The following is a 286,446-nucleotide window of genomic DNA, read 5'->3' as shown; positions in this document are numbered from 1 at the left end:
TAACAATAATACTGTAAATAATAACAATAATAACAGTGATAATAATAATAATAATAATAATAATAATAATAATAATAATAATAATGTGGAAGGCTCTTAAATGAGCACATTGCAGCTTTAAAGCCAAAAGCTTGAACATTAGATGACTATGATCATTAATGAGCTGGACACTTAAGCAGCTAAATATAAATCTATGTATCTGGCTTTTACTATTTTCTTTTGTCCTAGCCCACTGATCATTTCTCTCCATAAATTACTTAATAACAAAAACTTTCCAACCTCTACCTGCCACAAAATTAGTCTTATATTTAGCATTGACACATCAGTATTACAATTTTTCTGAATTACTAAAACACTAATTTCTGTTGTGTGAATCAATTGCTCAGTTGTCTAAACTCATTCGCTGAATTGAGCATCATTTTGACAAAACCATAAACTATCTTCACCTAGTAAAATACTATTTGAAGATCTCAGTCCTTCCTTTTGCAAAACTCTAAACACATTTTCATGCAATAAAACACAGCTGTCACTGTGATGCACTTGTGATGCATAACGGTAACAAGTGGCAAAATATGAACACAAATAAAACACGTGTCATTCATTGAACACAATTCAAAATTGATCACACTTATTTCTCATCATGTCATGACAACATGACAACCAATATAGGCCAGTTCAGAGTGCAAGCAGGTTGGTCCTGCAAGCTCATGACAGCAATGGATCAGAGACACAGAGGACAGGTGCGTGTAAGACATGGTAGAGGCAGAGGACAAGAAGGACGCAGAGGAAGAGGAACAGGAACAGGAGGGAGAGGAAGAGGAGGAGGTAGAGGAAGAGTGCCAATTTCTGATGAAATTCGGTCATAGACCATGTACTGGTGCATGGCATGACCACGAGGGAGGCAGGCCAAAGAGTCCAGCCAAACATCAGCCGATTCTCTGTGTCCACCATAATCCGCAGATTCAGACATGAGAACAGGTACAGTCTACTTTACTGTACTGTTTTATCATTGAAAGTTTAAAGTACTACTGTATACTGTATATGTATTTCAGAACATTACATTACATATATTTTTGCACGACGAATTGCAAGACTGCCATACGAGGGTGGGAGGACACTCATGTTCACACCTCAGCAGGAGGCCATTATAGCTGACATTGTCCGTCAAAACAATGCCATTACACTACAGGAAATACAGCAACAAATTACTGAGAACCATACAGACTTCGAGGGAATCACTAGTTTGGGCCTTTCCACTACTGACCATATCCTCCATCGCAACAGGATACGAATGAAACAAGTTTACAGAGTGCCCTTTGAACGTAGGCTGGACACTTTCATTTGTATTTGTCAATTTCAGCATAATTTTTTCCCCCCACAGTACCTATTATACTATAGTTAATGTTTGAAAGCAGAGTAATGCTAAATCCACTGAGTTGTGAAATCTTTTTTGTCTTTACTTTTGGAGATACAAAATGCATGTGCTATACTTTATTGTGAGCAATAAACATTTCTCCATAAGCAACATGCCTTGACCACTGTGTTTTCATTTTTTTGGTGTAGTGTTTAATGACTGCTCAGTAGTTTTTCTATTTTGCCTGATTTGTGCAAGATCTATTGAGATCTATTGAGCTATTCCAGGCTCTCCTAAGTGTCCAGCTTGCCGAAAGGGAGCAACAGTCAAACGTTTGATTATTATCATCACTTTAAATCCTGGGTCACAGTCTTCAAACAGACTGCTGTATTTTTTTTATAACTTTTCCCTTTTAAAATTAGCTGATCGCACTTTAACGAGCCGTGCGCCGACTTTGTTTAAGGACAAAACAAAGTTAGTTTTTGTTCACAGATGATTTTCCCCGCTGCCGCCGAGGAACACACAGTGATACGCCGCATCGCCAAAGGAGCGAAACAACAGACCGCCAGCATCCCGCTGAGGACAACGCGGTGAACGTTTAAGTGGACTATTAATTTTCCAACCCCGAAGGACCAGAGCAACTCACAGTAAGAGGCTTATGTCTGGGCGAAGACATTATTAAGGCAGACACATTATTAAGGCAGAGATAGTGTAAAGTAGGGTTATTTACACATGATTTTCTTTAACATGTAAGTGCTGCAATCATTTAATTTTTGTGACCGGCATTATTAAGAGTTGCTAATATGTGGCTTTCGCTTGTAAGTGCTACACCCATTTAATTTTTGTGGCTGATCGTCCAAGCTCCTCAGTTGAATGAGCTCGCGCATCACCGTTTAAAAGACCAACATCTGAGCAGATAAACTTCAGTTTACTGACTCTGCTATTGTGTGGTAATAGTGTGAGACTCAAAAGGACTGAAGTGGTGATCTTTACTGGGTTTCTAATTCTTTAAGTTCCTCTTCTATCCTTATCTCTCTCACACATTTTTACATGGGCATGAGAGGTCCGAGCATGCGATCACGAATCTCCACACGAGACATGTGAAGCTCGAGGATCTTTGCCTTTGTAGTCTTTGTTTGCCACGTTAGCCACATTACGTGGGCAATCGCCATCTTGGCTCTGAGCTGCACGTTCTGCGTGCCACTCTGCTGCCATCTTGATCTTGCTGACGTCACTCACGCGAAGACCCGCCATCTTGGCTTTGAGGGACACGCCCCCCCGCGTCATCCGTCTGCCATCTTGGTCTCCATCGCCATCTCTCTCTCTCTCTCTCTCTCTCTCTCACTTACACACACACACTCCTGTATATATGCACACCCATGTATAGATATACCCTTGCTGCTGTACCTGTGTTATCTTTAGCTAATAGTTAATGTGTATAGATAAAACTTTTATTAAAACTTTTAGATTATAATAGTGTTTATTATAAAGTGATACTTATCTCTGGATGGTTGTTGCTGGTTAATAAATCCTGTTATAGTTTAACCTGTCATCTGTGGTTATTGTGAATGTACTTGTAATAACAGTGGATTCATGACAGTCAGTGCTCGGATTCATCCTTCGTAATTTTAAGAGACTGTTATTTCCTATTTATTAATTTGGCTATTGGTTCCTGGTGACAGGGTGGTGCCCCGATTTTTACGTGTATAAAGCATACACTGATTTTTACTTTAATGATTATCCCCCATAATCATTGACTCTTTTGCCAATAACCAAATTGCTCCTACTAGTGCACAACACAGGTGTGCAGATGTTTAGCAGATTTAGCTTCTTGCTTCAGAAAAGCAAACTGTTCTCTCCGTCTCTTCTCTCCATAGTCAAGTGCTAGACTTGACTATGGAGTATCTCTCCACATGAATGCATTGTCACAGCTGCGGATTGTTTCAGGGTGGACATAAATAAACAAGTAAATTGTGGGATACACGCACTGCTCACAGGAAACATCCATCACCAGGGATACTGATAAGCGCCTTGCTCCTGTTCCTGCCAACGCCTGAGCCCAGCTGTTGTGTAATATATTATATTTTTTAGATTTTTATATAGTTTCTCTTCAAATTAACATTTAAAACATTAAAAGTGTGTTCTACATTTTTAAGATGTGTCCTTGCAAAATAACTTTGACCACTGGTATAAAACTACCACAAACAACTGGTTGAAAAACATCTATCTATCTATCCCAAATGTGCTATAACTAGACACTGTGACTTTTGACACTGTGAAAGGGCAGTTCTGCTTATGCTACAGAAGAAAAAAATATTTTTTTAAACTGAAGTGGATGGATGACTTAAGGATTCTCACATTCAGAAGTCACTTGCACTTAAAATAACTCATACACACACACATACACACAGCCTGACAGAATGGATATATATACACACATATATATATATATATATATATATAAGGACAGAGAACACTGATGTACCTGGAATCTGCTGGATCCACTCATCTCACTGTCAGCATGGGGATCACAGCAAATGTTTATATTGCTGTTACTTGGGAACTCTGTTTTGCGAAACGTTAAGCTAGCGAAGCCAGTGACCGTAGTCTGCATTCCTGGGGCTGGAGCGGGCAACACTGAATCAAATTTGAAACTGCTGGCTAAAGTTAAATGTAAATACAGTAAGATTGTTATTCATGTCGGCAGTAATGACATCCGTCCACGCCAATCAGAGGTCACTAAAGTTAGTGTTGAGTCAGTGTTTAATGAAAAAACTGTAACCATTATAGATAACATTCAAGACCTCCTAGTATCACCTACCACAAATTTGTCTGTCAATGCAGCCGAATTAGAAATAACCACTAAGTCAGATACATACCTGGACTCATTTCTTCCTATCAACCATCAACAATTGGCTTCTATCGTTTCCTCCCCTAAATCCACAACCTGTCTCTTAGATCCTATTCCTACTGGGCTACTTAAGGAAGTGTTCCCTTTACTTGGTACCTCCTTACTAGACATTATTAATTTGACCCTGACATCAGGCAAGTTTTAAAGTTGCTGCAATCAAACCTCTGCTAAAAAAGCACACTCTTGATTCAGGAGTTTTAGCAAACTATAGGCCTATCTCCAACCTGGTCAAAAAATTTTGGAGAAAGTTGTCACCAGTCAGCTGTGCAAGTATCTCCATAATAACAGCCAATTTGAAGTCTTTTAGTCAGGTTTTAGAGAACATCACAACACAGAGACCGCACTAGTAATAGTCACCAACAACTTGTTAATGGCCTCTGACCAGGGCTGTGTTTCAGTACTTGTCCTTCTGGACCTTAGTGCTGCATTTGATACCACCAGATTCTTTTACAGACTAGAAAATCAAATTGGTATAAATGTATAAACTGCTTTAAGCTGGTTCAAGTCCTATCTATCAGACGGACATCACTTTGTACATGTAAATCATAATTCGTCCATGCACACTAAGGTTAGCCATGGTGTTCCACAAGGTTCTGTGCTTGGCCCAATCCTATTCACAATATGCTCACACTAGGCAATGTGATCAGAAAGCACTCTTTAAATTTTCACTGTTATGCTGACGACACCCAACTGAATTTATCAATGAAACCAGATGAAAGCAATCAGCTAACACAACTGCAATCCTGTGTTGCAGATATTAAGTCCTGGATGACCCACAACTTTCTTCTATTGAACTCAGACAAAACTGAGGTTCTACTAGTTGGTCCAAAACACCTAAGACAATCTTTAGCTAATGCCATAGCCTTTCATAACGGAGTAGTTCCTGCCTTTAGCACCATTGTAAAGAACCTGGGTGTTAGCTTTGATCAGGACTTGTCTTTCAACACTCACAAAAAAGCAAATCTCAAGGACTGCATACTTCCACCTTCACCTTCCACCCTAACATTGCAAAAATCAGGCATGTCCTTTCCTTAGATGCTGCTGAGAAGCTCATTCATGCTTTTGTTACCTCTAGGCTGGATTACTGTAACTCTCTTTTGACAGGATGCCCTAAAAAGTCCCTCAGGACTCTGCAGCTTATTCAGAACTCTGCAGCTCGTGTCCTGACTAAAACTAAGTGGCGTGACCACATTTCACCTGTGCTGGCCTCTCTACATTGGCTTCCAGTAAAATTTAGAGTAATTCAATTCAATTCAATTCAGTTTATTTATATAGCGCCAATTCACAACAAAAGTTATCTCATGACACTTTCCAATTAGAGCAGGTCTAGACCAAACTCTTTAATTAAATTGTAAAATAGAGAGAGCCCAACATTCCCCCTTGAGCAAGCACTTGGCGACAGTGGCGAGGAAAAATTGCCTTTAGAAGGCAGAAACCTCGGAGCAGACCCCGGCTCAAGATGGGCGGCCATCTGCCTTGACCGGTTGGGTTGAGAGAGAGAGAGAGAGAGAGAGAGCAGGAGAGCGACAGAGAGAGCAAGGGAGAGAGGCAGACGGGGTGGGGTGTGAGAGAAGGAGCACACAAGCAGAGATGCATAGCAGCAGTAATAATACCAGAAGTATCGAAATGTAGATAATGATAATGACAATGAAGTATACAGAAGGTATTATGGTGATTTTGATAACAATGGTAGTAACAATAATGGTAGTAGCTGTGCTGAGTCTTAACAGATTTAAATCAGATTATGACTAAACACTAGTAATTGCAGTAGGTTTTGAGCAAGACGACAGCAGGAGGTCATGATCGCTAGGAATCTGCAAGACAAGAAAGCACAGGAACTCCAGGGAAGAAGTTGAGTTAGTAATATGCATTAATGGGACATGAATGTGTGCAGAAGGAGAGGGAGAGGAAGAAAGAGCTCAGTGCGTCATGGGAGGGCCCCCGGCAGTCTAAGCCTATAGCAGCATAACTAGGGGCCGGCCTAGGCCAGCCCTAACTATAAGCTTTATCAAAGAGGAAAGTTTTTAGTCTACTCTTAAATATAGAGAGGGTGTCCGCCTCCCGGACCGAAACCGGAAGATGGTTCCATAGTAGAGGAGCTTGATAACTAAAGGCTCTGGTTCCCAATCTACTTTTGAGGATTCTAGGAACCACAAGTAGCCCTGCATTTTGGGAACGCAAAGTTCTGGTGGGATAATAGGGTACTATTAACTCTTTAAGATAGGATGGTGCCTGACCGTTCAGGGCTTTATAAGTAAGGAGGAGAATTTTAAAATCTATCCTGAATTTTACAGGTAGCCAATGTAGAGAAGCCAGAACAGGAGAAATATGGTCTCTCATGCTGGTTCTTGTCAGTAGTCGTGCTGCAGCGTTCTGGATTAGCTGGAGAGTCTTTATGGATTTACTGGGGCAGCCTGATAGAAGGGAGTTACAGTAATCCAGTCTAGATGTAATGAATGCATGGACTAATTTTTCTGCATCTTTCTGACTCAGGATGTGCCTAATCTTTGCGATATTTCGGAGGTGAAAGAATGCAGTCTTTGAAATATTTGCTATGTGCGAGTTAAAGGACATGTCCTGGTCAAAGATAACTTCTAAATTTCTTACAGTGGAGCTTGAGGCCACGGCTAAGCCATCTGGCAATGCAATATCACTGCATAATTTGTTTCTAAGTTCGGGGCCCAGAACAATAACTTCGGTTTTGTCTGAATTTAGAAGTAGGAAGTTGCTGGTCATCCAGGTTTTTATGTCTTTAAGACATGCCTGAAGCTTGACTAGCTGATTTCTTTCATCTGGTTTCATTGATAAGTACAATTGTGTGTCATCCGCATAACAATGAAAATGTATGGAGTGTTTCCTAATAATATCACCAATGGGGAGCATATACAGGCTGAATAATATTGGCCCAAGGACAGAACCTTGGGGAACTCCATGACTAACTTTTGAGAGTGTGGACGATGTATCATTAACATGAACAAATTGAAATCGCTCTGATAAATAAGACTGAAACCAGCTTAATGCAGTTCCTTTGATGCCAATTAGGTGTTCCAATCTGTGCAGTAATATAGAGTGGTCAATGGTGTCAAATGCAGCACTAAGGTCTAACAGAATAGTCTAGAATTTGGTCTGGCAACATCATACATCACTGATCTCACTGAACCATATCAGCCCTCTGGGGTGCTGCGTTCCTTAGATTCAGACTTACTGGTAATACCACAAATCTCCAAATGTAAATATGGAGCCAGGGCCTTCAGTTATCAAGCTCCTCTTCTGTGGAACCAATTACCAGCCTTGGTTCGAACAGCAGACACCCTCTCTATGTTTAAGAGTAGACTTAAAACCCTCCTTTTTGGCAAAGCCTATAGTTAGACCAACCCCTAGTTATGCTGCTATAGGTTTAGATTGCTGGGGGAGATCCTTAGCAGGGGGACTCACTCATCATGTCCCATCACCGGTACAGTACTAACTCGCCCTCTCCCCCGGAGCTCTTGTGCTCCCTCTTTCCTTAGCACTTCCGTAGCATGTTGCTGGATCCAGAATCTCCTACCCCACCCTCCTGAGACCTGGTACCGCTGCTGGATCCTGAGCCCTCTATGGCCCTGTCTACTGCAGTGATAGTGCTGCTGGATCCAGAACCCTCTCCATGGCCCTGCCCGGATCCTGCTGCTCCTGCTCTGCACTGTTCTCTCTATCCTCCCTGTCTCTCCTCTCTCCCTCTTCTCTCTATCTCCCCCTCCCCTGTCTCTCTCCTGTCTTTCCTGCCTTTCTTCTTCTCCTGATCCCGCGTTGGGTAACGTATTGCGTATTACGTCACTTCCTGTTTCTGCTCTACTCATTCACATGCTAGCGTTTGGTGCTTGGTGGTATTGGTGTACTTCAATCGTTGTTATCTATCAGGGTCAGGGAGGTTGGGTGGCCATTCGAAAGAAGCGTAGTCCAAAACAAAGGCCCGTGGTTCACCACCAACCGCTTCATGTGTCTAACCGCTTTTCCCCACTCAGTGACACACCTGATGAGAAACCGACCCTGGTTATTGGCGATTCTGTTTTGCAATACGTGAAGCCGACACCAGTGACCATAGTCAAATGCATGGGGGCCAGAGCAGGCAACATAGAGGGCAATTAAAAGCTGCTAGCGAGAGATAAGAGTAAATATAGTAACATTATAATTCATGTTGGCGCTAATGACACCCGGCTACGCCAGTCTGAGGTCATCAAAGTTAACATGGAGTCGGTGTGTAATTTGGAAAAAGCTATGTTGGACTCTGTTGCGTTCTCTGGTCTCCTCCCGAATCTGACCAGTGATGACATGTCATCGCTCCGTCGCTGGGTGTCATGGTGGTGTCCAGAAACAACGTGGCCTTTATAGATAACTGGGAGACTTTCTCTAGAAAACCTGGCCGTATTAGCAGAGACGGCATTCATCCCACCTGGGATGGTGCAGCTTTTACTTCTACCAATATAGCCAAGTTTATTAGACAACCAACACCCTGACAACCCAGGGTCGAGGCCAGGAAGCAGAGTCGCTGTCTTACACACCTCTCTGCTGCTTCTGTAGGACTGCCGCCCTCCGTTAAAAGTAGAATAAATAAAAATATAAATGCACACAGTAATACTAAGTTTAACAATCCCATAGAAATAGTGTCAGTGCCTCATCCTACCATAGTCCAACTAGCACAAAATTGTTAGTCACAAAAGTGTTAATCATAATAACCTCTTAAAAATACAAACTAGCAAATATTTAGAGCCATAAAATAGGACAATCAGATGTGGATTATTAAATATACGATCCCTCCACTCTAAATCCCTCCTAGTCAGTGATCTAATTATTGATCATCGTCTGATATATTCTGTCCCACTGAGACTTGGTTACGGGATGAAGAATATGTTAGTTTAAATGAATCAACTCCGTCTGGTTACATTAACTATCATGTTCCTCGAGGCACAGGCCGAGGAGGCGGAGTGGCAGCAATCTACCACTCCAGTCTTCACATTAACCCCAAACCTAAATCTATCTATAGTTCATTTGAGAGCCTCACTCTCAGCCTGTCTCACCAAAACTGGAAGTCAGAAAAGTCAGTTTTATTAGTTGTTGTGTATTGCCCACCTGCTGCTGCTTACTCAGAGTTTCTGTCTGAGTTTTCGGACTTCTTAACTAGTTTAGTGCTCAGTACAGATAAAGTCATTATAGTGGGTGACTTTAACATTCATATGGATGTTGACTCTGACAGTCTTAAGACAGCCTTTAATTCACTCTTAGATTAAATAGGTTTCCTTCAGATAGTAAACGAACCAACACACTGCCATAATCACACCCTCGATCTGGTTCTCACCTATGGCCTAGAAACTAAGAACCTGTTAGTTGTCCCTCAAAACCCTCTCCTTTCAGATCACTCACTTGTACTTTTTGAACTAACTCTAACAGACTTTACAGCACACAACAAAAAGGTCTACTATACCAGATGCCTCTCTGAAAATACTGTAGACAGATTTAGGGATGCAGTCCCATCACAGCTCTCTTCAGCACCATGTACCAGTACAACGGAGAGTACTGATTTAAATGTTACTCCTGGAGAAATTGATACTTTTGTCAACAACACTGCAGCCACGTTGCACACAGTTTTAGATATGGTTGCTCCACTGAAAAAGAAGGTTACAAATCATAGGAGGCTAGCTCCTTGGTATAATTCAAATATACGAACACTGAAGCAAACATCAAGACGGATGCAGAGGAAGTGGTACTCCTCCAAATCAATTGAATCCCAGAGGGACCGGAAAGATAGTCTATTGGCATACAAAAAGGCTCTTCGTGAAGCCAGAACTGCTTAGTAGTCAACATTAATAGAGAAAAACAAGAACAACACACGTTTTCTCTTTAACACTGCAGCCAGGTTGACTAAGAGTCACAGTTCTGTTGAGCCTTGTATTCCTGCAGCTGTTAGTAGTGAAGACTTCATGAGTTTCTTCACCAATAAAACCCTTAACATTAGAGAAAAAATCATTAAAGATCTCCCCAGAATAGCTGATATAGTGCCATCTCCAGAAACCTCTTTTAACCCTACTCCATCTCTGGACAGCTTCCTGCCCATAGACCTCCCCGAGCTGACCTCAAATCTAACCCAACTACATGTCTCTTAGACCCCATCCCAACTAAGCCCCTCAAGGAAGTTTTTCCCTTGATTGGCGTTTCCTTCTTAGATCAGATCAACTTGTCTTTAACAACAGGTTATGTACCACAGGCATTTAAAGCCACTGTTATCAGACCTTTGCTTAAAAAACCTTCACTTGACCCAAACATCTTAGCAAACTATAGGCCGATATTCAATCTCCCATTTTTATCTAAAATACTTGAAAGAGTGGTTGCAAATCAGTATTGATCATCTACACGGGAACAGTCTGTTTGAAATGTTTCAGTCTGGTTTCAGAGCCCACCACAGCACAGAAACAGCACTGGTTAAAGTTTCAAATGACCTCCTCATGGCATCAGACCGCGGGCTTGTCTCCATACTCATTCTACTGGATGTCAGTGCTGCTTTCGACACTGTAGATCACAACATTTTATTACACAGATTAGAACATGACACTAGGATCACAGGGAGTGCGCTACGCTGGTTCAAATCATATTTAACAGATAGATTTCACTTTGTTCACGTTAATGATGTTTCCTCTTCACATATAAGGGTTAGCCTCGGTTCCACAGGCTTCAGTGCTTGGGCCGATCCTGTTCGCCTTATACATGCTCCCTCTAGGAAATATTATTCAGAAACATGGCATAAACTTTCATTTTTATGCTGATGACACTCAGCTGTACTTATCCTTAAAGCCTGAAGAAACAGAGCCGTTAGCCAGACTCCAGGCATGTCTTAAGGATAAGGACTGGATGACCTCCAATTTTTTATTATTAAACTCAGACAAAACTGAGATCATTGTTCTAGGCCCCAAACATCTTAGAACTTGAATAGCTGATAATATTCTTTCTCTGGGCGGCATTACTTTGGCCCCCAGTACGACTGCGAGGAACCTTGGCGTCATCTTCGATCAGGACGTGTCATTTATCCATTGCATTAAACAGATCTCTAAGACCGCCTTCTTTCACCTCTGTAATATTGCTAAAATTAGGAGCGTCCTCTCTCAGAGTGATGCTGAAAAACTTGTTCATGCTTTCGTTACTTCTAGGCTGGACTACTGCAAGTCATTATTGTCAGGATGTCCAAATTACTCTATTAATAGCCTGCAACTGATCCAGAATGCAACAGCTAGAGTTTTAACATGAATCAGTAAAAGGGATCATATCTCCCCCACCTTAGCTTCTCTTCACTGGCTTCCTGTAAAATTCAGAATGGACTTTAAAATTCTCCTACTTACGTATAAGGCCCTACATGGACTAGCCCCATCATACCTGCAGGATCTAACAGTCCCATATATTCCCACTAGAAAACTCAGATCACAGAGTGCAGGTTTACTTGCAGTTCCCAGAATTCATAAAAGTAGAATGGGAGGGCGAGCCTTTAGCTATCAGGCACCCTTACTGTGGAACCAGTTGCCAATCTGGGTTTGACAGGCAGACACCACCTCCACTTTTAAGACCAGACTTAAAACCTTTCTGTTTAGTAAAGCATATAGTTAGCCTCAAACAAAGTATGTAGGGCTGGTAGGCATAGTTACAGTCACTTTCGTGACATACAGCCACAGGTAGAATAGGTCTGACTAACTGTTAATCTTTAATCTCTATCATAGCTATGCTGCTATAGGCCTATGCTGCCGGGGGACACAAACATGATCCACTAAGCAGTTCCCCCTCCTCCTTTTCCTCTTCTTCCTCTTCCATCCTCTCCCCTCTTCAGATTAACATACAGTTCATTATTTTATGTCACTAACTGTGTGTCCAGCTCTCCTCGTAGTTTTGTGTCTCTCCCTCCCTTTCTCTCTCTCTCTGTATCTTTCTGCAGGTATCTCTCCATCCAGAGCTTCATGTTGAACTGCATCGACCAACCCAATGTCTACTGTTGACATCTGCCTGTCATTCTTCTGTGCACCGACTATCGGCGGGGTGGTTCTCCCTTGCGGGCTGGGTCCTGCTCGGGGTTTCCTCAGCATTTCACCATACAGCATTTCATTATAATTTCATTATTCTAATTTCAGTCTTGTGAAATGTTAAAATCATATTGAGGTGGTATGGAAAGTGAAACTGAACGGATGAATCACATGAAAGATGAGAAGATGAGATTTTGTTTTATTTGTCTTTTTAGTAATGTTGTTCTCATGTTGTTAACTGCTTTCCTGCCTGTACAACATCCATTGCACGTCTGCCCGTTCTGGGTGAGGGATCCCTCCTCTGTTGCTCACCCTGTTTCTACCATTTTTTCCTGTTAAAGGTTTTTCTGGGAGTTTTTCCTTAGTTGATGTGAGGGACGAAGGGCAGAGGATGTTGCTATGATTTTATGTAAAGCCCTTTGAGACAGACTGCTTGTAAAAATGGACTATACAAATAAAGTTGTCTTGTCTTGTCTCTCCATCTCTCTGTCTCTCCTCTCCCCGCTCTCCCTCCCAGGCGGTCACAGCAGAAGGCCGTCTACACTGAGTCTGGTTCTGCTCGAGGCTTCTGCCTGTTAAAAGAAAGTTTTTCCTCGCCACTGTCACCATATGCTTACTCAGTGTGGGGTTTTGCCCATGAAAGCAGCAACAGCATACATGGAGTGTCATAAGCAAGTGGCTAGCACAGTATACATATCTGCACTGAGACTGGGCCGGACGTCCGAAGGTCAGAATGGAAGGTACCTCCTAAGGTGGTTTAGAATGATTCCATGGGACTTACAAATCTACCATGAGACTGATGCATTAGCAGAGACACTGCAACTACTACCTCATATACCACTGTGACAAGTGCTGCACTTCCTCTCTCTTTGTTCCTAAATCAGGATGGGAATCGCATAGGAAATGGTGCCACCAGCTGCTGCCTTTGAAACACACAGGAGCAGTGGGCTGCCACTGTCAGGCATCCTGGGAGCAAACTGGGGCTTAAGTACCGTGCTCATGGGCACCTCAGATGGCTAATGTGAACAAATCAATTAAATGCCAGCTTTGCGTCAATTTGAACCATGTCAGGTACATTTATTTATTATACTGTAGACTGATACAATATAAACAACACAAGTAAGAGGTAAAAGTATTCTGGATATAAAGATATTTACACCACAGTCAAAGTGATGTTATCCAATTCTTCTCAACTCAGTATCAAAGTGCCATGTAGCTTTCTCTGCTAAGTTTTATTCCACATATTTGTACTTCAAAACTCTCTCTTTTAATATGAAATCAAATCTCTGTCTGATTGTCATGCTGCTCAAGCTTGCATCATTACTTCAAATGTGGTTACTGCCATCTGTCATTACTACAAATAACATTTGAATACAAGGATATAAGGAATTTTTATTGTCATTACAACCATGTATGCATAGATCAATGAAACAACATTCCACCAGGATGCTACATGGTGCTACATAAAGGAGTGCACATTCTGAGATAGATTTTAAAATTCTTCTCCTCACATATAAAGCCCTGAACGGCCGAGCACCATCATACCTTCAAGAGTTGATAATACCCTATTATCCCACCAGAGCTTTACGTTCCCTAGATGCAGGGTTAATTGTGGTTCCTGGAGTCTTCAAAAGTAGATTGGGAATCAGAGCCTTTAGTTATCAAGCTCCTCTACTGTGGAACCATCTTCCGGTTTCGGTCCAGGAGGCGGACACCCTCTCTATGTAGTAAACTTAAAACTTTCCTTTTTGATAAAGCTTATAGTAAGGGCTGGCCTAGACTGGCCCCTAGTTATGCTGCTATAGGCTTAGACTGTCGGGGGATCTCCCATGAAGCACTGAGCTCTCTCTTCCTCCCTCTCCTTCTGCACACATTTATGTCCCATTAATGCATGTTACTAATTCAGCTTCTTCCCTGGAGCCCTTGTTCTTTCTTGTCTCGCAGGTTCCCGTCATTCCCATCATTCCCGTCATTCATCATCATTGGAACTCCTGGTGTGTTGGGTTCTGCTTGAAACTTACTGTGATTACTACTGTTTAGTCATAATCTATTATAATTCTATTCTACTTTCCTACTCTTTACAGCTACTACCATTATTATTACTGCCATTGTTATCATAATCAGCATGATTATGTATACTTCATCATTATCTTTAGCTACAGTTCCAATACATCTGGTTCAATACCATAGTCCCCTCCAGGATGCTCAGTAAGCTGTGTGATCTTGGACTGAACTCCTCCTTGTGCAGGTGGATCCACAGTTTCCTTACCGGCAGACAACAGGTGGTACACGTGGGCACCCATAGCTCATCCCCCCTCATCCTCAACACTGGATCCCCCCAAGGATGTCCCCTGCTGTACTCCCTGTACATACATTACTGTGTGTCCACATCAGACAGCAAAATCATTATAAAGTTTTCTGACGACACAGCCGTAGTGGGGTTAATCTCCCACAACAAGCAGGAGGCCTACAGGAAGGAGGTCACCCACCTGGAGAGCTGGTGCCAGGAGAATAATCTCCTGCTGAACGTCAGCAAAACTAAGGAGCTGATTGTGGACTGCAGGAAGAAGCAGCAGAAGGACATCCGTCCGCTCTGCATCGGCGGGTCTGAGGTGGAGAGGGTGGACAGTTTTAAATACCTCAGTGTGACCATCACACGGGACCTGTCCTGGTCACTGCACATTAACAGGACTGTTAAGAAGGCCAGGCAGCGTCTGTTACACCTCAGACGCCTCAGAGACTTCAGGTTCCCCCTCAAGGTACTCAGGAACTTTTACACCTGCACCACTGAGAGCATTTTGAGTGGGAGCATCGCCACAGGGGTGCACAAAGCAGGACCTCTCGGCCCTTAGGAGGGTAGTTCGCTCAGCTGAGCGGACAATCAGAACAACTTTACCCAAACTGCAGGACATTTACATCAAACGATGCAGGTTGAGAGCTGAGAAGACCCTCAGGCAGCCCCATCACCCCGGACACTCACTCCTCTCCCTGTTGCCATCAGGCCGTCGGTTCCGCTGCCTGAGAACCAACATGGAGATGATGAGGAAAAGTTTCTTCCCCCAGGCCATCCGTCTGCTCAACAGTAAGCATTAATCTGGACAATCCTACTCCCAAATGCACTAGAAGTAAATACTGTACATGTAAATACTGCACATTTTCATATTTCTAATTTTATTATTTTTAAAAGCTTTCTATTTTACAATATTTCATTTTTACTTACCAACTTTTACTTTTTGGTAGCAGGGACATAAAGAATTTCACTGCACATTGTACTGTGTATGACTGTGTGTGTGAGAAACCTATCTTGTATCTTGTATCTTGCTGTTACTCATCTCTGTTTGTGTGCTCCTTCTGTCATGCCCCAACCTCCTCTCCTGCTCTCTCTCTTTGTCTGTCTCTCTCTCTCTCTCTCTCTCTAAAGGCAGATGACTGCCCATCTAGAGCCGGGGTCTGCTCCGAGTTTTTCATCGTCACTGTTGCTAAGTGCCTGCTCAATGAGGGATGTTGTGTTCTCTGTATTAAAAAAATTAATTGAAGAGTTTGGTCCCTGCTCTAACTGTAAAGTGTCATGAGATAACTTTTGTTATGAATTGGTGCTATATAAATAAACTGAATTGAAATTGAAATTGAGTGTAAAAAATAAAAACTGTACTAACTAATAAAAACTGAAAAACAAAAAATAAGACATAAAAAAAAAGATACACCCCTTAACATGGGAGATACGGAATGCAACAGTGCAACCACAGTATTGTCTGCTCATTTGAGGTTCATTCTAGCAAATCGTAACACACGATCCCCTTCCCCTTAGCGAGCTTGATGTATGACTGGTTTTGGGCTTCCTGTGATTTCAAAATTTTTGTTTGTAAGCTTCAGGAACTAACTCATAGACACACAGAATAACGGCTTTAACTGATTCATATTTTAGACTATCTTCTAATGAAAGTGCCACCACTGCTTCCTGTGCTTTGCTGAGTAATTTTACAGGCAAATGCAGGCAGAAAGCTGGCGTGTGATTAGTATCCCTACACCTGCCCTCTGCCTCTCACCCCAAGCAACTCCAGAAAAGAGCCCAACCTCTCTCAGGGAGGTTAGTTCAAAAGGCCAGGCATAGAGGTGAGCCTGACTATATATAGCCAGTATCTCTTGGGCTGGGCCCAATCAGGCCCCATGGGCAAAGGCCTGTCCACCAGGCACTTGCCAACAGAATTTCAAAATTTCAGCATTAATTGAATATAATAAGAACAATGACAGGTGTCTGTCATGCCTGGTGTTTTTTGTTATGCTTTGTCTTTTGATTTCAGTCCATGTGCCATGTTTCATGTTTGTCTCTCATGTGTTTTCATGTTTTATGTTCAAGGTTTCTGTCATGTCTTGGTTATCTGTCTTTTGGTTTTTGAGTCCTTGTCATGTTCCATGTGTGTCTTGTGTTTCCATGTATTATTTTCAAGGTTTTTATCATGTCCTGTTTTATTTTGAAAAGCGTCACTTCCCCTGTGTGTCCTGTTTTCATGTAGCTTTGCTTTTGGTTTTCTTGATTGCTTTCTCCCTCCTGATGTGTATCACCTGTCACATCTATTTAGGCCTTGTCTTCCCAGCCACCTTTGTCAGAGCGTTAACATTACTATTACTTTGTCTTCCATGTCTTGCCAGGATACCTTTGCCTTGCCTTGTCTTGCCATGCCATGTTTTCGGAGTTTTTTGCTATAGTTTCTCGTTAGATCCCATGCCACAGTAAGTGTGCTTTTTTGATTTTTTGCTTTGCTAAATAAAGACTTATTGTTTTTGGACCTCTACCTCTCCCTGCCTTTTTGACTCTGCATCGGGGTTCAGCCTTTTTTCTGCGTCAGTCAGCCACAACGCTCCGATTGTAACAGTGTCTTTTCAACACTGTAGCTAGGCTGACATACCATGAATCAGCCTCTGCCTTTTTGTCCTTTTTATATTTTAATCAAAAAATTCAATTTTACTCTTGCCCTCAAATGGTATGATTATTTTAAAACACAGAAACCTGAGACACATTTGTAGGACCATATATTTACACTACCAGTCAAAAGTTTGAACACACCTTCTCATTTAATGGTTCTTCTTTATTTTCATGACTATTTACATTGCAGATTCTCACTGAATCTATGAATGGACACATATGGAATTATGTAATAAACAAAAAAGTGTGAAATTACTCAAAGCATGTTTTATATTTTAGATTCTTCAAAATAGCCACCCTTTGCTTTGATTACTACTTTGCACACTCTTGGTATTCTCGCGATGAGCTTCATGAGATAGTCACCTGAAATGGTTTTCCAACAGTCTTGAAGTATACTGGACTGCTACGACAAACTAATTTTCCCTCGGGGATGAATAAAGTCATCTATCTATCTCTCTATTATTGAAAGAGTTCTCAGAGATGCTGAGCACTTCTTGGCCCTTTTGCCTTCACTCTGCGGTCCATCTCATCCCAAATCATCTGCCAGTTTCGTCATAGCGCTTGATGGTTTTTGCGAATGCACTTGGGGACACATTCAAAGTTTTTGCAATTTTGCCGACTGACTGGCCTTCAGTTCTTAAAATAATGATGGGTTGTTGTTTTTCTTTACTTAGCCGACTGGTTCTTGCCATACTATGATTTTTAACAGTTGTCAAATAGAGCTGTCAGCTGTGTACCAACCTGACTTCTGCACAACACAACTGATGGTTCCAACCCCACCTCTACTGCATGACTTTTTAATTTTTGGGAAAAAAAATATTTCACCCTATTTTGTGGGAGCCATGGGGTCCCTAATAATATATCAATCATAAAATTTGACCCCCAACCCCCCCTCAAAGAGATATAGGTTTGTTGCTTCAAGGCAACATTGTGCAACGAGGGTAGTCAAACACGCAGTTAGTCACAGTTAGTCTATGATAAGTTTTATCAATACATCAAGCATGAACAAATAAACAAACAACAAACCACAAACAAACAATGTAAACATTTCATAGAACAATAAAACACCAAAATACATCCAAAATTTGATCAGGGATCCGTCTTGTTCATTCAGTGTGGAACCTCAGGAAGCAGTTGAGGTCGGGGGTGAAGCAGAGGTGCACATTGCATTTGCGGCACATTGCTTTTGGTGTACCATTGCACCCTGGCACCCTGCATCAACAGAGTTGCTGTAAGGCCAAAGAGGGACATGTAGACCACAGTACCGAGGAACTGCTCTAACCCGTTGGTGGTAAGGTTTAGGGTCACACTGAAATGCGTATAAATTGGATTCCTGTACTATAACTTCAAGAATGTCTTCAGAGAAGAACTTTCTGAAGTATTGGAAGGGGGACAGGATGTCATCAGCTTTTGTCAGCTGGCCATGCCAGTCTGGGTAGGCATCGATAGAGTTGTGTACTTTTCTCCATCTTGGGAGGTGACACACTTCACCCTCCTCTTCATCTGAATCTCCACCTTCCTTAGGGTCACTATCTTGTGGCTGGTGTTCTTCTGAAAAGAAGAAAAAGGAAAAAAATATTTAAAAGAAATAAATGCAACAGGAAGAATTGCATGCATGCATGCACGCACACACACACGCACAGACACACACACACACACACACACACACAATAACTGTCCCTAACTGCACATTCCCTTGGTTTCCTTCTATAAAATGTTTTTACGTCCCTTTCCTGTAATTATCAGTAGATTGTAAAGTAAAAAACATTGACTATGATCATATAAATGCACACAAACTCATGTCTACACACACGTGTTAATGCATTATATTGCATGAAAAAAATTAGGCTAACTGCACAGTGTTGCCTTGAGGCAACGAATGAAAATTAACAGTTTTACTGTATAAATAAATTTTAAAAAGTAGAACAAATGATCAAATATACTTCTTTACATATTCATGCACATGCAAGTATTTTTTATATACATTTATTTCAATATAGACATGCATAATAGTGATCTTTATCTTACCTTCTAATGGAGATGTCTCTCCTGTAGTGCTGCTTGGAGAAAGGGGTCCCCACCCTCCCAAATGAAAGTCACACGACCTTCAACTCATCATTTTATTGGACAGAGATGTGTCTGGTAGCATTATTTGAAAGAAAAGTTTTGTTTTTTTTTAAAAGGGCCAGTGTGAGGCATGAAAATGTGGTTTGTTGCCTCAGAGCAACGCTATGCAGTAGAGGGTTGGCAAGATATTCCACAAATTAACCCTGACAACACACCTGTGAAGTGAAAACCATTTCAGGTGACTACATCATGTCAACAAAGCAAATGGTGGCTACTTTGAGTAATCTAAAATGTAAAACCTATTTAGAGTTATTTAACATTTTTTTCTTTACATAATATATCCTGCATCATACAATGTAGAAAAACACTGAATGAGAAGGTGTTTCCAAACTTTTGACTGGTAGTGTATCTGGACTACTTTGCTCCCATTGACTTCACCAGCTAACTTCATTATTTTTTTCTAAATTAGAATTTTATTATTTATAAATTTTTGTTTTCTAAATTATTGCAATCTAAACTAACAACATAACTCTTAGACCTCATCCCAACTAAACTGCTTAAAGAAGTTTTACTCTTGGTTAGCACTTATTCATTGGAGATGATCAATCTGTCTCTATTAATACACTATGTGCCACAGTGATGATCCAGAGAATTTAGTCATATAGTCTATATCTGTCCTTCTTTTTCGCTCCGAGATCCTTGAGAAAGCAGTTGCCAATTGGCTTTCTATTTCCATTGGCCTTCACATCTTATTACAGAGACTGCACCACTGAGTTGGCGTTAAAGGAACTGCATTTAACTGGTTTCAGTCATGTTTATCAGACTGATCAGTTTTTACATGTTAACAATGGATCCTTCAAAAAGGCCAAAGTTGGTCAAGTAGTTCCAGCAGTTTCTGTTAACAGTTTACTGTAGGCAATATCATTGGGAAACACTCATTAAACTGTCATGCAGATTTATTATATTTATTTATTATACATATTAATGATGGAATTTTTGTATGCTTTGTAGTAATAATGAGATAATGTTATGCTTTTACTTTATACTTGATATAATTAGTCTGTAGTCTTAGTTGTGTGTTATAGAGACCAAACAATGACCTGGTGAACCTACTGTTATAGCCCCATTATAAATAACTTCCTGGGTATAAAGCAGGCAGGATGAGATCTTGATCCCACAGGAGATAACACCCAGTCCTAAATTCCTGAAATGGGTCACTGCCTTTTATTGTACCCTGACTGTTTTTCTTCAATCTGCAGAGGAATGTTTGTGAAGCTCCAAACAAAGAACCAGAGACATATCAGAGAGCATAAAAATGGGATGAAGTCTTCAGTCAGTGGGGCACACCTCTGAACTGCTCACTGCCGTGTGGTTCTGTGTGTTGCCTCCTCTCTATATAGAGATAAAACATTTTGATGCATGCTACCCTTCCAGTCTTGTTTTTTTTTTTTAACTCCCTGTTGTCAAGCTGCCCCAGTAAGTCTCTAAAGACTCCCCAGCTAATCCAGAATACTGCTGCACTTGTACTTACAAAAATGAGCATAAGACATCGTATTTCTTCAATACTGACTTCTATACAGTGGCTTCTTGTAAAATCCAGAATAGATTTTAAAATATGTCTTATTGCATACAAAGCCCTTAATTGTTAGTTGCCCTCATATTTTAAATATCTCATACCCTGTACCCTAGGAAGAACTTGACCCAAAGCTGTATTTGTGATGTTGTTGCCTTTTGGAGAATTTTTCAGGCAAATGCTGCACAAATAATATGACATGCTGTGTGATTAATTGCACCAACTGACCTGAGCAGAAGGATGGATGCTCGTAATAACCCTAAATGCTCAGGTCCCAAAGAATCAAACATTACAGCACAAGGGTGACCTACAAAATATCAAGCAGATGCGTTTGTTTTAATGTCTTGAGTTGAAACTGTACTTTCAATTTAGTTATTGGTCCCTGGTAACAAAGCGTTTTATGACTGCCCCTACCTGTACACAACACTGTGAAAGTATGTCTGAGTTAAGTGTTTATTTTTACCATCAACAGACTCGGATTACTACTATAAATGAAAGGACAGAAGAATGAAACATATTTACCTTTTGCTTGTTCCAGTCTCATTCAAGGTGCAATGTCATTCCCATTTTGAGGAGTTGTTGCAGGAATACAACAGAGAGTGTAGCTTAGGGTTATTAAAATGATGTTTACTGACACTGGATGAGGCCATTTCATTTGATCTTCCTTGCTAACTGAAATACACTATAGACAAAAGTATTGCCATTGCATTCTAAATACATAGATTTTTTTGCCAATTCATGCAATAGAGCATTTGTGGGGTCAGGCACTGATATTGGACAGAAAGGCCTGGTTAGCAATCTCACTTCCAGTTCATCTCAAAAGTGTTCCATGGGGTTGAGGTCAGGGATCTGCCAGTCAAGTTCTTCTACGCCAAACTCATCCAATCATGTCTTTATGTACCCTGTTTTGTGCATTAGAGCATAGTCATGGTGGAATAGAAATGGGCCCTCCTCAAACTGTTGCCACAAAGTTGGAATTGTCCAACATGCATTGTCCAAATTGTCATGGTATGCTGAAGCATTCAAGTTTCCCTTCACTGGAAGAAAGGGGCCTAGCCCCACCCTGAAAAAAACCCATACAGATACTTCATATACAAGTGTGGGTTTGTGTTTGGGTGTCTACAACAATTAGTAACAGTCTTCACACTAATGTCATAAATGACATCATACAAGGAATGTCCCAAGTAATTGTTGGGTATAGGAGACATGTGGGTGTAATTTAAGATATGATGAAGAAATGACAATATGAAGAAACCAAATATGATGCTGAATAAAATCAGTATAAATTTGATATAGGGTGAAAAATATTTTAAAATGTTGATGTTTAAATAATAATAAGAAGAATATTTATAAGAATATTTTCATAACACACAAACTGAAGGAAGGTACTTTACTAAGCTCACTGTCTTTATTTTGTTTTAATAAAAATCTTTTTTTTAAATTATACATGAATAATGCAGCTATAAAGACAAAGAGTTAACTAAAAGGTCACTAATGTGGAGTGAAATACTTATACTTTTTTCATGCAGTCATAGCTGTTTATTGAAAGCATCGCTACACAGAAATGTTTTACCTACCATAAATATACAATATAACAATTATTATAATATAACAATTATTTGTGATTTCACCTGCTAAATACGAATACTAATTTGGCATACTATATTCTAATAGTTGGTACTTACTGGCACTTATGTCTTTTGTATATTGATCAATGTGCCAGTAATAACCATTACTAAAAACAACTTGTGTCTTGTGTTCCTCCTCCTCCTTCAGGAACTTCCTTTATGTGTTAGCAACAAAAAAAGTAATAAAGGAAAAAGGTTTGTAATTGTCATTTGTTTTACTTTTACAATTACTTTTGTATCTCTGGTCATTGCTTTGATAAGTTATGATTACACTGGGTGAGTACAGTGTAGAAAGAAAAAGAAAGTTGTTTTGTTTAAAAACAAACAAACACCCCTGCCCAAACAAAACAAAACACAAGGGGTTATGGGCCTCTCTCTATGTCCTATCTGCTTATAATTCAATTCAATTTTATTTCATAGCTTGTGTTGAGTTCTGCTGTCTTTGCAGGAAATGGAGGTGGGCGGGTGAGTAGCAGAGTATAGACACTTGGACTTATCAGAAGAACTGGCACACCTGGGCCCTCTGCACCAGGGTTTCCTTCCTCCTCCAAGAAACATCTTCTTGACTTTGATTGTCATTTGGTTTCTGTTGCTGAACCATACAACATTGCATCCACACATTTTCCATATATGCATTGACTTACACTGCTGATTGTACTGACTACACGTTACTATTAATTTAAGCCCCTTTGTAGGTTCATTTCTGTTTATTCAAAACAATAAACTATTTAACTGGTTTTGTTGTATGCATCTCCCATTTGTTGTGTCATGGCTGTGCAGCCCAGTTTGTGACACAGGACAGGCACTTAGAAAATTAGAATTATTGCAACCTGGGTTTTATTTAATAGTAATAAGAGTAATAGTCAGTAATAATGATCTGAGTTTTTCTTTAACTCACTGAGAGGTGAGTTAATCCATAACACAAATTAACCTAAAACCCAACTAAAAACAATTTTGTTTTTACTTATTACTGATCTATAAAGCATTAGTAATTCATGTATTAAGTAGCAATGCATTAAGTATTAATGTATTATTGGAAAGTAGTACCACATTTTCTCAAGCTAATAGTGATTGAATTTATGAAACAGACTCATTTAAAAAATACTGTAAATGAAGCAATCTGAAGGCATCAAAGATAATGTACATTCAAATGTGTGACCCAGTGTTTCTCATTTTAGGAGCAATGTGCTCAGTTAGTAATGAGTAGGAGACTGAAAACAACATACATAGCTTACTATCAGTAGCTTATAGCCTATAGTTATAGATCTAGCCCAAATCCCTTTCAGTCAGATCTCTGCTTATATAATTTCTTCAAGGTTTCACTCTGGTTTTATTGTTTACCAATCCATAAACATGAGGGCTCTATTTGTCTACCGTAAAAGCAAAAATTTACCTCAGCCACCAACGTAGTGTTAGATAGTTCACCTGCCCTGAATCATTCACAGTTATGGTAACCATCATCTAAATATTAAAAAAAGAAACAAATTCTTTTAAAACCCTTGGAGAATATTATGGTCAAATCTTCTTATACACAATTATAATTAAATACCTTTATAGGAAAGAAAATCCAAGTAAGTGGTGATTTGTGATTCTTACAATTGTCCTGAGTAACAATACTTCTTAACATTAAGGATACAAACATAAAATGTCTAATTTTTAACAGCATGGCTTCGCTGACAACTGTTTCAATGTCTTTGGTCACATTCAGATGTTAGATTCTCTGAGAGGGACTGCCACTCCTGCCGATCATGCTGCTGAGAGGTTCGATCTGATGGAGTCCTCTCGTAATTGTCGGTGTTTCCCAGTGTCACACTCTCCACTATGCATGCGACGCTCAATGGTAATCCTGTAGTTTTTTCTGCAGAGCAGTGAACCACATTAAAAGTAAAGTGTTTCACAATCACTCCATATAGTCATCATAAAATCATACTCGCCAAGATCACTGTCACGTTTCAAAAAAAATGTCCTACACAACACACAATTATATAGCTTATTTATTGCATTTGGACACTTAATTACTTTTCAATTCGAAGTTAGAGATTTAGATGATATGAGCAACTGAAGCTGTGTAATTGATGTGGTGGACTGCAGTGTCACTACATCCCCATTTCTAAGCTATAAGGTTCATCTTAACAGGTGATTATATCCAACAAAATGATGAACTCTTAAAAAAAACTAAAATGGCAAGTCACATTATTCAAGTCATCTATTTCTTTTAGTCATAAATAATTTCAAAGTAATTTTTAGATGCCAATGTATGATTTAGGGGAGCAAGAGTGTCTGCGCCTTTGAGAGTCAACAGTTGGACATGTTTGACTGACAGCTGAGACAGCCAACAGTACTAGACAATGTGTACTTGAATGTGACAATGTCTGTGTACATGAAAAGATAAACATAAACTATTGTTACCTGAAAAAGTAGAATGTCATAAGCATTGCAGCTCCCAGAACAGCCCCCACTATGACTCCAGTCAAAGCTGATACTCCTAGTCCACCTGGTTGGAAGAGTAGTTATTGTTTAACACATGAGGTCCATCATACATATATAATGCAGATAAGCAAGTCAAATTTCACAGGTTTCAGAGAGTAGTGGTGTTCATTTACATGATTTGTCCGATATCTCTGCATGTGGTTTATGTTTTCCTCTCAGAGTGAAATGGTCTGTGTTGAAGGAAGGCAGCAGCTGAAAAGTTCCATTTACACCAAAGTAGTTGGCCACCACCTGTAAGTTAGTACACCATATTATTACCCATTTCCATGAACACATTAACTATCGTCTCCCTGTTGTGGGATGTTAGCATGTTGGAGATAGCCCATCATAATGATGGAACTTTCCTCTTACCTCATATGTTCCTGCCTCCACATTGGTCATGGCCATCAGAGAGAAATCTCCAATTCTATCACCATTGATATCCATAGATACCTCGCCAGCAATTCCTGTACACCATCATGGAAACAATGAAAACATAATTTAGGGGTCACTTTTTGTGCAACTGATGGTAAACTCTGATGCTCTTCAACCAAAAGATATGTTTAAATCAGAATAAATAACACCTTAATAAAACAGGAGCATCTGTAGTACATTTATTTATTAACATCAGTAATTCTTGCAGCACCAGATACTGTACACTGTATAAAAATTTCTCTTTTAGAACGACTGCTCTGTCAGATCCGTCTGTTAAACTACTTAAGTTTGTGGACGACACAACAGTAGTTGGCCTCATTAGGGACGGTGATGAGGCTGCCTACAGACATGAAGTCGACCAGCTGGTCCTCCAGTGTGGTCTGAACAACCTGGAGCTAAACCCGCTCAAGACTGTGGAGATGACAGTGGGCTTTAGAAAGAACCCACCCACCTTACCCCCCTCACCATTCTCAACAGCACAGTATCTACTGTGGACTCCTTTAAGTTCCTGGAAACCACAATCGCCCGGAATCTCAGGTGGAAGTTCCACATAGACCTCATCAGGAAAAAAGCCCAGCAGAGGTTGTACTTTCTGTGACAGCTGAAGAAGTTCAACCTGCTTCAGGAGCTGCTGACCATCTTTTACACCTCCATCGTCCAGTCTGTTCTCTGCACTTCGATCACTGTCTGGTTTGGATCGGCCACCAAACAGGACAGGAACAGACTGCAATGGATAATCAGGTCTGCAGGAAAAATCATCGGGGCCGACCTGCCCTCCATTCAAAACTTATACCAGTCCAGGGTCAAAAAACGGGTAGGAAGCATCACTACAGACCCTTCACACCCTGCACACAAACTGTTTGATCTGCTTCCCTCTGGTACAGAGCTCTGTATGCCAAGACTACCAGACACAAAAACAGTTTCTTCCCCCAGGCTGTCTCCCTGATCTCCCTGTAATCCACCTGCCATTGCATGAACCATTGCACTGTTTGCACTACATGTACATATATTTATATCTTGTTTTTTTCTTTTTGTAAATACTTTATTTTTATTTGTCTGTGGAGATTCTCAGTCATCCAAATCATATTCACTCAAAGAGTTAAAGCAAGGCGTCTGGACATTTATAAATCAGTTCTGTATAAAGTTCTGTATATCAGTGGATTTACTTTATTTTTATTATTATTTTTTATTATTATTATTTTCTGTTTTTTATTTTTTGTATTTTGTATGGTGCACAGGAGAGAGAAAAATCCAGAGTCAAATTCCTTGTATGGTCACACGTACTTGGTAAATAAAGCTGATTCGGATTCTGATTCTGATTCTGATGCTTCTCAGCAGTAGGCCCTTGAAGGCTTGTACAGGTAGGGGATAAAATGAATGCAGTAAAATAAAAGCAATCAGACCAATCCACACACACTCAGTCCTGTGACTGTAACCATATGTGTACCTACTAAATACTGACATAAAGAGAGTGAATTAATTATTTTACATTAAATGTTTTAAGTAAGTGATTAGACAAGCCCAATTTTACGAGCAGTTTGTCTCAAAGGACTTTACATAACATCATAGCAACATCCTCTGCCCTTAGACCCTTACATCGACAAAGGAAAAACTCCCAGAAAAAAACCTTTAACAGTGAAAAAAATGAGAAAAACCTCAGGGTGAGCAACAGAGGAGGGGATTGGTTGGTTAACATGGACACAAATAATAAAAAATATTCAAATATTCAGCCAACATTTTTGTTGTCTAGACTAAGAGCTACCAGGTAGAGGCTTGGAAGGGGGAAAAAATAAACGTCGCTACTTGCTGCAGTTTCACATGTATACTTTGCTAGCTGTCTGATAAAACTACAGATAGACATAAAGCAAAAAAATAAAGATTTATTGCCCAAAAATGTTTATACATACAAGAAATTTCATTGTGGTTGTTTCATTGCTCTCAGTGTTACAGAGTTCCAAGAACAACTTTCAGAAAGAGAGATAGAAATAAGCAATGACAACAAATCTAAACAAGACATGTAAAACTTAAGATTTTACTATTATGTACATGCATGTAGGTTAACATCCATATATCAATAGATACAGCAAAAGGTTGGGCACCCCTTAGGAAAATCATTGCATCAGTTTGTTACTTGCTGAGCTTTTGAAGCAGCAACTTCATTTTAACATATGTTATACCTTATGGAAACAGAAACATTTCAGTAGTGAAATAACAACAGAAACATTTTTATGTGCATTTAAACAAAAATAGGCATGTGCATAAATTTGGGCACCGCAAAGAAATAATGCCATTAATATTTAGTAGAGCCAACTTTTGCTGCAATAACAGCCTGTAGACGCCTCCTATAGCCACAGACAAGTCCCTGAAGTCTGGCAGGTGGTATTTTGGCCCATTCCTCCATACAAAACACCTCCAGTTCAGTCAGGTTTCTTGACTTCCGTGCGTAGACAGCCTGCTTCAAATCAATCCATACATTTTGAATGATGTTAATCTAGGAACTGAGATGGCCACTCCAGAACATTGTACTTGTGTTTCTGCATGAATTCCTTGGTGCCTAGGATCACTGTCCTGCTGAAAAATCCAGCCCCGGCATAGCTTCAACTTTGAGACTGACTCTTGAACATTCTTGTCAAGAAGCTGCTGATACTGAGAGGAATTCATGTGGGGTTCCAGTACCTGTGCCAGCCACACAGCCCCATAACATGACGGACCCTCCAACAAATTTCACGGTAGGCAATAAGTTCTTCTCATAGAATTCAGTGTGTTTTTTTTTGCCATGCCTCCTCTGGTTGTGACCAAATAACTGTATCTTAGTCTCATCTGACCACAGCATTTTTTTCCAAAATGAGTTGTCCAGTTGTGCGTTTGCATACCTCATGTGACTCCTCTTGTGATGAACACTCAGGAAAGGCTTTTTGCGCATCACCCTTCCAATGAGGTTTTCCTTGTGCAAAGTATGTTGGATTGTGGAACAATGAACAACTACATCATCAGCAGCCAGATGTTCTTGTAGTTCTGTGGAGGTGGTCTGTGGCTTGTGTGTGACCATTCTAACTATCCTTCGCCTGTGCCTTTCTTGTATTTGTTTCGGCCTTCCACATCTTTCCTTCACAGTGATTGTTCCTGTGACCTTCCATTTCTGTACTACATTTTTGACAGAGGACATAGACAGTCAAAACCTTCCAGATAATTTCTTGTACTCTTCTCCTAATTCATAGTAATGAATTATCTTAGTTTTTTGGTCAGTGGAGAGTTGTTTAGAGGCCCCCATGTTTTCACTCTCTAAGAAAGAACTTAAGACAAGCACAGCCAGCAGTTACCTAAGTTAAATAGCCTTTTTCATGATTGATTCCACCTGTCTTTGTAATTGAAGATCTAACGAGCTAATCAAAGCAGTTTTGTGCTGCTACCTGTCATCTATAAATCAGGCCCTGAAATGAATGTGATTAAAAGAGTGCCCAAACTTTTGCACATTACATTTTTTACATTTTATTGTATTATAATAAAACTATGTAATGTTACTCTAAGAATGTCAGTCTGGAAAACACTCATTCAGAATCAGAATCAGAATTCCTTTTATCCCTGAAGGGAAATTCTTATATCCTTGAAGGGAAATTCTTAAATGTGTACAACACAAAATTTGTTGCTGGATCTTCTTTTATAAAGGTAGAGAAAATTATCATAAAATCTCAGAGTGGTGCCCAAATGTTTCCATACCACTGTATGCTATTTGTCAAGCAATCATTGTTGATAAATTCTGCGCAGGCTGGGATTATCTCATTATCTCTTACTGGCTGCATCCAAAACTGCTCCCATATCCACTTATACACTATTTCATTTCCAGTAAACAATTTTGAAATTTCAAACATTTCTGGATCACCATCCTATACACCATCACCATATAGTGTACAATGACTTGTGTTTTCTTGGTTTCTGTTGTTATTGCTGTATTTCTATGGCACCCACTTGTCAAACCGATGAATGTTTCTTTATTTCCTAGTGTTTTGGTTTGTAGCAGTTTTTTCTTATAAATGATAATGATATGTCTATATTTTTTTCCCCAAAGGGATGAAGATTTATTCTTCATTTTGATTTTATATTGTCTATTGGCATATTTGCTTACCGTATGTCACCATATGTTAAGGTCTTTTATTTAGGTTTAACTTTATGTTTAATACTTGTAAACTGTTGGCACACCTGGTATCTGCACCTCAACCTACTTCTGACTATTTTTTTTTTTAAATTTAAGTTACTTTATTAATCCCAAGCTGGGAAATTATTTCTCTGCATTTAACCCATCACTGACTGAAATCAAGCACCCGGGGAGCATATATTGGAGGTTAAGTGCCAGCCGGCTAATGGGGGGTGGGGACATTATCACTCCACCACCACACTCAAATTTTTCCTGCCCGTACGGTGGGGAAAACGAACCAGCGACCCTCCGATCACAAGCCGCTTCTCCAACCCCTAGGCCACGGCTGCCCCCAAATGATCTTGTCGGAAGTGGGATTCGAACCCACGCCTCCAGGGGAGACTGAACGCAGCGCCTTAGACCGCTCGGCCATCCTGACTCTAAATTTGATTTTATTTGAGATTATGGTTTTAAAGGAACATAGAAAGCTTAAAACAGAAAACATGCAAATGTGTTTTTCAGAGTAACTCTACTCATAAGCTTTGCAATGCAGGATATGTGAAATAACTGTTTATATTTTATGTTATATTTTTCATTTACCACACCATACTAGGAACATTGTTTGATGATGCTGTGTTTTACCTTCAAAGGTTCTGTTCCACATCTGTGAGGTGATCTCTGTTCCATTCTTCTTACTGTATCCATTCTTCATAGCTTCATGTAAGGCCATGGCGTAAAGCAACATGGCATCGTGGAATCCCTCAACAAATATGTTGACCTGAAATGGAACATATGGTCATAAAGAGTAAGTGACAGGCAGATTGTTTTGTTGGTATTTTCACATTGAAATTGGTATTTTACATTGTTGTTGTTCTGGAACCTAAATGGTATCGCTTTTTCATTTTGCTACTCTCATACACTATATAAGATAAGATAAGATAAGATTAACTTTAATGATTCCACAGCAGCGAAATTCACTTGTCATGGCAGCTCAAAAGAACAGAAAAGAGTGCAAAAAGTGTGCAAAACAGTTTAAAAAAAATATAAAGAGTTAATAAACTAATAGTTTTCAGGTAACAACTGTAGTTGCTGTTGTTGTTATTATAATATTTTTTAAAGGTCTTAAAGTCTGTTGCCCTCCAGCTATCTAACCGTTGCTCTCTTGCTCACTAAAAAACTGTGTTAAGATGCACTTTATTGATGCCACAGTGGGGAAATTCACTTGTCGTGGCAGCTCACAAGAACAGAGTGCAAAAAGCATAAAGTGTGCAAAAACAGTTACAAAAAATATAAAGATAATAAATTAACAATTTACAAGTGAATACAGTACAATACACAGCTATATACAAGTCCCCATAAGGGAGGAAAAGAGGACTAGACTGTTGAGTTGTATAGTCTAACAGCAGTGGGAATGAAGAACCTGCGGTAGTGCTCCTTCCTGCACTGAGGGTGTAGCAGTCTGCCGCTGAAGGAGCTGCTCAGAGCCTCTACTGTCTAATGCAGAGGGTGAGAAGTGTTGTCCATGATGGATGTCTGCTTGGCTAACATGCTCCTCTCACCCACCTCCTCCACAGAGTCCAGTGGGCAGCCCAGGACAGAGCTGGCCCTCCTGACCAGATTATTCAGTCTCTTCCTGTCCCGGTCCATGCTGCCCATTCCCCAACAGACCGCATAGTGCATAGTGAATAGCAGAGGCTACCACAGAGTTGTGTGCAGGCCCCCTGTCCACAGCAGGGGGTCTGCACACCCCAGTCTCCTCAGAAGGTGGAGGCGACTTTGGCCCTTCTCGTACAGGGCATTGGTGCGTTGGGATCTCTAGCCATGTGTTCAGGAGGACAACAGAGACTTACATGTCCCTCCAAAAGCCTGAACCAAAGTGACTGACCCATGATTTACACCAACATGTAAATCTGAATTTGAACGCAGACCCGACATGGACATTGGCTGTGGTCAAGCCATCTCCGTAGGTGAAGACAAGACAAGACAAGACAAGACAAGACAAGACAAGTTTATTTGTATAGCCCATTTTTACAAGCAGTTTGTCTCAAAGGGCTTTACATAACATCATAGCAACATCCTCTGCCCTTCGACCCTCACATCGACTAAGGAAAAACTCCCAGAAAAACCTTTAACAGGAAAAAATGGGAGAAACCTCAGGGTGAGCAACAGAGGAGGGATCCCTCACCCAGGATGAGCAGATGTGCAATGGATGTTGTACAGGCAGGAAAGCAGTTAACAACATGAGAACAATATTATTAAAAAGACAAATAAAACAAAATCTCAACTCATAAAAATTTTACATTTTTCACGTCATTCATCCGTTCAGTTTCACTTTCCATACCACCTCAATATGATTTTAACATTTCACAAGACTGAAATTAGAATAATGAAATTATAATGAAATGCTGTATGGTGAAATGCTGAGGAAACCCCGAGCAGGACCCAGCCCACAAGGGAGAACCACCCCGTCGATAGTCGGTGCACAGAAGAATGACAGACAGATGTCAACAGTAGACATTGGGTTGGTCATAGGGCCGGATGCAGTTCAACATGAAGATCTGGATGGAGAGATACCTGCAGAAAGATACAGAGAGAGAGAGAGAGAGAGAAAGGGAGGGAGAGACACAAAACTACGAGGAGAACTGGACACACAGTTAGTGACATAAAATAATGAATTTTATGTTAATCTGACAAGGGGAGAGGATGGGAGAGGAAGAAGAGGAAAATGAGGAGGGGTAACTGCTCAGTGGATCATGTTTGTGTCCCCCGGCAGCATAGGCCTATAGCAGCACAGCTATGATAGAGATTAAAGATTAACAGTTAATAGGACCTATTCTACCTGTGGCTGTATGTCACGAAGTGACTGTAACTATGCCTACCAGCCCTACACACATTGTTTGAGGCCAACTATATGCTTTACTAAACAGAAAGGTTTTAAGTCTGGTCTTAAAAGTGGAGGTGGTGTCTTCCTGTCGAACCCAGATTGGCAACTGGTTCCACAGTAAGGGTGCCTGATAGCTGAAGGCTCGTCCTCCCATTCTACTTTTATAAATTCTGGGAACAGCAAGTAAACCTGCACTCTGCGATCTGAGTTTTCTAGTGGGAATATATGGGACTATTAGATCCTGCAGGTATGATGGGGCTAGTCCATTTAGGGCCTTATATGTAAGTAGGAGAATTTTAAAGTCTATTCTGAATTTTACAGGAAGCCAGTGAAGAGAAGCTAAGATGGGGGAGATATGATCCCTTTTACTGATTCCTGTTAAAACTCTAGCTGCTGCATTCTGGATCAGCTGCAGGCTATTAATAGAGTAATTTGGACAGTTTTTCAGCATCACTCTGAGAGAGAACGCTCCTCATCTTAGCAATATTACAGAGGTGAAAGAAGGCGGTCTTAGAGATCTGTTTAATGCAATGGATAAATGACACGTCCTGACTGAAGATAACGCCAAGGTTCCTCGCAGTCGTACTGGAGGCCAAAGTAATGCCGTCCAGAGGGAGAGTATTCAGTATATAGAAGAAGAATATTCAGCTATTCAAGTTCTAAGATGTTTGGGGCCTAGAACAATGATCTCAGTTTTGTCTGAGTTTAATAATAAAAAATTGGAGGTCATCCAGTCCTTATCCTTAAGACATGCCTGGAGTCTGGCTAACAGCTCTGTTTCTTCAGGCTTTAAGGATAAGTACAGCTGAGTGTCATCAGCATATGAATGAAAGTTTATGCCATGTTTCTGAATAATATTTCCTAGAGGGAGCATATATAAGGTGAACAGGATCGGCCCAAGCCAATTATCAGTTATCTCATGACACTTTCCAATTAGAGCAGGTCTAGACCAAACTCTAATTAAATCGTAATATAGAGAACCAAACATTCCCCCTTGAGCAAGCACTTGGCGACAGTGGCGAGGAAAAACTGCCTTTTAGAAAGCAGAAACCTCAGAGCAGACCCCAGCTCAAGATGGGCGACCATCTGCCTTGACCGGTTGGGTTGAGAGAGAGAGAGAGAGAGAGAGAGAGAAAGAGAGAGATACACAGACAAAAAGAGAGAGGGAGAGTGGGAGTGGAGCGTGAGAGAAGGAGCACACAAGCAGAGATGCATAGCAGCAGTAACAATACCAGAAGAATTGGAACTGTAGATAATGATAATGACAATGAAGTATACAGAAGGTACTATGGTGATTATGACAGCAATATTAGTAACAATAATAATGGCAGCTGCAGCAGAGTAGTAATAGAATTAAAATAGATTATGACTGAACAGTAGTAATTGCAGTATGTTTCAAGCAGGACAGAAGCAGGAGGTTCAACCACGATCCATGGTAACCTGCAAGACGAGAAAGCACAAGGACTCCAGGGAAGAAGTTGAGTTAGTAATATGCATTAATGGGACATAAATGTGTGCAGAAGGAGAGGGAGAGGAAAAAAGAGCTCAGTGCGCCATGGAAGGTCCCGCGGCAGTCTAAGCCTATGACATCAAGCATCAGACCGCATCGCCAGAAGAGCGAAGTAATGGAGCACATCCTGCCAAGGACCATGCTGAGACGTTCAAAATTGATTATTTCTTTTCTGAACTCTGGAGGAGCAACACAAAGTAAAACACTTATGTCTGGGCAGAGGCATTGTTAGAATAGAGTCATTGATATATGACTTTTAACTTGTAAGCGTCACGCCCTGGGTGTCACACCGCGGTGAGGTCTTGTCCTGGGTTTATGTCTCGTCACTTCCTGTTTTATTTTGAAAAGTAACTCTCCTTTCGTTTCATGTCACTTGCCCTTCCTCATGTCTCCAGTCTGATTGTCTTCCCAACCACCTGATTGTTTCCACCTGGTCCCCATCATCCTCATGTGTTTAAGTAGTCTGCGTTTCCCTTGTCTTGTGCCAGTGTGTTTCCTTCTTCATGTTCGCACCAGCTCTCGTCCATGCTACAGCCTTTGTATGTGTATGTACCTCGTGTCTCGTTCTTTTCTAGCCTCTGAAACAGAGTGAATTTTTGTTGTAAATCTCGTAGTTCAGGTTTAGCCAAGGAGTATTGTTAGTTTATGTTCTTAGGATTTTTCCTCCTCTATTGGAGTGATTTTCAGTTTTATTTCTGTTTGTTTTCTCAGATAGATTTCCTCAATTAAGAGTGATTTTTAGTTCATAGTAATTTATCTCTATATAGTTATCTTCTGCTTAGTAAGTGAGTAAGTAAGTAAGTGTGTGCTTTATGTGAGTTTTGCTTTATTTAATAAAGACTATTATTCGGACCTCCGCCTTGCCTGCCTGCCCATTTTTCACTCTGCATCGGGGTTCAGCTTCTTCTGCGTCAGCCACGACGGCGCTTTGTGACAGTAAGCACCTTATTTGATTACAGATCGTCCACCGCTATCATTCCAGTGAGCCCACATATCACCAGTTAAAGGCCCAATACCTGACCAGATAAACTTCGGTTTACTGATTCTGCTATTGTGTGGTGATAGTGTGGGACTCAAAACTGAGGTGGTGATCTTTACTGGGCTCTTTGTACTTCTTCTGTCTATCTCTTTCCCTTCACATTTTTACACCGAGCATTGAAGCCGCCACATACCCATATGTATGCACATATATATATTAGGGCTGGGACTTCGTTAACGTGTTAATGCATTAGGGCTGGGCAAGTCAATGCGATAATTAATTAATGCAGACAATTATTTTCTTACACTTTTGACTTCACCTACAACACTGGCAGAAGTTCTCAGATGACTGAGCCATTGTTGGCTGTGTGTCTGAGAGGAATGAGACGGAGTATAGGTCAGTCATTGTGGACTTTGTGGACCGGTGTGAACGCAACCATCTGTGCTTAAACATCAGTAAAACGAAGGAGATGGTGACTGACTTCAAGAGAAGGACATTACCACTTACACCGGTGAACATCCAGGGCTCTGACAATGAGATGGTGGACAGTTTTAAGTATCTGGGTATCTACCTCAACCATAAACTGGACTGGTCACATAACACTGATGGCCTATACAAGAAGGGCCAAAGTCGCCTCCACCTTCTGAGGCGACTAAGGTCCTTTGGAGTGCGCAGGCCCCTCCTAAGAACTTTTTGTGACTCTGTGGTAGCCTCTGCTATTCACTACACTGTGGTCTGTTGGGGACCAGACAGCATGAACCAGGACAGAAAGAGACTGAACAAGCTGGTTAGGAGGGCCAGCTCTGTCCTGGGCTGCCCACTGGACTCTGTGGAGGAGGTGGGTGAGAGGAGGATGTTAGCCAAGCAGACATCCATCATGGACAACACTTCTCACCCTCTGCATTAGACAGTAGAGGCTCTGAGCAGCTCCTTCAGCGGCAGACTGCTACACCCTCAGTGCAGGAAGGAGCGCTACTGCAGGTCCTTCATTCCCACTGCTGTTAGACTATACAACTCAACAGTCTAGTCCTCTTTTCCTCCTTTATGAGGACTTGTATATAGCTGTGTATTGTACTGTATTCACTTGTAAATTGTTAATTTATTATCTTTATATTTTTTGTAACTGTTTTTGTACACTTTATGCTTTTTGCACTCTTTTTCTGTTCTTGTGAGCTGCCACGACAAGTGAATTTCCCCACTGTGGGATCAATAAAGTTCATCTTAATGCAGTTTTTTAGTGAGCAAGAGAGCAATGGTTAGATAGCTAGTGAACAACGGACTTTAAGAAAAATTATTACAATAACAACAACTGCACGACAAAATAATTGTCAGTGTTCTCGCGTTAGTCATTTCCCACGTATTAATTTGGCTATTGGTCCCTGGCGTTCACCGGTGTATGTGGTAGTGTCCTTCTCTGGAAATCAATCACCATCTCCTTCGTTTTACTGGTGTTTAAGCACAGGTAGTTGTGCTCACACAAGTCCACAAAGTCCACAATGACTGACCTGTATTCTGTTTCATTCCCCTCTGACACACGACCAACAATGGCTGAAACATCAGACAACTTCTGGAGGTGACATCTGTTGGTGTTGTAGGTGAAGTCTGAAGTGTAAAGGGTGAAGAGGAAAGGTGAGAGCACTGTTCCCTGGGGGCCCCCCATGTTGCAGACCACCACCTCAGATACACAGTTACGCAGTCTCACATACTGTGGCCTGTTGGTGAGGTAGTCAATGATCCAAGCAGCCAAATGCCCATCCTCTCCTGCTCTCTCCAGCTTCCCTCTCAGCAGCACTGGTTGAATTACACTCTCCAGGTGAGTCTGCGCCGAGTGCAGCAGGTATATGACAGCGTCATCCACCCTGGCCTGTGGGCAACTGTGTGTGCATGTCCATTGCTGTGCTCACTACAGAGCGAAGCCGGCTGAGCCTCTCCATGGTCTTCATCAGGTGGGAGGTCAAGGCGACAGACTTGTAGTGGTTTGACTCCTTGGGATGTGCAGTCTTGCAAACTGGAACCACACAGGAGGTCACAGGACAGGGACCCTCTCCAGACCAAGATTCAGGTTGAAGATGTACATGACCACCTCACAGAGCTGGTCAGCACAGTCCCTAAGTAGTAGTAGTCTATAATGCAGTCGGTCAGGGTATTGTTGTCATCACCATGAGAGCTGTAAAGTGTCTACCAGTCTGTAGTTTGTCAGTCAGTAGCCTCATCAGTCCACACTTTCACAGACTTCTTCTGTTCAGACTCTCATCTCACCCTGGGTGTGTATTCAGGAAGCAGATGAACGAGACAGTGATCAGGATGTGGGGGGCAGAAGTACATGCATCCTTGACACTAACATACAAAAGGTCCAGCGTCTTGCTGTCCCTGGTGTAGCATCTTACATACTATGTGAATGTGGGGAGGGTGGAAGATATAGACGCTTGATTGAAGTCTTCACTTACAAGTAGGAGGGACTGTGGGTGCTGTGTCTGCATCCTGGTAACTACACTGTGGAGTAACTCTCAGGTGGCTGCTATGTCAGCCAAGGGAGGGATGTACACAATAACACAATAACATGCAAAAACTTCCTTGGGATGTAATAAGGCCAAATGCCAACAGCAAGTAACTCAATGTCTTTAGACAAAAAGCATACAGACACACCTCTTTATGGGGCTGTTTCTCAGGGGTTGGGCAAAGCCCATTAGCCCCTAAGGGAAATCTTAATGCCTCATCATACTTTGTAGCAACAGTTTGGGGGAAGCCCTTTTCTATTCCAGTAACAGCGAGAGTACATGGGTATTCCCACACGGAAAGGAAATATATGAACATATATCCAAATATATATGTTGCATGTATAGGAAATATATGTGTCATTTATGACCTATATATATCCACAAAAATGCCACAGTCAGGTGCATATATGTCATACATAATGCCTTATATATAGCTCATATATGACTGACTTTTTGCATATATGCCATACATAATGCCTATATCTCAATTTATTTGCAAATGATGTAATGTGCATATATGTTCAAACAAAATGTATTTATGATTGTACTTATTTTAATTCAATGCAGACTGAGGTTTGCAGAAGAAAATTCAATGCACAAGACAATGGCTTTTGATTGTTTTATGACATGCAGCAATTTTTAAAGTGGCCTCACACTCCATAATCCATAATGTGGCGACGGGAGAACTACCGACTCATAAAGCCAAACTGAGAGACCCGGCTTACAACATTATATGGCTCAAAAGTGTGACGTAGCGGAGTGGGAAAACCGCAGTGCATTGTGGGTTTTACAGGCAACTGAAAAGTGTGTTTAAGCCAGCCGCATGAGTGACGCTGTTCTTGTGTTCTGTTTTGTTTAAACAAGTTAAAACATGGTGCAAACGTGCTGTGTCATTAACTGCCACAATCATTCACATGATCGCTTTCGTAAAAAAAATTATGGGATAAGATTTTTCTCATTTACAATGTGGAAGCCAAGAACCTCGACTGATACTGGTATCTCCATGCAACTGGCCCGTGTTTACATTCAGAAAAGTTTGTCCTCTGTTTTGCTGGAATTTTGCTACATCACGGCCTAATAAAATGTGTTCATTACAGTAAGTGAACTTTAAAATATTTTATGCAACCTAAGATCATAATGTTGTCATATATTCCAACCAGTGTATGATAAAGAACATTTTAAAAAATATCACCGTATGGTTGACTAAACAGAAGTATGTTGTTCAGTAAGGACGTTCATTCTAGACCTTGAAAACACTATGCATAACATAACAGATTTAAAGGTATTTTATCATTACAATTACTACATTTTTGGAGCTTTCAACTACATCTCATATCTGTCTCAGGAAGCGGAATAAAATTAAATAATCAAACAACCTAATGTCTGTGTCTTCTTCAGTCCCCTGAAAATGTAAACTTAGTCTTACAGCATATTAGACTGGATGGATAGATGTATATGTTGCAACAGCAGATATATATCCACATATGCACACATTTATTTACATATATGGATATATATGTACATATAAATGAAAAACATATATGTGGGGAGCCAATTGCGAATATGTGCACATATTTTGGAAAATATATGTGGCATACATGATGACAGATTTTGCAGTTTTGACCTTAGGATTTGGGTTAGTATTAAGTTTGTAAATACAGAGGGTGTTGGGGCCCTCCAATCCATTATAGTTTTCAAGGAGTCATAAACTCATAAAATCAATTGTATAGATTTTGAATATTTCTTCTGAACTTGCTTCCTGATAGGAGTTGGATGAGCCATGAACTGGACAAAACTTTATGCCAACATTGTTGCTGAGGACAAGAAGTACCTAGACAAAAATGCTCAGTGCCAAATGTCTTTCTTGAGGAATTGGTCAAGAGTTGTCTGTTCCAGTCTGTGATGTACTGTGGTACCAAGCTGAGAGCAGCCCACACCAATAGATGGGGAAGTCATAGAAGAGGGAGCTGTTCAAGCCACGGAGCATCATGGAACACCTCCTACTCTAATCATGCATTTTTTGCACAACCTTCAGCAACAGATAGACCATCAAGCTGTTCCTCTGAACACAATACAGGATCTTGCCACCCTGTGACAAATAGTCTTACAGAGTCATTGGCATGGAATTTATACACTGACAAGAGATTATTACTAGAATGGATGGTGACTTTCTGATTGGTTGTTGGTGGCTACCTGGATGGGCTGATATGCTGCAATTAGTGTATTACCTCACTTCAGGTTGTTGTATGTTTGTTACTGGTATGTTAATTTGCTGCTCTACTTCAACATTGTTCACTTTGTTTTATTCCCCACTTTAGTGATTAATCACTTGCTATATTTTTGAACACACATTCAGTTCAGTGTTAGTTTTACTAACACCAGGCAGGCTGAGTGACTGTATGAAGCAAACATAGTCCTAAGAGTAAGCCAACAATTCATCCTCAGTCTGTTCACATTTCAAACAGCGACAGGGGTGGTAAGATCCCAACTTTGATTATTGAAAGCTTTATTTTGAGAAATGTGAAGTTAGCGGCACCAGCAATCATAGGCAAATGCATTCTGGGGGCCTGGCTAAAGATAAAGGTAAACAATGTGACATTTTCAATACACATTGGCGGTAATCAGCTACACCAGTTGGAGGTCACCAAAATTAATGTTGGCAGCGCAAGTTTCAAAGACAATGCAAGACTCTGTAGTTTTCTCTGGGCCCCTGACAAATCTAATCAATAAATACTTGTTTGTTGTGAGGTGGTGGTGGCTAATGTTGTGGCTAGATAACTGGCTGACTTTCTGGAGACCAAGAGGTAATATTGCAGACCTACTTGCATCTCTGCCCTTCCATTAAAGCAGTTACCCACCCAAAATCCTACTGAAACTGTGTCTGCCTCCTATCCACCTAAAATAATTTAAAAAATGCAAAAAGAAGATGATTTTTACAGAAAAAAAACTACAAAAAAAAAAAAAGTTAAAAAAATGGAGAATTGCTTTAGATTTAGATTTAAAACATTAAATCACTGTCATCCAAGCTGTATTGGTACATGATTTAATATAAGATTATTATATTGGTTTATTTTGTCTTACCAAAACCTGCTTCTGTCAAGAGGAATGTTAGCCTAAATGAGTCCACCCCCTCGTTATATCAATACTCACACTTCTCAAGACCTGACTACGCAATGTCAGAGCAGCCTATTACTCAGCATTAATCAAGGAAAACAACGACAACCACAGGTTTGTTTTTTCACAAAGACCTCAATAAAAGGTAAAATCATGGACAAGTGTATTTTGCCCAGAGGGTTAACCAGTCCAGGGGAAGAGGCCCGTCGGAGAGCGCCTGATGGCTGGGCCTTCACCCATGGGGCCCAGACCGAAGCAAGGATATGGATGTGTCATCCAGTGGGTCCATCACCCGCAGGAGGAGGGGTCCGGTGGAGTGTGGATCAGATGGCAGACAAAGTCGGAGACCTTCACAGTCTGATGGTCGATTGGTGAAGCTAGCTTTTGGGACATGGAATGTCACCTCACTGCTGGGGAAAAAACTTGAGCTTGTGCAAGAGGTTGAGCGATAGGGAGTCATATTAGCAGATCTGTGGCCATATGTTCTGACACTTGGGTGAAGAGAGGCGCAGAGCTGTCAACTGATAACTAGCTCGTGGTGAGTTGGATCAGGTGGCGAGGGAGGAAGCCAGATAGACCTGGCAGACCAAAACGAACAGTGAGGGTTTGCTGGGAACATCTGGCTAAGGACCTGCTCAAAATGGCCTTCAACTCCCACCTAAGGCAGAGCTTCAATTGCATCCCGGCGGTGGTGGGGGATGTGGAGTCAGAGTGGCTGAGTTTGGTGAGACCACGGAGAAAGACTTTTGATTGGCCTCGAATAAATTCTGGCTAACCGTCCGGCGACTCAAAAAGGGGAAGTGGCACTTTGTTCAAACTGTTCCACTGGGAATGGAGAGCTGCTGACCTCAACTGAGGATATACAGTCATGGAAAAAATTATTAGACCACTCTTATTTTCTTCAGTTTCTTGTTCATATTAATGCCTGGTACCACTAAAGGTACATTACCTGAAGAATACAATGAACACGACAAAAAATGCAGCTGACTCCAGAATACTTTGTCTCTTTGACATGCTTAAACTTAATTGTATTCCCAGGGTATATAAGAGGCCATTTCATCTCATATGCAGCACTGCACATGCAAAGGCCTAGAGTGGTTTTCTGCTTACATTCAAGCCATAGCACAACTCAGAACTTGTCAGCTCTCACATAATACCTAAAACAAAAGAATTATGTGAAGCCACAAAGGCAGCCATCTTGGTAGTGTTGGAAATTGGCATGAGTGAGAGACGGGTAGCCAAAAAAACTGAAGATCTCCAAGACAGTCATTTATTACACCAAGAAAAAGCAAGCCGGACATGGTACTACCAAATTGCCAGCTGGTCAAGGCAGGAAACATCCTTCTACTCCATGAGAGGACCGTGTACTCATCCATTCCTGTATTAAGAATTGTTGTCAGACCTCCAGGGACCTTAAAAATGAGTGGGCACTGTTGAGAAATGTGACTTGCTCAGCAAGGACAGTTTGACCGACTCCTCGAAGCTGGTCTGAAGTCATGCATGGCATGAAAGAAGCCCTTTATCAACTAAAGGCAGTTACTCTTTGCTAGGGATCACAAGAATTGTGAGGCTGTTGATGATTGGGCTAAGGGCTTTTGAGTTGATGCCCATTCCAGCCAACTTACTGGTTTGGAGGAAGCCTGGAGAAGCATACAAACCAGACTGTCTTGCCCCTACAGTAAAACATGGGGGTGGATCGGTTATGATCTGGGGTTGTTTCAGTGTGGGTGGAACAGGACAAATGCAATTGTGTGAAGGGCGAATGAACCAGGTCACGTACAGGGCTACTCTTCAAAACACTTCCATCAGCTGATAAACTCAACAAGACAATGCCACTTGCCACACGGCAAGGTCAGTTAAAGCCTGGATGGAGAACCAGAACAATCGAACCATGCTTTGGCCTGCTCAATTACCAGATCTAAATCCAGTTGAAAACCCGTGAAACATCATCAAACCCAAAATGGAGAACCAAAAGCCCAAGAACAAAGAACAAAGAAATTTGTTTGAATTTTTGGAACAGGAATGGGCTGCTGTGACAGCAGAACACTGTCAGAAGCTGGTGGAGAGCATGCCAAGATGCATGGCTGCAGTCATCAAGAACAATGGTTATGCAATCAAGTACTAACTCTTGTGTGTATCATGTGAGTACCAGACAGAAAAAACACCATGGAGACCAGTACGGAGAGAGACCCTACTTCCCGCGAGAACTGAGGTGGAAGAGACGGGGGAGCCGTGCGACCTGTCCTCCCGTCGGTCATCATGGGGAATGTAAGATCTCTCGCCAACAAGACGGACGAGCTCACTGCACTAACCTGGCATGAGAGGGACTTCTGGGAGGCTAGCGTGATGCTGTTCACAGAGTCATGGCTAACGATGATAATTCCAGACGCAGTCGCTGAGTTGGACAGCTTCCAACTTATACGGGCAGACAGGACAAAGGAGAGCAGTTAGAGGAAAGGAGGAGGGCTGGCGGTGGTGAACAAAAGATGGTGTAACCCAGGGCACATCACTGTTAAGGAACAACTTTGCAGCAACGACAGATTACCCCCGACATCAAGGCTCTCCTGAAGGAGAAGAAGAGAGCCTTCGTGTCAGGGAATAAAGAGGAGTTGAAATCTGTGCAGTGCCAGCTGAGGAGGAGGATCAGAGAGGGGAAAATGTGCTACAGGAAGAAGATGGAGGACCAGCTGCAGAAAGAGAACATCAGCAGAGTCTGGCAGCACCTGAAGACCATCTCAGGCTACAAAGAACCCAAGACTCAGACTGAGGGGGACCAGGCATGGGCAAATGAGCTGAACCTGCACCTACCCCTGCTCAATCCCTGATGCAGCCCCACACTTCTCCTGTCATGAGCTGCTCCCTCTCCATGCCCCCTCCCACAACATTCAGCCCTAAGCCTCTTCACACCCCATATGCAGACATGGACTCGACCTTTTCAGTTCCCAGCACCCACCTCTCTGCTCAAGTCTGTCTGTCACAGCGATGCAACTGAGGAATCAGCTGAGGAAGCTGAAGGCAAGGAAGGCAGCAGGTCCAGATGGCATCAGTCCCAGGCTCTTGAGTTGCTGTGCTGACCAGCTGTGTGAAATCTTCCCACCTTAAGGAGCTCAACAACTACAGGCCGGTGGCACTGACGTCTCACCTTATCTTATCTTATCTTATCTTATTCTTCAACTGCTTGGAAAAATGTTGAGAGAAAAGCAGCCCATTCTGACCAGTGGGAGGTCTGGGAATAATAATAATAATAATGATAATAATAATAATAACAGTTGCTAAACTGTACGGTAACTTATGACATGCATGAGACAAAGAGGCAGACAGACCACTTCTAAATATATACAAATACTACCTGACTCATCACTGCGTGCAAATTCATCATCAGTATTATTTAGTAAAGATGACGTGTTCAAGTCTGAGAAAGAAATTGTGAGTGAGATAGACATACTTACACTTCCGCAGTCTTTGCAGTCATGAAACCCAGCTTTTTTGATGGACTTTTTCATTTCCATGGAGAAGTTTTCAAACTCAGGCTTGACAGTCCTGAGCAGCGTCACAGTGTTGAGAGAAGCGTAGGCTTGCCTTGCATCATTGTCATATTTATCTCCTCTCTTCCATGAGCCATTGCCTAGAATTTAATTTGACAGAAACATTTTTCCAAACATTGTTGTTAAACATTATTGTTTGATTAATATCAGCTTAAGAAATGTTAATGCCTACAGCTAAACTGTAAACTGAAACATCCATCCATTCAGAATCAGAATCAGAATCAGAATCAGCTTTATTTGCCAAGTATGTGTGACCATACAAGGAATTTGACTCCGGATTTTTCTCTGTCCTGTGCACCATACAAATACAAAATAGCAATAATAATAATAAAAATGAAGAAAATGAAGAATAAAGTATTTACAAGAAAGGAAAATATATATATATATTTATATATATATATATATATATTTATATATATATATATATATTTATATATATATACATGTAGTGCAAACAGTCGAATGATGTAGTGCAAACAGTGTGATGGTTCACACAATGGCAGGTGGTTTACGGGGAGATCAGGGAGACAGCCTGGGGGAAGAAACTGTTTTTGTGTCTGGTAGTCTTGGCATACAGAGCTCTGTAACGCCTACCAGAGGGAAGCAGATCAAACAGTTTGTGTGCAGGGTGTGAGGGGTCTGCAGTGATGCTTCCTGCCCGTTTTTTGACCCTGGACTGGTATAAGTCCTGGATGGAGGGCAGGTCAGCCCCGATGATTTTTTCTGCAGACCTGATTATCCGTTGCAGTCTGTTTCTGTCCTGTTTGGTGTCCAAACCAGACATGGTTTGATGGAAGTGCAGAGAACAGACTGGACGATGGAGGTGTAAAAGATGGTCAGCAGCTCCTGAGGCAGGTTGAACTTCTTCAGCAGTCGCAGAAAATACAACCTCTGCTGGGCCTTTTTCCTGATGAGGTCTACGTGGGACTTCCACTTGAGATCCCGGGCGATTGTGGTTCCCAGGAACTTAAAGGAGTCCACAGTAGATACTGTGCTGAGAATGGTAAGGGGAGGTGGGTGGGTTCTTCCTAAAGTCCACCGTCATCTCCACAGTCTTGAGTGGGTTAAGCTCCAGGTTGTTCCGACCACACCAGAGGACCAGCTGGTCTACTTCACGTCTGTAGGCAGCCTCATCACCGTCCCTAATGAAGCCAACTACTGTTGTGTCGTCCGCAAACTTAAGTAGTTTAACGGACGGGTCCCCTGAGGAGCAGTGGTTTGTGTATAAGGAGAAGAGCAATGGGGAAAGAACACACCCCTGGGGGGCGCCGGTACTGATGGTTCTGGTGCTGGAGGTGATGCTCCCCAGCCTCACCTGCTGCCTCAGTGAGGAAGTTGTAAATCCACTGAGAGGTGGAGGTCGGCACTGTGAGCTGTGAGAGCTTCTGGCGGAGGATTTCTGGGATGATGGTGTTGAGAGAGCTGAAGTCCACAAACAGGATCCTGGCATATGTCCCTGGGGTGTCAAGGTGATGGAGGATGAAGTGCAGTCCCATGTTGACTGCGTCATCCACCGACCGGTTTGCCCAGTAGGCAAACTGCAGGGGGTCAAGCCGGGGGCCTGTGATGAACTTCAGGTGGTTCAGCACCAGCCTCTCAAAGGATTTCATGACCACAGACGTCAGGGCGACGGGTCTGTAGTCATTCAACCCCGTGATGGTGGGTTTTTTGGGGACTGGGATGATGGTGGAACGTTTGAAGCAGGAGGGTACTTCACACAGCTCCAGAGATCTGTTGAAGATCTGGGTGAAGATGGGTGCCAGCTGGTCAGCGCAGATTCTCAGGCAGGAGGGGGACACTCCATCAGGTCCTGGAGCCTTCCTGGTCTTCTGCCTCTGGAAGAGCCGATGCACCTCCTCCACATTGACCTTCAGTGCTGGTAGGAGGTCTGAGTTGAGGGGGGAGGGGGAGGTGTCAGGTATGGCACAGAGGTTGAGTGTTGTGGATGGGGTGGGAGAAGGGTGTGAAAAACGGCAGTAGAAGCTGTTCAGCTCCTCTGCCAGTACCTTGTTACCCACAGGGTGGGGGGATGGGCTCCTGTAGTTGGTGATGTCTCTCAGGCCCTTCCACACTGAAGTAGGGTCGTTGGCTGAAAACTTGTTTTTCAGCTTCTCAGAGCAGCACCTCTTTGCAGCTCTGATCTCCCTCGTCAGTGTGTTCCTGGCCTGTTTGTACAGGGCCCTGTCCCCACTTCTGTGGGCCTCCTCTTTAGCCTGGCACAGCTTCCTGAGTTTATTGGTGAACCATGGTTTATTGTTGTTGTATGTGTAGAAGGTTTTGGTCTGCACACGAGTCCTCACAAAAACTGATGTAGGATGTCACAGTGTCAGTCAGTTCATCCAGGTCTGTGGCAGCAGCCTCGAAGACACTCCAGTTAGTGCAGTCAAAGCAGGCCTGTAACTCCAGCTTTGACTCAGCTGCCCATCTCTTAATTGTCCTCACCACAGGCTTTGCTGATTTTAACTTCTGCCTGTAGGTTGGGATGAGATCGACCATGCAGTGGTCAGAGAGACCCAAGGCAGCACGGGAAACAGAGCGATAGGAGTTCTTTAAAACAGTATAACAGTGGTCCAGCGTATTAGCATCCCTGACACTTTATCTGTTATCTGTATTTTGGGAGTTCTTGGCTGAGGTTTGCTCTGTTAAAATCTCCAAGAATGATGAGCAGGGAGTCTGGATGTTTTGCCTCCATGTCTGATACCTGGTCAGCTAGGTGTTGTAACGCCTCCGTTACACAGGCCTGAGGTGGAATGTAAACATTGACCAGGATGAACGAGGAGAACTCCCACGGTGAATAAAATGGTTTACAGTTTATGAATAACGACTCAAGATGAGGACTGCATGATTTGCTTAACACTGTGACATCTTTACACCAACCTTCGTTGACAAAAAAGCACGTTCCACCTCCCCTCTTCTTTCCAGAGAGCTCCGAGTTGCGGTCCGCATGGAAGAGCCGGAAGCCGGGCAGCTGGAGAGAAGCGTCCGGGATGTGTTTGCTGAGCCAGGTTTCAGTGAAACACAGAGCGGCGGAGTTCCAAAAGTCGGAGTTTTTGGAGATTAGAAGCAGCAGTTCGTCCATTTTGTTTGCCAGGGAGCGAACATTTGCCAGGTGAATAGACAGGAGCGCCGTGCGCACCCCCGCTGCCTCAGCCTAACGAGCGCTCCTGCACGCTTCCCCCGACGGCGTCTCCATCTTCGCGTAATTCCACAGAGAGCCGCTGCGCCTCTGACCAAAAACCCCGGAAAACTTCCAGAATTGTGGAAAAGTGGTGGAAAATTGGGTAGAGATGTATCTCTTATGCTCAAGAGTTCTTCTCTGGTGTATTGAAATGAGAAGACTACTGGAAAACTAACAAAAAGTACAAAAAATATCGTCCACAGGGTGGAGAGAAACTCCGAGGCGACATCATTGTGTTTTTCCACAACGTAGGGTTACACTTAGTGTCGCGGGGGGGAAGCACATCCCAGCTTTATTCCAGCTACTATTGGCAAGAAGGGCTTAGACCGGGATTCGACCCTGGAACCCTCCTGCTGCGCAGTGACAGTGCAAACCACTGCACCACTGTACTGCCCTGTAAACTAAACCAGTCTACCATAAGGCATGACTCCTGAATTACCTAGTGAGCTACAGTGTCATCCTTACAAAGGCCTTTAAGACAAATTTTAGAAAAAAGTCATAAATCCCTCCATCCACTCATTTTCTTCCACTTTATCCGGGGCCGAGTCGCGGGGGCAACAGCTTGAGCAACGATGCATAGACTTCCCTCTCCCTGGACACTTCCACCAGCTGTTCTGGGTGGACCCCAAGGACCCCCAGACGAGTGACATAGTCCTTCCAGCGTGTCCTGGGTCTTCCTCTGGGATTCCTCTCAGTGGGATATGCCCGAAACACCTCCCTAGGGAGGCGTCTAAGAGGCATCCAAAACAGATGCCCGAGCCACCTCAACTGAGCTCTTCCCGGGTGACAGAGCTCCTCACCCTATCTCTGAGGGAACACTCCGCCACCCTGCGGAGGAAGCTCATTTTGTCCGCTTGTATCTGAGATCTCGTTCTTTCGGTCATGACCCAAAGCTCATGACCATCGGTGAGGGTAGGAACATAGATTGACTGGTGAATCGAGATCCTCGCCTTTTGGCTCAGCTCCTTCTTCACCACGAGGGACCAATACATTGACCACATTACTGCTCTCGCTGCACTGATCCGTCTGTTAATCTCACGCTCCCATCTTCCCTAACTCGTGAACCAGACCCCAAGATTCTTGAACTCCTCCACTTGAGGCAGGAGCTCTCCTCCAACAGACCACCTTTTTACAGTTGAGAACCATAGCCTTGGATTTGGAGGTGCTGATTCTCATCCCAGCCGCTTGACACTCGGCTGTAAACCCCCCCAGTGCACACTGAAGGTCCCGGCGGGAAGAAGCCAACAGAACAACACCGTCCATCCTGTGCATGAAGATTAGGAACTGGACCGGTGACAAAGGGTAACCCTGCCGGAGGCCAACATGCAGCGGGAACAGGTCTGACTTACTGCCGGCGATGCGAACCAGACTCCTGCTCCGGGAGTACAGAGATCGCATAGCCCTCAGCAAAGACCCTCGAACCCCATACTCCTGGAGTACCTCCCACAGAATTGGGGAGGTGCTCCGTGAGCGCATTGTTCCTCCTGAATCGGCCCAGCTCATCTCTCCAGTAACCTGGAATAGACTTTCCCAGGAAAGTTGAGGAGTGTGATCCTTCTATAGTTGGAACACACCCTCCAGTCCCCCTTCTTAAAAAGAGGGACCACGACCCCGGTCTGCCAGTCCAGGGGCACTGTCCCCGACCACCATGTGATATTGCAAAGGCGTGTCAACCAAGACAGCCCCACAACATCCAGAGACTTAAGGTACCCAGGATGGATCTCATCCACCTGCGTTGCTCTGCCACTGAGGAGCTTCCCAACTACCTTAGTGACTTCAGCTTGGGTGATGAATGGATCAGCCTCTGGTTGCCCAGCCTCTGCATCTATGACGGAAGGCGCGAAAGTATTCTTTCCACAGGCTGACAATGTCCCCAGTCGACGTCATACTTGTCGGCTGCCTCTGGAGTCCCACAAGCCAACCAGGCTCAACTGGACTCCTTCTTGATAGCATCCCTTATTTCCAGTATCCACCACCGGATCCGGGGGTTGCCGCTGCGACAGGTACCAGAGACCTTACGAACACAGCACCGAACAGCAGCTTCCACAATGGAGGTCGAGAACATGCTCCACTTGGACTCGATGTCCACAAACTTCCTCAGGATCTGGTCAAAGGGGTGTCCCTAGCCTAGGGTGTCCTGGTATCACGTGCACTTATCACGTGGACACCCTTATGCATGAACATGGTGTTCGTTATGGACAAACCATGACTAGCACAGAGGTTCAACAACAAAACACCGGGTTCTTGGGTTCAGATCGGGGAGGCTGTTGCTCCTCCATCTGTCACTGTCGTAGCCCACGTGGACACTGAAGCCCCCCAGTAGAACTATGGAGTCCCCAGTTGGAGCATCTTCCAGCACCCCTACCCGGAATTCTTGGAGTCCCTAGGAAAGGTGCTCCAACACCTCTCCCAGGAACTCCATGAAAGCCGGGTACTCTGCAGTGCTGTTCAGCCCATAGCCCGAGACAGCAGTGAGAGACCTATCCTCGACCTGAAGGAACAGGGAACGGACCCTCTCATTCACTGGGGAGAACTCCAACACATGGCGACTGAGAATTCCAGAATAGAAGAGAGTCCAGCCTCTCTCAAGGAGTTGGGTCCCAGAGCCCAGGCTGTGCGTGGAAGTGAGCCCACCTATCTCTAACGCTCAATTTCCCGCACTAGTTCAGGCTCCAGTGAGGTGACATTCCATGTTCCCATAGCCACAGTTTTGTCCAGGGTTTGCTGATAGCCAAAACACATAGCACTGGCCCCTTCGGAACCCTCCTGCAGGTGGTGAGCGTACACGACGGTGGGCCCACGTCGCCTATTTGGCCTGTGCCCGGCCGGGTTCCATGGGCAGAGACCCGGCCACCAGGCCTGCGAGCCCCAACCCCAGGCCAAAAGTCATAAAGTCATAAATAAAACATCAAAACAGACAACAAGAAATTCCACTAAAGCGGGAGCAGATAAGGTAACCCTGTAGAGGCAATCCAGCAAGACAATAACCGAACCATTTCTTGTGCTACACACTGAGTAGTCTACAAGTTGCTGCCATCAGGGAAAATTTAGAATGCCACATAAAAAACTGCTTTATTCCTAAGCTAGAGAATATTATAGATCAACTGTAAAGTCTAAAATCTTTACATCTGATGAAGTAACAATAAGTGTAATTTCATAGTAGTAGCTAATGTACATTTATTTGCTATGTCAAAGGTTGCCCTACATTCGCTGCAATCCAACATTATAAGATGCTGGATAGATGTGCTGGCAAGTAAATAAGTCTATGCACCAATACCATACTACGTAATTTATTTCTTTGCAACAAGATCCTCCTGCTCTCCAGCAGAGTTCTGCTAATAAGCCCTTGTGCAAGTCCTAGTTGAGCTGCTCAGACTGTGGCTGTACTGGGCAGCAAGTGTGAATGGGTAATTGTGAACATGATCAGGGCGTTCCTGAAAGAGAAAGTGTCACTCTCATTGAAACTGACCTGAATAAATAAATGAAAAAAAAGTATACTTTTTTGTTGTAAAAAACACATCGGCAAAAGTAATATGACATTAGCTTTACCATAGGAAGAGGAATTGAAGAGGTCAACATTAAAGAATATATAATTCCCGTTGGTCAGCTGTTTTCTGTGTGCAGCCAGCATAATTTCTCGAATTTTGTCCGCTCCCATGCACATGATCACAACTGCGGAAAAATGACAGAGACAAATGCAGAGTCAGCATTTTGTGTGAATATCATAGAACACAAATAAAACATTATTAATTGGAGTATTCATCAGTTCATTACATAACATGAAGGAAAGTTAGTCCACTTTTGAAAGAAAAAACCCTTCAAATAGATATTAGATAATAATCATAGGACAGAAACAAAATGCAAGCCTTTACTTTCTGAAAATTCATGAAGAACAAACATACTGATTAAATACTAGTCAGTGGGATTGAAATGAAAATTTAAAATTTTTATGAGTTGAAATTTTGTTTTACTTGTCTTTTTAGTAATGTTGTTCTCATGTTGTTAACTGCTTTCCTGCCTGTACAACATCCATTGCCCGTACTGGGTGAGGGATCCGTCCTCCATCTACTTACAGTAAAAAGGTTGACCTGCGTTGGGTAACGTATTGCGTATTACGTCACTTCCTGTTCTTGCACTACTCATTCACTTGTTAGCGTTTGGTGTTCGGTGGCATCGGTGTACTTCAATCGACATATTTTGTGTTAGCTTTTACTGTGGTTGGTTCTCTACACAAGCACTTTAGGAAATGTTTATTAGGTAAAGTTTATTAACTGCACAATCATCTAGATTCTTTCCTTTCCCGATCCCCGTTCTGTCTGTCGTTCAGCTCAGCTTAGCTTAGTGCTAACATGGCTTCTTCCACTCACTTTCCCTCTGCCTCTCCCTCTCCCGTCTTCTATAAGGTGTGTGAAATGTTTAGCTATTCCTCTGCCTCCTTTAGTGAGAGTGAGATGTGTAGAAAGTGTAGCTTATTCATAGCCTTGGAGGCGAGGCTAACTGAGTTAGAGGCCCGGCTTCGTACTGTAGATCATAGTCCATTAGTCCCGACAGCTAGCAAGCAGCAGTTAGCCTGTGCGGACCGGCCTACTTTAGCTACTTTAGCTGATGTCAGCCGCCCCCCGGCAGCCCCGAACAGCTGGGAAGTCAGGGAGGTTGGGTGGCGGCTCGAAAGAAGCGTAGTCCAAAACAAAGGCCCATGGTTCACCACCAACCGCTTTATGTGTCTAACCGCTTTTCCCCACTCAGTGACACACCCGCTGAGAAACCAACCCTGGTTATTGGCGATTCTGTTTTGCGATATGTGAAGCCAACACCAGCGACCATAGTCAAATGCATCCCGGGGGCCAGAGCGGGCGACATAGAGGGCAATTTAAAGCTGCTGGCGAGAGATAAGAGTAAATATGGTAAGATTATAATTCACGTCGGCGCTAACGACACTCGACTATGCCAGTCGGAGGTCACCAAAGTTAATATTGAGTCGGTGTGTAACTTGGCAAAAACCATGTCAGACTCCGAAGTGTTCTCTGGTCCCCTCCTGAATCTGACCAGTGATGACATGTTTAGCCGCATGTCATCGCTCCATCGCTGGCTGTCACGGTGGTGTCCAGAAAACAATGTGGACTTTATAGATAACTGGGAGACTTTCTGGGGAAAACCTGGCCTTATTAGCAGAGACGGCATTCATCCCACCTGGGGTGATGCGGCTCTTATTTCTACCAATATGGCCAAGTTTATTAGACAACCAACCCCCTGACAACCCAGGGTCGAGGCCAGGAAGCAGAGTCGCTGTCTTACACACCTCTTTGCTGCTTCTGTAGGACTGCCGCCCTCCGTTAAAAACAGAATAAATAAAAATATAAATGCACACAGTAATACTAAGTTTAACAATCCCATAGAAATAGTGTCAGTGCCTCGTCCTCCCATAGTCCAACGAGCACAAAATTTATGAAGTGTTCATCATAATAACCTCTTAAAAACAGAAACTAGCAAATATTTAGAGCCAAAAAATAGGACAATCGGATGTGGATTATTAAATATACGATCCCTCCACTCTAAATCCCTCCTAGTCAGTGATCTAATTATTGATCATCAGCCCGATATATTCTGCCTCACTGAGACTTGGTTACGGGATGAAGAATATGTTAGTTTAAATGAATCAACTCCATCTGGTTATATTAACTATCATGTTCCTCGAGGCACAGGCCGAGGAGGAGGAGTGGCAGCAATCTACCACTCCAGTCTTCACATCACATCTTCCTAAATCTATCTATAGCTCATTTGAGAGTCTCACTCTCAGTCTGTCTCACCAAAACTGGAAGTCAGAAAAGCCAGTTTTATTAGTTGTTGTGTATTGCCCACCTACTGCTGCTTACTCAGAGTTCCTGTCTGAGTTTTCTGACTTCTTATCTAGTTTAGTGCTCAGTACAGATAAAGTCATTATAGTAGGTGACTTTAACATTCATATGGATGTTGACTCTGACAGTCTTAAGACAGCCTTTAGTTAGTGAATGAACCAACACACTGCCACAATCACACACTCAATCTAGTTCTCACCTACGGCCTAGAAACTAAGAGCCTGTTAGTTGTCCCTCAAAACCCTCTCCTTTCAGACCATTCACTTGTAATTTAAACTATCTCTAACAGACTTTACAGCACACAACAAAAAGGTCTACTATACCAGATGCCTCTCTGAAGATAGTGTAGACAGATTTAGGGATGCAATCCCATCACAGCTCCCCTCAGCACCATGTACCAGTACAACAGAGTGTACTGATTTAAACGTTACTCCTGCAGAAATTGATTCTTTTGTTAATAACACTGCAACACTCCACGTGGCACACAGTTTTAGATATGGTTGCTCCACTGAAAAAAAAGGTTGCAAATCATAGGAGGCTAGCTCCTTGGTATAATTCAAATATACGAACACTGAAACAAAGACGGATGGAGAGGAAGTGGTACTCCTCCAAATCAGCTGAATCCCAGAGGGCCTGGAAAGACAGTCTATTGGCATGCAAAAAGGCCCTTCGTGAAGCCAGAACTGCCTATTATTCAACATTAATAGAGCAAAACAAGAACAACCCACGTTTTCTCTTTAACACTGTAGCCAGGCTGACAAAGAGTCACAGCTCTGTTGAGCCTTGTATTCCTGTAGCTCTTAGTAGTGAAGACTTCATGAGTTTCTTCACCAATAAAATCAATAACATTAGAGAAAAAATCAATAAAGATCTCCCCAGAATAGCCGATATAGTGCCATCTCTAGAAATCTCTTTTAATCCTACTCCTGCTCATAGACCTCCCCGAGCTGACCTCCAGCATTAACAAATCTAACCCAACTACATGTCTCTTAGACCTCATCCCAACTAAGCTCCTCAAGGACGTCTTTCCCTTGATTGGCATTTCTTTCTTAGATCAGATCAACTTATCTTTAACAACAGGTTATGTACCACAGGCGTTTAAAGCTGCTGTTATTAGACCTTTACTTAAAAAACCTTCACTTGAACCAGACATCTTAGCAAACTATAGGCCGATATCCAACCTCCCGCTTTTATCTAAAATACTTGAAAGAGTGGTTGCAAATCAGTTAATTGATCACCTACACAGGAACAGTCTCTTTGAAATGTTTCAGTGTGGTTTCAGAGCCCATCACAGCACAGAAACAGCACTGGTTAAAGTCACAAATGACCTCCTCATGGCATCGGACCACGGGCTTGTCTCCATACTCGTTTTACTGGATGTCAGTGCTGCTTTCGACAAAGTAGATCACACATTTTATTACACAGATTAGAACATGAGACTAGGATCACAGGGACTGCGCTACGCTGGTTCAAATCATATTTAACAGATAGATTTCACTTTGTTCACGTTAATGATGTTTCCTCTTCATATATAAGGGTTAGCCTCGGTTCCACAGGCTTCAGTGCTTGGGCCGATCCTGTTCACCTTATACATGCTCCCTCTAGGAAGTATTATTCAGAAACATGGCATAAACTTTCATTGTTATGCTGATGACACTCAGCTGTACTTATCCTTAAAGCCTGAAGAAACAGAGCCATTAGCCAGACTCCAGGCATGTCTTAAGGACATAAAGGACTGGATGACCTCCAATTTTTTATTATTAAACTCAAACAAAACTGAGATCATTGTTCTAGGCCCCAAACATGTTAGAACTAGAATAGCTGATAATATTGTCTCTCTGGACGGCATTACTTTGGCCCCCAGTACGACTGCGAGGAACCTCGGCGTCATCTTCGATCAGGATGTGTCATTTATCCATCACATTAAACAGACCTCTAAGACCACCTTCTTTCACCTCCGTAATATTGCTAAGATTAGGAGCGTCCTCTCTCAGAGTGATGCTGAAAAACTTGTCCATGCTTTCGTTACTTCTAGGCTGGACTACTGCAACTCACTATTGTCAGGATGTCCAAATTACTCTATTAATAGCCTGCAGCTGATCCAGAATGCAGCAGCTAGAGTTTTAACAGGAATCAGTAAAAGGGATCATATCTCCCCCATCTTAGCTTCTCTTCACTGGCTTCCGGTAAAATTCAGAACAGACTTTAAAATTCTCCTACTTACATATAAGGCCCTAAATGGACTAGCCCCATCATACCTGCAGGATCTAATAGTCCCATATATTCCCAATAGAACACTCAGATCACAGGGTGCAGGTTTACTTACAGTTCCCAGAATTCATAAAAGTAGAACGGGAGGGCGAGCCTTTAGCTATCAGGCACCCCTGCTGTGGAACCAGTTGCCAATCTGGGTTCGACAGGCAGTCGCCACCTCCACTTTTAAGACCAGACTTAAAACCTTTCTGTTCAGTAAAGCATATAGGTAGCCCCAAATAAAGTGTGTAGGGCTGGTAGGCATTGTTACACTCACCTCATGATATATAACCACAGGTAGAATAGGTCTGACTAACTATTAATCTTTAAATCTCTATCATAGCTATGCTGCTATAGGCCTATGCTGCCGGGGGACACAAACATGATCCACCAAGCAGTTTCCCCTCCTCCTTTTTTTCTTCTATCCTCTCCCCTCGTCAGATTAACATACAATTCATTATTTTATGTCACTAACTGTGTGTCCAGTTCTCCTCGTAGTCTTGTGTCTCTCCTTCCCTTTCTCTCTCTATATATATATCTTTCTGCAGGTATCTCTCCATCCAGATCTTCATGTTGAACTGTAGCCGGCTCTATGACCAACCCAATGTCTACTGTTGACATCTGCCTGCCATTCTTCTGTGCACCGACTATCGGCGGGGTGGTTCTCCCTTGCGGGCCGAAATTGAACTGAATAGAATTGATAGTGATTTTCAACAGCACATAAAAAAATACATGAATGATACAGCAGTTCATTATAATTTCATTATTCTAATTTCAGTCTTGTGAAATGTTAAAATCATATTGAGGTGGTATCAAAAGCGAAACTAAACAGTTGAGATTTAGTTTTACTTGTATTTCTAGTAATGTCACTCTCATGCTGTTAATTGCTTTCCTGCCTGTACAACATCCATTGCACGTCTGCCCGTCCTGGGTGAGGGATCTCTCCTCTGTTGCTCACCCTGAGGTTTCTCCCATTTTTTCCTGTTAAAGGTTTTTCTGGGAGTTTTTCCTTAGTCGATGTGAGGGTCAAAGGGCAGAGGATGTTGCTGATGTTATGTAAAGCCCTTTGAGAGAAACTGCTTGCAAAAATGGGCTGTACAAATAAAGTCTAAAGTTGTCTTATCCGTCAGGGTTGGGGAGGGGGCTGGAGCCTATCCCAGCTGACTACGGGCGAGAGGCGGGGTACACCCTGGACTGGTCGCCAGTCAATCGCAGGGCCGACACACAAGGACAGACAACCACTCACGCACACGGCAATGTAGAGTAGCCAATTAACCTAACGTGCATGTTTTTGGTATTGTGGGAGAAAGCCGGAGTACCCGGAGAAAACCCACGCAGACACAGGGAGAACATGCAAACTCCACACAGAAGGGCCCAGACCGGGATTCGAAGCTGGAACCCTTTTGCTATGAGGCGACAATGCTAACCACTGCACCACCGTGCCGCCCACACTGCATTACAAGATACAGCATTTATGTGGACAATGTTTCAGCCAGTTCTGTAACCAGCAATAAGCTCTGGGTCACCAGGGTGTTCTGAGTCACAGAAAAGTGACCCGCAGTGTAGTCACAGAGGAATAAGGTGAACAGGAGAAGCTTCAATAAATCAATTTACCACGGGAAGGGACAAAAACAAAGGGCAGCTGGGAGTCCAAGACAAACAAAGAATATCCAAAAAACCCAAGGAATATAGCAAACTCAATGAACACAGGGAAACATTGATACACAGAATGTAGGGGACACATGAAACATAGGATGCAGAGAACATAAAAAAGACAGCAAAATGGAATGAAGGGAACACAGTTACACAGAACACAGACAGCACTGGAAACACAGAGAAACAGAAAACTCAGGGCAGAGAAACACAGAACAACAACGAACAGAAGAGAAAGGGAATGCAGAGTAACAAAGAACAACACCGAACACAGGGACGTGAAAGAAACTCAAACATACAGCAAATACAGGGACCAAAGGAAACACAGAGAAAGTCAAAACACAAAGAAGTACGCTCACACAAAGAACCCAGTGTTAGGAGGAAACACAGGAACCCCAGCTGATGCAGGGACTCCAGGAAACACAGAGCTCATGCAGGAAATATAGACGAATTGACAACATACACAAGGAGAGCACAGATATATATACAGTGGTATGAAAAAGTTTGGGCACCCCTGATCATTTTCAGGATTTTCCTTTATAAATCATTGGTTGTTCGGATCAGCAATTTCAGTTAAATATATCATATAGCAGACAAACACAGTGAGATTTCAGAAGTGAAATGAAGTTTATAGGATTAACAGAAAGTGTGCAATAATTACTTAAACAACATTAGGCAGGTGCATAAATTTGGGCACCACAACAGAAAAATGACATCAATATTTTGTAGATCCTCCTTTTGCAGAAATAACAGCCTCTAAACGCTTCCTATAGCTTCCAATGAGGGTCTGGAGTCTGGTTGAAGGTATTTTTGACCATTCTTCTTTACAAAAAATCTCCAGTTCAGTCAGGTTTGATGGTTTCCGAGCATGGACAGCCTGCTTTAAATCACACCACAGATTTTCAATAATGTTCAGGTCTGGGGACTGAGATGGCCATTCCAGAACGTTGTAGTTGTTCCTCTGCATGAATGCCTTTGTAGAGTTTGAGCAGTGTTTGGGGTCGTTGTCTTGTTGAAGTATCCAGCCCTGGCGCAACTTCAACTTTGTCACTGATTCTTGAACATTGTTGGCAAGAATCTGCTGATACTGACTGGAATCCATGCGACCTTCAACTTTTACAAGATTGCCAGTACCTGTACTGGCCACACAGCCCCACAGCATGATGGAACCACCACCAAATTTTACTGTGGGTAGCAAGTGTTTGTCTTGGAATGCTGTGTTCTTCTTCCGCCATGCATACCGCCCCTTGTTATGTCCAAATAACTCAATTTCACATTCATCAGTCCACAGCACCTTATTCCAAAAGGAAGCTGGCTTGTCCAAATGTGCTTTAGCATACCTCAAGCGACTCTGTTGGTGGCATGTGCGTAGAAAAGGCATCTCCTTGTGCAAATTGCGCTGAATAGTTGAACGATGCACAGTGACACCATCTGCAGCAAGATCATGTTGTAGGTCTTTGGAGCTGGTCTGTGGGTTGAGTTTGACCGTTCTCACCATTCCTCGCCTCTGCTTATCAGAGATTTTTCTTGGCCTGCCACTCCGGGCCTTAACTAGGACTGTGCCTGTGGTCTTCCATTTCCTCACTATGTTCCTCACAGTGGAAACTGACAGCTTAAATCTCTGAGCCAGCTTTTTGTATCCTTCCCCTAAACCATGATGTTGGACAATCTTTGTTTTCAGGTCATTTGAGAGTTGTTTTGAGGCTCCCATGTTGCCACTCCTCAGAGAAGATGCAAAAGGGAGAACAACTTGCTACTGGCCACCTGAAATACCCTTTCTCATGATCGGATTCACCTGTGTATGTAGGTCAAGGGTCAATGAGCTTACCAAACAAACTTTGTGTTCCAATAATTAGTGCTAAAGGTACTCAAATCAATAAAACAACAAGGGTGCCCAAATTTATGCACCTGCCTAATGTTGTTTAAGTAATTGTTGCACACTTTCTGTTAATCCTATAAACTTCATTTCACTTCTGAAATATCACTGTGTTTGTCTGCTATATGATATATTTAACTGAAATTGCTGATCCGAACAACCAATGATTTATAAAGGAAAATCCTGAAAATGATCAGGGGTGCCCAAACTTTTTCATACCACTGTATATATGGTAAACGGGGACAATCAAAAAAATAGGGAAAATAGACAGGAAATGAAACTTAAATAGGACAGAAGGGGAGAAAACTACAAAATAAAACACGAAACTAACTAAACAGACCCTCCGTCCCTCAAGATGGCGCCGAGGATGGACGCCCTGGTGTTTTGGTGCCCTCTGTTTTGTCTGTTTTTGTGTAAATATTGTTTGTCCGCATGCTCTTACACCAGAGAAGAGCTCATGAACATTAGATATTCCACACCCGTTGACTTATCTCCAGTTTTTTTGGCATCTGCTGCGGATTTACTCCACAATTTAGTCAAAAAAGTGAGGCGCCTCTGCAGAGGAAAGCGAGTGGGTGCACTCGTGCCCCTCTGCGCACACACACACCGTTACTTGGGATCTTTCTCTCTAACGCACGCTCACTCTGCAACAAAATGGATGAGCTGACACAGCTGATGAGAAATAACAGGGACTTTTCCTCATCTTGTGTTTTGTGCTTCACGGAGACGTGGCTTTGTGAACAGATACCGGACTGCGCGCTGCAGCTGGAGGGATTCCAACTTCTCCGAGCGGATTGTGACAAGGAACTTTCCGGCAAAACTAAAGGTGGAGGTGTCTGTTTTTACATCAACAGCGACTGGTGTACCAATGTGACTGTGATCTCCCAGCACTGTTCTCCTGCTCTGGAGTACTTATTCATACACTGTAAGCCTTTTTACTCTCTGCGTGAGTTTGCTTCATTCATTCTGGCCGCTGTTTACATCCCGCCGAGTGCGGACGTGTACGAGGCTCAGCGCGTACTCGCGGATCAGGTACTGTGTGTGGAGCAAACATATCCAGACTCCTTAGTTATTGTCCTTGACGACTTTAATAAAGGAAATCTGAGCAATGGACACACTGGATCACTGTTACACCACAATAAGCGGAGCATATCGTGCAGTGCCCCGCGCCGCTCTTGGTCTATCTGACCCTGTCATGGTCCACCTGATTCCCACATACAGACAGAGGCTGAAGCTCGCCAAACCTGTGGTGAGAACATCTAAAAGGTGGACCAGCCAGGCTGTGGAAGAGCTTCGTTTCTGTTTGGATTCAACGGACTGGGGCGTGTTTAGGGCTGCTGCGGATAGTCTTGATGAGTATACAGATACTGTAACCTCATATATCCAGTACTGTGAAGACAGTATTGTGCCAACACAATAAGTTATAACAATGACAAACACTGGTTCACAGCTAAACTCAGACAGCTGAGGCTAGAGAAGGAGTCTGTTTCAGTGGGGATAGAGACAGCTACAAAGAGGCCAAGTACAGGTTTAGCAAGGAGGTGAGAAGTGCTAAATCACTGTACTCAGTACTCACTGAGAAACTTCAACAGCAATTCTCAACCAGTGACTCAGCCTCTGTGTGGAAAGGGCTTAGGCAAATCACCAACTACAAGCCCAAAGCCCCCCACTCTACTCACGACCTGCGACTAGCCAACAGTCTGAATGAGTTCTACTGCCGCTTTGATGAACTATCTACCGGCCCTGACACCCCCATTCACCCCATCAACACGGCCATTCACACCCCCCACACCCCTGAAGTCATTCCACCAGTATCCACCTCGGACCCCTTCTCCTCCACCACAGCCCTCTTAATCCAAGAGGAGGATGTTAACAAGCTGTTCAGGAAACTGAACCCTCACAAGGCTCCTGGACCAGACGGCGTGTCCGCCTCCACCATGAGACACTGTGCGGACGAGCTGACTCCAGTGTTCACAGACATTTTCAACACCTCTCTGGAGTCATGCCATGTGCCAGTCTGCTTCAAAGCCTCCATCATAGTTCCAGTCCCCAAGAAGCAGAGGATCACTGGACTTAATGATTGCAGACCTGTGGCACTGACATATGTAGTCATGAAGTCATTTGAGTGCCTGGTTCTGTCCCGCCTTAAGTCCATCACAACCCCCTCTCCGGGACCCCCTGCAGTTTGCCTACAGAGCCAACAGGTCTGTAGACGATGCAGTCAACTTGACTCTACACTTCATCCTGCAGCATCTGGACTCCCCAGGAACCTACGTTAGGATCTTGTTTGTGGACTTCAGCTCTGCCTTCAATACGATCCACCCAGCTCTCCTCCAGGACAAGCTGTCCCTGCTGAACGTGCCTGATCCCATCTGCCAGTGGATCACTGACTTCCTGACAGACAGGAAACAGCATGTGAGGCTGGGGAAGAATGTCTCGGACACCCGCACCATCAGCACCGGTACCCCCCAAGGCTGTGTACTTTCCCCTCTGCTCTTCTCCCTCTACACCAACTGCTGCACCTCCAGCCACCAGTCCGTCAAGCTGATTAAGTTTACAGACGACACCACCCTCACCCGTCTCATCTCGGACGGGGATGAGTCTGCCTACAGGAGGGAGGTGGACCATCTGGTGTCCCTGTGCAGCAGCAACAACCTGGAGTTGAACGCCCAGAAGACAGCGGAGATGATCATTGACTTTCGGAAAGGGCCAGCTCCATCGCTCCCCCTCAGCCTGACAGACACCCCCATCTCCATGGTGGACTCCTTCCGCTTCCTGGGTACCACCATCACCCGGGACCTCAAGTGGGAGCTGACCATCAGCTCCCTCATCAAAAGGGCCCAGCAGAGGATGTTCTTCCTGCGGCAGCTGAGGAAACTCAACGTGCCAGTCAAGATGATGGTTCAGTTCTACACGGCCATCATTGAGTCCATCCTCACCTCCTCCATCACCGTGTGGTACGCTGGGGCCACCGCAAGGGACAAGCACAGACTACAACGAGCTGTGCACTCCCCTGAGAGAGTGATCGGCTGCAGCCTTCCATCTCTCAGAGACCTGTACATCTCCAGGACTCTGAGGCGTGCAGGTCGGATCTCAGCTGACCCTTCTCACCCTGGAGACAGACTCTTTGAAAAACTCCCTTCAGGCAGGAGGTTACGGTCCATTCGGACCAAAACCTCACGCCACAAGAACAGCTTCTTCCCCTCTGCTGTTGGACTGTTGAACACCAACTGACTAACATGCACTTTAGTTACTTCAGTACAGGCATCATGTCATTATCCACCTGCTGTTCATTCTACCTCACCTACTTGCACTATACTTCCACCCTGCACTACCTCACTTTTGGACTACCTCTAGAACCATATTTATTTGACTTATTTTATTTTGTTTTACCTTATTCTATTTTATTTTATTTTATTCTATTATTATATGTTACTCGTTACGTTCTATGTAGCAGAACGCAGCAGAACAATACCACAGAAATATGGACATACAAGAGGAGCATCGGTGACTGTGATCCACCAAACTTTGTGACCTGGACATCAACACTTCCACTCCAGTTTGTTAAGTTATACATCAACATTTTTGTCATCTTGAACATGTGTACATGTGTACCCCAGGGCTATGTGCTTAGTACACTTTTGTACTTCCTCTTGACCTGTGACTGCCTGTACATGGTTGTCATGGTGGTTGGTCTCATCAGCAACATCAAGAGTTGACCTGCAAGGAGGAGGTTCAACAACAACTTGGCCATCAACATAAGTATCATCAAGGAGGTCATTGCGGACGTCAGGAAGACCAAAGGGTGTCCACATTACTGTAGATCTATCCTGAACTCTCAGCATTTCGGGTCTGGTTAACAAGGCACATCAGGATTTCTTCTTTTTGATGAGACTGAATAAAGTCCATTTGTCAGATAGGATTCTGATGACCTGATCTGATAAGCATCCTCAAAACTTGTGTTCCCCCTCCTTCTTTTCCCCCCTCCTCCTTTTCCTCTTCTATCCTCTCCCCTTGTCAGATTAACATACAACTCATTATTTTATGAGATCAGTTCTCCTCGTAGTTTTGTGTCTCTCCCTCCCTTTCTCTCTCTCTCTCTATATATATCTTTCTGCAGGTATCTCTCCATCCAGATCTTCAAGTTGAACTGTAGCCGGCTCTATGACCAACCCAATGTCTACTGTTGACATCTGCCTGTCATTCTTCTGTGCACCAACTATCGGCGGGGTGGTTCTCCCTGCGGGCCGACATTGAACTGATAGGATAGTGATTTTCAACAGCACATAAAAAATACATGAATGTTACAGCAGTTCATTATAATTTCATTATTCTAATTTCAGTCTTGTGAAATGTTAAAATCATATTGAGGTGGTATCAAAAGCGAAACTAAACAGTTGAGATTTAGTTTTACTTGTCTTTCTAGTAATGTCACTCTCATGCTGTTAACTGCTTTCCTGCCTGTACAACATCCATTGCACGTCTGCCCGTCCTGGGTGAGGGATCCCTCCTCTGCTGCTCACCCTGAGGTTTCTTCCATTTTTTTCCTGTTAAAGGTTTTTCTGGGAGTTTTTCCTTAGTCGATGTGAGGGTCAGAGGGCAGAAGATGTTGCTGATGTTATGTTAAGCCCTTTGAGACAAACTGCTTGTAAAAATGGGCTATACAAATAAAGTTGACTTGACTTGACTTGACTTGACTTGTATCACACTACCATATGACAACTGCTCTGTCTTCGGTCAAGGGTCTTCCAGCAGGACAATGACCCAAAGCATACTTCAAAAAGCATCCAGAAATGGCTTAAGACAAAGCCCTGGAGAGTTCTGAAGTGGCCAACAATGAGTCCGGATATAAATCCCATAGAATACCCATGGAGAGATCTCAAAACAGCAGCTGGGAGAAAGCACCCTTCAAATCTGAGACCTGGAGCAGTTGGCAAAAGAAGAGTGATCTAAAATTCCAGTAGAGAGGTGTAAGAAACTCACTGATGATTACAGGAAGTGATTGATTTAAGTTATTTTTTCCAAAGGGTGTGCTACCAAATATTAAGTTGAGGGTGCCAACAATTTGGTCCAGTCCATTTTTGGAGTTCTGCGTAGAATGATATCAGATTTGGCTTTTTTCCTATGCTTTTTGTGTTGTTCCAATGCAGACAAAAGAAATAAACATGTGAATACAAAAGCTTTTGTAATTTCAACAATTTTTCTCAACAATTATCTGACAGAAGTGCAAGGGTGCCACTATTTCTGGCCATGACTGTAACTCTACTCCATTGTTCTGAACTGGAATCTGTACCACACACTGTTCATCATGCACCTTCAATTATTATACATTCTGCTTTGTACCAGACTTTTTACTTTTCAATCTTTGTGTACTGTGCTTTTATTAGTATTTATTGCATGCCTTTTTATCTTAAGTCTGTGGATACTGCTAGGAGTTATGAATTTCCCTTGGCGATGAATAAAGTATCTATCTATCTATGTCACATTCATGGATTTTGCAGACAAGAATACTGAAATGTGTAAATGAGGCACAAAAAGTTATAGCACTTAGAGCATCCATAGTTAGAATTCTCCCTTTATGTGCTTCCAGGTCTGAGGGAGAGCAGTTTATTGATACACTGCCAGCTGTGTTATAAGTGATGGTAATCTACTACTGCAGCTATTCTCATTTGGAGATCTATTTGTTTTAAACTAAGTATTTAATCAGTAATACAGTGAGTAAAGTCAAAAAATATCAAATGAAAAAAAATCTTTCATTGGGTTGATACAGGCTTCTCGTTTGGTGTCCCAGTGTGTAAAAATAAATAAACCAACAAACAAGAAGCTACACAAACAAGGGTTGCGACTGAAAACAGAGTAACCCCAGCATCCCTCTTAATAAGGATGATTCAGAGTCTTGCTGGAACATTCCTCACAGCTCTGTCACTTAAGCACACCTCCTGAAATATCCCTTGAGTCAGTGGGACAAACTTCACTTCAGTCCTGCCAGCACTACAGCACCCTTTAATTACACCGGGCTCTACACACACTACTGGCCCTGTGTGTGCTCGGCAAGCCATTCCATGGGCCAGCACTTGCAGCCAGCAATATTTCAAAACTTCTGGATTTCCCTTTTTGCTAGGCCAACGATGGTAGTTAAACATCAACTCGGGAATGAGGCTGCACATGGTACAGTTACTGAGTACCCACAGTGTATTTCAAGTGTCCTGTGTTAGCTGTAAAGATGTAAAGTTACAGCATTTACAAACAGGGGACTGTTGTGCAAATTATAAAGGTGTCACTCCCAAAACAAGGATTTATGTTGTTTCCCAGAGTTCAATAGGATAAAGAAAATATGAGTTCTAGTTAAGCTGATTGGTGATTTGTATGTCTGTTGTTATTATCAGTATTGTCTCTTACATATTGCTGTCTGCCCTATTATACTGGGCCTTCGGGCATTTGTGGTTGTATAGTAAAATTGAGCCACAATTATGCAGGAGTCCAAGGGGAGTTCTCTCTAAACACAAAGATTTCATACAGACTCGGGATGGGAGTGCGTGAACCAGGAGAATTAGCATCAGAAATGGACCGGTCACAGTAGAGGTATTTTATTTTCCCTCCTAAGTGGTTGTTACTTGTTGCAACTTTTACTGTACCGAAACAAAAGATACCATACCTGTATTAACCTCCTCTAAAATTACAATTGATCATCAATGTTGTGGAGAGATGTTTTTCGTGCATCTGGAAGGCCTCTGGACCAGAAGGCATCTCAGGGCATTTATTGAAATCTTGCAGCAAAGAAAGGGCAGAAGTCTGGTCCTCCATGTCCCAGAAGTTCCTAGATACACACTCAGTTCCCTCTATCTGTATTGTTCTTGTCCCCAAAAAAGGCAGCTATAAGGAGAATAATGACTACTGTGCAGTTGCTTTTACCTCAGTAGTAATGAGGAGCTTTGAGGAAATTATAATTAAAATGGAGATCAGCTTTTTCCTAGATCCATTTCAGTTTGCACACAGAAGTAACAGAAGCACAGAAGACACCGTAAGAACAACAGGCACTTAGAGGATCCTAGCTCGAATGCACACTTTTTATTTGTAGATTTTAGTTCAGCTTTTTAAATAAAAATTATATGCCACTCCCTGTTATCAGGTTGCGCCAATAAGTCCCTAAAGACTCTTCAGCTAATCCAGAATGCTGCTGCACGTGTACTGACAAAAACTCATATTATACATCAGATTTCTCCTGTATCGGCTCCTCTACATTCTCTGCCTGTAAAATTCAGAAGAGAGTTTAAAATTCTCCCCCTTACATACAAAGCCCTTAATGGTCAGGCATCATCTTATCTAAAAGAGCTCATAGTACCTTATTATCCAAGTAGAACTCCTGGGATACACCAAGCTCCTTTCCTATGGAGTCATCTTCTGGTTTCATTCTGAGAAAGTTAAAACTTTCCTTTTTGATAAAACTTGTAGTGAAGGCTGGCCTAGGCTGGCCCTTAGTTATGCTGCTATAGACTGAGACCATAGGGGGATCTCCCATGACACACTATTATTATTATAATTATTTCTACTATCATTATTACTATTTTTTTTTTTTTTTACCAATCCAATACTCTGTTACTCTCTCTCTCTCTCTCTCTCTCACACACACAACCCAACTGATCAGGGCAGATGGCCACCCACCTAGAGCCGAGGTCTGTTATTGAAGTTTTTCTTGCCATTGTCCAAAAGGGTTTTATTGGGTCTCTCTGTTCGACAAATTAAATCAAAGAGTTTGGTCTAGACCTACTGTAATTGGAAAGTGTCATGAGACAACTTTTATTGTGATTTGGTACTATTTAAATAAATTGAATTGAACTGAATTGAATCGGGAGGATAAATTATTAAATTAATTAATTATTATTAAATGGTATCATTGGTATCATTCATTTTTTACTGATCCTAGATAGCAGGTTAGTGTTAATGGAATCTATTCAAGTCTAGAACTTTGAGCACGGAAGCCCACCCCAAACCTATGTTAGTTCATTACTTCTGTTCTGTTCGTTTTATATACTGATGAGTGCACAAGTTTCTATCCAAAAAATAATCATTAAATTCTCAGAGTACACTGCAATTTCAGCTCTTTTGAAAAAGAAGTGCAAGCCAACTGGCTACTCTAGAGATTGAAAGGTTTGTGAACTAGTGGAAATCCACTTTGTTTTGAACGTCAATGAGAGGAGATGGTGTTTGACCCTAGGGGAGTTGGTGACCACAGGCCTGTTTTATCCACAACCAAACCATTGCACAGGTTATTTACTTTAATGACAATTCAAATGACATGTAACACACACATACACAGTCTCTGTTGCAGGCTACAACAACGGTTGCATATTTAAGACTTGTCATCTGAGAGTTCATGATGTTGATCAAAAATTTATTATAGTTTCTTATCGGGAGCTTAATTGGTACAGCTTGGATCTCTGTGCAGTTAAAAATCAAACTGCTCCGAATGATCCAAACTGCTTGGAAAATTATCGGTACTAAGGAACAAACATATCTGCAGACTATGTTGTCTGTCTATATAGACTACTATGAACAGGTTACTCTAGACAAATCAGTAAGACTGTCAGTGATCCATTTCATGATCTGTATTCAGAGCATGAGCTGCCTCCCTTGGGCAGGAGGCCTCGAGTTGTGCACTGCAAATATAACAGATTTAAAAATCAATTCATCCCTCCGTCTGTAAAGCTTTTAAACAGAGACAGATAAGCCAGAACATGCACTGAATGAGGATGTCTCTATTCACTTCTGCACTGATATTTTTTGAGCATTTTTTTTAGCATTTGTTGTTGTTATTATTTACAATACAGTGCATTTACAATTCTGTTACCACATTCTATTCCATAAGTGGAGAAATACTAAGCTTAGTTCATCTTCAGTGAGCAAGACATGCCACGTCTAGAGAGGATAATTCCAGAGGTGCTTGAGCTTGAAATCATGAACAAAACTTCTGTAGACATCAATACAAGTAATATAATGATTCTCTGAAAATGGTTATATATATATTTTTATATATATATATTTTATATTGGTTATATATATTTTTTATGGCAACCAACATGCATCTTGACACTGTTTGTACACGGTTACTCGCTCTGCCGGAAGCGGGAGACAAGAGGTCTGCACCACAGGTTTAAACACTTAGTAATGATGCACATTTTAAAAGAACAGCCAAGTTAAGGTTCCCTTAATTTAGTTTTTAATATTTTGTTGCATCAGTAAAAGAAACCACAGTCATTACTATAAAAATTCAGTGAGGTTTAGTTTCCCCACAAACAGAAATAATGTCACCATTTACATTACTGTCCACAAAAAGTGCATTTTTCAATAACAAATAATTTTTCCTGTCCCACCATTGTGCCATTAAACTGAAACTGATGATGATTTTCTATGACATCACACTGTTCATTTCAGCCAAAGGTCTACATGTAATACAATTATAATTGCACAGCCTTAGGCACTGCCTTTGTCAGATCTGCTGGACAGAATCTCATGATATACCAAAAGTCATCTTTGGTTTTCACAAACACAAGCACACAAAAAACAAAGGATAAACAAAGATGAAGTAACTCAGTTAGAACAGAAAAAAAAGTTTTGCAGGTCCAGAAACACAAGTGGGAAGAAGATCAGACAGCTTGTAAACTGACCAACAGCTTATCACAAATATCTATTTGTGATAAGCTATTATTATTATCTATTTGGTGTACAAACTGCACAAAAGTTAACAGCCACTGCTCTGAGGTGATAGCGTATATGACTGTGAAATGCTGGCCACACTATCTGCCTCGGGAGTTTACAGTGGTGTTTGTTATGGCTGTTTACAACGCACCGGGTGCTAATGCTAATGAAGCGCTTCGGGAGCTACACAATAACATCAGCTCGCTTCAGAACAAGCACCCGGAGGCTTTCTACGTGGTTGCGGGAGACTTCAACCACGTAAACCTGACAGACACTCTGCCTAAGTTTTACCAACATGTCACCATACCAACACCGGGAAATAACACGCTGGGCCTTGTTTACACAAACAAACGAGACGCATGCAGAGCTGTCCCCCACCCCCACCTTGGCTTCTCCGACCACATCTCCATCATGCTGGTTCCAGCCTACCGTCCGCTGCTCAGATGCCACACGCCAACACAGAGGACCATCACCGTGTGGCCCAGCGATGCAGTCCCTGCACTACAGGACTGTTTCCAGCACACAGACTGGCAGGTCTTCAGGGAAGCAGCTGTCCGTGAGGGAGAGGTGGACCTGGAGGACTACACATCTGCGGTCCTCAGTTACATCTACAAGTGTGCAGAGGATGTTACCAGTACCAGGACAGTAACCACCTACGCAAACCAGAAACCCTGGCTGAACGCGGAGGTCCGGTCTCTGCTGAAAGCCAGGGATGCTGCGTTTAGGTCAGGTGACAGAATGGCACTCACGGCGGCAAGAAGAGAGCTGACGGCAGGAGTGAAGAGGGCCAAGACCGCATACGCCCAGAGGATCCAGGGACACTTTGCATCCAACGATCCACGGAGCATGTGGAGGGGTATTAAGTGCATCACAGACTATAACACCAAGGATGCACAATGCCCCAGGGACGCCTCTCTGACTGAAGCTCTCAACAACTTCTTCGCCCGCTTTGAGGACCCAGACACCCCCCTCAGCACCAGACTCACCCCTCCACCTGGTGAAGAGCCCCTACGTGTGACCTCAGCAGAAGTGAGGAGGACCCTCCAGAGGATAAACAAAGCTACAGGTCCCGATAATATCCCGGTGCTGTGCACATCAGCTCACAGAGGTACTGACGGACATCTTCAACACCTCTCTCCAACAGGCGACAGTCCCCACCTGTCTGAAGACCGCCACAATCATCCCCATTCCCAAGACCTCCACAATGACAAGCCTGAATGACTATCACCCAGTAGCGCTCACCCCAATAGTCATGAAGTGCTTTGAGAGACTGGTCATGGCCCGCATCTAAGACTGCATCGATGTCACTGTGGACCCACACCAATATGCATACAGAAAGAACCGATCCACACAGCTCTCACCCACCTAGAGAATAAAGACTCCTATGTCCGCCTTCTCTTCGTGGATTTTACATCTGCCTTTAACACAATCATTCCACAGACACTGATCCACAAGCTCAGTGCTCTCGGGTTCTGGACTTCCTGACGGACAGGCCGCAAACAGTGAAGATCCATGATATCTCCTCCTCCCCCATCACCCTCAGCACCGGCTCTCCCCAGGGCTGTGTGCTGAGCCCCCTTCTGTTCACGCTGCTAACACACGACTGCTCAGCGCAACATCCGAGCTGCCTCATCGTGAAGTTTGCGGATGATACAGCTGTGGTTGGACGCATCGCCAGCAGCGACGAGTCCGACTACAGGCAGGAGGTGGAACGCCTGGAGGGTTGGTGCAGAGAGAACAACCTCTGCATCAACGTGAAAAAGACCAAGGAGATGATCGTGGACTTCAGAAGGGGAAGACATCTCCCCCTTCCTCCCCTGTACATCGGAGGGACAGCGTTGGAAGTGGTCTCCAGCTTCAGGTACCTGGGCGTCCACATAATGGACGACCTCACCTGGAGCAACAACACTTCCTCCTCTACTTCCTCAGGAGGCTGAGGCGTGCCGGACTGGGGAGCTCAGTCCTGACATCCTTTTACAGATGTGTGGTGGAGAGCGTCCTGTGCTCCTGCATCACTGTGTGGCACGGCAGCTGCTCTGCAGCAGAGAAAACGGCTCTGCAGAGGGTGGTGAAAGCTGCACAGAAGATTGTGGGACACAGCCTATCCATCACCACAGATATTTACACCTCCAGGTGCAGGAAAAGGGCCTCCTGCATCATGATGGACCCCACCCACCCCTCACACAAACTGTTTGCCCCTCTCCCCTCAGGCAGGAGGCTGCGGAGCATCAGGAGCAGGACCACCAGACTCAGGAACAGCTTCTTCCCAGAAGCTGTGAGACTGTTGAACTCTGGAGGTCCTCTGTAGCCCCTGCTGCCAACCTCATACCTCACACCCCACACACACACACACACACACACACACCCCTCCCGACAACCACCCATGGAACATTGCACAATGCAGCCATTTGCACAGAACTCTCGAACTACTCATCTCATTGCACTACTGTCATTTGCACTACTCTGTCAGTCATTTGCACTACTTTATTCTGATGTTTATATCTTTTATTCTGATTGCTTTTTTTATATTTATATAGCGTTATTTATATTTATTTTGTTCGGTAATTGGGCTTATAATGGGACTGGGGAAACTAATTTCGTTCCACCTCATGTTTCTACATGTGTGAAATGACAATAAAGCTCCTTGAATCCTTGAATCCTGTATTTGAAGGTCAAACTAAAAGTGAGCACATAATACATGTTGGTTATGTGACAAGTACAGTAGCTCAGTGTTGAACTGGGAAGTGGGTCTGTAAGCTGTAATAGTTTTACTATTTGCCTTACTGGCTCAAATTGAAAAAAGAATATTTCATATTCACTGTACAGAGGAGTAATAAACTGATATAGTAGTGATTAGTGATTATGTTCTGATGGCTGGTTCTGCTGCAATTAAAAATAAATAAATAAATAATAGATAGATAGCACTTATAGCTCAGTGGCTAGTGGATCTAAGAGCAAACCCTACCAATCTCCTAGAACAAGACCTAGTAACCAACCAAAAAAAAGTGTCAGGTATAAAGAGTCCACTGGCTAAACAAGCTAACTGCATTCCATGAGCACAAACGAAACAAATAATGATGGATGGGACTCAGCAAGAGTAACTCAAAAACTAATTGAAGACCTATTGATCAGTGCCATGCAATACTTGAATGCCTGGAAATGTAGCGAATCAACAGGATACTAAGTGCCTTCATAAAGAACTCGATGAAGCTAGAGGTCAACTGTGGTGCACGTTGACCCCGTTGTTGCTCTGGATAGACTTGAATCCTCTTAGGAAGATCGTCACAAAGAGCGATTATGGATACCAGTTCCAAAGTGGAGCAACCATCAGCCAGATCCAAACAACAATGGTAACAAATAGAGGTGATGATTCAATTCAATTCAATTCAGTGTATTTATATAACGCCAATTCACAACAAAAGTCATTCCATGACACTTTCCAATTAGAGCAGGTCTAGACCAAACTCTTTAATTAAAATTAATGATCATACAGGAGGGGGTTGAACTACCAGAAGGCAACACAACAGATATTCAGGACAGTTAGAAATACCTTAGGATTCCACAGGCAAATGAAAACCATGAGGAGGCTGCAAGGAAGTCAGCTGCAGTCAAATATCTACACAGAGTGAGGCAGGTCCAGAGAAATCAGCTGAATGGGAAGAACAAGGTCTGGGTCATCACACACATGTGCCCTGTCAGTCATCAGATACCCAGCTGGCATAATAAATTGGCCAAAAGAGGAGATAGAGACCATTGATAGGGTTTCACCTCAAGTCCAGCACCCTGAGAACGTACACCCAGAGGAACAAGGGAGTCTGAGGACTAGTGAATGTGAGAACCACTGACCAGGATGAAACAACAAAGATTCAAGAATACATCAGGAAGATGGCTCCCAGAGATGAATTGTTAAGTGAATACCTCAGGCAGCAGAAACCTGGCAATGATGAGGATGAAGAGGACAAACCATCATGGAGGGACAAGCCCTGACAGACAGAAGAAGTGGGTGATATCAAGAAATCCTAGAAATGGCTGGAAAAGAATGGATTTAAGGCAGCACAAGAATAGGTACTCAGTACAAGATCAATAGAGGCTGGGGTCTACCACACTAGACAGGACCCCAGGTGCAGCCTGTGCAAAGATGCCCTTAAGAAAATCAGCACATAACAGTAGGATGCAGACAGGAACAGCATAAATGTTGATGGCAAACCAGCTGGACATTGTGGTGGTTGACAAAGCTGTGATAGATGTACCAATCCCAAATGACAACAACATCAAGAAGAAGGAACATAAGAAGCTAAAAAAATACCAAGGACTGAAAGTAGAGTTAGAAAAGATGAGCCCGGTAAAAGCAACAGTGGTGCCAGTGGTAATCGGGAAACTGGAAGAGTGGCTCCACCAGATTCCAATTACACCATCAAAGGCCTAAGTCCAGAAGAGCGCAGTCCTAGGAACAGCTAAGATCTTTGGCCCCCCTGCCTCTGTAACTACTCTATTCAGCAGGGAATCCCCAATAATTGTTGCCAAGTTTCTCATCAATGCATGTGAGGTTGGATGTCACTTTGCCCTGTTTCTGACAAAAATGCTCTTCCTGTGTAATACCATGCCGTTTTGGACTAGCATGAAGCTCAGAAAGGAGTGCAACATTTTAAGTTGACTGTGACTTTAAGGGAAATTTGCATAGTATGTGTCCACACTTTGTTATAAGTCAGAATTATTTTTGGTAATCTAAGATTTATTGTAGCTGGGCACTCCACAGTACCCCTTTAAACAGGCTCAATGAAAACAAAACATTACCAAGTTTTACAAGTACAGGGTTCATTGCAGGCCTATTACATAGTATACATTTTTCAATTTTCTACTCACTGAATATATTGCAAAACGAGGCTTTGGATACTGCGATCATTTGCATTAACGTCATATCAATATGACAGGATCTTTAACTACTAAAATAAGGAGACTGAATGAGCTGCGAATGAACAGTAGAAATAGTGTTGCTCTCTGTGAACACCAATTCAATTCAATTCAATTCAATTCAATTTATTTATATAGCGCCAATTCACAACAAAAGTTATCTCATGACACTTTCCAATTTGAGCAGGTCTAGACCAAACTCTTTAATTAAATTGTAAATAGAGAGAGCCCAACATTCCTCCTTGAGCAAGCACTTGGCAACAGTGGCAAGGAAAAACTGCCTTTTAGAAGGCAGAAACCTCGGAGCAGACCCCGGCTCAAGATGGGTGGCCATCTGCCTTGACCGGTTGGGTTGAAAGAGAGAGAGAGAGAGAGAGAGAGAGCAGGGGAGCAAGAGAGAGAGAGAGAGCGCAAGGGAGAGAGGCAGAGGGGGTGGGATGTGAGAGAAGGAGCACACAAGCAGAGATGCATAGCAGCAGTAATAATACCAGAAGTATCGGAAATGTAGTTAATGATAATGACTATGAAGTATACAGAAGGTATTATGGTGATTTTGATAACAATAGTAGTAACAATAATGGTAGTAGCTGTACTGAGTCGTAACAGATTTAAATCAGATTATGACTAAACAGTAGTAATTGCAGTTGGTTTTGAGCAGGACGACAACAGGACCGCAGCAGGAGGTCCAGTCATGATCGATAGGAATCTGCGGGACAAGAAAGCACAAGGACTCCAGGGAAGAAGTTGAGTTAGCATATAGCCTATAGCAGCATAACTAGGGGCCGGCCTAGGCCAGTCCTAACTATAAGCTTTATCAAAGAGGAAAGTTTTTAGTCTACTCTTAAATATAGAGAGGGTGAAGAGCGAAGCCACTCATTGCATTCACTGGGAATGTGTAAAAAGCCATTGTACATTAGGAGACAAAAAAAGAATGAGGCACCAGAGTCCATCTATTAACAGGACTAGGTACGTCATGGTTTGCAGTTTATGTTTGTTTCCTGTTTTATTTTGTAGTCTCCCCTTGTGTATGGTTTAGCTTTTCAATTCCTGTCCTTGTCTGTTTTCCCTCCGTTTTTGATGGTTGCCCTGCCTTAATTATGTTCACCTGTGTCTAGTTATCCCCGTCTTTATATACCTGTGTGTCCTTGTATACCCGTGTGTCCTTGTGTGTTTTGTCAGTTCGTTTGTGCTTTTAAGCTCCACTCCAGTTTCTCTGTGTAACATTGCCTCCCATGATTCCTGTGTTCTGCGTATTTTCCCTTTTGAATTATTTCTTTGTTTATACAATTCTACCTGGACTCCCAGCTGCCTTTAGTTTGTTTTTGTTCTTTCGAGTTTGTTTATTCATCGTTTTACGTTTCTTTTTATTTAATCTTCAAACTCGTGTAAGTTTCTGCATTTTGGGGTCCACCTTTTGTGATACCTTAACAATATGAACTGCCCAGACCATGGATTCTGCAGACACAGGTCTAGAAACTTCTCAGATACATCAGTTGGTCATTAATCGGACCATTTTATTAGCTCAGCATGACCAAAAGTCAACAGAAAATCGCTTCCCAGATCTGAGACCTGTTTGAGAAACTCCACACTCTCAATGTGTGCACTTGTGAAGTGCCGTTTCCAACTTCCTTCACAATTGGATCAGTTCCATCTTCAGAGTGGGCTAGTCTCCAGCCTGTGTGATTCCCACCTGCTTTAAAAAGTCTGTTGTAGTCCCTGTCCCAAAGCCCAGCAACCTCAATGACTATCGCCCCATTGCCCTCACATCTGTGGTGATGAAATGTTTTGAGAAGCTGGTCAAAACATTCATCACCTCCTCTCTGCCCCCCACCCTGGATCCCCTTCAGTTTGCATACTGCCCAGACAGATTCACCGACGACGCCATAACCTTCCTGCTGCACAAGACACTTTCCCACGTAGACATTAGGATGGGGAACTATGTGAGAGTGCTGTTTGTGGACTACAGCTCAGCATTCAATACCATAGTCCCCTCCAGGCTGGTAACTAAGCTGTGTGATCTTGGACTGAACTGCCTGTGCAGGTGGATCCACAGCTTCCTTACTGGCAGACAACAGGTGGTACGCGTGGGCACCCATAGCTCATCCCCCCTCACCCTCAACACTGGATTCCCCCCAAGGCTGCGTGCTGAGTCCCCTGCTGTACTCCCTGTACACACATGACTGTGTGTCCACATCAGACAGCAACATCATTGTAAAGTTTTCTGACGACACAGTCGTAGTGGGGTTAATCTCCCACAACAAGGAGGAGGCCTACAGGAAGGAGGTCACCCATCTAGAGAGCTGGTGCCGGGAGAATAACCTCCTGCTGAACGTCAGAAAAACTAAGGAGCTGATTGTGGACTACAGGAGGAAACAGCAGAAGGACATCCATCCACTCTGCATCGGCGGGTCTGAGGTGGAGAGGGTGGACAGTTTTAAATACCTTGGTGTGACCATCACACGCTCAGCTGAGCGGACAATCGGAACAACTCTACCTACATCAAACGATGCAGGTCGAGAGCTGAGAAGATCTTCAGGCAGCCCCATCACCCTGGACACTCACTCCTCTCCCTGCAGCCATCAAGCCGTCGGTTCTGTCGCCTGAGTACCAACACTGAGAGGATGAAGAAAAGCTTCCTCCCCCAGGCCATCCATCTGCTCAACAGTGAGCATTAATCTGGACAATCCTACCCCCACCTGCGCTAGATGTAAATACTGTACATGTAAATACTGCACATTTTTAATTTTATTATTTTTTACAAGGTTTCTATTTTCTAATATTTCATTTTACTCATTCTATTTTACTTACCTATTTTTTGGTAGCAGGGACAAAAAGAATTTCACTGCACATTGCATTGTGTATGATTGTGTGTGACACTTTTGAAGAGGTACAAACACTACACACTCTTTCTGATATACTTTGTTTTACCAGGTGTAAGGTTGGACATCCTGACTTGGCCAGCCGTTTTGCATGACAGATATTACAATGATATTACAAAGTGTAGCCACACTCACATTGTGACAAAGTTGGTCTCTCTTTCTGTAAGTTATTCCCCCACCCAAATGTGCTCTCAGGTCCTAAAATTTGGATTAATTTAACGTAAATTGATACTCAGTACAAAAATAAAGGTGCTACAGTTAGGCTAATATATATGGCCCTAATGCAACTGTTCAAGCACCGCATCAAGTACAAATTGGTAGGTCTTGAAAACAGATAAGTCTGTGTTATATATATCAACTATAAGAACACCCATGTCCAAAATATTATAGGAGAGAGTGTGGTGAAATAGACTTAACCAACTTTAAGTGAAGTGAAATGGAATCTTAGTCAGCAAATTGCTTTGTTAAGGTGGTGTTTCATTCCAAAATGTTGTTGTGTTTCAACTGTGTTTCATAAAAATCAAACACCATGTGGAACATGTTTAAATGGGACAACAGTACAAAGTTGGGATGACAGACTATGCCAATCAATAATATATCATCATCTCTGCATGTCCACATTGGCAAGATGATCAAACAACTTGCCGCCGAAAAAACTGCTGTTGCTTATCTGAAAGCCTGGAAGGAAATGATCGTTCCTTTATACACAAAATACAGCACTAGAGATTGTATCAGAACTGGGGGCCTAATGCTTAAATACAGACACAAATAAATAAACAAACAAACAAAAATAGTTAAAACCGGGATATCTCGTCAACAAAAATCAGTCACAATGATATGAAGAAGGAGTTGAACGGGTTTAGAGAAGAAATCAACCGGAAACTCCAGGAGGCCACAGGGGAGCTACAGGCCACTATAGCAAGAGTGGGGGAGGCCGAACAGCTTATATCTGACATTGAAGAATGGGACACTGCAGCGAAGGAGGCTCTCACCCAGGCGCTAGAGAATCAAGAGGCTTTGCAGGCTAAGCTAACTGAGCTAGAAGCACGTTCAGGCCAGAACAATCTTCGTATATTCGGAGTCCCGGAGGATTCTGAGGGGTCCAATCTATTGGTGTCTGTAATGAACTTAATAAAATCAGAAGTTGGCCTGCCGGCAGAGGACATGGACTTCAGAATACAGCACTGCCACCGGGCACTTGCCCCAAAGTCTTCCCAGGACGCATCACCTGGATCACTGATGATCACTGGTGATTTGCTTCCTCGAGTTCAGAATGAAAGAACAGGTATTGCACACTGCTTGGAGAAAAAAAGATGTTCGCTACAAGGAGGAAAGGATTTATTTTGATCAAGATTACCCTCCCGAGATTCTGAAGAAAAGAAAGGCATATGTGGGAGAGAGCTCAAGGAATCTGCTTCCAAACGCCACATCCAGCTAAGCTGAAGAAGGAAAAGAAGGAAAAGATAAAATGGAATGCAGTTCCTATAGACCAATATTAGTCCTGAATGTAGACTATAAATTGTTTGCTTCAATCTTATCTAAGAGACTAGAATCCATTGTCCCAGAGCTGGTAGATTTAGATCAAATGTATTAAATAGACAGACACAGGATAATTTAAGGAGAATACTACAAGTGATGAGTCATATCACATCAGAAAACATCAGTGCACTGTTGGTCAGCCTAGATGCTGAAAAGGCATTTGACTCAGTGGGTTGGGTACAGGGTACTTGCTAGATTTGGCTTCAAAGAAGGTTTTATTAAATGTATTAGAGCCTTATATTTTTCTCCAACAGCCAGGATCAGGGTCAATGGACAAAAACTATCAAAACTATCAAAACTTTGGCTCAGGCAATTAGAGAGGACTCTGAGATAAATTGGATTAGAAGAAGGGAAGAACATAAGACTTGTATGTTCGCAGATGATGTTCTGCTTTTTATAACAAGTCCAGACTCAAGCATCCCTAAATTGATGTCTCTGCTAAAAAAATATAATAATAATTCATATTCTGGATATAAGCTAAACATTCAAAAAACTCAAACTCTCACATTTAATTATACTCCTCACCCAGATACAAAAGGAAAGTATAATTTTAAATGGGATTCACCCAAAATGAAATATTTAGGAATAAACCTTATTAAAGATACGTCAAAGCTTTTTGAAAATAAGTACGGTCCCATTAATATGAAGATCAAAGGACGGTTCCTCCTCCCACTACACATGAGCAATAGAATAGAAATAATTAAAATAAATGTGTTGCCATGGCTTCTTTATCTTTTCCAATCTTTGCCTCTAGAGGTACCCCAAAAACAATTTGATGAGTGGAATGCCTGGATCTCAAGGTTCATTTGGAACAGTAGAAGACCTAGTGTATAGTTCAGGACACTGAACTGCTTTACCACGCTTACAGGATTATTATTATGCACAATTGAAACTCATAGTGTACTGGTGTGTTCCAAACTATGAATCTGAATGTAAATGTTTGGAAACTACACAGACAAAAAGAAAGAAAGGTCAAGCTGCAAATAGAGAGGCAGGCAGGTCTTGAACTAGGTAGCATATGATCCAGAATTTGAACCTGCTAGATTGCACAGGGGTTTTAAACAGTGGGCCAGGAGAGGTATCACATCTTTTTGTCTCCTCACCTCAAATAGAAAATTTCTGAGTTATGAGATACATACTGCAACTGGAAAAGCAGGACTTCCATAGATACCTTCAAGCCAGAGACTACTATAACAAAAAATTACAAGTCAAAGAGAAGAAGAAATGCAATTTGATTTCTATATTTCAGGACGCATACCAGAAAAAAGACAATAAAAAAAGGTTTCAAGGACGATATATATCTAAAAATCATTCTAAGATATCCATCAAACAAAAATGGGAGAGGGAGTCAGAAACACAAATATCAAAAGAGACCTGGATGGAAATATGTGAGATACAAGCGACTGCAAACTCAAGATCGTTGAGAGAGTTCGGCTAGGAGAATGTAGTGAGACTCCTAAAATAACAGCACTGCAAACAGGCATACAGAACAGAGGCTTCTGTTGGAGACAGTGTGGAACCCCTATGGCTAACCACTTTCATGGTTTTTGGGGCTGTCCAAAAATCCAGCCATTCTGGAGAGAGGTGGCTACCGAGATAAATAAAATAATAGGTGTAGATTTAGATTTCTCTTTCATTACTTTATATCTCGGTAAAATACCAGAAAGAGTCCTACAGAAGGATAAATACTTATTGAAGATACCTTGGCAAGTAGTAGGAAAGCTATAACTAGGAATTGGTTGCAACTAGATCCTCCAACATTGGTCCAGTGGCACAGGAACATCCAAGGAATTTAGTGTATGGAGAAACTTACGTTTCTTTTAAGATTTCAGCTGGAGAAATGTACTAAGCGCTGGGAAAAGTGGATTGTGTATGCACCGTGAAAGGCGTGACATTGTACCATGATGTAGGCATGTGTATAAGAATACTTTGACCTTAATTGTAACACTTGTGATGATCCCATGTTATTTGTTCATGTAAATCAATCAATCAATAAAAAAAGTTAAATAAATAAATAAACATGACATGTCTAGCAGTGGAAATACAAATTATATGGACACAGACAATTATTAATGTGTGTGACAAAATTGAAGTATTGAATCTTAGTAAAATGAATACTTTCATTGTTACGCTGATGATACCCAGCTGTACTTATCAATAAAACCTGAAGAAACAGAGCCATGAGTCAGACGTCAGGCATGTCTTAAGGACATAAAGGACTGGATAACCTCCATTTTTTTACTATCAAACTCAGACAAAACTGAGGTAATTGTTCTAGGCCCCAACCATCTCAGAACTAGAATAGCTGATAATATTCTCTCTGGATGGCATTACTTTGGTCTCCAGTACGACTGTGATGAACCTCTGCGTTATCTTTGATCAAGACATTTTCATTTATCCATCATATCAAACAGATCTCAAAGGCCTTCTTTCACCTCCGTAATATTGCTAAGATTAAGAGCATCCTCTCTCAGAGTGGTGCTGAAAAACTTGTCCATGCTTATGTTACTTCTAGGCTAGACTACTGCAACTCATTATTATCAGGATGTCCAAATTACTCCATTAATAGCTTGCAGCTGATCCAGAATGCAACAGCTAGAGTTTTGACAGGACTCAGCACAAGGGATCATATCTCCCCCTTCTTAGCTTCTCTTCTCGGGCTTCTGATAAATTTTAGAATAAACTATAAAATTCTCCTGCCTACATAAAAGGCCCTAAATGGACTAGCCCCACTACACCTGCAGGATCTAATAGTCCTATATATTCCCAACAGAACACTTAGATCACTCTTGAGTGTTCAGGCTGTAAGGATCTGAAGACTGTGGGACACAACCTATCCACCACCATGGACAATTACACCTCCAGATGCAGGAAAAGGGCCTCCTGCATCATGAAGGACTCCACCCACTCCTCACACAACAGACTGAGGAACAGCTTCTTCCCAAAAGCTGTGAAACTGCTGAACTCTGGAGGACCTCTGTAGCCCCTGCTGCTACCCCAACCTCACTGCAGTCATTCAAGTTTATAAAAAATGTCCTATAAATAGTTGTCTTGTGCTTTTGATCCAAAATATCTGAAGCTGAATTCTCAGGTTGTTCTGTAAAAACTTTTCTGATAAATAATAAATATGTCAACTTCTCCCATATGAATTTCAGATTTAAATTAACAACTTCTGGTCAGTTATAAACTCTGTGTAGGTGCACAACTAAAACTGTGTGTATGTCCAAAGACAGAAATATGCATGTCCGCACGTTTGCCTGTGAAAGACACACAACATCCCGAAGGATCCATCCCACCCTGCCCATTACCTGCTGTGTTGCCCTCCAAAAAATGCTCCATCAACGGTCCATCAAATCATGCACCACAAAATTTATGAAAAGTTCTTATCCTATAACCATAACCGTACTAGACTCTAAACTGAAAGTACACCCCATTAATGTGCAATAATTTATGATTATGAGAATAATATCTATGAGCTTTATTTATTAATTATGGATAATATGAACTTTAATCTCACTTTTAACGGTATATGTTGACAGTGAGTGTATGGTGAAATGCTGTTATGTGTTTTGATGTGTAGAATTAGAAAAGTCTGAGCGAATGAAATGAGAGCATTTATCTATTTATAGCATTCTTATAGTCTTTTAGAGCATTTTTTTCGAGTATTTTATATATTGAAGCCAGTTCTTGAGTGCACCTGAAATTCATTGTATGGTTTGTACAATGACAATAACAAATCTTAACTACTCTATCGGTTCTCAGTAATTATTGATATAGATTAAAATTACACATTTTATTGTGATACATTTTGGCAATCATTTTTACTAAACATCAAAAAGATCTCAATGACTGATCTAAGGAGTTCAAATTTAAAAGACTTTACAAAGTTCAGGATCAAATAAAAAGATCATTGACACTGGAATAAGACAAACTCAAGCAAATTAAGAAATTTTTATGTTCCACATAAAAACTAAACAATGTTTCACACTTTGATAAATATACTTCAGTGCAATATATAAAATATGATCAAAGCAATAAATCAAACAAATAAGAGCCATAATAAATAAGCTAAGGCTGTGAGGCTAAAAAAGAATTATTAATATGAATAAAGTGCTGATAAAAACAGTTCTATGTTCACATATTTTGATTTAGTCAGTGAAGCGACTTGTCAGCATACATCCATATAGCCTTCTTGCCTAGCTTATGCCTCTTTTTAGGTTGTTCCCTGCCATGTTGTATGCTACAGCATCATGAAACCTCAGCAAGAAGCAAACCTATCTAAAACTGCTGACTAAGGATAAGCGTAAATACAGTAAAATAGTAATACATGTCAGCGGTAATGACACCCGACTGCGCCAGTCGGAGGTCACTAAAATTAATGTTGAATCAGTTTGTACATTCGCAAAAACTATGTCGAACTCCGTAGTTTTCTCTGGACCCCTACCCAATCTGACCAGTGATGACATGTATAGTCGCATGTCATCATTCAATCGCTGGCTGTCGAGGTGGTGTCCAGCAAACAATGTGGGCTTTGTAGATAATTGGCAGACCTTTTGGGAAGACCTGGTCTCATTAGGAGAGACGGCATTCATCCCACTTTGGATGGAGCAGCTCTCATATCTAGAAATCTGACTGAGTTTCTTATTAAACCAAAACCCTGACAACCCAGAGTTGAGACCAGGAGGCAGTCCTACATGCCTCTCTGCCCACCCACCCAATATCCCATAGAGACTGTGTCTGTCCCCCGACCACTTAAATTAATTGAACCACATTCAAAAAGAGGAGTTATACATAAAAATCTAATAAAGATCAACACCAACACTTCCACAGGTACAACAAATAGGAGAATTAAATGTGGACTGTTAAATATTAGATCTCTCTCATCTAAAGCTGTACTAGTGAATGAATTAATATCGGACAATAATATAGATTTATTTTGTTTAGCTGAAACCTGGCTTCAGCCAGAAGAATATGTCAGCTTAAATGAATCCACTCCCCAAAGTCATATTAACACTCACATTCCTCAAGACACCGGCCGAGGAGGTGGAGTTGCCGCCATTTTTGACCCAAACCTATCATTTAGTCCAAAGCCCAAAGTCAACTACCATTCATTCGAAAGCCTTATTCTTAGTCTCTCACACCCTACCAGGAAAACAATACAACCAGTTTTTATTGTTGTAGTGTACTGCGCCCCTGGCCCATACTCTGAATTTTAACTGGAATTTCCAGAGTTCCTATCGAGTCTTGTCCTTAAAACTAATAAAGTTATTGTTATGGGTAATTTCAACATCCACGTGGATGATAGTAATGATAGCCTTCACGCAGCATTTATCTCTCTCTTAGATTCAATTGGTTTCTGTCAGTGTGTACATCAGAATCAGAATCAGAATCGGCCCCGATGATTTTTTCTGCAGACCTGATTATCCGTTGCAGTCCGTTTCTGTCCTGTTTGGTGTCCAAACCAGACATGGTTTGATGGAAGTGCAGAGAACAGACTGGACGATGGAGGTGTAAAAGATGTACACTGGTACTGATGGTTCTGGTGCTGGAGGTGATGCTCCCCAGCCTCACCTGCTGCCTCAGTGAGGAAGTTGTAAATCCACTGAGAGGTGGAGGTCAGCACTGTGAGCTGTGAGAGCTTCTGGCGGAGGATTTCTGGGATGATGGTGTTGAGAGAGCTGAAGTCCACAAACAGTATCCTGGCATATGTCCCTGGGGTGTCAAGGTGATGGAGGATGAAGTGCAGTCCCATGTTGACTGCGTCATCCACCGACCGGTTTGCCCGGTAGGCAAACTGCAGGGGGTCAAGCCGGGGGCCTGTGATGAACTTCAGGTGGTTCAGCACCAGCCTCTCAAAGGATTTCATGACCACAGACGTCAGGGCGACGGGTCTGTAGTCATTCAACCCCGTGATGGTGGGTTTTTTGGGGACTGGGATGATGGTGGAACGTTTGAAGCTCCAGAGATCTGTTGAAGATCTGGGTGAAGATGGGTGCCAGCTGGTCAGCACAGATTCTCAGGCAGGAGGGGGACACTCCATCAGGTCCTGGAGCCTTCCTGGTCTTCTGCCTCTGGAAGAGCCGATGCACCTCCTCCACATTGACCTTCAGTGCTGGTAGGAGGTCTGAGTTGAGGGGGGAGGGGGAGGTGTCAGGTATGGCACAGAGGTTGAGTGTTGTGGATGGGGTGGGAGAAGGGTGTGAAAAACGGCAGTAGAAGCTGTTCAGCTCCTCTGCCAGTACCTTGTTACCCACAGGGTGGGGGGATGGGCTCCTGTAGTTTGTGATGTCTCTCAGGCCCTTCCACACTGAAGTAGGGTCGTTGGCTGAAAACTTGTTTTTCAGCTTCTCAGAGCAGCACCTCTTTGCAGCTCTGATCTCCCTCGTCAGTGTGTTCCTGGCCTGTTTGTACAGGGCCCTGTCCCCACTTCTGTGGGTCTCCTCTTTAGACTTAAACCCACTCATTGCTTCAATCACACTCTTGACCTTGTTCTGACATATGGCATTGATGTAGAACATTTAATAGTCTTTGAACAAAATCCTCTTCTGTATGACCATTGTTTAATAACCTTTGAGTTTATACTATTTGACTTCATACCACCAAGAAAAAACTCCTACACTAGATACCTGTCTGATAGTGCTGTGGCTAAATTTAAAAAAACAGTTCTATTGTCATTAACTTCAGTATCATGTCCCCATACTAGTGAACAATACAATAATCCCTCTCAAATTGACCATTTCGTGGACAGTGCTGCAAGCTTATTTAGGACAACTTTAGACTCTGTTGCTGGTATAATACAGAGGTTCGCAAATTAAAGCAAAATGTGCAAAAACTTGAAAGGAAATGGGGTTCCTCCAAACTTACTGAATCTCGCTCAATCTGGCAAGACAGTCTTAGATTATATAGGAAGGCCCTACGGACTGCCAGAGCAGCCTATTACTCGAAATTAATTGAGGATGACAAGCATAATCTCAGGTTTCTCTTCAGAACTGTAGCCAGGCTGACAGAGACCCATAGTGCTATCGAGCCTTGTATCCGTGTGACCCTTAGCAGCAATGACTTTATGACCCTTTTTTAATGTCAAGATTTCAAACATTAGAGACAAAATTCAGCACCTACTGACCTCAGCTGGTACTGATCTAACATCAAACACTAGTGTCTTAGAACCAACAGTAGAAACTGATAATCATCTTGACTGCTTTTCACCTATTGATCCCCATCAGCTATATTCACTCGCATATTCATCCAAGCCAACAACATGCCTCTTAGACCCATCCCTATTAACCTACTCAAAGAACCTTTACCCTTACTTAGCACCTGTCTATTAGAGATGATCAATCTGTCCCTGATAACAGGCTATGTACCCCAGTCCTTTAAAGTAGCTGTAGTCAAACCTCTCCTTAAAAAACACACACTTGACCCAGAGGTTTTAAGCAACTACAGACCAATATCTAACCTTCCATTTCTTTCCAAGATCCTTGAAAGAACAGTCGCCAATCAGTTATGTGATTTTCTTCAAAATAATAAATAATTTTAAAAATTTCATTCTGGCTTTAGAGCTCATCATAGCACAGAAACAGCATTGGTCAAAGTCACAAATGACTTCCTCCTGGCATCAGACAAGGGATTTATCTCTGTCCTTGTACTGTTAGACCTTAGTGCTGCATTTGACACCACTGACCACTCTATCTTACTGCACAGATTGTATCAGCTAATTGGCATCAAAGGAACTGCATTAAGCTGGTTTCAGTCTTATTTATGAGATCGATTTCAATTTGTTCATGTTAATGATACATCGTCCACACTCACAAAAGTTAGTCATGGAGTTCCCCAAGGTTCTGTCCTTGGGCCAATATTATTCAGCCTGTAAAAGCTCCCCATTGGTGATATTATTAGGAAACACTCCATACATTTTCATTGTTATGCGGATGACACACAATTGTACTTATCAATAAAACCAGATGAAACAAATCAGCTAGTCAAGCTTCAGGCATGTCTTAAAGACATAAAAACGTGGATGACCTGCAATTTCCTACTTTTAAATTCAGACAAAATTGAAGTTATTGTTGGCCCCGAACACCTTAGAAACAAATTATGCAGTGATATTGCAATGCCAGATGGCTTAGCCGTGGCCTCAAGCTCCACTGTAAGGAATTTAGGAGTTATCTTCGATCAGGACATGTCTTTTAACTCACACATAGTGAATATTTCAAAGACTGCATTCTTTCACCTCCGCAATATCGCAAAGATTAGGCACATCCTGAGTCAGAAAGATGCTGAAAAATTAGTCCATGCATTCATTACCGCTAGACTGGGTTATTGTAACTCCCTTTTATCAGGCTGCCCCAATAAATCTATAAAGACTCTCCAGCTAATCCAGAACGCTGCAGCACAACTACTGACAAGAACCAGCATGAGAGATCATATTTCTCCTGTACTGGCTTCTCTAGATTCAAGATTCAAGATTCAAGGGTCTTTATTGTCATTATGCAAGCATAATGAAATTTTGTGCAAATTCTCGGCTTAAAAGTACACTTATAAATAGTCAGCAGAAAATTACAATTGCACACTTAAGAAAAAAAAATATATATAAAAATACAAAATACAAAACACAAAATACAAAATGAGGTAGATAAAATTAAAGTGCACTTAGTGCCAGTCTATGGTATGCTGTGTGTGTGTATGCAGATAGACGGGGGAGGGTGTATGTGTGTCCTGTAGGCGGGTGGGATGTGAGTGAGTCACTGTAGATGGGTTATTGCTTTAACAGCTCTGGGGAAGAAGCTGTCCCTGAGTCTGTTGGTTCTGGTTTTAATGTTCCTGTACCGCTTTCCTGATGGAAGCGGTACAAACAGTTCAATGCTTTCGATTGTGGCTCTGTAAAAGTTCACAAGCAGCTGAGTAGACAGTCCAGTCCGTTTCAACTTCCTGAGAAAGAAGAGCTGTTGTTGGGCCTTTTTCACCAGGTGTGAGGTGTTCACTGACCAGGAGAGGTCAGAGGAAATGTGGATGCCCAGGAACTTAATGCTGTCCACCTGCTCAACCACCTCCCCAAGTATACAGACAGGAGCGTGATTGGTCTTCCTGGGCCTCCTGTAGTCCACTATGACCTCCTTGGTCTTGCTGATGTTCAGGATGAAAGTTGTTCCTGGAACACCACTGTGTCAAGTTCTGGACCTCATCTCTGTAGTGGGTCTCATCATTGTTAGATATGAGACCCACCACAGTGGTGTTGTCCGCAAACTTAACGACCATATTTGTGGGGTGGATAGCAGAGCAGTCGTGTGTGTAGAGTGTGAATAAGGCAGGGCTGAGTACACAACCTTGCGGCGTGCCAGTGTTGAGGATCAGTGGGGCAGATGTAGACTCCCCTATCCTCACCACCTGGGGCCTGTTGGTGAGGAAGTCCCTGATCCACGAGCAGAGTGAGTCTGACAAACCCAGGTTGTGGAGCTTCAGGGCCAGCATATCCGGGGGGACGGTGTTGAAAGCCGAGCTGAAGTCCACAAATAGCATCCTAACATAGGTGTTAGGATGCTGCAGGTGAGTCAAGTGCATTGGCTACCTGTAAAATTCAGGATAGATTTTAAAATTCTCCTCCTCACATATTAAGCCCTGAACGGTCAGGCACCATCATATCTTATGGAATTAATAGTACCCTATCCCACCAGAGCTTTGCGTTCCCAAAATGCAGGGCTACTTGTGGTTCCTAGAGTCCTCAAAAGTAGATTGGGAACCAGAGCCTTTAGTTCTCAAGCTCCTCTACGATGAAACCATCTTCCGGTTTCGGTCCGGGAGGCGGACACCCTCTCTATATTTAAGAGTAGACTAAAAACTTTCCTGTTTGTTAAAGCTTATAGTTAGGGCTGGCCTAGCCTGGCCCCTAGATATGCTGCTATAGGCTTAGACTACCGGGGGCCCTCCGATGACACACTGAGCTCTTTCTTTCTCTCCCTCTCCTTCTGCACACATCTATGTCCCATTAATGCATATCACTAACTCAACTTCTTCCCTGGAGTCCTTGTGCTTTTTTGTCCTGCAGATTCCTATCGATCGTGGTTGGACCTCCTGCTGCGGTCCTGCTGTCGTCCTGCTCGAAACCTACTGCAATTAGTCATAATCTGATTTAAATCTGTTACGACTCAGTGCAGCTACTACCATTATTATTGTTACTACTATTGTTATGAAAATCACCATAATACATTCTCTATACTTCATTGTCATTATCATTATCTACATTTCCGATACTTCTGGTATTATTACTGCTGCTATGCCTCTCTGCTTGTGTGCTCCTTCTCTCACATCCCACCCCCCCTCTCTCTCTCTCCCTCTCTCTCAATCCAACCGGTCAAGGCAGATGGCCGCCCAGGGGCAGTCGTGGATCAGCGGTTAGGGTGTCGGACCAGTAACCGGTGGATCGCTGGTTCGATTCCCCGTCCCGGTGTCCATGGCTGAGGTACCCTTGAGCAAGGTACCTAACCCCCACTGCTCCCCGGGCGCTGCACGCGGTCGCCCACTGCCCCGGGTTTGCTGTGTGTGTGTGCACGTCACTTGGGTGGGTTAAATGCAGAGAACAAATTTCGTTGGAGTGAGTTCCCTCCAATGACAAAATATGTCACTTTAATCTTTAATCTTTAATCTTTAATCTTGAGCCAGGGTCTGCTCCAAGGTTTCTGCCTTCTAAAAGGCAGTTTTTTCTCGCCACTGTCGCCAAGTGCTTGCTCAAGGCGAATGTTGGGCTCTCTGTATTACAGTTTACTTAAAGAGTTTGGTCTAGACCTGCTCTAATTGAAAAGTGTCATGAGATAACTTTTGTTGTGAATTGGCGCTATATAAATAAACTGAAAACTAAATAAACTGATAAAAATAAACTGATAAATTGAACCTTCGCAGTCAGCCAGGGCTTGTTGGTGGGATGTTTTTTTAACAGTCACATTATAAATGCATTTGTTTATAAATCTTAGCACATCCTCTGTATACTCCTGTAGGTCTAAACAGTCCGCAGACATGACTGACACTCCATTGTGTGCATTCAAAACATCCCTGTAGGGATGGAACAGCTAGTGACTCTTCAAGATAGTCAAGTGGTCAGAACTGCCTATGTGAGATAATAGGGGTGCAGTGTATGCACGCTTTATATTTGTATAAATATGATCCAGTGTATTGTTCCGTCAGTTTTATGTTCCATTGATTATGAAAACAAGACAATGGAGGTAAATCCATCATTGTAATATCATGTGTCATTTTGTGTTGAGTTAGAAATCCAGCAACTTTTCCTTTGCAGTGGTACACTTTCACCCCTCCCTAAAAGACCAAACTCTTAGCCAGGCTGAGGCATGTCTCGTTCAACTTGAGCCAAGATGACGGAAAGAGAGCCTTTGGCCAACATCCATCCATCCATCCATCCATTTTCTATACCGCTTATCCGTCAGGGTCGCGGGGGAGTTGGAGCCTATCCCAGCTCACTACGGGCGAGAGGCAGGGTACACCCTGGACTGGTCGCCAGTCAATCCCAGGGCCAACACACAAAGACAAACAACCACACACTCTCACACTCACACCTAGGGGCAATGTAGAGTACCCAATTAACCTAATGTGCATGTTTTTGGGATTGTGGGAGGAAGCCGGAGCACCCGGAGAAAACCCACGCAGGCAATGGTTTCATGTAGTTCCTGTAGCGCTTCATTAGCACCTGGTGGGATGCAAACAACGGTGACGAACACTGCAGTAAACTTCCAAGGCAGATAGTGCGGTCGACATTTCACTGTCATAAGTTCTATCGCCTCAGGGCAGTAGCCTTTTACCAGTCCACAGTTTGTACACCAACCTTCATTCACATACACACAGAGTCCTCCTCCTCATGTCTTCCTCAACCGGGGGTTGTGGTCTGCCCAGAAAAGCTGCAGGTCATCGATCTGGAGGGCTGCGTCCGGCATGTTTTAGTTTAGTCAGGTATCCGTGAGGCAAAGGACAGCACAGTTCCCCATCTCTGTGGAAACACTCCGCCTCAGACTTAACAGGTCCGCTTTGTTGTCCAGGGAGCAGACGTTGGCCAGAAAGAGAGTTGGAATTGGTGGCCTGCTAGCCTTCAGCTGGGCAAGCGCGCCCGCCCACTTTCCTCTCTTTTGTCTCCGGACACATCGTTTCCTCTTGCCTGCCGCTACCCGTACTCTGCTGCACCACTTGGTTGTCCTCAGAAGCCCCTGTCTTCCAAGTGTGGATATCAGCTTCAGTGAGATCGTAATAACCGAACTATCTCTGATGAACAAAAGTTCGGTTAGGCTGTACTTCACACACGGATTTTGCACAAAACTAGTGCTAAAAATGGCCTCTAAATTGTTGAAAAAACAACACCTTAGTCCCAGGAGCTCGAGAAGCTGCTGCTCTACTGTGCGCCGCCATCTTGCATTCAATTAACCTAATGTGCATGCTTTTGGGATTGTGGGAGGAAGCCGGAGTACCTGGAGAAAACCCACGACAGTGACAGTGCCAACCACTGCACCGCCGTGCCGCCCAGGGGGATGTGTACCAAAATCAATCAGGTTCCAGGGCTTAAATATTAAAAATCTTTGCATTGATAAGATAAAAAATAGAAAATAAAGTATTTACAAGAAGAAAAAAACAAGATATAAATATATGTACATGTAGTGCAAACAGTGCAATGGTTCATGCAATGGCAGGTGGATTACAGGGAGATCAAGGAGACAGCCTGGGGGAAGAAACTGTTTTTGTGTCTGGTAGTCTTGGCATACAGCGCTCTGTAACGCCTACCAGAGGTAAGAAGATCAAACAGTTTGTGTGCAGGGTGTGAGGAGTCTGCAGTGATGCTTCCTGCCAGTTTTTTGACCCCGGACTGGTATAAGTCCTGAATGGAGGGCAGGTCGGCCCCGATGATTTTTCCTGCAGACCTGATTATCCGTTGCAGTCTGTTCCTGTCCTGTTTGGTGGCCGATCCAAACCAGACAGTGATCGAAGTGCAGAGAACAGACTGGACGGTAGAGGTGTAAAAGATGGTCAGCAGTTCCTGAGGCAGGTAGAACTTCTTCAACTGTCACAGAAAGTACAACATCTGCTGGGCCTTTTCCCTGATGAGGTCTATGTGGGATTTCCACTTGAGATTCCGGGTGATTGTGGTTTCCAGGAACTTAAAGGAGTTCACAGTAGACACCGTGCTGTTGAGAATGGTGAGAGGGGGTAAGGTGAGTGGGTTCTTTCTAAAGTCCACTGTCATTTCCACAGTCTTGAGCGGGTTTAGCTCCAGGTTGTTCAGACCACACCAGAGGACTTGCTGGTCAACTTCACGTCTGTAGGCAGCATCACCGTCCCTAATGAGGCCAACTACTGTTGTATCGTCTGCAATCTTAAGTAGTTTAACGGACTAGAGTAGAGTGTAGAGGGAGAAGAGAAGTGGGAAAAGAACACACTCCTGGGGGGCACCGGTATGATAGACCTGGTGCTGGAGGTGATGCTCCCCAGCCTCACCTGCTGCCTCCTGTCAGTGATGAAGTTGTAGATCCACTGAGAGGTGGAGGCCGGCACTGTGAGAGCTGCTGGTGGAGGATTTCTGGAATGATGGTGTTGAACGCAGAGCTGAAGTCCACGGGATACTGGCGTACATCCCTGGGGTGTCAAGGTGATGGAGGATGAAGTGCAGTCCCATGTTGACTGCGTCATCCATTGAGCGGTTTACCCGGTAGGCAAACTGCAGAGGGTCAAGCAGGGGGCCTGTGATGAACTTCAGGTGGTTCAGCACCAGCCTCTCAAAGGATTTCAGGGACGTCAGGGTGACGGGTCTGTAGTCATTCAACCCTGTGATGGTGGTTTTTTTGGGAACCGGGATGATGGTGGAACGCTTGAAGCAGGAGGGTACTTCACACAGCTCCAGAGATCTGTTGAAGATCTGGGTGAAGATGGGCGCCACCTGGTCAGCGCAGATTCTCAGGCAGGAGGGGGACACTCCACCATGGTTTATTGTTGTTGTATGTGCAGAAGGTTTTGGTCTGCACACACGAGTCCTCACAAAAAAAAGCTCTGTTACAATCCCCAAGAATGATGAGCAGAGAGTCTGGATGTTTTGCCTCCATGCCTGATACCTGGTCAGCTAGGTGTTGTAACTAGGTGTTGTAACGCCTCCGTTACACAGGCCTGAGGTGGAATGTAAACACTGACCAGGATGAGGAGAGGAGAGGAGAAAGGAGAACTCCCGCGGTGAATAAAACGGTTTACAGTTTATGAACAGAAACTCAAGGTGACGACTGCATGATTTCCTTAACACTGTGACATCTTTACACCAACCTTTGTTGACAAAAAAGCACATTCCACCTCCCCTCGTCTTTCCAGAGAGCTCCATGATGCGGTCCACTCGGAAAAGCCAGAAGCTCGGCAGCGGGAGAGAAGAAGAAGAAGAAGAAGAAGAAGAAGAATCAACTTTATTGGCAGTATATATATTTTTACATACACACACTGAATTCGTCTTCTGCATTTGACCCATCCTTAGTTGAACACACACATGCAACACCCGGCAAATTACATGCAGTGAAACACACACAGGAGCAGTGGGCAGCATCAGGCGCCCGGGGAGCATATTGGGGGGTTAAGTGCCTTGCTCAAGGGCACATCAGCCGGCTAATAGAGGGGGGGAGTATTTTTCGCATTAATCACTCCACCACACCCAAATTTTTCCTGCCCGTCCAGTGGGGGAATCGAACCGGTGACCCTCCGATCACAAGCCGCTTCTCCAACCTCTAGGCCACGGCTGCCCCCAGGCGTCCAGGATGTGTCCGCTGAGCCAGGTACAGTGCAACACAGGGTGGCGGGGTTTCGAAAGTCAGAGCTTTTGGAGATTAGAAGCAACAGTTCGTCCATTTTGTTTGCCAGGGAGCGAGCATTTGCCAGATGAATAGACGGTAGCGCCGTGCGTAATCCCCGCTGCCTCAGCCTGACGAGCGATCCTGCGCGCTTGCCCCGATGGCTCCGTCTCCACGTAATTCCATAGAAAGCCGCTGCACCTCTGACCAAAAACCCCAGAAAACTTCCAGAATTGTGGAAAAGTGGTTGATAATTGGGTAGCGATGTTTCTCTTACGCTTAAGAGTTCTTCTCTAGTGTATCGGTATGAGAAAACTACCGTTTCATTTTATGTGGTTCGCCAGTCTTAACAGTACAACCTGGCTAGTTATGGACCCAGCAGAGACTGTTCATTTACTTGATTACCATTCTCTTAACCATCCAAATGACTCAAGCAGTGAGTCAGTGGTCACAATTTTTCAGTCTGTCCATGAGGAGAACCCTGTTTTGGCAACAAGGTAAATGGTAAATCTTGCCAAAAGACTATAAAGCGAGGGACAACATCCTCAGTTCTCCGTGGTAGGCATCCAGTTTCCTGAGTTTCAGCCTCAGTTTCCCAGTTACTAGTCCAGACCTTGACCTGCTAGCAATCAGTATGCTAGCAACCGGTTTGTTGCTTCACAGCCAGCTTCCCAGCCATCTATCCTACTAACCACAGGTGTGCTAACTAAAGGTCTGCTGCTACATCTTCTCTCACACCCAAGCCTCAGCACACACCACAGTTCCCTCCTCCTCTGCCTGCTAACCAACAGCAATCCAGTCCCTGTACTGGCTAGCCATTGGCCTACTAGTCTTTTGCCAAATCCAGCTCCTGAGTAGTGCCCTCAGAGCCTCTTCTGTCCAGCAACACAAAGAGGTTGTCTTCTGCTCCTATCTCCCAGTTGGCTGTCTGGCCAACCTCTGCACTTGGTCATCATTTGGTGGCCAAGCCTGCTTCTCAGTCGGAGGTCGAGCCAACTTCTTCTGCAAGCCGGTCCCCAAGTTGCAACAGTCACCTGCTTCAGGGCAGCGGTGGCAGCAGCAACAGTCACTGGTTGATCTGGCTTCCTTGCTAGAAGCTGTGTCATCTGTCTCCAGTCCTGTCCTGCCCTGTCATCTGGCTACTGCTCTGCCCCCAGGCCCTTCACCTACAGTTCCCAGCCCGCCTCCTGCTCTCTTCCAGTTCTTTTTGTTCTGTAATTGAATTCTCTTTTATTTCACCAACTCTGTTTCTCAGTGGCCCTGCGATTGACTGGCGACCAGTCCAGGGTGTACCCCGCCTCTCGCCCGTAGTCAGCTGGGATAGGCTCCAGCTCCCCCGCGACCCTGACGGATAAGCGGTATAGAAAATGGATGGATGGATGTTTCTCAGTATAACACATTTTCCCAATTCAGAAGCCTCTGTCCAGAGTGCAAATGGTAAGATTGAATTTATGACCTCAACAATTTAAAGATTTTTTAACCTTTTTGTTAAAGTTACAGCTACAATGAACCAACTCCTCCGTCTACTTCCGCTGGTGGAAACAAAAGACAAGCCCAAATCCTTTCATAATGTAGGCTAAAGTTAAATTATACACAGCATATGTGGAAAAAATGATGTTAATTCTGCTCTTAATTTGTAACAGATTAAGAGCAGTTTTGATTTTTCTCTCACCTTAAAAAATGTCAAATGAAATGATAAGGCTAGTGTTGATTCTACAATACACACTGTACAGAGTTTTGGGTTTGCTTCAATTTTAAACTTATATCTTATATTTTGGACCCTTTCTGTCATTTTCCCTGGTATTTCAGTTTTTCTCCCCTTTTCTCCATTTCACACAATCACTTTTTTATAATCAAATATCATCCATGTGAAACACAACGTGCTATCTATGGTATGAAGGATTAAGCAGAGCTTTGCAAATTTTTAGTAATCGAGTTGCTCAAGGAATCATTTCAAGCACTGAATTGCTCCCTAAACAGTGGAAGCGAGTTGCTGTTGCAAGCGAAGTATCTCAAGCTCTTATACAGTGCTGGTAAAATGGAAAGCCACATAGACAGGCAGAGTGGTGCAATGTCAGCAACAGTATGTGCATTGTAACAGAACATTGTAGTGAAGAGGAAGTTCAGCTGCAATGCAAAGCTTTCAATTCACAAGTTGATCTATATTTCATCTTCAACCTGGCCATGGATTCTACATAGTAACTGAAAAAAGAACTTTGGTGAGGAGCTCAGACAATCAGAGGGACCTTGGAGTAGAACTTTTGCTCCCTCACGATGAGCCAGCTGAGGTTTTTGGCATCTGATTATAGCCTAATGAATCCTGAGTGTTGGCTCTCCTGTCATGTCTAACTAAGAGGTAGGTTATTATTTTTGTTTTTATAGTAGTTAATTAGTAGTAGTAGTAGTTTTGATCATTTCCTATAGTTGTGACTAATAGATTCCTGAGATGTACCTTATTTTACAAAGGTGCTATTGAAGTGTTTTGAAATGTCACTCTGAACAGTCCAAGTTACCATTTCTGGGACGAAATTCACAATCTTGCAGAGACCAGATAAAAGGTTTAAGATTTTTAGAATTAACATCACATAGAACATGCCATGACCATCACACATGTCAAAAAAAGAAAAAGCTCAGAAACATATTACAGAGAAGCAATAAACAGCATCCTGAATGGAAACATCACAAACTGGAACGATTTGTGCATGACCCAGGATTGGAAGGCTGTGCAGCAGGTAATTAAATCTGGCCAGAACACCACTGCTACTCATCTACAGAGCATCAGTTATATCAGTGAGATGAGTTCCCTGTTTAGAGCCCAAAGGATACTAAAAGACAACACCCAACCCAGTCACAGCCTGCTGCTGTCTGACATAAGATACAGAAGTATCTGGTGCCATCCTACAAGCAGCCTTTTCTCTCAGGCTGTGAGACTCCTGAATTCATCCTCGACACTCCACCATGAAAAATATTTTTTATTTTTTCATCATTTACAACTAGTATTCTATTGTAAGACTCTGTAAATGATAAATAAATATTCGAATTTTAATCTTTGGTTTAAAGAATGCCACATATTTCAGCCTGGTGAGCCAACTCTGTGGAGGGACTGTGCCAGCAATATAATCTTTGCTGAAACCTCTCAAACCTCCATGTCAGGAATGATAATGTCTTCCCATCAGGTGCATAGCATTTAGCATGTACAATATATGCTAATTTATACAACAGCCGCTACTGTCATATGAGGTGATGTAATCAGGAACTGATTCCTGAACTGACATGGCCAGAGGATTGTAACCAACAATCTGCTTATCAGTGCTGAGGAGCCAATCTAGACACTGCTTTGGCATACCTTTATGCTCATTTTGTTTCACTTTAAAAGAGGAGAAAAGTGTTACAAATCAACAAGACTAATGTAGCATTAATTCCGCTTTAACACAGGAAGTATATGCACATTTATGTGGGACTGGTAGCCAGATTTTATACTATGCAGCTCGTAAGGAAAAGAAAATCTTTTTATTGCTTATAATTAAAGTTGAATGTGTAAAAAGTGAAATATTCAAAATTAGTTGTTTTGGGCAAAAGCAATGTTGTTAAGCCTGGGTCTCGCTTATTTCTCAAAAAGACGATATTTGTCCTGTATGTCATCTGGATACATCATACTTTTTCTAAGTCAGGGATTCTCGTGGAAAAGCTCATGGAACAATTTAAAATCTTATTTTCTACCCAAGAAAAATTGATTGGAAAAATAATTTAGAGGGCATCCCATTTCACTCACTTGCTCTTTGTTGCCCAATTCCAAAATTCTCTAAACAATTATAAGCACTGTGGCTCAGAATGGAGAACGTTATGTAAGTCTCTCTGAGTGATGAAGGGCAAGGGTGGAGTAAGTACAAACAAAAACACAGATGCCAATTATCAGTTTTTTCCTCAGTGTCAGCTCCTACTACATGAGCGATTTGACTATATTTAACTATTAACTCAGCCTAAAGCTATGACAAATGTCCAATTACTATCATTGCCCAAAGTTCTTTACATTGCTTATTTTGACTGTGCAATAAAACATTTAGTTGATTAATCAAACTTTCAGCTGAAAGAAAATTAATCACCAACTAATCTGGCAGCCTATTAATTCTTTTATGTCCTTTTCAAGCAAAAATTATATAAATTTCCGAGTTCCAGGTTTAGAGATAGATTCATATTTCTATGGACCTATGTAATCATTCCTCTCCACTAGGTCTGCATACATCCCCTTTTATAACAATTTCTACATAAGACAGTCTAGAATACACAGACCGTGTTATGGAGAACAATGCATTCTGAAGTTAAGCTGTAGCTAAACTAGGAGGCTTTAACAATCTGATTTACTGAAATCATACAATTATGTTCCAGATTTGGTCTGTTCAATGCAATAGGATTTTCCTTGTGTTCAGTCTGCTGAATGCTAATCAGTGTATTATTAGTTTGCTAAATTTTAGGGCAAAAACTACCATGAAGGGTATTATGATAAGACAAAGACTGTTTGATGGTAAACCTATTCCCTTACCGTGAGTCTCTCTCTCTCTAATAATAATATATAATAGTAATAATAATAATAATAATAAGACATGTTCGTTAACGGCAATAACTGAAGGTAAACCTAAAGCCTGTCAGAGCAAGGAGATCTTTACGTTTGAGAGAGCCTACATAGACTTTCTGGTTGCAAGTTGATGATCAAACCTGTAGCCTAACTGATTACTTTCGTTTACTGTGGAATAATCACACAATGTAAATTAAGTGGGTAAATCATTTGACGAGTGAAATCAGTGCATATAATGCTGTAATATCTGAATGCCCTTTGAAAAAATCCACATTTTCACATTCAATAATTCAGTTCTTTTAAATGTGAAAGGTGACAGAATCTGACCTATGATGCCACATATCAAACGCGAACCCAAAATCAATTCAGACAATTACTTATTTGCGTAATTTGTGACGCATCTAATTAATTCAAGTTAGAGAGGTGGTTTTGGAAACTGTATTACCTTCAGTATCATGGATGTTTTGGAGGAGATCGTCACTGTCCAAACGGTCCCCTTGGGAAAACGCATATGTTTTAATGTCAAAATCAGCCATTACATGATAGACTCCCTCCAAAGTGAAGTAACAGTTCCGCTCCTCCTTGTCGTCTTCATAGACCAGTAGTGCGGTCTTCCAGCTGAAGTGCTCAAACATAGCGGTGAAGGTCTCTGCCATTTTACCGAAGGACGGAGCGATGCGGGTCAGATGGGAGAATTCGGTCTTCTTGTTGCTGAACCCGGCAGCAAGGGCACCTGCTGAGATCACCGGGATGTTCCAGTGGGATGCCAGTCTTACCACCGCCGCCGCCTCGTATTCGCACACTGGACCTAAAATTAGATCCGGCTTTCGCCCACACGACCTGTCCACTAACACAAACATAGCATCATTGACACAGTCAGAGTTTTCAAAGTGGATGTTGAAGTGGAACCCGGAGTACTGTCCCCCTTCTGTCTTCAGCCTCTGTTGTGCGTAAAGGATTGCCGGTGCGACTCTTGTAAATGAAAAAAGGTAGGAGTTATTCTGTGGCAAAAATACCAAAACCTCTATGTCCTCGGTGAAGGTGTATGTCATAACTGGGTTTAGGACCATCAGAAAGTATACACGCAGTGTGCTGAAATGTAGCATGATGCGTCTTTCCAAACCAAAGTTCCGACAAATAAAACAAAGATGTTCTTCAAATGTTTCTTTCCCCAAATTGGCTCCACTTGGCAGTGTACATATAGCTGCAAACAGAAAGATCTCCGCTGAAAGTAAATGACTTAATGGGTAATGATTGAATTTGTCTTTGAAAGAAGCAAATTTGCCAAACTATGAGTGTTTTATTCTGCATTGAGAGTTTCTTCGAAGGCTCCTGAACCTGCTCAAAATATTCTCTCAAGAGCTGATCCTGCCAAGCACGGCGATTCTTCCAGCTCAGCTAGCAGCCACCACACACACTGGCTCCGGCCTGAAGTTTTGAAGCATCTTTTCACGACTATTCCTGCGTCATCGGAGCGCTGCCCACCTCCTTCTTAAAGCTACACTGCTGCCGAGATCACAGTGAGCCACTTCAACACAACATCATAGTATTAATTATGATTCTGTAAGCCTAAAACATCTACCAAATACAGAACCTTCCTGTGTGTTTTTTAAAGATTCATTTATTCAGTAGCCAGGCTATGGGAATGGCGTTGCTGCTGAGCCGCTATAACAACGACTATAAGATAACTACCAAATGTCTACATTTGGTAGAGTATTTTTAATTGATGTGTAATGCAGAAAAAAGGCACACAAATGAAAAAAGTCAAAAATTATAAATTGAAAAAATCTTAAGGAATATAACGTTACTCGTTATATTTATGATTAGGTTTTATTTAAAAATATGAAAGTAAAGCAATATTTCAGATCAGATTCAAAGTTGAGTTAAGATCGCATGTGGATAGCTTATATTCTACTGTTTTTTTTAACTTTGTGAAGACCTATGTAGGGACAGTGGAGACAGACTTCCCTTTTTGTACTACTGTATGTTAACAAATGGTCAGACTGTACAAACTCATAGGCAGTGTCATTTCAGGACCTCAACAAAATGCACACACTGCAGACATTATTTTTAGAGAAGTCCAATTCCGTTTTTTTAAAGATTTGAACAGTTACAAAGTTTCTTATAAAATCACTTTCTTTGGTGGAAACAGTTGCATATGGTCTATTTACTATAACCTCTATTAAATTATTATATACACAAAAAAACTATATTGGTGAGGCATACTTTTTGTGACATAAAATAACATCCAGTCAAGACATGCTGTCTGCTGTCTACCTGCATACTGTGTTTCGAATAAACAGCTTCCACACATGTTATGATGATCCTAATATTACAAAATTGTATTTCTGGCTCATTTCTGCTGTTTTGAGACCCAACAGTTCACCTTTAAATTTTAGTATGAAATGCTATATATAAACAACTCATTTCAGTATCTGTAATACACTATATAGACAAAAGGATCCAGACAGTCATCTGAATGGGGCTGTTTCTCAGGGGTTGGGCTAGGCCCCTTACTTCCAGTAAAGGGAAATCTTTATGGTTCAGCATACCGAGACATTTTGGACAATGCAATGCAGAACAAGAACCGGACCAGAACTAAAATCTAATATCATTCAAGGGAACTTGGTCAAGACCAGATAAGCTGAAAACACCCTGACAATCATCACTTGAATGATAATGTTGGCCATCAACTGGGGGATGTGTAGTGGTCACCCATTTGCTTATACGTTAGACATAACAGCATCTTGTTGTCAAGAAGTAACTATATGAACAAAAAAAAATTGGGACACCAGACCATAACATTATTGGGGACTTTAATGACATTGCATTCAAAATACATAAACAGCTTTGCAGTTATGACAGCTTTCAGTCTTTTGGGAACTGTTACAGTTCATCCCAAAGGTGTTCAGTGGGGTTGAGGTCAGGACTCTGTGTGGGGCAGTCAAGTTTTTACACACCAAACTCAACCAAGCTCAATTAACACAGCTGCTGAGAACTTATTCTAGCTCATTAACATGTGTCATTAGTAGCTCACCTACCAAGTCTCTCAGAAGACACATTTTGTTTGGAAAGTGGAGTGGAATTTGCTGATGTACATCCCAATGTTTTCAACAGCTTTCATCACACTTAAAATTATTTTATCATTATATGAAAAGGTTAAGTATTATCCTGGATGTGAAGCACAATACCCATGCTGTATGAATCACGTATTCATCACATATTACTGGAATATCCACATTCTTTTAGCTATGCAAAGTGGAGCTTTTCTTTTATATTATGCCTTAAATTCAGTGGTGGGCCGTGCATTTGGTACCTGGGCCTTCAGTGGGGACATACCTGACTTAGTCCACCTCTTGATACAACCACTATCACATCGTAATTATAAAAAAAACATCAATACTATCCAAAATGCAATATGACAAGGCGTGGCATTAGAGAGGAATTCTGCATGTTGAGGATAATTACCATTATTAATACAACGAAAAAACACAGATAAGACAACTCCAAACGTCTACACTACAACCGCAACTGTGCCATGTATGTGATCTGGAGCAGTTCAGAATGTGCTAGTTACACTTGGTTGTGACTTTTGCTCTGACCGACCAATCAGAGGATGGGAGAATGCTGATGCTTCACAGGGCCAGCTAGACTGACATGGCAACACATAAAGGGTGAAATCTGATTGGACAAAAATTGAACATCCACATACTGGAAGCGGTGCAGCTGAGAGAAATGCTACGAAATGAAGAGAATAAACTGTTGGGAATAAATTAATGCAATTTCATGGAACAAATACTAGAATTTAGGTTGTAAATGTAGGTCAGTGTTTCTGATAGTGTTTAGACCAGCAGAGAAGGCCTTACTGGCACTGACAGCCCGCCACTGCTTAAATTCATTACCCTCTTCTTCTTCTTCTTCTTCTTCTTCTAACTACATTAATTTTGATAATTGATTTGTTTTTGGGTCATTAGTCAAATAAAAAAATTGTAATATTTGCAGGTTAGAACCTGTAAAATATAAAATTTTGCTTCTTTTTCCATTGCTTCTCATTGTTAGCTGAACACCCTCAGCAGTTACAACTGTCAGTCATATAATTATGAAAAATCACTGCAGCACAGATAACTTCATTTGACTTTGAAAAAAAAAGCAGTTAGGAAGTGATTAAATTCCACACAGAAGCATGCAATTAGGTGACGTTTCTGAAAAGTTCTTCATTTAAATGGTTCCTTCTGTACCATGCATTGTGACATTGCTAATCCCATTCTGGTTGGGGACTCTGCCCCTGCATCCTGGAAGGGTTGGGTAATAGAGTACTATGAGTTCTTTAAGACAACGTGGTGCCTGACCATTGGCGGCTTTGTATGTTAGGAGAAAAATTTTAAATTCTATTCTGAATTTTAGCCAGTGAAGAGAAGCCAGTACAGGAGAAATATGATCCCTAACATGGGTTTTGCCAGAATGCAGCCGCATTCTGGATTAGCTGCAGAGCCTTTAGAGACTTTTTGGGGCAGCCTGATAATAGGTAGTTGCAATAGTCCAGCCTGGAATGTCCAGACAGAATATGCCTAATTTTTGTAATGTTGCAAAGGTGAAAGAAGGCAGTCCTTGAAATTTATGCTATGTGTGAGTTATGTGTGAGGACTTATCCTTTTGCACAGAACATGATACCATGGATTAATACATAATGAGTGGGTTTATCTGCTGATAAGTCAAAAAATATATGTCTATACGCAAGTTTTTCTTTGAAATGTACTCAATCTTATGAAGGCACACAGGTTTATTAGCCACTTTAACAGTAAAATATTCATTGAATAAGAACTGGAGCTTACTGTCAGAGCAGGCTTACATGTACTATACACACTCACAGCACTGTGGTTCAAATTTATATAGCTATGTTGTTCATACTATTCACAATGTGTAGTAGTCAGTGTGGATCTTTAAACTGGAACTGTGATATTTGCATCATTAAAACACATTTACAGTTAGTGAATTTAAACGTTTAAGGACTAAGGTTTGATCAACTTTCTCTTTTTTTCCACTGTTACAAATTATACACATTATTATATTATTTGTCATCAGTGTGGTTATAGGACAAGGAATGACCTTTCTGAATAAATTATATTGAAAGATAACTTCAGTTTAATAACTTTGTGTAAATTTATTTCATGTAGAGAACAACTGAAAAGTTAAAGTAAAGATGCAATTGAAAGGGAAACCATTTGCAGACAGATAAATAATCCTCTCTCACTTTCAACTGTGCCTGCACCTCAGAATAATGGTTTCTGACCTGCCTGTGTGCTTATACTGACATCTACTGGTCATTTCTTACTTGCCCACTGCCTTTGTATCTATGTTTAAGGTGTTGGACTTGGACTTCATTGGCAATATATGTAATGTATTTAAGTGTGTGTAATTAAGGGGCAACTTTTTCAATTATTAAATTATTACAATTATATAATTAGAATTATATACTAATTATTATAATTAGTAATTATTATAAAATGTTAAAGGAACTCAAAAAAACTCCAGCAGATGAAGGTGTCAGATGAGCTTGAACAGTGAGGGGCTGCAGGTGCTCTTTCATTTACAGATCTTCATCTTTTTTCTTTCTTTTCTTTCTTTTTATTTATTCAGTTTTGTGGGTTAAAATGCTCTCATGTTAGTTCACTGAATCTTTTTATATCAAGGGATTTCAAAGATAAAAATGATGTTAATGCTGTTGACTATGTCTCTCAATAGTAGAGACTGATAGTGTGAACAGCTTTAAGTAGGTGCTCCTCAGCCAGTGGAGTCTGTTGACGATGACATCTTGAATCTCTGTATCCCTTGAGTTATATACCCAGTGCAATATCTTGCATAGATGGTATTTACCCAGGCAAATTGCTAGACACATAATATTATGGTTAAAGAATAAGTTCACATTGTCTAGTGTCTATATGTTTACTGAAGGAATTATTGGTTATGTAATTCCTCCCATTCACATTGGCTGTGAAGAGATCCCTCCATAAAACAATTTCAGTGTAAATGATGGTGAATTAAATCCACATTCCATCTATGTGTGGAAACATCTTGCCTAAGCTAGTATCAGTTCAGACTTCAAATGCCTGAGTTAGTCGAATTAAGATTTAGGATTTTCTAGGAAGTCTAGGATTTTTTTTCTGGAGTGTCATTGCTTAGGATGGCACCTGTCCTACAGCAGTGAATGTTGTGAATTGTTTCTTTACAAGCAATGAAAAATGAAGTTTGTTGTAAGAGAAATGTTAAGGGCACTATTTACGTAGGTTACGTAGTAAATATGTGTTTGGAATGTGTCAACAGTGATTATAATAGGAAGTGGTTTTATTTTGAAGAACACAAGTCGGCCTGTTCTACCTTCTGGTTGCTAACTTGAGTGCAACGTTATGGATCAGAAGTCTGGTGAGTCATTTACTTCATGTTCTTGCTGTTCAACTGCAATGCAGTGATAGTAAAATGTTCATTTTAAAAGACGACCACCTCCATCATTATTTAAATATTCCACTGTGTGAGAGTGAACAAAAGATTCAAATACTGATTTCGTGAAGTGAGAGAACATGTTAACACCCACCAATACTGTACGAAACTATTGTTTTTGTTTGTTGTCTTCGATGTGTAATTAATACTTCACATGAACATATATGGCTGTGTCAGTGTTCGTCTATATCCTTCCCCTCCTCCTTGTGTTGTGGTTTGCCTTTTTCCTCTGTTTCTATATGTTTTTAGTGTGTTTAGAGCTAGACACCATGACATAGTTTCTTTTTCCGTCAGCTCACCTGCACAGCTGGTGTTCAGTCTCCTCATCAACTCCACTGCCTGCCTGCAGTATAAGAACATCAGCTTATTCACTCAATCTCCACCACATCACAAGACTGTGGCAGTGATGGGAGGAGACCAACAAGTGGCCAACGAGTTAAACCTGTTCTTCAACAGGTTTGATGTTGTGGATACTTCCCACCCCTCACCCACACCATCAATGCCTCTCCGGGGGTCATCACACCTCCTTAACTACTCCCTCACCCCTCCTCACCAACGTGGACCTCAGCCTCACTCCCTCCTTCTTAACACCCCTCCCCCTCCAATGTCTTTGTCTTTCCCCAACAGGTCAGAGCCTCCAATCACCATCAGCTGTGAGGAGGAAGCTTAGCCGCCTACGTCCAAGCAAGTCTGCAAGCCCAGATGGCTTGAGCCCCAAACTCCTGAAAGGATGTGCAGCCCAGCTGTGTGATGTTTTTCAGCACATTTTCCAGCTGAGCCTGAGCATGATGGTTGTTCCTGCTCTGTGGAAAACAACATGCCTGGTTCCGGTGCCGAAGAACAACCACCCAAATTCACACAGTGACTATAGACCCGTGGCCTTGACATCACACGCCATGAAGTCAGTGGAGAGGCTGGTCCTAAAGCACGTCCGATCAGTGGTGGAACCATACCTGGATCCCCTACAGTTTGCATACCAGTCACGTATTGGAGCTGATGACGCCATCATCTACCTGCTGCACAGAGCTTACACGCACCTGGACAGGGCAGGCAGCACTGTGAGAGTCATGTTCTTCGACTTTTCCAGTGCTTTTAACACCATAAGACCTGCTCTACTTTGCAGTAAGTTCCTGGACATGCAGGTAAATGACTCCCTGGTCATCTGGATTGGGAACTACCTCACTGGCCGGCCACAGTACGTGAGGCTGCAGAATACCACCTCGGACACCATACTGAGCAGCACAGGGGCACCACAGGGGATGGTCCTCTCACCCTATCTGTTCACACTATATACCTCTGATTTCAGGTACAGCTCACAATCCTGCCATCTGCAGACGTTTTCGGACAACTCTGCCATTGTGGGCTGCATCACTGGTGACCAGGAAGCTGAATACCAAGGTGTGGTGGACAGCTTCGTGGAGTGGTGTGAACAGAACCACCTGCAGCTCAACACAGGGAAAACTAAAGAGCTGAGCGTGGACTTCAGGAAGACGAGTACCCCCCATAACCCTATCAACATCAGGGGTACTGAGGACTGTGGACATTGTGGACTGCTACAAGTATCTAGGGGTCCACATAGACAAAAAACTGGACTGAACAATCAACACCAATGCCCTCTACAAGAAAGGGCAGAATCGCCTTTTCCTCCTGAGGAAACTCAGATCTTTTAAAGTCTGCAGGACAATGCTGCAGATGTTTTACCATTCAGTGGTCTCCAGTGTCATCTTCTATGCTGTGGTGTGCTGGGGCAGCAGGGTGAAGGCAGCTGATGCCAACAGGCTCAATAAGCTGATCAGGAGAGCTGGCTCTGTCCTGGGAGGTGGAACTGCAGTCTCTGGCAGAGGTGTCTGAGCAGAGGATGCTGAGGAAACTCGATAAAAGCTTGATGAACTCAGGACCAGAATGAAGTTCCAGAGGGATATACGTGACTGTAATGTCATCTGCTTCACTGAGACATGGCTGACCCCCCTGACGGACCACGCTGTTCAACCAGCGGAGTTCTTCTCAGTTCACCACAAGGACAGGACGGGCGAGTCTGGTAAATCAAGGGGAGGTGGTGTGTGTCTGATGGTGAACAACAACTGGTGTGACAACAGGAACGTTGTGTCTCTCAAACACTCATGTTCCCCTGAACAGGAGTTCCTAACCATCCAGTGTCGTCCTTTCTACCTGCCCCACGAGTTTACTTCAGTCATCATCAGCGCTGTTTACATCCCACCTGAGAAACACGGACACTGCTCTCACCGAGCTACATGAGACTATATCCACGTATCAAGCTAACCAGCCTGATGCAGCCCTCATCGTGGGTGGGGACTTTAACCGTGCTAACCTGAGGAAGGTGATACCGGAGTTTAAACAACGCATCGACTGCCCCACCAGAGGAGAGCGGACTCTGGACCACTGTTACTCTCCTTTCAAGGATGGTTACAAGGCCAAGTCTCTGCCTCCGTTTGGCCTTTTGGACCACAGTGCAGTCCTTCTCATGCAGAAATATAAACATCGGCTGAAGCAGGAATCTCCTGCAGTCAGAGAAGTAACACGGTGGACTGACCAATCAGAGGCCGCTCTGCGGGGCGCACTGGATTCAGCGGACTGGGACGTGTTTCGGTGCAGCTCGGGCGGTGACATCAACGAGTTCACGGAAGCGGTTGTGGGATTTATCGGGAAAATGGTGGAAGACATAACACCAACAGCCACCATCAGAACATTTCCCAACCAGAAGCCGTGGGTGGACAAAACTGTCCGCGATGCGCTGAGGGCCCGCACCACTGCCTACAACTCGAGACTCGCCACCGGTGACACGACGCTGTACAGGGCAGCCACCTACGCTGACAGTGAAGGAGGCTAAACGGATTGAGACTGGAGCTACAGATGGAGGGGAGCAACTCCAGGGCGCTGTGGCAGGGACTATGCACCATCACAAAGCTACACATCCACCCGCGATGAGAGGGTGATGGCTGATGAGCTCAACAACTTCTTTGCACGCTTCGAGTCGGACAGCAGGCAAGAAGCTGTGCTCACAGCCGGTGAAGAGGTAACGCTCACTGTGACAGAGCTGGAGGTGAGGAGGATGTTTAGGAAGTGTAAACACCAGGAAAGCAGCAGGGCCTGACGACATTAGCGGTCGAGTCCTCAAAGCCTGCGCAGAACAGCTCGCACCCGTGTTTACAACGATATTCAACCTCTCCCTCTCACAGTGTGTGATTCCCAGCTGCTTTAAGAAGTCTGTTGTAGTCCCCGTCCCAAAGACAGCCCAGCCCAGTAATCCCAATGACTATCGCCCCATAGCCCTCACATCTGTGGTGATGAAATGTTTTGAGAAGCTGGTCAAAACATTCATCACCTCCTCTCTGCCCCCCACCCTGGATCCCCTTCAGTTTGCATACCGCCCAGACAGATCCACAGACGACGCCATAACCTTCCTGCTGCACAAGACACTTTCCCACATAGACACTAGGATGGGGAACTATGTGAGAGTGCTGTTTGTGGACTACAGCTCAGCATTCAAGATACAAGATACAAGATACAAGATAGGTTTATTTGTCACATACACAATCATACACGGTACAATGTGCAGTGAAATTCTTTGTGTCCCTGCTACCAATAAATAGGTAAATAAAAAATTTTAATTTAAAGAAAAACAATAAAATTAAAATTAAATTTAAAAAAAAGTGAAAATGTGCATTATTTACATGAGTGGTATTTACATCTAGTGCATGTAGTGCAGGTGGGAGTGAGATTGTCCAGATTAACGCTCACTGTTGAGCAGACGGATGGCCTGGGGGAAGAAGCTTTTCCTCATCCTCTCAGTGTTGGTTCTCAGGCAGCGGAACCGACGGCCTGATGGCAACAGGGAGAAGAGTGAGTGTCCGGGGTGATGGGGCTGCCTGAGGATCTTCTCGGCTCTCGACCTGCATCGTTTGGTGTAAATGTCCTGCAGGTCGGGTAAGGTTGTTCTGATTGTCCGCTCAGCTGAGCGGACTACCCTCCTAAGGACCGAGAGGTCCTGCTTTGTGCAGCTGCCCATCCATGTGGTGATGCTCCCACTCAAGATGCTCTCAGTGGTGCAGGTTCCTGCAAGTTCCTGAGCACCTTGAGGGGGAGCCTGAAGTCTCTGAGGCGTCTGAGGTGGAAGAGACGCTGCCTGGCCTTCTTAACAGTCCTGTGAATGTGCAGTGACCAGGACAGGTCCCGTGTGATAGTCACATCGAGGTATTTAAAACTGTCCACCCTCTCCACCTCAGACCCGCCGATGCAGAGCGGACGGATGTCCTTCTGCTGCTTCTTCCTGTAGTCCACAATCAGCTCCTTAGTTTTGCTGACGTTCAGCAGGAGGTTATTCTCCTGGCACCAGCTCTCCAGGTGGGTGACCTCCTTCCTGTAGGCCTCCTCCTTGTTGTGGGAGATTAACCCCACGATGGCTTTGTCGTCAGCAAACTTTATGATGGTGTTACTGTCTGATGTGGACACACAGTCATGTGTATACAGGGAGTACAGCAGGGGACTCAGCACGCAGCCTTGGGGAGATCCAGTGTTGAGGGTGAGAGGGGATGAGATATGGGGGCCCATGCGTACCACCTGTTGTCTGACAGTAAGGAAGCTGTGGATCCACCTGCACAGGGAGGAGTTCAGTCCAAGATCACACAGCTTGGTTACCAGTCTGGAGGGGACTATGGTATTGAATGCTGAACTGTAGTCCACAAACAGCACTCTCACATAGTTCCCCATCCTAGTGTCTACGTGGGAAAGTGTCTTGTGCAGCAGGAAGGTTATGGCGTCGTCTGTGGATCTGTCTGGGCGGTATGCAAACTGTAGGGGGTCCAGGGTGGGGGGCAGAGAGGAGGTGATGAATGTTTTGACCAGCTTCTCAAAACATTTCATCACCACAGATGTGAGGGCTATGGGGCGATAGTCATTGGGATTACTGGGCTGGGCTGTCTTTGGGACGGGGACTACAACAGACTTCTTAAAGCAGCTGGGAATCACACACTGTGAGAGGGAGAGGTTGAATATCGTTGTAAACACGGGTGCGAGCTGTTCTGCGCAGGCTTTGAGGACTCGACCGCTAATGTCGTCAGGCCCTGCTGCTTTCCTGGTGTTTACACTTTTAAACATCCTTCTCACCTCCAGCTCCGTCACAGTGAGCGTCACCTCTTCACCGGCTGGGAGCGCAGCTTCTTGCCTGCTGTCCGACTCGAAGTGAGCAAAGAAGTTGTTGAGCTCATCAGCCAGAGAAGCGTCGACTCTCATCTCGGGTGGATGTGTAGCTTTGTAGTCCGTGATGGTGCGTAGTCCCTGCCACAGCGCCCTGGAGTTGCTCCCCTCCATCTGCAGCTCCAGTCTTGCGGCGTTTAGCCCCCTTCACCGTCCTACGGACAGCGTAGGTGGCTGCCCTGTACAGCGTCATGTCTCCGGTGGCGAGTCCTGAGTTCTAGGCGGCGGTGCGGGTCCTCAGCGCGTCGCGGACAGTTTTGTCCACCCACGGCTTCTGGTTGGGAAATGTTCTGGTGGTGGCTGTTGGTGTTACGTCTTCCACCATTTTCCCGATAAATCCCACAACCGCTTCCGTGAACTCCTTGAGGTCACCGTCCGAGCTGCACCGAAACATATCCCAGTCCGCTGAATCCAGTGCGCCCCGCAGAGCGGCCTCTGATTGGTCAGTCCACCGTGTTACTTCTCTGATTGTAAGGTGGGATGTAAACAGCGCTGATGATGACCGAAGTAAACTCGCGGGGCAGGTAGAAAGGACAGCACTGGATGGTCAGGAGCTCCAGGTCAGGGGAACATGAGTGTCTGAGAGACACAACATTCCTGTTGTCACACCAGTTGTTGTTCACCATCAGACACACAACACCTCCCTTTGATTTACCGGACTCGCCCGTCCTGTCCTTGCGGTGAACTGAGAAGAACTCCGCTGGTTGAACGGCGTGGTCCGGAGTCAGGGGGGTCAGCCATGTCTCAGTGAGGCAGATGACGTTAAAGTCCCGTATATCCCTCTGGAACTTTATTCTGGTCCTGAGTTCATCGAGCTTGTTTTCCAGTGACTGGACATTGGCGAGCAGGATGCTGGGCAGAGGTGAATGGTGTGCTCTGCGTCTCAGTCTGTTCCTAACGCCGGCTCGTTTCCCTCGGGGCCTTCTCCGTGACCTGCGGCCTGAGCGTCCATTGTTGTTGTTGTTGTTGTTGTATCCTGCCCGTAGGATGTCGACGGGCCAGGTCGGGTCCGGGATTAAGTTGATAGGAGCACAGTTTGAGTACTGTGCTCCAAGGTTGATTACTGTCTGTCATATGTGTTACGACCTACAACAGGATGGCTTAACAAGTTGAAAATTACGCTAAAAACGACTATATACAAACAAATTTCGGGAGCAGGTACGACAGCGGCCGACCTCACCAGCGCCATCTTTAATCTTCAATACCATAGTCCCCTCCAGGCTGGTAATTAAGCTGTGTGATCTTGGACATTCATCCACTCTGCATCGGCGGGTCTGAGGTGGAGAGGGTGGACAGTTTTAAATATCTCGGTGTGACCATCACACGAGACCTGTCCTGGTCACTGCACATTAACAGGACTGTGACGAAGGCCAGGCAGCGTCTGTTACACCTCAGACGCCTCAGAGACTTCAGGCTCCCCCTCAAGGTGCTCAGGAACTTTTACACCTGCACCACTGAGAGCATCTTGAGTGGAAGCATCACCACATGGATGGGCAGCTGCACAAAGCAGGACCTCTCGGCCCTTAGGAGGGTAGTCCGCTCAGCTGAGCGGACAATCAGAAAGACTTTACCCGACCTGCAGGACATTTACATCAAATGATGCAGGTCGAGAGCCGAGAAGATCCTCAGGCAGCCCTATCACCCCGGACACTCACTCTTCTCCCTGTTCCCTTCAGGCCGTCGGTTCTGCTGCCTGAGCACCAACACTGAGAGGATGAGGAAAAGCTTCTTCCCCCAGGCCATCCGTCTGCTCAACAGTGAGCAATCTGGACAATCCTACTCCCACCTGCACTACATGCACTAGATGTAAATACTATTCATGTAAATACTGCACATTTTCACTTTTTTTAATTTTATTATTTTTTTAATAAGCGTTCTTTATTTACAATATTTAAATTTTTTTACTTACCTATTGGAGCTTGGTCCGCATTGCCGCCAGTAAGTCAGACCTGTTCCCAGTGCATGTTGGCCTCCGGCAGGGCTGCCCTTTGTCACCGGTCCTGTTCATTATTTTTATGGACAGGATTTCTAGGCGCAGCCAGGGGCCGGAGGGTGTCTGGTTTGGGAACCACAGTATTTCATCTCTGCTTTTTGCGGATGATGTTGTCCTGTTGGCTTCTTCAGGCCAGGACCTTCAGCGTGCGCTGGGGAGGTTCGCAGCCGAGTGCGAAGCAGCTGGGATGAGAATCAGCACCTCTAAATCCGAGGCCATGGTTCTCAACCGGAAAAAGGTGGCCTGTTCCCTTCAGGTTGGAGGAGAGTTCCTGCCTCAAGTGGAGGAGTTTAAGTATCTCGGGGTCTTGTTCACGAGATTGACAGGCGGATTGGTGCAGCGACAGCAGTAATGCGGTCGTTGTACCGGCCCGTTGTGGTGAAGAGAGAGCTGAGCCGCAAGGTGAAGCTCTCAATTTACCAGTCAATCTACGTTCCTACCGTCACCTATGGCCATGAACTTAGGGTCATGACCGAAAGAACGAGATCTTGGATAAAAGCGGCTGAAATGAGCTTTCTTCGCAGGGTGGCCGGACGCTCCCTTAGGGATAGGGTGAGGAGCTCTGTCACCCAGGAGGAGCTCGGAGTAGAGCCGCTGCTCCTCCACATTGAAAGGAACCAGTTGAGGTGGCTCGGGCATTTGTTCCGAATGCCCCCTGGATACCTTCCTGGGGAGGTGTTCCGGGCATGCCCCACCGGGAGGAGGCCCTGAGGAAGACCCAGGACAAGCTGGAGGGACTATGTCACTCAGCTGGCCTGGGAACGCCTTGGGGTCCACCTGGAAGAGCTGGAGGAAGTGTCTGGGGAGAGGGAAGTGTGGGTATCCCTGCTCAAGCTGCTGCCCCCGCGACCCGGTCCCGGATAAAGCGGAAGAAGATGGATGGATACTTACCTATTGGTAGCAGGGACATAAAGAATTTCACTGCACATTGTACCGTGTATGATTGTGTGTGTGACAAATAAACCTATCTTGTATCTTGTATCTGCACCTTATCCGCCGTTATCTATGTCATGTATATACTTTTTTTCGTTTGTTTTTATAGTACTTGGTTATTTTTATATTGCTCTGTTATTTTATATTTTGTGTGATTACTTGACACTTTCATTTGCCTGTTTGTACTGCAACCCTGGCACAACAATTTCCTGGTTCTTATCTTATCTTATCTTATCTTATCTTATCTTATCATCAGTCACAAACAGTGTTATTATGCTTCAGGCCAGTATTATTTGGTTGATTTTGCAATGTACAATTTTCTGTGATGTTGGGTAACCCCTGCCTCTTTGTGCTCCAAGTTGATTCCAGCTCTCATTTGCATGCGAAGTTCAACTCTGCACTTCTCCTCAATCTCCTGTTTCAATCATGTGTCCTTGGGTCTTCTGCTCACCTGGTGGACTCCTCTGCCACCCGATGCCAGCTCACTTCAGACTTAGATAACTTCAATTTTCATGGATTCTCTGAAAAGACTGTTACTCATCTAAGACTCACAATTCTTTTGTGGAATAAAGATTTTAACTTCTTTTATCCACTTCTGAGTGTGTTATACATCCTTACACTGTTCTGTCCATTTCACACAATGCCAGTAGGTGACTTTTGCATTTGGTGTAATTTCAGACTTCAGGTACAACTCAGAGTCATGCCACATGTCACTTTGCAACCTAGTGCATCTGCAGCTGAACACCTCCAAGACCAAAGAGATGGTAGTGGATTTCTGAAGGCCAAGGCTACACCTGGATGCAAGCTACACAGAGGGTGTTGCTGCAGAGGTTGTTAGGAAATCCTAATACCTGGGGCTGCTGCTGCTGGCTGTTAGACTGGACTGGTCTGAGAACACTGATTCCCTCTACAGAAAGGGGCAGGGCAGGCCCTACTTCCTGAGGGGGCTGAGGTCCTTTAAAATCTGCCAGAAACTCCTGCAGACCAGTCCATCATCACCAGCATGCTCTTCTTTGCTGTGGTGTGCTGGGGAGGTGGCACCAAGAAGAGGGACTTCACGCAGTTGGACAAGCTGTTGAGGAAAGCTGGCTCTGTGGTACTGAGGGGACCTCAGCCCCCTCAGTTGGACTTCCCCACGGCTACTGGCTATATTACCCCACATTCAATTCAATTCAATTCAGTTTATTTATATAGCGCCAATTCACAACAAAAGTTATCTCATGACACTTTTCAATTTGAGCAGGTTTAGACCAAACTCTTTAATTAAATTGTAATCTATCTATCTATCATGTGAAAACATTTGCAGTGATGCAAAAAGAATCATGGACTCCAATTTCATGATAACCAGTTTTAATACAGTGACCAAAAAAAGGGATTAAAATGGTATGCTCATCTCTATGTTATTAAGGCTGAAAATCACAAAACACACATACTGTATAATAATTACTGTAACAACATCCAAAGGATATGCTATAAATAAAAACAAAGAAAAACAAAATAAAATACAAGTAAGTTTAGCTATCTTAAATAGTAGTCATTAACTATTTTCTATATCTGTCTGTCCATAAATAAAAAACTAAACCTTTCCAATATTTAGGTGTTCCTCGTCATTAAACCAAATAATGTTCAGTTCCCTTAAATATTTCAAGAAAAGACACAAAAAATTCCATTCACTTTCAGTTTTACCATTTTTCTTTCTTAATTCAACTTCAGTACATTATTACAGAATTGTTGACCAGAATTCACAAACTTTGTGATCTCTTTTTGTAAGTGAAAAAAAATACATTTTCATGTGAGTAAATATGTTTTCTATCACTAAGCCATCTATTCAAATTAATGAAATACAATTATGCTGTGTCGGGCAAAAATCAGTTTTACTTCTACCCTACTTATTTAAGATCTAATTTGGTAAGAATGTTGAATTGTTTGCAGGATAGTTAGATAACAAAAGATATGTGGATAATTAAATCAGCTTTTCCACATTTGTAGTCAACTGTTGTTAGCTCACAAGTTAATACAAACACTATAATTATGACCAACCACAGAACTTTTTACATACTGTTTAAATTTTATTTAAAAGGAACACCCACTTTGTTTTCTTTTGTGTTTCAAAGTAAATCTATTATAAACAAACTTCATTTCTCATCTGAGAGAAATCATTCAGCATTGTACATCAGAATAGTCAGTGATCTATCCTTTCTGACATACTGATAAGTACAAACATATGTATGAAGACAAAACATAAAATCTCAGATGAAGTCTTTCTGAAAATTTGTGAAAAGTGTGAAAATGGGGCAGCTGTGGCCTACAGGTTGGAGAAGCGGCTTGTGATCGGAAGGTCGCTGGTTCCATTCCCCCACTGGACGGGCAGGAAAAATTTGAGTGTGGTGGAGTGATAATTCCCCAAACCACCCCCCCCCCCCAAATTAGACAGCTGATGTACCCTTGACCCCCAATATATGCTCCCCGGGCGCTTGATGCAGCCCACTGCTCCTGTGTGTTTCATTGCATGTTGCATGTGTGTGTGTTTCAATCAGTGATGGGTTAAATGCAGAGAAGTAATTTCCCAGCTTGGGATTGATAAAGTAACTTAAATTGAAATGCTTGTGCTTATTTCTACTGCTTCTCCATTCCCTGTTTATCACACTGGCCCTTTTCAGAAAGTTTTTCTTTCCTTGTTCATCACAATCAGGTATTGAGCTTGCGAATGAGGAGGTGGTTGGGCCCGTGGTTTGTGGATTTAATGATTTTCCAGACATCATGGTATATGAGGCCCTCCAGAGAACAGCCATTGATAGACAGGATCTCATCGCCAACTTCAATAAGGCTGGACAATTCTGCAGCACCTCCTGCTGTAAAGAAGTACAGAAATTCAGCCGTACTTAAAAATACACTTCCTGATTTTCTTTTCCCAAAAATTCTTATCAGCTTGAATTCAGTTTAATTCAATTCAGTTTATTTATAAAGTGCCAATTTACAACAAAAGTTATCTCATGACACTTCCCAATTAGAGCAAGTCTAGACCATACTCTTTAATTAAATTTTGTAATACAGAGAATACAGAGCCAATATTTCCCCATGAGCAAGCACTGTGCTTGCTATTGATAATTGTAATAATAAACCACACAGTGTTTGGACTGGAGGGTGAACTATAGAAGACTGCAAGCATGAAAGTATGTTCAGATGAAACATGGAAAAAAATTGGTTGTAGCAGGATATCCATTTATAAAAATCTTGTTTTTAATAATGTTCCCTGAAGCAATGTAGCTGTACTCATTAAGACAGCAAAAAAAATCAAAGAATCTTCATTCAAAGAAAAAATAAGGCCACCAGAAAATACTGACATGACAATATAAAATTGGACTATTCTTGTTGTTGTAAGTTGCAATTTGCCTTTTTTAATTGGAGAGCCTGTCCTGAGGGAATGGTTCAGGGTAGAGGCCAGAGGGGTGACAGAGGAGAAAGAAGAGAGCAAAATAATGTGAAAATTTTGGGCCGCAACGGACAGTGAGGGATAACCTTCATCCTTGCAATATTTTTTGTTCAGTTTGTATCTGAGTCTGATGTTCACATAAGTGAACTCAGGGCATAGGTGTTAACACAAGTAGAGGGCTGCAGCAGAACTAGAGGGCTAGTCTTAACCACATAGTCGAAAGAGTAATGCTGCTGGGAAAAGTGGAGGAAAGTTAGGTCAAATACACAGCTGTTACAGTGAAGCAGTTGTTGATAATGAAATTCTTAGATTCTGACAACAAACAATGGGAAAGGCAGGTCAATGAATACACACAAAGGAAGGGCTAATGAGACATGGTGAAAACAATAGACAGGCAACGAAAGTAAATACACCAACAACGAACACAAATAGGAAATGAAGGAATCCGGAAAAATAAAACAGGAAATCAAACAGTGAGAGAGCTGACAGGAACTCGGCTGGTAGATTGTTCCAAACATCTTGGAGAGTTAATTAACTAAACACTAAACACCCAACTAAACATGGGATGAACTGGAAGATTGGAACTGGAGATTGTGAGGCATTTTCCTCCAACAAGTCAATGTCAATGTATTGAGAATGCTTGTCATTAAAAGTCCCTGTTAGAGTAATGATCGGGTGTTCCAATGCTTTTGTCCCTATAGTGGAATAAATAGTGGCGGTATGGTGGTGCAGTGGCTAGTTGTTGTTGGTTGTAACACTAATGACAGTAACATTATTTGTACAACTTGGCTAAATTACTTGATATTGCTGATAGTTGCTGTCTGCTACCATTTAACCTGCTGTCTGTTCACTTCCTCACCCAATACCCAAATCATGTTCACTCCCAAAGAAAAAACACAAAAATAATCAGCTTCAGTGATATTTTTCAGTCAAATGACAGCATTAATGCCATGCCTCCATACACAATGCTAGTCCAAGACAGGTCAGGCAGTGGCAGGAAAGAAATAAGCATGTAATCAAAATCCAACTACAACAGGTCCACTTATCCGTCAGGGTCGCGGGGGAGCTGGAGCCTATCCCAGCTGACTACGAGCGAGAGGCGGGGTACACCCTGGACTGGTCGCCAGTCAATCACAGGGCCAACACACAAAGACAGACAACCACACATTCTCACACTCACACCTAGGGGCAATTTAGAGTAGCTAATTAACCTAATGTGCATGTTTTTGGTATTGTGGGAGGAAGCCAGAGTACCTGGAGAAAACCCAAACTCCACATAGAAGGGCCCAGACCGGGATTCGAACCTGAAACCCTCTTGCTATGAGGCGACAGTGCTAACCACCGCACCACCGTGCTGCCCAGTTTTTATTCTTCAGTCTGCCACAACTTAACATTTTTAAAATAACTACTATGCAAAAATAGCAAAAACTTATGTTGTAATTAAAAACATCATTCACATTACTGTATGTTCTTCTTGTTGGTCCTGTATTTATATGTAAGGGCAGGTCAACACACTTCAGTGTAGATAAATAGTTGGCTCCATTTGAATCTACATGTTTATTCAGTTTGTGTTTTTCAAGAATTTAAGAGCACAATGTAACATGTTGTCTCAGCTACTTCAGTTATAAAAAGTTGATCCAACAATACAAGATGTATCAATTCAACATCAATCAAGTTTTCGTTTTTACAGTATAACAGGTATGTCGTGGGTGAACACTAGAGATGTACATTAATGATTCCTGTCAGGCTGTCTCCCTGATCTCCCCGTAATCCACCTGCCATTGTATGAACCATCACACTGTTTGCACTACATGTATATATATGTTTATCTCGTTTTTTTTCTTCTTGTACATACTTTATTCTTCATTTTTTATTACTATTATTTGTTATTTTGTATTTTGTATGGTGCACAGGAGAGAGAAAAATTCCGGAGTCAAATTCCTTGTATGGTCACACGTACTTGGCAAATAAAGCTGATTCTGATTCTGATGTGTGCCACCTCCCTCCACAACAGAGATTCAACAGCAGACCAGGGCCATAACATGTGGATAAGAGTTTCTGCTTCTTCACATCTGTGCCAGGAACCTCTGGTAAGTTGAACTTAAATTACATCTGAGCTCAGTGCATGGGAACAAGAAGAGTGCCAAGCCACTATTATTACATGTGTTTGCAGATTAAGGATATGGCAGATTTACATGTCTACACAGATGAACTTGGCATTATAAATTGGCCATGTACTGGCAACAATTGGACAATAGAATACTTAACATGATACAGGGATTACAATACAATTGTACTGAGATATATTGCCTTTTTAAAACCCACTTTGAGAAAATCTGTATAAAGACCTGGTTAGCACTGTTGCCTCATAGCAAGAGGGTTCCAGGTTCGAGTCTCGGTCTGGACCCTTCTGTGTGGAGTTTGCACGTTCTCCCTGTGCCTGCGTGGGTTTTCCCCAGGATACACACAATACCAAAAACATGGACGTTAGGCTAACTGGCTACTCTACATTGCCCCTAGGTGTGAGTGTGTGGTTGTCTGTCTTTGTGCGTCGACCCTGCGATTGGCTGGCGACCAGTCCAGGGTGTATCCTGCCTCTCGTCCGTAGTTAGCTGGGATAGGCTCCACCTCTCCGCGACTCTGACGGATAAGCGGTATAGAAAATGACTGAATGAATGAATGTATAAAGACCAGAGCACCGTGTGCATAGAATCTGAATAAAAAGATATACTTTTTACGCGATCAGAACAGTATGGTCTGCATTTGTATTCCTCACAGTCCTTGTAACATTCAACATCATAGCACTACGTTTTGTGAAATATGAGCAAAGGAACTGCCTGTATCAGGAAAACAGATAAATAAATAAACAAAGTCCGGAAGTTGCAGCAGGCTGCCTTGTACAGGCGGGGGAAGGCCACAGCGGGGATGGGGGCATTGACATAGCCAGAAATTTGTAATTATGCAGGCCTTTATGAAATAGTACAGTACAGTCCGGTTTTCGTCTGTTTCTCAGCTCAGCGTTCAGCTAGTCACGTGACATTTCTGTACACAATATCGCCATAAATAAATATAAATATTTTTATATATAATGTACTATATATTTTCAATATGTCAGGTTATATTTGCATGATGATATGATATGCACCTTGTTATTATAACAGAATTAACAAAATGAACAAGATCCCAGAAGTCCACACCACACGGAGATCCCCACCCAAGGATGAAATCCTAGGGGAAACACTGGACTACCACAAATTCAAGTGTATTAATATTTTGCTTCATTATGTACTTTCTGCGGTATGTATATAAAAAAGTTTGAAGATCGGTTTGACAATGAGAGACCTGTCTCCTTGGTTTGAGGATTTTGCCCAATCCAGACGTAAGTCCAGACCAGCAGAGGATTTGTGAAGCTCCACAGTTAAAGCACCATCTGCAGTCACATCAACAATTGCGAAATTTTCATCACACAGTATTACAGGGAAGAAGAAGTTGTTACTGCTTATTATTGGAGCTAAGCTATCTTGGTGCCAGCTGATGGCAGCTAACAATACAACGGCAATTACGATTTATACTGGACTGTCTATTTACACCTGGCATCTGAAACAATGAAATAATCCGCTATTGGACTGCCAGGACAAGTAGATCAGATGATTTCTTTATGAAAACTATATTAAAGGAGTGTTAATGTGAAGATTAATGAAATTGTCAACAATGTCACAGATGTAAACCTTACCAGCTACAGCTTCCTGTAAAAACCTGTTCCTATCGGTCTTCGACTGTATAGCCAAGTCATGTCTGTCATGTCTGATAGTCACTTCACTGTTCATGTCTCTCCAAATGACCACCAAGGCTTGACTGGACACCCTGGCTTGATGAAGACAGGACACAGCCTCCCCATGGGTTTTATCCTCCAGACTTGTGCCATTTATGGATAAAATGCTGTCACCTCTCTGGATTGTACCTTCGAGGCTAGCTGCACTTTTGGTGAAGACCCGATGAACCTGAAGACAAAAGTACATGTTACACTATTACCACCCACTTCCCAAATATATTAAAAAATGGTCAGCTTTGTCCCCAGCTTTGTACATTCTTTTTAAACTTGAACATTTATATATCACTCATTCAACATTCATATTTCAGTATAAATCTATTTTTCATCAAGCAGGTACCTTCCTATAGCATTATACCATCAACCCCAGTTTAAACATGCTTTGTGGTCAAGAAATACTATAAGGATCACTTATATTTATTTGAAGATAAATGCAGACTGCTTTTACCCCATTGATAGTTATTTCTTATGTCCCTTAATTCATCTATTGGCTGTGAAGTATTTTCTTAAATTTCTCGACTTGAATTATGGCATTATTTTTTCTATATTTTGACATAAGACATACTGTACATCAACAGAGACAATTACATGAACTTATGGCAGCGGACTTCCGGCGACATGCTGTGAGGATGCCAAAAAACACCAACCACACCGCACCTTCAAACAATTAAGTTCAAAAATTGAATTTCATATCTCCCCTATTTCAGTTCTTAGTGATGAATTAATATCACCTGTCAAACTCATGCCGGATAAACTCTGTAGTGCAGCAATGGATCCTGAAGCACTTGGAAAAATTATTAGAGACATTGTGCGGGAGGAAATCTCGATGGCATTTGAGACTAAACTGAAGCTGATGCAGGAGGATCTAAGTAAGTTAAATCTCTCATTAACAGTATGCAAATCTAAAGTGGAAGTTTTGGAAACTGTTGCAAATACAATGGAAGAACACATGCAAGCTCTGGAGAAGAACTACAAAGCTCTGTATGGAGAGAACGAAGGAACAAACACAAGCACACGAAAATTACAGCAGGAAGTTTAATCTCTGAATTATTGACTTGCAGCAGGGGATAGAGGCAGGTACCTCTACTACCTTTGTCACTAAACTTGTGTATGAATTGTTCGGGGAAAAGAAACTGGGCCCGCAACCACTTGTGAGCATAGTGCACTGTACCGGACCAGCTGCTCAAAACAGGAGCCACTGTATGATCACCCGGCTACACAGCTTTGAAGTGAGACGTACTATCCAACGTCTGGTCGGAGCGATGGGAAGTAAACTAAATTACAGAGGACAAAGAATTTATATCTACCCTGATACCCTTGGGGAGTCACTTAAAGAAGCGGCAGGAACTTTTTTTTTTTTTCTCCCATTCTCCTTTTAAAGTGTGTTACACCTCCGCATAGATGAGGCAGAGTAAGAAGAATCAGTTTAATAGGGCAATATATTTTCTTTATGTTACAATTTTATCTTTGATGGTTGAAGGGGTCGGGGTGGGGGGTGGTACAGGATCCTCTCAGAATCGTTTGGTATTACTGTGCTGGTATAAAATCAGGGTTTACCATAATATCCTTGTAATTCAGTCTCCTTTTATATATTGCTTTCCCCTGAATGTTTTGATTTTGAAAACCACATGGGTAGTTTGAATATTTTTGTTGCAACTTAAAGGGCCTTAATTGCACTAATAAAAGAGTAGCCTTCTTGGATTTATTAGCAAGAAACAACATTGATTTAGCTATGCTACAGGAGACACATTTGCAAAGAAATGATGTTAACAGATTGGAAAATCACATCTACAAAGTATGTGCTTTTTCTTCTGATTTAAATACAACAAAAGGGGTCATAATATTAATGCATTAAGCATTATGAATTAACATCATTGGCAAAGGAGGTGATGAAGATGGCAGAGTTCCATTCCTTAAGTGTACATATAATGAAAAGAAAGTGGCATTTATTAACATATATGTGCCTAACTCATATGACAATGTTTTTTTTTACGCAGTTGAATGGTATATTGGCTGAACTTTCTGACTTTGAATTGGTAATTGGTTCTGATATGAATACCATATTGGATCAAAGATTGGATAAATCCAGTAAATCTCATTCTAATGTACAAACAACTAAAGCATTACAGCATTCACTTTCTGATTTTAATCTTATCAATGTCTGGCGGCTACATCATCCCACAGCTAAGGAATATACCTTTTTTCAAATAGACATAAAACTTTTACCAGGATAGACTATATTTTTATGTCTTGTTGCTTTATATCTTTGGTTCAAAATATAGAAATAAAACATATGACCTTAACAGATCACCATGCATATCTATGTCATTTGATGATCTCTAATCTGCCCAAAAAATCCACTAGGTGGCGATTCAATTTAACTTTATTGCGAAATCAAGATTTTTGTGAACAATTTGAACAGGAACTTGCAGAATTTTTAGACATTAATCGTCACTCGGTAGATGATGTTAGATATCTTTGGGACTCAGTAAAAGGCTTCATAAGGAGTTATGTGATTTCATATTCTTCTAGACTCAATAAAATGCAGCTTCAAAGAATTGGTATATTAGAAACCTCAATCTCTGAATTCTGAAATCACAACAAATACAAAACTCTGAACAAACAGCAAAAGTCTTAACCAAAGCAAAAGTAGAACTTAACCTATCACTAACTCAGAGAGCTGAGGTCGTTATACAAAAAAAATAGAATCAATCACTTCTTTCATGGTAATCGTCACAGTCGGCTCTTAGCTAATAAATTAAAAACAAATGATCAATGAATGATGATGATCAGTTTATGAATATGCCAATCACTGCATCACAAACTGTGGCTATGATAACTGACCCTGATTTGATTAATCGAAGATTCTCTAACTTTTATAAAGAACTGTATACTGCAGATAACATTTCATTAGCATCAGAGAAGCATAACTTTCTTCAGAATTTAAAGTTCATCATTATCAGAAGAAGCTACCTATATTTCTGTCTGGTAGAATCTCAATAATTAAAATGAATGTGCTTCCTAGAATTAATTTTTGTAGCTACATGATACCTCTGGCACCCCCTCCAAGATACTGGGATAAAATACATAGCATTATCACAAGGTTCTTATGGAGAGGCAGACGACCGAAAATAAAGTTAGCCAAAGAAAGAAGGAACTAGGTGGTTTATCGGTCCCTTATTTTAAACTTTACTTCCACGCTCTTACTATTCATCCTTTGTCAAACTGGTTTACTGAAAAATCCTCACCTCCATGGCTTAACATAGAGAAGAATCTGGTTGAACCTGTTTCTATAAATGATTTTTTGTTTACAGGTCTTTCTGTCCATAAATGTAAATTGCAGTATGGTTCAATAATAGCCAGTGAACTTCAAAATTTCAGGAAAACAGAAAGAATATATAATTGGACATCTAAATGGCATGCCAGTACTCCATTATTCTACAACAGCTTTCTTAAGTCAGGTGGAGAGCATTTCATTTCACCTCAATGGTATAAATCAGGAATCCACTGTTTAGAAGATATCATGAATGATGATGGGTTAAGAAGTTTTCAGGATTTGAGTGAAACATATAAACTGTCATCAAACTTTTTCTTTTTATATCTACAATTACTTTCTGCCTTAAAGGCAGCAAGTATATTCATTGACAGAAAACCTAATACTCACCCAATAATGGATCTATTTATGAAAATATCGGGGCTAACTAAAGGACATGCAATATGATCGACGTTTGTGATAACAAACGTGTGGAATAAGGACTGCTCTGAATCACCTATCAATTGGCCTAGAGTTTGGAGGAAAGTTGGTCATTCCTCACAGAATCTAAATATTAAATTAACCAATCTCAATTTCTTATATCGTACCTATTTAACACTAAAGCGGTGCTTTATGATTAAGTTGTCTCCTTCTCCAAATTGTAATTTATGTGACTTGAATCAGATAGGGACTTTCTTGCATATCATGTGAGAGTGTCCATCAGCTTATAATTTCTGGCAACAAATAGCAAAACATCTCTCTGATGCACTCGGCTTAGACATCCACCTCTCTCCAAAATTTTAACCATATGCAATGGTTGCTGTGGTTATCTTCATGTACAGTGGCTAAAAAGATGCTGTGGGTTAGGTGTCAATCACCGCATTCACTTTGTATTTATCAATGGGTTTACTCCTTAATAGAGATGCTAGTTTAGGAGATATCTGTTGCCACTATGAACGGAGCAGGCCAGCGTGTGCTTAAAGCTAGGAAGGAGGCACTTGATGTAGCTTGATCTATGATTTAACTCCATCCCAGCTGACTACGGCGAGAGGCGGGATTCACCCTGGACTGGTCGCCAGTCAATCGCAGGGCCAACACACAAAGAAAGACAACCACACACTCTCACACTCACACCTAGGGGCAATTTAGAGTAGCCAATAAACCTAATGTGCATGTTTTTGGTATTGTGGGAGGAAGCCGGAGTACCCGGAGAAAACCCACGCAGGCACAGGGAGAACATGCAAACTCCACATAGAAGGGCCCAGACCGGGATTCGAACCTGGAACCCTCTTGCTATGAGGCTAACCACTGCACCGTTGTGCCGCCCATGATTTAACTCATTATTAATATCTGGTATTTTTATGTATTTATCTGAAATATCCAGCACTTTGTAAGTTTTGGAGAAAGATCTGTGGGATAGGGTTGGTTAGGGTCAAAGGGTTATAAAATAGGCAGGTGCTTTGTGTTATTTTTCTTCTATTTTTCATTGTTTTAATTGACTCTGCCACAGCAGTGACATACTTATGTATGTGTATGCGTGTGTACATGTGTTTATATGTATATTTGTTGTTATTTGTTTATTTTTTGTTCTCTTTGTGATTTATTTCCTGATTAATGTATTTGCATATAAAGTATATGTGTGTATGTTTATGTCTTGCCTGCAGTGACAGACATATGTAGATTTACAATTGCTTTCCAATTAAAAAAAATAAATAAAAAAACTGAGACAATTACAGACATCAATAAATAGATTCAGAGTTAACAGTTAGAAGTTGTCTAGCGAGGTGATCCTCTGTAATTCATTCCATTTATAAGATAAGATGCAAGGTAGTGGAAGGCAGTCATTATCCAACAGGTATTTAGAGTGAAACAGTCCTGAGATCCAGTCTGATGAGCAATTTGACAAGAGAGGTGATATACTGATACAGCTTTTACATAAATAATAATGATAATATGTAGAGGACCAGCTGACCTTTTCATATAGTACATGATGAGTGATGAGTGTTGTTATTTATCTCCTGTAATAAAACTCAAAGCCCAGTGATACTGTGAACTGCTTTGCTAGTTGTTTTAAGGTAGCGCAAGCAGCATGAGAAGAAGATCAGTCTGCTTTGATTATTGGATTGACATTTTTTCTTTTTTTGCCTCATTTGAATGACCCTCCTGTCTCTTCATTCTTCTCCTTATACCTGTGCATTATGCCCTCTGCCTGGGCAAAAAAATGCGATGTAGAACAGCAAACTGCTTGTTCGTTGCTTGTAGTAGTGGTGGTGTTGCCATGAAGCAGGGGTGGGAGGTCTAAGTACCATGTACTGATGCTGTGAATCTTGGGGATCAACAAAAACCCTCTTTGTAATGTAAGTAAGTGGCCATGGCCTGTATAATTTAAACTCATGATAGTATTAATACAGTTATTTTACAACATGTAAGGCCAAAATGCACAGACATTTAACAAATGAAATTTAACATATGACACATATATAAGTTAACATCCTTATTTAAAATCGATTTTTTTTCCAGAATCTAAACAGGTTTTTGTGCCAAAATGTAACTATAATGTGACTATTTCCTAACATTATTAACAGTCCAGAAGAGCCATAATATATGACATATTTGTCTAATCAGTTATTTCATAAACATCATTTCTAACTTGACAGCAGAACCCTGCATGTGAAAATGTAAAAGTTGGGAATGAGACTGTGTTGAACAGTCAGTTTCTCATTCTCTACATACTGAACTTACAGTTATTTTCTTCTGCTCAAGGTCAACTCCTCCAGCAATACTAAAACCAAGTCCTGAGCCTTCTTCTTTAGCCAGGACAACAAGGTGTGTATTCCTGCTAACCTGCAGAGAGTCACTGTTAAAAATTCATACAGAAAGTAGGACGAAGTCTATGCAATATGTTCGATATTCAGTTACATGGAGCAGCATGATGTTACCTCTGTGAGGGTCTTGGCCTCCTGAAGCAGGGCTAACACGTATGATTTAACAGTCAGTGATGGCAGCAGTGTTTGCAGTTTGCACGGACTGATAGGACATATAGCCAGGTCCTTTAAACTGTAGACAAATTGAACACATTTACTTTTCATTTACATGAAAAAATGGTGTAAAATGTTCTAGACCTGCTCTAATTGGAAAGTGCCATAAGATAACTTTTGTTGTGAATTGGCACTGTATACTGTACACTGAATTGAACTGCACTGAAATGTGCTCATATCTACCATGCATACATGCATGAATGCATGAATGCTTGGGCTATAATCACTTAGAGTAGTGAGTCACTCTGACATAGAAGTCTGTCAGACTAGAAGTATAGTCAATTTATTTACCATTTACTGTGCCCATTATTATTATTACCTATAGTTCAAGTACATTGTTATCAATGCTGCCATTACACATCTCTATCTTTATGCCCACCCCCTTACTGCTTCTAATATAAAATGTGCAGGTTTGAACTGAACTCCTCACCTGATAGACCAACCAGGCTGGTGACCATGACTCTCTGGGGTTCCTGAAGGAGACTCTTCAGTGGATCCATGGCTGCCTTGACTCACTCTGTTCACATCAACTTTTGTCAGAGTAGCAGAAGGTGGAAAGCTCTTAGTGATTGTGGCTTTCTTAAGTATAGTGGGATCGATGCAAGACTCAGTTTTATCTGGTGTTGCATCATGTCCTCTAGTAAAGTCCTTTGAGCATTGTTTTTCTAATTCAGGCAGGCTGAGAGCCCTCAGGTGTCGCAATTTGTTGTGGGGAAGTTTGCTGTGTTTTCCCCATAGCACCTGAGAAATCTGTGGTGTAATCCCATCAGGGGAATTCTGAACATCAGCTTCAGGATTGTCCTCAGTCAGAAAAGCTGTGTTGTGGCTTGAATGTGAAAGCTCAAGGTGCATCATTGCAATATTAGAGAGAGATTTACTAGGAAGTGAGCATGATGTAGTAGGGATTAGATTCCCCACATAAGAACTGAATCTCTTTTGCTGTGCCTGGCAGTCGGCAGAATTAACCAAGCCCATATAACCAACAATCCTTTTGTTAAGTGGGATTCTGTATGCCAATGCACAGGACTGAATCTCTCTGTTTTTAGCCATGGGCTTGTCAAAGTTAGCCAGATTTTCAAATGACTTTATCTTATGCTGAACAGAGAAATGATTGCAGTCTGCAGACAAGGGACTGTATGTGGAAAAGCTTTGCCTTTCCATTGTCTTTATGTACAGTCTGGATGCGCTGGACTTAAGGGTCCTACTTGTATTGACAGCATTGGGTTTGAAATCGTTACTTGCAGTTGAATGAGTTTCTTTAGTAGAACACAGTGAACTAAATACTGGGTTACTGACTGTACCATTTGATTTTTGGATTTTTCCCATTGATTTAGCTGTTAATAAGAGGGTGTTCTTCTCCTGGGCCAGTTGTGCAGTTCGTAATGTGTTACCTGAAAACCCATGGACAAATGTATATTGTTCACTTACTCTGGGGGAGGCAAGATGTCTGTTTTTATTATGCTGGTTATTGGCCTTTGAAAAGACTGATATGGTTATCATCGGTGGTAAATTTGTCACCTGGTTCAGAGAAACACTTGAAGAAACTGCACTTTCACTGTGAGCAAGTGTTTGGAGAGCCTTCTCTTGTGGTTTGTTCTTAGTCTTAATTCTCAGGCATTTCAGATTGGGAACGCAAGTGTTTGGTCTACTTTGAGTTTCAACCTGAAGTTTAAAATTATCCCTCCACACAAGACAATTTGATTTATCAGGGAGATTTTCCTCAGAGATCTTCTTAAGCAATAAGCTAGCATGGGGATTTAAATGAGTTCTGCACCTCAAGACTTTTTCCTTTTTTATAATTGACACTGACACTCCTGTATCAGATCTGCCAACGCTCGAACCTGAGGTTTTTGATTCCACTGACTGAGAATAAGATGTTTGCGTATTCAAATGCTTCAACAAATCTGTGGTCAACAAGGTATCTGCATGCAGATTTGCAGTGACACTGTGAGTATCTTGTGGGTAGGGGCTGATGTAAATGCAAGCCCCTCTGTGACTGGATGTGACACATGCTTTAAATTTGTCACAGGTATCAGTGGCACTAAGAAGTTGGCACTTTGTAGAAGACACAGGTGTTCTACAGTATGATGACTGCGATGGTTTTTCGCAGAAGAAGACCTCTAATAACTGAGAAAGCTGCGAGCACTGGGTAGTTGAGTTTTCTTTCTTTGTCAGTGACACATCAGAGAAGACCTGATCAAAGGTCTGATCCAGGTTTGTATTTTGACTACTGGCATAATGAAAATGTGAAGATCCATTTGGTGACTGGCTTAAATGAGAGTGTCCACCAGTATCAGGTCTTTGGGAATCACAGGAACAAAACTCAACTTCCTCCTCATCTGAGGAGGGCTCATGAAGACTGCCACTGCTAACCATCCTTTTGACGATTACACTGCTGTCAGCGGTGTAGTCACTACCATCATGTAAGGGGTACATACATTTTGAACCAGCATCAGTGCTTTCCAGATCCGATCCATTGAAAAGAACAGAGCTCTTCTCCTTTAAATGGTTTACATGTGTTGTATTCACAGGAAGGATGACACCTTGTTCGTTTCCTAATCGATCTACAGCTGGGACCAGAAATGAAAAGGAAACAGATTAATCACGACTGAATGAGAGAAACAGACAAGCATTGAGTTCTACATTGAACAATTCCTTCACTGCTAAAAATATACTACACCCAGCAATACTTTTAGCATTTGGAATCCCCAAATATCACAGTTCTTTAGTATATTAGAATTAATAATTTGTGGCTCACCACCAGGTGCAATCCAAAATTAAAATTTAGCCACAAGTGGCATTAATCAAAGCAGGCTGTGGGACATCTCAGCTGACAACAGGCAAGAGATGGGGTACACACAAAGACAGAGAATCACACATGCTCACATATTCACATCTAGAGGAATGTAGAGTAGCCAGTTTACCTAATGTGCATATTTTTGGGACTGTGGGGGAAAGGGAGAAGTACCCAGATAAAGCTACCACAGGCACAAGGAGAACATGCACCGGAGAACACTAAAGTAAGCAAGCTAGTGTCATAGGTCCGCAGTGTGTAGTTTGTGATACTAAAAAGAGGCGTACTAGCATTTGAAGGGATAGATGATATTTGCATGTTAGTTTACACAGTATGCTGCAGTTAAGCAGCTAATTAGCTATGTAGCCTGCAAACTGACATTAACAATGAACTCTTCCCCAGCGGATGTCTGCTCAACAAGCAGTTGCAAGGTGCAGAGATGAACTAGATACGAACCTCAGACCTCAGCAGAAAAACTGTTCTTCTTGCATTTCTGTAGTAGACAGCTGTCTGGCTGTGCTTGTAACGCTGCTGACCCATTCTGGCCAATAGTTTTTAGCTAAATAAATAATATATAAATAAAAGTAAATGGTGCTAAATCAAAAAACTCCACCAACCTACCAAGTGTCTGAAATTGCTACCTCACATTCTAAATACTATAAACACAGAAGTGAAATGAAGTCACTGTAATAAATCCACATTATCTGCTCAAACCATCCCGGTTTACAAGGTCTGCAAAGTGGCGACTCTGATGGTTGACTGTAATTATCTGACAAAGAGTTCAAAGGCAAGGAGCTAAATCAAATTAAGTTACCTATTTTCCTTGATCCGCTACGACCCCACAATCACAATACTAGCTGAGAGAAAAGCCAGCAAGGATGTAGGCCTCCTGTTAGTCAACCTGGCTATTCCACAATGCTACTTTCTGTGTTTAACTTCTCTGTGACTGCTATTTTCTGTGTTTACTTTCTATGTGACTCAAAGACTAGTGTAGTGATTCTTACAAAAATGAATGAGGTTTTTGTAGTTTCCCCCATGTATGCATTATTTTGTGTGAAAACAGAGGTGTTGGCCCAAAGTCTGTGGGTTGCGCTGCATGACAAACCTGAATAAACCAAATCCACCCTCCCATCTGAAGATGGGAGGCCCCACCCTGAATTCACAGGACCCAAAGGATCCAACATTCTGTTGCCGATGACCACAAAAGATCAGATGGGGCCTTCAACCTGGAGGGTTGGACATAACCAAGTGAGTAGTGTGTGTCCAGCCCTCCAGGTGGGTGGGTGGTGTGTGTTTTATGTGGGTGGGTAGTGTCGAAGAAAGTCCACATGATTACCAGAACCCAAGGTTTCCCTGCAGAACATTGCATTGTAAAGATATGTTAATTTTATTCACTTCACTTGTCAGTGGTTTTAATGTTATGGTTGATCAGTGTAAGTTCATAAAGAATAAAGTTACACTATATCGACAAAATTATTGGGATGGGGCTGCTCTGACTGGGCACTGGGCGTCTGGCGTCACTTGTGGTAACATATTGCATCACTTCCTGTTTCTGTTCTATCCTGCTCGCTCACCTGGTGTTTGGTGTTGCAGATTTACTCTAATCCACATACCTTGTTGTATCTTTTACTGTGGTTGGTTTTAACAAAGAAGTACACAAGTATTTTAGTAAAAGTTTATTAAATGCATCATCCTCTGGGTTCTGTCCTTTGCCGATCTCCGTTCTGTCTCTGTCATTCAGGTCAGCTTAGCTTAGTGCTAGCATGGTTTCTCCCACTAGCTCTCCCTCTGCCTATCCCTCTCCTGTCTTCTGAAAGGTGTGTGAAATGTTTAGTTACTCCTCTGCTTGAAATTCCATTTGGATCAATAAAGCATCTACAGTATCTATCTATCTATCTATCTATCTATCTATCTATCTATCTATCTATCTATCTATCTATCTATCTATCTATCTATCTCTCTCTTTCTCTCTCTCTCTCTCTCTCTCCAGTGTTGGGCAAGCTACTTGGAGTGAGTACTTGGAGCTAAGTGAAGTGAGTTAAGCTACCAGTTACTCAGCAGTATTTGAAGCTTCACTACACTAAAGCTACGACCTTCACAAATGTTGCAAGCTAAGTTACACAAACACAGCAAAAGTAGTTTGCGACATTCAAAACTACTCTTAATTAAACCAATTTTAATCAACACAAAGATACATATAGGTCTAACCAGACCCATGCCAAGCGATTTCTATTGTGATAACATATCATTTGAATTGAGACAATTGAAAGACTGAATTTTATGTCTTTATTAGGATCACCCCTAAAAAAGGGAACATATCCTAGATAGTGAAACAATGCTTGGAATTGGCTATTAATTTAGACCATATACATATATAACAACAACTATAAATACAACTCCAGAGGTCAAGCTATCCAGCATGTAAAAAGAAAAATGAAGTGCACAGTAAAATAAATCGGATGCCAGAAGACCAAAACACTGCCAGAATATTGAAAACCTGGTTTACAAATCAACCAGTTACTTTATAACAACTTACTATATAACAAAATATAGCGTGTTTAACAATAGACTTCAATTAAAATAAAATGACAATATGAAATATTGCTAACAAATTAACCAGCTACTGAGCCAAACAGTAAAGCAAGTGTGTGTGTGTGTGTGTGTGTGTGTGTGTGTGTGTGTCTTGTGGAAGGGAGGGTGTGCATGTGTGTAAATGAGGTAGTTTCAGTTCGTTCCGTTATTGTTCCTTATCTTATCTAAGATGTACCGTTTCATCTGTCTCATCTCATCGGCATGCTCTTCTGTTTCTGTGGTTGTTCGGTCGTCATTCATGCTCCTTGAGGCACAGGCCCGAGGAGGAAGAGTGGCAGCAATCTACCACTCCAGTCTTCAGATTAATCCTCAACCTAAATCTATCCATAGTTTATTTTAGAATATCACTCACTGTGTATCGACCACCTGCTGGTGCTTACCCCGAGTTCCTGTCTGAGTTTTCAGATTTCAGATCTAGTTTAGTGCTCAGTACAGATACAGTCATTATAGTGGGTGACTTTAACATTCACATGGACGTCTCGGAAGTCTATGGACGACTCTGACAGTCTTAAGGCAGCCTATAATTCACTCTTAGATTCAACAGGTTTCTTTCAGATAGTAAATGAAGTAACTCACTGTCATAATCACACCCTCGATCTGGTTCTCACCTATGGCCTAGAAACTGAGAACCTGGTAGGTGCCCCTCAGAAACTCTCTCTTTTCAGACCACTCACTTATAACTTTTCAACTAACTCTAACAGACCTAACAGCACACAACAGAAAGGTTTACTATACCAGATGCCTCCGAGAATACTGTAGACAGATTTAGGGATGCAATCCCATCACAGCTCCCTTCAGCACCATGTACCAGTACAACAAAGCGCACTGATTTAAATATTACTCCTGCAGAAATTGACTGCTGGTTTTAGACATGGCTGGCCCACTGAAAAAGAAGGTTACAAATCATAGGAGGCTAGCTCCGTCGTATAATTCAAATATCCAAACACTGAAGCTCAAATCATATTTAACAGATAGATTTCACTTTGCTCAAGTTAATAATGCTTCCTCTTCATATATAAGGGTTAGCCTCGGTGTTCCACAAGGTTCAGTGCTTGGGCCGATCCTGTTCACCTTATACATGCTCCCTTATACATTTATTGACGCTTTGTAAAGCCAGAACAGCTTATTCTTCATTAACAGAGCAAAACAAGAACCCACATTTTCTCTTTAACACTGTAGCCAGGCTGAAAAAGAGTCATAGCTCTGTTGAACCTTGTATTCCTGTAGCTCCAAGTGCGCATGTGTTGATACATGTGCAGCCTGTTACAGACAGTTAAAGAATTTTCCCTCTGGGATAAATAAAGGAATTCTGATTCTGATTAGTAGTGAAGAGTTTCTTCACCAATAACATCACTAACATTAGAGAAAAAAATCAATCAAGATCTCTCCACGATAGCCAATATACTACCATCTTTAGAAACCTCTTTTAATCCTAATCCACCTGTGGACAGCTTCCTGCCCCTAGACTTCCCTGCACTAACCTCCAGTATTAATAAATCTAACCCAACTACATGTCTCTTTGACCCCATCCCTAGTAACCTCCTCAAGGATGTCTTTCCTCTGATTGGTGCTTCGTTATTAGATCAGATCAACTTGTCTTTAACAGCAGGTTATGTACCACAGGTGTTTAAAACTGCTGTTATCAGACCTTTACTTAAAAAGCCTTCACTTGATCCAGACATCTTAGCAAACTATAGAGCGATATCCAACCTCCCATTTATTTCTAAGATACTTGAAAAGGTGGTTGCAAGTCAGCTAACTGATCACCTACACAGGAACAGTCTGTTTGAAGTGTTTCAGTCTGGTTTCAGAGCCCATCACAGCACAGAAACAGCACTGGTTAAAGTTACTAATGACCTCCTCATGGCATCACACCGTGGACTCTCTATACTTGTTCTACTGGATCTGAGTGCTGCCTTTGACACTGTAGATCACAGCATTTTATTACACAGATCAGAACACGAGACTAGGATCACAGGAACAGCACTAGGCTGGTTTAAATCATATTTATCAGATAGATTTCACTTTGGTTACGTTAATGATGTTTCCTCTTTACGTACCAGGGATAATCACGGTGTTCCACAGGGTTCAGTGCTTGGCCCAATCCTGTTCACCTTATACATGCACCCTCTAGGAAATATTATTCAGAGACATAGCATAAACTTTGATTGTTATGCTGATGATACCCAGCTGTACCTATCCATAAAATCTGAAGAAACAAAGCTGTGAGTCAGACTTCAGGTATGTCTTAAGGACATAAAGGATTGGATGACCTCCAATTTTTTATTATTAAACTCAGACAAAACTGAGGTCATTATTTTTGGCCCCAAACATCTCAGAACTAGAATAGCTGATAATATTCTCTCTCTGGGTGGCATTACTTTGGCCTCCAGTATGACTGAGGAACCACAGTCAGTGTTATCTTTGATCAGGACATGTCATTTATCCATCATATTAAACAGATCTCTAAGACCGCCTTTTTTCAAGATTAGGAGCATCCTCTCTCAGAGTGATGCTGAAAAACTTGTCCATGCTTTTGTTACTTTTAGGCTGGACTACTGCAACTCATTATCAGGATGTTCAAATTACTCAATTAATAGACAGCAGCTGATCCAGAATGCAGCAGCTAGAGTTTTGACAGGAATTAGCAAAATGGGTCATATCTCCCATATCTCTTGGCTTCCCTTCACTGGCTTTCGATAAAATTCAGATTAGACTTTAAAATCCTCCTTTAACTATCAGGCACCCCTACAGTGGAACCAGCTGCCAATCTGGGTTCAAGAGGCACACACCACCTCCACCTTTAAGACCAGACTTTCTGCAAACCTTTCTGTTTAGTAAAGAGTATAGTTAGCCTCAAACAAAGTGTGTAGTGCTGAAAGGTATAGTTACAGTCACTTCTTGACATACAGCCACAGGTACTATAGGGCTGATTAACTCTTAGTATTTAATCTTTATTATAGCTACGCTGCTATAGGTCTTTGCTGCCGGAGACACAAACATGATCCACTGAGCAGTTCGCCCACCTCCTCAACACCACCGCCTTCTCTACTCTCTCCTCTTCTTCCTCTCCCCTCCTCTCATCAGGTCGACCATTGAGCCATCATTTTACGTCATTAACTATATGTCCAGTTTTCCTTGTAGTTTTGTGTCTCTCCCTCCCTCTCTCTCTCTGTATCTTTCTGCAGGTCTCTCTCCGTCCAGATCTACATTCTGACCTGCATCCAGCCCTCTGACAAAACTGCCTATGTCGTTCTTCTACTATAATTAAGTGGTGTAGTGCTACTATAATTAAGTTGAACAACTTATCAGCTAAAAAACAAATACAAATACAATATATAGTCCTTCAGCATTCCAATTAAAACAACCTGTCATGTTTGTGCTTTGCAATGTATGATGTTTATTGCATGTATGCTTCTCTCTCTCTCTCTTTCATCCTCTCTGTCCTGTCTACCTCTTCTTCTCCTCCTTTAACCGGCAGACAATCAGCAGGATGGTTCTCCCTTGTGAGCCGGGTCCTGCTCAAGGACCATAAGGACATGGTTGGATGAGTCTGGTATAGAAGAATTTTACTGGTCTGCACAGAGCCCTGAGCTTAAACAGAGAGTGCAAGCCACGCCTTTTCATTTTTCATCAGTGCCTGACCTCATAAATGCTTTATTGCATGAATGGGCAAAAATTCCCACAACACTCCAAAACCTTGTGAAAAGCCTTCCCAGACGAGTGGAAGCTGTTCTAGCTGCAAAGCTGTCCATGTATTTAGAATGCAGTGTCATTAACGTCGCTGCTGTTGTTATACATTTGTCCATATAGTGTATTCTGAATCAAAGTCTTACCTGAAACTGCTCGCTTAACTTCCAAGGACAGTGTCATGGGAAGGTTGAGCATGAGCTCCCAGATTTCCTGGTAGCTAAAGGTGCACACCAGTTTTCCTCCAATTTTTACAATCTCATCTCCAGGACACAGTTTATATGTAGATTCCTGGAAGTTGAACAATAAAAGAGATCAAATTTAGCTTTTCACTAAGCGACACAATCACCAGCGCTCATGCCACAAATACCATCCATCCATCAATCCATTTTCTATACCGGCTATTCGTCAAGGTCGTGGGGGGGGCTGGAGCCTATCCCTGTCAATCGCAGGACAGACACACAAAAACAGACAACCACACATACACACTCACACCTAGGTGCAATGTAGAGTTTTTGGAACTGTGGGAGGAAGCCGGAGTACCTGGTGAAAACCCACGCAGGCACAGAGAGAACATGCAAACTCCGCACTCCAGGATTCAAACCTGGAATCCTCTTGCTGTGAGGCGACAGGGCTAACCACCCATCCATCCATTTTCTTCCGCTTTATCTGGGACCAGGTCGCGGGGACAGCAGCTTGAGCAGGGATGCCCAGCGTGTCCTGGGTCTTCCGGCCATCTCCCGGTGGGGCATGCCCGAAACACCTCCCCAGGGAGGCGTCCAGGAGGCAACCAAAACAAATGCCCAAGCCACCTCAACTGGTTCGCCTCTATGTGAAAGAGAGGCAGCTCTACTCCTAGCTCCTCACGGGTGACAGAGCTCCTCACCCTATCTCTAGGGGAATGCCCCGCCACCCCGCAAAGGAAGCTCATTTTGGCCACTGTGCTAACCACTGCACCACAAATACCATTAGACGTAACTTTTGTATTCTTCTCATCCATCCATTTTCTATATTGCTTATCTGTGCAGCTGTTCTAGGCTATATTGTTTGGTGCATTTTCAGTGTGTTTGTGTTTTTTTCAGAAAAAGGTACAACAAACAACCGACAAGACCTGATCAACATAGAACATGTTACAATATCAGAGTCTCCAGCAATTACTTGATGGCTAATAATATCCCAAAGGACATCACTAAACCACCTGAATCACCATGGATTGTTAGCAGGATCAGCAGATAATGGAGACAGAGGTGGGAGAGAAAGCAAAAGTGAGAATGCTGCTCAGACCTACATGCTAGGTTAAGGAAGCAACCACACAAACACACGCTTGCCAGCACGTTCCTCACAAACACCAGATCCATCACAAACAGAAGGGATGAACTCGAACTACTGATCGCTTCCGACTGCTTTGTCTAGTCCTGCTGCATGATGATGATGATTATTAATTTTTTTAAGTATGTTTTAGTGAGCATCAACGAAACAAAATGTCGACAAAAGAAGGACACACGAAGAACATGAAACAATGCACACATTTTAAATTTTTTTCCCAATGCACCCTCTTTATCCCCTACCTAAGACCCCACACACTGATACCACCTGTCTCTAGGTGACAAACGCAATACCAAAGGGGAAAAAACAACCCCCCCAAAACATGAAGTGAAAGATAAAAAAAAAACAAAACAAACAAAAGCAAAATCAATTAATAAATTAAAATAAAATAACAATAAAAAAGACACTGTGGATTGATTATTGATTGATGGGCAGTTACACTGTAAAACCAAATAACTCAGATATCATCAGGTATAATGTCCAGTGAATCTATGATGGAAAGCAAGGGGTTCCAAATTTCAGCAAATTTCCACAAGAAGACTTTGAGGGAAAACCTTAGCCTCTCCGAATTTTAGAATGGAAAGTGTCAAATTTTTTAGACCAAAAGTCTGCTAATTTTGGACACGACCAAAACATGTGAACAAGGTCTGCAGGAGACTGGTTGCATCTATTACAGGCATCAACAACATTGGGGCAGACTTTAGACAATGTATGATTAGTGTAGTAAGTTCTATGTATGAGTTTACATTGAATCAGTCCATGTACAGATGGAGGAATTGTGGACTCAAATCGACCATTTCGTGGACAGTGCTGCAAGCTTATTAAAAACGACTTTAGACTTTGTTGCTCCGCTAAAAAACAAACTCATAAAGCAAAAGAAACTTGCACCCTGGTATAATTCAGAGGTTCGCAAATTAAAGCAAAATGCGCAAAAACTTGAGAGGAAATGGCGTTCCTCCAAACTTATTGAATCTCGCTCAATCTCGCAAGATAGTCTTAGATTATATAGGAAGGCCCTACGGACTGCCTGAGCAGCCTATTACTCAAAATTAATTGAGGATAACAAGCACAATCTCAGGTTTCTCTTCAGCACTGCAGGCAGGCTGACAGAGAGCCATAGTGCCATCGAGCCTTGTATCCCTGTGACCCTTAGCAGCAATGACTTTATAAGCCTTTTTTAACGTCAAGATTTCAAACATTAGAGACAAAATTCAGCACCTACTGACCTCAGCTGGTACTAGTCTAACATCAAACACTGGTGTCTTAGAACCAAAAGTAGAAACAGATAATCATCTTGACTGCTTTTCACCTATTGATCCCCATCAGCTATATTCACTCGTATATTCATCCAAGCCAACCACATGCCTCTTAGACCCCATCCCTACTAAGCTACTCAAAGAAGCTTTACCCTTACTTAGCTCGATCACCATGACAACAACAACAACAACAATGGCCTCACACCAACTCAGAGCTTCACTGGGCAGACTGCACCTGCTGAGAACACCGGAATAGCGTAGCAGGCTACGTCGGGCGGAGGGCAAGAGGAAGCGGTGTACACGGAAGCAGAAGAGGGGCAAACGGGGCGGCCTGTTAGCTAGGTTAAAGGCTAACGTCGGGAGACCACCAATCCTGTCCCTGTTCCTGTCCAATGTTCACTCTCTGGACAACAAGATGGACCTACTTCGACTGAGGCTGAGCGTTTCACGTGAGATGAGGAACTGTGCGGTGCTTTGTCTGACGGAAACATGGCTAAACGAGAACATGCCGGACCCAGCCTTCCAGATCGCCGGCCGCCTTCTCTTCCGAGCGGGCCACAACAAGCTGTCGGGGAAAACTTGCGGGGGCAGACTATGTGTCTACATTAATAAAGGTTGGTGTACAAACTGCACAAAGGTTAACGCCATGCTGCGTTTAGGTCAGGTGACAGACTGGCACTCAGCGCGGTGAGAAGAGAGCTTACTGCAGGAGTGAAGAGGACCAAGACCGCATACTCCCAGAGGATCCAGGGACACTTTGCATCCAACGATCCATGGAGCACGTGGAGGGACATAAAGTGCATCACAGACTAGAACACCAAAGATGTACAATGCCCCAGGGACCCCTCTCTGCATGACGCCCTCAACAACGTCTTCACCCGCTTTGAGGACCCGGACACCCCGGGGCAAGTGCTGAAGGGCTGTGCACATCAGCTCACAGAGGTACTGACGGACATCTTCAACACCTCTCTCCAACAAGCGACAGTCCCCACCTGTCTGAAGGCTGTCATGATTATCACCATCCCCAAGACCTCCACAGTGATGAGCCTGAATGACTATCGGCCAATTGCCCTCACCCCGACAGTCATGAAGTGCTTTGAGAGACTGGTCATGGCCCGCATCAAAGACTGCATCGACGTCACTGCGGACCCACACCAGTACGCATACAGAAAGAACCGATCCACAGAGGATGCCATATCTTCTGTGGTCCACACAGCTCTCACCCACCGAGAGAATAAAGACTCTTATGTCCGCCTTCTCTTTGTGGCTTTTACATCTGCCTTTAACACAATCATTCCACAGACACTGATCCATAAGCTCAGTGCCCAAGGACTGAGATCCACCCTCTGCAATTGGGTCCTGTACTTCCTGACGGACAGGCCACAGACCGTGAAGATCCATGACATTTCCTCCTCCCCCATCACCCTCAACACCGGCTCTCCCCAGGGCTGTGTGCTGAGCCCACTCCTGTTCACCCTGCTAACACACGACTGCTCAGCGCAACATCCGAGCTGCCTCATCGTGAAGTTTGCGGATGATACAGCTGTGGTTGGACGCATCATCAACAGCGACGAGTCCGACTACAGGCAGGAGGTGGAACACCTGGAGGGTTGGTGCAGGGAAAACAATCTCTGCATCAACGTGAAAAAGACCAAGGAGATGATCGTGGACTTCAGAAGGGGCAGACATCTCCCCCTTCCTCCCCTGTACATCGGAGGGACAGCGGTGGAAGTGGTCTCCAGCTTCAGATACCTGGGCGTCCACATAACGCACGACCTCATCTGGAGCAACAACACGTCCTGCCTCATCAGGAAGGCACACCAGCGCCTCTACTTCCTCTGGAGCCTGAGGCGTGCCGGACTGGGGAGCTCAGTCCTGACATCTTTTTACAGATGTGTGGTGTACACCTCCAGATGCATGAAAAGGGCCTCCTGCATCATGATGGACCCCACCCACCCCTCACACAAACTGTTTGCCCCTCTCCCCTCAGGCAGGAGACTGCGGAGCATTAAGAGCAGGGCCACCAGACTGAGGAACAGCTTCTACCCAGAAGCTGTGAGACTGTTGAACTCTGGAGGTCCTCTGTAGCCCCTGCTGCTACCCTATACCTTACAACCCCCCCCTCCCAACAACCACCCATGGAACATTGCACAATGCAGCCATTTGCACAGAACTCTGCATAACTCATTTCATTTGCACTACTGTCATTTTCACTACTCCGCCATTTGCACAATACTGCAGTACTGCTGTATATCTCAAGGAAATTCAATCGAATGCAACTGGACTTAGTTATTTGTCTTTGAAGACGTTTCACCTCTCATCCAAGAGGCTTCATCAGTTCATGCTCGCTTGACTAGGCTGGGACTAGTCCTAGCTTAGTCAAGTCCAGTTGCATTCGATTGAATTTCCTTGAGATAACCATGACCTGGATGAATGAGAATATTCACAGGCTTAGTACTGCTGTAAATATTGTTGCTTCCTGTTCACTTTTTACATTGTTTATATCTTTTATTCTGATTGTTTTTTATATTTATATAGTGTTGTTTTATATTTATAACATTAGGTATTTTGTTAGGTTATTAGGCTCATACCGGGACCGGGGAAACTAATTTTGCTCCACCTCATGTTTCTACATGTGTGAAATGACAGTAAAGCTCCTTGAATCCTTGAATCCTAACAGGCCATGTACCCCAGTCCTTTAAAGTAGCTGTAGTCAAACCTCTCCTTAAAAAACGCACACTTGACCCAGAGGTTTTAAGCAACTATAGACCAATATCTAACCTTCCATTTCTTTCCAAGATCCTTGAAAGAATAGTTGCCAATCAGTCATGTGACTTTCTTCAAAATAATAACTTATTTGAAAATTTTCAATCTGGCTTTAGAGCTCATCACAGAAACAGCATTGGTCAAAGTCACAAATGACCTCTTCCTGGCATCAGACAAGGGATTTATCTCTGTCCTTGTACTGTTAGACCTTAGTGCTGCATTTGACACCATTGACCACTCTATCTTATTGCACAGATTGGAACACCTAATTGGCATCAGAGGAACTGCATTAAGCTGGTTTCAGTCTTATTTATCAGATCGATTTCAATTTGTTCATGTTGATGATATATCGTCCACACTCACAAAAGTTAGTCACAGAGTTCTCCAAGGTTCTGTCCTTGGGCCAATATTATTCAGCCTGCATATGCTCCCCATCGGTGATATTATTAGGAAACACTCATACATTTTCATTGTTATGCAGATGACACACAATTGTACTTATCAATGAAACCAGATGAAACAAATCAGCTAGTCAAGCTTCAGACATGTCTTAAAGACATAAAAACCTGGATGACCTGCAATTTCCTACTTCTAAATTCAGACAAAACTGAAGTTATTGTTCTGGGCCCCGAACACCTTAGAAACAAATTATGCAGTGATATTGCAATGCCAGATGGCTTAGCCGTGGCCTCAAGCTCCACTGTAAGAAATTTAGGAGTTATCTTTGACCAGGACATGTCCTTTAACTCACACATAGCAAATATTTCAAAGACTGCATTCTTTCACCTCTGCAATATCGCAAAAAATAGGCACATCCTGAGTCAGAAAGATGCAGAAAAATTAGTCCATGCATTCATTACTTTTTCCAGACTGGATTATTGTAACTCCCTTCTATCAGGCTGCCCTGACTAATGACAAGAACCAGCATGAGAGATCATATTTCTCCTGTTCTGGCTTCTCTACATTGGCTACCTGTAAAATTCAGGATAGATTTTAAAATTCTCCTCCTCACTTATAAAGCCCTGAACGGTCAGGCGCCATCCTATCTTAAAGAGTTAATAGTACCCTATTATCACCAGAGCTTTGCGTTCCCAAAATGCAGGGCTACTTGTCTTTCCTAGAGTCCTCAAAAGTAGATTGGGAACCAGAGCCTTTAGTTATCAAGCTCCTCTACTATGGAACCATCTTCCGGTTTCGATCCAGGAGGACACCCTCTCTATATTTAAGAGTAAAAACTTTCCTGTTTGATAAAGCTTATAGTTAGGGCTGGCCTAGGCCAACCCCTAATTATGTTGCTATAGGCTTAGACTACCGGGGTCCTCCCATGACGCACTGAGCTCTTTCTTCCTCTCCCTCTCCTTCTGCACACATTTATGTCCCATTAATGCATATCACTAACTCAACTACTTCGGTGGAGTCCTTGTGCTTTCTTAGGGGGCAGCCGTGGCCTAGAGGTTGGAGAAGCGGCTTGTGATCGGAGGGTCACCGGTTCGATTCTCCCACCGGACGGGCAGGAAAAATTTGGGTGTGGTGGAGTGATTAATGCGATAAAATGCCCCCCCCCCCCCTTCATTAGCCGGCTGATGTGCCCTTGAGCAAGGCACTTAACCCCCCAATATGCTCCCCGGGCGCTTGATGCTGCCCACTGCTCCTGTGTGTGTTTCACTGCATGTAATTTGCCGGGTGTTGCATGTGTGTGTTCAACTAAGGATGGGATAAATGCAGCAGTAAAATTCAGTATGTATGTATGTAAAAATATATACATACTGCCAAAAAAAGTTGATTCTTCTTCTTCTTGTCGATTACTACTGTTTAATCATAATCTGATTTAATTCTGTTACGACTCTGTACAGCTACTACCATTATTATTGTTACTAATATTGTTATCAAAATCACCATAATACCTTCTGTATACTTCATTGTCATTATCATTATCTGCATTTCCAATACTTCTGGTGTTATTACTGCTGCTATGCATCTCTGCTTGTGTGCTCCTTCTCTCACACCCCACCCCCTCTCCCTCTCTCTATCGCTCTCTCTCTCTCTGTCTCCCTCCTGCTCTCTCTCTCTCTCTCTCAACCCATCCGGTCAAGGCAGATGGCTGCCCATCTTGAGCCAGGGTCTGCTCCGAGGTTTCTGCCTTTCTAAAAGGCAGTTTTTCCTCGCCACTGTCACCAAGTGCTTGTTCAAGGGGAATGTTGGGCTCTCTGTACAATTTAATTAAAGAGTTTGGTCTAGACCTGCTCTAATTGGAAAGTGTCATGAGATAACTTTTTTAGTGAATTGATGCTATATAAATAAACTGAATTGAATTGAATTGGACTAATTGCAAAATATGGTCCCATTGGTCGTCTTCAGCATGCCCCAAATCCTGTTCCCATAATTCCCTTGTCTGTTGGGGGAAATCTGTGATAGTAGAGTCCAGGGCATTACAGGTGCGAGAAAAAGTCCCCCCCAATTTACTATGAGAAGGGTGTCTACTAATGTCTGTGGAGGGAGATGTGAAAAATCAGGATAGTTTTTCTGAACAAAGTGCCTTACTTGAAAGAAACAAAAAGGTGAGACGATGGGAGCTGAAATTTAGTTGTAGCATTGGTCAAGGTTGGAGGAAGTCGGCCAAGCGACAAAACCTCATTATACTGTACAAATAACCTCGGACTGTGAATTGTAAAATTCTACTGTGTAGCCATCTGGACCGGGTGATTTTCCACTCTGCAACGTAGTTATCACCCTCATGATCTCAGGTGTGGAGAGTGGTTTGGCTAAATTCTCCACTAGCCCCTGATCCACTTCAGGAAACTCTGTGTTAGTGTCAGCATCTAATTTATATCTAGTTTGATATTGTAGATGCTTTTTGTAAAGTGAAGGGTCTGGGTTATTTGAATAGCTATCATCAATCTCCAGAATCATTTGCAATAGCTCTGTTTGTCTAGACATGGTAATTTGTCTAAGGTGAGATGTGGAGGAAATGATATGGCCTCTTAGGTATGCCTTGAAGGTCTCCCACAAGGTGCCTCTCAGCATGTCTGGTTTGTCATTTATTTAAAAAAATAATTGAATATTTTATCTTAAGGAGTCTAAAAAAGGGTCATCGGCAAGCAAATTTGAATTGAATCTTCATGGCTTGAAGGAACTGTTGTGGTTGGGGAAGTTTATGTCTAGTGACGTAGGAGCATGGTCTGAGATCACAATACTATGATAATCACATGAGTGTAAATTCGAAAGCAGTCTGTTGTCTACAAGAATAAAATCTATTCGAGAATAGGTGTGGTGGACATGTGAAAAGAAAGAAAAAGATGTTTTTTCAGGGAATTTACACCTCCATGGGTCAGACAGGCCCAGCTCCCTTCCAAAAGACGCTAGCAACTTAGCAGAATTTGTAAAGGAATGTGGTCTATTGGAAGACCTCTCCAAATCAGTGTTTTGTACAAAGTTGAAATCTCCCTCAACAATAATGTGGTACTTTTTGATATTGGGAAAAGAAGTGAAAAGTCTTGAGATAAATTGTTCATTATTCCAATTAGGTGCATAGATGCTAGCTAAAATGACTTTGATGTTGCAGAGTGTCCCTGACTCAGTAACAAACCGAATATTATTTTAAATCAAAATGGCAGCAGCCAGGGGCTCTTGCACTAAACTTTGAGTGATATAAATGATTGAACCTACTCCTTTATGGTGCATAGTCTCATCACTATGTGATGTGCAGGAACACTACATATCCTTTCAGATCCGGAAGATGAGATATAATGTTACTTATTTTAGTAGACTGATTTGCGTCATTGGCATTTCAAGATATGAAACAATTATTATTCACTGTTTACTTTCCATTAAGGTAGTGGTGAGTTAGGACTACACAGTGTAATATATGAGAAATATATGAATATATAAAAATAAACATATAAAAATAAAGATATAAAAAAGATAAAAAAAAGAAAAAAATGAAAAACAAAGCAAAACAAAACAGTCAAACAAAAGGATGTAAATATATGGAGAAGAGACAAGCCCCCATCACCATTTCAGACACAGAAGTACCATGTACTACTTCTGAATTCTCTCGGGGAGAAGAATTCTCTCTTTTCCCTTACACCACCCACCCACAGGTATCACACAGAAAACGTAGCCTACATGTAATCCTGTCAGACCGTCAGATCATAAGTTTAGCTTAGTTTAGATCAGGGGTGCTCAATACATCGATCGCGATCTACCAGTCGATCGCGAAGGCACTGTGGGTAGATCACATGACATTAAAAAAAATTAGATGTCAGCCTATCATCCATCCCATCACTTGATTGATAGACGTAAGCCTATCATTCATCCCATCGCTTGATTGATATACAGGGCAGTCAGTCAGATGACATCTGACTTTTTCAGATACTTGGGTCACTGCGCATGAGCAAACCACGGCATCAAGTGCAGCAAAGCTAACATGCTAGCTAGCGAGTTTTTAGCCCTCGTTTTTTCCTCTTAAACTTAAAAGGGTATAAAAATGAGTGGGGAATCTGGACCAAGTAAAAAAAAAAAAAAAGAAAAAGAAAAAGTATCACTTTCATATGGAATGGTTTTTTTTCACAATGACATTTTCGAAGTGCGTTTGCGTTGTCCGGATAGCAGTCATTTTTCTCACAACATACTTCAAAAGCGAAAGCCGCCATTGAAGCATCGTTCCGAGTGAGCCTGAACTCTTCTCAAGGGGAAGATGAGATTTTGACGCTACAAGCTGACATTGAGCTGAAGTCCAGAGCTCATGGACAGTTCTGGAACTTACTCACAGAGGTAAAGTACCCCAACATGAGGAAATGTGCTACCTCCCTGACTGCATTATTCGGCTCCACTTATTTATGCTTTTCCCACGTGAAGATTATTAAGTCCAACTACTGTTCCACCATGACTGGTGAACATTTGGAAGTGTGCTTGAGGCTGGCTGTCAGCAGCTACTGTCCAGACTATGCATCCCTGGCTGATTCCATTCAGTGCAAGTCATCAGAGTAAACTCAGGTAATGACAAAAAATGTACATAGTTAATTGTGTTGTGTTGTGCAATATTGGCTCATGCGTGTATGCAACATAAATTGTACATTCTCAATTCTCAATATACTATACAAATAAATACATGTTTTGCATTTTTGTAGTAGGTAGATCATTTTGACTTGGTCATTTTTTTTCATTTTGGTCATTTTGCTCACATGCTGAAAAAGTGTGAGCACTCCTGGTTTAGACTATCCAATTGCTATTAGCCTATAATCAAATGTGTCCATTTGGCTGAAAAAAAGAATAGCATGCCAAAAAAAACATAACCTGAGTAGGCAACTGCCAACTGTTGAAATCAGTCATTTTCCATCGGAGGTCCGGAGTTCTGATATGATGCCAAAACTGCTGGGCTTCATTCACTGAAAAGAGGCGCCATTTCGCTCTGTTGTCAGCCTTGGTGAACAGTCGCACTGGATACAGCTGATGGATGGCTTCTTTGTACTCAGCTCGTTGGTCCATCACCTCTGGACAGTAATCGTCGTATATGTACACCGACTTGCCATCATATTTTCATTCACCTCGCTTCACCTGGCAGCATGAATCACCATGTCCTTGGTCTGAAATTTGTGGAAGCAAATGATCACGGCCCTAGGTTTAACCCCCTCTGCTGGTTTGGTTCTGCCCGGCAAGCCCTATCAAGTTCAGGGCGAAAAGACAAGCACGTCTTTGCCCAGCATATCCACCAGAAGATTAGAAAAAAAATGACGTTGGTCGTGTTCCCCCGACAACTACTCCACTAAGATGCACGTTGCACCATCTGCTTCTCCCTCTAGGTCAGTGATCTTGGCTCTCAGTTGTCATCAGCCATGCTGGTTACCTTTGATTACAAGAACTGCAGTTGATTCAGCCCAGATTCCAGATCAGAGATGCATTGTTCATAGTTAGTGACTGTGGTCTGCATGTCACCTAAATTGGAATAGATGGCAGCAAGTTTGTTTTCAAATCTGACAGATAGCAAGTACAGGCTTAGTTAGCAAATCCGCCCGCAGCAATGTCGATAGCAGAGTCAGTTGAAGCAAGTTGTTCTTTTTTCTGAAGGTTTACCAGGTCTAGATGACATACTGGCAGGCTAAGATTGTTAAGGCACCATTTAAAATGTAATTGTAGCAAAGCTGAGATTAATTAGATTGAATAATTGCTAAAATACAGACTGTGTGACAGGAGCTCGGAAAAACATTAGCCTACTCCATTCTGCTCACCAGAAGACGAGGGTCTTGCAATTTTGTTAATCCCGTATGATGATTATTACAGAAAGTTGGCTACACCTGCTCATCCTCAATGTTGTGGTGCAGCTGTCAGGATGCTCTAGGTACCAGCAGGACAGAAGCAGAGAGTCAGAGCAAAACAAGAGGTCCTCTGTATTTACCTGCACAACAACACAAACAGCTTTGAAGATTGTTGACCGACATTACTGCACTGACCTTAAAGCCCTTTTGGTGTTATGCAGAAATCTTTATTTTCCCTGAGGAAGGAAGCTGAGTGTAGTAACCCTCACTGCTGTTTACATCCCTCCCGGTGGTAACATTAGTGCTGCCCTCAGAAACTTACTAACCATGCATCCATTCATTTTCTATACGCTTTATACGTCAGGATTGCGGGTGGGCTGAGGCCTATCCCAGCTGACAACAGGAGACATGCAGCTGACACCAAACATGCTCACACGTCCACACCTAGAGGCAATGTAGAGGTCAAGACCCAGACTCAAACAATAATAATAATAATAATAATAATAATAATAATAATGCATTTTATTTCTAGACACTCAAGGTCACCTTACATCATTAATCATAAAAAACACACACAATATTAGCAAATCCAGAACCCTCTTACTGTGAGGTGACAGTGCTAACAACCACAACACCATGCCGCTCTTTGTTTACCTATATCCAAAGAAGCAGCTGCACCAAATCAGCTGATCTCACCCATTGCCTGCAGAAGGACGAACAGACTTAATCAGGAGATAACAGATTATGCCACCTTCCCAGTTAAGTAAACTCCGCTGTTTTTCTCGCTGCCCACTGAAGAAATCAGCCTACCATAACCACCAAGCACAGCCGCCTTGCGTCCTTCGTTTACTGTTTTCACCTGCCTTGTTATTTGCATATCAGTTTGACAACCGCTGGATTCTGCACTAGCTGGGTTCAAATTCAAACCTTCACTATTCACTTGATCAGTGTTATCTCTCAGATATTGACAGTTCTTAGTGAACACCAGATTGACACTGCTTTTACAGTTTGATTATTGGTCGATGGTAACAGGGAGGGTGTCCCATTATGTGAATAATTTTGACAATTAATGATATCTTTGATAATCATAAATAATCTGCTAATAACCAGGTCTGCTTCTACCTGTGCAAAACAGTATAATAATAATAATAATAACAATTTATTTTTATCTTTTATAATAGATAAAAGCTGAAACCAAAGAGACATACCCTTTCTGTTGCACCTCCAGGCTTTAATCCAGCGATGACAACTTTCAGAGGGGGTGACATAATCTCCGCATCAAGACCAAATGACTCATCCTCACTTCTCAACAGTGTCACTGTGTCGATAGTACAAACATCCACAAGCTCACTGGTATCTTCTATCTTACAGTGCTGATGGGGTATCATAGGGTCTCTTTCACATTGTGTTGCATGGGACAGTAGCTGCAATGGAGCAAAGACTGAAGTGGGATCATTTACTTTGGACTCTTGTTGGTGGGGGAGGCTTGGTGCATCAGTGCTCATCATACTTTTGACATGTGTCACTGCTTTACATACAAGCTTGGGGGAGTGATTTGACTTCACTTGTCCATCATCTTGATTTGTACAGTTCAGACTAACAATGGACAAATTACTAGCTCTAGAGGCCACCCCTGCATTGTGTTCAAAGGGGCATAAAGGGGCTTTGTGGATAGGCATGAAGGGTGACTCACAGCCAGATGACTCAGACATAGTTGTGGCACCTTTCTCACACTGTGACAAAGTACCAAAGAGTGGTGTTATCGCATCATTGCTTCCACACTTCCCCAAATGCCCACCATCTTCGCTGTCTCCATCTACATCTAATGACGATGTAGCTATTACAACTACTGCATCAGTTTCAGAGTTAACAGAGTCAGATGTTGTTGGCCTGTGGAAGAGCCCAGTGTTTCTAGCATTGTCATCACAAGGCTCTTCTTCAAAGCACATCATTTGTCGCTGTCGGAGAAGTGGGCTCTGACTGACTGAGGTGGGGCTACACACAGCAATGGGCTGGCAAACCATGTCTATCTGGTGATTAAGATGGACAGGGGTCATGTCTTCTGATGAGCTGTACACTGGTCCACTGTCCACTTCTGTTAGAAAGGGGTAGAGTGCTTAGGGTAAGATGAAGGTAATGTGCTTTATTTGAAAAGAAAACAAAAATGAACAAGTTAACAAAATCTTCACTGCAGGTAGATAAAGGTACCAGATGATTGTATTCATTATTCAACAGAATCTTTCTGAATTTTTTTCGTGCTGCCAAAGGCAAGTAACCAGATGAAACTGAAGAGTAATGCAGAAAATTAATCATGAAAAGATGGCCTTGATGAAAATAAGTCCACATGTCAGTCTACTGTATGAAATAAAATTACTACCATCTAGAGATACTCAGACTTGGGTGAAATTTTACCATGTTGCTCTCTTGCGTTGTCATCCACAGAGATACTGCTACTCTGCTGGTGGAGTGCTTCGTCAATGTTTGAGTCCATCAGCATGGATTCAGAGAGGAGTGAGTGCCTGGAAATGTCCTGAGAGAAGTACTGAGATAATTCTGTCTCTGAGCTCAGGGACCCTTGCTGGAGAATTGTGGAGATGAACAAGACAAAAACCACGGCCACATAGTCACTCCATGAAAAACTATGTAAAGGTAAAATCTGCATTTGTATAAAAAAATCCAGTGAATATTAATGACTAGATTTCACACATTTAGTGAAGCAGAAAATGGTCATGTCATGTTTATCAGATGAAAGGGTATACATTACTACTCTACTGTTATTATTGTGTATTAGATTGATCAAAAGTTGTTAGTGGTAACATAGGCCAAAACATTACATTGCGCCAGCAAAACACAGGGAAGAAGAAGACTGTTAAAAGTGGACAAAAAAAATACAAATGTTTAATAAAACTGTTTTTTTAATAATGACTCGGTGAGAGATCCAATACCAATGTACCATTTAAGGGGAATGAAACAACACATCTGTACCAAGTAAACAATAATACATGAATATTATTATATGAATTCTTACTCTGCAGACAGGCTCAAGGAATCTCTTCATGGTCCAGCTGAGAGCAGGGGTATCATCTCCCTGTCTGTCATTAGTTCCTGGGTAGGGGCTCTTGCAGGACAGTCCTATAGATTACAACAGTGGCTGCTGAACCCAGATAAGATCAGATATCCAGATCATAAAAAATCTGCCTCATGCTGCTAAACTTCCTGTAACTGAATCATGGTGTTCATATTGTAACTTGGACAGCTGTAAAATGTCAAAGTTAATATGTAAAATGACTGCAGTGCTGGAGTAAATAAAAAAAGCAAGGTGAAATATAAATGTAGTTAAAGACATCAGACCTTGGGAGTGCCCTCTGTTTTTGCTCAGTTTGTCCTTGTGGGTAGATCGAGCTATTACACGATCCATCTCCTGTTCTGACACCTGACAAAAGACAATGATCACAAATGGTAGACTACACTGGCAACTAGAAGTGTAAGTAATCAAAGTCAAAGAAAACACTTGTTGCAAAAGAAAAAAAATACATTACATTCACATGTAAGTATAAATATACAAATCAACATTGTATATTAACACTGAAGACACTGAAATTATGACAGAACAAATATGGAATTATGCTGTCGACAAAAAAGTGTTAAATAACCCAGAATATGTTTTATATTTTTGATTCTTCAAAGTAGCCAGCTTTTGCTTTGATGACAGCTTTGCACACTCTTGGAATTGTCTCAGTCAGTCTCATGAGGTAGTCACCTGGAATGGTTTTCCAACAATCTCAAAGGAGTTCCTTTCATCTACGTTTTGGAAAATAGCAAAAACTAATGATGTTCTCACAAACCAGATGGGAAGGCATGTTGCTGCAAAATGCTGTGGTGGCCATGCTAGTTAAGTGTGCCCTCAATTTTGAAGTCTCCAACAGTGACTAACAAAGATAGAGTGGTTAGTACCAAAACTCAAACTTGGACTCATCAGACCCAAGGACAGTTTTCCACTGATCTAATGTCCACTTGTTGTGTTTCTTGGCCCAAGCAAGTAGCAAGAAGCATTTATGTGAGCTCTAATCTGAAGTACTATAAATTGTCTTGGTTGACATGACTCAGCAGCATCGCGTGGCAGTTGGGGACAGTGCCCTTGGACTGGCAGACCAGGGTGGTGGTCCCTCTTTTTGGGAGGGGGTGCTGGAAGGTGTGCTCCAACTACAGAGGGATCACACTCCTCAGCCTTCCCGGGAAAGTCTATTCCAGGGTACTGGAGAGGAGAATCCGGTCGATAGTCGAACCTCTGATCCAAGAGAATCTCTTTACTTAACTGAGTGTTTCTTGCCATAATATGGACTTGTACAGAAGTTGCAGGTAACAAGAATTAATGGCTCAAATTAACTCTTGACAAGGCACACATGTGAATTGAAAACCATTCCAGGGGACAACCTTGTGAATTTAACAAGAGAATGCCATGAGTGTGCAAAGCTGTCATCAAAGCTAAATGTGGCTTCTTTGAACAATCTGAAATATGAAACATATTCCGGGTTGTTGAACACTTTTTTGTTTACCACATAATTCCATATGTGTTGTGTCTTTCATAGCTTGGATGCCCTCAGTATTAATGTACACTGTTAAAAATAATAAAAATAAAGAAAAATCACTGATGGAGAAAGTATGTTGAAGAGTGTGTTTACAAACAGCAACTTGCAAATCCTACACATGTAGAGATGCACCAATCGACCAGCCTAAGACTGACAGTTTTCAGCATGCCCAGTCAGACTGACAACCAGCTGGTCAGTCTAGCATATCTCTGATTCCAAGCTGGTCTTTTTTTACGCATGCCTCATACGTCATTCACACAGCAGAGCAGGCAGTAATGTCACAGCCACGCTAACATCAAAGCATGTGAGAGAATCAGTAGAAGAACGTCCCATGCTATGACTTTGGCTTTGACCAGTCACTAGTCATAATGAAAAACCCATCACCACAGCAAAGCAGTGTGGTGGCAGCTACATGCACTTGAGCTATAAGGCTCAAGAAAGTTGAAGGTGAACACAATTAAATCATGAGGGAAAACCTGCTGCAATCCGATACAAAATTGTCACTCGGAGAAGAATTTTTTTTTTCAGTAAAACAACGAGGCCGTGAACTTGTTTGACATGGTTTGCATAACCTGTGATGTGTTTCTGATTAATGACATACTAGAGTTCAGATTTCTGTTCTACAGATTATCAAGGACTTACACAGTACTAGATATATGAAGATCTTCAAAGAGAATGAATCAATCCATTTAAATTGAGACAAACACCTTCTTACCTTGGGGTTAGGGTGTCTGCTTATTATGAGGCTGACTGGTCCAGGGCCACATTCACTAAGGATGGCATAAGCCTCACTCAAAGCAGCATGACGAAGACTGACTGAGTCCACCTCCAGTATTTGATCTCCTCTGCTGCACAGAGAAACACAGCACTATCAAGAGACGTCTCTTTGTACATGTGCAAACACAAATGCACACATGTAATATGACCAATAAATGATTCATCAGTACACATTTGAATCTTTGTGTTCATATGCGGCTCAATATCACTGTATCAGAGCAACTACATAGTTGTGTCTGTTCTTTTCCAATTCAAAGATGACTTTGGTGTTTTTACCTGAGCCTGCTATCCATCTTGGCTACAGATCCCAGTGCCAGATTATGTATGTAGATACCAGGAGCAGAGTTCTCCAGTGTCAGACAGCAAACTCCAATCCCCAGACCAACACCAGGCTCTAAAACAAATCAACACTGACTATCAGAAAGCAGTGTTCTCAAAGAGCAAGTTAATCATGAAAGTACAAGGATATACTGTCCAAATATTGCAGTGTTTCCCCTACAATTGTTTTAGGGGGGTGCCCCGCCCCCCCCAAGAACGCAGACTGGAAGTAGTGGGAGGCTGCTTTGTACAGATGGGGGGAGGCAGCAGCGGGGATGGAGGCACTGGCGTAGCCAGAAATTTTTAATTAGGCAGGCCTTTACGAAATAAGGTGGGCCTATCAATACAGCCCGGGTTTCATCTGTTTCTCAGCTCAGCGTTCAGCTCACACCCCTCACTGCACAACTGCCCTTGCAACTTGTAAATTTTTGCATTTAAACCGCAAGGTTGCAAGGATAACTTTTACAGAAGGGGTTCTCCAGAAGGGCAGTGTCTTAAAAACTGCCTAGGCTTAATCCTTTGTCCATTAATTCTGAAAAGCACAACATCTACCATGTTTTCATGCAAGAATCTTGAAAAGCACAACATCTACCTTGTTTTCATGCAAGACGCCACACAAGCAAGCTACCTGTCAACATTATGGCACCAAGCCAGATTTGACGCGCATGGTGCTTGATTGGCAGGATCAGGAATCACAGTCCAGATCCAGAGTTGTGTACCAAAAGGTCAGTACACGGTAAGGCAATCAGAACAGGAAAATAAATCCAAAGGGATAGGCAAAGACACTAAACAATGGTCATGGGGGGATAAAAAGATGAAACACTAGAGATAATGCTGGAATGTAGGAAGCTATGGTATATGATGAACTGGCAGAGAACGCTTTGGGAGCACAGGTATATATAGACACTACAGAGCAAGGCACAGGTGAAACTAATCCGGATGGGGCAAACAATCATAATGGTGGGAAAAAGACAGCAGAAAAGCAGAAAACAATACAACAATTGACAATTGTTGTGACAGGACAAAAGCAAAAACACATTGTCTGGAGGGTGTGACATGTATTTCTGTGTATATTTGGTTTAGGCTCTTATAACAGTAGATTAATGCCCAGGGTAATAACACATGGGTAAAATGTTTGGGCGTCCACAAACTCTGTGCAGAGATGTACACCTTTTTCACAGCTCTAGTGTCTGTGATGATTTTTACCTGTTGGCATTTGTAAATCTGTAATACTGATTGTTCACTGATTGTTTGACCTGTGAATGTGTACATACATGTCTTGTGTCATAGCTTACATGTTACTTGCTGCTCTCTTCAAGACTGTGTTAAATTAATCTCAACCACAACTCAAATTTGGTGTTGAGAACAGACACAAGCAGGACTTGCAAAACGATGAAGCCATCAATCTGCTAACCTTTATTAAGTGTAACTTCCATGATGATGCAGTCTTTTGGACCAAGTCCTGGGCCCCTGTGGCCATCAGCCTCTTCAAACCCTGAAACGACATGTGCTCTCCCACTGGTACAGGAGTTGGGTGAGCTGGAACGGCTGAGGATGGAGGGGGTTGCACAAGGTGTTAGGCTGGGACTGCGAAGGCGAGTTCGAATCGTCATTGTCACCACACCTTTTTTCAGTTGCTGTTGGAAGAAGATAAACATGGTTCCAATGTTAAGAAAGTAGAGGTGAAAACAATTTTATCTTGAAAAGTTTTTAGAAACTAAAACAATTTCAAGTGCCTTTTAAGTGCTTAAGTCAGTTTACTTGCTGGCACTGTGAGCATAAAAACTTCAATAAATCAGTTACCAAACACAAAGTTTGACAGTCTATTATTATACAACAAAATTTCTCCAGTTTTGGATTTATGATTAAACTGTTTATAACATCACTGATAGGAAGAGCGAATTGTGAACATGCAGTCCACCTTGAAGGTCTGGATGGCCTGTTGGTGTGTAAGTCCTTGGAGAGACTCTCCATTCACTTCCAGAATCTCATCTCCTGCACAGGGAATCATACAATTAAGAAGGATGTAAATGTAGATCATTGTTTCTCTAATATATACATTTTACTTTCCTATGTACACTCTCTATTCAGTAAAATAGAATGAATAGGTATGGTTACCCTCTTTCAGTCGTCCATCAGCTGCTGCAGCTCCATGGGGGAAAATAGTTTTGACAAAAATTCCCATCTGACCACGTGCTGAGTCCTGCCCACCAACAATACTGAATCCTAGGCCCTATAAAGGTCAGATCTCTGTGAATGTCAGATAGGACTAGAAAACTTGTCAATTTAGTTTTTTTCTAAGAATATTATTTTTCTTTAATGGTTGACGGTGGTGAAACTTAGATTCCATGCTGCCTTCTGATCTCATCTCAGATTAATAAAATTACAATGCAGCAATTGTAACTTTGCAGTAGTGCACTACTACATGGCTGTAGGTTACTACTACATGGCAAATGAAATAAAAATTCAACTCAGTTTCTGTCCATGTCCAAGTGTTGCTCAGTTGTTGAACAAACAGTTGTTAGTTAATAGCATCTCCGAACTTCAAAATTGACATTCAGAGAAATACACAGCAACACATTATCATGAAATACATTTCCCATAATGAAAAAATAAAAATCACATTTAGGTTTGTTACTTTTAAGCACTAAATTAGGATTAAATAAGATATTTGATGTGGGAACCTTAAGTATCTATATATCCTTAAGTATCTAGTATCTATCTATTAAGTACTATAAGTAAGAAATCTATGGAGAAATTCTTGGTTTCTCCACAGATTTCTGCTATCAGCTGGAATCAAATATTGTTTTGCCTGTACCCTGAAATTTGATAACCTTCTATGATGAGGTTCATGATATCAGTATCCATATTTTCAGTGTCATTACTGCCTTCTTCGTATACTGCTGTGAAATTAGATAGGGGCTATTTTACAGTGCATTTTTACAGTTCATTTTTTTGCACATTTTGTTATGTTACAGTCTCATTCCAAAATGGATTAAATTCATTTTTCCCCTCAAAATGCTACACAGAATACCCCAAAGTGAAACAGATTTACTTGAATTTTATTGCAAATTTATTAAAAATTAAAAAAATATAACATGTACATAAGTATTCATACCCTGTGATCAATACTTTGTTGAAGCCCCTTTGGCAGCAATTACAGCCTCAAGTCATTTTGAGTATGATCCTATAAGCTTGGCACACTTATTTTAGGGCAATTTCTCCCACTCTTCAATGCAGAACCTCTCAAGCTCCATCAGGTTGGATGGGGTGCGTTGGTCATTTTCAGATCTCTCCAGAGATGCTCAAAAGGGTTCAAGTCTGGGCTCTGGCTGGGCCACTCAAGGACAGAGTTGTCCTTGATGTGAGATGGGTTGGTGGAGTCACCTGCAATTCTGATGGCTTTGTGGGTGAGGCAAGTGTTGTAGATGTCCAGAAGGGAAGGGAGAGAGACACCAATGATCCTCTCAGCTGCTCTCACGATGCATAGTCTTGCAGTTGGACACAGTGCAGGCGCCGTACCACAAGGTGATGCAGCTGGTCAGGATGCTCTCGATGGTGCCTCTGCAGAGGATGTGCATGATGGGGGCCAGGGCTCTTGCTCTTCTCAGTTTGCGGAGAAAGTACAGGTGCTATTGGGCTTTTTTTGGCCAGTGATGCAGTGTTGTTGCTCCAGGACAAGTCTTCAGAGATGAGCACACCCAGGAACTTGGTGCTGCTTACCCCCTCCACTGCAGCACTATTGATGGTCAGAGGAGCATGCTGGGTGTGCACTCTCCTGAATTTCACAACAATCTCCTTCGTCTTCGCCACATTCGGGCAGAGATTGTTGTCCTTGCACGACACAACCAGGCGGCTCGCCTCACTCCTGTAGATTGTCTCATCATCGTTGTTGATGAGACCCACCACAGTAGTGTCGTCTGCAAACTTGATGAAGAGGTTGGAGCTGAATGTTGGTGTACAGTGGTCGGTCAGCAGGGTGAAGGGGGGGGGGGGGGGGGGGATTCAGCACACATCCTTGAAGGGCCCGTGTTCAGCACGATGGTGCCTGAGGTGTTGCTGCCAACCCAAACTGCCTGTGGTCATCCCATCAGGAAGTCCAGCATCCAGTCGCACAGATAGGTGTTGAGCCCCAGCTGGTCCAGTTTTGAATGAGCTGCTGGAGGGCAGGGGGCAGACTTGATGTGCTGCATGACTAGCTGCTTGAAGCACTTCATAAGGAGTGAGGCATGTGGGGACAACAGCCTGGCTCAGTAAGGTGTTGAAGATCCGTGAGTTCCTCAGCACAGTCTCTCAGAACACAACGGGGAATGTTGTCAGGACCCAGAGCTTTCAGTGCACTTGTCCTTTCGAGAGATCTCCTCACGCTATCTGGGGATAGCGGTAACACCTGGTCACCGGGAGGTGGTTGAGCAGGCCGCAGTCGCGTATTTCTTCCGCGTCCTCTGAATTTATATCTGTGAATGTGTTTCTGCAGATGTTGAGCACAACCTCAAGGGAGTATGCGCGCCTTAAGACTAATGGACGTAACAAGGACAAACAGATACATGTTGACGCAAAACACAAAAAACATGAAAACACTGCTCTGCTGGGACGGAGAGAAGCAGCTGTGTGTGCACTCATCTTGTTTAATTGTCCTTCTTGAAGGTTCTCCCCTCTCCACAGAGCAACGTTGGAGCTCTGTCAGAGTGACCACTGGGATCTTGGTCACCTCCCTGACTAAGGCAATTCTACCCCAATCACTCAGTTAAGTTGGCCGGCCAGCTCTAGGGAGAGTCCTGGAGGTTCCAAACTCTTCCACTTATGGATCAGAACTCTTTCTGTACCCTTCCCCAGATCTGTGCCTCGACACAATCCTGTCTCGGAGGTCTACAGACAATTCCTTTGACTTCATGGCTTGGTTTGTGCTCCGATATGCTCTGCCAACTGTGAGGGCTTATAAAGGTGTGTGTCTTTCCAAATCATGCCCAATCAACTGAATTTACCACAGGTGGACTCAACTCAAGTTGCAGAAACCTCTGAAGGATGATCAATGGAAACAGGATGCACATGAGCTCATGGCAAAGGGTGTAAATACTTATGTACATATTACATTTTTTTTGTTTTTCATTTTTAATAAATTTGCAAAAAATTCCAGCAAACTTGTCATTATGAAGTATTTTGTGTAGGATTTTGAGGGAGCAATTTAATTTAATCTATTTTGGAATGAGACTGTAGCATAACAAAATGTGGAAAAAGCGAAGCAGTGTGAATACTTTTCAGATGCACTGTACGAGGCCACAAAATAGTCAGTTTAATAATTTTTGAAAACACACCCGTATGGGACTCTCATAATCTTTAGGCAGGAAGTTGTCCTTGATATGTTTGACACTAGTTATCCTGATAGCTGAATGGTTAATATGCATACCACATAATCACAAATTGATTCTGTCTTTAATCGGAACAGAGTATGATTAAAAACACAAATACATAAACACATCATGTCAGGAAATATCAAAACCAGCCAGTGGCTATGAAAACACATACACACCTTATTGTGTGCTTGTGTACACATATTAGGTGTACATTCTCTGTGCTTTAATCATGCATACATGTGGCACTCACCTTGCCCTGGCCTTTCATCAGCACTATACTGGAGATAATGGATGGCTGTGTCAGTCGCCATGGAGACTCCACTTGAATGGTGCTCAGAGAGCGAGCTGATTTCTTGATTATCTGATGTTCCTAAAAGGGAGGTGAACATATCAAGCGAATAAAGACTGAGGCAAATAATTATTGTAAAAAACATATAATTAGGATGATGAAATGTTTAAGTTGCCATTGGAGTAATTAAAGTATAGGTCTTCCTGTATTGCTGGTTTGCTGCTGTTGCTGGTGGAAAATGTCAATCTTGATGAATTAACCCTCTGTAGGGTTTGTGGGAATATCACCCACGCAGCCAGTAATATATTCACTGCTCAATTAACCTCTCATTAACATAGAAATTAGTGCTGCTCTTCTTGATATTGCTGTCATGACAATAAGGCCAGAGTCAGTGATTTTTTTTCTTCCAACAAAGAGCACTACTACTTTACTACTTTATTACTTATAATAAATATTGCTATATTACAATATTTTATCATACCTTAATGAAATTTCAATGAATTGAGATATCAGTCTGCTCTAGTTTCCTTCTTGGTTCAGTGATTTATATGTTTTTAATATGTCTTCTCACTTATAAGATTAATAACTGGCTGGAATCCAGTTCTCAGGAACCACTTCTGCATGCTTTTAGCTACATAGACCATTCAAATGTCAAAACGTTAAGCAGTTTAGAGACTTAGACTTAGACTTTCTTTATTTGTCATTTGGATTTTCATCACAAACGAAATTTCGGTACAGTGGCTCAAGCATAGCAGGAATTACCGACATATTCTTTTTAAAAGAAAAAAGTAAAAAATATAATATATACACACAATAAATATGCAGTAAAAAGTACTTGAAAAATGAGGTATTTTGTATAAAAAGTCAGTCAGCATATATACATATGTAATTATTATTGTACAGTGAGTATTTGTAATAAATAGTACTTTTGTAGATGTACAGAATATAAATATATTGCACAGTAAATAAATGGGCTGTAGTCCTGAGTGGTGTTTGTGTGGGTGAGGAGGGGAAGTGATCAAGTAGAGTTAAGTAGTCTTATGGCATATGGAAAGAAGCTGTTTGCGAGTCTGGTTGTTCTGCACCGCATGCTGCGGAATCTTCTGCCAGAGAACAGACCATGGTGAGGGTGGGAGGGGTCACTGGTGATGTTGTGGGCCCTGGTCAGGCAGCGTTTCCTTGCAATGTCCTGGAGAGGAGGGAGTGGGGTCCCAATGATTTTCTCCGCTGTCCTCGCCACCCTCTGTAGTGATTTCCAGTCAGAGGCACTACAGGCCGCTGACCAGACTGAGATGCAGTTGGTCAGGATGCTCTCTATAGTTCCTCTGTAGAAGGTGGTGAGGATGGGAGCGGGTAGTTGTACTCTCCTCATCCGGCGAAGAAAGTGCATGCGCTGCTGGGCCCTCTTTACCAGCGTGCCAGTTTGATTGGACCAGGTTAAAGAGTCAGTTATCTGCAGCCCCAGGAACCTGGTGCTGCTGACAATCTCCACTGCTACATTGTTGATGGTGAGAGGGGTGTGGCTGGGCCGGTTCCTCCTGAAGTCCACAATGATCTCTTTTGTTTTAGAGACATTCAGGATCAGGTTGTTGGTGTCACACCAGACTGCCAGATGTTTCACCTCCTCTCTGTAGGCCTGCTCATCGTTGTTCGTGATGAGGCCCACTACTGTTGTGTCGTCTGCGAACTTCACAATGTGGTTGGTAGTGGACCTGGCGTAGCAGTCGTGTGTCATAAGTGTGAATAGCAGCGGACTCAGGACACATCCCTGAGGGGGGCCGGTGCTCAGAGAGATGACACTGGAGACGTTGTTTCCCACCCGCACACGCTGAGGTCTGTTGGTGAGGAAATCAAGCAGCCAGTTGCAGAGGTGGGTGTTATATCCAAGGGGGGCCAGTTTATTTATCAGGTGTTGTGGAATGATGGTATTGAATGCGGAGCTGAAATCCAGAAACAGCATCCGCACGTGTGTGTTTTCCCCTTCCAGATGCTCCAGGCTCCGATGGACTGTGGAGGAGATGGCATCCTCTGTGGAGCGGTTGCGGCGATAAGCAAACTGGTACGGTTCGAATATTGAGGGGAGTCCAGAAACCATGTGGTCCTTTACCAACCTCTCAAAGCACTTCATCATGATTGGTGTAAGTGCAACTGGGCGGTAGTCATTGAGGGAGGAGGTTGTGTTGTTTTTGGGTACCGGTACGATGATGGCAGTTTTGAAGCAGGATGGTACCACAGCCTGGTGAAGTGTTGTATTGAAAATGTCTGTGAGAACCCCAGCCGGCTGGTCAGCACATTCCTTGAGCACTCTTCCTGGTATATTGTCAGGGCCAGCTGCTTTCTGGGTATTCACCTTCCTCAGGGTTCTCCGGACATCAGCTGAATCCAGGCGGAGTATCTGCTCACCTGGACGAGGAATGGATTTTATTGCTGAGGTGGTGTTCAGTGCCTCGAACCTCCCAAGTGTTTGTTCAGTTGGTTGAGGAAGCCAGTGTTGTTCTCACAGGAAGGGGTAGGAGCCTTGTAGTCAGGAATAGATTGGATGCCCTGCCACATCCGTCTGGTGTTAGTGGGGTCATTGAAGAAGTCCTGTATTTTTTGTCCATGAGTGCGCTTGGCCAGTCTTATAGCCCGGTTCAGGTTGGCTCTAGCTGTTTTCAGAGACACCATGTCACCGGACTTGAAAGCCTTGTTTCTTGCTTTCAGCCTTGCACGTACCTCACTGGTCATCCAGGGTTTCTCATTTGCCCGGGTGGTGATAGTTTTTACCACGCTAACATCCTCCGAACATTTCTGGATGTATCCTGACACAGATTCAGCATACTCCTCAATGTCCACGGCAGCTGACTTAAACATGTCCCAGTCAGTAGACTGGAAACAGTCTTGTAGGGCATCCATGGCTCCTGCAGGCCAAATCCTCACCTGTTTCACAGTGGGTTTATTCCTGATCAATAGGGGCTTATATGCAGGAATTAGCATCACAGAGAGGTGGTCTGAGGAGCCGAGGTGGGGGCGGGGTGTTGCCTTGAAAGCCCCTTTGATGTTGCTGTAAATCAGGTCCAGCGTATTCTCGCCTCTCGTGGCAAAATCCACATACTGGTGGAAGTGAGGAAATACAGTTTTCATATTGGCCTGATTAAAGTCCCCTGCCACCATAAACACCCCCTCTGGATGTGCAGCTTGCAGGTCACTGATGGAGCGGTAGAGGACATTCATGGCATCTCTGGTATTTGCACTGGGTGGAATGTACACTGCTGTGATGATGATAGCAGTGAATTCCCGATAGATAAAAAGGTCTGCATTTCACCGTCAGTAGTTCCACATCAGGAGAACAGTGACATGTGATCTTCTCTGCATTGCTACACCAGTTGTTGTTTATGTATATGCAGACCCCACCGCCCCGTGATTTGCCAATGAGAGAGCTGTCTCTGTCCAACCTGAATGTTGTTAGCCCCTCCAGATCTGCCAGTTTGACAACTTTAATAGTGACTGCATTCAGATTTTTGAAACTTTTATACTTTGGAGATAAAAGATTCTTTTTTTTTTACAATTACGTGGAAGAAAATGACACAAACAGTTTACAAACAACACAACACGTGTATTCAGTACATACATATTGTACATACATATGTAAAGATCAATGTGAATTGGAAATCAGTTTTAATGAAAATGCAAGTACATCAATAGATATGCTTCTAGATCTATCTAAATGTACTAGAAACCCATCGATAGCCCAGTCCTACAGGTACTAGTTGGTTGACTGAAGCTTTGCTGCTAACTCTTCACAAAGACTAGTCATCTTAGCATACTGTCCATCCATCCATTTTCTATACCGCTTATCCGTCAGGGTCGCGGGGGAGCTGGAGCCTATCCCAGCTGACTACGGGCGAGAGGCGGGGTACACCCTGGACTGGTCGCCAGTCAATCGCAGGGCCAACACACAAAGACAAACAACCACACACTCTCACACTCACACCTAGGGGCAATTTAGAGTAGTCAATTAACCTAATGTGCATGTTTTTGGTATTGTGGGAGGAAGCCGGAGAACCCGGAGAAAACCCACGCAGGCACAGGGAGAACATGCAAACTCCACATAGAAGGGCCCAGACCGGGATTCGAACCTGGAACCCTCTTGCTATGAGGCGACAGTGCTAACCACTGCACCACCGTGCCGCCCCTTGTTAGCATACTGTTGCTTGTAAAAACAAGAACAACATGTAAGATAAGGTCTACATAGTTTACATAGCACCATCAAATCTTATCTATGAAATCTGTCTTAGGTTTGAAGACATTTGAGTTTTACAAGAAAAAGAGACAGTCAGACCATTTGTAAGGCAAACAGTTTGACAAAGTATGACAAATAAGTAAGTATGACAAATCTAAAAACTCAACTGGTGAGATGGTATGGTGAAACCTATATGGGCAATGAGGAGCATGTGGATGCTAGTACAGCTAGCACAAGGAAGAAAATGCAAGACAAAAACACAGATATACTTTTTCCAGCCATAACTTGGCCACAACTCCATCAACTATAGCCCGTTTCATTGCTAAGGACAGAGTAATAGAGAATAGAGAGTAGAGTAATTGAAGTGATGGCTTTCATGACATAACTAAAAGAACCATGGTACAAAAGAACGAAGCATAGAGTGTAACAGTAATAATAATAATAATTTATATAGCACTTATCAAAACTCACAGTTTACTCACAGTTAAGTGCTTTACAATAAAAAATTATTGCAGACCAAATCAGTGATTAATTAATTAGATAAAATACAGTAAAATTCAATAAAATAAAATGAAACAGGATAAGTGAAATATATCTGTGGAGATTCTCAGTCATCCAGGTCATATTCACTCAAAGAGTTAAAGCAAGGTGTTGCTCCTCTTCCGGTTATTGCCACTAGTGAGACACACTCCTCATCACATCCACAAAAAGAAGACCCACCAACCATAAAAAGGACAATAACAGGAAGAGGAGTAACATTGTCATTCCTTATGTGTCAGGATTATCAGAAAAACTAAGAAGGTAAGAACAATTTTCAACAACCACGGCATCCCGGTCCATTGCAAACCAATGATTACACTTAGACAGAAACTGGTCCACCCCAAGAACAAAATCCCCAGGGAAAAACAGAGCAATATCATATATGCAGTCCAGTGCAGTGAAGAATGCTCTGATCTTTACATTGGTGAAACAAAACAGTCACTCCACAGAGGAATGGCACAACACAGGAGAGCCACCTCCACAGGACAAGACTCATCTTTCCTAAAGATGTAAGCAGTCCACTTACATCTTTAGGAAAAGGGACATTGCTTTGATGACAGCAATGTCCACATTCTTGACAGAGAGGACAGGTGGTACAAAGAGGGGTCAAGGAAGCCATCTATGTTAAGTTGGAAAAACCTTCACTTAACAGAGGTGGTGGACTTAGACATCATCTCTCTTGCACTTACAATGCTGTCCTCCCATCCATACCCAGGCAGTTTCACTCCAATTCACATAAAAGCCATAAGAACAATGGGTCGTTAACCGGTCATACCCGAACTCATTAACAGTCTCACAGCCATTAGCCAGTCGTTAGACTCAGATAGCCAGTCATTAGACACAGAGGGCCATCACTGGCAGTCAAACTACATAGACAAATTTGCAGGACTATCAGATCCTTCACTTAGTCACCCCCACTGAGGTGTATATATTTGTTCCCCACCAGACAGTTTTTTCAGAACTGATGAAGCTGCTTGGATTAGCAGCGAAACGTCTTCAAGTCAAATCTTCACAAGTCCAGACGTCTTGATTTAACTCTTTGAGAGATAAGTGAAATAACATTGAGTTTGATAGGATCAATGGCTATCAAGTGATAAATATGAGTTTTAAGAAGAGATTTAAAAGAGGACACCAAGTTTGCCCGCCTGAGATCCTCTGGCAAGGAGTTCCAGAGTTTGGGGGCGTGGACAGCGAAGGTGCGGTCATCCTTAGTGATTAGCCAGGATTTGGGGATTGACAGAGCCTTGCCAGAGGATCTCAGGCTGTGCTCAGGCTCATATGGAATTAAAAGGTCCTGTATGTAAGAGGGAGCCCGGCCATTTACGGCTTTAAAAACCAAACGTAAAATCTTAAAATCAATTCTAAAATTCACAGGAAGTCAGTGAAAGGCAGCGAGAACTGGTGTTATGTGATCACTCCTGGTATGAGTTAAAAGTATGGTGGCAGTGTTCTGGATCGACTCTAGTTTGAGAATGTTATGATTACTGATACTGAGTGAAGGGTGTTACAACAGTCAAATCTGGAAGAAATGAGGGCATGCATGACAGTTTCAAACAGAGGTGGGGGTAGGAACGGTCAAATTTTTCTTAATTGTCTTAGCTGTGAGAAACAGGATTGAACAACCTTGGTTACTTGTGTATCAAAGGAGAGCTCGGAGTTGAAGATGATACCAAGGTTGCAGACCTCAACACATACATTATTTGACAAGGTGCCAAGACAGGAGGACAGATGGGTAATATTACTGGGGGTGAGAGGCGTAATTATGATGATTCCTGATTTAGTGTCATTTAACTGCAGAAAGCTGCTGGACATCCAGTTTTTGATTTCTGTTAAGCAGGACAGGATATGTGTGACATCAGAGCTGCTGGTCGTGAGTGGTACATAGAGGTGAATGTTATCAGCACAACAGTAGAAATTAATATTGTGACAGCGCAGGATATGACTGAGGGGTAGTATGTAGACAGTGAAAAGGAGAGGACCCAGTATGGACCCCTGAGGCACAGTAAAGTGGAGTGGACCCAGAGGATGCATTTCCCAGCCTGACTGAAAAGGACCTATTTGATAGGTATGAGGTGAACCTTTCTAGTGCACTTCACTGACTCCAACAGTGTGCTTCAAACAGCTGATTAAAACACTGAGATCTACAGAGTAGAATGCGGCACTGAGGTCCAGGAGGATCAAAATCAAGTGCAGACCAGAGTCAGCTGTCAGTAGTAGGTCATTTGAGACTTTGATAAGTGGGCTCCGGAAACCAGACTGGAACTTGAAAAAATGCAGTTTTCGTTCATAAAAGAAATTAGCTGGGAGGCCACAACTTTTTCTAGAATTTTGGATAGAAATGGTAACTTAGAGATCGGTCTATAGTTACTTAGATGGCACTGCACCAGGTCATGCTGTGCAGGACGTCAGTCAAGGCGAAAAGCAGCAAAATTAGATCAAAGCATTTTTGAACCACTTTTGTTGAGATGTAAGCCATCCTGTTGAAAAAGATCCAGTCTGGTCCAGAAAGAATCAAAATTATGGATGAACCCAATGTCAGTGGCAGTGGTGAAATTTTTTAACCAGTTGTGCAGGCTAAAAAGATGGCTGAAATGCTCTGGATTTTGGGAAATCACAGGGATCTGACCCGAGAAGATAGACCTCCTCCCCAGACTTTCAAAGGTGGAGATGAGAGATTCACATTTATATCACGTATCGCAGTTTTGTGAACTGCCTAGCCATGACGTCATAACACCCTGAGTGCGAAATTATCATGCGGCTATGGATATATGTCAAGGAGATAAGTTCATTAAAGTCAGTAGTGATGCCACCAGGAGCGCTATAAGTTAACAGATTATGGAGTCTCCAACCACTAAAATGTCGTCGGTTGTGCCATCCGGCTTCACCTGATCGGCACCCTGGGCAGGCGGTGCGCAGTGCCGGATGGAGCGGCCCACTGATCCAAACATTTTTGCCCGACGGCATGCAGCGCGATCCTCCTAATGTTAGAGATGTGCTGCGGCTCACAAAAGGTTGGGAAACACTGCTTTAGACAAGTTGGCTGAGAGACCAATGCCAACTGCCGCTGGAGAACCTGTTTCCACCTCCTATGTGTATAAATGTCTGAGGGTTCGAACAACCCTGGTGACAATGTTGGCTGAGGTCTTCAACAGTAGCAGGTGGTTTGGTGGTACAGACCTCTGATTTGCAGGACCAAACCCACCACCAGAACCATCCAGGTTTGGGTGGAGGAGGTTTCCTCAGCCTTACAGGACCACTTTGAGCACACAGACCGGGGAGTGTTCAAAGCAGACGCTGATCTAGAGGACTACACATCAGCTGTGCTGTCCTATGTTCACTTCTGTACTGATGCTGTCCTACCCACAAAGACAATCACGGTTTTTCCTAACCAAAAGCCATGAGTGGACGGCACAGTGTGGCCGCTCTTAAAAGCCCGGGATGTAGCCTATAGGTCAGGAGATAGGCTGGCTTACAGCAGGGCCCGGAAAGAACTGAAAAAGGGCATCCAGCTGGCAAAACACAGGTACAAGCAGCGCACTGACGAGCACATCAACAACAACAATCCACAAAACAAGTGGAAAGGCATCACGACCATTACGGACTACAAGCACAATGACCAGCAGGTCACCCATGACCTGACTTTGCCTGACACCTTGAACAGCGTCTCTGCACGCTTTGACTCTCCAAACAGCAGAAGAACTGCACATCTTCCTCAGTCAGAGGTGCAGCATCAGCCTCTCATCCTGCAGCTGCACCAAGTGACCTCCGCCTTGAGAAGGATCAACGTCAACAAGGCTGCAGGTCCAGACAAGGTGTCAGGTCGCACTCTGAAGTCATGCACTGACCAACTAGCAGAAGTCTTTCTGGACATATTCAACCTGTCGATGCAGCTGTCCATGGTCCCTGTGTGCATGAAGCCCTTCATCATTGTGCCTGTGCCCAAAACATCAACCATCTCCCGCCTCAACGACTACCGACCTGTTGCTCCGACCCCGGTTATCATGAAGTGCTTCGAGAGGATCCTCCTAAGATACATCAAGGACGCCATCCCCGCCGGCCTGGACAGCCTGCAGTTTGCCTACAGGGAGAACCGTTCTACGGAGGATGCTGTGTCCTTAGCATTTCACACGGCCCTGACTCACCTGCAGCATCCTAACACCTATGTTAGACATATTGGTGTAAACTGTGTTTTAGAAGTAATTAAAAAAACAAATAAATCAGTAGAGGATACCCTGGAATAAGACAAGCAGGTGCAAGATAATTCAATCTGTGGAAAGTACCCAGCTAACCAAGGATAAGCTGACCTAATGGTGTAAAAACAAAGATGGTAAAGGGATGGATAATAGGCGTGGAAAGGTCCAGACCTATATAAAGTAGAGCCACGAGTCATTTTGTTCAGAGCCCTTCATGTGTACTCAGCGTATATTGTGAACGGTTTTCTTTTATTGTCAGCATTAAAGTCTTTGCTGCTCAGAATCCTGTCTCCTGTTGATGGTTCTACTGGACTTTGAGAGAAGATTTTCCTGAACAATTAGAAATTAATGTTTTGTGGCCCTGAGCTTCGGCTTGGAGTCCACACTACAAAACAGGCGAGCCAGTCAGGAGGGAGTCTCCAGCCAGCGGGGTCCACACTTTGCCACCAGACCCAAGGCCACCAAATTTAAAGGTAAGCAGAGTCTTTATTTTCTGCAAATTAATGAGATGGATTCAATGGCCAGAGAGTTCAGAATTGATGCACCAATGGAAAGACTGGATACAAGGAGAGCTACCCACTGCACAGGAACCACAGCTGTCATTACACTGCACCCTGATGTTTGAAAAACAACAGAACGCTGATTACAAAGACTGTTGGACAGAACTGATCACTGGCAAGATATTCTCAATGATATGTCAAAACCTGTACGTTGGACCACAAGGAGCTGCAGCAGCAGTCATTTTCCCACAAGAACTGTGTCCCTGGTTTCAAGTACCTAACTCCGCCCCTCATATTACTCTCCTGATTGCTGTTGGACAAAAAGCACAAAGCCTAGGTCCAATGGTGACGGAAGCACTGCAAGTGCAAGCATGGAAGAACACCTCAAACCCTCAAACACAATCCTGATCTGATGGACAATACTGTATCTGAAGGTATCTCTGCGAACATAAGTTGAAGGAACAAGAGTTCAAGTATTGCTAAGTCGGAGACCTCCAACTCAGTTGCCACTCTCAGAGGAACACACGTTACTAACCCAAATACCTCCTAGATTATGGTCTCAGAGTAAAACAGATAAAGGGCTGGTTAAGTCAGCACAGCCAGTCTACATTAAAGTAAAAAAAGGTGTTGTGTTGCATTACAAAAAACAGTATCCATTAAAGCCACATCAAATAATAGGAATACAACCTATCATCAATGGCTTGGTAGCAGCAGGAGTGCTAAAACTAACTAGAAGTCAATGCAACACCACAACTTTTCCACTCAAGAAACCAAATTCCAATGATTATTGGTTGGTGCATGATTTGCGTGCCATAAATGCTATTATAGACGCAGAGGTACCTGTAGTCCCAGATCCTCACACTCTGTTGTCTAATATCCCACGACGCCTGCTGGTACACAGTCACAGTCACTCCACTATGTTAAGCCTTCTTTAGTGTGCCACTACACCCAGACTAACAGTATTTATTTGCATTCACATACCAAGGGGAACAGTACACATACACACGTTTACCTCAGGGCTATGTTAAAAGTCCATCCATTTTTAACAGAGTACTAGCTAATGATTTGCAACACAGAGATGTAACAAGCACTCTAATACAGTACATGAATGATTTGTTAATTTGCAGTACTACCAAAGCTCAATGTGCACAAGACTCGGTCTCTGTCCAACAGGCGTTAGAAAAAGGGGGGCATAAGGTAAGTAAAGACAAATTACAGTTTTGTCAGTCACAGGCTGAATGCCTGGGCCGACAGCTTTGTGGTAACAAATGAACCATTGCACCATCTCAAATTGAGGCAGTGTCAAAAGCACCTAAACCACAAACAGTGGGACAGATGCTCTCGTTTTTGGGGATGGCTGGTTTTAGCCGGCCGTGGATCTGCGACTATGCAATTAAAACAGCCCCATTACGCTGCTTAGTCCGAGCTGCAGGGCAAACAAACAGTTCAGCTGAACTGCAATGGACCCCAGAGGCTGAAGGGGCCTTCAAATCCCTAAAACAGGACATGCAAACGGCACCAGCACTTGGTAATCCTAACTATGCTAACATGTTTCATTTATATGTTGCAAAAAAGGCAGGATATGCATGCGTAGTACTAATGCAGGAGACTCCTATGGGTAAGCATCCATTAGCATACTACAGCACCAAGCTAGATAACATAGAAACAGGTCTTCCTCCTTGTTATCAGGGCCTGGCAGCAGCAGCCTTTGCCTACCAGAAAGCATCAGCTTATTACCATGGGCCAGCCAACCATCCTGTATATATCTCACCAGCTGCATGCCTTAATCACGAGCCCTAGATTTGTATTGACACAAGCTCGCAAAACAGGCTATGAGGTAATCCTCTCAGCCCCAGAACTTACTATTCAAAGATGTATTACAATTAATCCTGCAACACGCATGGTGACGCCCGTAGACGGGACACCACATGACTGTTTACAATCAACAGATGTGTTCTTAAGACCAGGGAAAGATTTATATAACCAACCTATACTAGCACAACTTACCTTTATTGTAGATGGTTCCTGTTTTAGAGATGCTACAGGTAACCACGCTGGTTATGCAATAATACAACTGCATCCAGATAACACCTTTACTGAAGTACAAATTACAAAGGTTGCCCAGCCTTGCTCCGCACAGCTCGAAGAAACTTAACTATAGCCTGTAGCTTAGCAACAAGGAAAACTTTAAATGTTTACATAGACTCACAATATGCATATGCAGTTTGTCATATTCATGGTATCATCTGGAAACAGAGAAACTTTTTGAGAGCAGATGGCTCTCATAGCCAAGCCATCTCAGACTTACTACAGGCCATACACAATCCAAAGGCACTAGCCATTATTAAATGTGCAGCCCATCAGCACACTGACAACTTGATTGTAAAAGGCAATAATTTGGCAGATAAAGCCGCAAAACGTGTAGCTACATCCACATGTCTTATACACTACTATTAGCTGAAGATTGTAAACCTCTAACCAATTTAGCATCCTTGATAGCTGCACAAGCAAGGGCATACAAGAGATACAAGATAGGTTTATTTGTCACATACATAATCATACACGGTACAATGTGCAGTGAAATTCTTTGTGTCCCTGCTACCAAAAAATAGGTAATTAAAAAAAATTTAATTTAAAGAAAAAATAATAAAATTAAAATTAAATTTTAAAAAAAAGTGAAAATGTGCATTATTTACATGAGTGGTATTTACATCTAGTGCATGTAGTGCAGGTGGGAGTGAGATTGTCCAGATTAACGCTCACTGTTGAGCAGACGGATGGCCTGGGGGAAGAAGCTTTTCCTCATCCTCTCAGTGTTGGTTCTCAGGCAGCGGAACCGACGGCCTGATGGCAACAGGGAGAAGAGTGAGTGTCCGGGGTGATGGGGCTGCCTGAGGATCTTCTCGGCTCTCGACCTGCATCGTTTGGTGTAAATGTCCTGCATGTCAGGTAAGGTTGTTCTGATTGTCCGCTCAGCTGAGCGGACTACCCTCCTAAGGGCCGAGAGGTCCTGCTTTGTGCAGCTGCCCATCCATGTGGTGATGCTCCCACTCAAGATACTCTCAGTGGTGCAGGTGTAAAAGTTCCTGAGCACCTTGAGGGGGAGCCTGAAGTCTCTGAGGCGTCTGAGGTGGAAGAGATGCTGCCTGGCCTTCTTAACAGTCCTGTTAATGTGCAGTGACCAGGACAGGTCCCGTGTGATAGTCACATCGAGGTATTTAAAACTGTCCACCCTCTCCACCTCAGACCCGCTGATGCAGAGTGGACGGATGTCCTTCTGCTGCTTCTTCCTGTAGTCCACAATCAGCTCCTTAGTTTTGCTGACGTTCAGCAGGAGGTTATTCTCCTGGCACCAGCTCTCCAGGTGGGTGACCTCCTTCCTGTAGGCCTCCTCCTTGTTGTGGGAGATTAACCCCACAATGGCTGTGTCGTCAGCAAACTTTATGATGGTGTTACTGTCTGATGTGGACACACAGTCATGTGTATACAGGGAGTACAGCAGGGGACTCAGCACGCAGCCTTGGGGAGATCCAGTGTTGAGGGTGAGGGGGGATGAGCTATGGGGGCCCACGCGTACCACCTGTTGTCTGCCAGTAAGGAAGCTGTGGATCCACCTGCACAGGGAGGAGTTCAGTCCAAGATCACACAGCTTGGTTACCAGTCTGGAGGGGACAATGGTATTGAATGCTGAACTGTAGTCCACAAACAGCACTCTCACATAGTTCCCCATCCTAGTGTCTACGTGGGAAAGTGTCTTGTGCAGCAGGAAGGTTATGGCGTCGTCTGTGGATCTGTCTGGGCGGTATGCAAACTGTAGGGGATCCAGGGTGGGGGGCAGAGAGGAGGTGATGAATGTTTTGACCAGCTTCTCAAAACATTTCATCACCACAGATGTGAGGGCTATGGGGCGATAGTCATTGGGATTACTGGGCTGGGCTGTCTTTGGGACTACAACAGACTTCTTAAAGCAGCTGGGAATCACACACTGTGAGAGGGAGAGGTTGAATATCGTTGTAAACACCGGTGCGAGCTGTTCTGCGCAGGCTTTGAGGACTCGACCGCTAATACCATCAGGCCCTGCTGCTTTCCTGGTGTTTACACTTTTAAACATCCTTCTCACCTCCAGCTCCGTCACAGTGAGCGTCACCTCTTCACCGGCTGGAAGCGCAGCTTCTTGCCTGCTGTCCGACTTGAAGCAAGCAAAGAAGTTGTTGAGCTCATCAGCCAGAGAAGCGTCGACTCTCATCTCGGGTGGATGTGTAGCTTTGTAGTCCGTGATGGTGCGTAGTCCCTGCCACAGCGCCCTGGAGTTGTTCCCCTCCATCTGCAGCTCCAGTCTTGCGGCGTAGCGGCGTTTAGCCCCCTTCACCGTCCTACGGACAGCGTAGGTGGCTGCCCTGTACAGCGTCATGTCTCCGGTGGCGAGTCCTGAGTTGTAGGCGGCGGTGCGGGTCCTCAGCGCGTCGCGGACAGTTTTGTCCACCCACGGCTTCTGGTTGGGAAAAGTTCTGGTGGTGGCTGTTGGTGTTACGTCTTCCACCATTTTCCCGATAAATCCCACAACCGCTTCCGTGAACTCCTTGAGGTCACCGTCCGAGCTGCACCGAAACATATCCCAGTCCGCTGAATCCAGTGCGCCCCGCAGAGCGGCCTCTGATTGGTCAGTCCACCGTGTTACTTCTCTGACTGCAGGAGATTCCATGCTTCAGCCGTTGTTTGTATTTCGGCATGAGAAGGACTGCACTGTGGTCCGAAAGGCCAAACGGAGGCAGAGACTTGGCCTTGTAACCATCCTTGAAAGGAGAGTAACAGTGGTCCAGAGTCCTCTCTCCTCTGGTGGGGCAGTCGATGTGTTGTTTAAACTCCGGCATCACCTTCCTCAGGTTAGCACGGTTAAAGTCCCCGGCCACGATGAGGGCTGCATCAGGCTGGTTAGCTTGATAGGTGGATATAGCCTCATGTAGCTCGGTGAGAGCAGTGTCCGTGTTCGCCTGAGGTGGGATGTAAACAGCGCTGATGATGACCGAAGTAAACTCGCAGGACAGGTAGAAAGGATGGCACTGGATGGTCAGCTCCAGGTCAGGGGAACATGAGTGTCTGAGAGACACAACATTCCTGTTGTCACACCAGTTGTTGTTTACCATCAGACACACACCACCTCCCTTTGATTTACCGGACTCACCCGTCCTGTCCTTGCGGTGAACTGAGAAGAACTCCGCTGGTTGAACGGCGTGGTCCGGAGTCAGGGGGGTCAGCCATGTCTCAGTGAGGCAGATGACGTTACAGTCCCGTATATCCCTCTGGAACTTTATTATGGCCCTGAGTTCATCGAGCTTGTTTTCCAGTGACTGGACATTGGCGAGTAGGATGCTGGGCAGAGGTGAATGGTGTGCTCTGCGTCTCAGTCTGTTCCTAATGCCGGCTCGTTTCCCTCGGGGCCTTCTCCGTGATCTGCGGCCTGAGCATCCATTGTTGTTGTTGTTGTTGTTGTTGTTGTTGTTGTATCCTGCCCGTAGGATGTCGACGGGCCAGGTCGGGTCCGGGATTAAGTTGATAGGAGCACAGTTTGAGTACTGTGCTCCAAGGTTGATTAGTGTCTGTCTGTCGTATGTGTTACGACCTACAACAGGATGGCTTAACAAGTTGAAAATTACGCTAAAAACGACTATATACAAACAAATTTCAGGAGCAGGTACGACAGCGGCCATGTTTGGCAGCCATGGTTGACAGAACATTACAAGAATGTGAGGTATGTGCACAACATAACATAAGAAAAGCATTTTCAGCACCAATAGCACACATCCCACCTCCAGAAGGTCTTTTTTGACATCCGATGATGGACTAGATTGATATGACGGAGCGAATAAGAGGATTCAAATACATCTTAGTGGTGGTTGATAGGTTTAGCAGGTGGGTAAAAGCAGTCCCAACTAAAGGTCCGAATTGTAAATCAGCAGCTAAGTTTTTGTGTAAAGAAGTTTTCTCCAAGATTTGGCTTATCAGATACCATCAGTTCTGATAATGGACCCGCATTTGTAGCAGATACAACGAAAACAGCCTTAAAGATGTTAGGCATTAAGCAGAAGGAGCAGTGGAAAGAGTGAATGGTACGTTGAAAGCAAAGCTTGTAAAGATCATGGCAGACAGCCAATATAAGATTAACTGAGTAGATGCATTAGGTTGGTTGACATATAAGCCGGAAAAAAGTTTTTAAAAAAAACTTCAAATATTATCCCTGAAAATCTTTTTTTTGTGTGTTGTTATGACTCTTAACTTTCCAAATATACACTACCCACAATATGTTAGGGATATTGTTATTTACATGAGTGCTTTTCCTATTTGGTCTGAATTTTAATTAAATAAATAAAAGTTCACTTTGATATTACTAATAATGAATGAGAAGAAACACCATTTTCATTAGTTTAATATTTATTAACACAAAAATTTAGACAATAACAAGGATAGCCCCAAATAACAAAAACTGACAATGTAGTAGTCACGTGGGGGTGGGGTACGATCATCCAGTCTCTGCTTCAGCTGGTCCCAGACGTGCTTTATGGGGTTCAGGTCAGGGGACATTGCTGGCCATATCATATGAGGCACTCCGACTTCCTGAAGCCTGAATTCTGGCACGATGTGGTGGAGCATTATCATCCATGAACAGACATATGGCAGAATGGGGGGATGATGATGGGTTCTATGATGCCTCTGAGGTAAGAACGTGCAGTGACTGAGCCATCTGCAATAACCAAATCTGTTTTGCGCTGACTGGTGATGCCTGCCCAGACTGTTGCACCTCCTCCAACAAAGCTAACCCTAGGGACCATGTTGACCTTGGCGTATTGCTCACTTCCCCTTCTCCAGCAACGCTGATGACCAGCATTTCTGCGCAAGGTGACCGACACTCATCGGTGAACAGGGTGGCAGACCACTGCTGCATTGTCCAGGTCACATGGTCTCGTGCCCACTGGAAACGTTCACGGCGGTGTCTTGGTGTCAGTGAAATCACCTGCAAGGGTCGTCTGGCATTCAAGCCAAAGCGGTGGAGTTGGTTGCGAATGGTTTGAAAACCCTAGTACCCCTCACATCTCGCAAACAGGCCCGCAGCTGTGTGGCAGCTGCATAACGATGTCTGAGTGCATAGCTCCTTAAGTACTGGCCATCGTTGCGGCCTTTCACTTGTGGGGCTCCATTCCTGGGTCGTGACAGTTCTGTGTCTTGATGCAAGTCTGCTGATGACACTTTGAGACACACCAAGTTCGCGAGCAACATCTGACTGCCTGCCACCGACCCGAAGGTGCGGTATGGCCAGGTGGCGCTGCTCGTCCGTTAAGTGACACCATGTGTTCATGGCTGTTTGAATAATTGAACTTTCATACCCACATAATGTTGAAATTGATGGTCTAGACTTTCAACCTCCTATAGCTGTGTCTGTCCTGTGTGAACTGGCATGATCTATTTACTTTTCCCTCTTTTCCCTGAGGACTTCCTCTCTCCTTACAGGGTCTGCATTCAGTCTTTCCCTGTACTTGTGTGTCCTCTACTTGACGGACATATCTGCCTCACTCTGACAACAAATGCAAGAAAAAAGATCTTTTAATATTATGGGAAACTGTAAATGGATTATTTATCACATAGATATTTTTTTCATTGAACTTTTTAAATACATAAATATTCATGTAAAATAATGTGAGTGTCATGGTGTGACAGATGTGTCACATGGTGTGACTTGGAAAAAACAGTCACGCCATATGACACAGTGTCAGACATTCTGATCAGTTAAGCTAATTTATTAGCAAACTAAAAACAGCTAGCCAATAGTTACCATGTAATTAGCCACATGGCAAATCTGTGAGAAATGCACATTTTTTCAGCAAATAATATCACACCATAAGATATAAAACATCGACCATTACTGGTGATGTCAGTTTCATGCTTTTTAACCAAAAAATCAAAAAAGCACAACTCAACTCATGACTTTGCAACTCCACTCCAGAGATGTTACTGTAACTTCCTGGTTGGGTGTATTCCTCTTCATCATTAAGATGTCCAAATTATTGCCCATTCAAAATATAGATTATAGCGCCACACCATATGATGACCATTTTGCAGACAAAATGTATTTGTACAGAATTTGTTTTGACATTATGCATAGACATGCAACACATTATTATTTTATATGCACTGTAGAACTATCAAATATTTAAAATTTATTTGGAAATATGCTCTTATCTGTGAAGGCACTCATATGCCGGGCAGTCACACCATATGACATTTTTGATGTTTGGATCAAAACTCTAAGTAAAAATCTTAATATACCCACAACACCTTTGGTAGTAGTATTGTACTATAGCTTGTCAGAGAAACAGCACTTAAATATATATTCTTAAAAAATATAGATTTTCACCAGTATGTGACACACGAACAGTCAGAAATGTGTTATTCGTCAACCACCCATTACCGCTTGCTTTAATGTCTATGCGCACGCAGGCTAACCAACTAACACATCTAACGCAACACGAGGCACTCACTGGGAGACCGATGCCGGTTCCCTTTTATAGAGGACCATGTGAAGGACATCCGCTTGAGCAATGCGAAAGAGAACTCATATGCTGTCTTGCTACATTTAACGCAAATACATAAAGCTGTATTTCAACAGGTGAAAGCTGTGTCAGAGGACAAAAACGCTGAGATCCCAGAGCAGCTAAGGAGAATTGAACCTGGAGAGTGGGTCTTCGTGAAGGTATTCAAATGAAAGTGGGATCAACCAAGGCGAGAAGGACCCTTTGCATGATCTCCCTGTGCCAGTGTGGGCTTCCTCCCACACTCAAAAAAACATGCCCGTGTGTGGTTGTCAGTCTCTGCGTGTCAACCTTACAACTTACGCCCAGTCCAGGGAATAACCCCGCCTCTCGCCCGGTGGTACTATGTACATCTTTATACCGTCAGCTGATTGAAGATAGAAGAAAGGACTGCACTGACCTGTCTCACTCCAGCTGTATCTAGCTGTTGAGGTAAGGAGTGTTTGCGTCTGCCAGGTAGAGGTTTATCAGCCACTTCACAGCTGGTCATACCATTCTCCACAAACAGCTCATCATCCTCACCCACTGATTCCAGGCGACTGCTCCCCCCTGACCCAGGAAAAACAACAGTTTCATTCCTCTAAACAGAAGTAGTAGTTTCAGTTTTTAATTGTTTATTTGTTTCAAGGTAAATAATATATACGACATACATAAAAATTTAGACTTAATACACAATGTACACCACACAAAATTACAGATAGAAAGGGAGCTCTCCAGATAAACCAAGTCAATCCCTAAGAACTGAAAACATGTGGCAGCTTGCCGCAGCCTTCCGGTACCTCTTCAACTTTTCCTTGAAGTTGAGAAAGGTCCAAACAATGAAAGTCCTGTATTATTCCACTGTCAAAGAAAGAATGTCCTAGTAGTTGTGATAACTAGAGACCCGTATCCCATGACATTAAGACCTTCGAGAGTCTTAATGCTGAGTGCTGTGCTACCTGAGGACTCTGCTAACTAATTTCCTGGACTAACTGCAGGTTACACACCAAACAAAGACTGGAGCGGAGGATGCCATCATCTTCATGATGTCCATGTCCATGTCCATGAAACCCTCTCACACCGGGAAAAGCATGGTAGTGTAACCCTTTTTTGATGGAGCTACAAAATACAGTGCATCAGGAAAGTATTCACACTGCTTTGCTTTTTGCACATTTTGTTACATTACAGTCTCATTCCAAAATGGATTATATTCGTCTTTTCCCTCAAAATTTTACACAAAATACCTCATATTGACAAAGTTTTGCAAATGTATTAAAAATAATAATTTATATATATATATATATATATATATATATCATGTACATAAGTATTCACACCATGTGATCAATACTTTGTTGAAGCCCCTTTGGCAGCAATTACAGCCTCAAGTCATTTTGAGTATGATCATGTAAGCTTGGAACACTTATTTTTGGGCAGTTTCTCTCACTCTTCAATGCAAAACCTCTCACGCTCCATCAGGCTGGATGGGGAGTGTCAGTGCGAAGCCATTTTCAGATCTCTCCAGAGATGCTCAATAGGGTTCAAGTCTGGGCTCTGGCTGGGCCACTCAAGGCCACACAATCTTGTCTCGGAGGTCTACAGACAATTTCTTTGACTTCAAGGATTCAAGGAACTTTATTGTCATACTAGTTCACATTCATGTTTATGGTACGAAATTAGGATTCAGGTCCCGGGAGCAATAAGTAGAATATAAAAATATAAAAATACGAGATAAAAAGTTAAATAAAATAGAAATATAAGCTAAATAAAAAAATAGAATATAAAAAGAATATAAGGCGGCACGGTGGTGCAGTGGTTAGCACTGTCGCCTCATAGCAGGAGGGTTCCGGGTTCGAATCCCGGTCTGGGCCCTTCTATGTGGAGTTTGCATGTTCTCCCTGTGCCTGCGTGGGTTTTCTCCGGGTACTCCGGCTTCCTCCCACAATACCAAAAATATGCACATTAGGTTAATTGCCTACTCTAAATTGCCCCTAGGTGTGAGTGTGAGTGTGTGTGGTTGTCTGTCTTTGCGTGTTGGCCCTGCGATTGACTGGCGACCAGTCCAGGGTGTACCCCGCCTCTCGCCCGTAGTCAGCTGGGATAGGCTCCAGCTCCCCCGCAAGAAAATGGATGGATGGATAAAAAGAATATAAAACTAAACATTTATATAAAGAAGCCGGTTTTAGCATATAGCAGCATAAATATGCATGTGCAAATGTGTACAAGTATGAGGTAGTCCAGGAAAGTAGTCCTTAATATTGCACTTGTGGTATTGCACTTGTAGGATAAAGTGTTTGTAGTGCAGGTCTGTGTTGTCGGGGGGGGGGTCAGAGGTGTGTGTGTGTGTGTGTGTATGGGGGGGTGGGGGAATACAGGGCATGGCTGGAGTTTAGCAGTCTGACAGCTTCGGGAAAGAAGCTGTTTCTTAGCCTGGTGGTCTTGCTCAGCCGCCTACCTGAGGGAAGGGGCTGGAAGAGTCCATGTGCAGGATGGGTGGAGTCCTTCAAGATGCGGAGGGCCCTCCCCCTACATCGTGCTGTGTAGAGGTCTGAGGTGGTGGGGAGGCTGCCCCCCATGATCCTCTGTGCAGCCTTTACCACCCTCTGCAGAGCCTTCCTCTCAGTGGCTGTGTATTTGCCATGCCACACAGTTATGCAGGTGCAGAGGACGCTCTCCACCGCACAGTGGTAGAAACTCTTCAGGACTGAGCTTCCAAGCCCAGCTCGCCGCAGCTTCCTGAGGAAGTAGAGACGCTGGTGGGCCTTCCTGACCAGCCGGGATGTGTTGGTGTTCCAGGTGAGGTCTTGCAGACTAGGCTTCATGGCTTGGTTTGTGTTCTGACATGCACGGTCAATTGTCAACGCTTATATGGACAGGTATGTGCCTTTCCAAATCATGTCCAATCAACTGAATTTACCACAGGTGGACTCAACTCAAGTTGTAGAAACCTCTTAAGGATGAGCAATGGAAACAGGATGCATGTGGACTCAATTTTGAGTGTCATGGCAAAAGGTGTGAATACTTGCGTACATGTTACATTTTTTGTTTTTCATTTTTAATAAATTTGCAAAAACTTCAAGCAAACTTGCTTCACGTTGTCATGATGAGGTATTTTGTGTAGAATTTTTTGGAATGAGACACACAAAATGTGGAAAAAATTTTGAGGGAAAAAAATTAGAATGAGACTGTACCATAACAAAATGTGGAAAAAGCGAAGCAGTGTGAATACTTTCTGGATGCACTGTATATATATGAAGCTGTAGTGAAGAAATGTGATATCTATGGCCAATAAGATCAAAAGCTGTAAAAAGCTAAAAGAAACAGGAAGTTGATACTGGTAGAGGAAACAATCCTTTCAAAATAAAATTTGTGTTCATTTCTTCTGTCATTGTTGATATTTATCATGTTTTTATTTAGTACTATATTATTTTTTAATAACAATCATCTGAACGACCAGCAAGACGAAAGAGCAGTTGCTTCCCCTGTCCCAGTTCTTATCCAAAGGGAAGTAATGGGGATGGTACCTTGGCCTTAAATAAACAAAATATCTTTCTGGGGAAACTAATAACTTTCAGTGCGTACCACAGGCTACTGCAGATCTTCAACCAGTCTGTAGGAGTGAGTGTTTCGTTCTTTGCTATAGTCTGCTGGGTGGAGGCTTCAAGGTTGGACAGGACAGCAGAAAATGAAAATGGACAGTCTGGACTCAGTGACGGAGAGAAGGAGAACAACATCAAAATCATCCAGGATAACCCTTCTCACCTCCTCAGATGAGCATTTTGTTTACCCACCGGATCACTCCACCCAAGAACAAAACTGAGTGCCTCAGGTGCTCCTTTATAACTGCTACCATCAGACTGTACAATAACAGTGGAAACAACAGAAAATAACACCTCTCAAACCACCCACCTTAGATACCGATGCATTGTTTCAATTACAAAGACCATTTTGGTCTTATTTAACAACTTTCTGTGAAGTACAAACCAGAGAATCGACCGTAGAGATTCATGGGAGAAGGGCTGCAGCAGGATCCATTGGGTGTTTCTCCCTGACTTTGCTCTTCTGGATTCTCCAGGTTAGTCAACTTCCAGGACAAAAACACAGAGACATTTTCAGTTAATCTCTTCTTAAACAACTAGCATGGTCTAAAATCTGCTACTTCCATATTATTTATTTCGTTAATTTTCGTGAACAGATTGCCTTTTATTTGATAACATTCATCTTCTATCAGCACAGGACTTGTTTCAGATCATGCTCTCCTTTTAGCAGTGACAGTCTTTTCATGTACACACTGAACATATTGTGTAGACTTTGTTGTATGAGCCTTGTATTTTTGCTCGAGGAACACAGCTTCAGACTAGAAGGAAGGTGTCCTATCTAAGCATATGATAAAGATGCAATTTGACACCTCTTTCTTAAGGTAATCTGGATGTGAGAGTAGAGAGCAGGGCAGACTCAGAACACACTGAAGGAATAATACAGTACAACTGCCATGCTGACAACACAACCATTGCCCATATAACTAACTGGCCACTGATTATGCTTTGAGAAACAGACTGCTAGACCGTAGACAGGAACAAACTAAATCATTTTTTAAAACAAAGACACACTCCTCACATACATACACATATAGACACATGAACGCATTGTGCATAGTATTTGTATTTACCAGGTTGGAGTTGCACAGACTCATGCTGCACTTAGATCTCTGGGGTAAGATGAGGCGGGCAGTGTGAGATGTCGAGGATGAGGAACTGCAGGTGCTGACTAGGTCTGGCAGACTGGTGGATGGGAAGCGCTCGAAAGTCACGTCTGACTCCTCCTGCAGGAAGAGGAAGAATGTAATGATTTTGTGTGTCTGTATGGGTGTGCTTGGGTCTGTCTGTATGGATGTATATATACATGTACATATATACATATATACATATATATATATATATATATGGATGTATATATATATATATATATATATATATATATTTTTTTTTTCCCTTTCTTGTAAATATTTTATTCTTCATTTTATTATTATTATTGCTATTTTGCATTTTGTATGGTGCACAGGACAGAGAAAAATCCGGAGTCAAATTCCTTGTATGGTCACACATACTTGGCAAATAAAGCTGATTCTGATTCTGATTCTGATGTTGTATTTAGTATGTTGGATATGTTGCACTGAGAGAGGGTCAATGTGTGTGCCCATGTGTGGTTATTAGCCAGTAAAGAATACTTTGGCTAAATCATGTAGGACACATGTTATGATCACCAATTATACTTCAAGGGTTCAAGGGTTATACAATCAAGGGTTCATACTTTGGTTCCACAAAATGTTGGAGCTTTACCTTTCAGCTGACTCAGTGGCTTTCCAAATCCATCAGAAATATAAAATTGAAAAACTGAAATTACTCAAATGTTTTCCTAGTACTCCTCCTTGAACCGCCACCTTAACGTGGTGGAGGGGTTTGGAGGGGGTCTGGAACCCAACTCCTGGAGAGAGGCTGGACTCTCTTCTACTCTGGAGTTGCCCATGGTGTGAGGCGGCGAGCTGGTGTGGGCTTGCTCCCCAGCTTAGCCGCCATGTGTTGGAGTTCTCCCCGGTGAATGAGAGAGTCGTTTCCCTACGCCTTCAGGTTGGGGATAGGTCCCTCACTGTTGTTTTGGCCTATGGGCCGAACAGCAGTGCAGAGTACCCGGCTTTCTTGGAGTCCCTGGGAAGGGTACTGGAATGTGCTCCGACCAGGGACTCCATAGTTCTACTGGGGGACTTCAATGCCCACGTGGGCGACGACAGTGATACCTGGAGGGCGTGATTGGGAGGAATGTCTTCCCTGATCTGAATCCGAGTGGTGTTCTGTTGTTGGACTTCTGTGCTAGTCACAGTTTGTCCATAACGAACACCATGTTCAAGCATAAGGATGTCCATCAGTGCACATGGCATCAGGACACCCTGGGCCGGAGGTCAATGATCAACTTCGTGGTCGTGTCATCTGGCCTTCGGCCATATGTTTTGGACACTCGGGTGAAGAGAGGGGCTGAGTTGTCCACCGATCACCACCTGGTGGTGAGTTGGATCCGCTGGTGGAGGAGGAAGGCGGAGGGCCAAGCGTGCGGCAGCCCGGGCAGTTGCGGAGGCAAAAACTCGGGTCTGGGAAGAGTTTGGGGAGGCCATGGAGGAAGACTATTAGTCGGCCTCGAGGAAATTCTGGCAAACCATCCGGCGCCTCAGGAGGGGGAAGCAGTGCCCTGCTAATACTGTTTACAGTGGAAGTGGGGAGCTGCTGACTTCGACTGGGGATATTGTCGGAAGGTGGAAGGAATACTTCGAGGATCTCCTCAATCCTGCTGACGTGTCTTCCGTTATGGAAGCAGAGGCCCTTGAAGCGGGTCCATACATTGCCCAAGCTGAAGTCACTGAGGTAGTTGGGAAGCTCCTTGGTGGCAGAGCACCGGGTGTGGATGAGATTCGTCCTGGGTACCTTAAGGCTCTGGATGTTGTGGGGCTGTCTTGGTTGACACGACTCTGCAGCATCGCATGGCAGTCGGGGACAGTGCCCTTGGTGGTCCTTGGTGGTGGTCCCTCTTTTTAAGAAGGGGGACCGGAGGGTGTGCTCCAATTACAGAGGGATCACACTCCTCAGTCTCCCCGGGAAAGTCTATGCCAGGGTACTGGAGAGGAGAATCCGGCCGATAGTCGAACCTCGGATCCAAGAGGAACAATGCGGTTTTCGTCCTGGTTGTGGAACACTGGACCAGCTCTACACCCTCCGCAGGGTGCTTGAGGGTTCATGGGAGTTTGCCCAACCGGTCCACATGTGTTTTGTGGACTTGGAGAAGGCATTCGACCGTGTTCCCCATGGCATCCTGTGGGAGGTGCTCTGGGAGTATGGGGTCCGGGGTCCTTTGCTAAGGGCAGTGCTCTGTACTCTCGGTCTCTGTACTCTTGGAGCAGGAGTTTGGTCCGCATTGCCAGCAGTAAGTCGGACCTGTTCCCGGTGCATGTTGGCCTCCGGCGGGGCTGCCGTTTGTCATCGGTCCTGTTCATTATTTTTATGGACAGGATTTCTAGGCGCAGCCAGGGGCCGGAGGGTGTCTGGTTTGGGAACCACAGGATTTCATCTCTGCTTTTTGCGGATGATGTTGTCCTGTTGGCTTCTTCAGGCCAGGACCTTCAGCGTGCGCTGGGGAGGTTCGCAGCCAAGTGCGAAGCAGCTGGGATGAGAATCAGCACCTCTAAATCCGAGGCCATGGTTCTCGACCGGAAAAAAGTGGTCTGTTCCCTTCAGGTTGGAGGAGAGTTCCTGCCTCAAGTGGAGGAGTTTAAGTATCTCGGGGTCTTGTTCACGAGTGAGGGAAGATGGGAGCATGAGATTGACAGGCAGATTGGTGCAGCGACAGCAGTAATGCGGTCGGTGTACCGGCCCGTCGTGGTAAAGAGAGAGCTGAGCCGCAAGGTGAAGCTCTCAATTTACCAGTCAATCTACGTTCCTACCCTCACCTATGGCCATGAACTTTGGGTCATGACCGAAAGAACGAGATCTCGGATACAAGCGGCTGAAATGAGCTTTCTTCGCAGGGTGGCGAGGCGCTCCCTTAGGGATAGGGTGAGGAGCTCTGTCACCCGGGAGGAGTTCGGAGTAGAGTCGCTGCTCCTCCACATCGAAAGGAACCAGTTGAGGTGGCTCGGGCATTTGTTCCGAATGCCCCCTGGACGCCTTCCTGGGGAGGTGTTCCGGGCATGCCCCACCAGGAGGAGGCCCTGAGGAAGACCCAGGACACGCTGGAGGGACTATGTCACTCAGCTGGCCTGGGAACGCCTTGGGGTCCACCCAGAAGAGCTGGAGGAAGTGTCTGGGGAGAGGGAAGTGTGGGTATCCCTGCTCAAGCTGCTGCCCCCGCGACCCGGTCCCGGATAAAGCGGAAGAAGATGGATGGATGTTTTCCTAGTATATGTTGTGCACTAGTAGAGGCAATTTGGGTATTGGCAAGAAGGTCAATAATTATGGAGAATAATCACTGAAAAAAAATCAGTGTATTCTTCATACACGCAAAATCGAGGCACCACCCTGTCACCAGGGACCAATAGCCAAATTAATACGCAGGAAATAACAGTCTCTTAAAATTTGATGAAGGGTAAATTCAAGCACCAACTCTCATGAATCCAGCTGTTACAAGTACATTCACTAGTCCTGGGACTAGTCCCAGCCTAGTCAAGCGAGCAGGAACTGATGAAGCCTCTTGGATAAGAGGTGAAACGTCTTCAAAGACAAATAACTAAGTCCAGTTGCATTCGATTGAATTTCCTTGAGATAACCATGACCTGGATGAATGAGAATATTCACAGGCTTATATCTATACATGTATATACATATGGGTGTGCATATATATATGTACAAATATATGTGTGTGTGTGTGTGTGTGTGTATGTATGTGGGGGGGTGAGAGAGAGAAAGAGAGAGGGAGAGAAAGATGGCGATGGAGTCATATGAGTGATGTATCAGGAAGAGCGAAGTTGGCAGAGAGGCAACTCGTAGGGCATGCCCCTTGAAGCCAAGATGGCGGGTAGTCACGTGAGTGATGTCAGCAAGAACAAGATGGCGGGTGACCGCGTGAGTGATGAGTCAGCAAGAACCAAGATGGCAGCGTTAAACGCAGGGTGTGCTGCTCAGAGCCAAGATGGCAATTGCCCACGTGATGTGGCTTACGTGGCAAATAAAGGAGGACAATGGGCGAAGACCCTTAAACGTCACGTGTTCCTTGAGGAGGTTCGTGATTGCATGCTTGGGCCTCTGCTTCGATGCCCGGTGTGAAAATGTGAGGGAAAGAGATAGGGATAGAAGAAGAAATAAAGAGCAGAAATAAAGATCACCACCGCAGTTCTTTTGAGTCCCACATCATCACCACACAATAGCGGAGTCAATAACTCAAAGTTTATCTGATCAGGTATTGGTCCTTTAACTGGTGATGTGCAAGCTCACTGAACTGATGAGGGTGGATGATTTGGAGTCAGATAAATGCAGCACTTACAAGTGAAAAAGTCATACATTAACAACTCTATCTTAATAATGTCTCTGCCCAGACATAAGCCTCTTACTGTGTGTGTTTCTCTGATTGTTCAGAGTTTGAAAAATAAACACTGAACGTCCACAGTGTTGTCCTCGGGTGCTGACGGCCCGTTGCTTCGCCCATGTGGCGATGTGGGGTACTGATGTGTTCCTCGGCGGCAGTGGGGAAAATCACAGATGAAAAAACTACTTTGTTTCGTCCTTAACAAAGTTAGCGTGTGGTCCTCGTTAACGCGAGATCAGCTGATTGCGCAGCGATCCATGTCGGAAAAAGGAAAAAGAAAAGAAAAAACACAGCAGTCTATTTCTCAGCCCGCGAGTTGCAGATGGCAATCAAACGTTTGAATGTTGCTCCCTTTCAGCAACCTGGACACCTAGGAGAGCCTAGTGCAGCTCTCACTGTCACAGTACACATGGGGAAAAAGCCACGTTTAAGGGTCGCAGTGGCCTTTTATTATCCGAGTGACGTCACCCCGATGTTAAGTTAAGATGTTAACCCCGTGGACATGGCCGGACCACAGCCAATGTCTGTGCCACTACTGAGTTTCAATTCATGAGGGAAGCAAAATGACAATACAGCCAGAAAATATCTGGACACTTCAGCAACAGATATGATGCTCAGTCTCTCTGGTGTGGCATTCAAACCCTCACAGACCTTAAACCCCCACCAAGGACCTGTGAGAGTGACATCACATTGCCAAACAGCCTCAATGACTTCTGTGGCTACTCTGAAACACAAAACAACACACCAGCACAGAAGATCACTTCTCCCTCAGACGAACAGGCCATGTGTCTGGCTCCTGCTAGCGTGAAGACGATTGATTAATTGTCTTGGAAGTGGGTGAGAGATGAAACATTCAGGGGAACTTTTTATTGGCAGTATTTATATATTTTTACATACACACATACTGAATTTAACTACTGCATTTATCCCATCCTAAGTTGAACACACATGCAACACCTGGCAAATTACATGCAGTGAAACACACACAGGAGCAGTGGGCAGCATCAAGCGCCCGGGGAGCATATTGGGGGGTTAAGTGCCTTGCTCAAGGGCACATCGGCCACCTAATGGAGGGGGAGCATATTTGCGCATTAATCACTCCACCACACCCAAATTTTTCCTGCCCGTCCGGTGGGGGAATCGAACCTGTGACACTCCGATCACAAGCCGCTTCTCCGACCTCTAGGCCACGGGTGACCCCCGTAGACAGCAGATCATGACACCTGGTCATGTTCTGAAGGACTGTGCCAAGGAACTCAAGGATGTTCTCGCTGACATCTTCCGTGCTCATTCTACTAGGGCACCATTGAGAATGTCCTTACTGGTATGGAGGCTGCACTGCCTCTTGCCAAAAGACTCTCCAAAGCATTGTGAATACAGCCAGCAAGATCATCGAACAGCTTAATTCGCTAGGTTGTCAGGATGCTAAACTCTGTCCACTACCTCCACCATCCGCCCTCTGCCCCCAGACTTTACTTTAGCTGTTTAGCACATAAACACTCAGTACACTCACTGTGACTGTAATTGCACTACTGCCGTTATTGTACAAAGGTTTGATTTTTAGATTCCCCTAGAGCAGGCATGTCAAACTGGTCCACAGGAGGGCCGGTGTGGCTGCAGGTTTTTGTGCCAACCAACCAAGAGCACACCGTTTGACCAATCAACTGTCTGAAGACGGAGATCAGTTGATTAAATGAGTCAAGTCTGGTGTGCTGCTACTTGGTTGGAAAGAAAACCTGCAGCCACACCAGCCCTCCTGTGGACCAGTTTGAGATGCCTGCCCTAGAGTGTTGTTTTTATATTGCTATATTTTTATCTTTATCTCATTTTTTTATTTAATTACATGGCATTAGTGCAAAGGTGAGAGAGAAACAGTATTTTGATTCTCATGTAGGTCTTGCACATATGGTGAATTGACAATAAAAATCTTTGAATCTTGAATCTTTGATATTGGTGCAGAACAAAGAACTGCAATACTGTGTATATTTGGTTTTGAGGAGTTGTGGAATGTTTGTGTTTATCTTCTTCCTTGCTGATTCTGGAGGTGTTCTCACAGATTTACAATGAAATCCCTCTCATAAAGGTTTCTTTTACTCTTCTCAGTTTGTGTTTGTGTGTACCTACCCTGCTGGCCACCACGAGCTGCACCAGACCAGTGGTGGACCGTAGAATAGCAACAGCCTCCTGATGAGTGAGACCCACAAGAGACTGACCATTAATCATCAACAGCTCATCACCAGAATGAAGACGACCATCCCTGAAACACAGACAAAAGTCCACGAAACAGTCGTACACCATATTAATACTTGATCAAGTTTGCATTTCTTCAATTATTTAAAATTTCAAAATGGATAATGTATTGATATTGTATTGTATAACATTTTGATCTACATCTACATCTGGACTAGCAAATTAGACAACAAACAATTGTGAGAGACACCTTTGAGATTTGTTTGATTTCAATATGTGTCTAGTTTAAAGGTATAATATGCAGCAGTTGTTGAATGCACCACCATGAAGTAATTGCGGAGAAAGATTGTTGAGTCTCCTTCTCGGGTTGTCAAATCATCATGAAACATCAGCATTTGACAACATGGGAATGAGACTTAACAATCACCTATCTTTCTGGAGAATCACTAATACCCAGAACACAGAAAATGCCTGCAGTGTCACGACTGAACTATGGACCAGAACCCAAACACACGACTCCCAAAGTTTCAAAACAAAGTTTGTCTTCAAAAAGTACAAACTGAAAATCACTCTTCGCAGAGGAAAATACCTATACTAAACTAAGAAACAAAAACTCACTAGGCCGAAGCTAGGCTAAGAAAACAGAAAATCACTAACACTAAACTGAGAGACAAAAACTCACTAGACTGAAGCTAGGCAAAGTAAACAGAAAATCACTAGAACAAAGTAACAAAATAACAAGACCTAGTAATGGCAATGGCATGGAGATGACGCTGGTTGTATGACACAAGGGACAAGACGAAATGGCACAGGACGAAGGGAGACGAGAACTATATATACACACTCACAAGGTAAGGGCAGGTGGAAAGAATCAGGGCGAGGACAGGTAATCCCAAAGGAGGGAGAACAGAAAGGGAAAAAGCAAACTGACGACAACAGACACAGACAGGAAGTAGTGACAAAATAAAACAGGAAATCACAAGACAACATAGACATGAGACAAAAACTGATTAAATAAACTTAACATCGTTTTCTCGTCATGACATGCAGAGAGTGGGGTCTCTACACATATAGACACTGACACACAATTCTAATGGGTCATAACCGATGACTGAGAGGGATTGTTTCCTTTTGAAAGATTATGCATATTATGCCTTTAAGTACTAAAATACTGCATGAACATCAAAACTGTTTAACACGACATGTAAATGTCCGTTCACACATTCTGAGATAGTCCACAATCAGAAAAACAAATAGGACTCCAAAATTAATAAAATAGCAGTTGATCCTTATTTGCTGTATTTGTGCTAGGCATATAACAGTATGTAAATAATAAAAAGAGTCAATATACCATAAGAAATCAGATGTGAAAGGTTTGTGTGTGGGTTTGTCAGTTGTAAATATCTGTAAAAAAAACACAAGTTGTTCTGGTAAATACAGTATGTGGTTGTGTTGTGCTAGGACTGGTGTGTGGATCCAAAGCACTTAGTTTCAAAAAAACAGTATTTATGTTCACCAAATTTAATACATAATGGTTATAAAATATACAGTCAATGAGAAAAAAGAACATTGCAGCAAATTTGAAAACACCTGACACATAACTACACTAAAAGCAGATTGTAGGAAGGTCCTCATTTGCTACTGAGATCAGTTACAATGGAAAACCCCTTTTTTCCTGACTTTATGATGACTAAATGTACTGTACCTGTGAATGGCCCCCCCCTCCTCAACATGAGCTATAATGATGCCATGAGGAGAGCGCTTGGAGCCACGTCCCCCTGTTATTTGTATGCCCAGGCCCTCTTGACCCTTCACCATATGCATCTTCCAGATGTGGTTGCCCTCTTTGGGCTACAAAAAAGCACAAACATAATATATTACTCAGGGCTGAGAAAGAATATAAACTCCACACCTGAGTCATTACTGATACATTCATGAAATTGTTGCTTAGGATGGATTATGATGTCTTATGATGAAAGTGAAGGCCTAAAATACAGACAAGGAGGTTTATAAAGGTATTAAAGAAAGCCAAAAATGATTTTGAGCACCTCTATTTTTTCATTGTTAAGTTTTTATTGTTAAGCTAACCCATGTATGAGTATTTTAAATACATGTCTGTTTCACTTGTGATGCACTTGTGTGGCGTCTAGCTCCACACATATTTACAAATGCATTCTGTCCTGGTGGAAAACTGGGATACCTGGGCTTTCAGTGAATTCCTGTGTCTTCTTTACTGTGGGCCATTTCCAGGTCATTTGAAATTCTGCAGCCAGACACAAACTGATCACATCACATCAGTTGTCAGCCTGTTAATGACCTGTTTCCATTGTATCCTTGCCCCACAGAATACTTTACCTCTCATATGCCCAGGCCTTCTGGTTGTACGGACAGGACTATGTGTCACTACAAATTAAATAATTTACATTTAAATTTGTATTGCTCAACTTGAATAATTCCACTGAAAAACTGAATTTGATTTGAATTGCTTAATTTGACATTGAAATTATTAGTTTGGTAAGGAACTCAAATCCATTTGAAACTGAATCTAATATTATAAAACTCAATTATCATGCTGGGAATATCATGCTGGGCAGATGTGCTGCAGTACTCCATGATAGATCAAGCTTTGTTTATGGTCATGTGGATCTCTGTAGATTGTGGGCAGGCAAGCAGGCATTGAGATGTTGATGCTCAATACGCAGGTGCAGTTTTCTCCAAAGCACCAGGGGATATACAAACAAAATATTCTGTGAATACGGAAAAGCTATGGGTATATATAGATACATATCTATATAATATTTTATAAAATAAATAATATAAATATGATCAATACATTTTTCCATTACTATTCTCCAAAAGAGAGATCTGGAGATGCCTTTTAAGGAGGAAATTCATATAGATACACCACAGTCATTCCTTCAACCCATGTGGTATTAACGTACTCAGTGTGGAATGCCAGTGCTTTTGACATTTAATCACTAAATTAACTTCAATTAATTCTATAGTTTTGACAATGACCAATCATGCAATGTAAATTTTCGTAAAAGTAGTTCAAAGATAAGTGACCTAATAATGTTTTTTTCTTTTCTTTCTTTGTTTTTTGTACATATATATGGTAGTGTTTCCATATATGTAAATAAAAGCAAAAAAATATTATAAATCCGAGTCAGGAGAGATGGTGAGTCCCTTTTGGTGAAGAGCTGCTCATCAGCCAATCAGAGGATGTCAGGGTGTTATTAGTTATCTTCCTTTATTCCTTGTGTTCTGCTATATTTTCCCCACCTTGTGTCTCTATCTGGCCTCCTTTGTGTTCTCAGTCTGCTTGCATATGTGTGTCAGAGCTGGGTGTGATTTCCTCTCACCAACTTACTTATACAGCTGCTCTTAATCCATTCATCATTTCCACCTCCTGACTGCTGCATATAAGGACCAGTTCTTCCATCCACTCTCCATGAGATCATTTCAAATTTGGGTGACTGTACAGAGGAACCATAGTCCTAAGCACAAGCCCACGGCTCACCCTCAACCTGTTCACATTTCCAACAGGTTCTCCCCACTCAGCAATACACCTGCTGAGAAACCAACTCTTGCAATTGGCATCTCTATAGTCAGAAACTATATCTATATAGTCTAGATTTATGCACTATTTAATTTCCATTTGAAATGTATTTTTGTATAGTATAATTTATCATCTGTATATTTCCTCTTGTAAATTATCTCCATAGTACATACTTTGCGACAGTGGCAAGGAAAAATTTTCTGCCTTTTAGAAGGCAGAAACCTTGGAGCAGACTCCGGCTCAAGATGGGCAGCCATCTGCCTTGAGCGGTTGGGTTAAGAGAAGTAGTCTATTACTGAAGATTAATTGAGGATAACAAGCATAACCCCAGGTTTCTGTTCAGCACTGTAGACAGGCCGAAAGAGTGCAATAGTGCTATCAAGCCTTGTATCCCTGTAACCTTCAGCAGCAATGACTTTATGACCTTTTATAATTTCAAGATTTTAAACATAAGAGACAAAAATCAACACCTACTGACCTCAGCTGGTACTGACATCGACATTCAAACACTGGAACCTTAGAAACAGCAGTACAACCAGATAATTATTTTGACTGCTTTTCTCCCATTGACCCTCATCAGTTAAATGCACTCATATTTTCATCTAAACCAACAACATGCCTCTTAGATTCCATTCCTACTAAGCTATTTAAAGAAGTTTTACCCTTACTTAGCACCTGTCTATTAGATATGAGCAATCTGTCCCTAATAACAGGCTATGTACCCCAGTTCTTTAAAGTAGCTGTAGCCAAACCTCTCCTTAAAAAGCACACACTTGACCCAGAGGTTTGAAGCAACCACAGACCAATATCTAACCTTCCATTTCTCTCCAAGACTTTCTTCATAGTAATAGCTTATTTGGGGGTTTTCAATCTGGCTTTAGAGCTCATCATAGCACAGAGACGGCATTAGTCAAAGTCACAAATGACCTTCTACTGGCATCAGACAAGGGACTTATCTCTGTCCTTGTACTGTTGGACCTTAGTGCTACATTTGACACCATCGACCATTCCATCTTATTACACAGATTGGAACATCTAATTGGCATTAAAGGAAATGCTTTAAGCAGGTTTCAGTCCTATATATCAGATCTCAATTTGTTCATGTTAATGATGCATCGTCCATTCTCACAAAAGTTAGTCACAGAGTTCCCCAAGGTTCTGTCCTCAGGCCAATACTATTCAACGTCTATATGCTCGCCAACGGTGGTATTCTTTGGAAACACTCCATACATTTTCATTCTTATGCAGATGACACACAACTGTACTTGTCAATGAAACCAGACGAAACAAATCAACTAGTCAAACTTAGGCATGTCTTAATGACATAAAAACCTGGATGACTTGCAATTTCCTACTTCTAAATTCAGACAAAACTGACGTTACTGTTATTGTTATTGCCCTAATCACCTTAGAAACAAATTATCCAATGATATAGCAATGCTAGATGGCTTAGCCTTGTCCTCAAGCTCCACCGTAAGGAATCTAGGAGGTTCAAAAGAACATGTCCATTAACTCACACATAACACACATTTCAAAGACTGTTTTCTTTCACCTCTGCAAATTGCAAAAATTTTAAAAAAATATTGCAAAATTTTAAAAAAATATTGCAAAAAATTAGGCACATTCTGAGTCAGAAAGATGCAGAAAAATTAGTCCATGCATTTATTACTTCCAGGCTGGATGATTGTAACTCCGTTTTATCAGGTTGCCCCAACAAGTGTCAAAACATTCTCCAGCTAATCCAGAGCGCTGCTGCACGAATACTTACAAGAGCGAGCATGAGAGATCATATTTGTCCTGTACTGGCTTCTCTACATTGGTTACCTGTAAAATTCAGGATAGAGTTTAGCATTCTTCTCCTCATATACAATGGCCAGAATGGCCAGACACCATCATCTCTTAAAGAGTTGATAGTTCCCTATTATCCGACCCCAGCTTTACGTTCCCAAGATGCATGGTTACTTGTGTTTCCTAGAGTCTTCAAAGTAGATTGGGAACCAGAGCCTTTAGTTATCAAGCTCCTCTACTGTGGAACCATCTTCTGGTTTCGGTCCAGGAGGCAGACACCCTCTCTGGTATTATTACTGCTGCTATGCTATGCAGAGTAGCCTTAAAACTTTCCTGTTTGATAAAGCTTATAGTTAGGGCTGGCCTAGGCCGGCCCCTAGTTATGCTGCTATAGGCTTAGACTGCCGGGGGATCTCCCACAATGCACTGAGCTCTCTCTTCCTCTCCCTCTCCTTTTGCACACATTTATGTCCCATTAATGCATGTTACTACCTCAACTTCTTCCCTGGAGTCCTTGTGGTTTCTCGTCTTGTAGGATCCCAAGGACCGTTTTTGGACCTGCTGCTGTGGTGCTGCTTGAAATTTACTGCGATTACTACTGTTTAGTCATAATCTGTTTTAATTCCATTACTACTCTGCACAGCTGCTACCATTATCATTGTTACTACTCTTGCCATCATAATCACCATAGTACCTCGTGTATACTTCATTATCATTATCTATAGTTCCAACACTTCTGGTATTATTGCTGCTGCTATGCATCTCTGCTTATGTGCTCCTTCTCTCACACCCCGTGCGACAGTGGTGAGGGAGAATGTTGAGTTGTAAATGTATTACAATTTAAAACAGTTTGGTCTAGACCTCTAATTATAAAGTAAGTGTCATGAGATAACTTTTGTTGTAAATTGGCTCTATATATCTCTTTCTAAAGAGATAAAGTTTCATAGCCGTGTGTATTCTAATAGAGAGAACGCACATCAGGAGTTTTACATAGCCAAGTTTATTTTCACTCTGTCAAGAGGTTTTCTTTCGCTGCCAGCGCTCAATAAAGTCTGTTGAATTTCACTTGAGTCTCATCGTCTGAATCCTGCCCACAGTCCAAGCCTGACAGCCCTTCCTTTTTAGTCTAGCTTTTAACTGAATTTGTTTCACACATTGTCTCATACATTTTACTTGGTATTTTCTTTTATTCTCTGTTTATATTATGGATTACTTTACTTTAAATCCCAAAGTTTTTAATTTTGTTTTTTTAACCTCACATTCTATATTAATTATTTCAATTTTAATTTGGTTTTCCTGTTATTGTGTATATTGTGCTATATAAATAGTCTGACTGATTTATTGAAAGTTTATGAAAATGTGAATCAGGATTTTAATTTTCTTGACCTCAAGTGATTCATCTCAATTCAGACTAAAATCTCTCATCCTCAGAATAAAGATGTGACACAAACAGAAAGTAGTGCAACCCCTCATTTTATCAGTGAAATTGCGCATTAGAGCCCTGTATGTCAACAGTGTGTCATACCTGGCTTGAAGATTCACTGCTGAAAGAGGTCCTTTTGCACTGAAACAGCTGATGATGACATCTGACAGGCAGGGTGGCAGTGGCTCCACTGTGTAAATGCTGTGGAATAGTTCCCACCTGATGAAAAGTGTCAGAGCTGTCCTCTGTGGGTGTATGTGTGAATAGGATGTAACCCGAGCGGTCATCTGGATGACTGATCCCTGCATCACTGGGAACAGAAGAGCTATAGCAACTGTAACAGCTCTGGTGTTCTGAATCAGTACTGTTCCTGCTGTCTCGGTTAAAGGATGATCGTGCTATGACACCAAACTTGCGTGTTCGTCTGCAGTTTGTTAAAGTGTCAGAGGGCTCAGAAGCGGTTCTGTCCTGCTGCTGGTCTTCACAGCTGTCACTGCTGACAGGGCCACTGATGGTGTCACTGACATCACACGGTGGTGGAGGAGCCTTCCGCTTGACTCTCCGCAGCATGATCAGGTAGATAGAGCCTCCATTCCAGCACTGGTCAGCCAGGTAACTATAAGAAAGCATTGCTGTCATTACATACAGGTTCTCAGAAAGATTGAGCTGAATGGCACTGGACTTGATTATGTCTTTGAAGACATTCTGCCACTCATCCAAGGGGCTTCATCAGTTCATGCTCATCAGACTAGCCTAGTCTAGGTCGTCCTGGTCAATAAAATTAATGATTGGTTTTAATTTTCTTGTTTTTGATAATAATAACACAGGTGGTAAGGAGTGCTTTAGTAAGGTTCAAATGTATATTATGCATCATTAGCATGATTGTTCTGAGGGTTATATACAAAGTTCTGTTTACAGAGTTACAGCATTATCTCTGAATTTCAGTAATGAAGTGAAGGTTTATCACACATAATAGAAATAACTTGCAAAAACTCCACTGCAAACCATTGTAACCTGGTTTCACAGCTATTTAGTCACACTGACAAACATTACAGCCAGATTTGTTTTCAAGAAGTCTCTTCTTTATTTGATGGAATGGACTGATAACTGTATCTGTCCCTTTTGGTGACCACATGCAGACAACATGAGAAGCCATTACCGTCTGTTCATTCACAAGTGTGAGGGACTGGAGTGGGAACTTTCTTTGTGGTTAGCACTGTAACAGCAAGTCTCCACTATCTCCTTCAAGACATGCAAAATATACACCAACCAGCCATAACATTATTACCAGAAGTCTAATACAGAGAGGGGCCATTGAGCCATTGCTCCCTACGTGCATCAGTAAGCCTTAGCTGCCCATGACCTTGTCATCATTTCAAAGGTTTTCCTTTCTTGGACTACTTTTGATAGGTCCTGACAACTGCAGATCGGGAATATCCCACAAAAGCTGCAGTTTTGGATATGCTCTGATTCAATCTAGCAATCACAATTTGGCCCTTGTCAAAGTCACTCAAATCCTTGCACTTGTCCATTTTTTCTGCTTTCAACACATCAACTTCAAGGACAACATGTTCACTTGCTGTTTAAGATAAGATGGACTTTATTGATCCCGCAGTGGGGAAATTCACTTGTCGTGGCAGCTCACAAGAACAGAAGAAGAGTGCAAAAAGCAAAAGGTGTGCAAAACCAGTTACAAAAAAATATAGAGGGAAAATAAATTAACAATTTACAAGGTACAGTAAACACAGTACAATATACAGCTATATACAAGTCCTCATAAGGGAGGAAAAGAGCTTTGACAAAGCACAATATCACCGTCTTTATCCGCAAGATTCTATCCCTTGCTTATATGGACTTCCAAAAATCCACAAAGAAGGGGCTCCACTCAGACCCATTGTCAGCAGCATTAACTCGGTCACCTACAACATTGCCAAACACGTGGCAAACATCCTGGCTCCCTTGGTGGGCAACACCCCCCACCACATACAAAATTCCATTGATTTTGTGAACAAAGTCTGGAACTTAAAAATGGATCCGGATGAAACCATGGTTTCCTACGACGTGACTTCTCTGTTCACTTGTATACCAACCATGGAAGCTTTGGAAACAGTAAGAGAGCGACTTACACAGGACGACTCCCTCCAGGACAGAACAAAACTCAGACCAGAACACATATGCCAACTTCTGGATTTGTGCCTGAACACCACATATTTCTAGTTCAATGGCAAATTTTACAGACAGAAATATGGCTGTGCCATGGGTTTACCAGTATCTCCCATTGTGGCCAATTTATACATGGAGGAAGTGGAACGCAAGGCCCTGAACTCCTTTGAAGGAGCAACACCGAGCCACTGGTTCAGATATGTGGATGACACGTGGGTCAAAATCAAAATGCAAGAAGTGCAAGCCTTTACTGAACATATCAACTCAGTGGACAAGAACATCAAGTTCACCAGAGAAGATGTCAAAGATAATAGTTTGCCCTTCTTAGATTGTGACGTCCACATAGAAAAGGACAGGAGCCTCCACATTGGGGTATACAGGAAACCCACACACACAGACCAATACCTCCTTTTCGACTCACACCACCCTTTGGAACACAAACTTGGTGTTATCAGAACCCTGCAACACAGAGCTGATAAGGTACCCACCAGCTCGGAGGCCCAAGGGGAAGAACACAAACACCTGAGGGATGCCCTCAAAACGTGTGGTTATCCCAGTTGGACCTTTGTGAAAACTGCAGCTGGTTCCAGGAAGAACACCACCAAGGTGGTTGAGGAGGAAAAACAGGACAAAAGAAACAACATAGTCATCCCATATGTATCCGGGGTATCAGAAAAACTCAGAAGGATCTTCAGCAAGCACCATATCCCTGTGTATTTCAAACCCAGCAACACACTCAGACAGAGACTGGTACATCCCAAAGACAGAACACCACACACTCAGAAAAGCAATCTGGTGTATGCTGTCCAATGCAATGAGGAATGCAAAGACCTCTACATTGGGGAGACAAAACAACCACTACACAAGCGCATGTATCAGCACAGGAGGCCCAACTCCTCAGGCCTAGATTCTGCCGTCTACCTACACCTGAAGGAGAACACTCACTCCTTTGAGGATAACAATGTTCACATCTTGGACAGAGAGGATAGATGGTTTGAAAGAGGAGTAAAAGAAGCCATCTATGTGAAATTAGAAAAACCATCTCTCAACAGAGGAGGAGGTCTGCGACACCACCTATCTCCAATTTACAATGCTGCCCTTTCATCCCTTCCCAGGAGATTCAACAACTTAGCCTCTAAGAACAACTGCCATTCACAAAGGACCCCATGTGACTCTAACGACTGTCGTTACAGCACAATAGAGCATTAACGAAGTCGAAACCAACTTCACCATCCACAACGACTGTCTCTCAACGACTGTCGTTTGGCACAATGGGGCACTAAACGAGCCTATGACACCACTGGCCATGTGAATGCCTCCACAGAGGTTAAATACCTGGATCTCCACACCAGCTAGTTGGACTAGTCAAGCGAGCATGAACTGATGAAGCCTCTTGGATAAGAGGTGAAACGTCTTCAAAGACAAATAACTAAGTCCAGTTGCATTCGATTGAATTTCCTTGAGATAATCAGAAACGTCTTTATTGCCATTGTAAGTGAAGAGGTTTCACATTATTAGGAATTTGTCTTGGTGATTGGTGCATACATAGAATGTAACGAGTAACATATAATAGTATAATAAAATAAAATAAAAATAGAATAAGGTAAAACAAAATAAAATAAGATAAGTAAAACAAATATGCTTCTGGAGGTAGTCCAAAAGTGAGGTAGTGCAGGGTGGAAGTATAGTGCAAATATGTGAGGAAAACAGTGCAAATGAACCGCAGGTGGATAATAGCATGAGCAGAAATCAGTTCCTGTACTGAAGTAACTAAAGTGCAGGGCATCATGTTAGTCAGTTGGTGTTCAACAGTCCAACAGCAGAGGGGAAGAAACTGTTCTTGTGGCGTGAGGTTTTGGTTCGAATGGACCGCAACCTCCTGCTTGAAGGGAGTTTTTCCAAAGAGTCTGTGTCCAGGGTGAGAAGGGTCAGCTGTGATCCGACCTGCACGCCTCAGAGTCCTGGAGATGTACAGGTCTCGGAGAGATGGAAGCCTGCAGCCAATCACCTTCTCAGCAGAGAGCACAGCACACTGCAGTCTGTGCTCTGGCAGTGGCCCCAGCATACCACAGGGTGATGGAGGAGGTGAGGATGGACTCAATGATGGCCGTGTAGAACTAGCACCTTGAGTTTCCTCAGCTGCCGCAGGAAGAACATCCTCTGCAGGGCCCTTTTGATGAGGGAGCTGATGGCACTTGAGGTCCCGGGTGATGGTGGTACCCAGGAAGCGGAAGGAGCCCACCATGGAGATGGGGGTGTCTGTCAGGGTGGGGGAGGGCAATGGAGCTGGCAATTTCCGAAAGTCAATGATCATCTCCACTGTCTTCTGGGTGTCCAGGTCCAGGTTGTTGTTGCCGGGTGTCCGAGACATTCTTCCCCAGCCTCACATGCTGTTTCCTGTCTGTCAGGAAGTCAGTGATCCACCGGCAGATGGGGTCAGGCACGTTCAGCAGGGACAGCTTGTCCTGAAGGAGAGCTGGGTGGATCGTATTGAAGGCAGAGCTGAAGTCCACAAACAAGATCCTAACGTAGGTTCCCGGGGAGTCCAGATGCTGCAGGATGAAGTGTAAAGTCAAGTTGACTGCATCGTCTACAGACCCGTTGGCTCTGCAGGCAAACTGCAGGGGGTCCAGGAGGGGGGTTGTGATGGACTTAAGGTGGGACAGAACCAGGCGCTCAAATGACTTCATGACTACAGATGTCAGTGCCACAGGTCTGTAATAACTAAGTCCAGTGATCCTCGGCTTCTTGGGGACTGGAACTATGATGGAGGCTTTGAAGCAGACTGGCACATGGCATGACTCCAGAGAGGTGTTGAAAATGTCTGTGAACACTGGAGTCAGCTCGTCCGCACAGTGTCTCAGGGTGGAGGGGGACACACTTTCCAGGAGCCTTGTGAGGGTTCAGTTTCCTGAACAGCTTGTTAAGATCCTCCTTCAGGATAAAGAGGGCTGTGGTGGAGGAGGAGGGGTCCGAGGTGGATATTGGTGGAATGACTTCAGGGGTGTGGGGGGGGGGGGGTGAATGGCCGTGTTGATAGGGTGAGTGGGGGTGTCAGGGCCGGCGGATAGTCCATCAAAGCGACAGTAGAACTCATTCAGACTGTTGGCTAGTCGCAGGTCGTGAGTAGAGTGGGGGGCTTTGCGCTTGTAGTTGGTGATTTGCCTAAGCCCTTTCCACACAGGCCGAGTCATTAGCTGAGAATTGCTGTTGAAGTTTCTCAGAGTACAGTGATTTAGCACTTCTCACCTCCTTGCTAAACCTGTACTTGGCCTCTTTGTAGCTGTCTCTATCCCCACTTCTGAATGCAGATTCCTTCTCTAGCCTCAGCTGTCTGAGTTTAGCTGTGAACCAGGGTCTGTCATTGTTATTACTCACACTGGTGCGTGTTGGCACAATACTGTCCTCACAGTACTGGATATATGAGGTTACAGTATCTGTATACTCATCAAGACTATCCGAAGCAGCCCTAAACACGTCCCAGTCCGTTGAATCAAAACAGAAACGAAGCTCTTCTGCAGTATGGCTGGTCCACCTTTTAGATGTACTCACCACAGGTTTGGCGAGCTTCAGCCTCTGTCTGTATGTGGGAATCAGGTGGACCATGACGTGGTGAGATAGACCAAGAGCAGTGCGGGGCACTGTGCGATATGCTCCTCTTGTTGTGGTGTAGCAGTGATCCAGTGTGTTCTCCTCTCTGGTCGGGCATTTGATCAGCTGATTGTATTTGGGTAATTCTTGGCTCAGATTTCCTTTATTAAAGTCGGAACTGGAACCACACAGGAGGTCTTCCACAGGACAGGGACCTTCAGACTGAGGCTCAGGTTGAAGATGTACATGACCACCTCACATAGCCGGTAAGCACAGTCCCTAAGCAGTCTGGGGCTGATCCCGTCTGGTCCTACAGCTTTCCTGCTCTTCAGTCGCCTCAGTTCTCTTCTCACCTGGTCCGATGTTAAGAAGAGGGGTGGGGAGGGGAAAAGGGTGGACAGTAGGGGATCGGGGGGGGGGGGGGGGGGGGGGGGGGGGGGCGCTGATGGGGTGGGGGGGCGTTGGTGTGAAGTGGTGTGAAGACAGGGGGTGATGGGAGAAGGAGCAGAAGACAGTGATGGTCGGGTGATGGTGGTAGTGTCCGCTGGCTTGGAGATGTGTTGTTGCAATTTGGTTATTGGCAAAAGAGTCAATGATTATGGGAAATAATCATTAAAGCAAAAATCAGTGTATGTTTTATACACATAAAAATCAGGGCACCACCCTGTCACCAGGGACCAATAGCCAAATTAATTAATGGGAAATAACGGTTTCTCAGAATTATGAAGGATGATTCCGAGCACTGACTGTCACAAATTCAGCTGTTATTACAAGTACATTCACAATAACCACAGACAACGACAGGTTAAACTATAACAGGATTTATTAACCAGCAACAACCATCCAGGGATAAGTATCACTTTGTAATAAACACTATTATAATCTAAGTTTATCAACACACATTAACTATTAACTAAAGATAACACAGGTACAGCAGCAAGGGTATATCTATACATGGGTGTGCATATATACAGAAGTATGTGTGTGTGTGTGTGTGTGTGTGTGTGTGTGTGTGTGTGAGAGAGAGAGAGAGAGAGAGAGAGAGAGAGAGAGAGAGAGAGAGAGAGAGAGAGGTAGCGACGGAGTCACGTAAGTGGCGTCAGCAAGACCAAGATGGCAATAGTGTGGCACGCAGGACGTGCAGCTCAGAGCCAAGATGGCGATCACCCACGTAACATGGCTAACGTGGCAAACAAAGACTACAAAGGCAAAGATCCTCAAGCGCCACGTGTCTCGCGAGGAGATTCGTGATCACGTTCTCGGACTCATGCCCATGTAAAATATTAGAGAGATAATAACCCAGTAAAGATCATCACTTCAGTTCTTTTGAGTCTCACACTATCACCACGCAATAGCGGAGTCAGTAAACCGGAGTTTATCTGCTCAGATATTGGTCTTTTAACCGGTGGTGCGCGAGCTCGTTGGACTGATGGATTTAGATGATTGTTAACAAAAATTAAACGAGTGCGGCACTTACAAACGAAAGTCACACATTAGCAGCTCTATCTTAATGCTGGTAACAAAACTTAAATGATTGCAGTACATATAAGTCAAAGAAAATCATGTGTAAATAACCCTACTTTACACTATCTCTGCCTTAATAATGCGTCTGCCTTAATAATGCCTCGGCCCAGACATAAGCCTTACTGTGAGTTGCTCCGGTCCCTCGGAGTTAAAAAAACTAATAGTCCATTTAAACATTCGCCACAATGTCCTCAGCGGGGTGCTGGTGGTCTGTTGTTCCGCTCCTTTGGCGATGCGGCGTATCATTGTGTGTCTCTCAGCGGCAGCGGGGAGAATCATCGGTGAAGAAAAACTAACTTTGTTTCGTCCTTAAACAAAGTCGGCACACGGCTCGTTAACGTGCGATCAGCTGATCGCATCCAGAAAAAAAAAAAAGGAAAAGTTACAAAAAAAACACAGCAGTCCGTTTCTCGGCCTGCGAGTTGAAACAATGTGACCTAGGATTTTAAAGTGATGGTAATAATCAAACGTTTGATTGTTGCTCCCTTTCGGCGAGCTGGACACCTCGGAGAGCCTGGAATAGCTCTCATTGTCACAGCAAGCACGGGACAAAAGAAAGGAGAGAGGAAAAAGAGTCGCAGTGACCTTTTATTACCTGCATGACGTCACCATGCCAGCCATCTCCACCACCTGTGGAGATGGCTGGCACACAGCCAATGTCTGTGCCGGTCCTGAATTCGAACTCAGGAATTTACAACTAGGTGTACGCCATGGCGGGGTCTCTAAAAGTTAGCCACTCTAGCTCAGGCTTTATGGGTTACATGGAGGCCTCTCTATTGTTCTCCAGAGCGCATGGCCAGAGATCCCAACAGTGTGAAGAGGGGAGAGGATAGGTGGCAGAGAGGGTGGGGTTGGAATTAAATCTGTTGAAAAACAGGTTTACTTCACTTGCCCAGCACTGGTTGCCTTCAGTCTGTAGATTGGAAACAGTCTCTCACTGGCCTCATCAGTCCACACTTTCACAGACTTCTTCTGTGCAGGCTCTCTTCTCACCCTGGGTGTGTATTCAGGGAGCAGATGAACGAGACAGTGATCAGAGCGTCCAAGCGGGGGGAGGGGGCGGAGGTGTATGTGTCTTTGACATTAGCATACAAAAGGTCCAGCGTCTTGTTGTCCCTGGTGTGGCACTTTACATACTGTGTGAATGTGAGGAGAGTGGAAGATAGAGAGGCTCTATTGAAGTCTCCACTGATAAGCCGGAGGGACTGTGGGTGCTGTGTCTGCATCCTGGTCACTGCACTGTGGAGCAACTCACAGGCGGCTGCCGCATCGGCCGAGGGAGGGGTTTACACATTAAACACAATAACATGCGAAAACTCCCTTGGGATGTAATGAGGCCGAACGCCAACAGCGAGTACCTCAATGTCTTTAGTGCAGACTTGTTCCTTAACAGAGACGTGCCCCGGGTTGCACCATCTCTCAATAATAAACCCTGCCAGCCCCCCGCCTTTCCGTTTACCACAGTTCTCCACTCTCTGGTCAGCACGCACAAGTTTAAAACCATCCAGGGAAACCACAGAATCCGGTATCAGTCCATTCAGCCAGGTCTCAGTGAAACATCTAAGGCTGCAGTCCCTGTACTCCCTCTGCAGCCGGATCAGTGCCGTAAGCTTGTCAGTCTTATTGGAGAGGGAACAGACATTTCCCATAATAACGGAGGGTATATATGGTCTGTACCTCCGTTTCCTCTCCTGGATCTTCCGTTCCACTCTGCAGCCTCTCCTTCTCCTCCGTATTTCCGTGGGAATCTCTGGTTTGGTCTGGCTGATTAAGTTTGCAGACGACACCACCCTCATCGGTCTCATCTCGGACGGGGATGAGTCCGCCTACAGGAGGGAGGTGGACCGTCTGGTGTCCTGGTGCGGTAACAACCACCTGGAGTTGAACGCCCAGAAGACGGTGGAGATGATCATTGACTTTCGGAAAGTGCCAGCTCCATTGCTCCCCCTCACCCTGACAGACATCCCCATCTCCACGGTGGACTCCTTCCGCTTCCTGGGTACCACCATCACCCGGGACCTCAAGTGGGAGCTGACCATCAGCTCCCTCATCAAAAGGGCCCAGCAGAGGATGTTCTTCCTGCGGCAACTGAGGAAACTCAAGGTGCCTACCAAGATGATGGTTCAGTTCTACACAGCCATCATCGAGTCCATCCTCACCTCCTCCATCACCGTGTGGTATGCTGGGGCCACTGCCAGGGACAAGCACAGACTGCAGCGTGCTGTGCGCTCTGCTGAGAAGGTGATCGGCTGCAGCCTTCCATCTCTCCAAGACCTGTACACCTCCAGGACTCTGAGGCGTGCAGGTCGGATCACAGCTGACCCTTCTCACCCTGGACATGGACTCTTTGTAAAACTCCCTTCAGGCAGGAGGTTACGGTCCATTCGGACCAAAACCTCACGCCACAAGTTCAGTTTCTTCCCCTGTGCTGTTAGACTGTTGAACACAACTGACTAACATGCTGCCCTGCACCTTAGCAATTGATTTTGCTCATTCACTGTCCACCTGCAGTTCATTTGCACTGTTTACCTCACCCGCTTGCACTATACTCCACCCTGCACTACCTTACTTTGAACTACCTCCAGTAAAGTATTTATTTCACTTATTTTATTTTGTGTTACCTTATTCTATTTTATTTTTATTATTTTTTATTTTTTATTTTTTTATTTTTTATTTTATTTTATTCTTCAGTTATATGTTACTGTTATGTTCTATGTATGCACCAATCACCAAGACAAATTCCTAGTAATGTGAAACCTCTTCACTTACATGGCAATAAAGTCTTTTCTGATTCTGATTCTGGTTTCTCCGTGTAGAGAAGAGCAGGGCCACATAGAGCTAACAGCTGATCCCTGGTGTAAACAATAGAGCCATGGCGGAAGCTGAAGGGGTTCCCCAGTGGAGTGCCAAAAAGGTCAAAAAACAGCAAAAAACAAAACTAATGAAAGTGGAGTCCCTGTTTGCTTAATATATCCCACCCACTGCCAGGTGCCGTTGTAACAAGATAATCAATATTATTCACTTCACCTGTCAGTGATGATGATATCATTGCTCATCAGTGTATGTAAAACATTATGGTTGCTGTTTGTTAACACACAATTCAAAGTTGCCCGTTCAACCATAAGAGAGCAGCAGTAATTGAGTAACAGACAGTGAATAAGTAAAGAGAGAATCAATAAAATTAAATGTTATTTTTTGATTGTTCCACACAAAAGAGTTAGGTCGAGGTTTGCTCTTTTTTGGAAAGTATCACAAGATAACTTTGTTGTGATATGGAGTTATATAAATGAATTTTTTAAAAAAAACTAAAACAATCCTCAAGATTTTGTTTGAACACAACACAGTGGAAGTGGCATTTCAATCATTCATAAAAGTAGAATGGGAGGATGAGCCTTTAGCTATCAGGCACCCTTACTGTTGAACCAGTTGGCAGTTTACAAGCTGTCATGTTTGTCCTTTGTAATTTATGATGTTTACTGCATGTATGTTTCCCTCTCTCTTCATCCTCTCTGTCCTGTCTACCCCCCCACCACCAACACCCCCTCCACCCGGCCGACTATCAGCAGGATAGTTCTCCCTTGCAAGCTGGGTCCTGCTTAAGGTTTCTTCCTGTTAAAAGGGATTTTTCCTTGCCACTGTCTGGGGTTCATTTTCTGTTTGGACTTAGGGACTGTGCATGTTTAATTGCTGTTTTGGATCAGTTTTTGCATTTTTCTGTCACCCGGAGTCAGGTTGTTTTTTGTTAGACTGACAGAGTATTGTTTGTGTTTTTGAGGAAAATTAGTAAAAACCTTGTTTAATTTTTTCCAGTCTTTGTTGTTCTGCTTATATGGTGTCCTCTTAAGTTAAATCATAACAATATACTGGGACACACACTGAATTCGTTTTTACATTTTTACACACCTACCCCAATTTTCGATGGCACATAAACAATGGGACAAACTAACATAATTACAAATAAAAGGATTCTTTTTAACACTTGAATGAAAATCCTTTGCAGTCAATGATGCCTGAAGTCTGGAACCCATGGACATGACCAAATGTAGTTTTCTCCTTTGAGATGCTTTGCTCGGCTTTGACTGCAGTAGCCTTCAGTTGTTGCTTTTTTGTCATTCTTTCTGCCTTCTGTCTTGTTTTCTGTAAAAGAACGGCATGCTCTATCGCAGGCCTATTCAAATGGCGGCCCGCGGGCCACATGCGGCCCACACGCGGCCCAGATGCGGCCCAGACGCGGCTGACGTGATGCGTCACTAATTCCGTATAGGCCAATACCACGAGTCTCCAAAACTTAGTACATGCATTTTCATTTCAGTTCATTTCAGTTCAAAGCTAAGCGGGGAGCTAAAAGAAGTGATGGATGACGTGATGGCTATAGTTAACTTTATTCGATCCACGTCAAGCCTCCAACATCGCTTGTTCCGTCAGCTGTTGGCAGAAACGAATGCAGACCATTACGATCTCCTTTTGCACAACGATGTCTGATGGCTGTCCAAAGGCCGAGCACTGGATCGCTTCTGTCATCTCCGAGAGGAGATAGCGGTTTTTCTGCGCAACAACAAGCACAGGAAAGCGCATATCCACTTGAATCGCATGCGTGATGATGCATTCATGTCTGCTGTGTGCTTTCTAAACGACATATTCAAGCATCTGAATGACCTAAATTTGGCATTACAAGGCAGAGATAAAACGGTCATTGATCTTGTGGAACAGATGAGGGCATTCCCCGTCAAACTGGATCTTTTCGCCACTGACCTTACAGGCAGAATGATGCATTTCCCGACGCTCCGCGAATACATCGCATCCCCGACACAAATCACAGACGTGATGAGGGATTTCATTGCAAAGCTGAAAGAAAATTTTGCTGCACGACTGGATGGACTTGCTCTGCCCACGGAGGTTATGGCCTTTGCCAGAGACCCATTCACTGCTGCAAAAGAAGGAGACTTATCTGCCAGAGTAAAGCAAGCGGTCCATTCCATCGACGAGGGTAAATTCATTCTTGAACTTGTTGACATGCAGTCATCTGCTACCATGGCTGGTGTGCTTCGCAACGATGGGCCAGCAAAGTTCTGGAGTGATTTGAACTCACACCAATTCCCCAACATCAAGAAAGTGGCAATCTTCGTGCTCAGTATGTTTGGATCAACATACACTTGCGAATCGAGCTTTTCACATGTGAACGCAATTAAGAACAGTTATTGGTGCTCCCTAACTGACAACAAACTTCACCAGTGCCTTCGGATTGGGTTGACATCTTATGCACCAAACATCACAGATCTTGTGCAAAACAAAAAATGCCACTTCTCACACTGAAGGCAGCAGTGGGCTAATGTTCTGTTCAGTAACCTAATAAGCAATGAGAAATGTTGATAAATGTTGAAATTTTTGTTTGTTTTAAATAAAGGGCACAATAAAGAGTGTTGTTCAAGTGAATTTTGATTAGGCCTCTTCAATGTTGGATTGAAATGAAATAGACATAATAGAATATAGACATTTTTTATTTTGGCATAATAACAATAATAATAATAATAATAATAATAATAATAATAATAATAAAAAATAGATAGATAATCGGCTGTGCCACTTGTTAGTGACCTCGGAGAACTTGTGGCCCAGCTCAAGCTCTTGGATTCAAAATGCGGCCCTGAAGGAAAACTAATTGAATAGCCCTGCTCTATCGGGTTCAGATCAGATAAATGATTTGGAAAGAGAAGAATAATGCATTTCTTTGTCTTGAGAAACTAATTTGGTCTTTCTGATCTTGAGCGTTACCAGTGGTTTGCACATTGTTGTAAAGCCTCTGTATTTACATTCCTGAATCTTGAGAAACGTGGCCTAGAGGTTGGAGAAGCGACTTGGGTTTGGAGGGTCATCGGTTCAATTCCCCCACCGGACGGGCAGGAAAAATTTGGGTGTGGTGGAGTGATTAATGCGAAAAATGCTTCCCCCTCCTCCATTAGCTGGCTGATGTGCCCTTGAGCAAGGCACTTAACCCCCCAATATGCTCCCCGGGTGCTTGATGCTGCCCACTGCTCCTGTGTGTGTTTCACTGCATGTAATTTGCCGGGTGTTGCATGTGTGTGTTCAACTAAGGATGGGTCAAATGCAGAAGACGATTTCAGTGTGTGTATGTAAAAATATATATACTGCCAATAAAGTGATTCTTCTTCTTCTTCTTGGGCTGCCTTTGCTGTTGCTTTGATGTTTTCAGTCATTATCCATCTGCAATATGAAGCAGTGTCCTATCAATTTTCATCATTTGGCAGAATCTCCTCGAACCGCCACCCCTCCTCGAACCGCCACCTTAACGTGGTGGAGGGGTTTGAGTACCTGAATGATCCTAGGGGCTATGTTGCTGGGGGCTCAATGTCCCTGGTAAGGTCTCCCAAGGCAAACAGGTTCTATGTGACAGGTCACACAAAGAGCGGTTCAGAAGCCCCAGATGAAAGACAAAACAACAAAGAAGTGTACGTCGCCCAGATTGGCGTTACCGGGGCCTCACCCTGGAGCCAGGCCTGGGGTTGGGGCTCGCAGGCGAGCGTCTGGTGGCCGGGTCTCCGCCCACAGGACCCGGCAGGTACAGCCTGAATAAGCGACGTGGGCCCGCTCTCTCGTAGGCCCACCACCCGCGAGAGGGTTCAGAAGGGGCCAGTGCAATGTGGTTTGGGTGACAGCTGTGGACGGGGATCCCGGTGACCCAAATCCCGGACAGAAACTCTGGCTATTGGGACATGGAATGTCACCTCACTGGGGGGAAAGAGCCTGAACTTGTGCGGGAAATTGAGCGGTACCGGCTAGAGATAGTCGAGCTCACTTCCACACACAGCCTGGGCTCTGGAACCCAACTCCTGGAGAGAGGCTGGACTCTCTTCTACTCTGGAGTCGCCCATGGTGTGAGGCGGCGAGCTGGTGTAGGCTTGCTCATAGCCCCCCAGCTCAGCCACCAGGTGTTGGAGGTCTCCCCAGTGAACAAGAGAGTCATTTCCCTACGCCTTCGGGTCGGGGATAGGCCTCCCACTGTTGTTTCGACCTATGGGCCAAACAGCTGTGTAGAGTATGTTTTGGACACTCGGGTGAAGAGAGGGGCTGAGCTGTCCATTGATCACCACCTGGTGGTGAGTTGGATCCGCTGGTGGAGGAGGAAGCCGGACAGACTTGGCAGACCCAAACGTATTGTGAGGGTCTGCTGGGAACGTCTGGCAGAACCCTCCGAGGGGTTTTCAACTCACACCTCCGGGGGAACTTTGACCAGATACCGAGGGAGGCAGGGGACACTGAGTCTAAGTGGACCATGTTTTCCACCTCCATTGTGAAAGCTGCTGCTCGGAGCTGTGGTCGTAAGGTCTCTGGTGCCTGTCGTGGCGGTAATCCCCGAACCCGGTGGTGGACACCGGAAGTAAGGGATGCCGTCAAGCTGAAGAAGGAGTCCTATGGAGCCTGGTTGGCTTGTGAGACTCCTGAGGCAGCTGATGGATCGGAGGGCCAAGCGTGCGGCAGCCCGAGCGGTTGTGGAAGCAAAAACTCGGGTCTGGGAGGAGTTCGGGGAGGACCTGGAGGAGGACTATTGATCGGCCTCGAGGAAATTCTGGCAAACCATCCTGCGCCTCAGGAGGGGGAAGCAGTGCCCTGCTAATACTGTCTACAGTGGAAGTGGGGAGCTCCTGACTTCGACCGGGGATATTGTCGGAAGGTGGAAGGAATACTTTGAGGATCTCCTCAATCCTGCTGACGTGTCTTCTGTCATGGAAGCAGAGGCTGAGGACCCTGAGGCGGATCCATGCATTACCCAAGCCAAAGTCACTGAGGAAGTTCGGAAGGCATTTAACCGTGTTCCCCGTGGTCCGGGGTCCTTTGCTAAGGGCTGTGCAGTTTCTGTACTCTTGGAGCAGGAGTTTGGTCCGCATTGCCGGCAGTAAGTCGGACCTGTTCCCAGTGCATGTTGGCCTCCGGCAAGGCTGCCCTTTGTCACCGGTCCTGTTCATTATTTTTATGGACAGGATTTCTAGGCGCAGCCAGGGGCCAGAGGGTGTCTGGTTTGGGAACCACAGGATTTCTTCTCTGCTTTTTGCGGATGATGTTGTCCTGTTGGCTTCTTCAGGCCAGGACCTTCAGCATGCGCTGGGGAGGTTCGCAGCCGAGTGCTGGGATGAGAATCAGCACCTCTAAATTCGAGGCCATGGTTCTTGACCGGAATTAGGTGGTCTGTCCCCTCCAGGTTGGGGGAGAGTTCCTGGCTCAGGTGGAGGAGTTTAAGTATCTCGGGGTCTTGTTCACGAGTGAGGGAAGATGGGAACATGAGATTGACAGGCGGATTGGTGCAGCAACAGCAGTAATGCGGTCGTTGTATCGGTCCGTCGTGGTAAAGAGAGAGCTGAGCCGTAAGGTGAAGATCTCAATTTACCAGTCAATCTATGTTCCTACCCTCACCTATGGTCATGAACTTTGGGTCATGACCGAAAGAACAAGATCTCGGATACAAGCGGCTGAAATGAGCTTTCTTCGCAGGGTGGCGGGGCGCTCTCTTAGGGATAGGGTGAGGAGCTCTGTCACCCGTGAGGAGCTTGGAGTCGAGCCGCTGCTCCTCCACATCGAAAGGAGCTAGTTGAGGTGGCTTGGGCATTTGTTTCGGATGCCCCCTGGACGCCTCCCTGGGGAGGTCTTCCGGGCATGCTCCACCGGGAGGAGGCCCCGAGGAAGACCCAGGACACACTGGAGGGACTATGTCACTCGGCTGGCCTGGGAACGCCTTGGGGTCTGCCCGGAAGAGCTGGAGAAAGTGTCTGGGGAGAGGGAAGTCTGGGTATCCCTGCTCAAGCTGCTGGCCCCGCGACCCGGTCCCGGATGAAGCGGAAGAAGATGGATGGATGGATGGAGAATATGAGTAGAGACTACAGCCCTAAACACTTCAAAATTCATCCTGCAACTTTTATCAGCAGTCACATCATCAATAAACACCAGTGACCCGGTTCCATTGGCAGCCATACATGCCCATGCCACAACACTTCCTCCACCATGTTTGACAGATGCTGGTATGCTTCAGATCATGAGCTGTTCCTTTCGTTCTCTATGCTTTTTCTCTTCCGATCATTCTGGGACAAGTTAATCTTGGTTTCATCAGTCCAAAGAATCTTATTCCAGAAGTGGGTAGGCTTTTTTAGGTATTTTCTGGCTATGTTTTTCTGGCTAAATCTAATTTGGTCTTTCTGATCTTGAGCGTTACCAGTGGTTTGCACATTGTTGTAAAGCCTCTGTATTTACATTCCTGAAGCTGCTTTAAGCCTCTGCATTTACATTCCTGAAGCCGTCTCTTTACAGTAGACTTGGGCTTGCCTTCTCAAGAGCGTTCTTGACTTTGCCAAATGATGTGAAACATTTTTTCCAAATTGTTGTTTTGGCCATTCCCAGTATTTATTTTGTTTTGGGTTTTTTATTTCCAGTCTAATGATGACCACTTTCACTTGCATAGACACCTCTTTGGATCTCATGTAGAGTGTTCCAGTGAACAGATAGCAAATGCAAATGTAACACTCAGAATCAACTCCAGACCTTTATGTGCTTGATTGCCCATGTACTAACAAGGAAACACACCATACCTGGCCATAAAACTGCTTATCAGCCATTTGATCAGTTATAAGCCAACATGCCACACTTTTGTCAAACCCATTGAATTAAAGATGAAAGTCTCCACTTCACTCACATCTTGAGTGTTTCATTTCAAATTGAAAGTGGTGGTGTACAGAGGCAAAATGCCAAAAAAAAACTTCTCGCAATATATATGGACCTAACTGTACATGATTGTGAGAAATTATTTTTGTATTAAATAAATTTGATTCATATAAAAGCTTCACATTATGCCTCCCTACATTTACATGCAGCCTACACTTACAACATCAAATAGTTTTAACATTCATATGAGAGCTAAAATTCTTTGAAGTCATGAGACCACCTCATTACCCTGTCTGCTCTCGTCTGGGATGTGGCATCCTGTCAGAACACTCTCCCAGCTAAGCTTTTGTCTTGGAGCATCAGAGTAACTGTTGTTAGTTGTAAAGATTCAGTATGTAGATTTGGTATCTAGCACTGTGCCTGCATATGGACAGTAACGACACATATGTTCAAATGCTGTTCACTGACTTCAGTCCAGCATTCAACACAATAATGTTAAGTCTGGGTCTGCTCTGAGGTTTCTGCCTTCTAAAAGGAAGTTCTCCCGTGCCACTGTCGCCAAGTACTTGTTAATGGGGGTTTTGTTTGGGTCTCTCTAAAAATCAAACCTGCTCTAATTAGAAAGTGCCATGAGACAACTGCTGTTGTGATTTGGCACTATATAAATAAACTGGATTGAGTATTGTACCATACTGTGTTCATTGTCTTGCACATACTGTTATGGCACTGTTATATTTCATATTTGCACTGTCTGTCATGTTAAATGGGTGTATTTTTTGCTTTTTATTTATTCGTTTTTTTTATGTTAAATTTAACTTTTTTTAATACTTAGTACGTGTGCTCCTTTATGTAGCACCATGTAGCATCCCAGAGAAACGTTGTTTCATTGCTCTATGTACCGTAATGACAATAAGAATTCCTTGTAACCTTGTATATTGCAACCAACTGCACACCCTTCCTCTCACCCTCCCCTAGGATGGCTGCAAAAAACACACAACAAATTCTGAAAGTCCCTCTCTAAAACTAGTTTTTGGTTTGTTCATTCTGGGCTCTTCTAGCAACAAGGAAGCGCAACATGAAAAAGGACTTGTTTCCTCTGTACATACACTATATAGACGAGAGTATCCAGACATACCTCTTAATGGGACTGTTTTCAGGGGTTGGGCAAGGCACCTTACCGCCATTGAAGGGAAATCGTAATGCTTCTGCATATTGACACATTTTGAACAATGTTTTGCTTCCAACATTGTGGCAACAGTTTGGGGAGTGCCCTTTCCTGTTCCAGCATGACAGTGCGCCAGTGCACAAAGCAAGGTGAAAGCTGTTATGGCTGCAAAGCTGTCAATGTACTGTATTTAGAATGCCATGTCATTTACACCCCTGTCTATATAGTGTATAAAAGTTTATATCCAAGTGCCATAAAAGAACTGAAGTCTTAATCGATATTTGGGACTGTGCAATACATTTCATTTTATACATTTCATTCTCATTACCATTTATTGCATTCTTGCTGCTTATCTATGTTGAGTTGTTTGTTGTGTGTTGTTTTTATCATGTCTTTTATCTTGCACCTTCACCGGCACCTTAATCCTCTTACCACAAGGAGTTGCATGTGATTTGTATAAAGCTTAAAATGCCTTTTCATTAAAAATCTCAACTGTGTTCTTCCTTCATGTGAACATAAAAAACACAAGTTTTTGACCAAGTTTTGGGTTTGAATTGTTGCAATCTGTCAACAGATTTTAGAAGTCCAAACTAACTTACCTGCACAACCTATGCTCTTACAAGAGAGGATGTTCTTGCATGCTTCATATTAGTTCTGTTGTTATTAATTTGTAGGTTACATTACGTTACATTAAATTTGGAGGACAGGAGTCATGGTTAATGAATAAACTGAAATAAAATAACAAACAATTGGCAAACAACGCCAAATCAAACCAATGGGTGGGCATGGGTGAGAGCCTCTTTAATATACACTATATGGAGAAAAGCATTGGGACAACTGACCATTACAGTGACAGGGACTTCAATGACACTGCATTCTAAAAACAGACACAGCTTTGCAGCTATAATAGCTTCCACTCTTCTGGGAAGGCAAGATTTTGATTGATTGATTTGCAATTTTTGTTTTCATTAAAGTATTCTTACCTAGCTCCGCTGACATCAACTCCCACCATCAGCTGCCCGTTCAGTGACAGCAGTTCATCTTTCAGTTTGATTCCCCCACAGCGGGCTGCTGGGCTCCTCTTCCTCACCTCTGTCACCCAGATGCATCCCACATCCAAAATGGGGCCCCGGTCCCTCCTCCTCCTTGGGCCTCCCTTCTTTTTTCTATCAGGGTCCCCAAAAATAGGGATATTGCCAAAGCTGAGGCCAAGCTCAGTGATACTGCCCTCATCTTTACTGAAGGAAACAGCATGAATTTCCATGTCTGACCCATCCCTGCAGGAAGACGGGCTGACTGATGGAGCTATGTCACCCTCCATGAAGTTAAACTTAATGTATTCCATCAACTTCTGAATGGCAGCCAGACACAAGGTCATGTCTTCCACATGAACACTGCTGCTACTGCACACACTGTCCCCCTCCTGATTTTGGTTTGAGTCCACATGCTGGGGAAGGAAGAAGGAGAAGAAGACTGACCAATAAGTCAGTGAAGCTGGATGATAAAACTTAATGAAAAGCCTTTAACAACTAAAGTTTCATGATTGATTTAGCATTTTGTAGTGTTGCATAGCTTTCCCCCTTGGATTTAATTTTAACAGAATAATCCATAGTTTATAAAGTTTCAAAGCATTTACATGGAACACATTTTCCATTATCTGTCTGACAGAGATCTGACAGTGGAGATGTTATATTTTCATCTCCGTGCACATCAACGATTACATGTGTTGAACACTGTAATTGTGCATTTATAGCAATATCACAAAGTTAATCGTTTACAGGTTCATGACAACATTTTAGTCTGACATCAAAAACTTTCATAACATTATTGTAACTGGAGTATTTGCTCACGGAGGCAAAGTAAATCTGCATAGTGTTAAAAATTTATTGACCTGCGAGATGACAGTCTTGAGGAAATTGAGAGCCAGCGGATATGTAATATCATCTGTGGTGTCACACTGGTAAGTGAATAAGCAGCATAGAAAAATCAAAGGATGGATAGGTAAACAGTACACTAAAATATCCATCCATTTTCTGTAATGTTTATCCATCAGCGTCGTGGGCGGGGGCTGGAGCTTATACTGGTTGACAACAGGCAAGAGGTGGGGTACAACCTTGACTGGTTGTTGGTCAGTCACAGGGCCAACACACAAAGACAGACAATCACACACACAGGGAAAACAGGCAAACTCAATGAAAACAGAAGGGCCCGGATCAGGATTTGAACCTGGAACCCTCTTGCTGTGCCAATCACTGCACCACCAAAATATGTTTCTGAAAACATATGAGGCTATGCAGTTTTTGTTTTTTTTTCTTTTTGCACTTTACTGAGAAAGTCTCTCTAATGGCTGAAAGTATTTTACATTTAAGGTGCTGAACATATAGTGATCTATTTCCCACAGTCATCCTGTAATTTCCATTATGTGTACAAAAGATTGGTGCTTGCTTATGAACAAATCACACCAGTCTTTGCTGTCCTTCACTGGTTACCTGTGATGTGATTTAAACATTTCACTGCTCATTTCTAAAAGCTTGAATGGCAGGCTCCAGTCTGTACAAGAAATGGTTTGTTTTCGTGTACTATGAAACTTTATTAATCACAAAACTTCCATATGCCATTAAGATGAAAAGAAAAAAACAAAACAAAACAAAACAAAACCTACAACGTCTGGCTTAAATATGGTTAATTTGAAATGTGAAAAGAAATGTCACCGGTCTATCATATCATAGGGCTGACAAACAGACAATGGAAGTCACATGAAAGAGAAATTCCAGTATTATTAAATCTGGGCTATATACTTACATGTTTGTGTTGTGCTAATGACTCCTACCTACCAAAAGTTTTGGAACTGGTGCAGTAGATCATCTCACTTACGTTTACATTTATACACCAATATATGTAAATATAGAGCACAGGTTTAAAAATAGCTGAATTGTGTTTTAACATCTACAGGAAAATTCGGAGGTTTTTGCCAGATTAAAAACTAGATGTAAAATTACGCACACAGCAAATGGAACAATATACCTCATGTACTATGTAGCCACATGAAGGAGACTTAAGAATGATAGAGAGGGGATGAATTACCTTGTAGCCCGAACTTTCCTTATTCAGGTTCTGGTCTTGGTGTGATCTTGTGGTCTGAGCCCTGTGAAATTCCTCCAGTAGTGTAAGGATGTTGATTGCATTGTCCTGAGTGATGGGCATCCTGGCATTCTGCGCCTATTTAGGATCTCTCTGTAGCAGCTACTCTATTGGTTCCAACACTTAGTACAGGCACAGGAACCAACATGGACTCACAGCCCCAAATCCATTTCTGAAAGTAGTCAGAGATTTCCAGATGTAAATTTCTCTATTGCGAGATGAAAAAAAAAGGATTATTTTAAAGGATTATCTTCTCTTATAAATTGGCATCAAAAATATGTGATTACAGGCAGGATGTACCTGCTGTTATGTTAGCATCAGGCCATTACCTCATTATCTAATAAATTAATGAAGAAATGTAGTACTAGATAAAAAGGTAAATGTAACAGATGAAGGACAAAGTTTTCTTTTTCTTTATTTTGTTACCCTGTTAATCCCATCTGACCCTGACAGATACAATGTTGACTGACGATCTAAGTCTTTTAAGTTATGTCTGGGAAGTCAGCAAGGTTGTCCTTTAAGTCCTTCACTTTTCATTGTGGCATCTGAACCTTTGCTTTAATAGCTGTTAACAGCCAACAGATACAATATAAGGTATATATAGACAAGGATTGGACAAAAGGCAGTGCTCCACACAGACGTTTTGTTACTTCTTTTCAATCTGAATGTCTCCCAATCTGCTGCTTTGATGAACCAACATAAAAGTCTAATCAAGAGAACTTTTCTGATATATCACTTTAGACTGAGCTGAACTGAACAGTTCTAGGGCTGAGACAGCTTACTGCCACAATTAGTCATTTTATCTTTAAAATATGGGAAAAAAAACCTGATCAGTTTATCAGGTTTGGCAAATGTTTGACTTTTTTGTTTGAAAAAAGTCTAAGCCATTAGTATACCTTGGCTTTAAGTATGCATCTTTTTAGATATCTGTGGGTTAGGCATTAGCCAATTTGTTTTCCAGTAAGCCCATCTTTGACTATTAATAATAGTACTTACTAGCTGTTCAGGATAATCGAGGACAAAAGACAAGGCTGTGGCTCTGGATAAGGCAAGGCTTGGGTGAACGCACACGGACGAAACACACAAGACAAGGGAAACGCAGACTATCTGAGCACATGGGGGTAATGGGGAACAGGTGAACACAATTGGGTAATTGGGGAGACAATCAGACTGGAGACACACGAAGAAGGACAAGTGACCTGAAACGAGAGGAGAGTTACTTTTCAAAATAAAACCCGAACTGAGAAGCATGCTAACCACCACTCCACTGTGCCACTCAAGCAAAATAATTACAATTATTAATTTTCTCAACATTTTAATGGTGTTTTCATTATGCCACTGGTAACAACATTTTGATCAGCGATTGTTGGTAGCCCGCATTAACTACTGATTGTGACGAAGCTGATGTCAGCTAAATTTTATATTTCAGAGGTTGACAAAATGCAACATGCAAAAAACTAGACCACATTTTAAATACTTTCATTTTACATGTGTCACTATGGGTGTAGTTAACTGTAGACTATATGGACCATTGTAGTGAAAAATAAAATTATGTACTGAAACACACTAAACCAGCATAGTCCCTCAGAGGCCTCTTTCACAGTGAAGAGCTCCTATGAGGAATCTGGTTGACCCTTCATCTACAAGCTTAACTACAGACAGCAAGCTGATTGCAGCCACATCTGTGGCAAATATAGACAAAAATGCAGGCTGCCATGAGACCACACTTTAATGACTATGCAGTTTGGGCTTCAAATAAAATGCTGGGCTTTGTGGTACCATCTCTACTATTCCTGTACACTCCAAAGAAAAGCAAACAGGGCCTGCCCTGTTCTGGCATGAGCTGCACCACAGGGTAGAGTAAGAGGTGTACATTTACAAAGGAAGTTACAGTCAACTAAAGATTTTTTTGTGTGTGTTTCACACCTTTGTTTGACATACGACACTGACCTGCAACAAAGGTCGTACACCATGGCACCTAGGCCATTCATTTTTTAAATTTGTTTTCGAAAAGCACCAGTGTAGTGTATTTTAACAGAAATTTAGCGTATTACTAAATTACTAGTGTGGCACTGAGATTAACCCTGTTCATCTGACTGTTCAGAATTTTATCCAACTTTCTGAGGCAACTCAACTGTATAATATAAACCCACAAAGCTCTTGCTAAACAAAAGGGACAATAAGGGCCAAACTACTATTAACCATTCGGTTAGTTCAGTAAACTGTCAGTGCCTGCCCCCATATTTTTGCTCCAGCAATAACAGATCTCTGTTTCCTTTGTTAAAGCCGCACTGGCTAACTATTCTCCTTTGCTTTGCTATTTAAAGAACCTCAGGGAGCAAACACAGACAAATCTTGCAACATGAACTGCAATAAAAGCCAAGAGGATACGTGAATATAAAATCACTGAAAACACTAAAAACACTGTAAAATCTAAATGTAATGTAATGTTGAGCGACACAATATATTAATATACTGATAATAATACATAAATAATAAGTTAAAGGTGAAAAATGCATAAAGTCTAAATCCAATGAAGATAAAAAGCAATCTTAAATAGTTAGAGCTGAATGCTTCAAAACTTCAAAATTTCAACTATGCTAATCAACATCTTTATCACTATTTGAGAATTTGATTTTGTTTTGTCTTTGTAAATAATGACCACAAGTTTGAGGAAACTATGATAGCTTATAGTGATGTGCGGATGCTCTATGTTCATCCAAATCTGCATCAGCATTTTCATTCACCTGCCACCCACCCAGACTAATTATTTTCTTCAATTCTCCTGCATGGACATTTTACTGCATCTCTACAGGTCCCTGTAGGCCCAGAGTCATCAGCTACACAATTTTTATATGTGGGGGCTGGACTTTAAAATAAATAATCTTCAGATAAATAAAATGTTTAATATTTTCACTTTCTTACAAATGAATGTTATTTCTATCAGTCTATATTAGTGTGAACAAACTTTCATAACAATGACCTCTACTAAAGAGGCAATCAGTACTACTTTGAGACTCAACACAAGGAATGACTTGTGAAAATAAACCCAATGAATGGTACTTATACCTAATAAAGAAGCTTAGTGATTCTCTGAAAACTCTTACCTCGTGTGGTCTGACAAGTGCTCTGTTGTCAGTTCCAGGATATAGTCAGAATAGGAACCAGAGAATTTGATGGTATGTTCATGGAGCAGAGAGGATGGGCTTGAATCTGTGTCACTGTGCGAAAAATTAACATTAGAGTTAAGCTGCTGTTCTCATGCATAATGTGCAGTATATAAACAAACTAAGAATCACATACACTTGTCTCTACCTGCGCATAACGATACCTGCTTGCACTTCTCAGATAAATAGATAGACAGTATTATTGATCTATATGGCTAAGGGAGTATTGGGAGTGAGCGACAGACAGTTGTTATGAGATAACATACTGTTACTGTTACTGTAACCTTATTGATTATTACAGATTATTACTGTGAAAATGCTTTAAATGATATGTGGACGTTGAAATATAAAGCTTAAAATGCCTTTTCATTAAGGCTTGAAATAATGACCTTGAGACAGACAGAGAGGACAAATGAAGATGCAGAAACAGAATTTGTTCATCAACTGCTGACACACATCAGTTAAATAACAACAGCATTAACATGACATTTCCAGCAATGGCCTAAATCCCTCTAAACGAAGCCCTCCTCCCTCTGTTTATAATCTCTGGGTAACTGCGTGTAACAGAATTAAAGACCTACAGACCTACAGTATACTCTCTGGGGCAACAATAGCTCAGTGGAAGTAGTGGGGATTTGGTTTGGATACTGGGGTCCAGCACAGACCAAAGTGTTAAAGGGTAGCTGGAGAGATGCCAGTTCCTCACTCTAACATGTTTTCAATAGAGTGTGAATGCATATGTGCATTTCAAGCCTGTGTATGTGTTCATCTACCTATACCAGTACTGCTGCTACAAAGGGGGGCTTGCCAACCACCACCCACTCTGTTTTTAAAGTCTACCTTTCTTGTAGTGCATTCCACCAGAAATTATTTCTCTCAGACTCTAATGTCTCTAACTCCATCTAAAGTCATCTCCCTGAAACCTCACTGTTTAAATATATATATATATATATATATATATATATATATATATATATATATATATATAGATAGATAGATAGATAGATAGATAGATAGATAGATATCTATATATATAGATAGATATATGTATAATCTATCGACACACCATGCAGCAGGCACACATACTGTAGTCCAACTGTCACGTAGTCAACAATCCGGGACACAAGAAGAGGTATCCACCTGATTGCTGTTAGCTTCTCTCCTAAGAGAGCTGGACGGATGCTGTTAAATGCACTGGAAAAGTAAACAAACATGACCCTCGCAGTGCTCACTGGTTTGTCCAGGTGGGCATAGACACGATTCAGCAAGTAGATGATGGCATCCTCAACACCCAGTCAGGGCTGGTAGGCAAACTGGAGGGGGTCCCTGAGTGGTCTAACCATTTTAACTAGAGGCACGTAGAAGAGGTTGAGGTGCATGAGGTTGTGATCTGACATTCCCAGTGGGGGAGCAGCTATATGCATCCTTAACCTTTGCATACATTAAGTCTAGGGTCCTCTCTTCTCTGGTTGGACAGCTCACATACTGTGAGCTGAGCAGTGTTTTCTTTATTGTAACATGGTTGAAGTCATCCAGGATAATGATGAGGACACTCCCACCTCATTGGGTCCGTAGTTTGACTATGGCAGTGTGAAAGATGTTACATGCAGACATCGAATTGGCAGAGGGAGGGATGTAAACAGCTGTCACAATAGTATGTGAAAACTCCTTTGGCAAATAATATGGTCGGAGTTCAACAACTAATATTTCTGTGTCCTGGCAACATATATGTTCCTTGACCATAATGTGACCAGGTTTGCACCTTTTGTTGTTAACTAGATTTCTGCAGGAATAGCTGCCGTTATGGCCACCAAGCCAGCTGGCTTCAGTGTGATCAGTTGATTCCAGGTGCGTGTGTGTATACACATATACACCCCTGCACCCCAGGAACATGGTAATACTGAGGTGCATTTTTTTTTTACATTTGCTGGTATGTCTTCATTGCAATGAGGCAGTTACGGTGTCAGCAATTTGGCACCAAATATGGGGCCAAGATTCAGCCACCAAGATAAGTAACAACATCTTAATGGGCAGGCCTCATTAGTACTAAAATATCTGGAAAAAACAATCTTTCATTTTCATTTCATTTTTAAACCAGTTTACGTTGCTGGGGGCTCATTGTATAGAATCAGAATTGTGCTGCAATGTATGCTTAGTACATGCTTAATTGGAGCTGCATTTGCATGTAATATAATCACGGGTCATAAACATGAAGGTTTATGAAATTGACATTGATAAACATGCAAGTCCAGACTATTAACAGACTAATAAGACATAGAATGAGCAAAAAACAGGGGACAGAATCCCATAATGAATATAGGGACCTTAAACTCAATTCTAGTCAGTGAAGAAGTCATAGTCCAGTGTAGGGCAACCAAAGCCAGATTAATGGGCTCTCTCCTGCTGGATCACCAACTTGTGCAGTTAAACCACTAAAGCGGAAGCTACATTTTGGTTGCTACAGGACAACTTTGTCTGATAAGCCAGTTGGTGATGGAGCACTCTGAGGGAGAACCAACTCCAACCAACTTAGCCACAGCTCAGATTACTGTTTGGTAACAGGCTAGTGTGAGCAGTATCCTACGAACAACCAAGCAGACCAAGACAGCATAGTGATGGGCCCTTTTGTAAAGGGAGGCTCTCCGCACTTCATTCCAGCCAACTGTGACTTGTGGAATGTAATAGGAGCTTCTGTTGAGGTGAGAAACCAAACTGAATGCTATGGAAGAGAACTTTCTCCCTTTGATTCTCCCATACATTATGAATCAGTTTAACACACGGTCAGAACAACAATTGAGACCTTATGAGGTAATTAATTATATTAAGAGCAGGGTGGGGTTTGTTTAGTATGGGTTTTGCAACAGCTGTTGCAACACCTCTTAGTATTTACTAATGCATAGACAACTATCCATGGACTTCCAGGCTTACCATGTTTCCCAAGGTGTGCAAATTCAGATGGTATTTCACTGTTAGGTGAACAAATTTCTCTACCATACAGTTTTAAAAAAGGATTAGTTGCATACTCTTTGTTCCATGTTTCAGGCTGACCTACATGTCTCGTCTCATCCCTCCCCCCTCTGCTCTTCTTCTATGTGCCATATGGCAAAAGATTAAGAAAGCCCCATTTCATGTCATCTGAAATGGCACATTGCTCCAGAACAAAGAACGAAACAAAGGGATAACAACCCTGCCATGACTATAAGTCCATGTCAGGGCCAACGACTTGATGGTATCTGTTCATCCTATGTAGTATTTTCCAACAAAGGGCGATTTGGGATGCACTACCACAGCATTACTGCATCAGGCACAGAATCATAACTTCAGACCTGATCCCTAATGGAGCTGTGGAAACTTCATAAATCCAACATGCATACATTCATTTTCAACGCAGTCCCTATCCAAAATGGACCCAAGGACAAACCAAATCAAAACAGACTCAAGGATAGTGATCCAAATGTGGTGGACTTAAACAACCCAAAAAAGAAAGAGAACACCAACCCTGGCAGCAGCTTGATGCCTCACCAATTTACCAACAGCTGTAATGGTAAAAGAGCAACAAGCTACACAAGCAGTGCAGTAGTTCAAACACACAGTGAAGTAAGTCAAGATAAGATCAAGATAAAGTTAGTTAAAAGTTTGTCATTAATCAGCATTTTCCTTTCTTGTAGTTTTTAACATTGTCATGTACAAAAGGACATGTTTTAGAAGGGAAAACTGAAACGGGACTCTGAGGCTGGACAAGGGCACTGGAACATTGCAGGGATTAGAGATATTTATTGTTTCAGGCTGTGGTGAGCTGCTGTCAGCAGTTTATGTAAGCGATGTGCAGAGGAAGCAGATTCTGTCATGAACTGGAGTGAATTTTCACCTTGCTGTATTCATCCAATGACTATATCAGTATTTCTGTAGGGTCTGTCTTGAAGGCCTATCCTATTCACTGTTTCAAGTCATTGAGATATGACGTTAAAGAAAAATAGATCAGAAAGACAACCCAAAAATATAATGCCTCCGGCCACAGATATCATCAGCAAAGAGCCTTAAAAATTTACCAGGATCCAGGATGGACTGACATGTCCAAATTTCTCATGTGTACAGAACATACCATATCATATCAAAATCACAAAATCTACACATTAGAATGACATAACATGAGAATAACATTTCTGAAACATGAACATATGTCCTTTAGTCGATTAATCAATTGGTCGACCCAAAGAAAAACCAAAATTATGTCCAGCAAAATGTAACAAAGGTTTTGCTGTTTCCATCTTCTTCAATGTAATGATTTGCTGTTATTCTTTGTCATTTATGAGTTTTTGAGGTTTTTTTGTAGCCCAACTATAGAGTGATGACTACCAGCCAGATGTCCATGTGTTGTGCCTGAGTGTGCAAAATGGAAATCTCAACTCTCAACTCATATTACATCACACAAGCTGTTTAGCACAATATGGGTGAAATACCACACACCTCCACAACACCAACAAAATTTACAAATATATTGCACACAGATCACTACATGCACACAGCCAGCATGTGGGCAGTCGTGGATCAGCAGTTAGGGTGTCGGACCCGTAACCGGTGGATCGCTGGTTCGATTCCCCGTACCGGTGTCCATGGCTGAGGTACCCTTGAGCAAGGTACCTAATCCCCCCACTGCTCCCCGGGCGCTGCACGCGGTCGCCCACTGCCCTGGGTTTGCTGTGTGTGTGCACGTCACTTGGGTGGGTTAAATGCAGAGCACAAATTTCGTTGGAGTGAGTTCCCTCCAATGACAAAATATGTCACTTTCTTTCATGTGCATATTAATAAAAATTGCAACACAACAGTGGCAGCAGCCACCAGAATATTATCAGTAACTTGACAATGATTAGATTTTAAAAACTAATTCCTGGAGAAGACATTCAGGGGACCAAGTGGGTATGGAGTGGTAGGCATATCTTGTAGCTACTTAAAATATAAATGTCCTGATATCTCTGATGCAGCTTAGTTTTCATTCCACATGGCTGCTTCTTCACAAACAATTCCACTGTAAAAACCTGGATTCTATGTTTAACAGTTAAGTTATATTTTGACCAAAGTTTGTGCTGCTGTGTTCAAATGTATATCACTCTGACCATTTAAAGACAGACAGACAGACAGACAGACTTCCAGCTGTTGTCTGATGCTGCTGGTGTTTCTGAGAAATTATGGATACATTCAGTGACACCTGAAGAGCAGTCACTAATCTAGTGGTTCCCAAACTGTGGGGGGCACCCCCTAGAGGGGCCGTGGGGCTACTGCACTGCTAGCATATCATAGGCCAGTTTGTGAAAAGTTAAACATACAGCAGAAGATGAGTCTCAAGTCAAAGCACAACTTCCGAGGCAAAGACAAGAACATATGATGAGGCATATATCGCCCTTGGCTTCACCAGTGCAATGGTGGGAAACAAGGAGAGACCACAGTGTGTTGTATGTCTGAAACTACTAGCCGCTGACAGTTGCCAAACTGAACAATTGAGACGTCACTTGGAGACAACACATCTGGAGCACAAAGACAAGCCAGTTGATTTCTTCAGAATAAAAAAAACACTAAACTGTCGCACAAGTGTCACTTTACTAAAGCTGCATCTGTTCCTTCAAATGCTCAGCTCACCTCAGAAACCTAAAAATCTGCACCCTGTAGCCAAGGAATTAATACTTTCCTCTGCTATCGATATGGATTCAACTGGATTTGACTGATGAAGCAACTAGTTTCTAAACTAGCAACTAGCAGCTAAAGACAATTACTCTGTCAAACATTACTATCACGAGGTATATGTCAAAGGACATGGAGGAGCAGCTTCATGATAAGGTATGAGAAAGCCGCCGCTTTGCTTTGCAGTTCGATGAAGCGACTGCCAGTAACAAAGACTGTTTACTGATAACGTACATCATGCCGATGGTTTGAGGGAGGATTTCCTTTTCTGCAAACAAGTTACTAGCAGAGCCACTGCAGATGAACCGTTCAAAGTCAGTGAATCTTACTTGAAAGAGATCAATCTGAAATGGGAGGACTGTGTGGGGATGTGCACAGACAGGGCTGAGAGAATGGTTGGGAAACTCGGTGGGCTGCAAGTACGTTTCCCCCAATGTGCAGTGGACACACTGTATGATACACTGAGAAGCGCTGTAATGAATGATGTAATGACGTCAGTGCCACAGTAAGCTACATCAAAACATGACCTGTCAAAGCCTGGATTTTTTTCTGTGTTGTGAGGAAATGGGCTCTGACCACACAGCGGTTATGTGTCATAGCAAGGAACAATGGCTTTCACAAAGCTTTTATCCAGGGTCTTTCTGGAGGAAGATGGTAATGAACTTGCTCTCAAGGTTAATCATAACAAATTCTTCATTAAAGTTGCACACCTCAGTGACATGTTTCAGAAACTCAAAGAACTAAATCTGCAGATGCAAGACACAAAGACACACCTTCACATCTAGCAGATAAAATCACATCATTCACAAGAAAACTGGAGATGTTTGAGCAATGACTTAAGGAGGGAAATATAAACTTACTTGAAAACCTGAAATCATTCACTGACGTCAACAAGCTTCAGAATACAATGATCCCATGCTTGAAAGCTCACATTTCTGCCCTACAAAAACATTTCCAGAAGTACTTCCCAGTGCAGGATCCTGCACAATATGACTGGATTCGAGACCCCTTCAGTGTAATACCACCTTCCCAATTCAGCACTGCAGAGGAGTTACAGTTCATTGATGTCACCACTGATTCAACAATGAGATTGCAGTTTAAGTCTAGAGAAGGATTACCCACTGCTAGGTAGGAGAACTGTGGTCACCTTCCTTCCTTTTTCCACATCGCACAGACAGGTTTCATTGCTGTGGCCTCAATGAAGATAAAATACAGATCAAAGTTGAACATTGCAAATGAACTAAGAGGCAGTTGCCTCTGTCTTTATACTACAAGAGACTCAGGTGATTTCCATTTCACTAATTATGAGACCACTAGCAGCAACTGACTGGATCTCTGCTGAATTTGGTCAAGGGGGTGAATATATATGCCATCATTTATTTTACATTATATATTTGTAATTAACTTATATATTACTATATTACATTATATATTACTTTGTAGAAATCTATTTTCTACAAAATGATTATGTCATTTTGAAGCCATGGCCAAAAAAGCATGAGAAAGACAGTGTGACAGGAGTTACAGAGAGCAGATATCTCTCTAGGTGGACTGCAGACGTTATACCAATCTAGAAGCAAATTGCCTTATTTGAATGACATTGACAGAAAGACAATCAACAGACAGATCATCAAAAAGAAGGGAAAAATGAAATTGTTTATCTCATGTGCTCTTTGCTTTTACATGTATGTCAGACTGATGTAAGATTATTCAATTTCACTTATTATGAAACAAATAAAAAAACAATAAAAATCAATGCCAACATAGCACATGATCCCAATTGAGTTAGTCGGTGCTAATAGGCTAACTCACTTGTTACTCTTCAGGGTAGTGGGTTTGTTTGGTAACTGGCATCTTAAAGTGGTCAAATTAATAAAGTTACAGGCTGACATAGCAAAAAAAAAGAAGAAAAAAAAGAAACGTATTTTACTTGAACTTTCGAAAGAATCAAATTTCAATCCAACAGTCAAAAGTCTGGTTAGGAAAAAGCCAGAGGCTCTAAAGCCTGGCACCAAACAGACTCCCGTGTTTTGGGTTCATAGGCGAGCTCATTTGTTCCTTTTGCGTCGTGTCTATTAGCCTGTTATCACTTATCACGCAATTAAGGTTATCTATTTCTGTGTCCCTCTGAAAACAACACACTCTGGCTGAGAAAAACAGTCAGCTGCCCTAGCTGGCACAGTGATATCCAGTATTCCAGTATGGTCAGACTGTATCAGAAAGTTTTACATTATATTAAAATGTAAAGCAGAGTACACCGTAGCTACCTTTGCGTTTTTCCAAGGTTCTCAATTCCAGATTAAAACGTTAGAATCCTTCATGTTTTACAATACTTTATACCAAGATATCTAGTCCTCCAAAATGACACATTCAATTTATACACAAGTAAATCCGTGAAAGAATAAAGATGCGCAAAGCTACATTTACACTCCGCTTACCAATTAAACTCCAAGCTTTAGCTGATATCCGCTGCAGGAAAAACCACCTAACAAAAACTCTTCATGAACTGCAGTCAATAATGTACGGCGTTTGTTCAGCATGGATATGCACTTAAGAGTTGATGAGCTTTCATTCGGCCACCCCGTCTAAGATGCAGGCGGAGGGTGGAGTCACAACGCCCAGAGTCTGTCGAAAGGCTGTTCTGCCTTGAACCCGCCTCCCAGTCATCACTTCCTCCCAAACTGGATGCTGCTCATAAATGTATGATTTTCCTGTTAACCACAGCGATGTGCGGTGGTAACCCAGACAGTCAGTAATTCACTGCGGTCAAGACAGCGCCCACTTCGAAAACACAGCAAAGCTAGCCTCCACAGTGTTTTCAAGTGCATCCAAATACGAAACACTAGGGTAATAGCGAGTTCGAATAAATAAATACAATTAATGTAAACAAGAGGAAAATCAATGGCAAATACTAGATGAAATAAAGCTGCCTGCAAATTGTACTTCAAAGAGAAATTCTGTTAATAAGAGATCGTTCATAACAGGAAGTTAAATAAGATGTAGTATTTCAAAATGAAAGCCTTCTAACTAGACTAACTAGCTTTCAGACTGATATTGAAACGAAACGTACCGTTTCCACAGACCAGTCTGACTTTACGGTAATACCAGTCCGCTCCACAGTGTGGCACAAGAAGTTACAGGAAGTACTGATGTAGCATTTCAAAATAAAGGTGGTTCAAAATCTCATACATCAACTATTTTTTACTGTTTTCAGAGTGCTGTCAAAAAGAATTCATGTTGGCAATGTCACCCACTATGTAACAGGAAATTCTGATCCCCTAAATCACCTTAGAATTTCCTATATATCAACTGGTTTTTCCACTAAATTCAGAGTGCAATTAAAACTGAATTTCCTGTTACCACTGGCCAATTTCACTTCAGGATGATAGCAGACCACCCCACAGTATCACATAACAAGTTACAGAGAGTTCTGATGTGGCATTTCTAAATTAAATGTCTAAAGTTGCATATATTAACTGTTTTTTCCACTGAATTCAGAGTGCAGGAAATTTCCTGTTGCCAACTTACGCGTACAAATCACATGCAGCATAATACTCTGTAGGCTGAGACACTTACTAGTGTAGGATTCTTTGTTAGTTTACCCGCAGGAATAAGATGATGAAAATGTTTAACACTCACATCCCATCCCCCTTGAGGACTTCATACACGCCCCCCCCACCCCCACCCCAGCCACATACACACCCCTTCACACACACACACACACTCACAGCACAACATAGACTGGCACTAAGTGCACTTTATTTACTTTACTTTATTTTGTGTTTTATATTTTTATATTTTTCTTGAGTGTTCATTTTAAATTTTTGCTGCTATTTATATGTGTGCATTTGAGCCGAGAATTTTGTTATACTTGCATAATGACAATAAAGACTCTTGATTCTTTAATACACAAATATTGCATATTCAACCACTGTTTAAATTCCGAATAATCTATCATTAGGTGTTGTTGTGCATAAAACAAGATACGTTTTATGTTCATATAATAGTGCTGTCTGTCCCCTCAAAATGAACACTAGTTAGATACTGGCCATCACATTGAATATCGTCTACCTCCGCCAATGGAAGTATATGTGAAGACTGGCTTTAGAGGAAGTGGGAGGGATTTTTTTTAGTAGTATATTTTCAAATTCTAGCCACTCTTGATTTCTATTTCTGTGAGCAAGCGTACACGCAACAGACTGTGACTGTAATCATTCGTTCACAAAAATTAACTGATTTGGTATGCGGTATAACTTAAAGTTACTTGGCTTCTATATGCGAGTATTCAGGTTATCTCGGCCTCGACCTGCTGGATAAGTTCGGTACCACATTCGCCACAAGGCGCCATATTAGATCGACAACATTGCTGCGGACGAAGACGAGGAAGAGATATTTCAGTGTACAGGGGTACTCAGGCTGAAGTAACCTTAGTCAGTTTTCATAATATTCACGGTGACTGCTGTATGGTTGACAACAAGTAACTGAGTGAAATATCTCGGACAGTGTAGTCCGAGGTGCGTTGTTTTCGTCGTTAGCTAACTTGTCCGGAGACATGACTTCCTTGACTTTGCGGAGTTCGGGCCTCGTACAGAGGCGGACCGAAGCGTCGCGCAATGCTGCTGACAAAGACCGTCCGTCCGGCCAGGAGGATCACGAGCTCCGACGGGGAAACGAACAGGACGAAGATGAGACCGGAGACCGCAAAGAAACACGTCTCACGTTGATGGAAGAAGTGTTGTTGTTAGGACTGAAGGACCGAGAGGTAAGTTAAGAGATAAAAGTCCTGACCTGTAACACTGTAAAATTAAGGTAATCCTTAACATTAAGACGGCGCGTTATCCAAGCTAACGTTAGCTATATTTTCCATAGGCCACATAAACCAGCTCTTGGCTTTAGTTAACTTTAGCATCCTTATTTGCTATAACGTTGGTTAAAGCTAACAAGGGTGATGGCCTTCATCGCTACATGCTGACCTGGCTCTTGTCTTTTGGAGGAACATTCTTATGTTCTCCAGACGCGAGCTTTTACGTTCAGTCAACAGTGGTGATCAGTGAATTAGCACACAGACGTCGATTTCTAACAGCAGCGATCAATAATAGAATAGGTTAATGATCTGTATGTGTAAATGGTAAGTTTCCAGAAATAATGTCTCACAGTGAAACTATTAATCTGCTGCAAGAGGGTCATTCTGTATCCTGACCCTAACTAACAAAGGTTAGGGTTGTTATTTGTGCTGCTACTGCGAGAGAGATGTACATTGCAAGTTTTTGCAAGTATTGGCACTCTTTTCTTCTTTTTTTCTTTGAACACGGCGAGTCTCAGTGGACGATTTGTTGACGCTGAACCGGAGAAAAACATTTAAATGAATACCAATATTTCACCATTCCAAATATTTATGGGACCAGTATTAAGTAGCATATAGGACACCACACTGGTCTAGTGGGTGTCACCTTTTTGCTTTAGGTCAGATGCCTATAAAAAGTATACACCTCTCTTTGGATGTTTTTGTTTTTTATTGCTTTGATAAATGTTATAGTTGTCAATACAATGTAAAAAAAAATGCGATAGTGAAAATGGATATCTGCAAATAATGTCAAGTAATTAAAAATATGTTATGTAAAATAAGTGCATGAATATTCACCCTCTTTCAAGTGACTGACTTAATTCAGCAGAGATTCATTCAAATGGTGCTCATAGTCTCACAGCTAGAGAAATGGAGATCACGAGAGTGCAGTGAATGTGCCTCCAGTGATTTTACTGTGAAGAAACCTGTGTCTGAAAGGTCCAATTGCTGCTTAATCAGTAGTTATGATTACAAGTACACCATTAAGAACACTCCAGGCAACTTAGAGAAAAGGTATTGATATAATACTGAAAAGCATAAGTCTGGGAATGGATACAACAAAATCAACTGAATAGGTCAAGAGGTTTTTTATTGTTACTTCAGGGTTCCTCCAAGGAGGAGGAACCAGGTGCAACACTAGAATTTAAATACACTTATACTAACTCTACGTGGACTGCATAATGCACAGGACTATACATAGTGCACAAAGACAGTATATATACATATATGTATGTATATATATATATGGTCCTGTTATGGAATGTGTGAGACAGCCATAGGTAGGGACAGTAAACAGTGTCAGCAGTATAAAGTGCCGGTAGAACAGTTATTGTAAAAATTACGAGGTGTAATGTGACAAAGTGCATGTTTTGTTGTGTAGTGAACTCAGTACAGCCTCTGAGAATTGAGGAGTCTTATGGCTTGGGGGAAGAAACTGTTGCATGGCCTAATTGTAAAAATCTGATTCAGTCTGCAAGAGAGCTACGACTCTCTTCTGCAAAAACTACACCAAAAGAGTTTAAAGACAACAAGGTGAATGTTGTGGAGTGGCAAGTCAAAGCCCACCATTCACATTTGATCCCAGTACAATCTGATGAAGCTTGAGCATTTTAGCAAAGAAAAATGGAATAAAATTGCAGTGTCTGGATGTGCAAGCCTGATTGAGACCTAGCCACACAGACCCAGTGCTCTGATTGTGGCCAAAGATGCACTTACTGAGGTGAAAGAGGTGAATATTTATGCAGTCACTTATTTAAAATTATGTATTTTTAATTAATTGACATCATTTTGTAGAAATCTGTTTTCACTTTGACTTCAAAGATTATTTTGTAATTTTTTGTTTAAAATTAGCCAAATTATATTATGTGATTAAATTATAACATGAGTTGTTTTATGACATCCCTGGGGTTGAAGACTTTTTATAGGCACTGCAAATAAGAACGTGCACTCAGGGGAAAGGTGTTGCTGGATGCTACTCGAGGTGAATGCTGTGTTTGTTGTATTGGTGAAATGTTTGGCTGTACAAAGATATATAGACGATGGTTTTTTGGATTCTTGCAGGTAACACATTGAAGAATATTAATGATGAACAACAAATATTCCATCACAAAACTAGAAGCAGAAGCTGGACTCTACGGTGAGAACATAGTTATTAGTCTGTGCATCCCCTCAGTGGCTGCAAGTGTCAGGTTCGCCTCAACGGTATACATGTAAATTACATACTGAGATAATTTGCACTGAAAGGTCATGTCTTCATCGTTTAACCATATAGCCATATATAACCATATATTTCTTACTTTTAGACTAGTTTAAGGATAACTTGTTGTTTAAACTTAATGGACATCAGTCATTATGAACATACCTACTATCAAGAGGGCTCGCAGGACACTTACTAAAAGATAATTCATGATGCTCACCTGATTAAAATGAGAGGTAAATCAAAACAACACAGACAGGGTCCAAAATCAACTTTTTGTCAATAGCTGATATTCTATGATATGATTGTATATGGAATACCAACTTATCTGTGGTAAGCTGAACAATGAAACAGATGTTGCTTTATCCTTGATACTGGCAAACTGCTAAAAGGTCATATGTGACAATATTTAGTATGACATAGTTAATATTCACATAAATTTCCAAATTCAGAAACAATGACACAGTATCCTTACACAATGATCCATGTAAATAAAACACAAGTAGCAATCTAAAATAATTCTAGAGTGATGCAGATTCAGTCTTAGACTGGACACTATGTCACCTGTTAACCCTGCCAAGCCTATATATATCTATATATATATATATATATATATATCTATAGATATATATTTTTTTTTACCAAAAATAATGTTAAATATCCATACATTCTCTGTTTTACTATTACTCTTAGAATTTCTGTGTCTTCTATGTCATGTGAGCATAGAATGCTGCGCAATGCCCTGTCCCCCGAATTGTGGACTTTGTTTTCACTATGTTTATTCTTGTTTGAGGTAAAGTAGATTAACAAACCTTTTGCTTGATGTCCTTTTCTTTTTCGTATTAAAAGGGTTTTTATAGGAAATTTTCCATCTTCATAGAGGTCTAATTTTGATATATAAAAAAATGTTATTCTGCTTTGATCTACAGAAGAAGTCTGAGCTGTGTGTATGAGTCTAAACAAATGCCAGTCTCACAGTAACCAAGTTTTGAATCCTACAGGTGTGTTTCCTTCTGCTGGATTGAGGCAAATACAATATAAGGACTGTGCAGCAATTTATGTATAAAATGGAGAGAATGTGTTGGGGAGAGCAGCAGTTAACGTCATTGACAGATATATCAAAAAGTGCATTTTGGACCCTGTCCGTCTTGTTTTGATTTACCTTTCTCATTTTAATCAGGTGAGCATCATGAATTATCCTGTAGTCAGTGTCTAGTGAGCCCTCTTGATAGGTACGTTCATAATAACTAATTTCCATGAAGTTTAAACAGTAAGTTAAACTTAGACTAGTCCACTTGTCTAAAAGTAAGAAAACCCTCTGAAAATGGCCAAAATTGAGCACAACTTATCCCATAAGGTTAAACAATTAAGACATGACATTTAAGTACAAATTTTCTTGGTATGAATCCAAAACCACTGTCCATAAATCTCCATACAGCTAAACATTTCACCAATACAACAGCACAACGTTCACCTAGCGTAGGGCTCAAAAACAAAATTTTTCCCCCAGCTTTTTCTTTATGTATCTTAATATATAATTAGTTTCATATCAGGCTAGTACTTCTGGAGCCAGCTAGCAAGGGGAGCAACATTTAAACATCAGCTAACCACAGACATCTCAACTTGATAGTATAGTTTGCTATAATTGTATGCTAACTTTTTGACACACTGGGATTCTGATATGTCCATGATATAGGGCTATACCTCATTCTGGAATGACTGCATTTCATCAGGGCTGCGAGGATGCATGCTGATTGAACTGGCCCTGCGAGGCCGCCTTCAATTGGAGGCTTGTGGCATGAGGAGGAAAGGCCTGCTGGCCAGGAAGGTAGGATACATGTTTTTGCTAATTCTTTCACTACCTAAATAGTTCAGAGTGATTTTATTTTTGTCTGTCTGACCCTGCTGGTGTTCTTTTTATCCCTTGCCACCACCGTAGAGAATTTTGGAAGGGGCAGGTAGAGTCACATCAACATGTATAGTTATTTTACAGCATAATCATCTCTAACTACTTAATAACACCTTTGCACACCTAAACCCTCTTTTGTATTTCTTAGGGTTGGGTACTGTTCTCTTTTCATAAATGTACCTGAAATGAGGTATTTTTGAGAAAGAACAAGAAAGAAGAAATTTATGCAGTATCAGCACAGTAATGGACTGTATAAAAATAGAAATAACTGTCAAAAGGATCATTAATAGGAAACCGTAGAGTGCAACAATACACCATTGCAGTATATCAGAGGGGATAGCAGGGATAACACAGCCTCTTCTCTTTCTGTAAACTACTCCCTCACCCAGACCCAGATGAATCGGTACCCAGCAGTACTAATGTAATTCAGTCGTTACGGTTAAAGCTACAGAGGTCAGCTCCTTCATACCTTTGGGTTACATGAAAGTCGAGTGCAAAGTGAAAGTGCATGAGGCAATTTGCTCAAGGCAAAGTAGTTGTCTATTTATTTTTGTAAATGTCCACAAATAAACAGAAAATAAATAAACAAGAGATTTTCTGTTTGAATCGGGCAAAAAGAACCCTGCTTTTTCGTGGTGCAGCTTCTGAAATATAAGAATTTTATCTGTTTTATGTCATTTTAAAGTAAATCTTTCGTTAACTGAACAAAAACAAAACATTTAAAGATGTCAGTTTGGAAGTCTCCTCAAGCACTTGTAATTTACTGAGTGAACTGCAAAGCAGCAGTTTCAGTGTCTTTTGTAGTGCAGACCAGGCAGCAATGTGAGCACAACCTTAAGAAATTAAAGAGGAGTCATTTTACAGAGATTACAGTGGCTTTACATTGGATGACTGCACCTTGTAACTGGCTGCCATCATTATGAATAAAATTCACAGGTAATTTGCAGGTCAGATGCTCCAACAGGTGATGTGCTCCTGGATGAAGCCCTAAAACACATCAAAGACACCCAACCACCAGAGACTGTGCAAAGCTGGATTGAACTTCTCAGCGGTGAGTTCAGCTGCTTCATATGTGAAAAGAAATCTGTGAGCAAGACAAAAACATGGTGTGTCATTCTGTTTGTACCAAACTTAGATTTGAACTGTATATTACACATGGTTTGAAAATGTAGTTATACCATAGATGGGCTGTGGCTGCTGTTTCTATGAATTATTGCCATCTATGGAGAAAGCATGCTATTGCAGGTCTATCACTGTAGTGCGAGAATTCTCTGTGTCTCTTATTGTTGTCTTTGTCGCTGCTCCCTATTACAGATAAGCATTCCATCTTTGTGAGTGCTCATTAATTGTCTTTTGTTTTACTGGCTTATCTTTTAGGAGAGACATGGAACCCCCTGAAGCTTCATTATCAGCTGCGGAATGTCCGTGAGCGGCTGGCGAAAAACTTGGTGGAAAAGGGCATCCTCACGACTGAAAAGCAGAACTTCCTGCTGTTTGATATGACCACACATCCTCTAACCAACAACAATATTAAGCAGCGTCTCATCAAGAAAGTCCAGGAGGCCGTACTGGACAAGTGGGTAAATGACCCACATCGCATGGACAAACGGCTGCTTGCACTCATCTTCTTAGCCCATTCCTCTGATGTCCTGGAAAATGCCTTTGCTCCACTGCTAGATGACCAATATGACTTGGCCATGAAGAGAGTTCGGCAGCTGCTGGAACTGGAGCCAGAGGGAGAGAGCATGAAAGGCAACACAAATGAATTGCTATGGGCTGTGGTGGCTGCCTTCATCAAGTGAACCTACCACAAAGACAGAAAGCAGTTGTGGAACCAAGTGGCATTGTACATTGACGTAGGAATCAGAGTACTGACCCCAACATGGTAACTTGACTGGCAGACACTTGGAATGGGCTGCTCTCTGCTCTTGTCCTTCTCATTTTTTCCCTTCCTGATAAATGTCTTCATTGATGCTTCATGGCTCTGTTTCACCTCCATGTGGATGTGTTCACTTTTGCTTAATAACTTATTGTTCTTGAGGCGGTTGGTAATGATAATCCTTTATTTTCTGTTGATTCTATCATGAAAAAAATGTGTCTGTTTTTATGGCACAAGTTATGCCCTAAACATGTTGCTAGTATATCAACAGAGAAACACTGGATTCCAACTGAGAAGAGCACTAACCACTGTGCTGCCTTACATGCCATCCCTTCTTGCCTAAAACTGAGTGGAAGATCATTTGAAGAGCAGGACAGAAAACCTAGATATGCATGGATGCTATATGCAGTGCCAGGAAGATAGAGCGCTGACTTATATGACCTTTCTTATCACTTACTTTGACCTCAGCCTGTTCAATATTTTGGAAAAACATTTAAAATGACAAGCCAAAACAAGATGAAACTCAGTAGACTTGTGTCATTGTGTAATGATAGTGCTAGATTAATACAAATATTTAAGTTCTGATCATGTGTAGAATTGATGGGGCTGAAATAGAAGGTATGATGATGGACAAAAAATAAATTTATTGAATACTAATGAGCCTTTCTGACATAAATCAGTGAAAACCCTCATACATATTCTATAATATTAATATTAACCATTAATTTTATTACAAGTACAAAACATACTTTAAGTAATGGCATATCAGGGGAGACTTGCTGCCCCAAGTGGAGTAGTTTAGGTATCTCGGCGTCTTGTTCACGAGTGAGGGTAAAATGGAGTGGGAGATTGGCAGGCGGATCGGAGCAGCGTCTAATGTGATGCGGACGCTGTGCCGGTGTCGTGGTGAAGAGAGAATTGAGCCGAAAGGCAAAGCTGTCAATTTACCGGTCAGTCTACATTCCTACCCTCACCTATGGTCACGAACTGTGGGTAGGGACCGAAAGAACAAGATCGCGGATACAAACAGTCGAAATGAGTTTCCTCTGCAGCGTGGTCCGGTCCAGCCTTAGAGATAGGGAGCTCAGAATAGAGCCACTGCTCCTTTGCACTGAGAGGTGCCAGTTGAGGTGGTTCGAGCACCTAGTCAAGATGCCTCTCAGACGTCTCCCTGGGGAGTTGTTTGGGGCTTGTCCACCCGGGAGGAGACCCTGGGGCAGACCCAGGACATGAAGGGATTATATCTCTTGCCCGTCCTGGAAACACCTTGGTATCGTACGAACTGGTGGAAGTGGCCGGCAGGACAGTTTGGGCTTCCCTGCTGAGACCTCTGCTACCCGGATTTGAATAAGCGGCAGAAGACGAGACAAAGCAACACTAGAACATTACAAACAGTTCTGACACGTTCACTGAAAAATGTCAACTTATGCAGAAAGTCATCTGTTTTTGAAAAAGGGTCAAGTAAAAAAGCTGCAGCAGATAATCTGCATATTGCCAAAAGTATTTGCTCATCTGACTTTACACGCCTATGAACTTAAGTGACATCCCATTCTTCATCCATTGGGTTTAATATGATGTCGGCCCACCCTTTGAAGCTATGACAGCTTCAACTCCACGCTGTTGTCCAGGATGTGTGAGTGCAGCCATGTTTCACTGAAGCAAAATATGCTACATTCACAGTATTTCCACTAGGTCTTCACTAGCGCTGCCAGTTTGTTCGTCTTATTCCCCAGAGACCTCACGTTTCCCATTATGATCACTGGGATCACTGGCTTATCTTCTCCTGCTCTCCCTCCGTTTAGCTCCAGACCTGCAACCCCAGTGTCTCCTCTGTAACTCCTGTGGAACCACAGGTCTGTATCGGGGCAGCAGCACAGGCTTACACAGTACAATCAGCTGTTCCCACGGGTAAACAATGCCCCTACTGCTATTGGCAAAGTTCTTTGTTACAAAGAGTAGAAAAAGTAACAGAAGAACACGGAGAAAAGTAATGAAACTAAGTCCAGCTGTTGTCACAACTTTTATGATTGGTTGTGATTAATCAGGAAAACAAAGAGCAGGAATAAACCATCAAATAAATAAAGATTAAAAAAAGGCAACGGGAGCTGCGGCTACAGGCTACCATCTGGGACACCGCCATCTTGAATAGTGGAGTAGAGCAGTAGTGAGGTCAGACACTAATGTTGGACAAGAAGGCCTGGCTCGTAGTCACTGATTCATCCCAAAGGTGTTCGGGTTGAGGCCAGGACTATCTGTGCAGGCCAGTCAAGTTCTTCCACACCAAACTCACTCATCCATGTCTTTATGGACCTGGATCCATGTTAGGAGTCAGAGCACTTGGTTTCAGGGGGTTGAAGCCCATGTCATGGCTCTTTGTAGAGTTCTTATCTTTCACTTTAACCATAGTTTATTTGCCATAACTACAGTATTTTCTGTACCTTAACTAAACTGCAGTTGTCTCACATCACATTTTTAAAAGGTTTTGTTGAACTGCTGCATTCTGAGACCACAATCAAGAACAAGAAGAATCCAGGTATGCATAGGTGAAAGAGGTCCACAAAGGCTTGAATTTGTAATGTACATATTTGTTGTAGATAAATGCAAAAACATTTGTTTTCATTTTGTATTTTTCTGTTAAGTGTTGACTTTATTTCATCTGCCGTGATTCACTGATATAGCAAATTAGTCCAAAAAATGTCATAAGAAAAATGCAAAATGTTTGAAACAATCCTGTGAACCAAATAATTTGAGGTGCAGCAACAAGAGTCATCATTTTCTAAAGGGTGGGTGAATATTTTATTTCAATGTTTCACCCTATTTCTGGGGGGACAGTTTATCCAGCTCATCTGGCTTTCAGGCAAGGCCTACATCTTTACCTGCTGTCCTCTTGTCAAGCCGTTCAGTGTATTTTGAGGTCCGTTAGTAGCTGGCACAACTGAAAGGCTGAGTAGTAATTAAATCCCCTTGACCTAACAACAAATCATTGTACCAATACGACTTATGATGTGACAGAATACAGTGTAATGTCAAAAATGGATATGTAAAATTCTAAAAACTTTCTAAAAACCCAAAACTAGAGAGTAGAGTAAGTAAACTAAGACAGGCCAGTTAGCTCTTTGCCTCACCATCAAATTAGACTGCTTACAGATAATGACCAATAAAATATAACTGTTGTCATGCGTTGCTTTTTCCATCTTAAATGATTTTGAACAAGACAATTTGAAACATCAATAAAACAAAGGAAATCCACACAATGAGAAATAACAACCAAAAATTAAGTTGGAAGCTATGGTTGACTAATGTTGGTTATCATTTATGAAACCCCTTACCCCTTTTTGGTTTGTAGCCTTGTGTGCCATAATGCCTAACATGTCTGTAGTTTAATATTTTATGTTTGTACATTAATTTGTGTCATATATCAGCTCTGCATTCATGTGTTAACAAATCTTTAAATAACTCATTTAATTCCTTTGACTGTCAGTTCATCTCGAACTCGGCTCAGATAATCAGGATCTGGGTATCCATACCTGCAAAGACAAGGGCAGAAAGTCCAGGAATCAAGGAACTTTATTGTCATACCAGCTCACATTCACATGTTTATGGTACAAAATTAGAATAGGGGGCCCGGGAGCAGTAAGTGGAATATAAAAATATAAGGTACGAGGTAAACAAAAAGTTGAATAGAAGTCAGTGACTTCATATGGTTTCATGGTCACGATGAAAATCTATAATGATACAATTAGTGTGCATTACCCTTATACGATATCAGACTTCTGTACTCATGATTAAATTTAGGTCCGATAAATATTATTCCCTTGCCATAAAGACATAAATGTGAAAAAAAGAATTTGAGCGCACACCAATTCATTCATTTGTACAACAGAAGATAGAAAGATGTCAAAGACACTGTTACACATCCTGTTCTGCAGCATGATGGTTTATGTCTGTGAGTTGAATACATTATAGTCTTGATTGGATGATTACATGAGAGGGCTGCAAGTACATTTAATAGTTATACACTACACATATTAAGAAGATGCCAAGAGCCTTACTGTGTTGGTCCTCCATGTGTTGAGGTTTTATGGTGTATATCATTCCATGTGACCATATTGCTCTTGCCAGTGGTGGTGGACTGACCAACAGTGAAGATGAGTCTCTGATCAAAGGCTTGCCTCAACAGTTTTACGATCCGCCTACCGTCTAAGGAGTCTGGGAGATATGCTGTACGGGATACGCCTTCATATGGCTGACCAGGGTTGGGATGCTCCTCCTGCAGATGAATAGTAGAAAAAAAACACTTTATTTGCTTAATAATGTGTCCAAGCGGGCGGCACGGTGGTGCAGTGGTTAGCACTGTCGCCTCATAGCAAGAGGGTTCCAGGTTCGAATCCTGGTCTGGGCCCTTCTATATGGAGTTTGCATGTTCTCCCTGTGCCTGCGTGGGTTTTCTCCGGGTACTCCGGCTTCCTCCCACAACACCAAAAACATGCACATTAGGTTAATTGGCTACTCTAAATTGCCCCTAGGTGTGAGTGTGAGAGTGCGTGGTTGTCTGTCTTTGTGTGTTAGCCCTGCGATTGACTGGCGACCAGTCCAGGGTGTACCCCGCCTCTCGCCTGTAGTCAGCTGGGATAGGCTCCAGCTCCCCCGCGACCCTGACGGATAAGCAGTATAGAAAATGGATGGATGGATGTATCCAAGCAACAGAAGTCCCACAGCTCCAAAGCAACAGTAGATTTTGTGTGACCAATTTTACATTACATTTTTAAAAGGACATAACAAAAAAAAAAAAATCATACATAGAGGCAAACTTACACAAAAATACGGTATTTCAATTCTAAGGAGGTAGGTAAGACCCATGTTAGTGCTAATAGTACAAATCACCTCAGAGTACAGGAAAGAGTAGAAACAACTGAAAAAAGCCAATGAAAAAATTTAAACTAGCAAAGAAAATCTATGAAAGAAAAAATTATATAAGCAAAGAAAATCTGTAAAATACAGGAACTCCAAACACTGTACTAACCCATCAAATACAAACAAACCAAAAAAAGACCAGTTTAGATATTTATGTAGACTGGTATTTTGGATTCGAATATCATAGTAAATATTGTAATTCAAAAATATGTGTGTTCTGCCAGTAAAAGGCATCAAATGTCTCTGTTCTTGGTGACTGTGAGATGTGGAGGCATTACTGGGGAGGACTGCGTCTGCTGAGAGGAAAAGGAAACGAGAGGCTGGCTGGGCCAGCATTTACCCTTTCATACACAAGTGGCAGATGGCAAGGTGCCACCTGCTCATTAGGAGCAACAGATAGATAGAACTGGAAGGGGCCAGGGACTGAACTACTGATAGTAGTACTGTACTGTAGGCAACCACGCTAACTCTTGAGTCACGGTCACCTCACAATGTAGGGAAACTAAAGTAGCTTCATGTAAAACTACTGACATATTACTATTAACATTGTTCAGCATTTTTACCGATAATCTTATCTTACTTACGTTTACATTTTATGAAGCTGTCAACCACATCTCACAGTCTTTAGCAGTGGATGGGTTTGATTCAGTTGTCATCACATTGTTCTTCACACTTCCACTTTCTTGTGATAACAGGTGGGTGTAAAAAACGAGGATCTGAAGGCTGTTCAATAGGGGAGCTGAGGAGGAACATCAGGGAGTGGAAAGCCTGCTACAGGGAGAGGTTGGAGAAGCAGCTGCAGCAGAACAATATTCCAGCGGAGTCTGGAAAGGCCGAAAAACCATCTCAGTCCACAAGGCCATTGGGGAACAGAAGTTGGTGAACAATCTCAACCTATTCTTCAACAGGTTCGATCAGTCACCTTCTCCACCATCATCCCTGCCCCAGCCATCTCTGCTGCAACCCCCCACCCCTGTACTCCCAGCACAATGTCCTACTCCCATACCCAGGCTCCTCTTCACAACTTTTAGCTCACAACCACCCCCTCCTGTTTTGAGTGCCATCAACCCATCCTCCACTCTCTCCAGCACACATCCCCCCATGGTGAGCACATCTCACCATGAGCCTGAATCTGAGGAAAGTGCCACAGCTGTGGAAAACATCCTGTGAGGAACCATTGCCGAAGCCAATGCAGCCTATGGACCAAAACAGCTACAGACTGGTCTTTGTATACCTCCACCACTTGATGGAGTCATTGATGAACCCACTCCAGTTTGCCTATCAGCCTGGCATTGGGGTGCATGACACAGTCACCTTCTTTTGCACAGGCCCCTCTCTCACCCGGGCAAACCTGAGAACACTGTGAGAATCACATTTTTTTTGATTTCTCCAGTGCTTTCAACACCATACGGCTTGTGCTGCTGAAGGACAAGTTGGAGCACTCAGGGATGGACTGGCACAACATGGCTACTGGACTAATTAACATTTAATTAATAATAATAATTAAAACATCTCTATTGTCAGTATATTTTTGCATACACTGAAATTCTTCTCTGCATTTAACCCATCACTGATTTAATACACATTCAACAAGCAGTGAAACACACAGGAGCAGTGGGGTGGCATGTCAGGCACCTGGGGAGCAGTTGGGGTGGTTAGGTACCCTGCTCAAGGGCACATAAGCTGACTAATGGTGTGTGTGTGTGGGGGGGGGGGCAATGATCAATCACTCCACCACACCCAAATTTTTCCTGCCAGTCTGGGGTGGAAATAAACTTGCGACCCTCCGTTCACAAGCTGCTGCTTCTCAAAGCTTTAGGCCACGGCTGCCTTGCGACATAACATTATTTATGTGTGTGATCTCAGTCACATTGTGAGGTTCCGTCTTACTTATGGGGACAAAACGCAAGTCCCCCCACACCCCCCCAATAGTGGAGATGGTAAAGGGGTTGAATAGCTTTGTGACTTAAAGACTTTGGCTATAGGCAGCCTAGACTTCTAAGAACCTCCCTAGAATGCTTCTGGTGTTTTCAAGTTGATCCTTCAAATTCTATTTCCAGTCAGTTTGATTTTAACTGAGATGCAATTGAAAACTCTAGAAAAATCTAGTCAATGGTGTTAAAATTATGCAAAAACAAATTTTCCAGGTTTGAAATTTACATTTACATTGTTCAGTCTTCAGTGTGTCTTACCTTTTGGATCCCGCTTGGAATGTAATAATGGATTATTATTGTTCCATATTTCTCATATCCAGGTAAAGATGAAGAGGTTTTGGAGACATTCATTATACCTCCATCAGGTTGTGTCCCTGTCAAAGTGCCATACACCTCCCCACATGTTGGGCATACAGGCTTGTAGTCAAAGGCTTGTTTCAAACAGTTTCTGCAGAATGAATGATTGCACTGTAGAGTCTCTTTCTTTGTTGTTACTATTAGTTCCATACAGATTGGACATGATTCATCTTCAGGATCTTTGCTGTGTGTGGGTGAAGGACCTGAGGTTCTACTGCTAGAGGTCTCTGGTGAACCTTTGTTTATGGGACTCGTGCTTGAGCTTTGCATATTTTGTAAAATGAGCTCTTTCAGTTTAGAAATGTGCACAAAAGGCCCAATCACTGTTACTTGATATTTGTTGTTGGTGGGTTTAAAAGTAAGCTGTGGAAATCTCCTCTGTATGTCTTTGTGGTCATATGGACTCACACAGACAGATGTGACCTGAAGGTCGGAGGCAGTTCTCTGGTATAATGTGATGAATCTCTGTCTGACAAAGTCAGCATGAACAGGGTATATGGAGACATGGTGTGGCCTGAAAGTCACCTGTACTATGTTACTTGACTCAGTGTGCACCTTTCGGATGTCAGGATGTGTTTCAATGAAAAAAGTTTTTCCTCCAATTTTGGTGAGTTCTTTTGCACACTTTTGCTCAATATAATCCATAACAACAGCAGCTGCATAAACAGATTTGACTTGAGTTGAAGGCTGTTCATGTTGCTGACAGATTGGCCCACGTTTGGTAGTACTGAAGTGATGCCTCACTGCTGACAGTTTGATTGAAAGTTTCTCCAGTTGCTCATAAGTTCCTCTCACTTTGTAGCAGGATCCTTTTTTCTCAGGACTGTACGACTGCAGAAATGTCATTAATATTCCAGGGTCCGTATATTCAGCTTCGTCAATAATGATAGTGATGTCTGTGATAAACTGCAACAAAATAAGGAGACAAACAATGAAAATGCTACTAAGCAGTGCTTCCCAGCAGCATCTCATACACTTGTATGCAACTTAACAGTTTTTTACTACTCAAGTAGCAACAACATAAATAAACAACAAGTGCCCTGTTTAACTTGAACATCCATGACATAACATCTACACAGGATTAGGAGTATACAATAATAGTTTTTTTCACTTTCTGACATATGTATGTATAAAATAATATTCTGCGGCCCTCCACATGCAGAAGTGTGTGCATTTATATGTAAAACAGAAACAAAAACCAACAAAAACCAACAAGCCACAAGGTAGAAGTTAATCTTCCAAAGGCTAGGTTACACTTCAGCAAAGATGTTGAACTGAAGGTTAAATTAGATATAATGCGTACATAACAGAAAATTATATGGTATAATAAGAATATAAGATATACTAACCAACCAAGGGGCATGTGTGAGGCATAGGGAAAGATGTACCTTATTTTTCCACACTGTAGTTGGCAGCCCCAACGTCATTGGACGTTTTGGACGAACAGACTAACAGACTAACTTATTATAGCACTAATAACTATAAGATGAAAATTAAGTTTAAAAAATGGTGAGCAGCATCAGCCAATACTGTTTCCAGCACTCAGTGATTTCAAAAACCCTATTCAGAGCAACCGTATATTTGGCTCCATATTAGATGTTAAATTTTCAAACAGAAACATCATACTGTTGAGTCTCATATTTGTTTTATTGCTAACAGATAAGAAGAGCTCCCGATGTCTGGTTTGGATTTTTAAGCTGCTATCCCTATAATATTCCATGAACAAGACTTCTGATAGTGTTTTTTTCTGTTATTGTATAGATAATTTCACCTCTTATAATGTGTCATGGTACAAAAATTTGAAAACTACAATACCACTGAAGTCAAAGTGGAAAGAAAATACCAGTGTTGGAAGGACTCTGATCATGTTCTTAAATAGAAGTTGCAATACCACGGTCTAGAAATACTATTACTCGTAAAAGTCATGAATTTAAATTGTCTACTGAAATTAAAGCACAAAGTATAAGCATCAAAATATACTAAAGTAAAAGTAGCTTATTCATTACAAAAAATAAATATATATCAGAATAATTTATATTGTAATATTGGATTATAAATACTGATGGATTATGTTTTTATAACTTTAATGCTGTTAAATGTGGTTTAACTACTTTTTATAATTTATCCTCTTCGCTTTAGAATTGTAAAATTTTACCTAAATTCATAATATTACGTCATCATTTTTTTGTTGATTATATTTTATATTATAAAGTAAATGCAAAGTAACTTGTAACTTAAGTTTTTCAAGTGCGTCCATATACGTGTCACAAGGGTAATAGCGAGTTCGAACCGATTTATCAATAAAAGCAGTGTTCCGGAGTTAGGTTCTTTCATCAGTCAATTCATCTTTTAGCCAATCACGCAATAATACATGAATATAATAAATGAATGAATAAATCAAATAAAATTAATATAATCAAAATGAATACGAATAGTAAATATTAAATGAAATAAAACTGCCTGGAAATTGTACGTCAAAGACAAAAACTGACTAACCCTCAATGCACATGTCCTTCAGTCACATATCTCCGTGTCTGTCCAGTAGGCAGCAGTGGTGGAAATAACTCATTACATGTGATCCGTGGGCTTTCGATTTAACGCAATGGTTAATATGTACTCTCCTGAATTTATCTGAATTGCTGGGCTTTTAATTTGAAGTTTAGACACCACAAATCTTACTTAATGTTTTCTGGACAAGTTGGAAAGTCAAACATGTTATAATAGTTTGCTTTTGTTACTGGAGCAAACGGAGATCGCCTTTATTTCAGCAAAACAGAAACAGCAACCAGCGTCAAACCTAGATGCGTCAAACCTAGATGCACCAATCTATCCCTTCTTTCAAGTCACATTAGCCTTATTAAGCTGCTTTAAATGAAAAACTTACCTCCATGCTGCACTAGTTCTTGTAAGTGTACTGCCTGCTTTCTGCTTTCACTTTCAAATTCACGTTGTTTTCCGTGTGCATCACGTGTCTTTTAGCGACCCCTGCCGGTGACCCATTAAATAACATTCAACATAAAAATAAGTGAAGAACTGATTTGAAAGCTAAATATGACAAACCCTCATCTGTGGTCACTTTACTTGTGCTTTCTATAATACCATTATATGCTACTTTATATTTCTACATTTCAGAGGCAATGTGCTTTTTACTCCACCACATTTATTTGACCATTGCCTGCATTCGGTTTTTATGAAAGGATTGGGTTAATAGAATGCAGCAGCTACTGTCACCTTGTGACCTCCATACTTACAGAATATCAAAATCAGAATTCCTTTATTTATCCCCGAAGGGAAATTCTTTTTCGTACAGACGTTGCACTTGCAGTTTTTCCCGACCAAAAAAGAAAAGTGAAAGATATAAAAATAGGATAAACAAAAACAAGATAAGTATAAATCTAAAAATACTTAGGATAAACAAAAACAACGTAAGTATTTTTAGATTTATACTTATCTTGTTTTTGTTTATCCTATTTTTATTATTTATTTTTATATCTTTCACTTTTCTTTCTTGGTGAATAGTTTTGTTTGTGACATAATTATGTTGTACAATTTATTAAATTTAAAAAAAGACCAAGTAATAGCTATGTACATTATGTTAGGTTGGCATGCACATTATCTGATAGGCACCAGTAGTTTGTCTATTTTATTTTTTTATTTTATGCACACAGTGGGCTCACACTGCACCGCAGGCTTCAGGGAATTAGGACAATCAGAGAGAGTGAAAGGAAATGGGCATGGTTATGCAGCAAAGGACCGCAGACTGCAGTCAAACCGGGTCACTTCTGTGAAGGGATTTCAACCTTCTGTACATGGAGCTCACTAACCCAGTCCACCACGTGTCAACTCCTGTATCCAATCTTTATAGTATTGTATTACATGTTACCACTGAACCTGTTTACCTGTGGGATGTTCCAAACAGTTGTCTACTGAGCAGGGCCGTTGCTAGCAATTTGGGTGCCCTAAGCACAAATGCTTTGTGGCGCCCCCCCCCCCCCGAAATGAACAATAATTCAGAATTTATCAGTGTGATACTCTTTATTTCCAAAACAACTCATCAATATTAATGTTTTGAATAAATACGTCTGAATTAATAATGACACCAAACATGAAGTTAAAAAAGGTTATAATAATAAATGCCACCACCATTATTATAAACAAAGATTTGTACAATGACTGTAGACTGAACATTGAACTGAACCATGTAAACACAGAATAAATTATTCAAGTATATACCCTTGTAAGTAATACTGTGCAAATTTCTTCGTTAAATAATGTACACAAGTACAAATAATTGCACAATACAATTTACTCAATCAAGGAACTTTAAATAAGAATTTGAAAGTGCAAATTTCTTTTTTAAATAACCATACATAAGAACAAATAACTGCACAATAGAATTTACTCAACAGAGGAACTTTACCATCTCTATACAGAGATCATTCTGCTATTCAATAGAACTATGAACAACAACCACACAACCACCAGAGCTGACTTTAAAAGGACCTCTCTGCACAATTTCCACATGATCAGCATCTAAAATGTAAGCTGACCATAGAGTAGGATTAGTTGGAGGGGGCACATATGTCTCTACAGTGTCACTTGCTGAAGGCCTCTCAGTGACAGGACTCACTCTGCTTTCAGAAGCGGTGTGTGGAGTTGTATCTGTACCTGAATTGGTAGTTGATGGTTGTTGCTGGTCAGAACTGGGAGCTGTTGCAGAGTCTAAAGACCAGCTGGTGGATGGTTGATTATCTAAATCTTCCTCCTGGCCTTGAGCTCCTCCTTGCACGTATTTAAGCATTGACCCTGCATTCAGAAATACAAGAAAAAAATATTCAGGGACTCTACTGAAATGCAGTTTTGAACCATAGTACAAAAAATTTGGAATGAGTTTTATTGTCATTTCACACATATAGAAACATGAGGTGAAATGAAATTAGTTTCCCCGGTCCTGGTATAAGCCCAATAACCAAACAAAATACCTAATGCTATAAATATAAAACAACACTATATAAATATAAAAAAATCAGAATAAAAGATATAAGTGATATAAACAGTGAACAGGGAGAAACAATGTTTACAGCAGTACTGCGGTACTGTGCAAATGGCAGAGTAGTGCAAATGACAATAGTGCAAATGAATGAGTAGTGCAGAGTTCTGTGCAAATGGCTGCATTGTGCAATGTTCCATGGGTGGTTGTCGGGAAAGGGAGGGGTGTGTGTGTGTGTGTGTGGATGGGGTGTAAGGTATGGGGTAGTAGCAGGGGCTACAGAGGACCTCCAGAGTTCAACAGTCTCTCAACTTCTGGGAAGAAGCTGTTCCTCAGTCTGGTGGTCCTGCTCTTAATGCTTCGCAGCCTCCTGCCTGAGGGGAGAGGGGCAAACAGTTTGTGTGAGGGGTGGGTGGGGTCCATCATGATGCAGGAGGCCCTTTTCCTGCACCTGGAGGTGTAAATGTCTGTGGTGGTGGATAGGCTGTGTCCCACAGTCTTCTGTGCAGCTTTCACCACCCTCTGCAGAGCCTTTTTCTCTGCCGCAGAGCAGCTGCCGTGCCACACAGTGATGCAGGAGCACAGGACGCTCTCCACCACACATCTGTAAAAGGATGTCAGGACTGAGCTCCCCAGTCCGGCATGCCTCAGCCTCCTGAGAAAGTAGAGGCGCTGGTGTGCCTTCCTGATGAGGCAGGACGTGTTGCTGCTCCAGGTGAGGTCATCCGTTATGTGGACGTCCAGGTACCTGAAGGTGGAGACCACTTCCATCGCTGTCCCTCCGATGTACAGGGGAGGAAGGAGTGATGTCTGCCCCTTCCGAGGTCCACTATCATCTCCTTGGTCTTCTTCACGTTGATGCAGAGGTTGTTTTCTCTGCACCAACCCTCCAGGCGTTCCACCTCCTGCCTGTAGTCGGACTCGTCGCTGTTGACGATGCGTCCAACCACAGCTGTATCATCCGCAAACTTCACGATCAGGCAGCTCGGATGTTGCGCTGAGCAGTCGTGTGTTAGCAGGGTGAACAGGAGGGGGCTCAGCACACAGCCGGGGAGAGCCAGTGCTGAGGGTGATGGGGGAGGAGGAGATATCATGGATCTTCACTGTTTGCGACCTGTCCGTCAGGAAGTCCAGGACCCAATTGCAGAGGGTGGAGCTCAAACCGAGAGCACTGAGCTTATGGATCAGTGTCTGTGGAATGATCGTATTAAAGGCAGATGTGAAATCCACAAAGAGAAGGCGGACATAGGAGTCTTTATTCTCTAGGTGGGTGAGAGTTGTGTGGACCACAGAAGATATGGCATCCTCTGTGGATCGGTTCTTCCTATATGCATATTGGTGTGGGTCCACAGTGATGTCGATGCAGTCTTTGATGCGGGCCATGACCAGTCTCTCAAAGCACTTCATGACCATCAGAGTGAGGGCTACTGGCCGATAGTCATTCAGGCTCGTCACTGGTCTTAGGAATGGGGATGATTGTAGCGGTCTTCAGACAGGTGGGGACCGTCGCTTGTTGGAGAGAGGTGTTGAAGATGTCCGTCAGTACCTCTGTGAGCTGATGTGCACAGCCCTTCAGCACCCGCCCCGGGATATTATCGGGACCTGCAGCTTTGTGTGGGTTTATCCTCTGGAGGGTCCTCCTCACTTCTGCTGAGGTCACGCTGAGGGGCTCTTCACCAGGTGGGGTGCTGGGGGGGGGGGGCGTCTGGGTCCTCAAAGCGGGCGAAGAAGTTGTTGAGAGCTTCAGTCAGAGAGGCGTCCCTGGGGCATTGTGCATCTTTGGTGCTATAGTCTGTGATGCACTTAATGCCCCTCCGCATGCTCCGAGGATCGTTGGACGCAAAGTGTCCCTGGATCCTCTGGGCGTATGCGGTCTTGGCCCTCTTCACTCCTGCCGTCAGCTCTCTTCTTGCCGCCCTGAGTGCCATTCTATCACCTGACCTAAACGCAGCATCCCTGGCTTTCAGCAGAGACCGGACCTCCGTGTTCAGCCAGGGTTTCTGGTTTGCGTAGGTGGTTACTGTCCTGGTACTGGTAACATCCTCTGCACACTTGTAGATGTAACTGAGGACCGCAGATGTGTAGTCCTCCAGGTCCACCTCTCCCTTACGGACAGCTGCTTCCCTGAAGACCTGCCAGTCTGTGCGCTGGAAACAGTCCTGTAGTGCAGAGACTGCATCGCTGGGCCACACGGTGATGGTCTTCTGCGTTGGTGTGTGGCGTCTGAGCAGCGGACGGTAGGCCGGAACCAGCATGATGGAGATGTGGTCGGAGAAGCCGAGGTGGGGGTGGGGGACAGCTCTGTATGCGTCTCGTTTGTTTGTGTTGCATGTCATTCATGTCATTCAATCACTGGCTGTCAAGGTGGTGTCCAGCAAATGATGTGGGCTTTGTAGATAATTGGCAGACCTTTTGGGGAAGACCTGGAGAGACGGCATTCATCCCACTTTGTATGGAGCAGCTCTCATATCTAGAAATCTGACTGAATTTCTTATTAAACCAAAACCCTGACAACCTAGAGTTGAGACCAGGAGGCAGAGTTGTAGTCCTACATGCCTCTCTGCGCACAGTTAGCACAGTTACCCACCCAATATCCCATAGAGTCACCCGACCACCTAAATTGATTAAATCACATACAAAAAGAGGAGTTATACATAAAAATCTAATAAAGATTAACATCAACACCTCCACGGCTACAACAAATAGTAGAATTGAATGTGGACTGTTAAACGTTAGATCTCTATCATCAAGCTGTACTAGTAAATAAATTAATATTGGATTATAATGTAGATTTATTTTGTTTAACCAAAACCTGGCTTCGGCCAGAAGAATATGTCAGTGTAGTATCTGCAGTTCAGTATGGTTCATGTTTAGATAAGGATATACATTAAATCGGGTGAGGGGGTTTTCAACCCTTTTCTTGGTTTCTTGGAAAACTGAGGACATTGGATGCGGTCTAAATGTTTTGCCTTGGAACCACGAAAACAACTACCCTATATTTGCAGAGGATTGGAAATGTTTCAGTAGAGTGGTCCATGTTGTCCATATTGGCTGGGATCCTCTCACATGCATGTGCTTAATCTGATGATGAGCTTCTTGTAATAAACTTCTTACACAAGTAAGATGGTGTCAGAGGAGATCTCTTTCAATATCTTCACATCATCGCTATCCAATATACTACATCAGCTTAAATTAATCCACTCAACCCCCCAGTGGAGAGTTTTTGTACCAGGGTCTGTGGGATGATGGTGTTAAAAGCAGAGGAGAAGTCCAGGAAGAGCAGGCGGACATAGGAGTTTCTGCTCTCCAGGTGGGTAAGGGCTGTGCGGATCACTGATAAGATGACGTCATTCGTGGAGCGGGTTTTCCTGTAAGCGTACTGGTGGGAGTCTACAGTGACGTCAATGGAGTCTTTGATGTGGGCCATGATCAGCCTCTCGAAGCACTTCATGACTACCGGGGTCAGGGTTATGGGTCTGTAGTCGTTCAGGCCTGTCACTGTGGAACACTTTGGGACGGGGAAATAGTGGCAGTCTTTAAGTAGGTGGGGACGGACGCCAGTGACAGTGATGTGTTAAAGATGTCTGTCAGCACCTCAGACAGCTGGTGTGCGCAGTCCCTCAGTACACGCCCTGGGATGTTGTCTGGGCCAGCAGCTTTGCGGTAGTTGATACCTTTGAGGGTCTTCCTCACATCCGCTGTGGACACACAGAGGGGCGTGTCACCAGGTGGTGGTGTAAGTCTGGGGGGGGCAGTGTCAAGACCCTCGAAGTGAGCATAGAACCTGTTGAGTTCGTCCGGCAGGGAGGGGTCCCGTGGGCGTTGTGCATCTCTGATGTTATAGTCCGTGATGCACTTTATGCCCTTCCACATGCTCCGGGGGTCGTTGGAGGTGAGGTGCCCCTGAAAGTATGTGGCTTTGGCCCTGATGATGCCTGCCGTTAGTTCTTTCCTCGCCACTCTAAGTGCTGATGCCTCACCTGCCCCGAACACAGCATCCCTAGCTTTCAGGAGAGCTCTCACCTCAGCGTTATTGTTGTAGTGTACTGCGCTCCTGGAGCACACTCCATATTTCCACTGGAATTTTCAGAGTTTCTATTGAGTCTAATTCTAAAAATGAATAAAGTAATTATTATGGACGATTTCAGCACCATGTGGACAGTGGTAATGATACCCTTTGCACGGCATTTATGTGTTTATTAGATTCAGTCAGCTTCTGTCAGTGTGTACATAAACCCACTCACTGTTTCAATCACACTCCTGACCAAGGAAAAAACTCCTACACTGGATACCTGTCTGATAGTGCTGTGGCTAAGAAGAAGAAAGCAGTTCTATTGCCATTTACTTCAGTATCATGTCCCGGCACTGCAGAACATTACAACGCTAAAGAAAATTCTTATGCCAATTGTGGTCCCTCTCAAATTCACCATTTTGTAGACAGTGCTGCAAGCTCATTAACAATAGACTTTGTTGCCCCACTAAAAAAGAAACACATAAAGCAAAAGAGACTTGCACCATGGTATACTATGGAGGATCTCAAATTTAAGCAAAACATGCCAAAAGGAAATGTCGTTTGTCCAAACTCATTGAATCTCGCTCAATCTGGCATGACAGCCTTAGATTGTATAGGAAGGCCCAACGGACTGCCAGAGCAGCCTATTTAATTAATTGATTAAAGAATTAATTGAGGATAACAAGCATAACCCCAGGTTTCTGTTCAGCACTGTAGCCAGGCTGACAGAGAGCCATGTGCTATTGAGCCTTGTATCCTTGTAACCCTCAGCAGTAATGACTTTATGACCTTTTTTAATGACAAGATTTTAAACATTAGAGACATTAGTGGGCAGCCGTGGCCTAGAGGTTGGAGAAGCGGCTTGTGATCGGAGGGTCACCGGTTCGATTGCCCCACCGGACGGGCAGGAAAAATTTGGGTGTGGTGGAGTGATTAATGCAAAAAAAGCCCGCCCCTCCATCAGCCGGCTGATGTGCCCTTGAGCAAGGCACTTAACCCCCCCAATATGCTCCCCGGGCGCTTGATGCTGCCCACTGCTCCTGTGTGTGTTTCACTGCATGTAATTTGCCGGATGTTGCATAGTTCAACTAAGGATGGGTCAAATGCAGAAGACGAATTCAGTGTGTGTATGTAAAAATATATATACTGTCAATAAAGCTGATTCTTCTTCTTCTTCTGTTCTTCAAAATTCAACATTTTGAACATTCTGATTGACATTCAAAAACTGGAACCTTAGAAACAGCAGTACATCCAGATAATTATCTTGACGGCTTTTCTCCTCTCCTCTCTTCATTCATATTTTCATCTAAACCAACAACATGCCTCTCAGAACCCATCCCTACAAAGCTACTCAAAGAAGTTTTACCCTTACTTACCACCTATTAGATGTGACCAATCTGTCCCTATTAACAGACTATGTGCCCCAGCCCTTTAAAGTAGCTGTAGTCAAACCTCTCCTTAAAAAACACACACTTGACCCAGAGTTTTTAAGCAACTACAGACCAATAATTAACCTTCCATTTCTCTCCAAGATCCTTGAAAGAACAGTTGCCAATCAGCTATGCGATTTTCTTCATAGTAATAGCTTATTTGAGGATTTTCAATCTGGCTTTAGAGCTCATCATAGCACAGAGACGGCATTAGTCAAAGTCGCAAATCAGAATCAGAATTCCTTTATTTATCCCTGAAGGGAAATTCTTGAATGTTGTGGATTAAAAAAATGTTTAACATGCCTTATTCTGTTTTATGCTATATGTTTTATGCTATATTATTAATGGTATAATTAATAATGTTATAATCATGTAGAACTAGTTGTTTGTCTCAGGACTGCACACTCTGAGGGAGATAGAGGTATCATGCACAGTAGGAGAAGGACACCATATCTCAAGTCACTCTGACCGATGGGCGAAGACACTGATACACCACCCCTCCCCTCTGGCTTGAGTGGAAAGGTGTTGAGACTAGCAACCAGTGTTATCTTAAAGTACATATACTGATGTACTTCCTTGAGTGCTTTAGATCCCACTTGGCGTTTGGCTGAAGCAGACTTGTGTTCTGAGGTGGGATCTCCAAAGATCTTTGTTTCTAAAATAAATAACTCTGTTTTAAGGCTATTTCAACAACTCTGTTTTAACTCTCTCACATCAACCTACTCGGGGAAGCAAGTGGGCTTCAACAATGTGTTCAAATTTTTTAAGAAAATTTAAAAATACAGGTATGTACATGTGTAAAAAACCAATATATACATTGTATATATAAAGTGAGTGAGTGTGTCGGTCACAGTGCTGAGTTTAACAGCTTGATGGCAACAGGCAGGAATGATTTCCTGTGTCGCTCTGTGGTGCATCGTGGCAGTAAGAGTCTTTTGCTGAACGAGCTCCTGTAGCTGATCAGCACATTGTGGAGAGGGTGAGAGGGAAAGTCCAGTATAGTTCTTATTTTGGACAACATCCTCCTCTCAGACACCACTGTCAGAGAGTCCAGTTCCTCTCCCACAACATGACTGGCCTTCTTGATGATTCTATTGAGTCTGTTAGTGTCCCTCACCCTCAGGCAGCTGCCCCAGCAGGCAACAGCATTATGTGATGGCACTGGACACCACCGACTCATAGAACATCCTCAGCATCGTCCTGCGGATGTTGAAGGACCTCAGCTGCCTCAGAAAGTAGAGGCGACTCTGGCCCTTTCTGTAGACCATGTCCACGTTCTTGCACCAGTCCAGTTTGTGGTCTAAGTACACCCCCAGGTATTTGTACTCCTCCGCCACCTCCACAGTGGCCCCTTTGATGATGCAAGCCCCCCCTCTGTGCTTACCGCTGGTTCCGCAGTCTCTGTCCGCACGGACCGTTACCGTCACATTGTCGTCGAGTATGTCCTGGTGCAGCCATGTCTCCGTAAAGCACATCAAACTGCACTCCTGGTATTCCCTCTGACTCTGCGACAGTGCCGTCAGTTCGTCCATCTTATTCCCGAGTGACCTCACATTTCCCATGACGATAGAGGGGAGACACGGCTTAAACTTCCTAGTCATAAGCCTCCGTTGTTTCAAAGCTTCCCTCTTCCTCCGTAACTTTTTATTTCCCCTGCATCCCCTGTGAGTTTTAATCCAGCATTCAGCAGGGATTACTCTCGGTGTTTTCCCTGGAGCGGTGGCCAGCTTCAGGTCCATCAGCTGATCCCGAGTGTAAACAATGCAGGCAGCGAGGAGTTGCATCGCCGCTCCAAAAAGTGTAATTCAGCGACGAACATAAACACCAAAAAAACCCACAACTTTCCTGGTGTGTGGTAAATAGAAAACAGTGTAGTCCAGAGTAAAAGAAAGTAAAAGGAGTCGCGAAAATATAATAAAAACAGTAGAAAACAGTGAAAAAGATCGGGAGCGTCTGTAACAGTCTGCACACGTATCGATGCATGCGCACTAAGTATGACCTACTGGCATCAGACAAGGGACTTATCTCTGTCCTTGTACTGTTAGACCTTAGTGCCGCATTTGACACCACTGACCATTCCATCTTATTACATGAATTGGAACACCTAATTGGCATTAAAGGAACTGCATTAAGCTGGTTTCAGTCCTATTTATCAGATTGATCTCAATTTGTTCGTGTTAATGATGCATTGTCTATACTCACAAAAGTTGGTCACAGAAGAAAGTTTTAAGTCTACTACGCACGTAAGGATGGGGAAGCACGTCTTTGACTCCCGGACCATCAGTACTGGATCACCACAGGGCTGTGTTCTTTCTCCTCTGCTTTTCTCCCTGTATACAAACACCTACACCAGACACATGCACTTTCCCTTTGCACATCCAGTTCCCTTGCACGTCATCACTGCACTTCATAAAAATATGGCTATCTGCAAATGTTTACCTCCACCGTTGTATATACAGATGTATGTATATGTATACTATGTATATGGACTTTTTGCATCTCACTATTTATCGTTTTTTATATTCTTTTCTTGTGTATGTCTGCTGTACCAGATGCCAAAGCTAATTCTTCGCAGGTGGAACCTACCTGGCAATAAAAGTTTCTCTGATTCTGATATAAAGCCCAGAACGGCTAGGCACCATCATATCTTAAATAGTTGATAGTTCCCTATTATCCGACCATAGCTTTATGTTTCCAAGATGCAGGGTTACTTGTGGTTCTTAGAGTCTTCAAAAGTAAATTGGGAACCAGAGCCTTTAGTTATCAAGCTCCTCTACTGTGGAACCATCTTCTGGTTTTGGTCCGGGAGGCGGACACCCTCTCTATATTTAAGAGTAGATTTAAAACTTTCCTCAGCCACAATGCTGATGGCTTTGCAGAAGCAGCATGTTTTGTAAATGTCTGATGGAGGGAACCCCGATCTTCTCAGCTCTTCTCTCTACCCACTGCAGGTCCATGCGATCTGCTGTGGTGCAATTTCCAAACCCCCTGTGATGAGGATGAGGAGAGGAAGATGAGCTCTTTCCTCAGCTTCCTCAGGGAGGTGGAACCACTGCTGGGATTTCTTGACAGTGGAGCTGGTACTGAGAGACCAGGTGAGGTTGTCCGCCAGGTGGAAGCCAGGTTGTTGACTTTGCAAACAGGGACAAACCAAAACACCAGAAATACAGGGAAAGAACAATGTATCATTGTTAGGCTTCAACAAACTGAACTGTACATTACGAAAAATATCGTCACACCATGTTTGTCAAGCACAGAATTTGCCTTATTTTCATTAGTTAACAATTGTGGAGACACTCATAATCTAATATGACCATGGGCAGATGGTCAAGGCAGATGGCCGCCCATCTTGAGCCGGGGTCTGCTCCGATGTTTCTGCCTTCTAAAAGGCAGTTTTTCCTCGCCACTGTCGCCAAGTGCTTGCTCAAGGGGGAATATTGGAATACATGATATAGTATTTTTAATAGTCCATCTATTTGTATATAATAGTAATAAAATAGTGAGTAGTGAACTGTATAATAATAAAATATATTGATAATCAATAAGCAATTGTTTATGTTATTTTTGCTATATATATATATATATATATATATACATACATATTCCATTCTGTGTTCTTCTGCTGTAACACCTGAATTGTTTCCTCCCTGGGAAACAATAAAGGCGCATCTTGTAATTATCTTGTGATATGGAAAGAAGACTCGCTGCAGTGTCTTAATATTTGATTTGTATTTTCTGATTTTGTTTTGGTTTTCTCAATTATGGTCAGTGAGTAATTTGATTTTGAGTTTTTTTTATGAAGTGCACGAATTGGATTAGCAAAATTAAAATAAAATTATGGGGGAGGTACACAGAAAAAAAATTCTACGTTGTGAAACATTTTCGGAACATTTTCACTGTATAACTTATTTCTGAACAAAGACGAGAAAAATAAGCCAAATCCACACAAGTGAGTTTTCACAAATCATCTCGCAGTATTTTTAGCCAAGCTATAGAGATTCTAAGTACCTACTGCCCTAGTTAAAGGCATATGAGCATTGGAAACATTAGGATTTAGGTATTTAAGTAGACTACTTATGACCAGTGATGCTACAAGAACCAGTAAAACCTTATAGGCTGCCATGTGCTCATGCAATCTAGGCACTTTCAAATTTCAGTATATTTCACTGGAAAAGGAAAGGAAAGGAAAGTGACATATCTTGTCATTGGAGGGAACTCACTCCAACGATATTTGTTCTCTGCATTTAACCCACCCAAGTGACGTGCACACACACACAGCAAACCCAGGGCAGTGGGCGACCGCGTGCAGCGCCCGGGGAGCAGTGGGGGTTAGGTACCTTGCTCAAGGGTACCTCAGCATGGACACCGGGACGGGGAATCGAACCAGCGATCCACCGGTTACGGGTCCGACACCCTAACCGCTGATCCACGACTGCCCCTTTTTTTTTTTTTTTTGGAAGTAGATCACAGAAATCAAGCCCGATATTTTGATGAAATCTGTACTTTTTACGACATATAATTTGTAAAGCATACCACAGTGGTTTTACACAAATGATGAGAAATTGATGATGAAATTTATTTTGCAAAGAAAATGACACACAAGTTTGAGGCTTAACTTTCCGAGCAGCAGTTGAAGGCAGCATCCCTGATCACATTGCCGTGTTTGTCCAGCAGAGGTCAATGAAGCTCTACACACTAATGTTTTTAGCCTGTCAGGAGATGAACAGGAGTGACGCTGCTGCCTACCATGTGACCGTCCTGATACCAACAGCTGGATTTTCCGTCAAGCACATTCTGAACTTAACATCGAGTCTTCTCTGTATTGTTCCGCTGTTTTTTTCTTTTTTGTTTGTTTTAGTAGTTTGACTCTCACCTGGAAGCTGGCTGGGAATTGTTGATCTTGAAAGACAGCTGTCCTCCTCCGACGTTTCATCAGTGATTTAGCTTAATCTGAAGTTGGTTCCAGCCGATAGATTTTCAGCCATCCTGATCTCAGCACAGTATGTACAGAGGACAGCCCTCACATATAGATGCTTGGATTAAGAACTGAAGCGTTATGATTGATGTAATTTGTATCTTATGCTATGTAGGCCAACCTGCTGTATATGTTAGTATATATATTCTGCAGTCTATAGATTTTTGACCAGATTAGTAGGCTTTTGTAGTCAGCGGTGTGTGGATGGATTGTGAAAAGTGAGTTCTCCCACGGCACAGTTACTGAAATAATAAGTAGCACCCTCCCCTCCCACCCCAGGCAAAATAAATAAATAAACAAAAATAAGAGAAGAAAAAATGTGGCAGTATGATTTTTGTTGTTACAGTTTAATGTAACCTATAGTGAAGTGCAAGGGTATTAATGTAAGCTAAAATGAGCGCATTGCAATTCAGCAATGCGTAAAAGACTTACATTTCCTAAAGTATATTAGTATATTTTCATAAAATGTGGTTAAAATAAATGAATATGATGAATTTTACTTAAAAATATTAATCTGATTTTTCCCTCTTTTGCAAATTTTATGCTCACATTAATTTCAATATTTCAACCTGCGGGGAAAATGTAGACTTTGACCCGCACTTATCCTTCTCGTATCAAGCTGTTTTTCGCTCTGCCTTTAGATAACATCCAGAGAGTGAGCCTTAACAGCAGTCAAAACATCCTGCGGGTCGGACTGACGAGCTTTAAACATCTGTTTAATTCAGCCAATGGAATATAGCCTAGTTTTTTATTGCTGAAAACGCACCGTGAGCAGAGATTAAATGCAGTTTCTAATCTGATTCACAGGAGTCAGTTGCAAGCAAAACAACACCCCCAAAGCGTCATGGATAGCGTGAAAAAATATCAAAGATCAGGATTTAAGAAGTCCAGCTGCGTTCGGAAAAGGATATCACGACGTAATTTTATTTAATCAATTCTGGGTTTAAATCTGTTGAATGGGTTGAATTCTAGAAATGGCTGGAAATGGTAAATGGCTAAACTATCATCTGTGCAGATGGTGTTGGAGTACCGTGTCTTAGCTGCCTGTCAAACAGCATCCTCTCATCCGGTCAGGTTGCTGTCCGATCAAAACACTGTATGTCCGTTGAAGATTTCATCTCCTGCATGGAAATTATGAGGCTTAAAGCAAGTTTGTTTGTGAAAAAATATTATATAATAAAGTTCTGTAATATGCAGTAACAGCACAATCAGCAGTTGACCTGTTCTGTTTTGGAACATTAATCGCATGTTTGGGCATAATTAAATAGGCTATTATCGTTCAGTTGTATAGGGTACGGCCTGCAGTGCCATACACAGGTGACAAATTAAGATACTGAGGTTCATAGTTAGTTATAAATAAATTCATTTTAAATCTCATTTAACTAGAATTTGTTTTTAGTAAAACACAAATACCATTTGAATATAACATGGATATAAGTGTTACCATGTAATTTGGACTTTCATTTTAGTTTTTTGTGAATAACAAGCTACAATGCACTGATAATCATATTATTCATTCATTTATTGTTATTATTTATTTGTTTTTTATTTAATTTTCCCCCAATGGTAGAAAGCATAAGTCAGTTGTTTTTGGGCTCTTTTTGGCCTATGGTCTGAACAAATGCTGTTCACAATATTGATGCAATAGCTCACAATATTGATTTATTATTTAGACCACTATTTTCATTGTCTTTATTATACCTGAGGTGGTTGTTGAGACCTGTTTAATTCATGACATCCCCTACTGCTTTTTACTTATAAAATTTCAACAATTGCTAGCCAATATTTCTCTTTGTAGCATTGTTTTGACCATGCAATTGTTCTGTATTGTTATTGGACCTTCCACATCGTAGGTCGTTCATTTCACAACAGAATGTTAAGGCTTAGATGATCTTAGTGCCATTGTAAGTGTGTGGGCTAAATTCTCTGAGCTTTAAGATTCCTTTGGGGAATGGAGACTACGTGGTAAATGAAATTCAGTTATCCCTTCTATAAATAGCCCTGACAACACATTCTGTTGCGCATATCTGCTGAACTAAACCAACTAAAACACAAATCAATAAAAAGAAACACAACACACACACACACACACACACACACAATGGAGAACCTATAATTTCCTAAATGTCTTCCTAACAGAATTCCCAACAAAAAATCACATAAAAACCTAATCAAATACATTTTTCTTATTAGAACTTAATGATTGATTTAGTAAATAATAACGTACAAAAGCATTACAATAGTTCAACTATACACATTGTTTCAGGGGGCAGAGGAGGTACAGAGTATTGGCCACAATTTGCTATGGTGGTAGGCGGTTGTGTTTTTGGATTGATTGGCCATGTTGTAATCCAAACAACACAAGTGACATTGTTCACAGATTGGAAACAGATGAAGGTTAATATCCTAAACCTAATGGTGTCCATTTGCTGGTCAGAGCACCTGCACAGAGTTTGAATGAAAAACTGCAGTTAAATCTTTACAAAAGACAATTGCTGAATCACAATATAAAATGATTATGTCTGATATAATAAATCACTGACTAAAAGACAAAATTGGATGAATCCACAAGCTATAAATACAACACTGACAGAACATATTATTTGAGGAGGATATGGTAATATTTTAAAATACAGTTTCAGTGGGATAAAGACTGAAATGAAGGAAGGTAGTTGGACTGCAATTAGTGATAAATGATTAGTGACAGTCAGTCCAATGTTAGTGAGCAACTTCCTTTGCCAAGATAGTCAGAATGTATTTTACAGGTGTCCAAGATACTGATTCAACAACCTGATTATTGCACAGATTGGCTTTGAACTAGACACAATAAAAGGGTCACTCTAAATTATGCAGTTTTCTTGGAACGTTAGTCCACTCCAATTTCTGCATGAAGATGTTGTATATTTTGCCTAGAACTACAACATGCAGTTGTGCATGCCAGTCTAGAGCATCCTAAACTAGATCAGTGGGTGATATGTTTGTTGGGTATGCAGGGCATTCAAGAACTGGAATGTATTCAGCTTCCAGGAATTTTGTACAGATCCTTGCAACATGGGGCTGTGCATTATCATGCTGCAACATGAAGTGATGGCAGGGGATTAATGACACATCAGTGGAAATTGGGATCTTGTCATGGTGTCTCTGTTCATTCAAACTGCCATCAGTAAAATGCATCCTTGTTCACTGTCTGTGGCTTATGCCTGCCCATAACATAACCCCACTACCACCATGGGTCACTTTGTTCACACTGATGACCTTATCAAGCCACTCACCCACATGACACCATGTGTGTCATCTGCCTGTACAGTGTAAATCAGGTTTCTTCCATGAAGAGAACACACTTCACAGTGTTAGATGCATTCAAAATGAGTATTTGTCCACTTGAGTCATTTATGACAGCAAACTGCTGTCTGGTCAAGACCCCGTTGAAGATGAAGAGCATGCAGAGTTTCTCTGAAAAAACTTTCTGATGGTGCAACTGAATGTGGAAGTCCGGCTGCTAATGCTCCCCCTCTGGTCACTGCTCTTGATGACTATGGGACACATCCATCATCACATCACCACAACCATTCAACCAAAAGCATTGGTGTCTGGTCAGTACTGGCGGAGAAGGAGGTGCTCTTCTCATACATCTCCTACATGATATGTATGATATGATACCCTGCCCCTTCATGACTTCCCTCATTTGGCAGCAGAGACCCAACCTCTGTGTCCTCCATCTACCTGGCCATCCCCATGGGTGCCATAACTCACTGCCACACTGTCCATTCCACCAGCCATACCTCAGCAGCACTGTTCTTGCAGGGCTTATCGCTCCACACTGCTTTTCTTTCCAGCACAACATTCTGTCTGTCCTTCTTCATTCCTTCCTTCCCCAAGGATTAAGTTTTCTCGACTCAACCATCAGAGACTTGATTGTGATAAAAATAAGGAATAAAACTGAAGCAACTTTCTCTTTTGCTGGTACTGACACCCAGGACAAGATTCCAAGAATCCTGACCAAAATCCTCTTCCCCAGGATGTTGTTGTGCGTGTTGGTTGCCATGACACTTCCAAGCATTTCGCTGAATTGCTGAAACAGGATTTTAGCAATTTTTGGTCTACAATTGTCAGGTCTTTACCAACAGGCCCATCCTCCCCCACTGAAACATGTGTCACATGGATTACTCATTAAATGGGTCTTCTTATCTGTGATGGAGGTCTTTATATAATATATTAATATATATAATATATAATAATAATAATAATAAGGGGCGGAAGGGTGGTGCAGTGGTTAGCACTGTCGCCTCATAGTAAGAGGGTTCCAGGTTCGAATCCCAGTCTGGGACCTTCTATGTGGAGTTTACATGTTCTCCCTGTGCCTGTGTGGGTTTTCTAAAGGTCCTCCGGCTTCCTAATGTGCATGTTTTTGGTATTGTGGGCTTCCTCCCACAATAAAAAAGGGCTTCCTCCGACAACACCAAAAACATACACATTAGGTGAATTGGCTACTCTACATTGCCCCTAGGTGTGAGTTTGTGAGTGTCTGTCTTTGTGTGTCAGTCCTGCAATTGACTGGCGACCAGTCCAGGGTGTACCCCCCTTTTCGCCCGTAGTTAGCTGCAGGCTCCAGCTCCCTCACGACCCTGACAGATAAACGGTACAGAAAATGGATGGTTGGATGGATGGATATAATAATAATATATTTGCTTGTCAATCGGTAAACACCAAACCTTTTAATAGTACAACTGACTAAAGTTGGTCCACTAATGCCATTTTATTGCATTTTAATTGGTCAACCTACTGGTTCAGGTCAGGTTTTTTTTTACTTTTTTATCTGAATTTACTAACTTTGTTACTGACTATTATTATTAGTTTTTTCTCTGGAACTAGATATTGCTCACATCTGTCGTGATGACCTACTGATCAGTGATGTGTTTTCTTTGATCCCTCTGTAAATGTTGACCCTTTGTGTCCAGAGCATACACGGCATTGCCAATCAGTGCATCTGTGACTTTAATACAAATATTTACGTTGTAGATTAATGCTGTCTTTTAATGAGCATTGTTACACGCTGTTGGAGAATGTGGCAGGTATAACAACTAGAGTTATATTCAGCACTTCTCCATGGATGCAACCATGATTAATCTTAGAAGGCTTCAGGCCCTTCCTATTACACATGCTGGCTCACTGCTTTTGTTTACTGGAACACCTAATGAATCACTGATGTTATTAGTTACAAGAAAAATACATTTCCTGCTATGACAAATCCAAAGGTCTGCTGTGAAAAAGATCTGCTGTATGAAATGCATTGTCAGTGAACATTTTATTGATTTTTTTTTAATGAAAAAATATTTTTTGGAATATATATAACAAATCTGGAATATGTGGTCTAAATGGGAGTATTCCAACAGAGACTAACTTAAAAGATTTAACCCCTTCAGCCTCAAGGCCTCTATCTCTTCTTAAGAAAGAACATGATTGTCTTACTCCAGGAAAAAATGAATCATAGAAGAAAGAAAATCTTAAAGCGTAATTAACCACATGAGATTCAAGCTTAAGTGCCATTGAAGTGAGAGTTGGCAAATTTTGTGTTATTTCTGTTTTTACTAAATTTGCTTTGGTCTCTTAAATGTCTTATTTTGCTATGCTGCATTTTTTAATTTTATTATCCTTCTTCTGGTGTTTCCTCATTGCATATTAGAATAATGTTTTGCAGATCCTGTTCTACTGATCCTGTGTGGCGGCTTTGAGTCACATGGAGGTGTGAGCTGTCTATGAGGCATCACCTCATCTAATTTGATTCACTGAATTTGGAGCCCTGGAGGAGAGAGCTGGGGGCAGAGCTCAGAGCTTCTGGAGGAATAAACTGTAGTAACTAATGGATTCTTCTGGATCCAGCAAATTGCCACCAGAAGTAGATTACAAAACACAAACACCCTGCTCCTGTTACCTGCTGCTGCTTGCTATTTTACGGGTAATTTACAATTGGGTGTTTTAGCTATTTGAGGCAAATAAACCAGGGGTCAGACCTGCCAGAGTAGCCTGAATAAATAATCAAACCCAGCTTTTACCCTTAGTTAACCTGTTAGCAGTAGCGCTTTCTCATATGGGCGAATTGGGGGGCTGCCCGGCACTTTGCTGGGGGCGGCATGTGAGGGGGGCGCCCACCAAAAAAAAAAAAAAAAGAAAAAAGATAAAAAATACTTAAATAATTAATTAATATCTGGCGCCCCTTGGCGTTGTAATTACGCCCCCCGAGAGCGACGCTGCAGTTACTGCAACTCTGCAAGGGGGAGGTGGGGTCACTCACCGAGGTCAAACCACTGGAGTAAGGAGGAGGGGGAACGGGGATCCTCCTAATTGTTCCACAGTTATGGAATCAAAAAGCACTCAAAGTAAATTTAATTCATAACACCAGGTAGTTGCCTACTGTAGGCCCATTTCAAATTCCATACACTCCTGGTTTTCGTCTGTGGGTTGTGCGAAGGCCAATAATATAGCCTTACTATTCAAAACTGAGACTATCTGTACCCCACCAATGTGTTGGTTTAGTCTTGACACCCTGCTGTCCGTCACGTCAGAGGGCATTGGCATTAGCGTAACCTGTTGATTCCCGAGATGACTCAGATTCAGGTAATAAACATAATGGACAGAAAAAGGCCAAAGCTATCGGGTGCTTATTTCAGAGAGAAAAGGAAAGACGAAGAGGAGAAACGGTCCAAAGACAAAGGTATGTAGCTAATGTTCCCTCTGTAGCGTACGACTGTAATTACGTTATGAGAAGGGGCTAACGTTAATTGTTTAGCGGTCATTAGCTTGTTTGCTGTTTTGTGTGCTAGTTATAGTTAACCTGAACATTATCTGAGTTAACATACATACATACCAATAACTGTGTCTACACCTAAGTGATCTGCAGGATCTAATAGTCCCATATATTCCCAATAGAACACTCAGATCACAGAGTGCAGGTTTACTTACAGTTCCCAGAATTCATAAAAGTAGAACGGGAGGACGAGCCTTTAGCTATCAGGCACCCCTGCTGTGGAACCAGCTGCCAATCTGGGTTCGACAGGCAGACACCACCTCCACTTTTAAGACTAAACTTAAAACCTTTCTGTTTAGTAAAGCATATAGTTAGCACCAAATAAAGTGTGTAGGGCTGGTAGGCATAGTTTCACTCACCTCATGATATATAGCCACAGGTAGAATAGGTCTGACTAACTGTTAATCTTTAAATCTCTATCATAGCTAAGCTGCTATAGGCCTATGCTGCCGGGGGACACAAACATGATCCACCAAGCAGTTTCCCCTCCTCCTCCTCCTCTTCTATCCTCTCCCCTCGTCAGATTAACATGCAGTTCATTATTGTATGTCACTAACTGTGTGTCCAGTGCTCCTTGTAGTCTTGTGTCTCTCCCTCCCTTTCTCTCTCTCTCTCTCTCTGTATCTTTCTGCAGGTATCTCTCCATCCAGATCTTCAAGTTGAACTGTAGCCGGCTCTATGACCAACCCAATGTGTATTGTTGACATCTGCCTGTCATTCTTCTGTGCACCGACTATGGGTGGGGTGGTTCTCCCTACGGGCCGAAATCGAACCGATAGGATAGTGATTCTCAACATCACATAAAAAAGAATACATGAATGTTACAGCAGTTCATTATAATTTTCATTACTATAATTTTCTTATAACTTGTGAAATGTTAAAATCATATTGAGGTGGTAGCAAAAACTGAAACTAAACAGTTGAGATTTTGTTTTACTTGTCTTTTTAGTAATGTCACTTTCATGTTGTTAATTGCTTTCCTGCCTGTACAACATCCATTGCACGTCTGCCCGTCCTGGGTGAGGGATCCCTCCTCTGTTGCTCACCCTGAGGTTTCTTCCATTTTTTCCTGTTAAAGGTTTTTCTGGGAGTTTTTCCTTAGTCAATGTGAGGGTCGAAGGGCAGAGGATGTTGCTGATGTTATGTTAAGCCCTTTGAGACAAACTGCTTATAAAAATGGGCTATAAAAATAAAGTTGACTTGACTTGACTTGACCTAAGCCATCAGCTCCTTTGCTGTCATTGCTTTGTGTCCATTTGGTTATCGCTGCGTACTGTATTTGGCCATCTGAATTTTCTGTGCAGTAAGCTAGCCTTAAAAAGATGGACGTTGCCCACATTTCATCCATTATTTTCTGTCTCAGTATAACGTTAATAGAATTTGGGCAATGTAGCATTTCTCCCCGTTGGTTAATCTGTAGGTTAATAGCATGTAATAGGCATAATGACACTAAGAGATAGCTAACGTATTTAAGTGTGCCATTTATGTATTTAGTTTACATTGATGCACTTTTCCAGCAACACTGCTAAAATATTTAGGAGCGCCTCCTGCCCAGGATGAGTCTCCAGCAACATCTGTAGCAGAGGATCAGAAGATCCCATCCACCTGCAACGCTGCTATGGCTTCTATGGCATCTCCTGCCATGTCTCAGGAAGGCCATGAGGAGTTTGCTGCTGCTTCTCCTCAGCAGGAGCCTATAGGTGGGTGGTATTTTGCTGTTGTGTGTGTGTGTGTGTGTGTGTGAAGATAGAAGTAGCAGTGTGTTTTATCTGTGAATTTTACCTGCCTGTACACATTTTTTCCTGTTAGTTGTGATTAATCCAGTTTTGCTATTTCTTAAAACCATGTTTTGTTCCACTGCTGTGTGCTTTGAATAATGTGCCAAATCAAATGTGCTGTTCTACAGAAATGCCTGAACCCCCACAAAGTTCATCTTCCGCTGGAGAAGAGCCTCTTTCAACAGACCCTGCAGACTGGCCATCACCTCTGACAGACAGCATCAGGACCGAGTTGGTACACAGAGGGCCAAGTTAGGTGGCATCAGATTTCTTTTTTCCTAATGAGATTTGTGTATTTTGACTTGTATTTTTATTGTTGTTATTTATATTCAATTATTTTATTTCTTTGTTGTACTTTTCTATGCTTGTGATATGAAATGTGTATTTTCTTTCAGTTCGGTTCAGTTCAGCTTTATTTATAAAGCACTTTAAAAACAATATATATCTTGCATATATTTATGGTTGTGCAGTTTAAATTGGTTAATGTTTAGTTTGTTTTATTGTATTTTTATCTGAATAAAATTTATACATATACTTTTCACCCGATGTTCTCTTTCGGTTGGTGGGGGAGTGAGCCAGTGGGGGGGGGGCGCACCACGGGGGCTGTTCGCCCAGGGCGCCATTCAGGCTAGGACCGCCACTACCTGTTAGCTTCAAACTAGGGCAGTGTGTTTCTTTTCTGTTTCTCACTCTGCTCCCCCAACACTCCACCTTTTTGCCCATTTTCAGATTAGCTGAGAAGCTAATCTGAAAGATGGCAACAGCTAGAACCGCTACCATCGAGCTTCACAATGACTCTTTAGAAGCTTAAAGGTACAATTTGACATTAGTCTTGATACTTTGATTCTTCAAAACCAGATTATAATTCATTTATTCATGTTGTCAGAGCAAGAAGTGCTAAAGTCCAATTCTGCAGACTTATTGACAGTTACCTGAATAATGACCAAGAAAGTTCTGGATTGAACCACACACATTAATTAATTTCAAGTACAAATGTCAGAAATTTCAAAAAAGTTCCAGTGGTGAAATATTCAAAAAACTGTGCCCAGAAGCTCCTGTACAGACCTGTACAGATTACCCCAGAACCATTACCAAGCTTAGCCTGGCAGTCTAGCAATTCCTCCAAATGCTAGATGGTCCATCTAGTGGGTCATAAGGCTAGCAATATGTAAAAAAGATCTAGTGCAGCTAGGACCTAGCATCTCATTTGGGGTTATACAGTTCCAAAATTGTCAGCTGGTTACCTCTTCTGTAAGGTAGGCACAGGAAGTGGTGGTAACTGCTGTCACCTCCCCTCACCCCTTCAGGTGGATCCTTTCATCCATGTAATGTCAGAGCTCAAGAGTGAAATAACAATGAAATCAAAAAGAATCAAAACAGAAAAAGCGCAGTTTAAATTAAAAATACAATTGCAATGGATTTCGCAAAAAGATGGAGAGGAAAAGATTGGGAAAAGTCTAATGTTGCAAAATGCCTTAATCCATTTACTATTCAAAAATAACCTCTGTGCAGTGATAACATTATGGGTGTTTATATATGTATACAGCTGCTTTAATCTGAATCAAACACATAACACAACATAATATGCAAATAGTTACGTGGTAATAGCAAAGGTATTCCTTTGTGAAACTTCAACATTTCTTGTAACAGAATGATTTTTTAAAATTATTTTATTTTGTTTTTAGTTGGCTCACTTGTACTTTGAGACAAACTGCTTGTAAAAATGGGCTATACAAATAAAGTTGACTTGACTTGACTTGACTTATTTTAGATCAATAGGTGCGTGCAAGTCAGAAATAATGACTAGCTCCACAGTTGCCAAGTCCACTTATTATTAATGATTTTGGGCTTGCTTTCTGTAAAGCTACTTTTCTGTTAAGTTCTGTGAAGAGAAAGATGTTCTAACCAAAGGCTTAAACTTTGTCATCACACCACAGCACTTACTAATAATTGATCTTTTCACAAGACTGATGGCCAGAGGAAAGACACTGTTCCTGTGCCTGGTGGTTTTGGTGTATGGAGTTATATGAGGTCTATAATGCCTGCCAGAGGGGAGGAGTTGGAAAAGGTTGTGTCCAGGGTATGAGTGATCCTTGTTGATTTTCTATGTCTACTTTCTGTTTTTTGTGGAGTACTAGAAGTCCAGAAAGGAGTGGGGTAGGGGAGCCCCAATGATTTTTTCTGCTGTTCTTAGTCTTCGCTGCAGTCTGTTCCTTTCATGTTTTGTAGCTGCTCCAAACCATTCTGTGACTGATGTAAACAGGACTGATTCAGTGGTTGTGGAATAAAACTAGATCAGAAGCTCCTGTGGCAGACCATACTTTCTCAGCTGCCACAGATAGTACATTCTCTGCTGGGCCTTCTTGAGGATGGAGTTAATGTTGTCCTCCCACTTCAAGAGTGGGCCCTAAGAGATGATATTTCATTCCAATTTAATTTTTTTATATAGCACCAAATCACAAGTAGACAAAGAGGGAGAGAGACTGGCAAATGCCAAAATCACTACAAAAGTTATCTCATGACATTTTCCAATTAGAGCAGGTGTAGACCAAACTCTTTAATTTAAGAATTTAATTTTTAGGACAGAGAGCACCAAGAAAACCCCCATGAGCAAGCACTTGGCGACAGTGGTAAGAAAAAACACTTCCTTTTAGAAAGCGCAAACCTTGGAGCACAGCCTGGCTCTAGGTAGGCAGCCATCTGCCTTGACTGGTTGGGTTGTGAGAGTGAGAGAGAGAGAAGGCGAGAGAAAGAAAGAATGGGGGGGGGGGGGTAACAGACAGAGATGCATAACAACAGCAATAGTATCAGAGCACTGGAATGATGAAAACAATATTATGATAGTAGTAGTAGTTGTTGTTGTAATAAGAACAATAATAATAATGATAGTAATATAGAAATATGACAGGTAGTAATAACAGTAGTCGGTGTCAAACAGGACCACAGCAGGGGGTCCAAACACAATCCATGGGAATCTGTGAGATGAGAAAGCACAAAGACTCCAGGGAAGAAGTCAAGTTAGTCACATGCATGAATGGGACGTGAATGTATATAGAAGGAGAATTCTCGGAGGAGAGAGAAGCTCAGTGCATCATGGGAGACCCCCAAGCAGTCTAAGTACATAAGCAGTATAAGCAGCATAAAAAATGAGTTTTAAGTCTACTCTTAAATATAGAGAGGGTGTCTGCCTCTCATACTGAAACCAGAAGATGGTTCTATAGGGAAAGAGCTTCATAACTAAAGGCTCTGGTTTCCACTGTACTTTTGGAGACTCTGGAAACCACAACCCTGCATCCTGCTATTGTGGAGATCCTGTTAAAAATTAGGTACTATGAGCTCTTTAAGATATGATGGTGCCTGACCATTAAGGGGTTTTTGTTCCTAGGAAGTTGAAGGCCTCCATAGTTGACACAGGGCTGTTGGATATTGTGAGGGGGAACTGTGCTGAGGGGTGTCTCCTGAAATCACCTGTCATCTTGAATGTATTCAAGTCCAAGTTGTTTTTAGTGAACCAGAGCAGTTTCAGCTCCAAATTTCAGGAGTTTGACAGTTTGATCTCCTTTGTCAGTGTTTCTGACCTGCAAGCACTGGGCCTTGTCCCCACATCTATTGACATCCTCTTTAGTCTGGCTTTAAACCGTGGCTTGTTACTGTTGTATGTGGAGAAGGTCTTTCTTAATACTTAATATGCTGTTTATATTTTATTGATATTTTGGTAGCTTATTTTTTAAATTTTGCTTGATTAAAGTCCCCAAGGATTATGAAAAGTGAGTCCATATGTTTATGTTATAATCTGGTTACTTGATTGGCTGGAGCTTGATTCACGCTAGCCTGGAGTGGGATGTAAACACCACCTAGGATGAATGATGAAAACTCCTGCAGCAAATAAATGTGGCTTGCAGTTTATGAAAAGTAACTCCAAATTTGGTCTGCAGATTTAGTTAGAACTGTAACATCTGTACATCAACCTCAGTTCTAAGATTGGTGGGAAGTTCCAGATATTGAACCTCTAGTAGGGTTATCACCTTGGGGGTGGTCTTGAGGATTTTTGACACTTCATGCTATCATGTGAGTCATTGTGGTTACATGAGCCAAGGTGTGACTCATTAATGAGTCATTGTCCCACTCCATCATGTGAGTGGTTAGGATTGCGTGAGGGATGGTGCATAGTTGTTCTATCTGGACAAAGATGACCTCTTTCACACCTCTCTTAAACTATCAGTCTTCTTTATCCAGAATGTGAACATTTGAGTCCTCAAAGGTGTTTCCCTTGTCCTTGAGATGCAGATATAAAGCTGAGCCTTGTCTGGATGAGCTGAGTCTCCTGTGCTGTGCCATGCGTCTGTGGAGTGGTTGTTCGGTTTCCCCTATGTAAAGGTCTGAGCCCTCCTTGCTGCACTTTTTTTTTTACTTTATTAATCCCATTGGATCCCAAATTACTGTGGGGACATTATCACTCACACTCCACATACCACACTCAAATTTTTCCTGCCCGTAAGGTGGGGGGATCGAACCAGCAACCTTCCAATGACAAGCCGCTTCTCCAACCTCTAGGCCACGGCTGCATGTACCGTGTTGTTTAGTTTGTCTGTAGGTGTTTTGTCTTTAGGATGGACCAGTCTTTGAAAAGAAAATCCTCAGACAACCCCGCCACACAGGGAACATCAATGTTTTTCTGTCCATTCTGTTCAAGCTTGGTGGAAGTTTGATGTTGTTATCGATGTCTCCTTGTTGATTTGACAAAATGATTTTATTGCACAGTTTTGTCGTTATGGTCAATGACTCACATGATGGCAGAAAGTGTCAACGACCCTCAAGACCACCCCCGGTGACAACCCCACTAGAGGTTAAATACCTGGAACTACCCGTCAATCTTATAACTGAAGAAGCCTTTTGGATAAGAGGTCAAATGTCTTCAACAACCTAAAGATATCCTGTTGCCTTTGCTTCTAGCACTTCAACTGTTGACTGAGAACCTTCACTGGTAGATGAATGAATTTGCTGAGCCAGGTTTCAGTGAAACAAAGTTCTTGTCCGTGCTGAAGAGGAGAAGCAGCTCATCCATTTTGTTTGGCAAGGAACAGAGATTTGCCAGGTGAATGAATGGAAGTGGACTACCCTGCTGGCTGAGCTTCATGCTCAGTTCAAGTTCCACCAAGAGATAATGCTCCTCCAACTGACAGCCCCAGAAAACTTTACGAGTTTGTGAAATTTAGAGAAAAACTGTCCCATAGAAAAAAAAAAAAAAAACAAGGATAGATCTACAGAGCACAGCAACCAGGCTGCCATCTGCGGCGCTATCTTGGAACATTTTCCAAACATGTGGTGACCACCTAAGCTCTTTTGGTTGGCAACACTCCCCACCATATTCAGAACTTAATGAACTTTGTAAAGGAGGTGCAAGGCCTGAAACTGGACCTGGATGAAACCATGGTATGATGTGACCTACTTGTTTACATGCATCCCAATTATAGAGGTGGTGGACGCTGTAAGACAGCAATCGATATATGACAACACACCCCATATAAGAATCAACTTCATCCCAGACCCAGATATGTGAACTACTGAACATCGCCTACTTCCAGTATGACCAGTACAACAGTTTTAACATAAAAACATCCCACGTTAACATCCTACGTTCCTGTCCACGTTATTGACCTGTCCTCCCGTCCATCATGGGGAATGTAAGATCTCTCCCCTACAAGATGGACGAGCTCACGGCACTAACCCGGCATGAGAGGGACTGTCGGGAGGCTAGCCTGATGCTATTCATGGAGCGGAAAGAGGTATGGAGGAAGGCTGGTGATGTTTGTGAATCACTGTTAAAGAACAACTCTGCAGCAAGGGCATTGAGCTGTTAGCTGTTAGCATGCGACCTCACTACATCCCAAGGGAATTCATGCAGGTTATCACGATAACTGTGTATATCCTTCCGTCAAAGCTGCCTTTGACCTCCTGCTCTCAGCCGTGAGCAGACTGGAACAGACACTTCTGCGTGGAGAACACTGTACCCATCAGGACCATACATTGCTTCTCCACCAACAAACCCTGGATTACCCTTGACATCAAGGCTGTCCTGAAGGAGAAGAAGAGGGCCAGGAAATAGAGAGAAGCTGAAGTCTGTGCAACGCCAGCTGAGGAGGAGCATCAGAGAGGAGAAAAGGTGCTACAGGAAGAAGATGGAGGACCAGCTGCAGAAAAAGAACATCAGCAGAGTCTGGCAGGGCCTGAAGACCATCTCAGACCCAAGACTCAGACTGAGGGGGGGCAAACGAGCTGAACCTGTTTTTCAGCAGGTTTGATGACGCCTGCACCTACCCTCGCTCAGTCCCTGCTGCAGCCCCCCACTTCTCCTGTTGTGAACTCCCCCCCTGTGGTAGACATCATGCCTGGTACCCGTGCCAAAGACCCCCCATCCGAAAGAGCTCAACAGTTATAGGCCAGTGGCACTGACGTCTCACCTGATGAAGACTCTGGAGAGACTCGTCCTCGCCCACCTGTGCCCGCTGGTGAGCCCATCAATGGACTGGCTGCAGTTTGCCTCCCAGCCAGGCATTGGAGTGGAGGATGCCATCATCTACCTCCTGCGCACATCACTCTCTCACCTGGAGAGAACTCTACATGAAAAAAATGACACATATTTTGACTGTTATGAGCCAAAGATAAACACTCCAAATTAGATTTAACCTGGGTCTGTGAACAGGGGCAGTTCTAGGAATTTATTATACGGGTGGCTGAAGGGTGGTAAAGGGATGTATAGAGGTGGCCACAATACATTTTTAATGTTCGCTCAGAACACACTTCATTTTGTGCATTAATTAATTAAGTTCTAACTTCTCCCATGTACTACCTCGTGTAACATGAATATTACATGAAGACTGCAGACAGGAAGAGACTGGACAAAATCATCAGGAAGGCCAGCTCTGTCCTGGGGAGCCCCCTCGACCCAGTGCAGATGGTGGGAGAGAGAAAGGTGATAGCCAATCTATCCTGTCGCAGAATGACTCCCACCCCCTGCATGGGACTCTAGCACCACTGGGCAGCTCCTTCAGTGGAAGACTGCTTCACCCCAAGTGTTTGAAGGAGCGTTACCGCAGGTCCTTCCTCCCTGCTGCTGTGAGACTATACAGCCAGCCCTGCTCCTGGCAGACCCCTTGCACTCCACAACAGACTGAATCTTCAGTGTGCAACTATCCCCCGTCCCCTAGCACAATACAGTAATTTTCTTTTTACGGTTCACTATTTAAAAATTGTGAAATTCCGTAAATATCATGTGGGTGTATCATGTGTTTTTGATAGTTTCTTTTAAAAAGTTTGTTAATATCCCCATATATTTTTTACTTTGTATATCTTTTTTATTCAACCTACCTGCACCTTTATTTTTGCTATCCTTGTGCTGCTGTGACAACGTGAATTTCCCCAGTATGGGACTAAAAAAGGCCTATCTTTGTCTTTGTTTTTATCTTTATTATTCAGCTGTGTATTCATTGTGCCTTTTTCAGTGACTTCTAAAACCATGGATTTATGACTGTTTTCTGATGTGCTAACTTTGTGGTCATGGTTGGATTTAGGCAGCGAAAACTTACTGGTTGTGGTTAATGAAGCCATTTGACTTCAAGGGTCATGATTAAAAGAAACCTAATTGTTGTTAAAACTATAGAAATTTGCTCACTTGATCTAGCAGGAGTTTGTAATTCATACCACAGTAAATTTGCTGCTGTTTCATTTACAGTAATTCAATCCATAGTGTATTGTATTGCAGTACTGTGCTGTCATTGCAGCCTCAGTGTAATTGATATTATAACAACTGTAAATTTTATTCTAGTCTATATTACCAAGAGCAAGTCCTTTAGTTTCATAATCTTAACCAAGGTTTCAAACCCAGTCTTTATTAATCACAATTACAATCATCACTGACCTCAAGATATTTGTGTTTTTCCTGTGGTATCATAGCTACACCCATTTGGTGTGTTGATGTCATCCCTAATAAATACTAATAAATAACAAATAAATACTAAAATAAGATTTTTTGTCTGAAATTTGATCTGTATGAGCTTTTCTCCCAGTAAACTGGTCTTGGGGTGCCATTGGGCATGAATGAGAGCAAAACTATGTAAATAAGACCCACAGTTTACCTTTGATATTACTTTATACATTATACATATGTACTACAAATTTCACTTAGCTTTCAGACTGCATGTGGTTTTGACACAAAACAGACTTCCCATCATTTACTGCAGGGTTTCACCCCAGCCTAAAGAGAAGCTATTCTTCATGAGCACTAAGCCTCTGCCTGAAAAAACTTGAAGACATCACTTAGAGGTGGCAAAATGACAATCTGACGGATGCCCTGTTTAGACTGCTGGCCTATATGAACTGATACACATGCATTTCCTCAACAGGCAGAAGATACAGTCACTAATGGACTGCTGTCAGGTAACTGCTTTAGCAAAGACTAAGGAGATAGTTACCATGGAAACAGGCATAAATTAAACCCCTTAAAGGAGCAGGAGGGCGTCCTTGTCCTTTATGCTCTACTTGTTTCCCCTCTAAAAGGAACAAAATTTATTAAGGTCTAACAGAGGAAGTAACTTTTCAAACAACATTTGACATTTTGGGCTTGAATACTGTATAAAGATGCCAAGATTGACAAATTAAAAAACAGCCAGTACAGACCTTGAGGAAGGCCTCAAACATGGTACAGCACTCTTGTCATTTTTAATCTTAACAAACAGTGTTAGTTCAAGAGCCCTATAGAAATTGAAACAGATAAAATCGGAAGTTTTAAGAACAGTGTAAATAGCTCTCATTATCAGCTCACTGTCAAAAGGGCAAATAGTGTGAGAACATTGTTTACAAGTAAGTTGTCAACCATGGTGGTGCTAATCATCTCTGTAGTCAACAGGATGGTTATGTCTGAATTTGCTGAGGTGGTTCTTTGTAAATTTTATAATTTTCCAGGTGGCAACCTTTGTTGCAAAAGACTGCTGTTTTTTTTTTTTGTTTTGCTTTCAAGTAAAGAATATATTTTTATGTAATCAGTCATGTAATCATCACTCATCTATTTTGTCAAAAAACCTATTTTGTCTGATTAAAAATTAGGTTACCTAAATATCCATTTATGCCAAAATATACATGACTGATAGTCTTACAATATTTAAAAAAATAGAAATCCTGGTCAGACACTTGGATAAATAGATATGAAAGCAATGTATATTGTAGCAAAGAGCTAGACTTTCTGTCTTTAAATCTGTTCACTTAAGATTTGGCTGTTTCTATTTCTACACTATACGAATTCCAGATGAGAACAGAGTGAACCCATTAATTTTTTATGTCTAAGAAATGTCGGCTGATTGTCTGTGTCCTTTGTTACCTTTATCATATAATTAAGACAAAAGAATCATCTTGTAACTGTGAAAACCTACAGAGACTTTTTAGCTCTACTGGAGATACCACCAGAGGTAATCTGCGTCTCCTCACAAATATGCTGTATGAATATTTTAATTTTACATTTTTACAATTTTAATTTTAATATTGAAAAGCCATTTTCAGTGCTAATCTCCTCACTGACAAAGAATTTAAACATATTTAATATATGGTATACGGTCCAAAAATGGAGGGATGAATAATCATCTTCTTTTCAGATGTTATAGTTGTAATTTTGTAATTTATACTGAATTTGCTTATTATTATGTTCCAAGAATGTCCTATATTTCATTTGTTTGTTGTCTAAAATACTTTCAAATATAAATATACAATATATACAATATACATAGTATGTTGTGGTACATAACAACCCTTATACCCTTATATGAGAGTAGATTGCATTGTTAACAAAACACTGCTCTGGGTTTATCCTTTTAGTGAAGCTGGTGGAGTCTAAAATAGGTTGCATTATATAAAATGTCGTTATATAGGTAAAATGTGTTTCCAAATTCTAGATTTTCAATTTTGTTATGTGTAATGTGAAAAATTAGTTTCCTGCCTGAAGCTTACATATAATTCTTAATATGGAACAGGATCCTGTTCTTCAAACGTCTGTTAACTAATTTAAGCTAACCATGCTATGTTATTATCAGGCTAAAGTTAAGCCTTTGCATTAACATTCAACTTCTTTAAAAGCAGCTAGATTACAATGACCATTATTCATATGACTGACTGAGGTAGGTTTGCTGGGAGTCCTATAGAGAGGGAGGCCAAAGTGACGAAATAAAAGGAATAATGTGAAGGACCGTGTAGGGCAAAATGACAAGACTTAGACTTCACTTTATTGATCCCTTTGGAATGACTCCCTCAGGGAAACTGGATGAAAAAAACCCACAACCACGACAACTGAGGAACATATAAAATGAGACTAATGTCCATGTCTGTTAAATATTACCAGTAAATGCAGTCAGACTATAAGTGACTGGATTATGATTGGTTCACTCCAAGTAACATGCAAGACTTTTAAGTGATAATTATATACCTATTAGCTTAAGGAATTTCACTAAACCCTCTTAAAAACAGTTTTATCTGCATAAACAATATTTTCAACTAAAAGAGTTTTGCATTTAATCCTTCAATGCAATCTATATAATATAGATAAGTAATAATCATTTAATGAATAATTAATTGCACCACCAGATCATATAAAATTCTCAATAAACTCACTTTGTCTAAAATTCTAATTATATATGAAGTGCATCCTAGACTGTCATTTTTATAATCCAGCTAATCATCAATAAGATGCACTTTTGCATGTTTGGTCTTAAGAACATGTTGCTCTGGCAACATTGCAAACCAGCTGGCAAAACCTCATTATCTGACATATTTTCAACACCAAATAGTGAAATATGATAAACAACTTCATGAAGATCTACGCACCGAGATTAAGTGAAAAGCCTGACATGTGTAATATACATTAGATACATTGTATTGTTACTCTTGTTTTCTAGTAAATATACTTAAAGACCAGAAACAGTGATTACAAATTTCATGCATATTGTCAGAATCCTCTTGCTGAGGCCACCAGAGCCAAAATCACTGCGATGTAAAAACAAACAAACAGCAAATGCTGAGGCCTGACTGTCATCAGAAACCTGGATACTGTTTCAAACAGAGATGAGAAGAATCAGGCTTCTTATATTCTGTGTAAACATTATGCCCTGTATATATTATTAAAACAAAGATACTGTTGTGCATTTAAACATGCTTTCAAATCAGTACTTCAATGTGTTGTTTTGTTGTTAATAATTTCATAGAATTCCAAATGTTGTGATATCTGTGGTTGTTTTACTCTGATGGTCGAAAACATGTTAAAGTTCCATGTGTTCTTTTGTTTATTAATAATTTATTCTTAAAACAGATGCTATGTTTATTTCACAGCTACAATGAAACAACATTTTGAGCAGCATTAGTGTAGAATATCTTACAACTAACAGTAGCCCCTCACTGGCTCCTCAGCTTTGTTCAGCAGCACTGACTTGTCTCAGCTTGTGAATAAGCTTGCCCTCAGTAACAGTGAAGTCTGCTCCTGAGGAAGAGAAAGCCTTGGCCAGTCGCCCTCAGCCTTTCACATGGACATGTTCCTGTGATCTCTAACGGGAGGCAGCAGAGCAAAACACTGCATCTATTCAGCAGGGAGCCAGGCTTTTGATTTGGTTCATGGGGATCACTTCTAACTGCAGACAAGCATTAACACTGAGTGGGTCGTCATCTTTGACTTGATCAACCAATGATAGGGGAACAGCGGCGCTCCGGCTTAAAAATGAGCTGAAGTAAAAAGGGGCTCTGTGCCACCGGCACATAGCTGAATCAGAATGTTGTCTTTTATTCCAAACCCATTAGCAACCTCCCGACACATGCCATAATAAAAATACACATTTATTTTGGTCAAAATGGGATGAAAACAGCACTTCAAAGCTCTTGGAGATTGAAGTAGCGATTTGGATATTTCATTTTTTCCACTCTTTCATTGTATTGGTGTGGTTTTGATCATGAGGAGACCTATTCACAAAGCCTGGGACTGTCCATTCAGAAAGATGATTCTTTAATGAAGAGATATAATTTCTATTAATGTGCAGGCTTGTGTGGCTGTGCTCCTATGTATGAGTGTGTGGGATTCATCCAGTTGCCAGTCAAAGGAGACTGAAAGTAGGCTAATGGAGGTTTAGGCTGACAGACTGTCATTACGGACTGCTTTCACTATGACTTAAAGAAAAAAAAGACAACGAAAAACTTTCTTTAAAAGAAGTATACTACTGTGTAATAGATAAATAATAGACATTATTTTCACAATGAAACAATCAGTACTGAAAGAATTTAATCACACATGAAAACATTTAAATAAGCATAAATAACATTACAAATATAAGCATAAATAACATGCAACATATACAACATGCTGTTCAGATTCTCTGCTGTTAAGTGTCAGTGCTGTTATTAATTACTAATTGTTACTTGAGTAATTCCTTTATCAACTTATCTTAAAGTATATGTTCTGGATTTATCTACATCAGAAACTAGTCACATATCAACAACAGCTCAGGCATGTCTCAAGGACCACGTATGAAGGCTCCACCCTCAGTACACAGTACCCACAGGTTTTGACAGCATAAAGGGGACCTACAAGTGTCAGTGTCATTGTGGGTTGTGGTTGTAGTTAATATTATTGTATGTGAGCATAGTTAAAAGGTTGAAGCTACTTTACTTAATTACTGATTTAATGTACTCCCTGGCTAAGCAACCCACATGAAAGTCATGATGTTATGTGACCCACAAGTGCATGTTATGTCTGGCTAACATGCTAAATGGTAAAACGCCCATGGTAACTCCTCTCTCTGTGACTTGTGTGTTCACTTATGGAACTTGCCTTCAGTGAGGTGAGGCACATGCAACATGCAGTGAAACACACAGGGCTGTCATGTCAAGCGCCTAGGGAACAGTGGGGGGCTTAGGTGCCTTGCTCAAGAGCACATAAGCCGACTAATGGGAGGGGGGGGACTGTTTTCACAGTCACATTGTGAGGTTCCACCTTACTTATGGGGACAAAACGCAAGTCCCCACATCCCCATCCCCACAATGTAACTCATTAAATACTAGGATGAAGACTTGCTTTAAGGTTGAAGTTAGAGTTAGGTTAGGTTAGAGTTAGGTGTGTGCCCTGGATGGTATGTAAAAGCTACTTTATTTACATATGTGTGCTTGTGGCTGCAATTGTGGAGTTTACTGTTTATACAACTCGATGTTGTATGCTGGTGATGTTATACTGTTGGATCAGGTTATTTAATTTACAGTATGGGGCTTAATAATGCTTTTTGTTGCTTTTAGAGTTCTTTTTTGATTAATCTTAGTTACACCAAGGAAGATGATTGTTTTTGTGTAACTGGTAATCAGTCATATGAATAGACTGTAAATAAATACAATGGAATTTATTGTTGGTGAGTAAATGTGCCATGATTTTGTTGACTGACAATGCAATTTATTTTATTTAGCTTAAACATGTACTTTAATTAAAAACAGAATCACACATCTTCATAAGATAACAGACTTACAAGTACAGTTTGACACTAGTATTTTATTTAAATACAGTTTCTTTAAAATAACCATACTTTTACTTGAGTATAATATTCTAGTAGTGTTTTCAGTCCCCGGTGCAGAGTCCTGATGTACAACAGTTATTTTATGAGCATCAGTGATGTTAGCATGTACGGCTTCATGTCCCAGTGGGTCTCATTCAACACTTGTTTGTGGCACAGTGGCACCTGGAGACCAGCAGTCTGATGTCTGACATGCTGTTGCCCATGGCTGCTTTCCAGCTCAGCATCAGCCAGGGATCAGCAGCAGGCCCACATGACCTGAAACTTTAATGCCGACACAAAGGCTACCAGGATCCTACTCATCTCTCATCCTGAATTGCTGTCGCACTTCCTTTATGTCAGTAACAGTAATCAGTAGCCCAGACCTGTGTGGTGCCAGTCATGATAATATGTATAGATCCTACCTTAGCATACATCAGAGGTACATGCTAATGAACACAAGGGACAATTTTTCAGATGTTGCAACAAAGATATGACAATCTCCCCAGCCCCCACTACACACCAATGTGCTCATGTTGTACACACACCCTCCTCCCACCTTCTGCCTGACTTCCTCTACCACACCACTGGCTCACTGTGAGCAGCATACAGTTAATTATTGAGCACCTCAAGAGCAGCACAACTCGCAAGCTTGCTGTCTGGTTGTTTAAAATAGCTCTTCACACACCATGTGCAGCTCACACACTATTCACACCAAATCAAATATGATGCTGCATTTTTACCATATGTCACTCTGTTTTTTGTTGGACAGAGCAGAAGTACCAGCTTCTATTCAATGTGTCAGCCTAATAACAGAAATTATCAACATCATAATTTGCTACTCTTGGTTTCTGCAGTGAGACCGATATTTCATTCATATAAAAAAAGATAAAATATCGGATCACAAATGTCTTTTCAACATTTCACAAGTGGAGTATAATGAAAATTTGCTGTGTCAGGTGCCCAGTGCATAGGGACTCATGATGAGTAGTGACATTTTGTATTAATTTGTTGTTGAGCAATAGCATTAGGAGTAGGTCACACAAGCCATGCTGGTATAAAGTAGTGCTGTAGTCTGGGGCCAAATATTACTCCTATGCTTTTGTTTGCACATATTTGTTAATCTGTCCACCTTCCTTATAGGTGTCCATGTCGCTGACATTTAGAAATGTCATAGCAGAGTGTACTGTCATAAGTAATTTTTTTAACCTTAACCTTTTTGTAAATATTGTTATAAAGGATCCCCCTACCCACTTAACAAAGCACCAATTTTAATCAAACCATGACTTTTCCCCAAAACTAACCCCACTACTGTTGTGCCTCATTCGAACCAAACTTCAGCCAGCCAGCCTGAATCATGAAAAGGAGTTAATGGTTAGCATTCATTTGAAACAGTTTTGCATGGCACAGACAGAACATAGACAAACACCACCTTTTTGTGGTACATCACTTTCTACTTTGTAGTGTTTTTATTTCATCAATTCATTTTGAGCCTTATAGAAGCAACAGTTCAACAAAGGTAGCATAGACATCCTTCTCACCAGGGTATCTCACTGCACAAGAACGCCACCTTACCACGATGGAAGGGTTTTCATACCACTGGTCCCAGGTGATCTGGGCCAACCTCCTTTAGCTAGGCCTCTATCCTCTTTGATGATGTGGAATCATTTAAATATTAGCCACATAGAGAGACCAGAGACCTGAAGCAATGATGGAACATTGGACCGAGTATAATTTAGACCCAGATTAAACAGGTTTTCATGTTCTGTCTAAGATAGAAGGAACAATGAATGAAAATTCCTGGATAAACACAGGCTAAATAATAGAATATAATTATAATAAAAATGCATTTAAATAAAAATGAGTGACTTCACTAATCACTGAATCAGAATCTGACTATGTTTACTTCCAGAGGGGCAATAAAGTGAGCTTGTGTATGCAACTGTTATTTTCATTTAATTATACATATTGGGATGATACTGTTTACATGGATACTGTAGTCTATGATAATCAAACCATGAATACAGAAGTCTAAAGACACAGACATCACAGTTTGTTTTGTGTGGATTATTTGTGTTTGCTGTTTCCAGGATTATTTATGTACTAGTGTGAGTAAATGTGCACATGTATGGTATTATGTGTTTGTCTGTTTCTCTAAAGGTGAGTGTCTATTTTGCATCTAATTAGATATGACACCCACTCTGTTGTAATCAGCGTTTTCAGGAGCTGTGCTACTGAAATCTGAGCAGATGCCTCGGCCAGTTCAACAATTGTGTTTTTCAAATAGATACATACAATAAAGAGCAAGTCCTACAGTCACGATGCTTCATCCTGACTGTAGGACTGCAGCCTCAAAAATGAAAGAAGATCTTTAATGTTGCATTTAGAGTAAATCAGACAGGCAGCAAAAACAGGCAGATGCTCCCCAGTGACCTAAATGGGGAGTCACAAGAGAATACCCATACGAGCTGCTCTTCACTAAATGCACTCTCATATTAATATTTTATAACCACCCATAATGCTGCTGGAGAAAAAGGGAGAGATCCAGAAGGAGGAGACATACATCAATTTACCCAAGGTCCTCACTCCAGGAACTTGAAATAGAGGGACATTTTGCCATTAGATGAAATAGTTCATTGTGAGCATGTAAATTGCTCTACCCTCTCTCATTCACTCTCTCACACGCTCTCTCTCTCTCTCGCACACATACACACGCACACACACATGTCAGGACATACATTATCTGCACAGCCTAGTGTGAGCAGAAAATATTGGTTCTTAGTCCCCTGTAAGTCTAAGCTGCTAAAAACAAGACTGTCTTATTTGCCTTACGTATTTTTGCTTAAGTTTGAGTTGCTTCAGCAAAACTATAAAAACACTGAACATGTTTGATTTGGACCGACACTGTAGGAAAACAACATGTTGACAATGAACAGATTTGTTAAACATTAAAAATGTTTCCTTATAAAAATCTGTGTATGAATGTATGTTTATTTATGAGTATATTTTGTGTTGTAAATTAAAAGTAACCTAGACATAGTTTTTGGGAGACAGGGTGATATCTCTATCATCAGTTATTTTAATTTAGTATTTATTATTAGGCTACATGTGATAGGCAGTGTTGGGCAGTAGAGACACTACGAGTAGCATCATTAGTAACTAACTACACTTCTCAGTAGCTTGGCCGTAGCGTCACTATTTCCAAAACTGCTTAGCTTTTGAGTAGCTTAACAATTTCATTGACCGGGTAGTGTGTGTGGTAACAGCCACATAAGCTATTTTTTCCTTCGAGGATTTCTGTTATAAATAAAACAGTGGACCATGCAGTAAAGAAAATATCTTCGCGACACAGGCTCTCAGCAGGATGTTATGGGAGGGCAAACTATGTACACACGCACACACACAGCTGTGAGCGGGGCGGGCAGTGGAAGCACTGGTCCAGAAAGTAGGCTAGCCAGAGGTTGCCTCAATTTCAACCATTTTACTTCCACTCCTCAGCGAATGTATTTTCTAAGCTACTGGCAAGCGAAAATGGGTAGGGGGAGAATGAAGGTAGCGAGCTTAGTAGTGCAAGCCCTTGACAGTTAACGTGATCTACCGGGAATCCTGCCGGAATTTTGTGATCATCCTTGTCTCTAGATGACAGTAATATATAACAAAAATGTGCCGAGTCGTCAAATGAATGACAGGTTCCAAGCAACCACAGAAACAGAAGAGCATGCTGATGAGATGAGACAGATGAAACGGTACATCTTAGATAAGATAAGGAACAATGACGAAAGGAACTGAAACTACCTCATTTACACACATGCACACCCTCCCTTCCACAAGACACACACACACACACACACACTCTTGTTTGGATCAGTAACTGGCTAATTTGTTAGCCATATTTTATATTGTCATTTTATTTTAATTGAAGTCTATTGTTAAATGCACTATATGTTTTTTTTTTTCAAGTTGTTATAAAGTAACTGGTTGATTTGTAAACCAAGTTTTTAATATTCTGACAGTGTTTTCTTTTGAGATCCGATTTATTTTACTGTGCACTTTATTTTTCTTTTTACATGCTGCATAGCTTGACCTCTGGAGTTGTATTTATAGTTGTTGTTCATTTGGTATAAATTAATAGCCAATTGCAAGCATTGTTTCACTGTCTGGGATATGTTCCCTTTTTTAGGGGTGATCCTAATAAAGACATAAAATTCAGTCTAGCAATCTATTGTCTCAGTTCAATGGCAGATATGTTATCACAATAGAAATTGCTTGGCATGGGTCTGGTTAGACCTATATGTATCTTTGTGTTGATTATCAATTAAAATTGGTTTAATTAAGAGTAGCTTCAAATGGAACAAACTAATGTTGCTGTGTTTATGTAACTTAGATTGCTACATTTGTGAAGGTGGTAGCTTTAGTGTAATGAAGCTTCAAATACTGCTGAGTAACTGGTAGCTTAGCTCACTACAGTAGCTTGCCCAACACTGATGATAGGTGATATTGCACCTCAAACCAAGGACACCACTTTTTGTTTCAGCTCAGCCCAACTCTGTCACCTGCATGTGGATGCTAGTCATAACAAGATAAGATAATGAAAGTCATAATAAAAGTCTATTAAAAATGACAATAATATTAATTATACCTACTGCTGATGCTAAAAAGAATATGAAACAGTTTGATAAGATCCAGGCCAACTAAGTGTGTCTGATCCTCTCAGTATGCTGGCCTTCCATCCATCACCTTGCTGTATAGTTACTTTTACACACGTTTCATGTGAAACTCATTAGCATATCATTGACGGTGACCGTAATTGTTTAATGAGTCGTTAATAACTAACACAATAATTAGCATCAGTGGCGTAATTATGTGTAGTGGGGGCAGGATTATGTTTGGAATAATTATCACCACTGACAGCCTTTCCACAAACAAGCAGAACCCTGAGTGGCAGTGGAGGGCGTACACAAACTGCTACTAGAAACACAAACAACGCACTCCATCTGAGAAGCAACATGACACACAAATCAAACAACAATCAAAAACATGCTGAGCCCAGCATTTTACACGCACTGAGGTCACTGGTCCAAATCCGGCTTCTCTTTTACTTTGACGAGAGACCAAATATTTTAGAAACTGTGACATTTTCTCTGTTAGTCTAGCTATTTGAACATTTACTATTTGTCTGAACAATGTATTATTCATTTGAATGTGTTAATGTCTCTGAGCCATTTCCACACTGTGAATGAAAAAAACCCTAGTGGTTGAAGATTGAGTCCTCTTACATATTCTATGACTGTCTGCTTTTTCATCAAATGTTCATCAAATAATAAAAAAAGGTATCAGGCTTAATAGTACTATTGACTGTGTGCCACTTTAAATAATACAGTATGTGTGTGTGTGTGTTTGTGTGTGTTCTGATATGTTATAGATCTATTGTGGTGTTTTTCTTTATTTCAGAAATCCTGCTTAATTTCCAGTATGAATGACTCTTTGATTTCTTTTGTATCATTAGTGTAATGGTGGGGAAAGGAAAGACCAAAAGCCAGTGGTTTTTAACTTTCCCCCTCGCCACCCCACTTTTGTTTTTAATTCAAAATAAAATAATCTAAGAAGTAATGGTTTAAAACAAATACATACATAATACCATAAAATACTATGAACTGAACAGCTTCATGTAATATGCACAATTAGGAAACAATGCATTTTTAACATATATTTATTTATTTATTTATTTTTTCTGTTTGCAGTCCACTGTAATCTGTGTATTGAAGGACCTGTCCATGGACTAAAAGAAACATCTTGAGGTTTACCCTTTACTGTGCCTTTAAACCAGAAGCATTATCATGTTCACAGCAATGAAGCAAAAATAGCTGAAAACATTGGGAGAAATAAATGTGAAAGAAGCATTGTGCAGACTGGTGGACTTAAGTGGGCCAGAATCTCTGTGTGCTCTGTGAATGTGAAATTTATTGACTGTCCACAAAAACATTTCTTGGAAAATAAAAAAGACATTTAGTGAAGGAAGGCCCTACTGTAAATGGATGAATACAAACACCAGGATGTTGGCTGAACAGACAAAGACATTGGAAACATTCTATAAAACCCACAACACTTCAGCTCAGTCTGTCTTCTATCTCCCTCTTCTCCTCTGAAACACAATTATGTGACCACTGGCAAACACTGGAGCCAAACACAGCCATTTTTCCTCCTTTCCACCAGATGGTTCCATTGAGAATAGATGCATAGCTACTGTTTGTCTTCTACTTAGAGCTGGGTTCATAATGGAGTTGCTAATGATTATAAAACACCTGCTCTGAAAATAAAACAAACAGTAGCCAGGACCTGGAGCTAAATACCTATGTGATCAGGTTTAAAAGGTACTGGGCTTGTGCTTGACTGCTCCTTACCCAGCAGATGTCCCACCTATAGAGGTAAGAGGCTGCAACCTCATCCACAAAAAGCAGAAACACACATCTTCACAGTCAGTCTCCATAATAGCTAATTGGCTTGCTCAATGGATAGAAAGGCTTGTTTCCACAAAGGGGTCATGTCTGTGATGGTCTGTGGTCTCTTCACATGCCAGGTTAGGATTTCATGTGGTTTAGAGGTTATCAGTGCCCCAAAGCTACCTTATAATGGACATGTTTGTACAGTGGTATGACTAGCACGAGACTGCTGGGGTGAGGGGACACAACTTGACAAGCAGAAGGGCTGAGCAATAAATCTGTTTATTGTTTTTCTATTGATGAGTTAATCAAGGCCAGCAGAGCCACATTCATGTCAAACTACATCAATTACATTTTATTCACACGGTAACTGAAAAGTTGTGAGTAGGCCTAAAGTTTCAAGTGTGTAATGTAATAATTTTTCTTTTTCCATAGTATATCACAGTAATTACCTCCTACCTAAATCTCTAAAAGTGTGGAGTAGCTTTTAAAACAATATTTACAGCACTGTCTAATCAAACAATTGAGTAAATACACTGAAAAAAAATCACAGACACGCTTTAGTGGTTACTTGAATATTTTTTATGGAAGTCGGTTTGCAATGGAGCAGTCTTAACTTATGATCACAGCATTTCTGAAGACCTGAATCTGGCCCGTGTAATTATGAATATACATTTTTAGGTGATATATTCACCTCAAGACAACTATTGTCAGAGCATAGTCATTGTGATAGAAATATAGGTATTATCTGAGTGTAAATATGCATGTAATACATGCTAAATAAATAGATATTGATCTGTTGACCACAAAAAACACTGTTTCC

At 42.3% G+C, this 286,446-nt stretch overlaps 4 protein-coding genes across 6 annotated transcripts; 1 reads left to right on the top strand and 3 right to left on the bottom strand.

Annotated features, from left to right (window-relative positions):
- Positions 1 to 21,318: 21,318 nt before the first annotated feature.
- npr3 (natriuretic peptide receptor 3) lies at positions 21,319 to 98,984 on the bottom strand. The gene is made up of 8 exons (XM_046386105.1): positions 97,722 to 98,984; positions 50,784 to 50,906; positions 43,961 to 44,136; positions 30,169 to 30,304; positions 25,332 to 25,426; positions 25,094 to 25,211; positions 24,900 to 24,984; positions 21,319 to 24,348 (listed from the first exon to the last, which is right to left on the bottom strand). Exons 1-8 carry the CDS (start codon positions 98,380 to 98,382, stop codon positions 24,237 to 24,239), a joined length of 1,506 nt encoding a protein of 501 aa, XP_046242061.1. The 5' UTR covers positions 98,383 to 98,984; the 3' UTR covers positions 21,319 to 24,236.
- A 15,369-nt stretch (positions 98,985 to 114,353) lies between these two features.
- pdzd2 (PDZ domain containing 2) lies at positions 114,354 to 216,119 on the bottom strand. Its single transcript, XM_046386104.1, has 26 exons — positions 215,755 to 216,119; positions 214,702 to 214,930; positions 212,601 to 213,064; positions 193,611 to 194,124; positions 188,444 to 188,589; positions 186,673 to 186,805; positions 180,155 to 180,307; positions 179,470 to 179,569; positions 175,907 to 176,055; positions 157,431 to 157,550; positions 153,945 to 154,059; positions 153,748 to 153,821; positions 153,241 to 153,463; positions 151,785 to 151,902; positions 151,447 to 151,579; positions 149,494 to 149,575; positions 149,171 to 149,274; positions 148,555 to 148,720; positions 147,351 to 148,237; positions 134,687 to 134,831; positions 125,895 to 128,034; positions 125,366 to 125,483; positions 125,169 to 125,270; positions 119,121 to 119,345; positions 118,634 to 118,823; positions 114,354 to 114,763 (listed from the first exon to the last, which is right to left on the bottom strand). Exons 2-26 carry the CDS (start codon positions 214,819 to 214,821, stop codon positions 114,600 to 114,602), a joined length of 6,885 nt encoding a protein of 2,294 aa, XP_046242060.1. The 5' UTR covers positions 214,822 to 214,930; positions 215,755 to 216,119; the 3' UTR covers positions 114,354 to 114,599.
- An 11,587-nt stretch (positions 216,120 to 227,706) lies between these two features.
- On the top strand, positions 227,707 to 235,086 carry golph3a (golgi phosphoprotein 3a). Its single transcript, XM_046386103.1, has 4 exons — positions 227,707 to 228,363; positions 232,338 to 232,469; positions 233,487 to 233,601; positions 233,928 to 235,086. Exons 1-4 carry the CDS (start codon positions 228,154 to 228,156, stop codon positions 234,350 to 234,352), a joined length of 882 nt encoding a protein of 293 aa, XP_046242059.1. The 5' UTR covers positions 227,707 to 228,153; the 3' UTR covers positions 234,353 to 235,086.
- Positions 235,087 to 237,206: 2,120 nt separating this feature from the next.
- Positions 237,207 to 244,905, bottom strand: si:dkey-3h3.3 (uncharacterized protein LOC100144568 homolog). 3 transcript variants are annotated; one of them, XM_046386101.1, is made up of 4 exons: positions 244,519 to 244,905; positions 241,536 to 242,540; positions 238,482 to 238,699; positions 237,207 to 237,956 (listed from the first exon to the last, which is right to left on the bottom strand). In XM_046386101.1, exons 1-4 carry the CDS (start codon positions 244,522 to 244,524, stop codon positions 237,887 to 237,889), a joined length of 1,299 nt encoding a protein of 432 aa, XP_046242057.1. In that variant the 5' UTR covers positions 244,525 to 244,905; the 3' UTR covers positions 237,207 to 237,886. The 3 variants fall into 3 exon arrangements, with proteins under 3 accessions (XP_046242057.1, XP_046242058.1, XP_046242056.1); XM_046386102.1 differs by lacking the exon at positions 241,536 to 242,540 and having other exon boundaries at positions 244,519 to 244,904; XM_046386100.1 differs by lacking the exon at positions 244,519 to 244,905 and having other exon boundaries at positions 241,536 to 242,694.
- Between the last annotated feature and the right edge of the window lie 41,541 nt (positions 244,906 to 286,446).

Source organism: Scatophagus argus, chromosome 4 (genome assembly GCF_020382885.2).
Source record: "Scatophagus argus isolate fScaArg1 chromosome 4, fScaArg1.pri, whole genome shotgun sequence".
Taxonomy (NCBI): domain Eukaryota; kingdom Metazoa; phylum Chordata; class Actinopteri; family Scatophagidae; genus Scatophagus; species Scatophagus argus.
Note: the sequence above shows the minus strand (reverse complement) of the source record. Positions and strands in the feature narration are given on the sequence as shown.

What these genes read in the sequence shown, in the direction of transcription:
- npr3 (XM_046386105.1), bottom strand. Translation starts at nt 98,382, where the DNA reads ATGCTACATTTCAGCACACTGCGTGTATACTTTCTGATGGTCCTAAAC. An exon ending in GTGGAACAGAACCTTTGAAG is followed by an intron (nt 25,427 to 30,168) that starts GTAAAACACAGC and finishes GATGGTGTACAG; the next exon opens with GAATTGCTGGCGAGGTATCT. An exon ending in ATGACATTCTACTTTTTCAG is followed by an intron (nt 24,349 to 24,899) that starts GTAACAATAGTT and finishes ACTGCTCTGCAG; the next exon opens with AAAAAACTACAGGATTACCA.
- pdzd2 (XM_046386104.1), bottom strand. Translation starts at nt 214,821, where the DNA reads ATGCCCATCACTCAGGACAATGCAATCAACATCCTTACACTACTGGAG. An exon ending in TGATGAAAGGCCAGGGCAAG is followed by an intron (nt 154,060 to 157,430) that starts GTGAGTGCCACA and finishes TGACCTTTATAG; the next exon opens with GGCCTAGGATTCAGTATTGT. An exon ending in CTGGAGGTGCAACAGAAAGG is followed by an intron (nt 134,832 to 147,350) that starts GTATGTCTCTTT and finishes TTCAACTTCCAG; the next exon opens with GAATCTACATATAAACTGTG.
- golph3a (XM_046386103.1), top strand. Translation starts at nt 228,154, where the DNA reads ATGACTTCCTTGACTTTGCGGAGTTCGGGCCTCGTACAGAGGCGGACC. An exon ending in TAGGACTGAAGGACCGAGAG is followed by an intron (nt 228,364 to 232,337) that starts GTAAGTTAAGAG and finishes TCCATGATATAG; the next exon opens with GGCTATACCTCATTCTGGAA. An exon ending in CTGGATTGAACTTCTCAGCG is followed by an intron (nt 233,602 to 233,927) that starts GTGAGTTCAGCT and finishes CTTATCTTTTAG; the next exon opens with GAGAGACATGGAACCCCCTG.
- si:dkey-3h3.3 (XM_046386100.1), bottom strand. Translation starts at nt 242,606, where the DNA reads ATGAGATGCTGCTGGGAAGCACTGCTTAGTAGCATTTTCATTGTTTGT. An exon ending in TTCCAAGCGGGATCCAAAAG is followed by an intron (nt 238,700 to 241,535) that starts GTAAGACACACT and finishes ATTCATCTGCAG; the next exon opens with GAGGAGCATCCCAACCCTGG. An exon ending in ACACATGGAGGACCAACACA is followed by an intron (nt 237,957 to 238,481) that starts GTAAGGCTCTTG and finishes TTGTCTTTGCAG; the next exon opens with GTATGGATACCCAGATCCTG.